This window comes from Sciurus carolinensis, chromosome 9, assembly GCF_902686445.1.
Source record: "Sciurus carolinensis chromosome 9, mSciCar1.2, whole genome shotgun sequence".
NCBI classification, from domain to species: domain Eukaryota; kingdom Metazoa; phylum Chordata; class Mammalia; order Rodentia; family Sciuridae; genus Sciurus; species Sciurus carolinensis.
This window is the reverse complement of record NC_062221.1, coordinates 56,714,231-57,002,588: the sequence shown is the minus strand read 5'-3', so window position 1 is coordinate 57,002,588 and position 288,358 is coordinate 56,714,231. Positions and strand designations below refer to the sequence as shown.

General features: G+C 39.7%; 11 protein-coding genes, 5 non-coding genes and 1 pseudogene across 28 annotated transcripts; 3 read left to right on the top strand and 14 right to left on the bottom strand.

Moving 5' to 3' along the window:
* Positions 1–22,176: 22,176 nt before the first annotated feature.
* Positions 22,177–31,681, bottom strand: Adipoq (adiponectin, C1Q and collagen domain containing). Its single transcript, XM_047564403.1, has 3 exons — positions 31,576–31,681; positions 26,494–26,714; positions 22,177–25,596 (listed from the first exon to the last, which is right to left on the bottom strand). The coding sequence occupies exons 2-3, from the start codon at positions 26,705–26,707 to the stop codon at positions 25,076–25,078; spliced, it is 735 nt and encodes a 244-aa protein (XP_047420359.1). The 5' UTR covers positions 26,708–26,714; positions 31,576–31,681; the 3' UTR covers positions 22,177–25,075.
* A 9,110-nt stretch (positions 31,682–40,791) lies between these two features.
* LOC124993085 (translation initiation factor IF-2-like) lies at positions 40,792–47,042 on the bottom strand. Of its 2 annotated transcripts, XM_047564653.1 has the most exons (6): positions 46,099–47,042; positions 44,314–44,430; positions 43,249–43,349; positions 41,943–42,260; positions 41,427–41,532; positions 40,792–41,348 (listed from the first exon to the last, which is right to left on the bottom strand). In XM_047564653.1, exons 4-6 carry the CDS (start codon positions 42,058–42,060, stop codon positions 40,826–40,828), a joined length of 747 nt encoding a protein of 248 aa, XP_047420609.1. In that variant the 5' UTR covers positions 42,061–42,260; positions 43,249–43,349; positions 44,314–44,430; positions 46,099–47,042; the 3' UTR covers positions 40,792–40,825. The 2 variants fall into 2 exon arrangements, with proteins under 2 accessions (XP_047420609.1, XP_047420610.1); XM_047564654.1 differs by lacking the exon at positions 46,099–47,042 and having other exon boundaries at positions 41,943–42,031; positions 44,314–45,154.
* Positions 47,043–54,808: 7,766 nt separating this feature from the next.
* On the top strand, positions 54,809–68,565 carry Rfc4 (replication factor C subunit 4). Of its 2 annotated transcripts, none has more exons than XM_047564461.1 (11): positions 54,809–54,856; positions 56,215–56,357; positions 57,932–58,010; positions 59,009–59,088; positions 61,905–62,024; positions 65,187–65,330; positions 65,616–65,736; positions 66,395–66,520; positions 67,272–67,352; positions 67,420–67,536; positions 67,616–68,565. In XM_047564461.1, exons 2-11 carry the CDS (start codon positions 56,227–56,229, stop codon positions 67,709–67,711), a joined length of 1,095 nt encoding a protein of 364 aa, XP_047420417.1. In that variant the 5' UTR covers positions 54,809–54,856; positions 56,215–56,226; the 3' UTR covers positions 67,712–68,565. The 2 variants fall into 2 exon arrangements, with proteins under 2 accessions (XP_047420417.1, XP_047420418.1); XM_047564462.1 differs by lacking the exon at positions 54,809–54,856 and adding an exon at positions 54,928–55,033.
* Eif4a2 (eukaryotic translation initiation factor 4A2) lies at positions 67,908–74,092 on the bottom strand. Of its 3 annotated transcripts, XR_007110223.1 has the most exons (12): positions 73,980–74,083; positions 73,121–73,169; positions 72,906–73,038; positions 72,483–72,622; positions 71,543–71,711; positions 71,339–71,448; positions 70,962–71,105; positions 70,527–70,664; positions 70,195–70,284; positions 69,808–69,887; positions 69,263–69,373; positions 68,421–68,548 (listed from the first exon to the last, which is right to left on the bottom strand). XR_007110223.1 is itself a non-coding variant. In XM_047564460.1 (11 exons), exons 1-11 carry the CDS (start codon positions 74,006–74,008, stop codon positions 68,404–68,406), a joined length of 1,224 nt encoding a protein of 407 aa, XP_047420416.1. In that variant the 5' UTR covers positions 74,009–74,092; the 3' UTR covers positions 67,908–68,403. The 3 variants fall into 3 exon arrangements, 2 of the variants coding, with proteins under 2 accessions (XP_047420416.1, XP_047420415.1); XM_047564460.1 differs by lacking the exon at positions 69,263–69,373 and having other exon boundaries at positions 67,908–68,548; positions 73,121–73,166; positions 73,980–74,092; XM_047564459.1 differs by lacking the exon at positions 69,263–69,373 and having other exon boundaries at positions 67,908–68,548; positions 73,980–74,082.
* LOC124993845 (small nucleolar RNA SNORA4) lies at positions 69,951–70,091 on the bottom strand. The gene has a single exon (XR_007110363.1). It is a non-coding gene; the product is annotated as a small nucleolar RNA SNORA4 (small nucleolar RNA).
* Positions 70,347–70,478, bottom strand: LOC124993830 (small nucleolar RNA SNORA63). Its single transcript, XR_007110349.1, has one exon. It is a non-coding gene; the product is annotated as a small nucleolar RNA SNORA63 (small nucleolar RNA).
* Positions 70,748–70,926, bottom strand: LOC124993864 (small nucleolar RNA SNORA81). The gene has a single exon (XR_007110378.1). It is a non-coding gene; the product is annotated as a small nucleolar RNA SNORA81 (small nucleolar RNA).
* Positions 71,175–71,299, bottom strand: LOC124993831 (small nucleolar RNA SNORA63). Its single transcript, XR_007110350.1, has one exon. It is a non-coding gene; the product is annotated as a small nucleolar RNA SNORA63 (small nucleolar RNA).
* On the bottom strand, positions 72,724–72,792 carry LOC124993868 (small nucleolar RNA SNORD2). The gene has a single exon (XR_007110382.1). It is a non-coding gene; the product is annotated as a small nucleolar RNA SNORD2 (small nucleolar RNA).
* A 34,151-nt stretch (positions 74,093–108,243) lies between the features above and the next one.
* On the bottom strand, positions 108,244–134,354 carry Kng1 (kininogen 1). Of its 2 annotated transcripts, XM_047565090.1 has the most exons (11): positions 133,969–134,348; positions 131,346–131,456; positions 128,784–128,868; positions 125,207–125,379; positions 124,060–124,167; positions 118,066–118,150; positions 117,020–117,192; positions 112,380–112,487; positions 112,183–112,269; positions 110,701–110,778; positions 108,244–108,490 (listed from the first exon to the last, which is right to left on the bottom strand). In XM_047565090.1, the coding sequence occupies exons 1-11, from the start codon at positions 134,161–134,163 to the stop codon at positions 108,410–108,412; spliced, it is 1,284 nt and encodes a 427-aa protein (XP_047421046.1). In that variant the 5' UTR covers positions 134,164–134,348; the 3' UTR covers positions 108,244–108,409. The 2 variants fall into 2 exon arrangements, with proteins under 2 accessions (XP_047421046.1, XP_047421045.1); XM_047565089.1 differs by lacking the exon at positions 108,244–108,490 and having other exon boundaries at positions 109,675–110,778; positions 133,969–134,354.
* Positions 134,355–138,517: 4,163 nt separating this feature from the next.
* Hrg (histidine rich glycoprotein) lies at positions 138,518–148,217 on the bottom strand. The gene is made up of 7 exons (XM_047565189.1): positions 147,963–148,217; positions 146,175–146,288; positions 145,198–145,288; positions 143,786–143,952; positions 142,636–142,716; positions 140,795–140,896; positions 138,518–139,727 (listed from the first exon to the last, which is right to left on the bottom strand). The coding sequence occupies exons 1-7, from the start codon at positions 148,176–148,178 to the stop codon at positions 138,882–138,884; spliced, it is 1,617 nt and encodes a 538-aa protein (XP_047421145.1). The 5' UTR covers positions 148,179–148,217; the 3' UTR covers positions 138,518–138,881.
* A 6,234-nt stretch (positions 148,218–154,451) lies between these two features.
* Fetub (fetuin B) lies at positions 154,452–169,022 on the bottom strand. Of its 2 annotated transcripts, XM_047564437.1 has the most exons (8): positions 168,848–169,022; positions 162,870–163,095; positions 162,419–162,541; positions 160,932–161,019; positions 158,907–159,076; positions 158,098–158,199; positions 155,937–156,020; positions 154,452–155,109 (listed from the first exon to the last, which is right to left on the bottom strand). In XM_047564437.1, exons 2-8 carry the CDS (start codon positions 163,092–163,094, stop codon positions 154,738–154,740), a joined length of 1,164 nt encoding a protein of 387 aa, XP_047420393.1. In that variant the 5' UTR covers position 163,095; positions 168,848–169,022; the 3' UTR covers positions 154,452–154,737. The 2 variants fall into 2 exon arrangements, with proteins under 2 accessions (XP_047420393.1, XP_047420392.1); XM_047564436.1 differs by lacking the exon at positions 168,848–169,022 and having other exon boundaries at positions 162,870–163,199.
* Positions 169,023–172,095: 3,073 nt separating this feature from the next.
* LOC124993624 (ER membrane protein complex subunit 8-like) lies at positions 172,096–179,801 on the bottom strand (annotated as a pseudogene).
* Positions 179,802–185,203: 5,402 nt separating this feature from the next.
* Positions 185,204–195,844, bottom strand: Ahsg (alpha 2-HS glycoprotein). The gene is made up of 7 exons (XM_047565211.1): positions 195,541–195,844; positions 193,189–193,299; positions 192,770–192,854; positions 192,251–192,414; positions 190,929–191,030; positions 189,720–189,803; positions 185,204–189,106 (listed from the first exon to the last, which is right to left on the bottom strand). Exons 1-7 carry the CDS (start codon positions 195,751–195,753, stop codon positions 188,774–188,776), a joined length of 1,092 nt encoding a protein of 363 aa, XP_047421167.1. The 5' UTR covers positions 195,754–195,844; the 3' UTR covers positions 185,204–188,773.
* Positions 195,845–215,874: 20,030 nt separating this feature from the next.
* Dnajb11 (DnaJ heat shock protein family (Hsp40) member B11) lies at positions 215,875–229,860 on the bottom strand. The gene is made up of 10 exons (XM_047563459.1): positions 229,595–229,860; positions 226,302–226,458; positions 224,147–224,244; positions 222,325–222,457; positions 220,036–220,178; positions 219,458–219,540; positions 218,746–218,803; positions 217,443–217,554; positions 216,824–216,983; positions 215,875–216,334 (listed from the first exon to the last, which is right to left on the bottom strand). Exons 1-10 carry the CDS (start codon positions 229,660–229,662, stop codon positions 216,270–216,272), a joined length of 1,077 nt encoding a protein of 358 aa, XP_047419415.1. The 5' UTR covers positions 229,663–229,860; the 3' UTR covers positions 215,875–216,269.
* Positions 229,861–230,048: 188 nt separating this feature from the next.
* Tbccd1 (TBCC domain containing 1) lies at positions 230,049–259,287 on the top strand. 7 transcript variants are annotated; one of them, XM_047563454.1, is made up of 10 exons: positions 230,049–230,470; positions 232,014–232,751; positions 235,199–235,471; positions 243,954–244,109; positions 248,020–248,386; positions 250,340–250,526; positions 250,673–250,806; positions 251,056–251,170; positions 253,179–253,329; positions 257,335–259,287. In XM_047563454.1, exons 2-9 carry the CDS (start codon positions 232,671–232,673, stop codon positions 253,306–253,308), a joined length of 1,443 nt encoding a protein of 480 aa, XP_047419410.1. In that variant the 5' UTR covers positions 230,049–230,470; positions 232,014–232,670; the 3' UTR covers positions 253,309–253,329; positions 257,335–259,287. The 7 variants fall into 7 exon arrangements, with proteins under 7 accessions (XP_047419410.1, XP_047419407.1, XP_047419408.1 ...); XM_047563451.1 differs by having other exon boundaries at positions 230,050–230,470; positions 250,673–251,170; positions 257,335–259,285; XM_047563452.1 differs by lacking the exon at positions 232,014–232,751 and having other exon boundaries at positions 230,051–230,470; positions 235,093–235,471; positions 250,673–251,170; positions 257,335–259,284.
* A 1,412-nt stretch (positions 259,288–260,699) lies between these two features.
* Positions 260,700–265,242, top strand: Crygs (crystallin gamma S). Its single transcript, XM_047563460.1, has 2 exons — positions 260,700–264,378; positions 264,757–265,242. Exons 1-2 carry the CDS (start codon positions 264,289–264,291, stop codon positions 265,027–265,029), a joined length of 363 nt encoding a protein of 120 aa, XP_047419416.1. The 5' UTR covers positions 260,700–264,288; the 3' UTR covers positions 265,030–265,242.
* Positions 265,243–288,358: the final 23,116 nt, after the last annotated feature.

The window sequence follows — 288,358 nt, the reverse complement described above, 5'->3', positions numbered from 1 at the left end:
ATGGTTTATTTGTAGACATTCCAGCAGTACGATTGGTGGTATCTCTTTTATCATTTATAGTTTGATATCCCATATACTCATAGGACAAGTTCACAAACCAACATACAACCTTCTTTAATACCTTACTCAAATTCCTGTATTTTTACCTAAATACCTTTTCATTTTAAACAAAATAAATTGTGCAAAAAGGAAACATGGCTGGGGATAACTCAGTGAATCTAGGGTGAATGCTAAGCCATGTGCAAAACAATGGGTTCAACTCCCAGACTCAAAAAGGGTAGGGGCAATAATGCCACAATTTGACAAAATTATGAAAATTTATTATCCTCAAAAGCCTATATGAGAATAGTGTACTAGTTCTCTGTTTTTAATAAAATGTGTAGTACATATTAAGCTACTTAAGCCAGAAATCCTGTATGTTTAATGAAATTAATCTACTCTTCATAGAATATCTCTATTTGGAACCTCTTGCAATCACCTCAAACTCATCATACCAAAACTAGACACCAAAAATGAAGGGTCTAACCAGAGAAACAAGTTATAACCAGTTTGTTTACAATGAATCAAAATAAATAAATTATAAAAAAAAAAAAGAAGGGTCTCGCTGGGTGTGGTGGTGCACACCTGTAATCCCAGTGGCTTGGGAGGCTGAGGGAGGGGATCGAGAGCCTTAATATTTTATCTTAATTAAGTTTGAATTTATGATCAGTTTTCCTACTAGAAACTGATGTATGACAAATTATTATATGAACAATGTAACAAAAACATTCAAAACACCAACAAAAAGGGAAATTTTGCATATCAAAAATAAGCAGTTGCTGTGATCTGCCTGAGTTCCCCAAAATTCATGGGTTGGAAAGCTAATCCCAATGCACCAGCGTTGGGAAGACAGGGCCTAAAGGAAGACAGGGCCACGAAGTTTACACATTCACTAACTGATTAGTGATATTATGAAAAGGAACTTCAGTAGTGGATTTGTTCCCTTCTATTTCCTGCATGTGGGGACACAGTATTCCTTCCATCTGGAGACACAGTATTCAAGGCACCATCCTGGATGCCGAAACAGACCCTTGTCAGATGCATAAGCATCTTGTCTTCTCAGATACCAGAACTGTTCAAAATAAATTTCTATGCTCTATAATTTACCCAGTATCAAGTATTCCATTATAGAAACACAAATGGACAAAGACAGCCATCAAATTTATAATCACTAGCAGAAGTCTCTTCCCCTGAGGAGGTATCAGTGGCTCAGGAAAAAAATTCACAGTGGTATGGAAAGGTAACAGAAATATATTGACTTTGAAGCATATTTAGCCTTTAATTCTGGAGATAAGCAGTATACTAATTAGAAGTTACCTGACATTCTCCCCTGAGAAATGTTTACTTCTAAACTTAGTCCATTCTCCTATTGGAAGAGGGGCTTAAATGCTGTTTTTCCAAATAGTGGTAGCATTCACCGAGAGCGTGTGGCCCATCAGTGCCTCCTATCACCACAGGCAGCCTTAGTGACTGATACCAAGGGCCCAGGATACACCACCCTCTTCTAAGTTCTTCAACTCCCCATATACCAAATTTAAAGACTTCAAATTTCTCATCATAGCCAGCCTTACTAATTTCTCCTGCTCCATTTTATGTTTGATTCCTGGAAGATTTTGCTCTGAAACAGGAAATCTTTAGGAAAGTGCTGACTTGGAGGAAAAACAGGGATAAGGAAAGGATGTTTACCCAACCTAGTAGGAAACCAGACTCAGTGATAAGTTGACAAAGGGAAATGTCTGACTAATCTGGCCAACTGAATCTGCCATATACATTCCATGCCCCTTCCTGAGAAACCATAATTGACCTGAACACGGTCAAATCAACTAAAATGTGAATCAGAAATATTATTAGAATTGGGGAACCAAATTCTTATCAGTCATGATCTGTTCCTAAAAACTCACCAATGGGTATCTGTCAGCCTTAGAAGATACTTTTATAAGGTTCAAAGTCGCATACATTCTAAATTACTCATCCCCAACAATTCATGTCACTCAACATACAGTGTACAGCACGGAAACCCAAGATGACAAATAAATGCATTAAAAGCAATATCTCTCAACACAGAGGCAACCTCCAAATAGGCTCTTTAATGAAATGGACTTCCTAGGAGGAAGTGACCTTCCTTTAACTTCAATTGTCCAAATGTTAGGAAGGTCACAGAGTATTTTCCTGAAAGTACTGATATACACATCACTTTCTCAAGAGTCTAGCCTTAAGTTTGATAGAACTCTCTTCATTCTCTGAGTAGAGGCTGAGTCCCCCACCCCCACCTAACACACTCATCCTTCTCCTTTCACCAGACTCACAACAACACTCCAGGTGAATTAGATAGCAAAGTTTGGCCTGTAATTTTATATCATAACTTTATAATCCTAATATAGAAATGTCTCTAAAATTGAGTCCCTCCTCTTCAACTCAGTTACCACCGCTTTCTTCTTCACTTGCTGGTACCATCAGCAAATACCCTCCAATTTGCTCTTTGAACATCAAAAGTGCCAGCAGGGACCTCAACACATTCTTTTGATTATATCATGATCTTGCTTAAAAGATCTTTATTAATACGCAAATGGTGTGACTCTACTTTGTGTACAACCAGAGAAACGATAGTTATACTCCATTTGTGTACAACGAATCAAAATTTTAAAAAATCTTTATTGGCTTTCTACCACTGAAGGATGATATTCAGACACTTTGTACACTACCAAACTCTTCTTTGTGTGACTTGCCAAACTCAACCTCCTTCTGGCCTCTTCTCTTACAGGTTTTTCATTCCAGTCACTCTCAACTTCTTACCTGGCCTTATTAACCTATTTATGCTTCTTTGACTTTGCATCTGCTCTTCACTGTACATGGAATGTCCTCCTTTGCTCCTTAGTTTAGCAAATTCTTTCTCGTCTTTTAACACTTATTTCAAATGTCATTTTCAATGCAAAGTTTTCCCAACCTTAAGAAGGGGGAACCTAGCTAAACATGCTGGCACATGCCTATAATCCCAATGGCTTGGGAGGCTGAGGCAGGAGGATCACAGTTCAAAGCCAGCCTCAGCAACTTAGTGAGACCCTAAGCACCTTAGCCAGATTCTGTCTCTAAATAAAATATAAAAAGGGCTCTGGATGTGGCTCAGTGGTTAAATGCCCCTGGGTTCAATGCCTGGCACCAAAAAAAGGGGGGGAGGGGCAACCTAAAGCATCCTCTCCTCTTAACTCATGTATCATATTCTCCAAACTTTTATGGAAACAATTGTTACATTATAAAGAAAATATGAGTTTCTCTGTTCACTTTCCTCCTTGATAAGTGCTGACCAGTAGATGTTCTTCTATGTTGTCCAATAAGGTAGCGACTAGCTACATGTAGCTACTGAGTACATAAATGTAACTAGTGTAAGGAACTGAAATTTTTATTTTTTAATTATATTAATTTACATTTAAATAGTTACATGTTACTAATGGTTACTAAATTGGACATTCTGTACCTAACACTGAATTAATGTATCTACATTGATTAATGTAGATATTCAGTACTTTTTTGTTGAATAAATACAAATGAATGGATGAAAACAATATCACTCTTCCATATTTTAATGTTATTTGGTTGTTATCTATGCCATAGATATATGGTTGTTCTTTCTAGCCACAGGAAGACTATAAGGCTTCTCAAATGTATTTAGGAGGCACTGAAAGTCACAGTACACATTTCATAGCACACTGAAATGGATATATTTATCTCAATTACATAAATCAGGAATCAGAAAATATTATCAGATTTTATCCCCCCATACTATATAAAGTATTATAAAGATCACTTTCTAGCAGGATAAATCCTGTTATTAAGTGGATGAGAAAGTTGAAGCTTTTGAGTTTAAACAAAAAAAATTGATTTCAGGGTATTCTTTGACTATTAAATATTCATTTCCAGGACTGCATTTAAACTTGCTGTGTCTGCTCTTGAGGGACAGCTGGATGGAATGTTGAGTTTACTCAAGAGAGACAGTGGAGGTGGGAAGTTCTAAGTGTAAGAAATGCCAGCAACACAGTAAGACTTAACAAACTAAATGTTTATTTCTTGGTCATAATCTAACATAGGCTGGGGAGCTCTCCAAGGGGGCTCTCCTTCAAAGGGAAGTTCAGAGATACAGGTTCCTTTCACACTGTGACTCTACCATCATCCATCATCAACATTCGCCTCTGCTCTCACAAAGGAAGGAGAAGGCTGAGTGGGAAGGCAACTTGGATGCTCAATGACTTCAGCCTGGAAAAGACATCCATCATTTTGCTCACATTCTGTCGGCCAGACCTACTCACAGGGTCACCTTAGCTACCAGAGAAACAGATCTACAGAGGGGCATGCAAATACCAGTGATTTCCCTTAGCCTCTGGCACAATGCTTAAGGCAATAGTTAAGTAAATTAAAATTACCATTGCCCATTCTTTTTAAGAATTTTTGGGTATACAACAAAAATTGCACCTGTGGCTATATTGAATGAAAATTGCCCATCTTTACACAGTGGCTAATACTCAGCTTTGTGAGAAGCTCATGTCCAAGAAAACACTGAGAATAGCAAAGGAGACCACAGACTTGCATCTCAGTGCTCATGTTCACTGTGAGGGTTGAAACTCCCCACACATTTTAAACAGATCTCTTTCAATGCATGTACATTTTTATGGGACTGTACTCTAGTAGGAAAAGAGGGGGTATAATAGTAGCTCCTTTTGTTTTATCTGGGGGATGACACTGTTATGGTTTATATCTGAAATGTTCCCCAAAAGTTCACATGTCCTTGGTCCTCAGTGCAGCGGAGTCCAGAGGTAGGGCCTTTGGAAGGTAATTGAATCATGAGGGTTCTAAACTCATCAATGGATGAATTCATTCATAGGTCCTTACTGTAATGGGTTTTCAGGGAAAAGCTTGTTATAAAAGTAAGCTTGATGTTGGATTGTGTAGAGGGAAATGAGGGGAGGGGAGAGGAGCGACAAGGAAAGATGGTGGAATGTGACAAACATCATTACCCTGTGTACATGTCCGATTACATGAATGGTGTGACTCTACATTGTGTACACCAGAGAAATGAAAAGTTGTACCCCATTTGTGTACAATGAATCAAAATGCATTCTGCTGTCATGTATGGCTCAATAGAACAAACAATAAAAATAAACAATTGTTTTAAAACGTGTCCTCTCCTTCTCCCTCTCCCTCTCCCCTTCCCTTTCTCCTTCCCTCTTTCCTTCTTGGCTACCATGAGGTAAGTAACTTTGCTCCACCACACACTCCCCACCGTGATGTTCTGCCTCACCACAGGCCCAGAAACAATGGAGCCAAATGACCATGACAGAAACTTCTGAAACCATGGGTCAAAATAAATCTTTCCTCCTTTTAAAAAAGTTATTTATCTCACATATTTTTGTAACAGTAACAGAAAGCTGATTCACAAACACCACATTTTTATCTACTATTTGATCAGGCTACTTACTTGGAAATTTCCTACATCTCTATTATACCTGAGTTCTACTCACTACTCTTCTTTATTACTGGAGACACAGTATGCTAATATACCTGGGCTGTGTCACTCTTTCCAGTTTCCAGAGAACACACTCACTGAAAGTGGTTTGACATGCAGACATTACAGCATTTAAAGCAATACTACAGTGTTGCATCGTTCCTCATAGAATCATCCACCATGACATTATTCTCTGGGAAAAAGTTTTCCAGGGTGGGAAAGTGACTCAATAGAATGTTCTCTTCATCTGAATACCAGAATTCATGCTTTGTTTTTGTGGCTCTGATTTTGTCATGAGTGAGGAAGACAGTGAGGTCTTTGTCTTTAAGGCTCAGATTTAATGTACTCATATTGGCTGAAATAAGTTTGTCTGCCAAGTAGGCGAGACTATGAATCAGATAATATCTTGCTTCCAATAAGTCAAAAGGAATGTGTGAATCTGAGATGGAGCTGCTACTTCAGCTCTTAAGACTTTCTGCCTTGCCAGACCTTAGCCAGTCAACAGCTGTGTGTGTGCACCAGTAGAATATGAAGCAAGTTTTCTAAAAGCTCAAATTATAGAAAACAGTCAAGCTTTTATAGGCCTGGATTTCATAAAATTTACTCTGTTAATAACATCATTCAAACACATCCGTGAATCTGGGAGGCATTCCCCTCATCTCCATTTTCCAGCTGGGATTAATATTAAGCCAACTAGCCCAGAGTGGAGATTTCCAAGTTTTTTGAGTCCTGACACCATTCTCCAAAGTAGTCAGGCATTTTGCACCATCTCTACACACATCTGCCAACAAGTTTCACTTCTAGGTATTAATGTGATCCAAATAAATCACTGTGGTGACCATATGGTGAAACATTATTCATGGACATAAAAATGACATTTGTAAAAATCACACTTGCAAATTAGATTTCATGACACAGAAACAGTCTAGTTATTTGAAAACTCAGGGCACATACTGAATGTTCAGTATGTTTCCAAGTTCTTAACAAATATATTTTGTAGACCCAGTTTTCTATTCCTCGCATTCTTTTTTAAAGGGTTTGTTTTCCTTAGGAAGAATAAGGGAAAGGCAAAAGTTCTAAAAGTTTAGACCATTCCTGATGGCCCACAAGCAGACTGGCTCCACAGTCTCTCCCAACCCTGCCACAGGCCACCTCTTCCTGCCAGCCACTCCCAAATCCAAGCCCCATCACTTACTGTTTCCTTTCCACAAACACTAGAGTTTGGCACAGGGCAAGCCTCACCTTACTTGACTGTTTTGTCCCTTTCTGATCCCCACCACCACCACCACAAAAGACTCTGCTAAAAAGTTCAAAGAAATTTAAGGAAATTACAACTCTGAAGGAAGTACCTGAAGAAATGTTCTAAAAGAGTTTTTTGCCAAAATCCAAAGGAAGCCGGGAGCGTGGCACACGCCTGTAAGCCCAGCGGCTCTGGAGCCTGAGGCAGGAGGATCATGAGTTCAAAGCCAGCCTCAGCAAAAGTGAGGCACTAAGCAACTCAGTGAGACCCTGTCTCTAAATAAAATATAAAATAGGGCTGGGGATGTGGCTCAGTGGTCGAGTGCCCCTGGGTTCAAACCCTGGCACCAAAAAACAAACAAACAAAAACAAAAATTCAAAGGAAAACTACCAGCATGCTCATCCGTGCACAGCTACCGCAGTCGTCTTATAGGATTAGGGTTGTAGGAGTAATCCCATTCTGAACCTAACTCCCCTAGCCTAAGATTCTTACTGCATTCAAATATCTTTTTTCCTGCTGTAAAAATTGCATGTTTTGGAAAATACCACTTCCTAAACACAGATTCTTCTCACTCTAAGATCTACTCATTGGCAATTACCAATGAGTCTGAAGTTTTGGAACTCAAGAGTTTTTTAACTGTGAAACAGCGTGGAGGGTAAGCAGATAATTAGTATGTTAGCTAAGGGTGCTGTTATACACACCATGAGCACTATTAATTATTGCAGCAGTGATTGCTGTTTTGCAAGCCCTTTTTGAGTGCTGCCAAGATGTCTAAAATTAAAAGTACACCACAAATCCAAAAATGTTGAGGGCCTAAACCTAGTTTGTTTAGATGTTGAACATGTACTAAGCTAAATTATTTTACCCTCAAACTCTATCCTTAAACATTTTTAAATTTTGTATTTAACTGTGGTTTGGGGGCTATTTGGAATACTCTACCCTGTCCCCCATTAAGGTAGCTTAAGAAATTGCTATCAGTTGATATGTATGAATGAAATAACTACTAGAAATAAATCAAAATATTTACTGTAATAGTCTCTGGGAACTCGAATCACGACTGAATTTTTTTGGTAAATTCTTCTGCATTTTCCATGAAGTTTGCAATGGAAATGGATTATCCTTGTAATCAGGGTCACAAATATTGTCAAATGTTTATTCCATTGATAAATGACCAGTATCATACATATAAGAAAGTGCCTTCTTCATACTTCATTAACTGAAAAATACCAAATGTCCAATAATAGCACAACCAACCATTTAAAGTCTAAGTATCCACAGAATTGAAGACAGAAAAACTTAATAAACTGGAACCGTAATTGATTTGTCATTCCCCATATTATTAAAACCCTGGGGTTGCATTTTCAACCATGACAGAGTAATGGACTCTGCAGTGATTCTCCCACTGTAAACAACTAGAAAACTGGAGAAAATATATGAAAAATCATTTTTGGGTATTGGTGGTTCAGGACTACAATCCTTGAGAGAAGGGAAGCAAGTAATAATTAGTATGTCAGCTAAGAGATTGCCCAGCTTTCTGCCTGGAGGTGATGTTCAGATCACAACACAGACAGAAGGAACCTGAGCTGAGTTAAGGAGATAGAGACTGGAGTTCAGAAAGACTAACCACTAAATTTTCAGGGCATAATTTCTGAAATGGGAGAACAATGGGAAGAACGAATTCCAGAAATCTGAATAGGGGGTCTCTTAAAACTGGACTAAATACCAATCGGGATATGGTAGATTGTATAAATCAATCAAAAAGTAACTTCCAGAGAAAGAATAATTACTTGAAGTTTATGAACCCCAAAATTCACAGAGCTCATAGAGCACCAGGCATTGTTCAAACTCCACCCATCAGAGTGGGGAGGGTTATTAAATGCATAATCGAGATTCCAGAAGATCCAAAACTTATGCTAAGGATAACTTAGCCCTACAGCATAGGTCAGTCTATACTCTCCCCAGAAGACCAATCCACAAGAAATTTAATTACTAACCAGGGAAAAAGAAATACAACAAAATCCAACATTCCATAATCTAAAATTTATAATTTGTGTCATTAAATTAGTGTGTGTGTTGTTGGAGATTGAAACCAGGTCCTTGCACATAGTAGGAAAGCTTTCTGCCACTGCTCTTTTTATTGTTTATTCTTGGGCAAGGAAGGCTATTTTGCCCAGGCTACTCTCAAACTTTCAATCCTCCCATCTCAACCTCTCAAGTAGCTAGGGTTATGAGCATGTGCCACCATGCCTGGGTTCAATTAATTTTTGACTGAATGGAAAATGTAACTCATAAACAGAATAAAACTCAATATATACATAAGCAGATGCAGAAGTTTTAGAAACAAAGGAATTAGCCAACAAGGGCATTAGAGCAGCTATTATAAATATCCTATATATTCTCAATGACATTAAGGAAAACGAGAACATAATTAGAGGAAAAGAGGAGAATGTGAAAAAGAACCAAATGAACATCTACAGATGAAAAATGCAATCTCGGAAATGAAAATGTCACTAGATTAAATTAACAGGAAATTAGACACTACAGAAGAAAAGATCAGTGCCCATGAAGACATAGTGACAGAAACTATTCAAAATCATATGTAGAGAGGACAGGGGAAAGACTGAAAAGGTTTACAGAGAATTGATGACTTATAGAGTACCAGAAAAGAGGAGAGGAACAGAGAAAATTTGAATTCAGAAAAGTAATAGCCAAAATTTTTCAAAGATGATGAAAACGGTATTGTTATGGTAAGATTGCAATAAGTCACCGAGAGGCAAACTGCAAGTTTGCACCCACCAACCCCCTGCAAGAGTCAGAGCAAATCTTTTATAGATCACAAGTAAAACACATCAGTTCGTTAATTATAAGTGACAGTTGCTATGATTTAATCCCATAAACAAAAATCACCAGCCCTAAGATCACAAGCAGAAGAGGAAGTGGGTCATAATGACTCCAGTTGGACACAATCTAAGAATGGTTACTGACATTTAAGCAAAGTTAACATTTTATGTGGTTAGGGTATACTGTGGTACACTGCCCAAGAAAAATGGAAACCAAAAGAACAACCTAGCATTGTATAAGAATTGTCATTGCTAAGCAATTGTTGCTAAGCACAGGAGCAGGGTGTTCCCATGGGAGAAGCACTTCCTATAGGACATGAAGTCTCAAAGCAAAATGGAGTCTGTTTGGTTATTGCCCATATAGGCTGGCCCATAACAATATGCCTACAGATCCAATAACTTAATAAACCACAAACAAGATAGATGCAAAGAAAACCACAGCAAGACATCATAATCAAATTGCCCTAAATTTATGATAAAGATGCAATCTTAAAAGCATCTAGAAATAAACAGTGTCTTGTGGACAGAAGAACAAAGATATGAATAACAGGCAGACTTCTCATGAGAAACTTTACAAAAGGCATGACATCTTTAAAGGATCAAAAGAAAAACAAAGCAGCATGTCAAAGCTAAGACAGACTCCTCAGGCTCTCAGGAAGTTCCTGGCTGGTCTCCTGATCCTAACCATCATGTGGGCAGAGGAGGCCACACCTGGGTCCCCACTAGGTCCCATTTTTGGTCAGCAAGGCATTTCTGCAGAGTTCAACAAGACAACGAAGGACATCAAAGAAGATATTTCTTTGCCTTCGAAGATGTTTATGAAGCCTGAAAAGACTTTTGATATCAAGATTGGACAACCATTTCTTACGTTTGGAGGTAGCTTCTGGGATTGAGAGGAGAGTAGTGGATAGGGGAAAATCTGGCAGACCTGGTGATGTGGAAGCATGTGTAAGAGATCAAAGCTCAGTCCTGCAGGATATAGCCCTGTCCTCCGTAATCCACTCCATCTTTGGTTCTGGCCATTCCCCAGCATGCCTGTGATGAAGGATCTCAGGATGGAAGTGCTAGCAACTTTATAGAGGAAGCAAGTCACATTCCTGGCTGCTCAAAAAAGAGGCAGATTTGGCAGAAGCTGCCAAGAAGTGAACCCCACCCCTCACACTCCAAGATTTTGAAGAAAACTACTGGAAAGGAGGCCAGATTTTAAATGCATATTTTTACATGTGTCTTTATCAAGGGATTAAGCCTGAATAAACATAATTTGTCACCCCAAAAAATTAAACAGAAAAGAAAAAGAATAGAAAAGCACTGTCAACTTATAATTTCATATTGAGAGAAAATGCATTTCAAATATAAAGGCAAACTAAATATACTCTTTTAGATAAACTGAAAATTCATTCACAGCAAAACTGCACCATCATAAATATTAAAAGAAAAATGACCCCAAAGGAAATTATGGATAACTGAAGGAATAAAGGACACTCCAGTGGTAAAATTGTGGGTAAATATAAAAGACATCCATTCCATTTGAGGTAAAAACAGTAACGATGTATTGTGTACTTTACAACACATGTAGAAATAAATATGTGATAGCAACTGCACAGACAGGTGGAAAATAGAAGTATACTGTTAAAAAAGTTAATTAAGTCAATAAAGTCCATACATCATGCACAAAAGTTATATTCCTTCTAAATGTTTGTGGTAAACTTAAAAATGTATTTTATAAATCCGAGAATGATGAGGAAAAATAAAACAAGGTCATCTTGCTCATAAGCCAATGGTGCAGATACAAGGGAATCTAAAAATACATTCATTTTATGCGCAAGAAGACAAGAAAAGATAAAGCAGGAAACAAAGAACATATGGGACCAGCAAAAAAAAATAGGACAGTAAGATATAATCCTAGCTACATCAATAATTCCATTATCTATGAATGATTCAAATACTTAAAAGGCAGAAATTATCAATTCAATAAATAATCAAGGTTCAACAATATACTGTGTATCAGAAGTTCACTTTAAATGTATAGACATGTAAATGTAAAAAATAAAGGTATGAAAAGCAATAAAGAATGCAAATACAACATGATAAGAAAAAATTGGTTGTATTAATATAGCAAACTAAGACTTCATAGCTAGAAATTTTTAAATGGATAAAGAGACATTTCATAATGACACAAAGATAAATTTATTGATAAAACATAACCATTTTAAATGTGTCTTATCATACTGGTAAATGCTTAACAGCTGGCTCACCAGGAATAAAAAGCTCTGCTTTGAAGTATTTTCTGATTTTCACTGTATAAATACTTCCACTATGGCCAGTTTTAAACTACATGACATCTCTGAATTCAGAGTTAAGAGAAGATGTGTGTAATCAGCTTTTGTGAGTGGGAATTAATTTTCTCTAATGCATCATTATATGTATCTAATAAGTTTCAAATGAATGAAGTAAAATCTGACAGAATTCAAGCAATACTTGTCAGAGAAACAATTAAATTCACATAATTGGAGTATTCACTACCCTCTCTGTAATTTATAGAACAAGTAGACAGGAAATCAGTGAGGATATAGATCATGTGACACTATCAACCAACTTGACCTATTGACATTTGTTGGACACTTCATCCAAAACAACAGAATATACATTCTTTTCCAATGCACAAAAACATTCACCAAAATCTACCAAAAGCAATCCGAAGAGAAACCTCAATAAATTTAAAAGTATTGAAATCATATAAAATATTTCTATAATGAACAAAGAATTAAATTAGGAATCAATGACAAGAAGTTGTTTTTTAAAGTCCCCCAAATGTTCAGCTATGCATGGTGGAGCATACCTGTAGAGTCACAGGTACTCAGAAGACAGAGGCAGGAGAATTGTAAATTCAAGTCTACCCTGGGCAACTTATCAAACCCTGTCTCAAAATAAAAAAATTAAAAGGGCTGAGGAGGTAAGCTCAGTAGTAAAGCACTCTTGGGTTCAATCCCCAATACCAAACAAACAAACAAAAAAACCCTCCATAAAACTCCCATAAACATTTGAAAATTAAACATATGCTTTAAACAAACTATGACTCAAAGAAAACTGTATGATAAATTCTAGAATATTTTAACTGAATTAAAATTAAAACCCAACATATCCAAATTGGTAAGATACAGCCAAAGTCATACTTTTATATCAAGTTCTATTAATAAAAAGTACGAAGGTTCTAATAATCATTGATTTAAACTTCTATTTAAAAAGAAAAAAGAAAAGGAGCAAACAAAATCCAAATTTAGTATTAACGAAAAATAATAAAAATAAGAGTGGATTATTAATAAAACAGAAAATGGGCAAACAATGCAGAAAATTAATTAGACCAAAAGTGATTTTGTTAAAAAGAAATATCATGGGCTGGGGAGATAGCTCAGTTGATAGAGTGCTTCCCTTGCAAGCACAAGGCCCTGGGTTCAATTTCCAGCATTGAAAAAAAAAAAAAAATCAAATTGACAAAGGAGTAGCTAGACTGATCAACACAAAGAGAATAATTTTACCAGTATTAGGAATGATTGAAGGAAAAACATGACAGATTATGCAGATTCACTACAGATTTTTTAAAAATAGACATATGAGAAAAATTATACTAATTAATATCACAGTGCATGAAATTCCTTGAAGGATGTAAACTAGTAAAAGTGACTCAGGAAGAAAATAACACCCAAATATCCCTATACCAGCTTTTTTTTTTTTTTAGAATCAAATTGCATTATTTTCTTTCGCTGTTTACATTTTTTATTTTTTTATTTTAATTTTTACAGACTGCATTTTGATTCATTGTATACAAATGGGGTACAACTTTTCATTTCTATGGTTGTACGCGATGCAAATTCATACCATTTGTGTAATCATACATGTACATAGGATAATGGTGTTTGTCTCATTCCACTATCTTTCCTTCCCCCATCTCCTCCCCTCCCCCTATATCAGCTTTTTAAAAACTGAATTTATAGTTAAAATTCTCCCAACAAAGAAAGCTCCAGGTCCAGACTGCTTTGATGAAGAATTCTATAAAACATTAAAGGAGAGGTAATAAGAATACACAAAGTATTTCAGAAACAATATAAAGATAATACTTCCCAAACCATATCACGAAGACAACATTACCCTGATACCAAAATCAAGCAGATACTACAAGAAAAATGGAAATCAATATCACTCATAAATATTTATGTAGAATGCATTGACAAAATACTACCAACCATGTTTGGCTATAAACAAAAAGGATAACACATGATTTATTGAGCAAGGTTTATTTCAGGAAAAGAAACTCAGTTTTACATTTGCAAATCCATCAAGGCAAGTTACTCCATTCATAGAGGAAAGAAAGGATAACCACATGATCATCTTAACAGATCCCCCAAAATTTCAAAAATGTAACGCTCATTCGCAATTTTTAAAATATAGCAACTCGAAGAAAACTAGTGATCAAAGAGAATTTCCTCGACCTGATAAAGGGTATCTGTAAGAAAAAAATTTTTTAAAATTTTTTTTAATTAATAATTTTTTTACAGACTGCATTTTTATTCACTGTACACAAATGAGCTACAACTTTTTGTTTCTATGGTTGTACACAATGTAGATTCACACCATTCATGTAATCATACATGTGCATAGGGTAATGATGTCTGTCTCATTCCACCGTCTTTCATACCCCCACTCCTCCACCCTCTCATTTCCCTCTACATAATCTAAAGCTCCTCCATTCTCCTCTTACCCATCCCACCTCCGCACCCCCATTATTTATCATCATCCACTTATCAGGGAAAACATTCAACCTTTGGTTTTTTGGGGTTGGCTTATTTCACTTAGTATGATATTCTCCAATTCCAACCATTTAACTGCAAATGCCATAATTTTATCCTTCTTTATGGCTAAAGATATACAAGCAATTAACAAATATATGAAAAAGTGTTCAACATCTTTAGTAGTTAGAAAAATGAAATTAAAACAACTCTAAGATTTCATCTTACTCCAATTAGAATGGATATTATTAAGAACACAAGCAATAATAGGTATTGGCATGGTTGTGGGGGAAAAGGCACACTCATACATTGCTGGTAGAGTTTCAAATTGCTGCAGTCACTCTGGAAAGCAGTATGGAGATTCCTCAGAAAACTTGGAGTGGACCCACCTTTTGATCTAGTTATCCCACTCCTCAGTTTATACCCAAAGGACTTAAAATCAGCATACTACAGTGACACAGCCACATCAATGCTTATAGCAGCTCAATTCACAATAGCTATATTGTGGAATCAACCTAGATGCCCCTCAAGAGATGAATGGATAAAGAAACTGTGGTATATATACACAATGGAATATTATTCAGCAATAAAGAAGAATAAAATTTTAGAAATCATACAGCTAACATTAAATTCAGTGGCAAAAGACTGAATGCTGTCCAACAAAGAGCAAAAATAAGACAAGGATGCCCACTCTTCCCATTTCTTTTCAACATTGTACTAGTTCATTAAAGAAAGACAAGGGATAGTAAATAAAATGCATGTACTATAGAGGAAAAATAAAACTGATTATTATCCTGTACCAGAAAATCCCTAAGAATCCATAACAAAAGCAATTAGAACTAATAAATAAAGACATTGCAAGGTCACTGCCTACAAAGCCAATACACAAAAATCAGTAGTACATTTTCATATATTAATAATAAACAACCAATATTGAAATGTATTTTTAAGCCAATTATGGTATCATAAAACATGAAATGTTTATTTTTTTTTCCACTCTAATTTCCCTTTTTCATTCTGCTCCATTTGGGGCTCTGCAGGTTTCAGTCATCTCCCCATTTGGTCCCCTGGACTGTCTTTCTTTGTCTTTTGACTCTAAATTGTAAATAAAGAAAATATTATTCAAAAAGAAAGAAAAAGAACAAATGTAACAAAATCCACATGTGCATGCTAAAAATTGCAAAAACCATATGACCCAGCATTCTTAGATTTGGCCATCGACTGGTAGCTGTAGAAACAAATTGTGTGATATCCAGACAATAGAATATTACTAAGCAATGGACAGAGGAAATGATGATTCATGAAACAACATGAAATATCCGGTTGAGGAAGGCGGTCCTGAGTCTTGGCCTCCAGTCTTAGACTTTACCTAAGAAGACTTTAGCTACTGTACCCATGAGAATAAAATTGGAAGTACTAACATAGCAAGGAAATGTTACTCAGAAAGACTTATGAGTCACCAGATCTTCATCTGAACCTCTAACATGGGGCTACTACGCAGAAACCCACTCTCATGTTTTTGTTCTTTTCTTTTAGTTTGCTTGTTTGTTTCTTTTTGAGGGATGGATCAGCATTTTAACTCAAAACTTGATTTTCTATTTATAACTCAGGACTTAACATTTTTCTCCCGTTACATAAGCTGTACCTCTACTAGTTTTTTACTATGTCGCTAGGTTTGACACATCCAATAATTCATAATTGTGTCCCTTTCGGTTATAAGATTATTGCTTTTTTGGCAGGTATTTAATTAGCTGATTTAGTTTCTTGAGCTCAGCTGCAAGAAATGACACTCCACTGACAGCCAAATCTGAATAATACTGTCTTTTTATTTTTTCCTGTCCTGAGGAGGGGTTAATGGAAGATATGTGTGAGGTAGTTTGCTCATGAAAGTTTGTTTTTTCAATTTATATAAATACCTATTTATTGTGAAAATTATACTTTTCTAACCATTCCTTTCTTCACAGATTTTGTCAAGCAGTGTTTACAAGTGATTCTGGTGGAGCTAACGCCATAGATACAGAGTATGTGCACATTAGATTAAGGATGGGCACAAGACTTAACAAGGCCAGGCCCACACTACAGGGGGATTTGATACACAGACATCAGAAGTCTGAAAGTTTCTAACTCTGCGGTAAGAATAACAGAGAGAAATTGAGAGTTTTTTTTATTTTTTATTTTTTTTATTTTTATTTTTTTTTATTTTTTTTGGGGGGTGCTGGGGATCGAACCCAGGGCCTTGTGCTTGCAAGGCAAGCACTCTACCGACTGAGCTATCTCCCCAACCCCGAGAGTTTTTTTATAACTATCGGCTCTGGTCTCATAAAAGAAGACATTTGCAACTAGAAAAAGATAACAGTATGTTAAGAGAAGAAGAGATATGATGAGCTGAGTGGACAGTTAAGCCCATGACCATGTCATTGATTCACCTCCATCTGGACTGTAATATGCTCTGTCATTGTCATTTTTGTCTTCTTAACCAATAAATTCCTATTTTTGCTCAAACTGGTTGGACTTGGGTTTCTATCATTTGTAAAAGAGTACTGATAATGAAACAGAAAAGTATCAAATGAGAGAGAAATATATATATATAAACCAAACAAAAATTTTTTTAAACTTCTCCTGTTGCCTGTTTGATAAGAGACTGTGATAACAATGTAAAATAAAGAAAGAAGAAATTCAAAAATAAGAGCATAAAATAACAGAATGTCCAGAACATTGTGAAGTAGGAATGATAAAACCAAGTATCCTTGTCTTATACCAAGTTTGATGGGAATGCATTCAGTGTTTCACTGTTTATTATAACATGGGACACTATTCAGAATTTGTTATTCTTTATCGTGTTAAGGAAACATCATTCTATTTTTAATTCATATAGTATTTTTAGTAAAAAATGGTGGAACCTTGATTCAACCTATTTTTGTTGCTATAAACAAGCTATTTGCAAGATCTTTTTTTTTTTTTTTTCTTGCATCACACTACAAAGAACCTCAGTGCAGAACTCCAAACTTGTCCACATGAATGATGGGTGAGACATTTCATCATATTTCCTTTTAACAACCAGACTTTCTGTCATGTAACAAATTCAATGACTCATTTTACAAAGGCAAGTTTTTCCACTCCTGGTATTTACAGGATTGCAAACATTAGAGCAACAGGTTGTGTAAACAACCTATCCCCAAATGTCTTGAAAACAGTACGAAAAAACACCAGTGGTATTGGGGATTATTCTTTCTACAGCATGGACTTTAGAGTCAGGCAGCCCTGGGTGTGTATTCTTGTTCTGCAATTACTATCTGTGGTTTTGAGCACTTAATTAGCCTCACTACGCTCCAGCTTTTTTCTTCCCTAACAGCTGGGTCAATGACATTTAATTAATGGACTGTTTTCAGGATTAAGTAAAAAAATTTACTTCAAGCAGGTTCTTCAAAAAGGTTATTATTATTATTATTATTATTATTATTATTATTATCATTATTATTCCTATTGCTATTTTTCAAACTATGATGTGCCTGGTACATAATAAATAGTCAATAAATGGTTGCAGAATGAATGAATCTCTATAAAGAGTTCAAAGATGAAGTAGAAAATCTCTGCCTCCCCACAAGGGATTTCTAAGCTAGGAGAGTACTTACTAATAAAACAAATATACACAAAGCTACAGTTCTAGATTTGATTCGATGAGGGTGTAATTACTTTGACTCTATTACCCCATTACTTCATACTGGTCCCTAGGCACAGTTACAGAATAATTCCTGACCCTATGTAGTTTTTTGATGCAAATAAAAGAAATCAACCTCAACTAACTTAAGTTAAAAGGGGAAATTGTGTAAAAAAAAAAAAAAAATCTAGCAACTGGTGTCTCATGGGACCTTGGGTAGGAATACAGCTAAATCCCAAGAAGTACTAAACTAAAAAGTGGAAAGCTTTCAGAAACCCAGAGGACTGACACAATCAATCTCTCTCTCTCTCTCTCTCTCTCTCTCTCTCTCTCTCTCTCTCTCTCTCTCTCTCTCTGTTTTATCTCTTTGGAAGCCTGCTTCTTTCTCCACAGCTAGGTTTTCTCTCCTTGTAGATTATAAGGCAGAAAGTAACCTCCTGTGGGTCTTGAGTCTGCATGTTTGGGATGCATCCTACTTCAAATTCCTGCAAGAATCTGGTTGAACCAGTATCTTTTTCTGTTTGGAGATGCTATAACAGAATACCACAGACCAGGTAATTCATAAAGAACGGAAATACATTGGCTCACATTGCAGAGGCTGGGAAATCCAAGACAGCATCTTGCAAAGACCCTCTTGTTATGTTATCCCATAGCAGAAGTCATCACATGGCAGAAGGGCAAAGAGAGAGCAAAAAGTGGTGAATCTACACCCAGAATAACAGTACTCATTTTGGATGGATCTTTCATGACCTAATTACCTCTTAACACCTGGTATCATGGTAACTAAATTCAACATGAGTTTGGGAGGGGACAAACATTCAAAGCATAGTACCCAGCTTAGTCCAAGTACTTACCCTGGTCAATTCAGTGGTCTTTAGGAAACAGGGATCAGATTGGAGCACTAAGCTGCCTGAAAGGGCCAGAAAATTGTCCACCACCAAGGAAGACATGGCAGAACATCCAGAAGGTGTCCACTAAATTACAGCCATGGACTGACCCTTAACCTGGTAACAGCGCTATCTCCAAACTGCAGACTAAACCTGAATTCTAGTCCAGGAATTTTATTTATACCAATATTGTGAAGCATACATAACTAGTGAAGTGAGAGTTCTCTGCATTTTTATTACTTTGCTTATTTTTGAAGAAATGTGTTTTTAAACAGTTAATTTTGTTCAAAATCATGTTTATGTGCAGTAAAATACCTAGTGGAAACCAAAACCATCAAAGGATAAAACTATTTCTTAACTATCTGTTAAAATCTGGATATTTCCAAACACACCTAACTAAAATACTAAAAAATATCTAAATTTGAAGGTAAATTCTTCTACTTTGATCCCCATCAGCAAGCATCCAAGTGAGTATCTGGCACAATGTCTGATGGACTTTCATCAATCACTCAGACACAGGAAAAAACAGAGACCAGGATTACAGTCAAGACCTTATTTGGCCCATTCTCCCTTGGTCACAGAATTTTCGGTACCTTCCATATTTTTTTTTTGACAATGTCTATCTCAAGATTGGATTTATTTTCTTTGACATCTATTTAAATGCAAAGTAAATTTTATGATGTTGGGGCTCCTGCCATCCTTCAAATCCTTTTCTTTTTCCTTCTTCAAGACTCTCATGGGATGTGGGCTGTCTAGTGCTAGCCAAGCTGAAGTAAGCCAGCTGCGAACTACCTTTCCCACTGATTTTAACAAACATTGTTAAGAAAATGAACACCTAAAGATCCTGAAAAGTAACCACAGCAGGCAGATTTAGGACTAAAGTCAATACTTGAATAATAGCCCATAGTCATGGGGAGTTTTGTGGAGTGTTCTTATCTTCTTTATCTCCTGAATCTAGCCTTAAGGGCAGGTCAAGTTCTGGAATTGTGCTGTAGGTACTGTCAGAAAAACTCCAGGAGATATCACCTCTTGCTCAACCCACAAGGCCAGGAAAAGCAACTCCAGGGTGACAAAAATTCCTGATTTTTTTAACATGTTTTCTTCAGTCTTTTCATCCAGGCCTGTCCTGAGGCTAGCCCCAGACAATGGGCAACATCATCATAGAAGCAGCATCTACATGGACATCTAAAACTCCCAGAGAAAATTCATTTCTCTCTGGCCAGAGGAATCAGTGAATGGAGTCGTGCTGTTCAAAGAACATGAGACAATTTCTGTTACTTCTTTTACATCCCCAGTCACTGAGAACAGCACAATCATGCAGGAAAATAAAATTCTAAAAGAACCCCAGTTTCCTGGCCAGAAGAACCAGGAAAGCGAGGGTCACTGGGGAATGGAGAATATAGGGAAATGCCAGAGGTGAAAGCTGGAAAATGAAATCTTCTAATTCTGCACAGGAACCTACACAAGTCCCAGTCTCAATTCCCAGTTACATGCATGCGGAACAGGCACAAAGAAGCTGACATACTGAGTCTCAGACTAAACTCTGAGTGGTACATGGGACATACACGTCCAAACCACACGCCAGAGGCTCAAAACTGGACTGACTTTGGAATATCCACCTTTGGAAGGTGAAACACGACTTTAATCTGAACCTAAAGCAGTTGTCTGCTTTACACACACACACACACACACACACACACACACACACACACAACTAAAATTTAAAAACATCAACATTCACTAGAAAATTTTAAGAGAACCCAGAGTCTTATATCACAACATTCAAAATATTCAGGATGCAATCCAAAATTACTCAATGCAGATAGAATCTAGAAAATATTACTGATGATAAGGATACCAACCCTGATAGGCCCCAAGTTAGAACTACCAGATAGCCTTTTAAAACAACTATTATAACCATGAGGTAAAGATGAAAATTCTTGAAATAAATGGAAGTAGCAATGTTCTCAAAAGAAAAGGCAAAATATGCATACACATACACAACCAAATGAAAAATCTTAAACTGAGAGATAAGAATATCTGAAAGTAACCATTTGCTAGATGAGCTCAATAGCAGAGTATAGATGAGAGAGGAGTCTATGAACTTAAAGCTACATCAATAGAAATTATGTAACAAAAAGAACTAAAAGGAAAAGATTTTTAAAAATTAATACAACCATAGAAATCTATTGATTTAACATTCATGTCATTGAAATTCCAGAAAGAAAGGAGGTTCAGAAAACATATTGGAAAAAACAATGTCAGAAAGTGTTTCTAATTTGTTAAAAGACATATATTTACAGATTCAAGAAGCCCAATGTACCCCGAATAGGTTAAACTCAAAGAAAACATGTAAGCACATCATAATCAAGCTGTTGGAACCAAAGGTAAAGAAAGCACCTTAAAAGCAGCAAGAAGAAAAAAAGGTCAATTACATATAAGGAAAACTATTGATCACAGGTTTCTCATAAGAAACCATGGAGCACAGAAGATAATGAGATGACATCTTTAAAGTATTGGAAGAAAACAATAAAGTAAACTAAAATGCTGAAAGGGAAGTATTGTCAAATTAGAATTCTATATTCGGAGAATATATCCTTAAGGTATTCAAGCAAAATAAAGATGAAGGAAATCTAAGTGAATTCATCACCAAGAGACTTGCTCTAATGCTAAATGAAGTTCTCAGGTTAAGGAGACATTATCTCAGAGGGAAACATGGAACTTCAGGTATATATAAATAATGAAAAATATAATAAATATCAGAACAAAGTGTTTTCCCCCTTAAATTATTTAAAATATATGTGACTATTGAAAGTCAAAAATATATAAATCATTTGTAATGTTTCAATGTATATAGACATAACATATTTAACAACTATAACACAAAGGGAAAAGAACATAGGAACCTATATGGTTATAAGGCTTCTACAGTTTACTCAAAGTGGTAAAATAGTAAGTCTACATACTGTAAAAAGTGTACATTACAATTTTTAGAGCAACCACTAAAAAATACCACAGAGACATAGCCAAAAAGCCAATAAATTAACTAAGATGAAATGCTATGAAATAGTAAATAATCTGAAAGTGATTAAGAAGAATAATTAGAAGCAGCAAACAGAAAACAAATAAAATGATCACCTTAAATCCAACCATGACAATAACTTTATTAAACATAAATTTTCTAAATGTCAATTCAAAGAAAGTGATTTTAATATTTAATTTTTTAAAAAAAATTATGCATAGCCTAAAAGAAACACATTTTGAATATAATAATACAGATATATTTGAAGTAACAAGATGGAAAAAGACATGACATCCAAACATGAATCAAAACAGAATTGAGTGCCTCTGTTAATTTTAGACAAAGTAGACTTCAGAACAGGGAAAATTATCAGAGATAAAGGTCTATATAATGATAAAAGGGTAAACTCATCAAGAAGACATAATACTAAACATGTAGGTACCTAACAACAGAGCTCCTAAAAACATCAAGCAAAGGCTGTCAGAACTGAAGAGAAATAGCTACACAATTATCATACTTAAAGACATCACAAGACCATCAATCCTAAAGTTGTGGTCACAATTTCTCTCAGGGGGTATTTTGTAGATTGTGTTTCTGTGTGTTTCTCTCTGTTTCTGGTTCCAAAAGGAAATGACCCTTCCCCAAAGAACTTAAGAGTGAGCACAGAACCATATCTAGTGCTGTGAGTATCCCACCCTAGCCAGATATGGGACTGTAAGCATTGCTAGACATTAGCTACTTGTTGAAATTTTAGAGAAAACCAATAGTAATTTTCTAGCAATGTCCAAGAAACCAAAGAAAGTTCAAGTATGACATTAACAGTTCCTTGTGGACAAGTGTTAATATACACCCGTCATCCATTCTCGCACTTCTGGTAATAGTGTCCAGATTTTGCTTTAGGGAAAATATCTCTAAATACCCCTTTCTTGAGCCGTAATTGAACTTGTCTTTGAGCATATCCCATGCTCCTGATTCCATGATTGGTCAGAGATAGGCACACAAGCCTGGCCAGAGCTGTTGAGATACAAGTACATACTTGCTAGGACTTCTGGAAAAGAGTGTACTCTCTTCTCTTTGGGAACCACCAGAAATGACATTTTCCATCTGACCAGATGGTGTGATATGAAGCTATAAGAACTGGGCAGGCTATGGTTTTTGGTTTTGGTTTTGGTTTTTTTTCGCAGTACTGGGGATTGAACCCAAGACCTTGAGCATACTAGGCAAGCACACTACAATTGAGCTACATCCCCAACCCTGCTAATTCCTTTTTGACATCATAAGGCAGAGCCTCAAACTATAATCTCCAGCTCCTGAGAGTGAAGCCTCGTTATGGAAGGTAGAGAGAAAGAACAGACAGAAAAAGGGACTTCATTGCTTCCTTACCTAAAACAGAACAGCTATTTTCTATCATAAAAAGGAACACCTTTTGGTTTTCCTTGTGTTAGTTTGGATTGGGTATTCTGTTATTCACAACATAGTGTCCTAACTAACCCAAAGTTCATCCCTCTTTAAACCCCATTCCTTCCTCCAGAAATAAAAACACAATTTATGTGCAGCAAGTGCTTTTACTTTTAGTTTTTAGATAGTAATTTTATTTGTAGAAAATAATGGTATGCAAGTACTTTAAAAGACAAAGTTTTATAGGTAGAAATAATAATCACTTAATGAAAAACAACATACATATAAAAGTGAATCATCCAGAACTTAAAACTGTAAGCAAAAAATAGGTTTTCTATTCCTATATTAATACACATGCTATAACTACTTTTTCTAAAACCCAAGAGAATGTTTACCACCATCAACTACTTGTATTTCATAAAGAACAAGAATAAATTCAGGAGGCCCAAGTCATCCCCCATCTTACCAGTACCCATAGAAAGAATGACTTCCAAATTTCTCCATACATTTTACATTTCAGGCTCAAGTTATCTTTTTGAAGAATTCTATAAGTGTTCTGTAAAGCATAATCACCCCTTCTTTGATGGGAAAGTTCAAGATATCCATTTGAGTAAGAATTTGATGCTTAAAACCAGGGAGTTCCTAAATTAAAGATGTTTCTATGGATAAGAATTTGGATAAGTGGAGAGAGTAAGATGGAATTAATTCTGGGTACACATGGGATCCAGGAGATCAGTCTTCTTCAGGGATTTATCAAAGACCTACAAGGGATTCATGGATGAACGATGTCTTTACCAAGCAGTTGCCCCCAGTTTGAGGGAGGATGTCTCCCACACCCAGGACTCGGTGTGCAAGGAATGTTTGCAGGAAATAGATGGCACATTAGAGAAGCTCCTAGTCAGGTGGACTTGAGGAACAGGGAAGAATTCAACTGTGGAGAAAACTGGAAGCAGTTTTCTCAGTTGGAAGGAAGAGCATGAGGAGAAGCACAGAGAAGAGCAAGTACAGAGCAGTGCAGAGGACATTGTGTGGTCATCCTGGGATGGGACCTGCCATAGAATCTACCACCTTCTCTGAGGGAGTTCTGCTGGGGAATAGTCTTGACCTGATGAGGAGTTCAGAGGTCATCAGGTGAAATGGGAAACAGACCCCTACCAATACTCCAAAGAAGCTAGTTCTTCTGAAAGGGAGCACAGTCTAGTAAGAAAAGGCCAAGGTTCTGGGTTTGATTTGAGCTCTGCCACTTAATATCCATATAACTCTCTCACCCTCAGGACCCCAGCTATAAAAAGAGGAGAGTAGTATGTTTCCTGTGTACCTTAAAGGGTTGGCGTGAATGTCAGTGACACAGTGGGAACAAAAAAAAATGGCATTGTCATCTACTTCCTGACAGTCATTACAGGGTCATATATGTGATGCTCCCCCAGTGAATATTATTATTATGCTATTATTGCCACTACATAAGAGATCTGGAAAAGCAGGAACCACTTCATCTTCAGGCCTACGAACACAGCATATGACTTTATGAAAAGACACTTGATGGATGGATGAATGGATGAAATGAATGAATGAATGAGTAAATGAATGAATAATGTTTAGAATCCTCAAACTGGACAATAAAACCAATCTCTTTGTTATGCTGAAAGCTTGTTGACTGTTCTTTAGTTGACTTTTTGACTGTTGGGTCTGGTGGAGGCTCAGAATGAGTAGTGATCAGTTGGTGTCATAGTAGAGAAGGAAGCCTGTGAAGGTAGAGTCATTGACATTGTCGGCATAGACTCCATTGTGGTCTCCATCCCCATACACCTGAAGCCAGACTTGGTCGCCCACCTCCAGATGGAGGAGCACAGAGCCAGAGGCCTGGTCCACATTCTTGTCCTGGTACTGGTCATAGGTGAAGAGCATAGCCTTGTCCTTCTTGAAGAGGCTGACCTTCACATCCTTCATATAGACTGTGATGTGGTAAGAGAAGTAGTATAGCCCGGGAATGTTGCAGTGGAATTTGCCAGTGGTGCCATCATAGTGGTTTTGCTGATTGTAGAAGATCTTGGTAAAACGAATGGGAACATTGGGGATGGTGACCCTTGTTTCCAGTCCCACACTGAATGCTGAGCGGTATACATAAGCACCTTCTCCAGGTTCTCCTTTCCTGCCTGGGGTTCCTGGAAAGCCTCGGGGACCTTCAGCCCCAGTCACTCCAATTTCACCAGTGTCACCCTTAGGACCAACAAGACCTTAAAGAATGAGAAGAACTAAGTGACCAAAGGAAATGGAGCTCTTGCCTAGGTTGTGTCCAGCTGAGCCCACTGTCCCTGGGATCTATATCCACAACCTGCCTGACAGAACAAGGAGAAATGTTACTTCCTCTTTGCACATTCCCCAGAGCCCAGCAAGTTCCCCAAAATAAATGTCCGACCTTATCTCCTATAAATTTGCATCATAGACCCTCCACCCTTCAGGCCTTCATATACTGGCTCAACCAGAATATTAGTTATATTAGTTTTGCCCCCTATCTGCTCTGTTCATCATGCCCTCTCTCCTCTATTCTGCCTACACATCTTTGGAGGCCTGGCTCAAGCTCTGCCTTCTCCAAGAAGTGTCATTGCTAATCTACATCTGCATTGAGTGCATTTTCTCTATTCTATACTTTGGACACTTGTTCACATTCAGTTTGGCATATTTGGAGTAGACTTTCTTGTAGTAACCCATAACAGTCTTGCACATTAGATTTCTCTACTTATCAAAACCAAGAATTCTCTGAAATCTGTGGAGAACATTGGTGAGTTTGTAGTTAAGAGTGGTTGAAGGCTTCTGGATGAGACAGGAATTAAAGAGAAAAGAATAGGAAAGATAAACATATCCGGGAATGAGGGTGAGGATGGGGATGGGAAAGGGACAGGGAAGGAGATGCAGATGGAACAGTCAAGGGCACTTGGGTTTAGAGGTACCACCTAATCTCTCCCCTAGAAGTCCAACCCAAAATCAATTCCAGGCTGTTTAATGGTCACATAAAAAAATGAGTCACATCTTTCCTGTGTCTAGGCCTTAATTAATAACTAGAGTCTTCATGTAGCCCTGGAAGCCCTTCTCTACCCAGGAGTGATGAAGGAAACAAAAAACCTTGTTCTTACCTGCATCTCCCTTCTCACCCTTCTCACCAGGGGTGCCATCTCTTCCATCACGGCCTGGGGTTCCATTATGACCAGGATGCCCTGGGATGCCTGCCATCCAACCTGCACAGGCCCCCTTGGGCATGGGAAGCAGGACTCCTGGCCCTTCAGTAGTAACATCCTGGGCATGACTAGGCAGGGCTAATAGCAGTACAAGGGCTTGCAGCAACAGCATCCTGAGCCTGAAATCCACATGTATACTGTCAGCCATGGGAGAGGCACACCCCACATAGCACACTCTATTGGGAGTGTGTAGCAGCCCATCCATCTCAGCAGTGTCCACTCCAAGAACTGTTCTCTCAATACTCACCTCTTCCCATAAGACTTCTTCGACTATTTCAACATATCTTGATCTCTTTCTCTCCTGAAATCTGCAATGCTTAGCATTATTCCCTGTATGAAGTTTCCTTTTCTCAGCACGAGGGTGAGTTCATGATGGCAGGGATGACCCTCTTCAAGTTCCCCATATCTAGCACAGGACCAGGCACAGGAAAGGAGAGAGACAGTGACAACAGCCACTGAGACAGGTGCTGCTCCTTAGGAGTCAAGAGCCTCTCTCATTTTCTATGTATGCCTTGATCGCCCTCTACTGAATTTGAAGGGCTCAGGAAAGTGCAAGGAAACAAAATGAGAGGGTAGCTCTGGGTTGATTTGTCCCAAGGTTAGAAGAAAGAGGTGAGTTAGAGGAGAAGCCGAGGAGAGATCAGCAAAGCCCCTTTTGTGTTCCAGGAGATGCTTGTTCTGAACTTAAGATTCTATGTGTCTTTAAACTTCCCCACTACTTGGCATCTCTGTCCTCTCTCCTTACAACTTTAGCAAGAAAACTCAGAATTTTGGCTTTGTTTTTTTTTCTCTAGAAATGAGGAAAGAAGAATCTGTGCGGCTCTGTTCTCTTCCACAGGGAAACAGAAGGTGAGAATCCAGAATGTGCAAACTAGTGAAGGTACCTAAAGATAAAGGGGGGATGGAGATCTACCCCAAATGCTTGGAGGAAATACAAAGGCAGATATCTCTACAGTTCTCTGACTCCTTCCCTTCTCTTAAAAATTGAGATCCTGTTCTCCTAACCCAAGAGAACACCATCTGTCTCCAACACTTCAGTGTTATGGACAGTTTTCTCCAGTAACAGATGTAATCCATCTGGGTCCTCTGAGGGTGGCATGGGGTAGAGGTGTAGAAAAGGGAAAAGAAAGGAATGAGGACATTAAGAAGTTTCTGATGCTCAGAGCAGATTCTGATTGAAGAAGGCTACATTCTAACCTAATTCTAGATGAAAAATTAGCAACAGATAACAACTGAAGGTCGGTGTAAAGATGCCTAATTTTCAAAAAAAAAGTTACAAAAAAAGTATTTGTATTCTTTGTTTAGATAAAGCAATTTTTATGCTTTGATTTTGAAGAATTTCTGTCTCTATGGGGAAAACATTATTAAATGAAACTGAGGACTATAGGTAATCTAAGACTTAATCAGACCTATAAAGAAAAACTTACATGGGTCATGAAGATAAATCCTTAAGACTGCCTATAATTCTTTGCCTTTGAAAAATGTTATTTGTAAAGTCCCTACCTCATGTAATGTCTCTCTTAATTCTCACAAACATCTTGAGAGACAGTGTAGGGTAGAATAAGGAGCAGACTCTATGATCTTAGTACATAGTTGCCAATAATTTGTTCTAACTCTCAGTGTGTTACAGTCTTACATGTTTGTTGGAGGATTGAATGACTTAGAACATTGGTTGGGCATATGTCAGTGCTCACTAAAGGTTATCTATGACTGTGTCCACTTTTGGAGTGAGGAAAGTGGGCATCAGAGAGGTTAAGTGACTTGCCCAAGATCCCAGAGCTAAACATAGAGGAGCTGGAAGTTAAACTCTGGTCTTCCAGAGCCCAATAACAGATTCTTCAGCGTAGCCCAGGAGGGAGAGCATTGCATTCACACACCTTCCTTTTAGTGTTCCTCCCCATTAAAGTGGGGGATGACAGAAGATGGTGTAGAAAGACCTGACCTGCAAATTAAGAAGCAAGCCACCAGGCTTCTCCACCAGGCTCCACCTCACTCTCTGGTGTCTTACCTGCCCCATCCACCTCCCCAACTTCATGCTCTTTGCCTATAAATGTGGGATAGTAATTCTTGCCTATTTCACAATACCGTTTTGAGAACCAGTTGGTATACTTTATGAATGTCTAAAATACTCTACAATAAGGGAAGCAAACAGTACTTACAGACCACTGCTATATATCCATTGCCCTTTTTCTCCCATTTTATTGGTGCATCAGAGTTGTACATAGTGGTGGGACTTGTTATTACATATTTGTACACGCACACAAGATAGCATTATAATTCAGCCAATATCATTCCCCAGTATTTCCCCTTTCCCTCCCCTCTTCTCTCACTGTTCTCTTTCCTCTAGTCTTTTAACCTCATTTCACCCACAATGCCTGGAGGTAGAACTCAGTGCCACAAGAGAAATCCAAGGACCAGAGAGATTCAGTACAATTTGAAATCCAAATCACCACACTGGCTTTCCACTGGCCTGATCTTCCTGGAAAACCCTACACAGGCATGGGTTTATTCCCTTTTCTTATGTTCATATATGAATATGCAACCAGTGAAACTCTGAACCATGTACAACCACAGGAATGGAAACCTAACTGGAATAAGGTATATTCTATATATGTATAATATGTCAAAATATGCTTTACTGTCATGTACATCTAGAAAGAATAAATAAAAAATCATTTAAAAATTATACAAGGAGATGATCATAATGTGCTTTGAATCCTAAAGGGTCAAAGTATGAGCTCTCATTTTCCTGTGAAAAATACAGGAGAAATTCCACTTTGACCTGCTGGACTTTCAGTAGCAACAGCAGAATCTTGTGAAATACGAAGACAGGATCCCCTTTGGGACTAGCAAGAGACAGAGCTCTATGGGGGAAGAGGTTGCCAAACTGGTGCCAACTGCTCCAGCAGGAAAGAGCAGAGCAGCACACAAAATTCTGAAACACCAGAGCCAAAGTGACCCCAGAAATCATCTCTGCACTGCTCTGTTTTGGCAAATGGGAAAGCTCCAGGGAAGAAAGAAGCATTTGTTAGATCTTCATAGAAGCCAAATTCTATGCTAGGAGTTTTTATACATTATTTATTTTCACCTTAACAAGAAATCCCTGAAGGAAGGAAGCTTATCCACACCTTAGAGATGAGGAAATAGAGATAAATGATTCCCGAGAAACCTGTTTCAACTTCCAAACCGGTAAACCAGCCACCACTTTCTTTCAGATTCTGCTTCCTAATCTGCTAAGTGGGATCGTGAGAGATGAGGTGCATAAGCACACCTTGAAAATGGTGAACATCTTTGGCATATCATCTGCATATCTGACTTTATTTCATCCTTCTATTTCCTAGTTTTGTACTCTACTGTATAATAGACCCTCAGATTCAAAGAGGTTGAAATGCTGGCTTAAGATCATGCATGAAATTGCCATTTTTAAAGATCAAAATAGTAAAATATTGGCAATTTTGAATGATAAAACCCAATGATAAATGGCAGAACCAGGAATCTACTTAGCTGTCTGGCTCCCAGAATTGTCTGAAAGCTTCCACTCAGCCTGGAACGTGTCAGTACTCCTAGGTTTACCACACCCATACACAAACACGCATGTCTACATGTGTGTACACATGCTCACACACTCATATTCTAAAACAACTGGAAAGCAGAACATCCCTCCTCTGTGTTTTTAGGATGAGTCTCTCTCCCCATGAAGCTTTCCTGATTGAACACTCCTGATCTCCCAAACTCATCACTCCTGACCTCAGCCAAGTACCTGGATCACTGGTCCTCTGACTTGACAAGGAGATGATAGAAAGTCTATTCCTGCGGCCACCTTAAAAAGGACAAGGAGCAAGAACTGTGTCTCTCCTTGAGACTCCTCAGGACGTAAGGAAAGGTAGCAACAAGGGGTGCTGATGAAGCTGCAGGACTTGATTTCCACTGCCCGGCTCCATTAGCCAAGCTGGCACCATTGTGTTCCTTTGGCCACATGCTGCTAGGATAGTCTGCCCCCCAACCCAGTCAGGCAGAACCAGCCTCATTCCTAACAGAGACCCTAAGAGTGAATCAAGAATTAGAATCAAGCATGAGGCCTGATTCAAAAGCCAGAACCTCTCTATATCAGAGACCTGTGTCTGAGGGGCTGCTCTGACTTCTAAATCCCTTTCTCTTGCCTGCCTAGCTCTGACCACTGCTTCTACAGGTTAAAAACCACGAGGAAGCCTCAGCAGCACTTGCTGGGGCAAGTAGAATTGGGCTTGGCAAAGATCAAGCAGATTCAGATGCTTCTCTCAGAAAGTACCTTTTGAAAATGAGATTTTTCATAACTTTCCCAGACTATTTTCTCTTTACCTCACTTGAACCCTCAATTGCTGATCAGATACCCCCATAGTTACAGATACCCCCAAATCTACTGACATCGGTAGAAATGTCACATCACACTAATCTTTGTATCTCATGAACCACCCAGAGTCTGGTCCACAGCAAGTGGGCCAGACAATACATCCTTGCTGAACTGAATCAAGTGGCATGGATGATTTTAAACTCAAGTCTGAGAGTTGAGAGGTCAAGTCTGGACCTCCCCTTGGCTTTTCCCAAGCTGCTTCTTCATATGCTGATTCCTACACTCTACCTGGTCAAACCGAGAAGCAATTTAACCCCTTCTCCTTTATCTAATTGGACCCCATCTGTGGACAAACCCTCCCACTTGCCGACCTTAACCTTTTTCTCAGTAGGCATCCTGCCACCAAGTGAATTGGGAAAATTCAGAATGGCAACAGGCATTTGTCCAGAAGGAACAATTCTTTCTCTCTCATAGCTCTGGAGAATTGAAGAAGAATCCTGAGGCCTGTCTGCTTCCACCAGTGCTGACTTCGCCTGGGTTTTGCCCATACCCAGCCCTATACTACTACCAACAGGAAAAGTTGGGTACATCCCAGCCAAAGCTGGGCAGTCACCCCCACCCGGCCTGGAACTTAATAGAAGTGTTCTTACCCTCTGGTATGGAATCAGACACACCAACTTCAGTCAAGATGGACGGACGTGAAAAGGAGATGGCCTAGCCTCAACAGCCTGGTACTCATGGGGGCAGGCAGTCCCCACCTCACAAATGTCCTTTCCCATTGGCCAGCCCAGCAAGGGCCATAGACCAATGGGTAGGCACCTTGTCCCTGGCAGCCATCTCCACTCTTCACCCCAGGGAACCTGGTGCAACCCAGATTAGGCTGAGGAAGCCAAGTGGATCTTCAGTCAAATCACTCATGTCCCCACACATCGGCCCTTTTTTGTGCCTTCTGCCACAGCAACAGAAAACAGGGCAAGGGTAAAGACCACAACAGGAAAAGAGGATATTTCTGTATATGAAGGGAAACTTCCTTAAGTAAAAAAAATTGCTCAGTTGTCCAAGAGACCTCCCTCACCTGTAAATTTTTTCCTAACAAGTCAGGAATATTAATTATGACATCACACTCCTGCTCATTGGGCATGATTAAATATGAGATGGTGTGGCTCAGACATCAAGTATTTAAGGAGGGAGAATAGCCAGTGGGTGCTCAGCACTAGGGTAAGAAACAGAATGCACCTTCCACTCTCTGACCTGGACCTTGGATTTAGGAAAGACCTTGTGTATTAATTCTGACAGCTGTGATGCAGGAAAGTTCCCCGGGAGTATGGGGCCTGGCAAGTTCAAGACCTTTAGTGGTCCTGAATTCTCAAAGTTTATGGCCCATGTGCAAATCGAACACAATACGACAGAAAATGTCTTAAAAATTTGATATTGGAACACCATCTTTCAAGATTTTCTGGTTCCAAATTTCAGAATAAAGTTTCACAAATTAACTTTTTGTGTGTGTTTGAGCACTGATTATGCCAGCACATTAAGCATATGTCTAATCTGCCTATTGGGAACACAGCTCTGGACTAGAATCAGCCTGCAGAACTGGAAGCCACACCCACTTAGGGGTTGCTAGAAGGCTCAGGTTGGAGTGACAACATTCAACACCCTGGTCTCTCTTGACAATTCATGCTTTATTTTTGAAGGACAGGATCAGAGTCGATTCTTACAAGCCACAAATCCCAATGAATGGATTAGGACCTCAGCAGAGGCTCTGGATGCCAGCCACAACTTTAACAGGACATTCAGAAACAAAATGTTCTCAGGTACAGGTTGGGCATGTCTACCTGCCCCCGCAACCACCACCTTCCACTGACAACACAGACTCTGAGCCCCCCAGGAAAGTCAAGTCCACCCATGTAAATCTGACCTAAAGCCTTGGCCTCCTGCTAATATGCACATATTTCTAGAGAAGTCACATTAGGACACAAAGTTTGGAGACTTGAGGTCCTTTCCAAGGGCTACTGGCTTAGGTAGGGGGCCTGTAAAAATGAGGTTCTATGTACTTTAGCAGGCAGATTGTACTAAGGAGAAAAGAGAGAAACTGCAGCAACTCTCAACTACATGACTAGTTTATTTTTATTGTAGCATTTATTATTTATTTTTGATCTGTGTTACTGTCTCTAAGAATGCAAATTTCATGAGAACAGGGGCTTTGTCTATCCAAGGTTGTATCCTTCAACCCCTAAAACAGGACCTGGTGTAAGGTTAATTAACAATGAATGTCTGGTCAATGAATAAGCATATGCTTTTTTTTTTTTTTTTTTTTTAAGCATATGCTTATACTCAATCTTCCCTTGGAGACAACTGTGATTATTTCCCACTTCAGAAATAAAGAACCCAGAGTTCAACCAGAATGACTTGTTCAAGGCACAGATTCAAGATGTCAATCTAGATCTATGTGACTACAAAATCCATATGCTTTCTAATAGCTCATGTTCTTCACCCCTCCTGATAGTCTGAGACCCCAAGATTCATGTATGTGCTTCAGGGTAGCTTCAGATTGGCATAAAAAGTATTTTCCTCTACCCTTATGGGAATGCAGCTGGTTTCAGCAGTCTTTAGCTATTGCACAAAGGTGGAATGACTTTAGCCCCACAATCACACCAAGATTGTGCTGGGACTGGCTGTCAGCCAGTGACATTGTGAAAGCCTGTCATTTTGTGAGGCCTCAGGGAAATCTGCCATACACCACAAAGGCCATCATGTGGAAAGAGCAATTCTGTGACATGCAGGTTTAAAGACTATAACTGGAAAACATTCAATCAGAAATGCCTTGAGGCTAGTCCTTTTCCCAGGACTGAAGTGTTGCTATCTAGAATGAAATAACCACATAATTGTGACCATTTCCTCCAGGGATCCATGGTACTGTTCAAGTCAGCATGTGAATTGGGATATTGAACAACAGGCCAGATGACTCAGTTTCCTTTAAGTATGGTAAAGGTAAACTGAACTATATATTTACTACATATAATTTGCCATATATTTTTGCTTAATCATGACTTTTAAAGAATATTCTTAACTGAAATAAGTAAGCATAATAACCATATTTTGAAAAATAATACTGAATTTGGAGCAGTTTACCCAGCAGCATTTCATTCTATCCTCCAAATCCCTAGAAATGACTAGGAATGAAAATGCTTTTTCCTTGGACTGAGGATGTAGCTCAGTGATAGAGCACTTGCCTAACATGTGTGAGGCACTGGGTTCAGTCCCTGACATCTCAAAAAAAAAAAGTAGAAAATGGGCAAGTATTTCACCAAATGGGATACACAAATGCCAAATAAGGACAAAAAAAGTTACTCAACTTAATTATCATTTGAGGAAAATACAAAGTTAAAGCCATAATGAGATATCACTGCACACCTCTTAGAATGGCTAAAATAAAAAATAGTGAGAAATATCATAATAATAGATTTGGTTATTATGCAATTGTAAAACCTAGAGAATATAGAACACCAAGAATAAACTTTAATGTAAAATATGTATTGGATTTTAGGTGATTAAAAGAAGTGTGATATAAAATATCTTAAAATTGAAAATGGTGAGAATACTAAATTTGGTCAAGAATGCATGAAAATGGGTCACTCATTGAAAATGGGAATGGAAAATGATATAGCCACTCTGAAAAATAATCCAGCAGTTTCTTAAAAAATTAAATAGCAGTCATGCTCCTATGTGTGGAAATAATTATAAAAACCTAGAGAATCTGTGACACTAAGAATAAATTGACCAAATTATGCTATGTGCATGTATGAATATATCACAATGCATTCCAATTTTATAAATAACTATAATGTACCAATTCAAAAATAAATACATAAATAGAAGGGAGACCAATAGAGTATAGAAAGGGGATCAGGGGAGGGAGGAAGGCAGAAAAGGGAGTAGAAAAAAAGAACGAGCTTTAAAAATTAAAATGAAAAAGCATGTCTACACAAAAACCTGTACATAAAAAATAAATATATATATCTGTATGTATATATACATATATGTGTATGTGTAGGTGTGTGTATGTACACATATATATTTGCTCATTTGTGTGAATAAATAGGATAAATTTCTAGCAGTGGAATTGCAGGATCAAGGGATAGGCACAATTTAAATTTTGATAGTTATTATAAATCAAATCCCCAAAATCCAATATTGATTTATATGCCTCTAAACATGGTATGAGAGTACCTATTCTCCTATACCCTGCCAATACTCAGCACTGTCAAATATTTAAATATATAATATTCTAATAGATTTTTTAAAGCCTCATTTTAATTTATATTTTTCTATTATCTATGAGAATAAACTGCTTTTTATATATTTGTTGATTATTTGCATTTGTTTTCTTGTGAACTGTATGTTTCTTTCCTGTTCAATTGTCCTTAATTATTTTTAAAAGTTCTTTGTATACCATGAAAATCAACCGTTTGTTATAGGATTTACAACTTGAATCTATCCACCTTAAAATGTTTTATGCAAATATTTTTGCTACAATGCAGCCTAACTTATTAATGTTTTCCTTTTAGGATTTTGGATTTTGTGTCTTGCCTGAAACGGTGCTCCCAGTTCCCAGATTATTCTTTAAAATATGAGTCAGTGTGGGGTGTATGCCTATAATTCCAACTACGTTGGAGGTTGAGGCAAGAAGATCAGAAGTCCCAGGTCAGCCTCGTCAACTTAGCAAGGCCTTAAGCAACTGAGCCAGACCCTGTCTCAAAACAAAATACGAAAAGGGTTGGGAATGTAGCTCAAAAAACTCCTGGGTTTAATCTCCAGTACCAAATAAATAAATAAAACATGTCTCTTTATAGAATGTTCATGATTTCCTTTTATTTGACAAATCTATAATTATTTTGTTTTTCAAAGAACAAGAGACTGGGCTTGGATATAGCTCAGTGATAGAGTCTTAGCCACTGGGAAGACTTAAGCAGGAGAATCCATTGAGCCCAGGAGTTCAAGGCCAACCTGGGCAAAATAGTGAGACCCCATCTCAAAAAAGAAAAGCTGTTTATTCAAGGTTTACAGTCATAAGGGAGTTAGCTACCATCACTTTCATTATGGAAGAGACTGGAAGGGGTTTGAAAGGAGAATGCGTATTATAGACTAAAGGATTTAAGATGGCCTTTACGAGTGTTCTTTTAGGGTATGTTTTTCTAGTTCTGGCAGGGTGAGATTTTTAGAAGTGTTTCTGATTGATTTTCAAGTATATCTGGTCATCTTTATTGGTTGCTTATCTACTGGTGTGTAACTAGGGCCTTCCAGGTCTCACAGAGTCATATGGTTTTCCTGTTTCAATAGAAAGAAAATCTGGCCCTCAGTTGTGGGTTCTTACATAAGCAATTCCTTATGTTCTAAGAAATGAGCTAAAGTCCAGCATTGTTTTTTCTACATTCTTAGTATCCCCAACACCCATTATGTTAATACATATTTATTGTTTTAGTCAGCTTTTTTGCTGCTGTGACCTAAAGACCTGACAAGAACAATTTTAGAGGAGGAAAAGTTTATTTTGGGACCCACAGTTTCAGAGCCTCATTCATAGACATCCGGCTCCATTTCTCGGAGTTCAAGGTGGGGCAGGACATCAGGTGGAAGAGTGTGGCAGAAGGAAGCAGCTCACATGATATTCAAGAAGCAGAGAGAGATTTCACTTGCCAGATAAAATATATATATATATATACTCCAAAATCACACTTCCAATGACCCCCCCCTCCAGCCACACCCTACCTGCCTTTGGTCACCATTCAATTAATCCTATCAGGGGATTAATTCACTGGGTTAAGGCTTTTATAACCCAATCATTTCATCTCTGAATGTTCTTGCACTATCCCACACATGAGCTTTTGGGGGAGACCTAAAATCTACACCATAACATTTATGTTTTCATTTCTAACTTTAAATCTGTTTCATGTCATCACTTTTCAATGCATTGGGATCTATTTCAGGATTCCCTATTCTGTTCAGTGTGTGTGTTTATTCCTCACCAGGAGTATGTATCCTCTTGGCAAATGAAAACATTATGCAAAGCTATAAGATAAAATTATTAAGGCTACATCTGAAAATTTACCCATTAATAAAGTCTGATACCAGAGTAAACCTAATTAGAACCTTCTGTTCTGCAAAACGTTCCATCCTCATGCTGACAGGGAGCTGTTATAGAGAAGGACTTCACACACATTGTTGGTTGAGCACAGAAATGTTGATCCAGTAATGAGAACTCTGGACTAAGAGTTGGAGGACCTGGATTCTAGCCCCTGCTGTGTTGCAGGCTGGTGGAGAGACTACAACACATATTAATACATGTACCTATAAGAAATAAGATGGAAATGGTCTCCCATTAGGAACTACAATTCCCATTCCTTCTTGGAGTTAGAAGTGACCGTGTGACTTACGTTTTTACCAATGATTGTGAAAGAATGTGATGTATACCACTTCCAGGTTGAGTCGTAAAATACTGCACATGTGATCCATTAGTCTATTTTCCCCACTTGTGGACATAGATATGGCTATGACAGAGTTTTAACCATGCTGATAAAGAAAATGTTCTGAGGAACAACAAGAACCCAAATGAAGAAACTTGGGAATCTTGAGTAACTGTTTGAGGCAGTCTTGATACCTACCCTGGATATTGCATGAAATAGGATGAAACTTATTGTTTAAGTCATTAGATCATTGGATCTTTTTGTTAGAGCAGTTTAGTAATACACAGGGCAGGTGGCATTCCACAAAGGAAAGAGTTCTGCAGTTAAAAAGTTTGAGAAATGGTGGGGTTAAATAAAAAGTCGGGCTGGTGGTGTAGCTGTCTTGAAGAACTTTGCTTAGCATGTCTTAGGCCCTGAGTTCAATTGCCAGCACCACAAAGGACAAGAAAAGAAAAGAAAATGTAAGTTTCTTCTTTCCTATAGGATTTCTCTGAGCCCAGACAGATGTTGTTGTTGGTGTTGTTGTTGTTGGTGGTGGTGGTGGTGGTGGTTTCCTACAAAACAACTTAAGGGAGAAAATCGTTGATCTCTTGCATTTTCTTGCTGATTCTGAAAAACACTCTGGAAATGCTAATTTGGATAATATTTCTCTCTTCTCTAAATATTGCACAATGCACAGCTAGTATTTAGCATGCACTCAGAACACCAAATTGTACAGAATCCGGACTTCCTTTAGTCCTGCCGCTTCAGTGAAAGCATGTTTTCACAGTTCCTCTAGGGAACAATAGGCCTTATTACAAAACCATGAAAAAGTTTTGGAAAACTTGCATCTCCTTATCCAAACAAATGAAAAGATGACAGAAGTTTTAACTGCAGAAGAGTTGTCTTTTTCCTTTCTTCTTACTTTCAAAGGGTTTTAGCAATGTACCACAAAAAAAGAAAAAGTATCAAAACCATAATCCAAACAACTGTCTCCTGGGTGGCTACTGTGGACAAGACCCTGGAGAAGAGGACACATGTACACTGGAAGGCACCTGGGAGCAGCACCAGAGGACATCTAGCAATGACGGAGACTGAAAAGGCTCCTTTTGTCTCCCATTTGTAATGTGTAACCTGCAGAAAAGTTCCTCCTGGGAAGTTGGGGAAGTTGGACACTTTGTCCTCTGCCAGTGCAATCAAGTATGGACATCTTTATAGATTTAGCAAAGAGCTCAGGTCCACTGGGGAAGTTCAAGTCACACAAATCCCAGCCTGTCCTTGGGACCCCCACCCTGGGCCCACTGCTGACTACAGTAAAAATCAGAGCCAAAACTACTCACCACTCCCTTTAGCTTGGGAACCTGTCCTGCTCCCCCTAGAAAGCCTCATTTCATGATTACTAATTTTTTCATACCCTCTTGATCTGTGTGTGGCATTCTCAGTTTGGTCATTTAAGTTAATTTTAGAAAGTGGGGAGGGTTTGATCCCATCCTCCTCTGAGCAATCACAAAACGTTTACTTTCTGAATTTTTGAAATATACTCTATCATCAGGAGAGACGTTCTCTTGTTAGAGGGTAGGAGAGTATGGACTCACAACATTGTTTCACTTTTTGAAAAGTTTGAAAGTGGAACCCTTTGATGGACAACTGTTCCAAGAAGCACCTCCCTAAACAAACTGTCCCTTAATCTCTTCTCTTTTTTAATCACCTAGTCAAAGCGCTTCTTTATGAACAAAGTGAGATACACTATTTTTGTTTCCTTGATTTCTAAAGTAGTTTTCTTGAGACTCACAAGAAACACTGCTCTCAATTAATTGACCCACTCCATTCCAGAAACAGAGGACTGAATACTCAGCTAGATCCTATGTCCAGGGAAAACTTCAAACCAAATCATGCCTAATGATTGCAAAACAAACTAAATCCAAAACTTACTCTAAAACTAAGTAACTGCAAAACTAAGAGTGCTGGTTGCAGACTTCCCAGCTTCCAGTCCACCCTTCTATTCTCTGCTTTGAAGACTGGGGAGGGGAGGGAAATGAACCCCTTCAGAGTCCTGCTAGCCTTCCGCTAGCAGTATCTTTACTCTGAGTACCATATCAAGCTCCAGTGGCACCAGTGGATCCAGGTGGCCATTTTCCCAACAATAATTTGAACCAACTCCATGCCCCTTTCTGCTAGCCATCTCTTCTTTGGAGCTCTGCATGCTACTCTGGGAACTCAAACCCGGAATCCCTGAGTCACCTGTGCCATGATCAATACCTCATCAGAGAACTAGCCCCAGCCATGAACCACCTCCACACTTCTGGATTTTGATAATTCCAACATTTGTCCTTTGTTCTCTTAGTTCTTGGGGCTGTAGCTGCTTCTTATAATTGAGATCTGCATGATACATCAATATGATCTTGTTGCACCTTTTGAGTTCTCCAATAGCCGGGTAACAACTCTTTATATTTAATTATGTGTTAAAATAATCAGTATGGTGTCTCTGTCGGTGGTTGGACCTTGACTGATAGTACAGTTAGCCCTCCATATTCACCAGTTCTTCCTCTGAGGAGTCAACCAACTACAGAGAGAAAACTTGTCAAATTGTGTCTACACTAAGCATACAGAGAATTTTTATTGTCATTATTCTCTGAATAGTACAGCATAACCACTGTTTATATATCATTTATATTGTAGGTATTATACATAATCTAGAGATGATTTAAAGTATATAGGAGAATGTGCATGGGATATATGCAAAACTACACTGTTTGACATAAGGAACTTGAGCATCCACAGATTTCGGTATGCACACTCTGGAACCAATTCTCTGCACATATCAAGGAAAACTGTAATCCTAAAACTAAGCAATTCTGAAAATAAATATGCCTTAAAACTAAAAAGTAAAAATAAAAAACAGAAAAAAGTAATAAGCAAAAAAGTAAAGAAAATAACAAATAATCAATAACTCTAAAGATAACTCAAAAGCTGAATAGGTTGAAATCTATTCTGAAAAGAAAAAGCTCAAAAATTAAATGTCTGGAAATAATTTTAAAAATAAGCACCCAAAAGCTAAATAATTCAAAACTAAGTAAATGTAAAAATAACTAAAGACTACAATAACTCAAAAGTCATGCTGAAAATAACTCATAATTAAATAACCCCCCAAATCAAATAGAACAAAAATAGACAAAAACAAAAATTAACTCAAAACTACAACTGAAAATAGATTATAAAATAATTCGTCTCATAAGAAATAATTAGAAATAAACCATTCTAAAGCTCTTTGAGTCACATGTACCCCTCAAAATGAAATAATTACAAATAACTGAAAATGAACTTGAAAAAGTAACTTTAAAAAACTGAAGACTATAAAATTGAATTTCTGAAAAACAAAATAGTTAAACATAAATGAAAATAAAGAAAATTAAAAGCAAATAAAAGAAGCTCTAAAACCAATATTTAATAAAACTAAACGTTAAGTCTCTCGGGTTAACTTGGAGCCATTCTCTCTGAAACACAGCCGTCTGGGCACTAAGTGCCTCGAGAACTTATCTCTGGGCCTGGGGAGTGAGAACAGACTCACGCCGGCTCTGGCACCTGCAGGATTCGGCGGAACCCCAGGAGCCCGCGCGCGGGTGCAGGCGCGTGCAGCTGGCCCACAGTTCCCGGGCCGCTGAGCTGGGACCCCCGGGGCGCCCCACCCTGGGCTCCCCTCCCCGGGCTGCAGACCCGCGGCGCCGAGGCCCGCTGGCCGCTTTCTGCTGAAGGAGCGCGCGGCATTCGTCCGCACCACTGCAGCCCCTCCCCGGGATGCAGACCGCAACGGCGGACGGCGGAAAAGCGAAGGGGGCCGGCGACGAGGGTCAGTTCTCGCGGAGGAGGTCCGCTGGCATGCTGCGCTCGTCCGCATTGCTTGCGCCTGGACACCTGCCGTCTTCCCAGCAGGAGCGGGCAAGCCAGGGGACACCCCTGCGCGCTCCTTGGTGCTGCTCGGTGCCCTGAAATGCAAGAAGGAAGTCAGAGAATCCCTGGCAACAGATCAGATCGGCCTACTTTCTTTCCACTTTCACACTCACGCTTTCTTCTCATCACGTTCTTCTTTTTCTCCTTCGGTGCTTTCTCCTTTCTCCAGAAAAACCGTTCTGGGGGAACAGGTTTCATAACTGTCCTCAGTCCCGAGAGCTGGAAGGATGGGAACAGGAACGCACCCTCAGAGTCAGCGGTCTGGGGAGTGTTAACGCCCGGCAAGACCCACTGCGCGATCTCCCACCCCAGCTCTCCCACCTGGGTTCCCAGCCCCTCATGACCCTAAACCAGCGCCTTGTCGGGGACAGCGATGTGAGGACATGTAGGGCTGAGAGGGTCCAGAGCCACTTTGAAGGTCCAGTGACCTAGGCTTCCTGATTAGACCAGATCCTATTGGGACAATCGTGAAAAGGAGGAAAAGAGGGAATACATAAGAGGGAGAGAGGGCAGGAGCAGCCCATGAATGGAAACGAGAGAGATGAGGAAAAAGGCCAGAAGGAATTACACTCAGCACACTTCTTGTCCAAATCTCCACTAACTTCTCCCTGAGGCCCTGTACTGCTCACCTGGGCTTTGAATGGGGGAGATAGGTGGTGACATGAGGGTGGCCCCTTTGTGGTCTCCAGCTTGCTTTTGTAGTTCTGAAATGCTGTGACTGAGAAGAAACGCCCACATGTTGTTCATAGACCTACCTCCCCATTCCTCCAAGAAAACCAGTTTTCTTATTTGTGCTTGCCAACTTTCCTTTTGTCTCCTTTTCTCACATCTAATTAATGTTCATTTCTGGCTGCACACAGTGGCACACACCTGTAATCCCAGTGTGCTCTGGAGGTTGAGGCAGGAGTATCACAATTTAAGGACAGTTTTAGCAATTTAGTGAGACCCTGTCTCAAAATTAAAAAAAAAAAAAAAAAAAAAAAAAAAGAGTTGGGGGATGTTGCTCAGTGGTAGAACATCACTGCATCCCATTGCTGGTACAGAAAATATGAGGGGAAATCAGAGGAACAAGCAGGTGCATCTTGCCTCTGTCTCCAGTGAGTTGATTAGATAATCCCTGGGTCTATGCACACCTATTAACATCCCTAGGTGTGTGTTAGACACTGTGGGGAACAGCATCCACTGCCAAATACTGATCAGCTGCCTTGTACCTGGTGGGATGTTAGGTGTTTCTCAAAAGTTAATCCTCACTCTACTATCCTTCCTCCCCCATACCCTTATTACCTCACGTACATATAGGACTACATGACCAATGTGATCCTGCAATATGTATGATCAGAAAAATGAGAAATTACACTCCATTTATGTATGATCTATCAAAATGTATAAGTGCATTCTACTGTCATATACAACAAATTAGAACAAATTTAAAAAAGAATTCAGGAAGAACAAAAATTCAACAAAATACTTGAAAAATGTGGGAATTCAATAAATTTATTTAAAAAGGGTTTTTCCAAGGTTAAAAAAAAATTAATCCTCACAACAACCCAATAAGGGTCTTAACCCCAATTATGGATGGGGAAACAGATAAGATAGCAATAGTCACTGGGCCAAGTTCTGCAGCTGGACTTTACATTCCCTGCCCTCTATCCCCACTCTAAATAAGAGTGGTCTCTGCCCCCACACTGCTCAGACCTCAGGTTAGGGACATGAGCATCTGCATAAACATCTCAACAAGGGCAGCCCCACACTGAGGGTCAGCAGAGTAACATCTCTAGGAGTGAGAGTGCAAGACCCTTCCTATTCAGATGAGAATCCAGGGAAGGGCTTTGGGCAGGTCATTAAGGGTGAGCAGGACTGCAGAGGGAGACGTTCTGGGCACAGGACAGGAACAGAGCAGAAGAAGCCTGCAATTGGCGGTGGGGAAACAGTTACCTGAGTAGGCAGTGAGGCAGTGGCAGCTTCCTTTCTGTTGCTCAGAGGACCCCACAAGCTATATTCTGGGGCTAGGCCCTCCCCAGAGCAGGTCAGGAGAACTGTGCAAGGAACATGGGGCACAGTCAGGCAGTGCCTCTTAGAAGCCCTCTAGAAATTCCACCTGATACTTCAAAAGCAGCTCAACATACTTTTCTCAGATTGAAGCAGCAATTGAAGCTGCAGAACTGATGTTGAGTTAGCAGCCATGAAAACATTAATCTCCAGAGTTTTGAGATGGCCAGGTGCATTGTCAATGAACAGTATTATTATTATTATTATTATTATTATTATTATTATTATTTTGTACCAGGGATTGAACCCACAGCTGCTTAACCACTGAGCCACATCTCCAGCCCTTTTTTATATTTTATTTAGAGACAGGGTCTCTCCCTCAGTTGCTTAGGGCTTTGGGAAGTTACTGAGGCTGGCTTTGAACATGCCACAGTGGTCAGCGAGCAGTAATATTTTGAATGATATTTTTTTTCCTGAGCTACATACAGGTCTCAACAATTGGTTTAAAATAGTTAGTAAACCATCTTATAAACAGATGTGCTGTCAACCAGGCTTTACTATCCCATTTCTAAAGCACAGGCTAAACAGGTTTAGGTCTATTTTTATTTTTATTTTGTACCAGGGATTGAACCCAAGGACACTCAACCACTGAGCCAAGTTCCCAGTCCTTTTTATTTTTAATTTTGAGACAGGGTCTCACTAAGTTGCTTAGGGCATCAGTTCCTGAGGATGGCCTTGAACTTGTAATCCTCCTGCCTCAGCCTCCTGAACTACTGGGATTACACATATGTGCCACTGCACTAATTTTAAAGTCTCTGGGATTTCAGAATGGTGAATGAGCATTGGCTTCAGCTTCAAGTCACCATCTGCACTAGCCCCTTACAAGAGTCAGTCTGTGCTTTAAAGCTTTGGAGCCAGGCATTGACTTCTGCTCTGTAGCTATAAATTTCCCAGACCGCATCTTTTTCCAGCATAAGGCTGCTTCATCTACACTGAAAATGTGTTGCTTACCAGAGCCTCCTTCGTCAATTGTCTTGGCTTAACTTCTGGGTAACATGTTGCAGCTTCTCCACCCATTCTTACTGCTTCATCTTGTTATGTCATATTGTTATGTAGATGGCTTCTTCCCTTAAACATCATGAGCCAAATTCTAATAACTTCAAAAGTTTCTTCTGTAGCTTCTCACCTCTCTCAATCTTCATTCATTTGAAGGGGGAGTAGGGAGGACCTTGCTCGGGATTAGGCTTTGGCTAATTTTGCTAATTAGGTTTTGGAACATTGTGGCTGGTTTGATCACCTGTCCAAAATGCTCCAAGTTTCTCCATACCAGCAATAAAACTGATTCACTGTATATCCTTCTTGTGTTCACTGGAGGAGCACTTAGATTTCCTTCAAGAACTTTTTCTTGCTTTCACAATTTTGGCTTTAGTGCAAGAGATCTAGTTTCGGCCTACCTCTGCTTTTAACACATCTTCCTTACTAGGCCTAATCATTTTTGAATTTTGATTTAAGATGAGAGATGTGCCTGTCTTTCATTCACTTGAACACTTACAGGCACACTGTAGGGTTGCTTGGCCTAATTCCAATATTGTTGTCTCAGGGAATAGGGAGTCCCAAGGAGAGGGAGAGAGCCAGAGAAATGAGTGGTTGGTAGAGCAATCACAACACTCACAAGGTTTATCTTACATGGGCACAGTTCTTGGTGCCCAAAACAGAGTAATAATATCAAAGATCAACAATTACAGATCACTATAACAACTACAAGAAAAATTTAAAAACTTGAAATAATGCAAGAATTATTAAAATGTGACACAGAGACATGAAGTTAGCAATGCTGTTGGGAAAATGGTACCAACAGACCTGCTAGATGTACTGTGCCACAGATCTTCAATATGCTTTTTTTTTTTTTTTTTTTTTTTTTTTTTTGCGGTGCTGGGGATCAAACCCAGGGCCTTGTGTTTGCAAGGCAAGCACTCTACCAACTGAGCTATCTCCCCAGCCCTTCAATATGCTTTTAAAAATGCAGCATCTACAAAGTGCTATGATCAAAACACAATAAAATGGGGTTGGGGTGGAGCTCAGTGGTAGAGCATGTGCTTAGCATGCTGGAAGACCTGTATTCGGTCCCCAGCATACACACACACAATTCTGTAATAAGTTATACCTGTATTAAAACAAGTCTTACACAGTATTGTCTTGAGTATGAATGATGCCTTTTAATGGTTTGTATTCTGTTATTTCATTTTTCTGATATTCCAGATCACTGAATCAATTTTATGACCTGCTAACATGTTATATAACCCCTGGTTAGCAAAGCACCATTATAGGGTCAGGCAGGATAAAGAAAATAAAGAGAAGAGGGAAATGGCAAGGGCAAAGGAAAGGAGGAACAGAGAAAAGACAGGGCAGAGTGGAGAAGGGGTTTTGTGGGAGGTGGCAGAAGGTCACACAGATGCCTGCCATGTTGTCCCTTCACAGAAACCTCATCCCATTCTGTGCACTTAGTTCTGTCTCTTCCATTGGATCCTGGGCTACTTAGTGGAAAGGACAATATCTTCTCACCTAGCAGAGGAATTCTTAGAATCAGTAAAACCTTAGAAAACATCCTCCAGTTAAAAATATTCTCAGGCTGGGGTTGTGGCTCCTTGGTAGAGTGCTCAACTGGCAAATGTGTGGCACTGGGTTCAATCCTCAGCACCATATAAAAATAAATAAATAAAACAAATATACTATATCCATCTACAACTAAAATTTTTTTTTTAAATTCTCATTTTTCAGGGAAGGAAACTGACTCACAAAGGTCAGCTGGCCAGTCAATGATTATTCACCACCAGGCACTGGGCACAGTTGAGATTTGCTCGTGGAGAGTCATAGGCATCCATTTTTATTTCTAAAGTGAAAACAACTTTGTCTATTTTGGAGAGTTAATGGAAAGATTACCAAAATGTACAAGAACAAGTGTTTGGCACATCGTAGAAGCTCAAAAAATAGCATCTGCAGGTATATTGTTAATGGTAATAAGAGTAACAGATAGCCTCAGAAGATCACTAGCCATTTTGGGCATGCTGCAATTACTAACTTTCTGGGGACATTTGGCTGTGAATGTCTTCATCCTACACAAAATGGAAATCCTAATGGACACCCAGGGATATTCTTAGCAATCAAAATAAAGCAAATACACCAGCAAAACAGCTAATTCAAGCACATAGGCCTTAACAAATGTTCACCTTGGTTATGCCAAGAGTTTAAGTTTTTGTACATTTTTCTTAAATGAATAGAATGTTTTTATTCTTCTCAATGATTTCACCCAGTGTTTTCAGGAAGACATCATCCTCAGAGGCTCCGGCTACTATGGTCTATGTGTCCAACAAATGTGTACAGTGCTCTGTATAGATGGATAATGTCAGTGGGAAAGTTCATGATGATGACCACTCCAGAACATTCTCTCCTTCTGCAGACAATCTTTAAAATTCATAGTATGTGAATACGAATGTCTTAGAAAAATTAGTTTTAGTGCTTAGTGTTTAAGATAGTGGGTTGTTGTTTTCCTTACAAAGTTGAGTCTATTAATAAGTAAATTTGGTAGAGAGTTCAACTTGTAACTAATCAGAAAAATTTTTTTGATAAATTTCAGATGCTGACAAAATCATGACAAAATGAATTCTGCTCCAAATCTGACTTTGCCATTCATGTCCACTAGATGGCAGAAAGGAACCACTTTGGAAGTTGTTGGCCCGGCCCCAATTCTCACAAAAGGTTTTAAATGGTCCAAATACATATTGGTTTTTTTTTTTTTTTTTTTTTTTTTTGGGGGGGGTCCTTATATATTTTTCTATCATCTGATAAAAAGGAGAAGTAAATATTGCATATTCAAATTGCAGGGCCACTTCTAGAACATAAACAGGCTCATTACTAGGAGAGCTGGAGTTTCTTAACTTATGATTCCTTGTCTTCAGGCTTGAGTACTGACCTTATCCAGACCCTTTGGAGGGACTTGAATGGTACCATTGTGCTATCATGAGTGAAAGTTCACTCTGAGCCAGGTGCTGCGCTTACAGAAACATTTCATTTCATTCTCACAAGGAGACTGTTAATAGTGCCATCTCAACTTTGTAAAGTAACTACAAATTAAGAATTTACGGCTGGGGATATAGCTTAGTAGTGGAGCACTTGCCTAACATGCATGAGGCTCTGGGTTCAATCCCCAGCATGGCAAAATAATAACAATAATAATAATTCAAGGCACACTGAGTCAAGATAACTTATCCAAAGGGACAGAACTGGATTTGAGCCTTGAGGTACAGGAACTCATTCACACACCTGCTCCTAAGAGTTGTGCTGCTGCTTCTGCAGTGGCCACTGTGAGTGTTAAGAGATTTCTGCCTAATCTGCCCAACCTGCCCCTTTGACATCCAGATCTCATAAAAGGAAGAGTTTCAAAATTAATGTAGACTACTAAACTGGATCCAGACCTTTTGCAAATTTTTCTGTGTGAGCCAGAGTTCAAATTTGTACATTTAGATTCATATATCTCTGAAGCATGCATCTTCTTTTCAAACCAGTCTAGGACCAAGAAGAATCAGAATTAATAATAATCATCAAGAGGGAATTGGAAACCTTCTCATAAAAAGCACCTTGTAGTAAGCTAAGAAAATCAATTATCAACATGAACTCTCAAAACATTTGATATTCCTTTTTATGTTAATTCTTATAAAGAAAAAAATTGCATGTTTCATACAGAAGCTTATTTCAGGTGGAAAGGAAACATTCAGCAATCATATTAAGCCAATTTTAATTTATTTTACATATACACACATTCTAGTCAGCAAGTGTTAATTAAAAGAATTAGTCTACCACACACATAAAACACTACAGCTACGTATTTAAATGTATATATTTGAGATTTCCCATCCCTTCTTCCTACCCCCAACTCCCCACCATTCAGAAAAAGCTTCTACAGTCCCTAATTTTTTCTGGTCCTGGCATCTTCCCCAGATTCTCCCACTTATTCTGCTGGGTTCTCTGCATGCCTTGACTCTAGGTCTCTCCAAGTTTCAATAGCTAGCTCCACCAATTCTGAGTCCAGCAATATCATTGTGTCCACCAAATTCCCCATATTTCTACCAAGAGAAGAGGTAAATCAACAATAAGGTTTGTGGGTGAAAACTCACACACAGTGTCATCCAGCTGTAAGAATGACGCTCTGTGAACACAGCTAATAGTGGCTCCCTGTTGCCTACAATATAAAAGGCAAAGTTTACAGCCTGATATTGAGGTCTATCTCCTTCTCTCAATCTTTTTTACTTCTACTCTATCCATAACCTCTCAAGCTACAATTCAAATCATCACTGCCTATGCTTGCTTGGGGGCAGGTCCATGGTCTTTGAAGATCCCTAGGGCACCTTTTATTATCCAAGAGACCAGTGGCAAGAGCATGTTGCCAGTTGCTAGAATGGAATTGCGGCCAGGTTTCTGCCTTGCCTTGTATCCCACCTAAGTGCTGTCTGCACAAAGTTGCCTGCCCCAGTGGGCTTTCCCCAGAGCCCCCTATACTCTCCATCACAGGTGGTCATGCCACAAATGAAGATGTTCCAAACCTCAGGGCCTACCTCCCTCCTTGATGTTTCTAGCTGCAGTGCCCCATGCATTGGTTACACTTTCCTCTTTCCCGTCCCAACACTAGCTAGCATTGTTAACACCCTCTGGATATGATGCCCTCTTTTGTTGGGCTGTCTCCAATCCCTCACTGGCTCCCAATGTCCTTCTCACCCATGTCCCTGAGGTACCTGTATGCCTTACACACTGCACACAGTTATTAGGCCCAGGAATTCCCAAGGATGAAAGGTGCTGTAGGGTAATAATGTTCTATGTCAGAGCTTTGTAAACTGCTGGACATAAACAAGGTGCTGATGTTCTTGACATTCCTGATCTTGGAACTTGGGCACCACCCTCTTCCATTGCCTGGCAGCCCATGAGTCTATAATCTGCCTCTGAAAGTCTCATCTCCTCACAAGGTCCAGTCCAAGGTCCTGGCTCCTACTCACTCACACAGCCCACTGTGGGCCCTGAGTTCTTAGAGTGCTTGTGATCTGCATTACTCACGGTGACGTTTCATCAGACTCTGTGCAGTGCTCCAGGCTCAGGAGATCTGACTCAGCAGCAGACAAGTTGTGTGAAATTGACCCTCAGTTTGCCAATCTGTGAAAGAAAGGAACTGGGACATCTGTGGGGTTTTCAGTTCCAATGTTTTATTGTGTAGGTATTTTTCCTCCTTATCTAAAACTTACGCTTTTCGTTTTGTCACCTAGAGCATGCTGCCAGGTTCATTTGGGACCTTATACATGTGGTTTGATGTTGGAAACTCAATAGTGGATTTGTCCTACTGATGTGGTGAAGTGACTTCAATTTGGATGCTCCTAACTAATATATATTTTCATTCCCCTCTCAACACAACTGAATTGGTTCTAGGAGAAATTTAGTTAGAATATTGAGTACTGCAGTGAAAGATCATTTTCTTATTCTGTTTGTGCTACAATAACAAAATAATTTTAAAATGAACCAAAACATCTTAGCTTACAGTTCTGAAGCCAGAAAGTCCAAGATCAAGGTGCCAGCCTCTGGTGAGGGTCTTCTTGCTGAGTCATCACATGGTGGAAGGTGGTAGGGCAAGAGCACAAGAGAGCAGAAACCACTTCCAAAAGGCTTTTTCACTGAAGCATAAATCCTGGGATTACTAGGGATTAAATTTCTACACTTAGGATTGATTGCACTGGGGATTAGGTTCCAACATGAGTTTTGGAAAAAACAAAAATATTTAAACCATAGCAGCCACTAACCAAAAACCTCCATGTTCCACAAATACATATTCCCAAACACCAAACTTAGAGATTTTGATTCTGCAGGTCTGGATGAGGACTCAACAAACTTCTCAAGTGGTCCTGATATAAGAGCCCTAAACCATCCTTTAAGAAACATTGCTTGAGGGAGTAAGGATATTTAGAATAATCTAGAGAACAGAATTTTATTACTGGAATAAACAAGTGATACTTTCTTTCTCTGTGGGGAAAAAGTTGATCAATATCCTTGAGGAATGATGCTATGGGGCCAGAGGAGTGCTGATCTTTGGTTTCTGTACATAGCAGGCTGAACTTTCACACTGCAGTAACTAGAACAACCTGTGCTGTTAGACTTATGTATAGTCTCCATCTCTGCCACCACGGCTAGCTACTCTGTTCAGAAGTTTATTATGCCAACACTAGGGCAGCTGAGGTCAGAGGATGACTGGTTGAGAACAACAGAAATCATTCTATTTAATTGGCTGATTAGTGCCTCCCCATAGAAAATGCTCTCTGCTGGACATTAACATAGTTATAAAGATGTTCAGACCCCATTTCCACTGTCTTGGTTCACATACATCTTTCCCAAACACCTTCATTACCATTCTTCCCATCCTTTTCTTGTCAAATTCCTCATGAAGGGACCAAACTACTCACCACCTCCTATAAGTCTCTATCTGCCCTCACTTCTGCCTGATGCTCTGCTATTTAGAGAATATTCCCTCAGTGCAGTCCTGAGGGCCATGCCTAAGTTAGGCTTTAGTATAGCAGCTGCCATTTTTGCCTTGCACACCCATACCAACTGGATCATCCATAAATCAAGTTTAGCATTTTCCTCCTCTGTCAGATGCTCATAAGGAATTTTCCATGCATTCTGTGGCAGGCTGACTCTAGACTTTAGGGTGATCCCTATGACCCTACCTCCAGGTGTCACACTGTGGATAATTCCTTCCCATTCTGTAGTGGTGAAGTGGAGAAGATAAACACATCCCTAAAAAAAGGAGCGTTGGCCTGTAACAGGGTTAATGGGCTGCTTCTGTAGATCTACAGAAGTCAGGAGAATCTGGACATTTGAGATTGTCAAGTGTATCACTCCAGACAGCCTCATTTCAAGTCTCAGTATCCTAGTTTTTTCTCAATCAGGTCTTGACCTTGATGTAGCAGACTTGCTACGGTTGAGAATTTAACCTTCTCCAGAACTCTGCCACTCACATAATTGTATTTGGGGCTGTCTCAGATTTCTTTCCCTTCTGGTAGCTGGCTATGTGAATCATTTTATATGCTACTAAACAGGCCCTCTGGCTTTCATATTTGATCTTATATTGGCAATTAGTCACCCTCAACCTTTCATTATCTTTAATGAATTAACCACATCCTTCCCAAGTAGATATCACATTCCAAAGTTCTTACAATTACTATTTATTTCCCCAAATCCCTGAGATGGACTGCATTTGCTGCATACCTTCCCACAGCATCCCATTTCAGTTTGCCACTAATGGAAGTTTAAATAGTTTCCATAGCATGCCAAGAGCTATCAGTGCTCCACTACCACTAGTGATGGGGTTCTGGGGTTCACATTACCAATGGGCTGGCAGGTAATCCAGCTTCAAAATTTCACTTTAAAGTCTGTGTATTTGCACATGTGTGTGCATACTGCCAATCAAATTCAGGGCCTTACACATGCTAAGCAAACACACAGCCTTTTTTTAGAACTGCTTCTGGGTTAAATCCCTTAGGAAACAGATACTGAGATTTGCATGCAAGATTTTTTTATTTTGAGGTACTTTGGGCAACAACACCTGAGAGGGTTGAAGGAAGTAGAAATAGGCAGAAGAAATTGTATGGTGATGTAGGCTGAAATAATTAGTAAGAACAGTGCTGCCTTAAGGAAAAGGAGCTAAGCCTTTCTACCCTTCCTAGTCATAGGAGGTGGGTTGCCCCCAGGGAAGGATTGCAACTTGGATAAAGTGGCTTAGTTTGGCTGAGGACAGTTGCTGGAGAGGAATTCGGCTAAGAGCTGTCCGTTGTCACACTCCCAGTGGCTTAGGTAGTATCTCAGTCCTGAAAGGAGACACACTAGAGCATTCACTGCAACCGTACTCTCTGGTTTTAAAATGGTATTGTCATCCACTAGGTAATCCTTCCCACTCTTGACAATACCTTTTTCATTTGCCATCTGTTTTCCTTTCCTTTCCTAGTGACTTCATAAAAAATAATCCAGGTATGATTCTGTCTTGTCTGTTTCAAAGGGCAACATACTCAAAACCCTCTTTTACATTAAAAAAACTTCACAAATTTACACTTAATAGTAATGCAATAGTAACTAAATGAATATCCACTAAAAACAAATAAAAGCTATTATAAACTTATCAACTGTTTTAAGCATCTGTGAATGTATAATACAAAAGATGATGTATATTTATATATAGGTATTTCTTGTTCTGATGAAACAATGCTTGATGTGCACATAAATTTATGAACTCCCTAAACTAGGATACTGCCTATAGTTGTGTACAAGAATAGAATGGTCACCTAAAGAAGCAAGTAGAGACTGAAATCCAGCCCAACCTCTTATTACTAAGTGTCACCCCACAAGAGCTGAATGTACCTGGAGGATGGTGGCACTTTTTCTAAACCAACTGCTGGAACAGGCTACCATTTAGCATTTTATTTTTCCTTCTTAGCATAAAGTCACCCCTCCGCCTGCCCTGGACCCGCCTAGTGACTAAATAGAAGCCCCAACTCTTGACTCAGGCAGTCCTACATGTGGATTCTGTCTTTGCCACTTTTTTGCTATTAACCTTTGATGTGCTCTGAATGTGTTACCTCTAAGTCCGTATGTTAAAATGATACTCCTAAAGATGATGATTTTAAGACCTGGGGCCTTAGGGAGGTGATTACATCATGAAGGTGAAGCCCTCATGAATGGAATTAGTGCCTTTTTTTTTTTTTTTTTTTTTTTTTTTTTTTTGGTACTGGGGATTGAACCCAGAGGCGCTTAACTACTGAGCCACATCCCCAGCCCTTTTTTGTATTTTATTTAGAGACAGGGCCTACGTTGCTGAGGCTGGCTTTGAACTTGCAATACTCCTGCCTCAGCCTCCCTAGCTGCTGGGATTACAGGCATGTGCCACTGCACCCAGAGAGAATTAGTGCCTTTCAAAGGAGGCCAGCAGGAGTTAATTCCACCATGTGAGAAGACTGGCTGTCTGAGGAAGCAAGCCCTGACCCAACACTAAATCTGCCATGCCTTGACCTTTGGACTTCGTAGCCTCTAGAACTAGATTTTTATTGTTTTTTAGTCACCCAGTCTATTTTGTTATAGCTCAAATGGGCAAGACCACAATATGCCTCTGCTTCCTTATCTGTAAAATGGGATTGCAATACCTCCTCTGCCTGGTCATAGTGCTTATTCAAATGGACAAGTCTATTTTCACAGATCTTTGTTTTATCAACTTTATTGAGGTCTAATTTACATGCAATAAAATGTCTAAAACATTAAGTGTACAGTTTAATCAGAATAATGTAAACTAATGACTAGATACAGTAACCTGTGTGCTTTATATTACCCAGGGATTGTAACAGGACCTGTGGAAGTTACAAAGTAGCACAAAATGCCCTGGTTAACGCCTTGATTAGATTAGGCCTGGGCTGCAAGTTCTCCCTTTCTCCCCTACATAACACATCACACTATCTAATACTTTAGTCCATAAAGCCACTTGCAGGCAGGCATTTTCCAGCTTGTTCCCTGTTGTACACCCAGCACCTACCACAGCGTTTGGGCTTTCCATGTTCACTTACATAAGACCCAGATCAACCTTATGGTTTTAATTAGTAAAGACCTGTGGAGGCTGTAGCATTAAGAAGGATCAGGTATCAATAAGATTAAGGTACAATTAAGCCAAGTATTTGGTTAAGATAAAAGTGGTTTATCTCAGACACCTGCCTAGAGCCCACAGTGCATGGACCCTGGAGGGGCTAAATATTACTATCAATTGTTTAGCTTGTATTGAACGTGTGCTACTAGATTCTGGGCAGGACTGAAGAATTAGATATCCACACCGAGGGTCCTCCCTCTCCCCAACAGGCAGATACTACTGGAGGTATGGCACGTACCCTCAAGAGGCCAAGATAGACATCTTCTTCAAAAGTTTCTGCCCTTAAGCCACACGGTTTGTTCTGTGACCAAGAAGGACCGGAGGATAGCTATCCACAAGGTGCCCTCTTCGGCCAAAAGATCGACTCCACCCTACACAATCTCAGTCCTTTTGGGATGAAGCAGGCAGAAAGTCGAATTATGTCGTCGCAGAAATGCCGGTGAGACGCCCATGTCCACAAATGAAGTCCACAAGCCCTCGGCCGGCGCGCCGCTTCCCCGCCATCGCGAAAATCGCCCTGTGAGTGCCTGAGCATCGTGCCTGCTGCCCCCACAGGCTTAGAAAATGTCGCGCTAGTGTCCTTACCCTGCGGGCTCGCGTGGGAGCAATGGCCAGGGCAAAGTCTCATTAGCACCTCCTTGGCTATGCCTGTTCCAGTCTACACATCTCTAATGGTCTGTCGCGTTACAGATTCGCACTAAACTTTCTACCGGCAAACTGCTCTCGAGCGCGGCGCGCGCCCCGCCGGAAGTGACGCGTGTCGTGCGCGCGTACTCCCGCCCTGCTCTTCGCGGTTGTTCGGTGGCGGGAACAGAGGCGACTGTAGAGACTGCAGCTACTGTAAGTCTTTGGGACCCGTTATTGCCTGACTTGGGGATAGAGCTGAGGCTTCGCCACCACCTCATTCTTTCCCCATTCCGGAAGCCCCCAGAACAAGCCGGCGGCCTACTCGCTTCGGTGACGAGAGGCTGAAAGGCCCAGACTCTGCGGGTCCCGCACGGGAAGCCGGGTTTGCAGGTGACCAGCGATTGAAATGTGGAGCTTGCCTTCCCTGCCCCTCTCGTGATGCCCCTGTGAGGTCTTCCACCTCTTTGGTAGCTCAGACTGGCCACCCTCGCATCACCACCCCCGCATCCCCTAGCGAGCCTGGGGTTCGGTGCAGCATCTCTTAGAGCCCCGCTTCGGGCCGTATTATTTTTTAGCAGCCCATGACAGGAATGGAATAGTCCAGCGCCAAAAACCTTGGCTGCTTAAAGATATTAATTATTTATTTTATTGAGTATATAGCCATCTGCCAAGCAGAGTTCGCAGGGTTTTTTCTTAACTCAGCTGTCTTATGGAGTAAGGCCTTAGCTCCTTTTGCAGAAGGGTAAATCCGGTCTCATAGGTGGTAATTAATTCATCAAACGTTATGGAGCATCTGTCATGTACCAGGCACGGTTCTAAGCACTGGGATATATAGTAGTGGAAAAAATAGAGTTGCCACTAATGCTAAGGATTTTGAGGCAGACTAATGATGTGTCTCGTTTTGCCCCCCACTTCCCCCACCCCCGCTGAAAACGTCCTGACAGAATGTTGACCTAAATGTTAGTAGCAATCTTCCGTATGAGGGACTTCATACGAATTTTTTAAATTTCTCATGCTTTTCAGTATTGGGTTCTTCAGTTGAATATGTTATCAGAAAAAAAACTATTTTCATTTTAACAAGGGTCCCCCACTCTTCCTCCCTCACGGGTGGGGGCAGGGGGACTTCTTTAACTGGACACTGGCTTTGCTAAGTAGCAGTGAAGGATATCATTTGTGGTCCCAGCACTCTTAATTACTGAGTTCATTTCACGGTGTGAGCTAGAGCTCACCCCTAAATGAAAGAAACTGTAGAGGTCCATATACAGTTTGCCTATTAGTGGTGTCATATTTATCAAGGCATTTGGAATTCTTAAAATTTTTTTCTGACATGCAATTAATATTTGTTTTGTAACTTCTTCCTTATAAATATGTTCTAAGTTCCTTAAGAACTTAGGCCTCTTGTATTCCTTGCAGCCTTCAGTATAGTGCATTCAGAGCATCCTGGGGCATGGGGTAATGTCCTTCATTAAGTAATTATGAATGCCTTTGCATAAGGTAAGTGTGCTTTCAGGCTGAACTTCCTCTTAATGGCTTCAAAAAAGCTTTTCCTTTTTTGTCTTGCACTTGATCAGGGCGAAGTAACCATGCAGGCATTTCTGAAAGGCACATCTATCAGTACTAAACCACCACTGACCAAGGATCGAGGAGTAGGTGCCACTGCAGGGAGCAGTGGAGAGAACAAGAAAATCAAACCTGTCCCATGGGTAGAAAAATAGTAAGAACACTTATGTTTTTGTTGAAATAGCTAACAATTACTTCTCTAACCAGTTCTGATCTTTTTTTTTTTTTTTAACATAAGAGGGAATTAGTTCATTTTGTTTAGATGATGTCCTTGAAAATCACCCAATTACAACATAAGTCATGGAAACTTGGGATTGAAAGATACCTTACAGTGTCCTAGTTTAATTCCCTTATTTGATAGATAAACCAAGATCTTGATAGCTAAAGTCCTTAATTTTAGGGGCAGGTATACAGAAATGAAGAAAACAGTTTTTGCAAACTGGCTGTCAGGAGTTCTACTTAAATCCAAAAATCCAAATGTCCCTTTTTTATTATTAATAGGTGGAAAATTGTCAAAATTTTTATACATTTTTGGCAAAACAACCCTTGAAACAGCATTTAAATTGTCATTAGCAAGAAGTCTTTGTACCATTGTACCATTGGATGGATTGATATAACCTCAGTTATTAAGGGTTTGCAAATTATTTATTGACCAAGTAAGGCACTCATATGTTTTATTTGGTACCAACATTGCTTATAAAAATTGAGATTTTTAAGATTTTTATTTTTTATTTAAGTGTCAATACTGAGGAATGAACCCAGCGTGCCATATACTAGATAAGTACTCTACCACTAAACTACATGCCCACCCGCAAAATCTAGATTTTTTTATTAATAAATTATCAGGGGGGAAGTCTATATTTTTAGCTTCTCAGGGGATCAGGAGCACTGGCTGCAAGTTCTGAATGACAATTGGATGGAATTGGCTATTGCTTCTCATTTTGGGAAGGTCATGTGTTCCTTAATTTGCCATAATCCCTACTATCTTCTTTTCTCACTGTACATCTGCTTTCTTCACTCTCATTATCTACCTAATTCTTGCAGTATTTGAATATGAGACACTGATTCGTAATATAAAAAGATATGATTCCTGTCTAGCAATAACCTTATTAATTAGGAAAGTATGGATCAAAAATTTGATTAGCTAACTAAGCACAAAGCTTAGTCTTAGGGATAGGAATATAACTTTGTTCTAGTTTCTCTTAAGATCACTAAGTAATGACTTAGGATGAAATTTTATATTTTTATACTTCATATTGGTTAAACTTGTTTTTTGTTGACTCTTGGTACATTTAGATAATGGGAAAAAATGGCATTAACCAATTAACATACTAAAGTGTATATATGTAACTGTAATTAACAATAATAGTTATCTTTCCTTAGATTATTAAATAGTTCTCCCTTTTCAGTTCAGCTTCATAATCTTATCTTGGCAAAATATAATACTACTTTCTAGGCAAGTGTTTAATTTTTAACCAGTTGGCATTTGTGGTATATAAAATAAAATTCCATTGCTTAATTTTTGTTGCAAGCAGTGCAGATGGGAGATAAAATTTTTTCACTTCAGTAGTATATATTACTTAAGGTAAATACAAATGAGGTTTCCACCTCTTCCAATTCATTACCAATATATGAGAATTACTGTTGGTATTTTAGAAGAAGAGAAACATTTGAGACTTTTCTGTGACTACCAATACTAAATAACTTCTCTTCCTTCCATCCCCTCAGTCGCCCAAAATGTGTAGATGAGGTTGCATTCCAAGAAGAAGTAGTTGCAGTGTTGAAAAAAACTTTAGAAGGAGCTGATGTGAGTACCAGTTTCAATGTCATTGGAGATTTAAGACCTAATTTTTTCACTCTCCTCCTTTGTAACCTTTTGCCCTCATTAAATACCATGCTGTATGTATAGCAACTCCTTGATGACTATACAATGGTTAGTTCAACAAAAGCTTATTTAGCAACTGTATAAGGCAGCTTTCCATTGCTGTGTTAAAAATAACTAAAATAAACAACATAAAGAAGGAAAGGTTTATTTTGGCTTATAGTTTCAGAGATTTCAATTCATGATTGCTTGACTACATTGCTGTGGGCCTGTGGCAGCACAATATGTCATGGTGGAAGCACATGGCAGAGGAGGCGGCTTACCTCAAGGTGGCCAGAAAGCTGAGAGAGAAGGGGCCAGGATTCCTAGATGCCCTTCAAATTATGCTCCCAGTGACTTAGCTTCCTTCTACTAGGCCCTACCTCCTAAAGGTTCCACTGCTTCCCAGTAGTGCCACAGGCTAGCAACCAAGCCTTCAATATACAATCTTTGGGGGTAATTTAAGATACAAGGCACAGTGGTGCATGCCTATAATCCCAGCGGCTCCAGAGGCTGAGGCAGGAGGATCAAGAGTTCAAAGCCCGCCTCAGCAAAAAGGAGGCGCTAAGCAACTCATTAAATAAAATACAAAATAGGGTTGGGGATGTGGCTCAGTGGTTTAGTGCCCCTGAGTTCAATCACCAGTACCCAAAAAAAAAAGAAAAAAAAAAAATTCACCTAAGTAGGTCATCAATACAGGAAGCATAAATACTGGTTCAGTTTAAGAGATTAGAAAGATATCTTTGGGAAAAAGTGATAGTATATGAAAAAGCAGTATTTAGAACTGTCAGTATTGTGATAGTAGTTAGATTAAGAAATCTTATAGCTAAACATGTATCTTCTCTACTAGGGAAATCACTGAGCTTTTCCACAAAAACTTATAGTCATCATTTCATCTATTTGTGCCAGAATACAATTGATAAAAGTTAAAATTTATTCCACAGCTGCCTAATCTCTTGTTTTATGGGCCACCTGGAACTGGGAAAACATCCACTATTTTGGCAGCTGCTAGAGAACTCTTTGGGTAAGATGAATTCACTCAATTTCTCACCTTTTTTAAGATTTGAAATAAAACAACTTTGGTTCTACTTTTGTTTCTCTAAAAATTTTCATTCAGTTTCTGTGGGGTTCTTGGGTTTATTTTTATTTCTGAACTTTTATTAATCTCAGTTCATCCCATCCTCCCCAGTAAATTAGCCACCTACATCTTTTATAACCTTCTTTCTGAACATTGTTCAAATATTTGAATGAACTATATAACACAGGGAGCTTGTGTGCTTTTTTTTTAAGACCATTTTCTATAACTTTTTGTTATGATTTTGGAACCCAGAGGATCATCCTGTCCCTAGTCATTCTGTAGTTTCATCACCCTTGTAATGTTTCACGTCTGTAGCTTTGAGATAGAAACTGCTGTTATTTTCTTCATCACCCCTTCTTGAGTTGCCCCTGCTCTGGATTTCTTAGGCCCTGTCTTGGGTGGCCAGGCCAGCTTCTTGCCCTCAAGTCTCCTGAGTGTAAGCAGAATAAATGGTAGTTGATGGAGTTTAATTCCAGGTATACCAGAAAAGTCTCCCTGTGATCTTCCTTCTTCGATTCCTCTTCCTAGGTTGACTATCTTGGTGTAGTCAACTCTTCTAGAAGAGCCCTTTACCTAGAGTTAATAGATATACAGTTGACTCTTCAACAACATGGATTTCAACTGTGTAGATATAATTATATGTAGATTTTTTTGAAGATTTGCAAAAATTTGAAAACTTTAAATCATGTAATCTGTAAATATTGAAACTTTTAAGAAAAATGTGTGTCATAAATGCATAAAATGTCAGTAATAGTCTGCTTTGTCATTACCACCATGAAATATACACGTCTATTATAAAAATATATCAAAACTTGTGTGTACAAATTGTACATGATGCTATTCAGTCAGATGAGAAATGTAAACAAATGTCAAGATGCAGTACTACTAACTACATAAAATTAACTGTAGTACATATTGTACTACTGTAATAATTTCAAAGCCACCTCCTGTTGCTATGAAACAATGAGCTCAGATGTTGTAGATATCAGCTATTTAAAATGCCTCGTATGCTAATCATCTCTAAGTAGTTTTGAGCAATTTGTCTAATAAATTATGTGTCTCAATAAAAAATAATCCCTTGTAGTTCTCACATATTTTTCACCTTATGTAATACCTACACAGAATACATATTGATAGTGGCCTGCATCTAAATATCCATGAAACATGCACTGACATAACAATTGCTATATTGAATTTACCCAGAATTTTTTATCAGGCCTTTAGTCAAGGGCTATATCAGAAATCCTACATATGAAAATAATTAGATGCCTCTGAAACCACCAAATATGAAAGGATAAATGTGCCACAATGTAAGGGAAGACAACAGAACACGCTATGAGCCTGGTATTTACTAGACGGCAACTTTCTTTTTTCATTCCATTACTGGTAATTCAACCCAGGGGTGCTCTACCACTGCTCGGACCTTCTTACATTTTTTTTTTTTATTTTGAGGTAGGGTCTTGCTTAGTTGCCAAGGCTGGCCTCAAACTCGGGATCCTCCTGCCTCAGCCTCCCAACTAGCTTGGAATACAAGGATGCACGATCACACCTGGTTTAGCAACTTTTGTTTTTCTGAACTTTTTTGAGTATTCCACAGCTCAGATAGATTTAAACTGAACAAACCTTAGCAATGTAATCATAATGAAACTATTAAATAGTTTATTATCATTTATTTTAGAGTAGGTCAGTACATCTTTGTCCTTAAAGAATTAATTTAAATTTCTTATTTAATTATATGTGATAAAATGAACACACATGCACAAGCTTTTCTAAATGTTTATAACCACAGAAAAATGTTTCACATATTATGCTAATTGGGAAAAATAAAACAAAGCTTTTGTGGGATTTGCTGGGGGGGTAGTATTTAAAAGATTGGACTTAGGACCTCACATATGCTAAGCACACATGCTACCACTCTACCCCCAGCCAATCTTGTTTTTTTGTTGTTTTGTTTTAAATTTAAAATATATGTAAAGAAAAAGACTAGAGGGTAGTTTCAAACCAGGAATTTGACAGGGCATGCCAGACTTTTTTTTTTTTTTTTTAATTTTAGATTGCTCTATAGTGAGCATATTTTACTTCTAGCAATTTTTTTAAAACCCACATAACTGTTCATGCCAGAGCTACAGATGGAGCTCAGTGGTAGAGTGCTTACCTAGCATGCACCAGTTCCTGGGTTCAGTTCCCAGTACTGTGTTGGGGGTGAAAAACTGTTCATGTTAGGGCTGGGATATATGTAGCTCGGTGATAGAACACTGTCTAGGATATACAGGCCCTGGGTTTGATCTCTAGCTACACACGCACACACATATGCACAGAAAAAAACCCTGTTCATGTTTTAACTTTGACTTAACACTGACTTTCCTTAACAATAAACTACCCTCCGGAAATGATTCAAAATGTGCTAAAAAGTATCTAGATGTCTAACAGTTGAAGTATGTTAAGTAAATTAAGTAAGGAATTATCATATAACCATTAAAATAGCATTTATGTTGGTTCTTATAACATGGCAAAATGGAAAAATAACAAATTTTACATATTTTCTATCTAGTGGTTTTTTTTTTTTTTAAATGGGAAAAAGCTAACATGTTACCTGCATAGCTCTGCAAAAGAAAGAACACAGACTTGCTCACATACCTTCTATGTATATTGTATACTAGGTAGATTTTAAACTACTGCAATGTTCAAATGTTAAAAATGTGAATTAAGCCTGGATTTATTGTATGATCTACAATGTTCATATTTGTTTCATATTTAAATAGGCCTGAACTGTTTCGATTAAGAGTTCTTGAGTTAAATGCATCTGATGAACGTGGAATACAGGTAGTTCGAGAGAAAGTGAAAAATTTTGCTCAATTAACTGTATCAGGAAGTCGTACAGAGTAAGTAAACTTGCCTTCCCTTCTCCATAGCATGTCACTGTATTTCTTTTAAATGTAGGCTATGGTATGAATATGCTCCACCAAAAAGTTTTTGTTGGAAACAATCTTCAAATTTCTATGTTAATGGTATTTGGTTTGAAACCTTTGGAGATAATTAGAAGAGATCAGAGGATAGGGCCCCCATGATCACATTAGTGGCTTTATAAGAGAGAGATCCAAGTGCGCACCTCTGTCTTGCCATGTGATGCCTTCTGCCATCTTATGACAAGATGACCCTCAACAGATACATACAGTCTCTCAGTTGTGGACTTCCTAGCCCCCAAAACTGAGAGAAATAAATTTATTTGCTTTATAAATTGCCTAGGTTTTGATTTTTGTAGCAACATAAAATGGACTAAGACAATCAATATATGTTGCTGCCAAATTTTCAGCTTTTTTATTAGATCATATTCTTATCTAAATTTAAGCCCAGAAATGACCTATTGTAATAATGAATTTTAAGTTGGTTGTCAAGGGTTTTACTATTGTTTTGAGTAAGGGGTATTAATCATAGTCAATAGTTTGGTGGTATACTCATAAAAGAGATTTTAATTTTTATAATTGTGTTAGAAAACAAGTTACCTCCCTTGTCAGATAAAATCTTAAGCTTTAGTGTATATTTCATACTTTGGGTTCCAGTTTCCAAACTGGGACAATTGTAGAGTGAAAGGAAACACTATTGGTAATTAAAGTATGACTATTGGACTGGTTTGTAGCTCAGTGGTAGAGCCACACATGAGGCACTGGGTTCCATTCTCAGCACCACAAATAAATTAAATAAAGGTCCATCAACAACTAAAAAACAACTCAAAATATATATATGTACACACACACATGTGTGTATATATATATACGCGCACACACACACACGTGTGTGTATGTGTGACTGTCATGCCTAAGCACACAGGGCTTTAGTTAAGAACTTACATTCCCCTTAGGTGGCAGAGTTCCAAGATTAAATTTTTGGTACCTGGACATATATTTAAATTTTACATCAGAACACACTTTAAAATTTGTAGAAAGTGAATGACTGATCTTTTTTCTTTCAGCACTGGCTATCACTAATAAATGACTAGTATAAATAAAGAGTTTGTAGAACTCAATAATAGCCCAGCACAGCTCAAGAGGATGAGGCAGGAGGATTACTAGTTTGAGGCCACCCTTAGCAATTTAGCAAGACCACCATCTCAAAACAAAAGTTTAAAAATATATATATATAGTGTGGAGATTCCTCAGAAAGCTTGGAATGGAACCACCATTTGACCCAGCTATCCAACTCCTTGGCCTATATCCAAAGGACTTAAAATCAGCATAGTACAGTGATACAGCCACATCAATGTTCATAGCTGCTCAATTCACAATAGCCAGATTGTGGAACCAACCTAGATGTCCTTCAATTGATGAATGGATAAAGAAACTGTGATATATATATCACAGATGTATACACACACAAACACACACACACACACACAAATGGAATATTACTCAGCTATAAAGAATAATAAAATTATGGCATTTGCAGGCAAATGGATGAAACTGGAGAATATCATGCTAAGTGAGATAAGCCAATCTCAAAAAACCAAAGGACAAATACAAATGATCTCACTGATAAGCGGATGATGACACATAATGGGGGATGGGAGGGGGGGCAAGAATGGAGGCAGGAGGGACTGTATAGAGGGAAAAGAGGAGTGGGAGGGGTGGGGGGGAAGGAAAAAAATAACAAACATCATTACCCTATGTAAATTTATGATTACACAAATGGTATGCCTTTACTTCATGTACAACCAAATAACATGTATCCCATTTGTTTACAATAAAAAATTCAAAAAAATAATTTCAAAAAAATGTATATCTTAGTGATAAAGTACCTCTAGTTCTATTCCCAATGCCAAATAATAGTAATAAACCAACTAAAAAATAGGGAAAGGAATCTAAATACACATTTCTCAATTAAAAAAAAAGATATACAAATGACCTTTAAGCACATGAAAAAATGTTCTTCAACATCATTATTTATTAGGCAAATGAAAATCAAAACCATGATGAAATGCCACTTTTTACCCACTAGGATGACTAAAATCAAAGACAAAATAAGTTGTTGACAAGGATGTGGAGAAACTGTAAGCTTTATACATTGCTGGATGGAATGTAAAATAATGTCTCTTGGAAAACAGTTTGGCAGTTCCTTTAAAAGTTTAGCAGAACTACCATATGATCCAGCAGTTCTACTCCTAGGTACATAACCATAAAAAAATGAAAATATATGATTACTCAAAAAAAGTGAGTAAAATCCGTAACATTATTCCTAATACCCAATGTGGAATCCTGAATGTCCAACTGATTAATGAATAGCATCAGAAAGTACAACAGTGATTGCCTAAGCTGGCAGAATTGGGGAAGGAGAAGACTGACTCCTAATGGGCACAGGATTTCTTTGGGGTTAATAAAAATATTCTAAATTTAGACGGTGGTAACACGATTTGTGAATGTGGTATATCCCCCCCACTTACCCACTGTTTTTGACTTTCTGTAGTTTGAGTTACCTGTAGTCAATTGTGGTCTGAGAATAGTAAATGGAAAATTCTAGAAACAGTTCATTAAGTTTCAAACTGCATGCCTTTCTGAGTAGCATGTGAGATGAAATCTCATTCTGTCCTGCCTGGTATATGAATTATTCCTTTATACAGCATGTCTTGTTCACATTATACATGCATTCTACCTGTTAGTCACTCAGTGGCCATCTTGGTTATCAGAACTGTCGCAGTATCATGGAACTTGTGTTCAAGTAACCCTGGTTTTACGTAATACCCCCAAAACACAAAAATAGTGATACTGGCAATTTTATTACAGCATAGTTATTCTTTGATTGTATTAAGTATTGCTCATCTCTTACTGTGCCTATTAAACTTCTTCATAGGTATGTATAGGAAAAAAAAAATCATGGTAACTATAGACTAATATTCCCAATTTCAGACATCCACTGGGGACTACCATATACTGAAAAACATTTAATGTACACTGTAATTGGGTAAAACTGTGGTGTGTATTATGTCTCACTAAACTGTTAAAAGCAGAATATGCTAAAGTTTGACTCCTTCCTGTGTGTTTCTCCAAAATTAGTGGAAAGCCATGTCCTCCTTTTAAAATTGTTATTTTGGATGAAGCCGATTCTATGACCTCAGCTGCTCAGGCAGCTTTAAGACGTACCATGGAGAAAGAGTCTAAAACCACACGTTTCTGTCTCATCTGTAACTATGTTAGTAGGTATGTATGTTTCCCTATAGATGCTAGGCAGTCTATTTTTTTTAATTGACACAAAGTATATATCTACATGTATCAGAACTGGCATATCACTTCAAATGTATCATTTGTGATACCACTTCAAGTGATAGAACAAAGTCTCTTGCCCAGCTGTTGTGAAATATTTCACTGCTGTAAGGCAGCTTTACTTTGATTTAAATTTAATTTAAATCTTAAGACTGCATTAACATCTCCATCTTGATTTGTTCTTAATAAAAGTGAGGGGCTTATTTTCCCATTCTTTTATAGGATAATTGAACCTCTGACCTCTAGATGTTCAAAATTCCGCTTCAAGCCTCTGTCAGATAAAACTCAACAACAGCGATTACTAGACATTGCTGAAAAGGAAAACGTCAAAATTAGTAATGAGGTAATTAATTCCTTTGATGAATACCCATGGAAAGATCTGGAAATGGAAGTGTCACTTTGACCCTGATGTTTTTCAGGCAAACTGAAGCTATAGAAGCAACAATTGGAATGTCTAAGAACTAAAAGTTTACTATTCTGTTATTTAAGCTAATTTATTTCAGACACTTTAAACTTTTATCATATATGCAACTACTGCAACAAATCTCGCCATAAGATTTTAGTCTCCTAATAATACACTTCAAGTGATAGAGCCTTACTCTTAATAAAATTCAACCATAATTTCAATATTTTTCCTTATTTTGTGTGATCCAGGAAATACAGTATGGAATACCTTTTCCTCTCTGCTGGTTTCTTACAATGCAAAAGATCTCTTCTATTAGATAAATGTCATCTTGTGACATCTGCCACTACTAACATTCCCCCCAAAGCAGAATTACTGTTTTCCTGTTAACTGTACACTGACAGTGTTTTTGTTGGCCATCATAGTTTAATGCCACCAACTACTGAAGCTGAGGCAGGAAGATCTCAACTTCAAAGTCACCTTACAGGCTATCAAACAATGAAAAAAGCTGGAGGTGGAGCTCAGTGATTTAAAAAAAAAAAAACTAAAAAACCTTTGATTCAATCCCCACTACAAAAAAAAAAACTTTTCTTTTCAGGGAATAGCATATCTTGTTAAAGTATCAGAAGGAGACTTAAGGAAAGCCATTACATTTCTTCAAAGTGCTACTCGATTAACAGGTGGAAAAGAAGTCGTGGAAAAAGTGATCACAGACATTGCTGGGGTAAGACACTAGATAAATTCATTCTAGTTGGCTTTTTTGTGGCTGTTTAAAACTTTCTGTCCAGATATTGTGATTATGTAACACTGATTTTTCAGTTCAGGTAAATAGTAGACATCAAGAAAGAATTAAGTATAAAAGGTCAACAATTAGCATAAGTGTTCAGCAGGTATTCTGTACATGCAACCTGTTAGGGGATTGATTCCAGAATAGCCCCTCCCCCACAAAAATCCAAGGATGCTCACTCAAATCCCTTAAACACAATCTTTGTGTGTTAAGTAGTTTTTATATTGTTTAGGACTATTCAGTGCACATGCAAACTTTTCACATACTTTCCATCTGCAGTTGCTTTGAATCCATGGACACAAGGCCAAACCTATTATTAATAAAAGATACATTTCAAGATTTGAAATCAAAAGGAAATGAATATTGTTGCATCCTATTATCGACTCGGGTGATTTCATTCAAAACTTCTTTCACAACACCAATCTCACTTAAGAAACTGGGAAAGGGTGCTTTCCCTTGCAGCCCTGAACACTGGGTTCTTGAGGATCAGGAAAAGGGTGGGTAGTTTCACTCACCCAGACTCTTCTTCATCTAAAATGATCCCAGTTGTAAAGTGGTGACTGAAACAAATGAGGCAAACACTAGTCACTCTGGCCCTTTTCCAGTTTATCCACATCTTCCCAACTCTGCAGAGGCATCAGCATTTTTCTATGTCCTTTATCTACCCTGATCGTTTTACACCTTTCAGGTAATACCAGCCGAGGCAATTGATGGCATATTTGCTGCATGTCAGAGTGGCTCCTTTGACAAACTGGAAGCTGTAGTGAAGGTAAAAACCAGTTACTAAACTTGGGGGAGATTTTGAAGTGATCATACCCAAAGTTTTTCTATTACAGGACTTAATAGATGAGGGTCATGCAGCAACTCAACTTATAAATCAACTCCACGATGTGGTCGTAGAAAATGAGACCCTTTCTGACAAACAGAAGTCCATTATTACAGAAAAACTTGCTGTGAGTACATACCAGGAATATCCTAAAGCCATTTATCTACCTGAATATTTGTTTACTGACCTTTCTTTTCTTCTTGTAGGAAGTTGATAAATGCTTAGCAGATGGTGCTGATGAACACCTGCAACTGATCAGCCTGTGTGCAACCCTGATGCAGCAATTAACTCAGAATTGTTAAGCTGATAATTTTGTAAATAAAGGAATGTGGGTGAAAATAAAATGGCCAGAGCAACTTTTAAAGTGAATATACAATTTATTTAACATTCAAACTTCATTAAGACATGTGCAATATGGCAATTTTACTGGGGGTTTCACCCTACCTAGGATATGATTGCTTGCTGGGGCTTAGCAACAGGGTCCAGTTCACACTTAGCACTAATTAAATACTTTATTGAATAAATACAATACCAAACAAAATGCATTCAAATGCTTTCTAAAAAAATCAATTTTAAAGGCCTTTCTATTCAGGCTAATGACAAACACAATAAAGGCAGATATGCTAGTTTAACATAATTGGCTGATTTTATACAGCACTTATATCTTTTAGTCCACAAGTATATTATTAAATGATAGAGAACATCTAATACAACCATTTCTACAGAACTAGGAAATAAATTTCTAAGAAAGAAAGATTTTACAGACCCCATCTTTTTATACCCACCCCAACAGTCTAACTCTAAAGAGGATAAAGCCAATGACTTTCCTCACAAGAGCTCACGACTAATGTCGCTTTGCTATCAAAATCTGTATTTCTGATCCGTTATGAGCATTGAGACAAGATTCAAATATTCCCAAAGAAGCACAATGCACGTTGTGATCGCCTATTCAGCAACAGCGAGCACTGCATTCAAATCTATCTCATCCCAGGAATTAAATAAGGTCAGCCACATTCATGGGCATTTCCTCCACTGTAGTATTGTAGAAAGTCTCAATGTCACGAAGAATCCTCTTGTCTTCTTCAGTAACAAAGTTTATAGCCACACCTTTCCTCCCAAATCGACCCCCTCTGCCAATTCTGTATAAGAAAAAGAAACCAGCAATCAGAACATTACTTCTCACATACTTTTATGAACTACTGAACATGACGATCCACTTGTTAACCATCAGCTGCTGTTTACTTATCAAGGTTATCGTGCTTCTAATTGGAGCACTAGCTGCTAAATCAATATCTAGAGAAAAAAATCTTCCTTTGCAGTTAGTGCCAAAAGGATTCAAGGCTTGTCTGGCTGCAAAATGAGATTTTATCAGGCGTCTTGAGCATTATTATAAAGCAGATGACAAGTATTGTGTTTGGGGCAGTGAAATTAAAGCCCATACCAAAGTGGGCCAGCCAAGAGCAGTTGTCAGCCTGGGACAGATGTAAACACCAGGAATAAAACAAAGAGAACAGTTATGTAATCCATTTCGACGCACTTCTGGAACTGTAAACTGTAAATACAAATGCTGCAAGGTTAACTATTTTCTAAAACTCACAACTTTTTTTCCAGTGGGAAAACAAATTTGGTATGGTAACCCAAACTTATCACTGCTTTTTTTTGCTCAGTTTCACACGTTGTACTCAAAATTACTCAAACGTGTTTACCTCCAGAACAGCTTTCTACCTTCCTATAGAAACCAGACAATACAAACCACCTAATACTCCCTAACAGATGCTAACATACAAAATGCCTTGGCTGGAGCAACTTAAAATATCAAATAATCATGACAAAAGAAAAACAAATATAAATACCGACTCGCTCTTTATTCAAACAGTGTGCTGTTTCGCTTATGATTCCACGTCCTAAATTACGTCAACGCCGTTTCTGAGCGCCATCTCGTCATCAACTGCTGCTATCGACTCCTGTATTTTTTAAAAAGTCTTTTTTTACATCATATAACAAAGTACAATTCAATTTATTTAGGGATAAAGCCACTATAACTAAACCAGGGATCACTCAAATTGCTACCAGGCGACACCAAGAAAAATCCCAACTATAGAAGAATCACCAAGAAAAAGCACATGGACACAAGAGCATCACTAAAAATAAAGCTCAAACATACACTACTAAGACAACCAACAGATCTAAAGCAACCTGATCGGTATTGTATGTATGTGCACAATCTGGGCCAACATTTACAAGTTTTCCCACTTTGTTCTGACCAGCCTTCCCAAGTACAATGTAAATTACATCTGTTACTGTCTTTACTGACTATTCCCTGCTGACATTACCTTTCATATAAAAAAGAAAAATATGAATTTATTTCGCCAATACAGAAAAGTCAAGACATTCTCACCTGTGAATATAGTTTTCACGATTGGTAGGTAGATCATAGTTTATAACCAAAGACACTTGTTGTACATCAATCCCACGAGCCTGAAATATACAATGGTGTACATTTCAAAATCCTATTCAAAAACACTGGGAGATGCCTATGTAAATGTAGGCCACAAAATAGTAATGAACTATACTAAGTGGTATAGCCCACTGTGGAGTGTGGTCTTTTATTTCTTCTCCCAAACAGCCCAATTTGGTAAAGGCTATTTAAAAAACCTTCCCGAAAATATTAACTGTTGGCACATTATTTAAAAAGCAGTAAATGTAAGCACAAGGCCCTGGGTTCGATCCCCAGCACCAAAAAATAAAAAGTAAATAAATAAAAAGCAGTAAAGTACATACTTACCAACAAGTCAGTAGTGATCAGAACTCGGCTTGACCCTGATCGGAATTCTCTCATGATAACATCTCTCTCTTTCTGGTCCATGTCACCATGCTGCAAATGAAAAAACCTTAATTCAAGAATCACCAGTCAGGTCAACATTTAATTTTATGAACATGTATGAGACCAAGCGTCCCTGGCTGCTACAAGAGTATAGCAGACAGGTATAGGTAAGAAACAACTTTATTTTGAGCAGGGGGAACGACAACACAGCACTTATCAGCTATATTGTAGTCTGAATCCTGCTTAAATGAATATTCAACCTTTTAATTGGCATAAAGAAGAACGCCTCTTACCAGAGCAGAAACTGTGAAGTCCCTGGCGTGCATTTTCTCTGTGAGCCAGTCCACTTTGCGCCTTGTATTGAGAAAAATAACAGCCTGTGTAATGGTCAGTGTCTCGTACAAGTCACAAAGTGTGTCCAACTTCCATTCCTAAAGCATTTCAAAGGAAAAAATATATATCAAATTTAGTTTTCTACTTTTCATTAGAAATTCTGAGGTAGATCTGTCTAAAGATATATTGCACCAAATCTTAAGACAAAGGACACTGGACATTAAGAAAGAGGTCCACCCCAGTCTTTTAGGATCCAGTGCAGTTACTTTTCTTCTTGTGTGTACTCTGCTAGCATTATTGCAAAAACCAAGATATGATCCTAGCTTCTGCAATTTTAGCACAGTGCTTATACAAGAAGGTAAAAATCTCACTTCTTAACAATTAAGATAAATTACCTCTCTTTCAACATTAATGTAAAATTGTTTGATTCCTTCAAGGGTCAATTCTTCCTTCTTCACCAGAATTCGAATTGGATCTCTCATAAATTTTTTGGTCACTTCCAACACATCAGTTGGCATTGTGGCAGAAAGCAACACAACCTTGGAAAAACAAAGAATGTTTTCACACAAGTAGGTAGCACGACTTTCATGATTCACACACAAGAAAAAATGTTTGAGACCAAGCGTCTCTGTCTTATTATGGAATGAATTAGACAGAGATAGTAAAGTATCAAATGCTTTAAGCAGGGGAACGACAATAAAACACTTTAGTTATATTGTAACTGTACCTGCATTAAACCAAATCTCTGAAGCAAGAGTGAAATAAAGCTTACCTGAATACTTGTATTTAATTTTTGAAAAATCTCATAGATTTGATCCTTAAACCCTCGGCTCAACATTTCATCTGCTTCGTCCAAAACAAACATTTTGATCCATTTTGGAGCTGTTAATAACAAAAGTCATACTATATCACCTATCCATTAATGAATGTGTCCAATAGTAAAAATAAATCGTACAATTAAGACAGTAGTACTTACAAAGGTATCTTCTATTTAACATATCAAACACTCTCCCTGGTGTACCAACAACAATATGTGGTGCTTCGGCCTGCAGTTTTTGCATTTCATTTCGAACATTTGTTCCACCAATGCAGGCATGACAAGTTGCTCCCATATAGTCTCCAAGTGCCAGAATCACCTTTTGGATCTAAAAGTCAAAAATCTTAATTACTGTCCTGTAAAAGTATACATTGTGACTAACTTCCAAAGCATAATCGCAAGTTTCTGGTCTGTCAACAGCTTGTATGCATGCATAGCACAGAACTACTTCCAAGCTTAAAAAATGCAGAGTGACCTAACTACTTCAAGATACAATTCTTTTCACGTCTGTCTTGTGCTTTGTCATACTTTGGATCCTGTTGACCCAGATATCAAGTAAATAACATTTCCTACATTATTCTTCACTGTGTAAGGTGTAAACAGTGAATCAAGTAATGAATGTAATTACAGCTAGGGCAAATTATTAATTTCTCCCACAGGGTATGGTACCTTATTGTAATCTTGACCTTAATAAAGCCTACAAGCTTTATTAGAAAGGTTTACTTCAAAGCCAATACAGCAGTGAGCTTTGAAAACATAGCATGCAACAGATGCATCACAAACTACTGAGACAGTCAAATGGTAACATGTCACTGCAGTTTTCATGTTGCACAACTGCATTCAAATTAAAACGGGTACACATCTAGATCACCCTAAAAAGCAAGCTTTGGATTCACAATCTTTTGGTGTACAACCCTAGTAAACATACCTACACACCCATTTCCTGCTTAACTATGAACCAAAAACTCCCTGCATGCATGGACATTTAAAAAGGGGGGCTCTGAAAGGACCAATTTAAGCTGTTTTAAATTCTTCACAGTTGTGAAACCTGAAACCTATGCAACACGCAAGCAGTTTTTTTGAACTACACTATCAATACCTGTTGAGCCAGTTCTCTGGTGGGGGCCAATACTAGTGCTTGGGTCTCCTTGAACTCAATCTCCAACTGTTGCAGGATGGAAATAGCAAATGTGGCTGTCTTGCCAGTACCTGACTGAGCTTGAGCAATCACATCATACCCTAAAAAAAGTAGGATACATATTTACCGATCCCACATCAAATCGTCACTTCTACTTCACACCACGTATTCCAGTTGGAACATGAATTATGCCCAAATATTCAAGTGATCAGCAATGAGTATTCTCTTCATTTCAGGTCAGTCCCGAAAGATGATTGCCATCATTTCACTTTAAGGAATACAAATAGGTGCTAGTAGTCCCCCAAGGGTTACTTTCCCTTTTTTATGGTCCACGGCAATGTAGAATAGTGAATTCCATTTTTAAAATGCCAAGTTTTCTTTTACCTTTAATACAGGGAATAATAGCTCTCTGCTGAATAGCTGAAGGCTTCTCAAAACCATAAGCATAGATGCCCCGAAGAAGAGACTCCTTTAAATTCATATCATCAAAGTTATCAACAATCTCATTCCAGTTGCTCTGTTAAGTTAAAAAATAACAATTAAGTAAAATGAAGAAACTCACCTCTCCAGACCTTCAAAAATCCATACCCATTTCTTACCTCGATGACACCATCGGGGTCCATTCCCTCTGGGCCTCCATGTTCTCTGCTGACAAGAACACCGCAGTTAGGCAACATCCCTTTCCAAACCTAACCCTTTCTAACTTTTTTCACTGCCCTCCACACGCGTGTAGTCCTCCTAAAAGAGCAAACGAAGCAGATGCTGCAGGGCACATTAAGAACTATGCGCCTTCCCAAAGGTTCAGGGCTGTGAACAACTGGGAAAGCTGGCCCACAAATACCAACCAGCCCCCTTCCTCTTAGGCTTGAGCGCCAAGCGCTCCCGTTTCGGCAGCGGAGCGTCTCGCGAGAGCTTCACGCGAGGAGCTCCGCCCCTAACTCTGCGCAAGCCGGGGTGATTGACGCCGGCGAAGGGGCCTTGAGAGGGCTATGCCAACGGTTCGCCGGCGCCCCCGTTGCCCGTCCAGTCCCACTGCCTTAGGGATGTGAGGTGTACACCGCAGCCACCCTTCCCCCTCAACTTAAGCCTAGGACCCCAACTCGGGCTGCTGGCCGCAAAAAAAGGTTTGGGACTGGGTTACACTAAAGCGAGGTCTGCGCCATGGCTTTAAAACTAAATGTTTACCTTGTCCTGCACGGGGAGGGGAAGCAGCCAAAATTTTTAAATGCCTTTGTCAGAAAAGACCCTCTACAACCACTCCGTTTCCGTGCTCTCGCCCTGTCTACCCGCATCCCGGGGCCCTACCCATTATGGAAGCTTCTCGAAGGACACACGGGGATACAGTATCTTAAGGAAACGCCGAGGTACCTAGAGTTTCTTGCCTCCAAGCCATCCACCACAATCTCGGGCGCTACATGACCTTCACTACTCAACACCACCACCGAAAAGGCGCCATACCTGTTATAATCCGCGGAGCCACCAGACATGATCCGATGAACCACTCAGCGCCCGACTGAAAAGACAGCAGCGCCGCGCCACCGGTTTTTTATAGGCTCGCGGCCGGAACCCGTTTCCTGCGGAGGAATTTACTTGTCTCTCATCGGTAGCCACAAAATTGTGATCCTGGGGTCATTACCTCAGGTGAAATCCTAAGCGAGTCGATGGGAAAATACAGATTCATAATTTTTTGACATTGCAGGATCGATGGAAATCCCAGGATCGGGAGGAGGGCTGGGACTCTTTGCTTCGCGGCGGAAGAATATTGCAGCAGAGAGACGAACACCCGCTCCCCGCCCGCCCTGTTCCTACGGGGTTTCCGCGTCCCCGACGCAGAGGCGGGTCGGGGAGCGGGCCCGCCCGGGAGGCGGAAGCCTGCGGCGCGCGGTTTGCTAGGCGGCCGGGCGCGTCGCCGGCCCAACTTCGAGCTAGCCGTCAGGGATGAGGTGCCGGAGGGACTGGCGTCTCCACGTTGTAGGCTGGAGGAGAATCAGGTTATTTCGCCCCTTCTCACCGCTATTTAATTTGGCAGCAAAGAGCCGCCTGGCGTTTAACCCCATCGTTTAACATCCATTTAGATCTTGAAAGTGTGAAACCCCTGTTGGGAAAATGTCGGCCACCCAGCACATCCCAGAAAATCCGGTTTGCCGGTACATTTTGCAGAGCGACAAAAAAATATTGTACCGTCGTTTACAGATGTCTCTGAGTAACAACTCTGTTGACCTCTTGTTGCTGATCTTATTGTCTTTTCAAAATAATGCTAATGATTTTAGCATAACAGGTGTAGAGAATGCCTGCTAAAATCATTATCAACTTTTGCAAATGGGTAGAGGCTTAGAATCAAGTAAGTAGAAATTTTAATGGATGCTTCTGGCAGATACACCTCCATGCCACTTTGGGTCCAAATAGGTTTTGGTTCCGGTCTTTTTTTAAGGCTTTGAGTTTTAATTGCCTTTATGTGGTGATATGTTGATTAATTGGAACTCAGAGCAATACAGGTCTTGCTGCTTGTATAAACTTTATGGCTCCTTAAGTCTCAAAGGTTTTCATTTAGGCACAACACAAGCCCCTTAATAAGAATAAAAATGTTTGATCATTGAATTTTAAAACAATCCTTACAGTGCAAGATGTCATTATGAATACTCAAGAAAACGTTTTCACATTCATTCAGAAAACGGTCTAATTACTGGACAAAATGACTCAATTTCCTATATTATAGAAGAGATCTGGCTCTAAATAACATTTTTGTACCCCCCAAAAAATCATTTATTTACTTGAAAAATATTATGGTGCCAGAAACTGTGACAAAAATTAATACCAAAATGACAAAGTGGACCTGGTCCTTGGTCTAATGATGCTGCTTCTCATCCTTTGTGATGGTCTATAATGTTCAAATCCTGATTTGAGGTAATGCCAGACATTTCTGGAGAAAGATAGTCGTCAGAAAACCTTATTTTCTCATTCAAAACCTACTAAAAAAAAAGATACCCTGAAATCTAAGAAACTGAGGAAAATAATAAATAATAAATCAGAAAAGTGACCGTTTAGTCTTGAGGCTTAGTTTGGTAAAATCATGGAGTGAAATCAATCAACAATTAACACCTCTTTGTTGAGTGTTTTCTTTAGGATTAGCACTACCACAAGATGCTGTGAAGGATTTTTCCAAAGTCTTAAGAGAAAATAATCAAAGGGCTAACCTTTAGGTTACAAACACTGATGAACTTTCAAGTTAAAAATGAATAATGGAGGGGATGGGATTGTGGCTCAGAGGTAGAGCACCTGCCTCACATGGTTGGGGCACTGGGTTCAATCCTCAGCACCACATAAAATGAATGAATAAAATAAAAGTAAATAAAAGTATTGTGTCCATCTACAACTAAAAAACAAATTTAAAAAAAATAATGTAGTCAAAAATCCAGATCTACAATATCTGTAACACCACAATGTATTCCTAATAAGTGTTGTGCTTGCCACATTTGCATGTGCTTACTAAATAATAAGTAACATTAGGTAATAAGTAAATTAAAGATCAAAGCATATGCTTTAACAGAGTTTTACAAATCAGCATAGAGCATTCACAGATATGGATTTTAAGATAAATGTTTCTCTTGACCAGGGATCTGAAATTAGATTGCCTTCTCAAAGTCAACTATTTATAATTTTTTTTTTAGTTGTCAATGGATCTTGTTTAATTTTATTTATGTATATGTGGTGCTGAGTATTGAACCCAAGGCCTCATACGTACCAGGCAAGCGCTGTACCACCAAGCCACAACTGGAGCTCAGCTACAGATGCTTCTTTCCCAGGCTGGTACCTATGAGACCTCAAATGGTGCTAAAAATCAGATTTCCTGTGTGAGCCATCCAGTTTAGGCTTGCTGTTCATTAATCTCAGCTGACAATTATAAACCCATCTAGCAACTATGAGCTGACATTCAACAAAAGAAGCCTCGGACTTGGTACAAATTTGTCAATACTACATGGAAAAACAATAACAAAGCCTTAAAAGATTATGTTCTGTTGGTAGTGACATCTTCCTAAAGAAATACCATGTAGTCTCATCATTCAGGAGGCATTTGTGTGCTATCTTGAGATTCTTACATTAAGTCAATCAGTGGATTTTAAGTGATATCCACACATTTCAAATAGCATCTTGGTAATTTATTGATATATAAAAAGTTTGTTAATGTATATGTTTTGGATCTAATTGTTACTTATTAATGTTCTTTATTATTTAGTAAGGAACTGCATAATACCTGCTGTTCCTACATCTGTAATTTTAGTGTTTGAAAAAAATTGCCTCAAGCTAGTGGTGGTTAATGCTGCTACTCATTTCTTTTTTATTCTTTAGTAGCTAGAGGAAATTAGAGGATAGACTTCTGCCTGCAGGTAGGCAGTGTCCCCTGAAGCAATTTGGAAAGAGCACTCTGCCCTGTTCCTCATGATAAGTTATAAAACCATTGGCTTGAAAATAGGTAAAGATAATAGAGTTGAAGAAAATAGAGAAAACTGAAAAGGACCGAGGAAGAAACTGTTGAACTCTATAAGGTCGAGCTTTGAATCCATTTCTCCAAGATTACACTATTGTGTAACCAAAATACATGTTTTCCTAACCTTACACAGAGACTTTAATGAAAGTACATTGCTGTACTTCAAATCAGGAAATATAAACCCTCAGGGGAAAGGCATATGCTTAACATTCATGAAGTCCTGGATTTGATTCCTAGCACCATATATATACAAACTGTGGTATGTATAAAAATTGATGCAGATACAAGGTTCTATATAAACAAACACTCTTCTTTTTTTTTTAAACTGTGGATTGAACCCGGGACTTTGGGCATGCTAGGGAAGTGTTCTACCTCTAAGCTACATCTCCCACCCCTATTTGAAATTCTATTTGAAATGCAGTTCTATCTGAAATGCAGATACCTGTGGACTCTGACCTCCTACCCAGATTCATTAGATTCGGTCTGATGTGGAGCCTGCTTTTTAATTTTCAAAATGTTTAAACCTACTAAAGAGTTGCGAGAATAAAGCAATGAGTGTCAAATGCATGTCACATTTACCAACTGTTAACAGTTTATCACATTTGTTTTCTTTGTTCTAATTATTTTTAAAGTCACAGATGCAGTGACACTTAACTCCTAATTCTTCAGCAGACATCCTATACGTCTTAAAACAAACTTATTCTCTTTCCATAAAACTGTAAAAATACCATTATACCCAAGAAGTTTACTATTTGATATAAAATATATCTAAAAAACTGTCTACATTCAAAATTTCTTAAATGTTCCAATGACATACTTTATAGTTTCTTGCGTTTTCAATCTAGGATCCAATCAAGGATCACACATATTTAATGGTCCTGTCTCTTTAGTCTCTTTTAATCTGGAAGAGTACCTCCTAGCTTTTTCCTCTGTTTTATAACTTTTGACATTTTTAAGATTACAGACCAGTTCATTATTTTTGGTTTTAGAATATCCCGCATTTTTAATTTTTCTGATTACACCCTCATTATTAGATTTTGTTTCTACATTTTTGACAAGTATGCTATGTATAGGTTGTGAAATGGCCTCAATCCATCACATCAGGAGGCACTGCACATAATGTTAGATTTTTCCATTACCCCTCTGTGATTTTCATTCAGGTTAATCCACACTTAGAAAAATCCCATGTTAAACCTTTTGCAATGTTGTGCTTTGTTTGAAGTCATCAAACTTTGGTAGAGTTCTATAGTGTCAGCTTTAATTCTTTATTTGAACTACTAAACCCATCAACAACAAACAATCATTAGTGTATGACACTGCTAGGTCTTTGCAGGCATCAAGGAAAAGGACACAATTCTCACCTTGGATCCATATGAGAAAGGAAAATAAGTACATCAAAACAATATAAGAGAACAATTGTCAAAACTCAGTGGGAAAACAGATATACTTCTATGGTGGGAGTTTTAATTAGTGTAACATTTTTATGGTATTTTGGTAATATGAAGAATTACAATGCACATGTTATTTTCCCCAAAAATTCAAGTTAGTAATCTTAAACTATGCACATACTAACACAAGAAACCAGAACCCAACCCCTCTACCCCTCCATCCTCACAATGAACAAGGATGTTTCTTTCTTCTCATTTATTGTATTAATTTTTTTATTTCATGGTGTGTCTTTCTGTATTGCCCATGCTGGTCTTGACCTCTTGAGCTCAAGTGATCCCCTCACCTCAGCCTCCTGAGTGTTGGGATTATATAGGCATGTGCCGCAGGCCTGGTTCCTTCTTATTTTAATAGAAACAACCTAAGTATCTATCAAAATGACATTGATTAACAAATGATAAACACACATATCACTTAGTCATTAGAAACAATGCAGTCCACTTTTGCTTTTAGGAAATGGAATGGATATATTTTTCCCTATTCCTCTTCCTAAGTACAATTTAAAGTGCTGGATAGTATATACAGCAAACACAGAAAGACTCTGAGAGGCAGATAAAAGATAAACTGGCTAGGAACCTTGAGATTGAGTTGGTGGTGAGTTCCGTGGGGTCTCTTCTTGTTTCGTACATCCCAGATTGAAACAAAAGAATCCAGCAACCCCAAAAAGCTAACAGACAAGAAAAAAGTTCCAACAAAAATTAGCTGTCTCTATCCAGCCAGCCAGGAAAGAGTCATCTTAGGAAGATTGAACGTTTTTAGGCATATCACATGATTTCAGTCAAACACCACAGAAGAAATTGTGGTCCTACCCATGGCCATGCCAGCAAAGGCCAAGTGAGGAGCTATAGGAGGCTGTAATGAAGCATCCTGTCATCAACACCACGACTACCATCACTTCCACATTGTTGGAGGAGACCACAGTGGAGCTTGGACTTCCAGGCTACCTGGCAATAACTAAGGCTCCTTCTCAACCCAGTGGGGTGGTATCAGAGGAGACCTGATGGAAAATCAGAACTTTAACCATCATGCAGTGGCAGTGAAGCCACGACACTAGCCTGTCAGTAATAAGAGGCATCCCTCTGAAGTATGTGAGGGGGTGAACCTGGACTTCTGCCTCCTCTTGGCAGTAGAGAGGAGTGCTTTCCTTCCAAGCCAAAACCCTGTCAGAGAGCTAGCTGAAATAGATTTAATTAAGATCTAATAAACACTTTAAAAGATAACATCACTCATCATTAGAGAAATGCAAATAAAAACCACTATTAGATACCATTTTTGCATCCATTTTGCAGGGGGGCTATTATAAAAAATAATAACAAGGAGTTAGAGTGTACATCTTAACAGAGCACTCACCTAGCATGTGTGAGGACCTACGTTCAATCACCAGCACAGCAAAACATGAAACACGCACACATACCAAAATAATAACAGTTGTTGATGTGGGAAAATAGCAATTATTGGTCTGGAAGTGGAAAATTAAAGACCTAATCCATTGCTAGTGGGAATGTAAAATGGTGTAGCCCCTGTGGAAAATATTAAACAAAGGACACCATATGACCCACCAATTCCACTTCTGGGTATATGCTCAAAGGAATTGAATGCAAGGACTCAATCATGTTTGTACACCAATGTTCATAGCAGCATTATTCAAAATAGACAAAAAGTGACCCAAACATCCATTGATGGATCAAAAATAAACAAAACGTGTTTTATACACATAATGGAATATTATTCAGCCTTAAATACTGAAATACTGGGGTATGGGGATAGGAAAGATAGTAGAATGAATCAGACATTATTACCCTGTGTGCATAGATAACTATATGACCAGTGTGGTTCTACATCATATATAACCAGAAGAATGAAAAATTGTACTCCAGTATATATAATGTATCAAAGTGCATTCTACTGTCATGTATAACTAAACACATTTAAAATTTTTTTAAAAATAAAAAAGAGGAATGAAATACTGATATGTGCTACAATGTGTATGAACCTTTGAAGACATTATGTTGAATAAAATAAGCCAGACACAAAAGGACAAAAATTGTATGTTTTTGCTTAGATGAACACACAAACAGTAGAATGGTGGGGTGAGGAGAGGACAAGGAGTCATAATAGGTACAGAGTTTCATTTTGGGGAAAAAGGTTTGCAGATGAATAGGTGTTCATATTTGCACAGCATTGTGAATATACTTAATACCTCTGAATTGTCCGCTTACAAATGGTTAAAACTTTTATGGTGCAAGCCTGTAATTCTAACTATTTGTTAGAGAAAAGTAGGAGGATCTCAAGTTTGAGAACTTATCAAGACTCCATCTTTAAAAAAATGTTTTGCAAAATTTTATTTTTAATCATAAAAATTGTTTTTAAGTGTCTTAGTCAAATAATCTATCAGAATGAAGTTCTCCTTTCTAACATGTGGTTCTAGGTTAACATTTTTTTTTTAAATAAAGCAATATACTGAGAGAAAAAATATCTGGAGTCACAGAGTAATATAAGGGCATCCAGGTTTCAATAGAAAATCAGTATGCCAAGAACCATGAAGGTCTCAACCTGATTGAAAAAGATAATAGATGCCAACACAGAGATGTTAAAATTATCTGATCAAGATTGTAAAGCAATCATGAAAAAAATAAAATGTTTCAATGACCAGTTATTAACACACTTGAAATAAATGAGAAATAGAAAGGAAAAAATGGATAAGTTGTATCCATCCTTAAAATTAAAAACCTTTGCTTGTTCACTCCGCTCCCTTTTTTTCTTCTTTCTTTTTCCCAATTCCAGGTAGATCTTAATGATCTGGGACTGAGACACACAGAGTGGGGACCCGCAACCATGGTGATTGTTAAGGGGCTGAGATTAAAGATAATTGAGGTTCTGGCTGTGCTGGATGAAGCTGAGCTGAGGGACAGGTTACCAAACTTTTCTCCTGGTCACACCTGCATGGAAGCTGGAGGTAGATAAGGAGTCCAGGGCCAGGTGTAGAGCCTGGAGCGGTAGGGGCACAGGGAAGAGAAACCAGAGAAGTCAGTTTTGTGGTTAGCATAGTCCCTCTGTTTTTCAAGGAATATAGCGCCACTAGGCTAGAGGAACCCGTTTGGGTGGGAAAGCGCCTCAACAGGACATAAGGCTGTCATTGTGGCTGAGATAGGTACTGCTCTTCAGGAAACACTGAGCTTCTCAGCCTTGCTGACCAGAACTATAGACTGACCAGAACCATTGGCTGGCCACCTGGCCCATGGTGGGGAAGGTGCTGAGCAGCCCCAGTGACAGCACCAGGACTGCCAGACTTGCCCATGCTCTGGGATCCCTGAAAAAGCAGCTGCTGAGCCCAAGGAATTCAGCATATAAGCCCTTGGAGTGGGAACATCTGTTTGGCTGTCAGCAGTCCTGGTCAACTTGTGCCATCCAGCACTCTTGCACACAGAGAAGGTGAGTTCCAGTAAGAATAGTCAGCCCACATGGGGCACAGCTGATGTCAGAGTGGTTAGGGTGCTCTGCTCCCTTTGTATCCAAGTTTCCTCACGGGAACTTTCTGGAGCTGCAAGAAAAACCTGGTGCTTCTGTTTCGTTTAGTCTCAAAGCTCCTCCTGCAGCTTCAGAATTTGCTTCTTGGCAGCCTCTGATGATATTTTCCTCTTCCACCTCCTTTTTCTTCCTTTCTCTAGTTCTTCTTCCATCTTCTCCATCATCATGTCCACCTTTTCCTCCCACCGATACGGTTCCTCTCCACCGTGCAGTGCATCGTAGCTTCCCCTCCAAAGGTGAGAAAGCAGCGGGTGACTGGGAGCGCCGGCTCCGGGCTGCCAGGAACACACCGCCTGACAGATCGCGCCTGCCGGGAAGCAGGCGCCTGGGGAGAACCACGCCCAGCCTCGGGTCCAGCTGGCCCCGCTCATTACTGGGGCATCAAGCACACGCCAGTTGTCCAGCCCGCAGCCAAGGCTCCACCGCGGGAATACCTCGGCTTTTGAGTAGACCCTGTTAAATTAAGGATGAAAAGACAAATGACAGACTGGGAGAAGATATTTACGAACCACACAACTGACAAAGTACTAGTATTTAAAATATATAAAAACGCTCAATAACTAACAGTAAAGCAAAAAACAATACAACGTAAGTATTCATATATGAATAAGCCAAAAATTGAAAAAAGTCCTGTTGTTTATCAACAGTGTGTGCTTAAACTGTCTACTCAGTAACAAAAAAGAATCTATTCATTGACATACACAACAACCTGGATAAATCTCCAAACTATGATGCTGAGTGAAAGAAACCAATCTCAAAAGGTTCCATACTGCACTACTCCATCTATATAGCATTCTTAAGAAGATAAAATTATAAAGATAAAATGGAAAACAGATTACTCGTGACCAGGAGTGGGGGAGGGCGGGAGAAGTGGGTGTGGCTATAAAAGGGCAAATTGAGGATCCTTATGAATGATGGGATACTCTGACTTAACTACATCCTGGTTATGACGCTGTACTGCAGTTTTGCCAAGTATTACCACCAGCAGAACAAGTCAAGGAGCACCATCTCTTTGTATTATTTCTTATACTTGCATGTCAATTAAAGTTTTCTCAAAATAAATTTAACTAAAAAATAAAGAATGCTTGCTAAAGGATTAGATCCTGGTGTAACATAATGGCATTAGTAAAACAAAAAACAAAAAACAAAACAGTAACTACAGCAGGAGGTAACTAGATCTATGTGTACCAAAATGGAAAGATTGTAAAGAGATTGTAAATGTAAAAAGCTAGTTAAGGGCTGGGATGAATCTCAGTGATAGACCACTTGCCCAGCATACCCAAGGCCCTGAGTTCAATCCCTAGTGCCTCAATGAAAAACAATCTAGCTGAAGAACATTATTGTTAGTAAGATCCTATCTTACTAAAATGAATAAACACATAGGAACCATGTATTATATATAATTATTTCAAATTTTCTACAACAAGAATTTCCTCTAGAGGGAGTACAAATGGGAAAGGGGGTAAACCTACTTTTTACTTGACACAGTTTGTATTTCGGGGTTTACTTTGTACCATAAGCATATATTATATTTATAATTTTTAAGATAATCATTACTAGGATGTCCTTCTTTACATTGAAGCAAAGTTAACCATATCTTGCTTAATACAAAAGATAAGTTAGTGTGTGATTGTTTTTCATTACAGGGGTATTTCCTTTAGCAAATAACTAATAATAGACTTATTTAAAATAATTGGTCATGTGATTTAATTTGTAAAAGTGTGCCACTTTCCTCATTATTTTTATCTCTTAAAACTTATCCATTTAAACTCAAAACCCTCCTCCTCTGCTATGCCTTCCCTAATTACCCCAGAACTAAAGTAAGTCCTTTCTTTTGGACCCCAGAGCTATGGTGTTGCATGTCACTCTCAGGATGGTCATCATGTGTTAGTTTATAGTTTAGAATACGTATTTCATCTCTTAACCACAGTAAACACATCTCAGACGAGGGATTCAGTTTGATTCATCTTTGGACCCCCACACATGAAGCCCAAAGCCTTGATGCATTAGTTTTCTACCACTACTGCAACTACCACTTACTTAGTGACTAGAAACCACACAAATTTATTATCTTACAGTTTTAAGATCAAACATCAGAAATGGGCCCCATAAAACTACAGATGAAGCGTCAGCAGAGCAGTGTTCTATGGAGAATCTGTTCTTTGGCCTTTTCCAGCTTTTAGAGGCTACCTACATTTCTTGGCTCATGGCCACACTACTAGAGGTTTCCATCTTCGTCTCTCTTTAACTCTGACCCTCCTGCCTCTCCATTCTATTATTATTATTATTATTATTATTATTATTATACTGGGGAGTGAACCCAGGGAAACTTCACCACTGAGCCACATCCCCAGTCCTTTTTATTGTTCATTTTGAGATAGGGTCTCACTAAGTTTCCCAGTCTGGCCTCAAATTTGCAATCCTCCTGCCTCAGCAACCCCAGCTGGTGAGATTACTTGCATGTCCATTATACGGAGTCCTGCCTCCCATTTAGAAGGATGTTGTGATTACATGGGGCCTACGTGGATAATTCAGGATAATCTTTCCATCTCAATGTTTAATCACACTGTAAAATTCTTTTTGCTATGCAAGGTAACATATTTACAGGTTTTGGGAATTAGGACATGGGCATCTTGTGGGAGCATTATTCTTTCTACAATGATGCTATATCAAATTGGTTGTATATTGCACAACTAAGAACGAGAGAAGACAATAAAGATGTGATTAGAAAAGAGTTGGTCTGGAAAAATCTGAGAAGTTGCAAATTTTAATTGAGATATAAAAAATATTTTTTGCTTCTTTTGTTCTTAGGTCAAATTGATGCAGAGAAGATTCTTTCATTGCCAGCTGTGATTCCTTATACCTGTGGTAAGCACTCTGTAACTATCTGAGGATAGCCAGATGTAGTGATGCATGCCTATAATTCCAGCAACTCCAAAGACTGAGGCAGGAGGATTGCATGTTCCAGACTAACCTCAGCAACTTAGTAAGACCCTGTCTCAAAATAAAAAATAAAAGGTGCAGGGGATGTGGCTTAGTGGTTGAGCATCCCTGGGTTTAATCCCTGTTACCAAAAAATAAAAATAAATAAATAAATGCATATATACATACCGGAGGATAAGAATAAATAACAGGACTACAAAGATAGAGACATTACCTATTTCCTATAGTAATTTGAAATGTTGACTTTCTGCTTTAATTTCTTTTAGAGATTATATTACCACTTGCCATTCATATTTAAAAAGTGACATTTCTCAGGTTCCCTCAGTTTATATGACTATTTTCATCCCTACATTTGAAGAAGACCCTGTAGGTCTTCCTCTACTTCTGAAATGGTGGTTATGTACAAGAAGGTGCTTTTAGCAAGGAACTCTTTAAAACTGTCTGGGTAAAAATTAGAAATTGCCAGGCACAATGGTTCACACCTATAATCCCAGTGGCACAGGAGGCTGAGGCAGGAGGATCACAAGTTCAAGGCCAGCCTCAGAAATTTAGTGAGACCATCTCAAAATTGAAAATAAAAAGGCCTGGGGATGTGTTTCAGTAGTGAAGCACCCACAAAAAAAAAAAAAAAAAAAAAGGGAAGTCACAGTTCTGCTTGCAATTTTTTGGAAAAAAAAAATTATTACACAAATCACATTTTAAAAACAATAAAGAACATTTAGAAAAGAAAGTTTCTCTTAACCTTACTTCATCAAGGAACAAAGCTCAATGTAACAGATGGTTCCTCATGACTCTCTCCTGATATGCTTAGTTATTGTTTCTTCTAAGAATGTGGTAAGTTTTGTATCACCAGTTTGCCCACATTAGAAACAGCCTGGATCACTGGCTGGGTGATGGTGCTCCTTAGACCCACTCCCTGTACCCAAGACTGGGGTGCAGTAGGTACAGAAGGCAGGGAGCAAGCTCACAGACGTTATTTCCTTGGTATAAATCCAGTCATTCTCTAATTTTTCAGTCTTCGTGGCTTACTGTACCTGAGCACCATCTAACTTATTTACCTAATTTTTCTTGACAAATTATTCCAACTTTGGGTTACAATTTAAATTTACTTACCTTTGGTGAAATCATAGGTTTAATTTGTTATATTTTCCTAACACTGATTAAAAACTGATGTAACTATCAAAATAAATAGTTGTGTCCACATACTCTATTCGAAATCTCCTATTTGGAACACATTGGTACAGGCAGATTGTAGCCTTCCAGAATCTGTAGTCATTAGCTAGACCATGGCAGAGACAAAGGTAGATTTTGATTTCCAATTTTAAATTCTGAATGGTGGGCCTGCTGACATCTGGGACTAGCCAGATAAATATCATCACTTGTTTCTGGTGAAAGTTATTTCTGATTTTGTCAAGAGGACTTTGACCAAAATAATAATGATGATGATGATGATGATAGTAATAATAATAATACCTCTCAGAACTGCAACTCTTCCACTTTCCTGATTGTTCTGTGGAAATACTGAGGTGATACCTAACTCACTTGGTGTTTTCTGAGATTGTCTCTGTTTGCAGACTTTTAAAAATCTTTTTGAAAAGTAACTTTAACATTTTGACAGAGGTTTGATTTAAATAAAACAAACCATAGGTTACAATGTCATGTAATAAGCTCTGGGTGTGAGAAACCTATAATGTCAAGTATTTCAAATTTTTGTAATATTGCTTATCATCCTTCATGGTAAATTAAGGAGTTAGGGTTTAAGAATATGTGCAGTCTGGTGATATCAGGAATAAAGAGACCATATTGGTAGGGGAAAAGTCTTATTTAATTGTAAATAAGGCTCTATCTCTATCTCCTGTTATGTGTAATAAAAACACCATAACTTTTCCTGAGATGTCTGGAAAATGTACGTGTTTTTCCTGAGCTTTCTATTCATGTTTAATCTCCCTATGATTACCAAGCAAATGGAGCTTTGCATTATTTTTTTCATCTAAAGAATATTTGCAGTAGAAAATGGAATTTATTCACTTAACTTCTAGATGAACTTTAATAGACTCGATTTAATATGACCTATCTCTCTATATAACTTCACGTCAGCTAAAGCAGCTAAAAAGTCTTAGGCCCCTGTGTCTAGTTGCCTTTTTGCTGACTGTGCAAGTAAATTAAAAGGATGATTCTAATAGATTTCAGCCTGCACACATCTCAAAACAAGGTTGTTGCACAAATGGAGTTGTGATACTGTCGGTTGACAAACTCCCTACAGAAAGCAAAGTAGTTGCTCTCAGGCTACACTTCAGGACCTAAAGAAGTTAAAGTCAGAAAATCCTTCTGGAATCTTTAACAGAAGCTCCCTGTTTTTCTTGACTATCTCTAATTTGAGATTGGCTGTTGACTGTTAGACTCATGAAAATAGATAAGGAAAGAAAGATCTACTGAGTGAAGTTCCAAGGTTAAAACCAGAGTCAGGGAGGATGTTTCTATATAAATTTAGATTAATCAGATCAAATATAGTCTGATAAGATGGGGATAGACAAATAGATCTTTCCTCAGTCATATTTATAGATCTTGAGGAATCACTGAGGGACAAGTGTTCAACAGGGCACAGGTTAAGGCATGATTACTAGATTTTCCTTAGTGGCACCTATTCTCCAACTTTGGCTGCCTTCTTTGCGGTGACTCTGGTTCCTAGAGGTAGAAGACGTGGAGGGCATTGTCTTGTACCAAGGTTAAATGATTTTACATTGATGTGCTCTGTTTGAGTGAACTGAGATGAGATGAGTCAACTGATCAATCCCTTAGGCTGACAAGTGTGAATTGAAGTTTTGCAACTCCCCAAGGAACTCGGAATGGTTTATGGATCCAAGTAGACTCTTTAGGCTCCTAGGGCCATCTCTGGCCACACCTTTGCTCTACCTTGCCCTCCTCATTCAATTGGGGATTTTGTCTCTACAGAAGATTGATATTAACTACGGCTCTCTCCCAAAAACTCACTTAAAACTAGTAAAAAGTGTCATTGAAAAGACTTAAACACCAGCTAGACACCATGGCACAGCAACTCTGGAAGCTGAGGCAGTAGGATCAAAAGTTCGAAGCTAGCCTGGTTCAGAAGACCCTCAGCAACTTAGCAAGACTGTCCTAAAACAGAAAGATTTTTAAAAGGACTGGGTGTGGTTCAGTTGTAAAGTACCTCTGGGTCCCCTGTTCAAAAAGTAAAAAGACAAACACTAAAGAAAATTGGGAAAGAGACAACAGCCCACATAACTTCTTAAATTGGTAAGCAAATGAAAAAATGATGACAAAATTAGCAGATGGGATAAAGCTTAGTCCTAAACTGGGAGTGAGAGAAGCTGACAAACAACTTCACTTACACTAAAGAACCACCAAATGACTCAGGAATTGGTAGTACCAGGTGCCTTTGAACCTGGGGATGTGAGAGCAAAATATCCATGCTGGAGCTGAGGGTGGAGCTCAGTGCCACGCACTTGCCTATCATGCATAAGGCCCAGGTTCCATCCCAGTTACACGACAGAACAAACAATAACAGCAGCAACAACAATGATGCCACCGGTTATCAGTGACGAGTTCTGCTTCCTCAAATGTTGACGTTTGAATATTAAAGAAGCACACGGAGGCAAACACATAAAGCAGGTTTTATTTAAAAGTAGTAACACAGACCTCTCCCGGGAGGGAGAAGGGGGCCATAGCTGGTATTCTGCTATCCCAAGAAGTGAGAGCAACCTGCCCATTTATAGATAAAGTTTTCTTTGTGCTCCTGCTCTCTCCCCACGTATCTTTTTCCTTCCTGCCTAGGTGACTAGGCCCAGGAGATGCCGGTGGAATGGCCAGGGGGTGAGCAGGTGGGCTAGAAGGGCCAAGGTGGAGCGCTAGGCAGGAAGGGAGCGGCTGGTTCTCTGTCTGCTCAGGAGCTGCTTCATTAACAGCCTTTTTGGGAAGGGTGGTATCTAAGGGCTCTGGAGACAGGAACATTCCATTCCAATCAATTTCCGAGGTGCAGTTTCCAACTTCCCAGGCTCAGATCAGCCTCCATTTTCTCCATTCGACCCGATCACCTGTTCTACACTAACTGCCTGTCTTTAATTCTGGCTTCAACAACAACAAAAACCAACTATTTGTAAACCTCTTGAGAAAGCCATTCAACTTGAGATATTCTTCCCTCTACCTCCTGTACTTAGGCGACTTCACTTCCTCCACTCTGTCTAGACTAGAGGTTTGTTCTTCAAAAAGTGGTGAATAGGAAGATCTCTGGATTGAGGGCCTTCAGGAAGGTACATTTGAAGTTTGGTGGTCCAGTTGAGAAGTGTTGAGAAGTGTGGCTTTTCCATCTCCTACTGTTAGACTTGGGGCAGGGTCACATGTGCACTCAAAGATCTACAGACTACCCTGTGAAGAGGTATTTGCCACAGTAACTTTGTGCCTTAGTGATTCACTTTTCTGTTCTATGTGCTACTGTAATGGGCACCAAATGGAGAGTTCTCTTTGGACCATGTTAAGTTAGAATCACAAACAGGAATGTTGAATGGGCAGTTGTCTATGTGAGTCTGGAAACTGGCAGGCAGAAATCAGATGGAAAGCTCTCATTCTGGGGAGTCTTTGGCATTAAATGGTAAAACCATTTAATTGGATGGTATCATCTGAGGGATTAGATAAATGAGGGTAGAATTTTGGGACTGGGTAGGGTGCTGAGTCCAAGGCATCCAATGTTTAAATTTAGCAAAGGAATTGTAACAGTGGTCCACTTCTGCTTTGGATATAGCCCTTGCTGCTCTGCCACTCTGACTTATTTTTTAAATGAACTTGTTTCTTTCTTTTCTTCTCTCCCTGCTCCTCCCTAATCTCTCCCGTCTCTAATCTAGGGGGAAACAAGATTACCTTTCTTCCTATCCTAGGCATAGTTATCTGTCCTTGTACACACCCACCATAGGAAACGAAGTAATCCAGACTTTGGGGATGGTACCAGAAGATCTTAGAAATGATTATCTCCTATATTAACAAGTGCTTACAATCCAAGAGAGAACACATGGAATGTAGCCTTTGAATCACCTCTTTAAAAGTCCCCTGTTCCTGCTGAGGGGCAGAATCAGAGCTTCACAGATAGGAGTCCCCTGTGTTTCTCCTTTGCTGGCAAAGCAATAAATCTTCTCTTTACCTTTCTCAAACCATGTCCTCATTATTGGATTGGCATCAGGGACAAGGACCAAAGTTTCAGCAACAAATTTGGCACCCCAGATGGGACCCAAGAGCAGCCCCCACTCTGACTTTCTTGGGCAGGCCTGGTTCTCCGGTGAATCTCACTTCCATGTTGAGAATGTAAGGTGGCTGGCAAACTTGTTGAGAGCCAGGTGCAGGAGAGTTAAGAGACAGGTGAGTTCGCCTTGGATAGAGCCAGAGGCACTATTCCTGTGACTAAAGAGAGGGACTGAAGGACCTTCTCAGCAGCTGCCAAAGCTCCTTTTGCTTCAGGGAACTCCTGCCTTCTCTCCCTGAACACTACAGTTTTCTCCATCATGGATCGTTTTGAGAAAAAGGAAACTCAACTCAGTAAAGTTGCAACACCCTTGACCATTTGTTAAATCCCCTGGTGTGCACACCAAGACCCTCAATTCTACACATCTGGTTCCTCTTTGTGGGAACATCTGGTCCCTCTTTCTGGGGACATCTGTGGTACCACTGGTGTAGGAGTCATGGTTAAGTGGGATTCAAGAATCTAGGATATTTACTCCCTTCTGGCCTGTTCTAGGTTCTCATCTGTTTGTTGGCTTTGAGTTTGGGAATTTCCTCTGGTTGTCTGTATTTTTGTTTTGTTTTTGTTACTGCCTCTTTTAAGACATGACCAATACTGCATTGATCCTATAGGTAGTCTCTTGGGAAAGATCTTGGCTGGTCAATTTAAAGGTTCCCCTTTCTCAGCCATTGTTTTGGGTCTCCTTTCTGGTTTTCTCTCTTTATTTCTTTTTTGTACAATCTTACAATTGGAGTTGGTCTGTCAGAGATAAATTAAGTTGAAGAAAGGGCCACCAATAGGTATAAGTCCATCTAAGATAATGTTTTATTGTAATGATGTGACTTTTAAATAGTTTTCTGGATTAATGTATGTTCTTGTAGCTAGAATTGGTCTGTCAAAGATAAAGTAGGTAGAAGAAATTTGTACGTGCAACTGTCTGTTTTAAAGGTTCCCGTCTGTCAGTCCTGGCTTCAGTGATCCTCTCTTGTCTGTCTGTTTTGTTTGTTTGCTTGTTTGTCTGCTACTGGTCATTTAAGATATGGCCCATGTTGCATTGATCTTACTGGTAGTCTCTTTTTAAAAATTTTTTTTTTATTTTTACAGACTGTGTTTTGATTCATCGTACACAAATGGGGGACAACTTTTTATTTCTACAGTCGTACACCATGTAGATTCACACCATTCGTGTAATCATACTTGTACGTAGAGTAATAATGTCTGTCTCAGTCCTTATCACTATCTTTCCTTCCCCTGCCTCTTCCCACCCCATTTCCCTCTGCACAATTGAAAGTTCTTCCATTCTTCTCTTACCCCCTTGCCATGTCCCAGTTATGTATCATCATCCACTTATCAGAGAAAATATTCGGCCTTTGGTTTCTTGGGATTGGCTTATCTCACTTAACATGATATTCTCCAACTCTATCCATTTACCTGTAAATGCTATAATTTTATTCTTCTTTATGGCTGAGTAGTAGTCCATTGTGCATATATACCACATTTTCTTTATTCATTCATCAATTGAAGGGTATCAAGGTTGGTTTCACAGTCTAGTTATTGTGAATTAAGCAGCTATAAACATTGATGTGGCTGTGTTACTATAGTATGCTGATTTTAAGTCCTTTGGTATAAACCAAGGAGTGTGATAGCTGGGTCAAATGGTGGGTCCATTCCAAGTTTTCTGAGGAAATTTCCATACTGCTTTCCGGAGTGGCTGCACCAATTTGCAACTCCACCAGCAATGTATGAGTGTGCCTTTTTCCCCACATCCACACCAACACTTATTGCTTGTGTTCTTGATAGTAGACATTCTAATTGGAGTTAGATAAAAATCTTAGGGTGGTTTTAATTTACATTTCTCTAATTACTAGAGTTGATGAGCACTTTTTCATAAATTCGTTGATCGCCTGTATATCTTCTGTGAAGTCTCTGCCCAGTTCCTTAGCCCATTTATTGATTGGGTTCTTTGTATTTTGGTTGTAAAGTTTTTTAGGTTCTTTATAAATTTTGGAGATTAGTGCTCTGTCTGAAGTGAGTGTGGAAAAGATTTTCTCCCACTCTGTAGGCTTTCTTTTCACATTATTGATTGCTTCCTTTGCTGAGAAAACATTTTTTAGTTTGAATCCATCCTATTTCTTGATTCTTGCTTTTATTTCTTGCATTCTGGAAGTCTCGTTAAGGAAGTCTGGTCCTAAGCCAACAAGATGAAAAATTGGACCATTTTCTCTTCTATTTGGTGAAGGGTCTCAGGTCTAATTTCTAGATCCTTGATCCATTTTGAGTTGAGTTTTGTGCAGGGTGACTGGTAGTCTCTTAAGCAGAGAGATCTTGGCTGCCTGGGCCACCTATAGGGATAAGTCTATCTAAGAGAAAGAAGGTTTACTGCAATCTGGCCTTTGAATGGTTTTGCTGGATTATTCTAGAATTCTGAAGTTGAAGTTGGTCTGTCAGGGATAAAGTATATGAAAGAGATTCTGTCCATATAGGCATTTATGCAGTTGCATGATAAGGGATCTGAACAGTCGGGAATTAAGTTTAAGGTGCCGGAAGGCACTGACTCCAGTGTGAAAGGATAGCAGGACCCCAGAAGAAAGGGTTTTAAAAGATTTCAATCTTTTAAACCTGATGCTGGCACTCCCAGCACTGTTTCTCAGCCTGGCCCCAAGCAACCACAGATCTTCTTACTGTGAGTCAAGGACACCAACCCTAAACTGGGAAAAAATATCCCAGAAAAACTGCCTGGACTATAGAGAGGTGGCCAATGGGAACCTGGCCTCTGCCCTGCCTTCCAGTCCCTTTTGCCTGGAGCTGAGGGTGGGGGTGGAGGGGGGATGGAGGCTGCTGGCCATAAAGGATATATGCACTGTCAGTTTCTGACCTGAGGACAGGAATAGTCTCCCTTTTAGGATCTGACAGAAGACCCCATTTGACCAGGGCATATTCATCATTGGAGCAAAGCAATTCTTGCTATAACAGTATTCCATCAAACTAAATGCCTGGGGAGACTGGCAAAATAAATAATTGTAACCAGGAAAAAAATACTAAGGTCAACCCATGTTTGAGGCAGCCTCTGCAAAAGTATCTTCAAGGAAGTCTAAAGAAAAGAATGAAAAAGGAGCCCTCGATTGCACATCAATATGCCTAGGGTAAGAAAAAGGTCCAAAAGGAGCCTCTGCGTACAATTGACAGTGGGGAACTCACTTAAAGTTGATGGCATTGTGATAATGATAAGGGAGACAGGTCAGGCTCAAAAACATCCTGCGCTGCAACCCCTTGAATGCAATCTGGGAGAAACAAGATTAAGGTGCAATTTTTGTATATGCTGGATTGTCCTGCCCTCTCTTGGGATGAAATTTGTTGTGTGAATTAAAAATGCACAGATAACATTCATAAGGACTGTTTCAGAATATGAATTTAAGAAAGGGTCCAAAACTAGAAAAGATAAGAGAAAGTTATAGGTATGGAAATATATTTTAGTACAGACAATTAGAAAGTAAAAGAAATATTTCTGGATGAGAAAGTGTTGTCTGGTAAAGTAATATTCTTGTGCTAAAGTCCCAGATGAAAGGATAATACTAAGGATGTAAGCAAGTTGTGAATGTCTAAATAAGTTGCAGGTTTGCGGTAGGTAAATCTCAAATGTTTGTGCTTGTGATTAAATTGGCTATAATTAGCACAAAGTTATTTGAATTTTAGTGTACTAATATAAAGCAAAGTCTAAAGCATTGATCTCTTATCTACCAAGATAATATCTTGTATCTGTTAGGTTTTATTATTTAGGGAAAATAAGTCTTAAAGGAATTAGGGTTTGTACCTGTTTTAAAGTCTTTTAAATGATTAAGTAAACAACTTACTTTAGGTTATATCAATATAGTTATCACCCTAAATACATGTGACTTGGTGTATGTATGTATCTGAGAACTATATCTGTCTATAAGCTTTGTCTAAGTGTTATGTAAAAGTTTATAAAATGAAAGTTTGTTAAGTTTACCAGCAAGTTAACCAATAAGTACTCTCTTTTATACATGGCATCTGACATGGAAGGGCCACACTGTCATTTAAAGACCTGTCTTTCTCGTAGAGTGCCTGCCTCTCATGCTGGAGGCCCGGGTTCGAGTCCCCAGCACTCTGCGATTGTGGAAATTACAAACAAATAAAGACCTGTCTTATATTTTTTTTGACTAAGTCAATTTCTGATAATTAACACTGTTTCCTAAATGTATAAGAGATTTAAGACTATCCATTGATTTTTGCTAGTACTGCCGACCTATACAGACCTGTGATTATTACCATACACTATAGATTCTAAATTGTACTAAACTTAGCTAAACGTAAAGCTTAGGGGAGAGTACCTTACCAAGTTGATGTTCTCCAAACTAAAACTGTCTGTAGCAATAGTCTTGGATTTATATAGAAATAACAAATTTGGTTGGCATTTATTCATGTCATTTGTTCTATAGCTGGATAAAGTAGCCTATTGTCAATAAGTTATGTATACAATTTTGTGTTACTTTTCAAACTGGAATAGGAATTTAAATATATTTTGGGAAGGTAATAAGGAGAGCCTGATCTGTTTAAAGGTGACATTGTAAACCATGAAAGCATTTTGCCACTTTTTCCACTAAAAGAAGGTTAAAAGTTCTCTTGGCCTTTGTTTGATTCATCTTTTAGATAATAATGTTGTATTGTGTTATTTGTCAAGAGCCCAGCCTTACCTGAAATAAGGTTCTGCTTTCCACCTTACTCCATGTTAGAATGGCTCCAAAACAGGCTTGACTTGAGCTCATTTAGAATTGTGTTTGAAAGATCGAATTTTGTTTTAAAGATTACTGTGATATCAAAATAAACAGGGGAGCTGGGCATGGTGCTGTGATGGCAAAACCAGACCTGGTTGTGAAATGAAATTACAAAAAACATTATGGTAAGAGTCCAATGCCTGGGGAAGGGGTCAGTTCCCCTCCCCTCTCTCAGTCTTTCTCCAGGAAGCCTAATTAACCATGGGTCCTTACCTTTTGGATCGTCAATAATTGCCCTAAGAGTCTGACACTCCCTCCTGAAATGTAATAGATATCTGTGAAAAGAGCTGTTTCTTCTTATATGTTCTGTGAGCATGCTTTGTGTTAGAGACCCTGCACAAGGTCTTCAGCTGCATAAATTAGGAATTATTTTTTAAAAAAGAGGAGAAAGTCCCAATGATAGGATGAATCTAAGATGACATCAAATAACCTATAAAAATTGTGAGAAACTGTGGATTAGGGCTGAGAATTTGGAGTTTTTGTTTTCCTTTGGGCCCACTGACGTAAAATAAAGTTCTCCTTTTCTCCAAGTGCTGCTTGCTGCTTCTCTGCTCTTTCCCACAACAGTGCCCCATGCCTGTAATCCCAGTGGCTCGGGAGGCTGAGGCAGGAGGATTGCAAGTTCAAAGTCAGTCTCAACAACTTAGAGAGGCCCTAAGTAACTCAGTGAGACCCTATCTCTAAATGAAATACAAAAAAGGGCTGGGATATGGCTCAGTGGTTGAGTGCCCGTGGATTCACTTCCCAGTTAAAAAACCAGAAAAACAAAACAAAACAAAAAACAGAGGATATAATACAAAACTAAGTAAAGGTTTAAGATTATAAAAATCATTTTACTTGGTTCATAGCTGTTACACAAACTGAATATGTTTTTGTTGTGTTAATTTCATGCTGTATTTTCGTGTAAACTTTGTAATTGTTGTCTATTAGTGTTTTACAAAGGCACTGCTTCTAAGAAAACAACCTGAATTGATTTGGGATAATGTCATCACCTATAGGACAAATAGGATAAAATGCTGACTTCCAGTACTAATACTGACCCCAAGTAAATAAAAGGGGTACCTACAAAATTATAGATATTGAAATTATAATGTGTTACTCCCACTTTAAGACTGATGAAACTGGCCTGTCAGATGTTTCAAATCAAAAACTTGGAGACCAAAGTCAAGGAAGTACAAGGGCCAAGGAAAAAGCAACCAACATTTTGGTCTTTGTCCTCTGAGGTCAGCCAGGACCCAGAGAATGATGGGACCCCTCTCTGGGTCCTGCAACTCTGAGTCACCCAATCTGCCAATCAGAGAGATCCAGAGGACCCTAGAGGACGGGCAGCAAACCAGTGCACATTTTGCAATGAGGAGGGTCATTGGAAAGGAAAATGTCCCTGATGCTTCCAAGAGAAGCCATGTATGGTCAGACAGACCCTCACCTGTCCTGGCAGATGGCTCCCCTGGTAGAGGAAAGCTAAAGAAGCCAAGAGCTTCACACACATCCCTGAGTAATCTTAGCTAACTCTTAATAGTAGATAGGAACAAGGTCAGTTGACCAACTGGGTCCTAAATACCTGGCAGAAAAGCATAGCGTAAGTACAGTCCTACATGAATATTTAAAGGGAAAAATAATGTTTTTTTAAAATGTAACTTAAGATGTACACTTGTGTCAGCCCTACCAAAAGTAAAGCTGGAGGCTATAGAGGGAGGATTCTTGTGTGGGAGTGTCTAACAATAATGATCACAAAGGACTCTAGAGTTACAAGTTTGTCCTGAGTTAATTTGAGCCTGATCTCCTAGATTTGCAAATCTTCCTAACTTCCTACATTGGTAAACTCTGTTTCTCACTGATATGATTATGTTACTCTCTTCATGGTTTTCAGAGACTGACTGAAATACGAATTGCTTTTGCACTAATTGTTCACAAAAAAGTAATACTTCATCTTGTTTATGTTGTCTTAGCATGATCCCTGCCATATGTATGCCCTATTCAGTCACCTGCCATCTGCCTCTGTGATCCTCTTGACTGCTCTGATGATGAATATCCTTAACTGTCCATATCCCACCTGATAGAGAATAAGGACTTTGGGGTACTTCCCCCAACTTCACCTCTTTCAACAGGAAGCAGCTTGGAGAAGTCATCACCCATTTTTCCATAAAGATGGAATGTAGAAATGGACAGTGGGGAAATGTAACAATGGTCCACTTTATGCTCTGAATATAGCCCTTGCTGCTCTGCCACTGCAACTTATTTTTAAAATGAATTTGTTTCTTTCTCTTCCTCTCTCCCTGCTCCTCCCTAATCTCTCCCCCTCTCTAATCTCATGGGAAACATGATTAGCTTTCTTCCCTATTTTAGACAGATTTATCTGTCCTTGAGTACACACCCATGGTAGGAGGAACCAATCCAGACTTTGGAGATGGTACCAGAAGATCTAAGAAATAACCGTCTCCCAAATTAACAAATGAATTACAACTTCATCAGAGAACACTTGGAATGTAGCCTTTAAGTCACCTCTTTAAAAGTTCCCTGTTCCTGCTGATGGGCAGAATCACAGCCTCTGGGATAGGAGTCCCTGTGTTTCTCCTTTGTTAGCAAAACAATAAACCTCCTCTTTCCTTTTTCTCAGATCCGAATCCTCATTACTGGATTGGAGTGGGGACAAGGATGAAGAGACTTCAGCAACAAATTTACTATAGTAACTGAAATTTGCACCATGTCACGGGGTGAGATTAGAGGACTGGTGTTATTTAACTAGACCATACTAACTGAAATTTTTACATATTGGAACCATGCCTCTACTGTACTTATTTCCTAGGAAGACAGTGATCAAATTGGTTTCTGGCAGAGGAGGTTATCAATATGGTAGCTCTGTGGGTATTGTATCCTGGTCTTTGGAATCAGTTCACTCTGGTCAAAGACAGCCAAGCCAAGGTTAAACCTTGATCCACAAAGGTAAGCTTGTACTTAGGAAAAACAAAGCACAATCTATTTTTTTTAAAGAAGTAAACAAGTAAGCTCTGAAACAAGACCTTCCTGTTAACACACAGGCTGATTGTCACATTGGAGATTTTCCTCTGTCTCATTCCTTTCTCCTGAAGAGTAGGGTAAAACCCAGGGTTTGCATTTGCTGGGGTTCTCTCCCACTGAGCCACACCCCAGACGTTCCTTTCTCTGTTAATCTCTCCTTCCTCCTCCTTATTTCCCTTTAGTTATCAAAAGAATTCTTTTAATCAGAGATTATTAAACTTTGGGCTTCAAAACCCAATTCTGTTAAAACATGGGTGGCTTGGAATTTGAATTTCTAACAAGTTTCTGGATAATGCTGGGGTTACTTGTCTGAGGACCACACTTAGAGAACCACTGTTTTTGATAATAGACTCAGGAATGGAATTCCAATCTTTTCATTAAATGAATAATTCACAGATTTTTTTTTTCTGTCAAAACCTTGTGGTTGGGCACAGTGGCACACACCTATAATCCTAGCAACTGAGGAGGCTGAGGCACAAGGATCACAAGTTCAAGGGCAGCCTGGGCCACTGAGTGAGATCCTGTCTCTAAATAAATAAATAAATAAAAATTTCTAAAGACTGCAGATGACAAAAAAGGAAAATTTGGGAGTGAGTGTGGGTGGAGAACAGAGTTCCCCTTCTTCCTCTTCTCTTTCCAGGCTTTGTTTCCTTCTTCTCTGCTCTTGTACTTTTTCTTCTTTTTCTTTTCCCTCTTTTAAAAACTACCATAAATGTGGGAGAAGAGCCGGCACAGTGGTGCACACCTGTAATCCCAGAGGCTCAGGAGGCGGAGGCAGGAGGATTACAAGTTCAAAGTCAGTCTCAGCAACTTAGCAAGGTACTGAGCAACTTAGTGAGACCCTACCTGAAAATAAAAAATATAAAAAGGGCCGTGGATGTGACTCAGTGGTTAAGGGTCCCTGGGTTCTATCCCTGGTACCAAAAAAAAAAAGTGGGTGAAGAGACAAAAATTCTTTACTGACTTAATTAAGAAAAGTCACAAGTATTTATATCTCTCCAAAAAGACATTAACATTCTTAAGACAGCATGATTTCAAACCTACTTGATTCAGATACTCTGCTTTTTTTAACACTGCCGTGCACAACTTTGTACCAGCATCATTTGTACATGTGCAGATGAATCTGTAAGAAGTGTAACTCATGGGTCAAATATGTGAGCTTGAAATATGGAAGGGGATTTTTTTATTTTATTAACTTTTTGAATATGCAAAATACACTGTTCAAAATGCAAAAGAACAAAGGATACATGGTGAAAGAGAAGTATTCCTCATTGCCCTTTCCCTCCAGCTCCTCTCCTCAGAAGTGCCACTCATTTCTTTGCTATCGGTAGTATTTCTGAACACTTTAATTTAGTTTTTCCAGAATCCTTGGCCAGTGGGTTGGTCCTTTCCCCCTACTTTCTTTGTTTGTTTGTTTTTCCCCTGCAGTGCTGGGGATCAAACCCAGGGCCTTGGGCATGCTAGGTAAGTGCTCTACCGCTGAACTACTTTTCTAGCCCCTTCCTCCCTTTCTTTCCTTTTCTTCTCCCTCTCCTCCTCTTTCTTTGCCTTTTTTTTTTTTGCGGTGCTGGGGATTGAACCCAGGGCCTTGTGCTTGCAAGGCAAGCACTCTATCGACTGAGCTATATCTCCAGCTTCTTTGCTTTTTTATGCTTTACTAATTGTTGATTTTATGTTATCATATTTTTCTCCAGTTTTTATTTTGTAACTAAGAGGTATACTAGGTCATTTGATAAAAGTTGAATTTTTCTTTTTTCATCTAAAAGATGTTTTTGAGTTATATATATTAGAATATAATAGATACACTTTAAATTTTTTATTAATAATTGAGTTATCTTTATCTTGTAATTGGTATGTTTTAATTTATTTTGGTCAAATATAGTTTACACTGTCATGTAAACTTAAACTTTTCCACTTAGAAGTCATCTTTCCCAGTCAAAACCCCTTTTAAGTCTCAATCTTCTGCAGACTAACTTTAACCTTCTTGATGCATTTCCCTAAGTATAATTTTACTGCTGGGTGCCTGTGGACAGTGAGGCAACAGAGAGTTTGCCTTCTTCTGTCAGCCTGGAGGGTTTTATTCTGGCTTAATGTTCCACTTTTCTTGATAATCTTTAAAACCATTCCTCTTAGATTCATGAAGAGTTGTAGTGGTCTTCTGAATCCAATTCTATAAGCCCAATTGCATTCTATTTATTTATTTGCATGCTGGGGATTGAACTCAGGGTCTTATGCATGCTAGTCAAGTGATCTAGTGCTGGTCTATATCCCCAGCCCCCAAATGTGTTTGAGACACTTTACTGAGCTTTATTTTCTAATTTCCTCCTGTAGGTAAGTTATATTGTATAATTCAAAGACCTCTTCCAGGGTAGTTTCCCATTTTCTGTCATTGCTAACGTTTACACCTCAGTTCTCCAGAAATAGAAAGCTTTTACTACTGAAGATTTCAGAAAGGCTGGAGTCCCTTCTAGGGTCTTGGATCTTTCTGGGTACATATGGGTTTTTAGGGGAAAAAAATCAGAGACAGATAATAAAATAAATTAGAAAATTCTTAGGTAAATCAAAATTACACAGAAGTCCTGTAAGAACAAGAAACGGAAAGGAGGGAAATGCTCTCATTAAGAGAAAGCATTTTCCCAGTGACCATAGACGTCCATAAAGACCTTCACTCATGCACTTATCCTCTTGGGGGCAGCAGTTCCCCACAAAGGAGGGAAATCAACCTCTTGGAGAGTCACTCCATTTCCTGTTTTATTAAAGGTGAGGAAAAAACACTCTACAAGGTCTCCGGGCTCATAGAGTCCTCACTCACCTGAATAAGATTTTAAAAATTAAGCTGAACCACCTCTCAAAAGTGGGAACATACCAAGTGCAGTGGCGCACCCCTGTAATCCTAGCAGCTGGGGAGGCTGAGACAGGAGGATTGCAAGTTCAAGTCCAGCCTCGGCAACATAGCAAAGCTCTAAGGAACTTAGCAAGACCCTGTCTCAAAATAAAATTTAAAAAAGGACTGGGGATGTGACTCAGTGGTTAAGTGCCTCCGGGTTCAATCCCCAGGACAACAACAACAAAAAAATGGGAACACTATGCATAAAGTAAGAAACCTTGGTCCCTCTTGTGAATCAACTACTAATGATGTTTGGGGCTCTGCCAATTTTATGGATCTATATTCATCATGGCGGTCACAGGTCAGCACAACCACAGCAACAATAATTACCATACTTACTGAATTTTCTTCCTGTGGGTTTCTAGCAGTGTATCATTATTGAATGGTATTCACATATTTATTATAATGATAAGAGAATTTGTGGGAATCAAATTGAAAGATACAAACATGATTGTGATACACTGAGATATATATGTTATATATCTACATATATATGTAGAAAGAGAACAAAATTAGAGATAACATATTGTCTCTACAGTACGATTTCTTTTTTTGGAAAACATACACCTGAAGACATTTGGAAAAGATCTTTCTGGAAAGGTAGCATCAAAACTTCAACAGTAGTTTCCTCTGGTTGGTGAGTTTACAATAGTATTTATTATCTTCTTTTCATTATTTTGTATTTTCTATTTTTCACATTAAACATCTTAATGTTTAAGCAAATATAAAATGCCTTAGCAAATGCCTTAGCCTTAATGCCTTAGCAAATATAAAAATAGTATATAAAAGAAAGAATGGACATATCAGTAACCTAGAGAAAAATTAATAATGAATTTCAATATTTAAGAAAATATTTAAATACAAATAACTACAGTCCTATTTTTTTCCTGGTTTTTACTTACTAATATTTATATACCCTAAATAACTAGCATAAAGTTGTTTGAGGATGGAGAAGATTTCAGCAGAAATACATGAAGCAGAAGTACATGTTCAAAAACGAGGATTAAATACAGTAAAAGAGCGTATGCTTAGTATTCTTTCAGGGCAACTCCAAGTAAATATTAATGCCCACATTTCCTTCATCCTCTTGGTTCTGTTAGTTGTCTACAAATGAAGCAACTCCAGGTTCTCGATTTCCTCATTATAGAATTCTGGACTCTCAGGAAAGTGTGACCCACCAACGTCATCATCTCTCACTGTCCTCCTAACCAGCTCAGAAATCCTTTCCATGACACTTGCAAATTCATGCCTTCAGAGATGGGAACTCAGGACTTATGCTTGAGATGCTTTTCCCCTTTTTTCTGACTAGAGATCTATTCATTATTCAATATTCAAATCAGGCACACTATTTCTGTGAGGTCCAAGTAGCACTGTCATCTGGCAGCTATGAACATGGACTCTTGTCAACGAGACCTGGGTTCAATCCTACTAACACTTGGTTATGTGATCTTGCCAGCTTACCCCACTTCGCTGAGCCTCATCTTTCTCACCTGCAAAATAGAGTTCAAAGAGGTGATAATATGTATTAGATCTTCAGGTCATACCTGGTATATAGTAAACAAGCAACTAATGGTAACTCTGATATTATTTGTCATCTCGGTGGTCTCAATCCTGACCTGTATGTTAAAATTGCCTGCAGAACTTTTAAAACCTGATTTAGTAGGTATGGGCTGATGCTCCTAACAAGGTATTTTTTAAAAAGATAAACTGCCCAAGTGATTCTAATGTATAGCCAAGATTGAGAACCACTGCATTTTCCCAGTGGTTCTGAAAGTATGATCCCCAGAGCAGCAGCACCAGAACCTTCTGGAAGCTGTTAGAAATGCCAGTTCTAGAGCCCCATCACAGACCTGCTGAATGAGAAACACTGGAAATGGGCCTCAGCAACTGGGGTTTTAATGAGCCTTCCAGGAGGTTCTGATGTGTGCTAAAATTTGTTAACATGCACACTCAATTGTAAACTGAGCAAAAGCATACACTGTCTGTCTTTTCCTGTGATGAATGCCTAGGGCTCTACATTGTGTCAGACACAAAATCAGTTTAGTTCATCAGTTCCAGAAATATTTATTGAGCACTAATTTCCTGTTGGACACTGCGCCTGGGCCCTGGGAACATGATGTTTTGTGAGATGTTCCCTTGACCTCTCAGTTTCTTACAACCTCTCAGACTTCTCTATGCTCTCACTGCAGCTGAAACACACCTCTTCCATTGTAATTCTGTTCATTATATGCATTTTTATATGTCTGCATCGCCCAGTAACCTGTGGTCTTTTTGAGGTTTGGATCAGCCTTTAATCATTCTTTAGGACATGTTCAATTGCACTTGGATTACTGGATCTGGTTCTGCATTTGAAAGCAATAGAATAGAATGTGTATGGGGGAAAGTCTAGGGTACAGTCAGGATTGGTTTTGTTTGGTTTTGGTGTTGGGGGTTGAACCCAGGGCCTGGGGCATGCTAAGAACATATTCTACTCTGTGACGGTTGCGTCACAGAATTGGACACATGAGTACTATGGCCTCGGGGGTTTTCAATAGGGAGTTGATCTTCTGCATTGTGAGAGAGGCAGAATAGAAGAAATGAAAATAGGTAGAAAAGAGACCTAAAGGAAGGACAAGGAAATAAAATTTTAGTTTAGAAATTCCACATACTTTTCCAGGACTGTCATTCCCCAAGTCAGTCTCTTCCAAGTCTGTCATTCCCAAAATTCTGGGAAATCTTTATATCTACCTTGTGCACTGTTAATTAGCCCTTCAATAAATAAAGTGAAGACAGATATGACACTTGAAGAAGCGTATAATTTAGAGGACTTTCCATTGTTATTTACCAATCAAATAATGGAGATCATATCAAACTAGGGATCCTGAGAACCACCACAACATCATAAACCATCCTGTAATCACCAGACTGATGTCATCTCTATATTCCTATGTACGTTCCCATACCCACTCCTTACCAAATTTCCTTTAAAAAAAAAAAAAAAGAACTGAGAGCTCCCAAAACATCTGTCCCTCTCTAACGCACATTCTCCCTAGAACGTGTATGTGCTTTCCCAAATAAATTTCTGTCTATGCCTCCGAGTGACACGTGCAGAAATTCTGTTCCATCACATGAGCTAAGGACTCTGTTGGTCCTGAGTTGAGTTTCCCCCTCTCCTGGGAACTCCTCCAGACCCTCTTCTGGAGATATCTCTTTCATGACAGGAGGAACTAAAAAAGCGAAGTGCAGAGAAGGGAAGTTGGGGGATCAGAGCAAAGTTACTAATCAGCCTTCTGGCAGAAGAGAGAATAATTACTTTTTGTCCTTTTTGATATGATATATAATTGCAATTTCCCACATTTTCTATAAGCTTAGACCATGAGTGCCATTTAATGACACTACCCTGTTTATGTGACAAGTGTCACAAATATCAAAGTAAATGAAATGACTTTGACCATTTGGCTCTGAACAATTTGAACTGGGATGTAATAGTGTTTTCCGTTTCATTTGCATATGGACTTCAGTCAGCTATTAAAATGTTTTAAATTATGTGCATGTGTTAGGCAAGTGTTTCTTTTTCTTTTCTTTTCTCTTTTTTTGGGGGTGCTGTTACAAGGGATTGAACCCTCAGGCCCTTTACCACGGAGTTGCATCCTAGGTCATTTTTATTTTTTGAGACAGGGCTTGGCTAAGTTGCCCAGGCTGCCTCAGACTTTCCATCCTCCTGACTCAGCCTCCCAAGTCCCTAGGATTACAGGCATGTGCCACCACGCCCAGCAGGTTGGTCTGTTTCTTTATGAGTTACCAGAAAGCACAGATCAACTCTCAGTTTTCTTGATGTTAGCAGTCTTACCATTCTCTTAAGGCACCTACACTAGAAAAATTTTTGTCACTTAGATTTATTTATGCCTGTCCTTCATTCTTCAGACTAATTAATTTTTTTATTACTTTTTTGGGGGATGGGGTACTGGGGATTGAATTCAGGGGCACTTGACCACTGAACCACATCCCCAGCCCTCTTTTATATTTTATTTAGAGACAGAGTCTCACTGAGTTGCTTAGAACCTCGCTTTTGCTGACGCTGGCTTTGAACTCACAATCCTCCTGCCTCAGTGTTTCAAGCCACCACTGCGCCCGGCTTGTTACTGTTTGTTTTTAACATAAATCTTTGAAATGTCATTTATATCCATCCTGTACTTGCTGTTCTTATTGTGGTAGTCCTAGTGCACATAATAGTCACCCACCCGCCCATCCATCCTTCCATACATTTTTCATGAGTTTCATAACCCTCTTTTTTCCAAAAAATGTGAAAGTGCTGATCAAGTAGAACAACATTAAACTGAATAATTAGAATAGAAAGAAAATAGGGAGGGCCTAAACCAATAGTTTTCACCTTGGAGTCATTAGAACTAAATGAGCAATATTTGAAAAAATACTGATATCCAGAACTATTCCCAGAGTTTTGAATGCAAATAATCTGGAGCTTCCTGGATTATTCTAATTTGTGGACAAGATTAAGAACCCAAGGAAGTGGAAGTGAGGGAGAAAATATTTCCAACCACTTGCTATGAGTTGATGACAACATTTGAATCCTGAGTTTACCTGCAAAGGCATAAAGGGACACATGCTGTGTCACACACATCTCCTTGTCTGACAAAATGTTTCCCCCAGGGTTTATCATGTGCTAAGCATTATGACGATTATAAGAATTTCTCCTTTTTAATCCTCATAATATGTCTATGAGGTGAGTATATTATTAACCTCATATTTTTGATGAGAAAACTTGGACTTTGAAAACGTAAATAAATTGCCAGCTTTTGGACTCAGTTTGTCTCACTACAGAATCCTGGTTCTTAACCTCTCACAGTACTGCCTCTAACGTGAATATACCGACAAATACCTCCCATCAAAGTCTCGCAAAAGACAGAATGGTGTTCAAAATTGAGATTTTTGTAAATGTTGGAGGCACAACCTTAAGTACTTTAACAAAAGCATTTTTTGCAAGACATTGAGATGGTATTTTGCTTTCTTGTCTTCTAAACTACTGTAGGGAAAACCACTAGGGCTTTGATAAGAGTGGTTTGCACCATACCCTCTGGGTCCTCTCAAGTAATCTCAGGGGAACATTGGGGAGGTGGGACCTCTCCCACAAGGTAAAGACACAGTAGATGGGGAGCATAGGTGAGGCCAGCATGGGGCCACAGGTGTGTGTCTTCCAATGAGTTAAGTATTTCAGGCTTAGCAGGAAACAGAAGGTGAGGTTAAAAGCCAGCAAAGTTCTCTTGCTTGAGGAGTTAGGCCCAGGCTATGTAAGAAACATGAGTTGGACTGAACCAGGGAGTTTTTACACTGAAGAGAAGCATAAATGAATGAAGCCATGTGGTTCCAGAGCCAGGGTCATATATGGGGTGTGCCTTCGGCTCCTGATTTGGGGGAGTGCAAATATTTTAAAAGTGGAAGAGGTTGGGGTTGGGTTGTAGCTCAGCAGTTGAGTGCTTGTCTAGCATGCATGCAGTCTCAGGTTCCATCTCCAGCACTGTAAAATAAATAAATAAAAAAGCGAGAGAGTTGGGTGCTAGGTCATAGGGAACTCATGTTTAGGTTATCTAACAAAGGCCCGAAGTAGAAGTACAGTATTTCATGTTGAATAGACAACTGGAGGTTTTATATGGTATCCCTGAGAAGTTGTCCATCTATTTGTCCCTTGTCCCAGACTGCTGCAGCCAATACTTGTGCTTTAAAGAGTTTCAAAATGAGATCATGATTGTTATACTCCATGTATGTATGATTTGTCAAAATACACTCTACTGTCATATATCCAAAAAAAACAAATAAAAAAATAGAAAAAAATTAAAGTTATATAAATAAAGACTTTAAGATAATAAAAAAAAAAAAAAAAGAAGTTGTCCATCTGTTAAAATGTGGTAGTCTGGAGATACCTGGAGAAGCACCCTGATCCAGTCTCATCTCATACTATTCATGTTACCCAGAACCTCCTGGATATACAGTCTTAAATACTCTTTGAGCATGTCAGTAACTATCACAGGGACTTTACTGCCTACTTCACTATAAACCCAGTGGGTTCATTCTGCCTTTCCAAGTTGTCCCTCCACCTCCTCAACATCTTCTAATCACATTGTTCAGGTCTGCTCACTACTTCACAAATGGTCATGACTTGGATTAGTCTCTGTATCATAAGGTTTATTGTTTGTTCGTTTGTTCGTTTGTTTCTGTTTTTGTTTTTTTGTACCAGGAATTGAACTCAGGGGCATTTAACCACTGAGCCACATCCCCAGCCCTATTTTGTATTTTTATTTAGAGACAGGATCTCATGAGTTACTCAGCACCTCGCCATTGGTGAGGCTGGCTTTGAACTCTGGATCCTCCTGCCTCAACCTTCCAAGTCACTGGATTACAGGTGTGCTTCCGTAACATAAGTTTTTATCTTGACTTCCCAATGGGTTGCAAGTTCTTTGAAGGAAAGGATTTATGTCTTTAAAATTTTATTTTTCTTCTTCTTAGGAACTGGTGCTACTGAGTTTATCCTGACTAGTACTCAGTAAAGCACCAACCATGAGATATTTAATAATGATTTTCTTACTGAGATATTGACCAGTTCAGAGTCAGAAATTACCTTAGTGTGTTTTTTATAATGAAAACATTGATAATAAAACCCCAGAATGACATGGTGTAATAAGTCCAAAAGGTCTAAGTTTGAGTGCCAGCGCTGTCATTTATTAACTGTGTGACCCTGGGCAGGATACTGCAAACTGCAGTTTCCTCACTATAAAGAAAGATGATCATGGGGCCTCAGAGTGGGTTGTAAAGATTAAGTTACACAACAAAAGTATATGGTCTACCACAGTAAAAGACTATATTAGGTATTCAATAATGTTTTCATTAAAGAAAACATAAAATCTCTATCATGTTTTATTTTGTTGGCTTTTCTGTTTTCTCCTTTACCTGGATCAGAAAGATAATTTCAAATTTTATTTAAAGTTTTTGGAGGTTATAATGAGAAGATGATTGTCATCATATTAACACAAAAGTTTCTCTTCTCTTTTGCTAACTATCCAGATTATTAAAAATAGTAAATAAGTCTATTTCTAGCTTTCCTCTGGAAGTCAGGAGAAGGATGAGGAAAGGAAGGAAGGCAGAGAGAGAGAGAGAGAGAGAGAGAGAGAGAGAGAGAGAGAGAGCCCCTTAGATAACTATTAGGAACACAACCCACTAACCCTTCATTTAGGGCCAGATGCTCTTGTTGGTAAGGAATCCATTTAAGGATTCTTGACTTGGTTAGAGACAATGTTCCAGAATTGGATTGTGAGATCCCAAGGCAGAGCTGCAATGCTGGGGACCAGCTGGAATTTGTTGTAGAATGGATATAGTTGAAAGGAAACCACTGTAAGTTAATCAAGTCTGAATTTTATTTCTCCTAGGAACAGAGTGATAAAATGGCATTCTTCTCTATTTAAAATTTATCCCATGTTTCTTCTTGTCCTTCCACTCAAGGCTGCTGACAGAGGTTCTTGGCGCTATTGTGCCAGATGTGAAGATTCTGCCCACTGCTCAAGAGACCTCACTCTCAGATGCTGGCTTTGCCCCTGCCTTTGGGGGTTGGCCCATGTACTTGCAGGACCTTAGGTGCCTCTGTAAGTATAGTAAAACTCGGTTAATCTGATATTTTATTCAATTTTTAAAAACTGAAGCGGTCAGTTGACAAGGTGAGACTTTTTCCTGATATCATTGGTTCTTTATTTAAAAGTGCAGATAATGTTTGAAACGAAATAAAAACCCAGAGCTCAATAAATTGTAATGGCAGCAACACATATATTCCCAGGCAGGTGTGGCTGTTTAAAGCCATATCTCGTTTCTGTAGGCAAAAGTACAGCACAGGTTATAAAACGCAAGCCTCCCTTGCACTATGAGGCAAGGAAAGACCATCATATTCTCTTTTACAAATGTCAATGGTTTTCAATATCCTAATACAAAGATGATGTGATTTTTAAAGTAAGGCTAAAGAGGAATTTCCTCATAAAATTTCTGAACAAAGTTGGCATCACAGTCTATGATATTCCCTTGTCAATTAAAAGAATAAAGTTTGCTTAGCAAACTGCTTTGATATTACTTCCTCTGCTTTTCCTCCTTATCATCAAACTCAGAACTTTTGAACACTAAGGATTACTCAATTTAACCTTAGCAAAAAAAACTATTTAAAGGCCTTGCTGCAAATAATAGTTAATGAGTAAACAGAAATGATTGACCTGTGAGAAACACTTGCATCCAGAAAGGGAATTATCAGAATAACTTGATCAAGTGGAAGTATGTATTTAATAGAACTAATCCACTGTGGAAAGAGAAAGTCAATTAATTTAATTTTCCCTTTTCTTCCCTTTGGCTAACCTGTCTCTCTTTCTTGTCATCCCTCTTTGATATATAGAAGTTTTAACTTAATTTTATTTTTTATTTTTATTATTTGGTACCAGGGATTGAACCCAGGGGAGCTCTACCACTGAGTCACATCCCCAGCCCTTTTTTATACTTTATTTAGGTTGTCACTGAGTTGCTTAGAGCCTTGCTAAGTTGCGGAGGCTGGCTTTGAACTCATGATCCTCTTGCCTCAGCCTCACAAGCGGCTGAGATTACAGGCATGTGCCACCACTTAACTTAATTTTACAACATTAAAAAGTTCAGCGTTCAGTCTCTTGACTTTCCTTATTTTCATACACACTTAGGGATCAGGTGTCAGTTTGCTCAGAATGGCAAGTCTTAGTATGGAAAACTGATAAAGTACATTTGAGGTACATGTTCATTATCAGAAAAGTAAATGGCAGTAGGCAATAAAGCGCATTTGTTTATTCATTTTCTTTGCCAATTTAGAAAACTTGTGAGAAAGACTCAGAAAGGATTTAGATCTCTGGTACACAATTTTATATAGTTCATAGAGATTGATGGTGTCCTTATTGGGAGGCTCACTACTTCTCCCTAGGCTGTTCTGAAGTTTTGTGGGTTTTGGTGCCTCGTATTAGGATATTTGTATTTGGACAACGGGGAGAGGGGAAGATGAGATGTTAAAAAAATACCCAGGGCTGCAAAAATTATTAAAGAGCATCAGAAAGATCAAAATCATGAAATTCTTTCATTTCCATGGTTGGATTCTTTCCATTAACTGGCTTCCAGGGACGTCCAGGACATTTGGGGGACTTTGTTTCTGGAAAATCAGGTATTGACTCAAATGAAAGGCTATTTGGTTCTATCTGGATATCAGGGATCCAATCATCATCATTCTCTGTGGGAGTTGGTGGCACGGGAGGTGTCATAACTTCAATGAGATCTGAGTCCTGAAAGGCAGAAAAGGTAACTGCTACACCTGGCTGGGCTAGGGAAGGGATGAGTGTTGGTCCTTCTGTCTTCTCTTGTGTCTGTGTAGAAGATGTAGTACTATCTTCAGAAGAGCTTGCCAAATGCTCTGGTCTCTGGTCATTGAGCTTTCCATTGTTTTTGTCTTTATTTTTATGTTTTCCATGACCATGACCATGACCATGCTTAAGTTTATGTTTATATCCATGGTCAAGGCCATGTTCAAGATCAAAGTCAAGTTTGGGTTGATGTCCATGATCAAGGTCATGTTGTTGTTGTTGACCATGGCCAAGGATATATTGCTTTCGAGGTCCATGACCAAGCCCATGCCCTCTTTGGTGCCCACGGCCTTGCTCATGCTCATATTTATGACCATGGCCAAGCCCATGTTTCATTTTCTTTTCACGGCCCTGCCCACGCCCACGAGTGGGTCCTTCCTCTTTTTCTGGATCCTGCTCTTCATCTTGTACAGGTGCCATGGAAGTGTAGGGTAGACTTACAGTTGTTCCTCCTCTTGTTTTCTTTGGATATGACAATCGGAAAGGTGAAAAACCTGGAGGCCTTTTCATCCATGTCATCTAAACAGGAAATATTAAAATGAACACATTATTACAAAAACCACACTATCAGAGAAAAAGAGACTAAGGTCTGCCAATGCTATCTTGATTTACAATGGGGCAGGTCTTTGTCAGATTTTAAATATTGTATTAATCTTCCAGAAAGGATGAACTTTTCCTCTTTTGATTGATCTTGAAATGTGTGAACTTTGATTATTGTTCTTAGTAATACTCTAATATAAACTGGAGAGTTTTTTCCTCCATCTGGAAAAACTGAGTGGTTAAACTACATGATCTCTAGATTATCTCCTAAACTTATGATTATATAAACCCACTGCACACTATTTATTAATTGATACTATTTCTATTACCACCATTACTGCTTTTATCTTAAAAGACCCTAAGTGGCTTTATGAACTAAATATATTAGGGGGCATATACCCACGGCCACTTCATTGGACTGAGACACATTAGGATATGTTCACAAGCTTGCAATACAGTCTTTGTTGTGTTAGACTACACATGTACACACCTATGACAGGAACCTGCGTCAGAACAGGGGAGAAGAGGCAACTAGTATTGAAAAATACGAATTTGCAGGTTATTTCTACCTAGATTTTTACTGTCTGTGAGAAAGTGATGGTTGAAGGTTGTGTTTGGTAGTGAAAGAATATGAGCTTTGGAATCAAGTCAGATCCTCCAGTAATCAGTTGCGTGATGAAGGGGTGAGCTCTGATTTGACCCAAATGCCACTAGATTCACTTTTCTGCAAAAACAGAATAATAAAAGTACCTGCCTCAGAGGGTTACAGGAGCACTAATGGAGAATGTGTGTGAAGATTCTGTACAGTATCTGGGACAGAGGAAGCACTTAATAATGCTATTATTCACTCTGGGACTTCAGTTCTCTCATTTTTAGTGTCTCAGCCTTGATAGTGGGGAAAGTGCTACTTACTTACCAGAGTTCTTTTAGGACTTAAAAAGATGATGCAAACTAATTCTTTTCAGACTTGAATCATGTGTCAAAATCCCATGGGGGTCTTGTTTAGTTGCGGATTCTGATTCAGTAAATATGGAATGAGCTTGAGAGTCTGCATTTCAACAAAGTGCCTTGGATGTAAACAGAGCACAACTCAGTGCTGTATCAGCCCCAGGCTCCACCTGAAGGTGAGCATCCAGTGTGAGCACCTCACAACAGGGGCTGCCTCTCACTACCAGTCCACAGAAGTTTCCAGGGGATTTGTGAGAAGCAATCAAGGGGATTGCTGCCCTCTTTTCTAATCAGAAGAAATGTGAGATTTCTCCCTCTTTAAAAAAAGATAGTTCCCCAGTTCATTTCAGTAATGGTTCATTCTCCCAATATGACTTGGCAGAATAAGCAGAATTGACCCCAAACTGATGGAGATAATGGCAATCAAAATCATACCATTCCTCGTGCTTGACAGTTGATAGTAGGGTAAATTTTTTTCTCCCAAGATATCACATAAACTTCAGCATTGCAGCTTAGACTTTGCTATTAATGGAAACAGAAGCCCAAAGAAAGATCAGTGTTATTCATAAGACACTTAAATAAGTGCTACTTAAAACATCCAATAGTGAAAAAGTAGTCACGTTACTACTCACACCAGGTGTTTTGGTCTCACAACTTTCCGTCAACTCTGTGTTATTTTCCTTGGAGCATGTGGTTTCCCTGGCTGTGAACTCAATAAAAAATTTCTTCCCAGCCACCACCTGGAAGATTAATTAGCCCCAAATTCATGCTTAATAAATATGTGTAAAATAAGTTATATTTTTTACCCAAAGGAATTTTAAGAGAGGATCTTGATATTTTGATTACATACTGACCAACTTGAAGAGTTATACCCAAGAAGTACAGACATTTCATAATAAAGTTTCAGTTTGTTTGAACATTAAAAATATTTGGCTGTAGGTTTCCTTTCCTTCACTAAATGGAAGAAAGCAGGCTAGAATTCTATTTTAATCAAACATTACTTGTTGTCCTGCCAATCTTCTTTTCTTAACAAATCTTGAATCAATGTAAATGCTGAGTTAGCACTATAAAAATTATAAAATAATGAAATTAATAAAAATATTTGAAATGTTTTTGCTTCTCTCTCTCTTTCTCTCTCTCTCTCACTCTATATTTTTTTTTTTTACAGTAGTGGGATTTTAACCAGTACCAGGGTCTCAACCCCTAGCCCTTTTAATTTTTTAATTTTTATTTCTTATTTTGAGACAAGGTCTTGCTAAGTTGCAAGGCTGTCCTTAAATCTGCAATCCTCTGGCCTCAGTCTCCTGAGTAGTTGAGATTACAGGTGTGCACCACCATGCCTGGCTTCTCACATTTGTTTAATATTAAGAAATTATTTCCATCTCTAACAATAGTTTTAGTCACTGCATAATGCTGTCTTCCATTAAGCATTTTATAGCCAAATTTCTTGACCAAATTATTTAGTATTTAATTATAGGCCTTAATCATTTTAAATGTAGTATGTCTTTGTAATATTATGCAGCTATTAAAAAGAATACTTGGTATCTTTATCTGTTGACCTGAAGGGAGAGTCATTATTGAAAAAAAAGGAAGTTACAGAGAGTAGTGTAATCTTGTATTTATAAAAACACACTACAAGCCTTCTCTATCTCTTTATGCTTTTTTAAAGCTTGTGTGATGATGGGAGGTTTGCAGAGGAGAGTCAAGAAAGAACTAAACTTCCTTATTTTCTGACATAGTTTTTTTGGACAAATATGGTTAAGTTAGTAGTATCTTTCATTCTAGGGTCTCAAGATCACAACCACTCTGCCATCATTATCAGGTACCATTTTTATCAAGTCTTTCCAGATTAAACCCTTCCTGCCCAACTGTTTTATTTTTTTTTTTAAGTAGAGAAAACCAAGTAGCAACATAAATCCCAAGTGAATTTAAAAACTTAAAGAAAATAACTAGAATAATATAAATATATATTCATTAGAATTCAGAATGAGGCATGCCTTTTTCAATAAAAAATAGAATAAGGACTCCTAAAGTAAGGGGGAACTGTTTAAATTTGATGAGACAGAAATGAAAATGGATTCTCAAAAATCCCAAGAAGCAATGTAAAAAGGCAGTGTAGGAAAATTATGATGTAGGATAATATTCTTATGCATATAAAGCCCAACACTAAAGTATGGACAAGGGACCTGACCTGGCATTTCAGATAAGAAGTTAAAATGCTTATTAAGCCTGAAAAAAAATTTGATTTTATTAATGACTAATGAAGTGAATATTTGAAAAACAGTGCAACATCATTTTTAATCTCCTGTGTTCACAAGGATAAAAACATCGATGATGCCTGGTGTTAGTTAGGTGTGGGAAACAGGCAGCCCCAATCACTGCTGGTAGGAATAAAATTCAAATAGAGATCCTTAACCAGTGTCTCATACCCAGGTCTTGTGAATAGAAATTGTCATACTTGCAAGTAGTTTGATATGACAATTTGCACAAAAAAATCTCAGATATATACATATTCCTTGATATTTTTACAGCTTCATCAAAGGAAAATCCCTCGAAGAAGCAGACACAGATTTCTGGCGCTTATTCTTCTGAGTCAAGGCAGGCAGGAGCACCCACAGCCTCAGGGCCAGCAGGAGTGGGGGCAGGGCACAGCAGACAGCACAGGTCAGAAATTTCACTCACTAATGTGAAAACAGAAGATTCACAAAGTGTTTGGTATCTGAAATATCAATCCAATTTGGAGTGGATGTGCCTCCAAACAAGACTAAACACACAAAGCCAAGGCAAGACTAAAACTACAATGCAGTCTCAGCAATTTGTCAAATTGGCCATTTGGTGAACAATTTTCAGCACATCATCAAATAGTTAATTAATTTCCCCTAAACTGGTTCCTTCCGCCAAGGCTGCCTCAAGTGACCAAGTGTAAGCAGTCATATTGTTCTTTTTAAATGAAAACAAACAAACAAAAAAATCAGTGAAGATTCATCTGTTTCAAGGGGGTTTGAAATTTTCCTGTATTCAGATTGATTTGACAACTAACTGAAGGGGTGCAACTCCCTTCGGTTCACAGCATTACTGCTTGGGGTGTCCTGGTGTCCTTAGCGTAAACACACACTCATACTAGAATGTTAATCTACAAGGAGAACTGCAGCTGCTCAGGGATGAGAGGCTCATGTTTGAGAATGAGTCGTCCCCTCTTGACAGCACACCTCTGACTTGGCAATACATGGCAGATGACTCCTGTGTCATTAAGAATAAAGGGATTTATCAGGGGCGAGGTGGCGCACACCTGTTTTCCCAGCAGCTCAGGAGGTTGAGGTGGGAGGATCTCAAGTTCAAAGCTAGTCTCAGCAACTTAGTGAGATTCTGTCTCAAAATAAAAATATAAAAGAGTCTGGGAATGTGACTCAGTAGTTAAGTACCCCTGGGTTAAATCCATGGTACCAAAAAAAGAAAGAAAAAAAAAAAAAAAAAGAAGGGGATTTCACAGGAGAGCAAATATGTAAAGTGCGAAGTAAAGCTGGCACAAACAAAAGTTTGTGGCATGGATGGGCATCTCTTCAAGCAAGCCCAGGGGGGGTTACATGACAGTGAGGTCAGGGAGGGGGTGGTGGAGCACCTGAGCTATACATCTAAGTGCCAGTTGTGAGTTATGTTAATTAAGCCAGGTTACTTTTTTAGATTATAAAACTAACGTAAGAAATTAGAAAGATAAAAATAAATAGCCTGTTATGCCCTCACCAGAAACCACCACTGTGAACATTCTGAAACATTTGTCTCTTCAGTATTGCTTTCTGTACTTTTTATAACATAGCTGAGAACAATGTTTATTCAACTTTCTGGCCCTTTTGTTTTTTCATTGACTACTGTAACAAGACATTGACCACATCAAGCAGTCCTCACAAAGACACTTTTAAATTGCTGCTTAGTGCTGGGTGCCCTGGCGCACACCTGTAATCCCAGCAGCTTGGGAGGCTGAGGCAGGAGGATGATGAGTTCAAAGCCAACCTCAGCAATTTAGAGAGATTCTGTCTCAAAATAAAAACATAAAAGGGTTAGGGATGTGATTACACAAATGGTATGCCTCTACTTCATGTACAAACAGAGAAACAAGATGTATCCCATTTGTTTACAATAAAAATAAATTAAAAAATAAAAGGGGGGCTAGGGATGTGGCTCACCCCCAGCCACATGGTTAAACCCCTTGGGTTCAATCCCTAGTACCAAACAAAAATCAAACAAAAAAAAAATTTGCTATTTAACACTCCATTGAAGGGATATACCAGGAACTGTATAACCATTTGCTTTTTTATTATTGATCATTTTGACAGCTAACCATTATTTGATCTTAGATTAGAATTAAAACTGCAGTGAATATCATTGTACATTAAGACTTCTATTTTAGATTTCTAGAAATTCAATTACTGAGTCAAAAGTATGAGTTTTTAAGTGAGAATTTCCTCACCAGACTATGAAGATCAGGTTGGCCGGCTGTAATAACTTGGTTCTAGTTCTAGTTTAGCTTGTAGTTAGGCAAGCCAGCTTTGAGTCTCCATAATAGGAATGTCCAAGGACACAATAGAATGCCCACGGACACGACAGTCATAAACTGTTGGAACTGGTAGGGATTTGGGTTTTTCTAATCCAGCCACTCATTGCACAGATGGGGCCACAAAGGTAGTTTGAATGACTCCTGGGGTCACCAGGGATGCCAGTGGCAGATGCCGTGGTACAGCTGTCCAGATGAGAGCAACCCTTATCTTCTACTGACAAGGCATGTGCATCTCTAAGAGGGAAGGGCACCCCAAACATCAGAAACAGTAGGAATAACTACATGCAGATGAGAGAGTGTGGAGGGTCCAGTCAATGAGCGATTGACTGATGTGGCTGAGCCCAAAGCACTGTGTTCTTATAATGAGAGATGAGTCTGGAAAGTCATAGAATAAAAGTCTCGTTTTTCCTAGTCCCGAATTTTATTAATTATAATATAGTTGTTGGTATTTGGACAGAATTTTAGAGTTTGAAAAGTGATTTGACATACATTTTGTTATCTGCACCCTAGTCAGTCATTTATAGATAGTAAACAGAATGTTTTAAGACACCTAAAGTCATACATGAAGCATGCAGAGAAGTTGGGTTCAGAATTCAAATCTACCATATTCCACTACCAAAATAAACTGTTTCCCAATCCAGAGCCAAGATCTGTGGTAAAAGTAGCAAGCAATTTGCACGTAGACTATAACATCCATATTTTTTAGCATAATTTACAGACCTGTGCTGCAGCTCTTTTCACGGTGTCAATCTTGAAATAGAAAGTTTCATTATTTTCTGCATTAAGCTTTGCAATGGAATGAGTAAGTGCCTCTTTCAGCTCAGGGCTGTCAACAGGTATTTCCAAGGGGCAGCCAGGACAAATCTCAGGATGTGGTTGTACAAAATCCTCTCCTGAAAGAATGAGACTTTAAGTCAGCCTATGCACTGGAGAAGTGGCCTAACCTAGTACTTCTCCCACATGAGACCCAGCATCCTAATTAATAGAGGGCCACATGGTAATTCAGGTCCAGTGGTGAGTCAGGGAATGTCCTCAGTGTGACCTTCATCTCCTGTCTCTCTTTGTTCCCCTCCTCAGAGCCCAGTGTGTTTAGGTGAACAAATTCAACTAGAGGGTGACCGTGACTCAATCAGTATGCTACACTTTTCCTTATTTATTTATTTATTTTTGGGCATTTTTGATGAAAATTGTAAAAAACAATGTTTAATTTAAAGGGGTGACTCGCCAATGGGAAAATTTCAAGTCTTGTGGTTCTGATGAACAGGCAGTTTCAGTAATGCTTCTCATCATGGAATGTATATGACTGTTTCCCAAATATGACGAAGCCAACTCTTTTTATAAGAAATACTGAGTTGATCATAAACTCACACTATCTCTCTTTTCTCCATTATAACATGAAAAAAAGAATTCCAACATGAGTTGGAAGGATTTTATGCTGAGTGGCAAAAAACAAGACAGTAATGTTGAATTTACAGCACTAGATTTAAGAACAACTTGTACATAAGTAAGACCAGCTGGCATGATGCCTGAAGGCCAGTTTTGCCCCAAAAGTGGATATTTTCCCTGCTCTCACCACATTCCCTCTGACTACTTGCAGGTGCGGCACACTAAGTGGGGGAGGGTTATGGAGGTCTCAGGAAGAACTATAGGCTACAGAGACTTTGCATGATGTCATGGGAACAAAAGCATGGTTTATATGAAAAGACTCAGCCAGGTGTCTAGGGTCACTAATTCACCATTAGGTGGCAACACATGTTATCTCTCACCTGGATAAATGTCACAGTTCTGTGAGAAGGAAGCAATTCTTAGCTGAGGATCCACAAATGCACTATCTGTACATTCACCCATATCCTGGTTTTTAAAAAGCAAAATTAAAATATTTAAACAACTAATAAAATTTAAAAACTAAGATGTCTATTTTCCAAATCAATGCATCAGGGGCGGGGGATAAAACACAGTATAACTGCAAAAGAGAAAATAAGAAATAGGTAATAGAATCAATAACACCAACAAACATATTCCCTACATAAACACAGAGAAGATGAAATAACATGAAATGAATACTTAGCATAGATGTAATAACCATGTAAACATAATGACATCATTTACAAATCATTGTTACCTTGAATTTTACTTTATACTGTTCTTCTAGGTCTTTTTCATTTATGTTTGCCTTGATATAACTTTGTTTATTCTTTATTTGTAAACTTTATTTATTATTTTTATAAAATATATGATCCTTAAAGCTGTAATAAAGTTATTTCATTTTTAATTTACTTGGAAAATGTTTCCATTTCCTTTTTCTTTTTCCTTTTTGTAGTATTAGGTCTGAATCCAAGGCCCTATAAATGCTGGGCAAGTGCTCTGCCACTGAGCTACAACCTCAGCCCATCTTTACCTTTTTAAAAGAAAAAAAAATGGAAACAGATACCTTAACAAATACTTTAAAGCATTTGCTAAGTATGACACCAATTCCTTACTTTTTAAAAAAAGAACTCTTTAAAGAGCAGAAACATAAGGATGCTTCCCTAACATGATAAAGAATGTCAGTATGGAACTCACAGCAAATAGCACACATAATAACAAAATGCTAGAAAATTCTATATTTTCTTTGGCGGGGCAGGGGGAACAACTATGTGGTGAGGGTCATTTCAAAAAAGAATTCTGGAAGTTAAGGTTCATTCAATGAGGCACAGAACCATCACCCCTCCCCCACCAAAAACAAAAAATGTCATTAAGAAAGAGGAGCCAAACCTCTGTGGTGCAGGCCTGTAATCCCAGTTGCTGGGGAAGCTGGGGAAGCTGGGGGAGCTGGGGAAGGAGGGTTGAAAGTTCAAAGCCAGCCTCAGCAACTTAGAGAGGCAGTAAGCAACTTATTGAGACCCTATCTCAAAATAAAAAATAAAAAGGGCTGGGGATGTGGCTTAGTGGGTAAGAGCCTCTGGGTTCAATCCCCAGCTTTTTAAAAAAAAAAAAAAAAGGAAAATGAGAATATTATTTGCAAAATATATAATTATATACCCAGATCAAATGGATCAATGAAAAGTTATTAAAAGTTGATCAAAGAGTTCGGCAAAGTTCCTGCATATAAGGTAAATCTATAAAAATGATACATTTGTATATAACCACTACTGACTAAAAAGAGAAGATAATAAAAGGAGAAACAATGGGATTTAATTCTTAACAGCAATAACGAAGCAAAAACAAAAAATAAAACCTAGGAATAATATTGTTGAGAAATGTCCTGGGTATATAAAAATAAAATCACTCAACTTTAGAAATAGAAAATAAAACTTGACTAAACAGAAAGCTGTAACAAATTCTTGACTAAAAAGACAAGAGATGGTATATATGTTGAGTCTCCTCAAATTAATTTAGGAAAGAAAGCAAAGCAATTCCAATCGATGTGACACTGTAGGTTTTTCTTGCAAACTTATTGAAAGGATGGTTTTGGACATACAAACTTTAGAATAATAATCACGTTTAAATCTAATATGATATCATGGCTATTAAAACATAAAAGTATTGGTACAAAATGGAGATCAGATCTTCCACAAGAAACCATTATGGGATAAAGTTTGCCACAAATTTACATAGAAGGTAAGAATGTTGAGAAGTTGTCTTATTCTATTGAAAAAATAAATTTAAATAACTCACATATCAAAATTAATTCCAGACAGATTTGAAAGCTATATTTAAAAATATTGACCATATACAAACTAGGAAAAAAGTAAAATAACTGCTGTGCAAGTAATGGAAGAATCTGAAAGGAAAATATTGGTAGATTTGGTCACCTAGGAGCAAAATTATTTTAAGTCAGAAATACTATCATGAGAACTGACCAGTATAAACAGAAAATGTGGCAAAGCACCAATACCTTTAATATATAAATGCTCTTTTCCAATTCAATCAAATTCAGAGAAATGGGAAAAGGTTATAGATGATAATTCTTGAGTTCAATCCTTAAATTTCTAATATATATGAAGATATTATGGATAAATAGGTAGTAACTACATTGTTGATTGAGAAAATTAAAACTAAAAATATTTTTATCTATGATTAACTGTCTTCTTAAAAAAGTACTGAATGTTTGGTGAATTTTTAATTATAATGAAATAAGGAAATAACTCAAATATCCAAAAGTAGGAGAATAATTGTTAAAATAATTTATGATGTCTTCATTAGAATATTATATAATTGTTTAAAAAATAATTTTAACAACATGGAAAAATTCTTACGTGAAAAAATATACTATGTAAAACAATTACAACTATTATAAGGAAAAGTCACTAAAATTTGCCCATAACTGTTTTCCCACTGAGAGGAAAATACATTAAGATGTCTTTGGGTCGTTGGCATTATGGTTCAAAATTGTTTTTTCTATGTTTCTATATATTCTCAAAGTTTTTTTTTTTAAATAATAAGTGTATTTCCAATAAAGGAACACATAAATAATAAGTGTCATTTTGGATGGGTAGGAGGATGCTGGGAGAAGCCCTGTGGTTCTTGATTCTGTTCGGCATCTGATTCACTGAGAAGCTTTTACATCATTCTAACTCCAGGGACCCACCCTACACCAATTAAGTCAGCAAGTCTTGGGGAATGCCCCAAAATAAGTATTTTTAAAAGGTAGCCAAGTGATTTTAATAAGCTGTGTAGATTGGGAATTACTCATAAAACCTCTTAAATCACTGCTTTTAAAACTTTAATGTACACACAAATAATCAGAAAATCTTGTTAACAAGCAAATTCTGGGTTCAGTGAGTGTCAGGGTTCAAGATACTGGTTTTCTAACAAGCTTCCTTGAGATACTGATGCTACTGGTCCATGAACTATACCTTGAAAAGCAAGCTTTTCAATTTTTTTTTTTTTTTTTTTTTTCACCAGGGATTGAACCCAGGGACGCTTAATCACTGAGCACATCCTCAGCCCTTTTTTGCATTTTATTTAAAGACAGGGTCTCACTAAGTCACTTAGGGCCTCGATAAGTTGCTGAGACTAGTTTTGAACTTGCGATTCTCCTACCTCAGTCTCCCCAGCTGCTGGGATTACAGGTGTGTACTACAGTGCCCCACCAAGGTCTTCAATCTTACTAATTGTGGGCAAAATATTTCCTTTATATTTCATTTCCTTTATTATTATAAAAACTCTGTGAGATAGAGTGCCATTACCATTTCCTACCTTACAAATAAGGAAGTAGAGTCTCAAAGAAGTTATAACAAAAACCTCACTGGCTTTGTGACATCATCCGACTCTGAATTTCTTTTTTGTTGTGAAGAGATGACATGCTACATAACATTTAGATCTATACAATTTCAAATAGCTAACTAAGCTTACAACGCAGAAGGTTTCATCACATTTTATATTCATATTTACTTTACATATTTGCATGAATTTGTTAGCGGACAGAAAGATGTCAATGGTGGGAATACAAGGTTAAGAGAATAATTCTATAAGATGATTCTACTGTGCTGACCCCAACATGCTTTCTTTTCCAAGATGCAATTTAACTGCATCCATGCCTGGCCTCAGTGGGAAGGGTATGTCACATTCTTCAGCAAACTACCAGTTCACTGCAGGAGAAATGCAGGGCCAAGATAATGTTGATCAGAGGAACCCAAGTTACCCTGAGGGAGGAGACTTTTATGACCAGATCTTGAAACTCTGGGAGATAAGGATAGTTCCTTCTAACCATAAAATCTGGAAGAATGTATGGTTAAGAATCCAATTAGGGGCTGGGGTTGTAGCTCAGTGACAAAGCACTTGCCTAGCATGTGTGAAGCACTGAGTTCGATCCTCAGCGCTGCATAAAAATACATAAATGAAATAAAGGTATTGTGTCCATCTACAACTAAAAATTTATTATTTTTTTTAAAAGGAATCCATTTAGAACGGATCAGCATGGTCCAAGGTGACCTAAGTTGCTATGACAGTGGGGACTTAAAAATCTGATGTCACCTTGCTGTCAGTCAGTCAAACGGTGAACCTGGGTGGAACTCTCTGGAAACTTTTCTGGGCTCTCCAATAAAACTGGAGTGCAGGAGAGGCACATTGTCCCTCTTGTCTCTGAGAGGATGCACTCTCTCTCTTGAGAGTGTCCCCTTCCCTTTTCCCTATCTCTTCAATAAACTCATTCCTGTTACTCTGAGCGACATGTCTGAAATCTCTCTGACTTGATTGCAAGAATCGGGATTTGAAGAGGGGGTTTTCGTGCTGCCTCAGTTTCTTAGAAGGCCCCAGATGGGTAACAGTATGAATCTGTATGTGTAGTTCTGTAACCTGATATTTTGGGTTTTTTTTACTGAACATATTACAACCATTCTATTATGCTACTAAAAACTCTATAAACAGTATTCTAGTCTATATTTATACTGTCATTTACTTAACAATTTCCTAAAGCTGCATACATAATTTATTTCCAATTAAAAATAACACCAAAATTAACGTCCTGTGGTCTGGATCCCCCCCCCCCACCCCATATAACAGAATTTTAGAAGTAGATTAAAGGACTTGCAGCAATTCCTTGGTTAAAGGACAGTCTGCTGCTACAATGAAAATATTCCTGGGAAAAGATGCCTTAGCCATTTTAACCTTCACCAACCACTCCCAACTTGAGAGACACCATTTTAACATATTGTGTTTGAGATGACACGATATCATCCTATAAAGGGCCACCAAGGGAAAGAGAATCAGAATGTTATTATTAAAGATAAAGGTAGAAGAGGGAAAGTGAGAAAACCAACAGAAAAAAGTTTGAAGTGAGGAACTGTCCTGTGTGGAGCTGCAGGACACATTTGGGCTCGAGAGTCCTAGCCTCCTTCTTCAACTCTCCCCAGGAAGTAGAAAAAGTGTGAAGATACAACAAAGGCAAACCTGGCAATTTCATCGTTTGTCTCGGGCCATTCCTAGTCCCTGGTTACTGTATTTCACCTCACAATGGTCGCAGATTTTATGCCAAATTTTTTGCAGATCTTTTGTTGTTGTTGTTGTTAACTTTTCATTCACTGAAGTTAGTTTTCATTCACTGAAAACTCTTTCCACGGGTTTGTTTCCATGCTCTACAGCGACCATAACCACTTTCAGCTTGAAACTGGCAGAACAGATTTTATATTTACCCGTAATCAGAAAGAAATGCTTGGAACGTCGATTCGATTCATTGCAGGCACCCTTTAGCTATCACTGGGAGACGCAAGGCTTGCCATATCACGTGACTTGCTCATGGCAGCTTCCCTTGCCAGTCGACTCCCCTTGTGCCTATGGCTCTTTATTGGGTTGAAAGACAATACCATTAACACTGCAGCGCTCTAAAGAAATCTCGCAAATCGTCTTTTGGAAATACACTGACAGCGCGCGGCGCTGAGAATTCTAGGCTCCGGGCTCGCTGTGCGCACGAAAAATGTGCCTTCGGGTATCACCGGCCAATTCACTGTTGCTCTGTTTTCCTTTAAAGCGGCTTGAGAACAAAATTATACCTTGGGACCATTACGGATGAAAGGTTATACACCAATTTTTTGCGCTGAAAATCAGGCTGCAACGATTATGCGGTGAAATACGGTATACTCTGTAAATACTTAATTGCTAGATGCGCAGGTTCTTTGATGGGGTAAGCTTGACTAGGAATACTGAGTGAATGTGAATATGATTTGCTAATGTCATTTATGGTTTAGGGACGGTCTTGTCACATAGACTGATGGTTCCTATGCCTCTGAATACTGTAAACAAAATCGAAGAACTTTGTAATTAGACTTTGGGGCACTTACACCATTGGAAAGGGACTTGCAGTCTGGAGTTAAGAGTAGAAAATCCTTTTTGAGACAGTCAGTTTGCACAATTGAGTAGGTAATTTCATAGTTCCATCCAGCCACCACCTGCAACAATTTTGGGATAAGTATTTAAAGTACAATTTAAATATTATTCACAGTGAAATATAAAAGTTATGAGGAGTTTAAAACACTGCAGGACATAAGTGCTCAAGAAAACTATTGTTATTTCTTGACAAAAGTCATCACTGAATAATATTGAGCAGCCTGAGACACACACAACACATTCTCACACAGACACACACATTCACACCCATTTACAAATGAAAAGCAATAATAGATGGAGTTGCTATATTTCCTTAAATAGGACCTAGCAATATTTCCTCTGCCATTCTGCAGAGAGAAAAGTTGTAGCAAATTTTGTGAAACAATAATGCTCATCTGCATAAGAAAATTTTGGAGCAGGAGTGGCCTTCATAGTTTCTAAGGACAATAGACAGTGGGATTTTCCTTCTTTATTCTGAGCTGACTGCCCTGCTTGCTGTATGTGGACAAACTGAGTAAAAAGTGTGTCTTGCCTCCAGGCAAGTCATAGGTGTATTAAATTCAGAGAATGTTACTGACCAAAGTGAATCACTAAGAAGAACCTGAAAAGCAAGGGACCCAGTGAACTAGCAGAAAAGACTTGGTGAACTGAACCAATAATAAAAAAGAAAATCCAGATTATTAGGATTATTTCCATGATGTTATGGAAACTGTCATTTAGCGGGTATTGCAGAAAATCAGGCAGCCTTTTCAAGACAATATTTTGGGGAAATGTTTGGTTGGTGATACCAAAATGCTCTTACGAATTTTTTAACTCTAAAGCCAGAATGACTTTTCCATTCCCCCGTCTCTGGGAAGAATATGTAATGGTGACTACTTGCTCACTAGAACAGTTGTGAAAGGAAGGGTTGTGCCTAGACACCCATTTTCCTTTGCATCTTGCACCTCCTCACTCCCTGTGCCTTCAATGCTCTCCACATGAAAACAGCCACAATCTAACTTTTTCTTTCCAACAGTGAAAGTTTAGGTGATAAAACCCTAAAAGTAAAGATCTAAGAAATGTTTAACCACATTGTGTGACATGAAAAATTTCAAAACAAACCTGTCTTTGGGCTCTTTTTACTTCTCCAAGAGCAAAGAGGTAGGAATGATTTGTGTTGTTGTTAAAATGTTGAATGGCATGTTTCAAAATGGGGTCCAGGTCGGGGCTCTCAGTTGATATGGGATGCACACAGCCATGGCAGATGTATTGGGCCGTCAACACAGGGCCTTCAGCTGAACGGAGAGAAGGTATAAAGGCAGTGTTAGCTATCAAAACCAGTATCTGATACATTGTCCTGGCCTTTAGGAAGATACTTACTTACTTAATTTATTTATTTAATACTTTTTAGTACTGGGGATTGAACCCAGGGGTACTTTACCACTGAGCTACATCTCCAACCTTTCTATTTAGTTTTGAAAACTTGAGACTGGGTCTTGCTACATTGCTGAGGTTGACCTTGAACTTCCAGTTCTCCTGCCTCAGCCTCCCAAGGCACTGGGATTACAGGTGTGTGCCACGGCATCCAGCCAAGAATATAATTTAGAAAGCTTTAATAAACTTTGCAGTCAACTCTGCATGCAGTAGGAAAAACAAGAATGCAAAACTTCTTTTTAGTCGGGGGGGGGGAACCATCATTCACTCAGAAACATCTTATGTTTGCATAACACAATGTTATGCAAAATTATTTTCAATGTATTTAATTAATTTTTGTGGTGCTTAGGGATTGAATCCAGAGCCTTGCGTATGTTCGACAAGTGCTTTACCACTGAACTATGTCCCAAGCCCTTATATTTATTTTAAAGTATTTTTAAATTACAAAAGTGATATGTAAATATATCCTTTTATTTAAAAAAATTACAGATATATTATTTATTTTTCAGTGATCATGAAAGCTGAAGCTTAACTTGGGGTTTAATGTATTTCATATAAATTCCATTGGACAAATGTGCTCTTTGCTCTTAGAAAAGTAAAAAGAGCCAGCCCAATGACAAGTTCATTTTTAAAACTTTTTATATCACACAATATTGCTAAAATTTCTTAGATTTTCATGTTTAGGATTTGATTCATCACCTAAAAGAAATCACTGGAGGAAGGAAGATGTAGGGTTGCCTGGCTGTATTTTCATATGAAGAGCGCTGAAGGCCAAGGGCTTTCTCTTTAGTCAAGGTGCACGTGTGAAGAGGCAAAGGTATCACACACCTTCCTTTGAGATTTATCTGCACCTGCTGGGATAGGCCAGGTGCTGAGCTGGGCTGGGGGGAGACCTTGATGTGTTAGTAATGGTCACTTCTATGAAGGATGGGAGAGACAGAAGTGTGGATGGATCATTTCAATATGATTCAGCAAGAGCTTGTAAAGCCCCAGAGTGAGGTCAGGGAAGTCTCTAAGAGAAAATTCAATTTATTTAATTAACGAGGGACGTGGCATACACACATTACCAGAGCTTTGAGAAGAGGCAGTAGAGAGCGTCAGTCATTTGCTGAGCCAGGGCCTCACTCCCTAGGCCAGGGGTCCCGTTGCCTTCATATTCAACTATATTCAAAGGGACACAGGCTCTGGGGTGGATCTGATGAAGGTTATAGCTCCTTCCCCAGGAAAATGCACATATTCAACATTCTCCATGTGAGTCCAGGGCATCAGAGACCTCCTTAAGTTCGTGAGGTATGGTGTACTGTAAGAATGGGGACCTACTGAAGGGTTTCTGATAAAATGATATGAAATATTTGAGAAAGAGTCTATAACATTATCAAGTAAAGTTCACAACAAACATCCCTAGCCCTGAAAAGGGGAACGTAGCTGCAGAGTGAGTTGGCACGCCTGGCGGGGCCACCCCCTGAGAGCCTGATGCTTCTTCACCCTGTGGGTACCGAAGAGCCTAACAGGAAGGAGGCCAGCTTTGGTGCTTCCCCTCAGTGGTTAGCTGCTCAACATGACTGTCCTCACACCCCGTTTTTGGATTTCTCTCCATAAATAGATGTCAGAAAAATATTAACTGGGCAAATATGCAACTTCTCCCTGCAGAACTTATGTTGAATTGGAGTAATAGGCAAAGTTAGAAATCTGGAGGGAAGTGCAGGGTATGCTGGTACATGCCTGTAATCCCAGCAACTCAGGAGGCTAAGGCAGGAGGATTGCAAGTCGGAGGTCAGCCTTGGCAGTTTAAGACCCTAAGACCCTGTCTTAAAAGATCAAAAGGGCTGAGGGTGTAGCTTAGTGGTAGAACACCCCTGGATTCAACCCCCCGGTACCAACCAACCAACCAACAAACAAACTGGAGAGGATTTCAGTGGGAAAAATGAGAATCACTGATAATTACTGGAAAAAGAAAGAGTAAGAGGAAATGGACACAGAAGGTAGAAGGGGAGATGGAGACAAGACCAGCAGTTTGCCTTGTCTCCAACTAGTTTTTATTCAGAAGATTGAGTGGAGTGAGAGAAGAGAAGGACAGATTTTTGAGGGTGACAAGAGTCGAGAAAGAAGTACATTCAGCTTTTCTGGGCGACTAAATAATTTTCCACCCTACCCTGACATTTCTGGAGAGATTTTAAAAAATTTAAAAATCAAAATAAAGATTTTTAATTGTGATTTCTCTTCTGACTTGGACAGTTTTTCTTTGAATTCGACTTCTTGTAAGAACCAGAACTCCAGGGACCTAAAATTTGTGGGTTCCAGATGGACAATTAAGGCCAGTATACAGAACACTGGCCTCTATCACTGTGAGGCTGTACGACAGTGGCGCTGAAGAGGCTAAGGAGGCTAAGGAGGCTGTTCTGGAACCCTCATGTCTTGCAGAAGGCATGAGAATTTTGTGCCCAATATCACCCAGATGTGCCCATTCCTCTACACTTGGCACCTCTGCCACATTAGCAAAAGGGCTGAGTGGTCATACTTGTTGATCACTTGCTCCATAATTATGATCTTAAGCAATTTCATTCATTGAGGTTTTATTCTGTTAACTCTGTTACTTCCTATCTGTGGGATCTGGGACAAGTTATTTAACTGCTCCGGGCTTCAGTTTCCTCATCCGAAAAATGGTAATGCTAATACCGACCCCAAAGAGTTGCTGCGAGGATTAAATAAGTTCACGCGTGGGAAGTGCCTAGAACATGGATGCCCAATAGATGTTAGCTCTTATTTCTGTCCAGATTATCATTAATAATTATCAAGATTGCTAGACCTGGCGCCTTGAGGCGTATCCTCTCCTTTCAGCCTCCCAGGGCTGCTGTGCAGTGGGCACTGCTACCTCTCAAGTGAATGTGAAACAGGTGACAAAGAGCTCTGAAAGGCTCCAGGCAGCACTGACCTCAAAGCCTCTGCTGACCTTATTCTGGGATGCTGCCTATAATGGAGGGCAGGTCTGTCTTCTCACCCTTAGGCAGCGCCCCCACCCCATCAAAGTGGCAGGTGAGGAAGAGAGTTGGGATGGGTCTGGTGAGATGATTGGCACAAGCTGGCCCAGCGTCAGGAATCTGCAGCTCCACCCACCCACACCGCAACACCCCCAAGCATTTCAATGACATTGCAACTGCCACCCTCTGGGAGAGGACTGTCGCCTGGCCTGGGTTGTGTTCCAGATACATCGAAATAGCTAAACTCCCTGCTCCCTCTGGGCAGTGCCACCAGATATATCAGCTACCTGGAGTAATCTGGCAGATCTGGGTAGCCACGGAGAATTTCGTACTCCCCCTCTTCCCCACGGTGGCCGTGCATTCTCCCGTAGCCTAGAAGAAAAAACAAAAACTATTTACCCCAATCTTCTCTATGGAGAAGTCCACCCAGTACTGTTGCTAAATATGACCGTCTTTAAAAAAGAAGATAAAAAACTTCGGAAGATTTGTTTTTCTCGCAGTAATTTTTTTTTTTTTTTTTGGTATCAGAGATTAACCCAGGGGAGTTTTACCACTGAGCCACATCCCCAGACTTTTTATATTTTATTTAGAAACAGGGTCTGGTTAAGTTGCTTAGAGCCTCACTAAGTTACTGAGGCTGGCTTTGAACTTGGAATCCTATTTCCTCAGCCACTGGGATTACAGACTGAGAGCTTTTGTAGCCTCGTGATTATTTTTACAGTCTACTGATATTCATGATGTGTCGGAGGAGAAGCAGTATGAATGCTAAAGCTTTTAGGTGTGAGTGTGTAGAGCCTCGGGGACACTTCTTTTTCACCAAGATGGACACAGTGCCTTAGAACTGCCTGCTAAACTCTCTGCTTCCTTTACCTCTCAATTTTGGTGGATTAACACCATTTGCACAAGCTTCAAATTAACCTATTAGAAAGAGCAAGGACCTTGGCATTGCCACTTGCTCCCTCTTCCCTCTGACAAGTCCCTTGGCCTCTCGGAGTCTCAGTTTACCCATCTCGTAGGATCTATGCCACACCTGTTTCACAGTGTTGTTGTGAAGAAGTGTGCAAACACACAGTGGAGGCCACCACACCACAGCCTCTTTGGCAGCTTTCCACTTCTTGTTGAGCAGTGTCTTTGTTTTTGTCTGTCATGTCATTCTTCAGCCACACCCACTGGACTTACCCTAAACAACAGATGCTATCCTATTAGGATAAAGCACATCTTCTTCATCCCACAGCCCTAGGCGGCAGGCAGTGCAGGGCACAGCTGCTCCTTAGCCCTACCTGCCAGCTGATCAGTGAGAAGGCAGAACCAGTAGGCCCATCCTGGTCTCCTGACTAGGAATCCTGAGCCCTTTTATAACTTTTTGTCATGTTCAAAACGCACGCAGTATGCCAATATTCTGACATTAAAGAGGGGAATCCATGGGAAGAGAGGCTTGCTTTTCAGGCAGACACAAACTCCAGCTTCCCTTATTCAAGACAAAATAACCCCTTTGGTGTGCCAAGCATGTGGTAGGCTTTTGGCTAATTATGGGTGATTTTATTTTATTTTATTTTGGCAATTTTTCTTTTTTTTGGCGGGGGGGAGGGGGCGGGTACTGGGGATTGAACTCAGGGCACTCAGTCACTGAGCCACATCCCCAGCCCTATTTTTTGTATTTTTACATTTAGAGACGGGGTCTCACTGAGTTACTTAGTGTCTCGCTCTTGCTGAGGCTGGCTTTGAACTCCCGATCCTCCTGTCTCAGCCTCTCGAGCTGCTGGGATTACAGGCGTGCACCATCACGCCCAGCTGACTCTGGGTGATTTCAGTGTGTTTATTGCTTTGTTTTGTTTTTTAATGCCCCCTTTTAAAGACAGCCTTTCTTAACAAGGTCCTGTGCAATTTATCTCATTTCCTCCTCCAACAATGCAATGAGGTAGATATTCCCTTTTTATAGGAGAGAACATCAGATTAGAGAGGTCAAGCAGCTTTCCTGCTACCACCCAGGTAATTAAAGGCAAAGCCAAGATTTTTATGCAGGCCCAAGCAGATGAAGTACACACATTCTTCCCTCATTGGACCTTGAGCTCAGCCCAAATGTTGATCTGCTCTCTCTCTGGGGTCTGACCCACATGTCCTGGGTGATCACTAGGATCTTTTTCTCGTGGGAGGGCTTATCCATAATTTTTCTATCTATGCAAGAACACAGATATTAATTAAGCATCTGACAAATTTGAAGGTCTATGTGCCTCCCTCAAAAAACAGGCTCAGTAATCTTAATCATCCCCGAACAAATAAAACAATTCACCACTGATGAATGGATACAGAAGAACATGTGGTACATGTACATAACAGAATACTGTTCCATCATTAAGAAGGGTAGAATTGTCATTTTCAGCAATGTGGATGGAATTGAGATCATTATGCTAGTGAAATAAGTCAGGCACAGAAAGGTACCATGTGATCTCATTCATACATGGAATATAGAATAGTGTTTACCAGAGGATGAGGATAGTAGTGCCAGATGTGTGTGTGTGTGTATGTGTGTGTGTGTGAAGGGGGTGCTGGGGAGGGGGAGGTTGATCAATGGGTACCAAGTTGCAGTTAGTGAGAGTGAGAAGTTCTGCTGGTGTGCCATTGCACAGGAGGGTGAGGATAGATAATAGTTATGTACTGTGTATTTCAGAAAGCTCTAGAAGAAAGGATTTTGAATTTTTGTCACAATAAAGGATAAATGTTTTAGGAGAGAGATACGTTTAACCTGATTTAAACATTACGCAATGAACACAGAATCAGAACACCACATGGCCCCCAATGAATATGTACAATTTTTTTGTTTTCATGTTAGGAGTCACCTACGTACTCACAGCTTCCTCTGCTCCCTTGTAGTCACAATCCTGCCAGGTTTTGCCACTTTGAACAGGACAATCACCCTCCTTGATTTGATACTTGAAGGAATAAAATGTTTCAGGATCTACCTGAAAAGAGCAACCACAAATTATGGAGTTCATCCAGGTGACTCACCAGTAAATAATCTGAGTGGATTCTGAGATAGTTATAAATATTGGTTTGATTAGATGAGAGCCATGCATTTACTAAAATGTAAATACTTATATTTTTATAAATATTTCCTTGGAGCAAAGTTCATGTTATATTTACAAATAGATTAGCTCATTTTTTGAAAAAAACTGACTTACATGTACATATATCTTTTAACAGTCGGGAAAGATATGTAGCAATCTGTTAAAATATTTGTCTCTCAGTGGGTTTATAATTATCTTTCACTTTCACTTTTTTAATTTCTAAGTTTTCTGACATTTTCCCCAATAAACATATATTTTTATAATTCAAAAGGAAAGATTTTTATTTAAAAACTGTTAACAATTATCTCTGTGTGGTAGTATTAATAATGCATGATTTTAGAATGTTTATTTTCTTTATTTTCTAATTTTTCTCCACCCCCCCACATTTTTTTAAGCAGCTTTATTGAGATAAAATCATGTGCCATTCAATTCATCTACCTAAACTGTACAATTCAATGTTTTTTAGCATATTTACAATTATTGCTTCAATCCATCTCAGACCATTTGATCTCCCCCACAAAAGAAACCCTGTACCCATTCTTAGTTATTAGCAGTTATTTCCAATTTTTCCTTTCTCCATCTCCCAAAAGTCAATAATCTACTCTCCATCTTTATGTATTTGCCTATTGAAGACATTTCTTATCAGTGGAATCATACAACATGTAGTCCTTGTATGTGACTTATCTCACTTTGCATAGTATCTTTAAAGTCATGAAAGGATGCTAAGGATACTTAGCCTGAAAGGATGCAGGATGTTGTGGACTATATCAGTACTTTGTTCCTTTTTGGGGGACCTAATTTTTCTCAGATGTCATACAATGAGTTTTAATGTGCAAAGGTGAGTTAGACGAGTGTTCAGATACAGAACTCTGGCTCTGTCCAACCACTCATGTTGCAGCTGAGAGCAGGAGGTCTCCCAGAAGACAGGGCATGTCTCAGACAGCCTCACGACCCCAGGAAGGCAGAGCCAGCCACACCTCCTTGGTCTTCTACAACCCAGGGTACTGTTCTTTCAGCCTGCCTGGTCACAGGATCTATATCTGGGAGATGATGGAGTCAAACAAGATGATATCCCAAATTCCTTCCTGCCTAGGAGCAGGAGGTGATAGGAGCTGTACTCACATGGCAAAGTCAGGATAAAGCAAAACAATATGGACATTTTAGACTAAAGCCCACATTTCCATGAATATCAGCTGATGAAGACACCACTGATGGACTTGTACCTGAGAGCACCAGGAAGCAGAATTCCTTACACAAAACATACTGGATTGTGAAACAAAATGGCTCAATTTTGCTTTCTGAAAAAAATGATAAAATAAAAAACTATTTCTGCTGGGGTTTTCTTCTTTATCCTTATGTCATAGGGTGGTATTTTTTTCTAATGAAGTAAACAGTTGTTTAATTAATCCAGAGAAATAGTCTTTTATAATGAAATTTAAACAAACTCTAGAAAGATTTTATATTTCATTGAAATTATGCATCCTGCCAGCATTTTTTCCTACCAGAGTCCATCAAGGCAGAGAGAAAAGTATATTAAAAATAAACCTAGGGTTGGGATGTAGCTCCATTGCAAAGCGTCTGCCTCGCATTCACAAAGCCCTGTTCCCCAAAACAAAAGCAAGAAACAAAAAAACAAAATCAACCCAAATATTGCTATTAACCTTGGTGCACTCAGCCATAAAGACATGATGGCAGATATTTTGTCTCATGCAGGAGAACCATGCTAATCTCATCCCTGACTCCTCCTAGACACACCACACAGAAAACCCCTTCTCATTTAAGGTTTAGGGGTCTTTAGATTGTATTCTTGGGCCAGAGATGTAGTGAATCCTCTACTGCAGGCCCTCTCAATTCTTGGATTCTCCCGTGTACTCCTTCCAACTTTCTCTACCTATCTGTTTGATTTCATTCTAGGAGACTGCTCTGGCTCCCTCGCCTCCCCACCCCCACTGCCCTGCCGTACTGAGGATTGAATCCAAGGGCACTTTCTCACTGAGTTACACCCTCAGTCCTTTTTCTTTTAATTTTAAGATAGCTTCTCACTAAGTAGCTGAGACTGGCCTCAAACTGTGATCCTTCTGCCTCAGTCTCCTAGGTCTTTGGGATTACAGGTGTGCAACACTAGGATTCTACTTTTTCTGACCATCCAAAAAGCCAATCTTGTTTGTCCAAAGACTAGTCATACCCTGCCCTCTACCACAGGCCAGACAGTTGTGTTGGTCTTTTCCAATTGATTATCAGTCTCTGGTAGCTGTTGTTGTTGTTGGCTGTGTGTGTGTGTGTGTGTATGAAAGAGAGAGACAAAAAGGGAGAGAGAGAGAGGGAGGGAGACAGAGAGAGAGAGGGGGAACTAGGCTCTGAGCGATAGCACAAATCCCAAGTGACTTCAAGGTACAATATAACTTACCGTCTTATTGACCTCAATTATACGGTACAACACAAACTGGTTGCCACTTTGGTTCCTACTGTTATATTTCTTCAGAGCAGCATCCACAGCCTTAAATACATCCTCATCATCGCAGTCAATTTCCTGGGTGACAGATTCCTGGGTTAAACTTGCTAGCAGCCTGGAGTAGAGGAAAAGGATGATAATTAGTTTCATGATTCACAGTCTCCTGTAGAATCTGAGAGATGGTTTCACTTAGAATTGGGAGCCAGTTTGGATGCTGATTCAGTTTCTCGTCTCCTTTGTCCTTTTCTCTCTCTACCTCAACACTTGGGGCTTCAACACTCGGGGCCCTAATGCCATACACTATTTGCTCTCTTCCAAGAGATAAATAGCACTGCTGGGTTATTCGAGCAGATTTTGGGCTAGAACGTTACAACACTGGGGTCATTAACCTGCCTGTTTGCCTTTGGAAAGCACGTGGGAGCACATAGCACATTTTCAAGTGATTGCACAACTTTGCATAGCAAATTAGAGCAGAATCTAATAAAGGAGGAGAGAAAAAAACCACCAAGTAGTTGTTATTTCCTTGTGACTTTCCCAAAGCCATTTGTGAAGGTTACTACAAGTGTAAACAAAGCAACAATGAGTGAAATATGCAGACACCTTTCATATAAAATTTCTTTGCAGGATGTTTATCTGCATAAAAGCAGGCTGCTATTAATTATATTGTATGCCTGGGAACCTAAGCACAGGAGTATCGAATGAGTGCTGGGAATTTCACCCAGGAATTAGTATAACTGGAAATAAACTCTTGCCATCTTATCTGACCTCTGGCCAAGCCAGCCTCTTTCTGCTCAATTTCATTAGTTCTATAAAGGAAAATCTTCCCCAGGGTAAGAGACAAAGGAGAAGTATAAGAAGACATGGATTGAGTAAAGCCTGTCTTTGCTTCTGGTTTCTGGTTTGGTGGATATGGGTGTCTTTTATCACCACATCTAGACCACCTTTTTGATAAAATTGAAATTTTGGAAGAAAGAAGCTCTCAGGGTAGGTAAAGATATGAATTAGTCCTTGGTAGATGCTTGCCTTTAAGTTTTACCAAAAAAGAAGAAAGAAAGAAAGAAAGAAAGAAAGAAAGAAAGAAAGAAAGAAAGAAAGAAAGAAAGAAAGAAAGAAAGAAAGGGAGAGAGAGAAAGAAGGAGAAAGAGAGAGCAAGAAAGAAGGAGAAAGAGAGAGAAAGAAAAAGATTGAGTCTTTGTTAGTGGAGACTGGATCTCCGGTTTGACCATGGAGTTTGACAATGGGGTCAATGTGGGCTGAATGGTGACTTTGCAGTAGTGTTGTAGAAACATGTGCTTGGCAGGGTCTACCCTGGATTCCTGTCTTGCTCTAATACTTAACTGCTATGTGACCCTGAGCAAGTCAATGTCACATAACCTTCCCACCTCGGTTTCCTCACTTATAAAATGTGGAAAACCACAATATCTGTGTATGTATGTGTGTGTGTGTGTGTGTGTGTGTGTGTGTGTATGAGGTAACAGGGATGGAATTCACTGGTGCTCTACCACAGAGCTACATCCCTAAACCTTTTATTTTATTTTATTTTATTTTATTTTATTTCATTTTATTTTATTTTGAGACAGGATCTGGCTAAGTTGCTGAGGCTCACCTCAAACTTGCAATTCTTCTGCACCATCGTGCCTGACAGAAAGTCATAATATTTTAATGGGGTTGTTTTAAGGAGTGAATGAGGTGACATACGGCCAAGACCTGGAAATTAATTATTTCTTATAAGTTATGTCTAATACTAGAAGGGAATCATTAAGAATCTCTGACTCACTATTTTCCAGTGCTTGTTAATGGCAGACAGTATGGGGGTTCTAATAGGAAGTGATGGGGGGAAATTAAGAGCAAAAGAGCTTGAGTAAGTGTTTAGGCTGAGAGAAAGGAGAGAGCAGCAGAAAATGTAGAAGCTGAAAGGTGGGAGGATGGGGAGATGAGCAGTAGCATTGTGCAGGATGAGTTGGAGAGGAACAGTAGAGGCTGATCATCATGGGGCACTTGCTGGTCAATCGATGGAAATGGAGATAATCATGTTAAGTGAAATAAGCCAGACTCAGAAGATCAAGAGCTGAATGTTTTCTCTCATGTGTGGAAGCTAGAGCAAAATAAGGGAAAGAAGGTGGAAGGAAAGGAGATTGGATATCACAAAGATATAAGATACATCAGTAGAGTAGAAGAAGGTGAACAAGGAGGGAGGAAAGAAGGGAAAGGGGTAGAAATATGGAATGAAATAAACAATTGTGGCGGGCGAGACCCGGGGCCCAGGGTTATGCCACATGCATCTAAGATGGCGACTAGCAGAGAGCCAAAGGGCGTGCTGAATGCGCCTTGAGAAAAACAGGAAGCGTTTACCATTGGCTGTATGATAATTAGTTCAGCCGCCTAGCGCGTGGACAGATATATCTTACATGTATGCTTGAGCTCGCGATCGCTTGACCTTTAATAGGATTGGATGGACATATCTGGTTACAATTGCTTATGCATGAGACTGCTTATATATTGAGGGTGTTATCCGATTAAAGCGGAAGCTGGTTCATGAACTTCTGAAGAGTACGTGTCGTTTGTCCCGTTGGTCAGCGGCAAGCGGCAAACAATAGCTTGGTACACACATATATAAAGGCACCAAAAATAATTTTGCCTGTATATATATATATATAAAATACCAATCAAAAATAAAGGAGTAAAAGGAAGATCAATAGACAAAAGGAGAGAGAACAGGGGGAATGAGGAGGGAAGGGAAAGGGGAGGAGGGGAATTGGGATTTAAATCAAATTCCTTGCATGTATTATTTTGTCAAAATGAACCCAAATACTATGTACAACTATATTGCTCTAAAAATGTGAAAAATCTCCAGATTCATAATAAATGCTTACTATATCATATCAATGCATTAAACAAATATTTCTGAAATACCTAATGCATACTAGGCACTCTAGTAAATAGACAAAGTATGTACTGACATAGGGTTTACTGGGAATAAAGAAAAGGGAAGAAACAACAAATATTTCTAGTTTTTAAGTCTTGAAGAATGGCAGGGAGCCACTATAAGAAAGGGTGATGTTGGAAAGTAGGATTTTTCTAGAGAAGGGTGAGGAGTTCAGACTTTAGACTTTTGAGAAGTCAGCAATATTATATTTCCCCTGTTAATATCATTTTTGAAAGTTGATGGCATACTTGAAAATAAACATTCATATACATTTTAACCACTATAACATAAAAAAAAAATCTAGAAAAGCAACAGTCTATAGTATGTCATCTAAACTACCCCAGGGAGCAGTTCCCTGGGGTAGGAATGATTTTTTAATAGCAATATTTACCTACAGGAACAGTTTGCATATGATTAACAAATTTAATTCAAATGAATTGAGAGTTTTTGATTTCTAGGTTTTCCAGGTAATATTTTCATTAACTCAAGCAATGTTGTGGAAGTACCTTAGAAGTTATAAAACAAATTATTCTGTAGGAGAAAAACATTTAGAGCTATTGACCTGTGTATTTTTTGGACTCCCTGGATTTCACCTTTCTCAAGACCTCATTCAAGCAGCTGACCCTGTGTTTATGCCTCCGTGGAAGAATGTGATTCTGCAAGGCAACCTTCAACTGGTGCTCACCAGTATGGCCACACTGGTTGTTCATGGCTGGGAACTGTTTGGATTGGTTGTTGTATCTGGTCTGATTGGTCAGTTCTTGTGTCATATTTGTTATTAAGTATTTCGCTTATCAATCATCATTGTGGCTGGAGGATAGAGAGAATTTGAAGTCTTATCAACCTATTTCTACTTTCTTGAACTCTGATTTGGGATAAAGGGAAATGAAAGAAGATTAGAGTATAGGGAAAGCACCAAAAATGAATAGTGAACTTGTCTGAGGCTAGAAGAAGAGTCCCTGACCTGGGAAGAAGAGACAAGAAAGGCAGTGGTATCTGGAAGTCCTGAGCCAAAGAATGCTGCTCTGCTTTCAGAATGCAGCCTGGAAGGCAATAAAGATGCCTGGAAGAGAATGGCCACACGGTGTGTCTCAGGAGTTACATCCTTTGGTAGTGGTGCAAAGACTGTTGTATTTCTAGTTCGATACAGAAGTAGCAGACAAACTAGCCTCATAGAGCAATGTGAACAGGGTAGTGAATATGCTTTAGCAGCGGGGACCAGGATTCTTGTTCTTGAGTCAATGATCAAGAATCAGACCTCTTGTGTCCACCCCAACACTCTATCACTATGGGAGATTCTAGAACTGAGACATAAGACAGCTTTGTGTGGGAAGTAGTGGGGTATAGTAACTCCAGGAAGGACTGGGATTGAGTTTCCTATTAGTCCATGAGGATGGTAACCTGAAATTAATTTGTTCTGAAAATAAAGTGGTACTTATTGTGCATGTGAATTTAGGGTCATGACTCATCCCTGCTACTTCTTTGCAATTTATAGCTGGGAGTTTTTTTGCTTCATTATTGAATTTACTTATTATTTTTCCAAAAGGAAATTTAAACAAATAGAAATAACCACTAGGAGACAATTTGGGTCACTTTTATAATAATCCTTTAAGTAAGAATACATATCTTATTGGTATGCTTAACCATAGCACAAGCACTAACAATCGAGAGTTAGAGAAGTTAAATCCAAGAAAGAAGGAAATTCTGAGAATTAGAGATTTGTCTCAAGTGATACAGTGGGGAGTGACCCAATTAACTTATAATTTGTAGCAGTGAAATCATTCCCTCCTTTCCATCTGTCAGACTCTTCTTGCACCAATTCCTTCCACATCCACATATTGCCCTATCCCGAGTATGAAAGTAAGATTAAAACAACTGTAATTTTTCACATATGGCTCTAATTCAGAACATTATTTACTTTTGCCCGTCAAAGAATCACATTTTATTTTGGAGATGTATATGCAAAAAACTTAGAAAGGTATAAAAACTCATTCTTGAACTTCCCTGGACATGATTCAGAGGCTGATTGAGGGAAGGGCTGAATCTCTGGGTGTAGGGGATTGTTGCAGTTTGGCAATGAGAAGATGGGGAAATTAGCTTCAGGAAGAGGAAGAACTTCATTTATATTTAGTGGAGGGAGTTCAAGGACGGATCCAATTTGTCTCCGATGGAAAGGAAAGTGTCCTTTACCTGGGCCTCTTTTTCCTGAGTGCCTATGTGGTGGGCCATGGCCATGGTGATGGTGGTCTGGGGGACCTTGGCCACGGGGAGGTGGGTCACAGGGTCCAAAGTCATCAAAATCATGGCCATGGGGACCGGGTCCATGGGGACCATGTCCATGAGGCCTGTGTCCATGGGGCCCGTGCCCATGAGGCCCGTGTCCATGGGGCCCGTGTCCATGGGGCCCATGTCCATGGGGCCTGTGTCCATGGGGACCTTGTTCGTGGGCACCCTGTCCATGGGGACCATGTCCATGGGGACCATGTCCATGAGAATGGGGTCCAGGGTGAGGCTTATCACTGGAACTATGATTATGAGGGTGTCCATGGGTCTCATTGGTGCTAAAACGAGGGTGAGGACATCTTGACCCTGGAGGGGGCAATGGTGGAAAAGCTCCTTCTTGAAGTGGTGGTCTATCAGAGTTATCTTTTCCTTCTTGGGGAGGTCGGAATCCAAGTTTATGTGGCTTGTGAGGATGATGATGATCTCTGGCAGGAGAATGTCCATGCCCACCAGGGTGGTGGGGAGGGCCCCAATGGGGTCCCATACCACTGATGTTTCTATGTTCCTGGTAAAAGAACAGAAAAGTGAGTATCATCATGTAAAACAAAAAGGAGAAATTAGATGTTTAGCTTGACTTAGAGCAAAGACTCCCAGACTTTTGGACTTCACAAATGAATTTAAAAAGTAGGATACCAAAGAAGGGTGTCCAATTTTTATCTAGCCAAATCAACATTTGAAATGCAAACAAAAACTGCCAACTAAGACCATTCTTATTTCACAAAAGGAATGATATCTTGACAAGAGTCAGAAAGATAATCATAAAAGAATAATTTTTGGATGGAATATATTTTTCTTACTTTAACATAAATTGGTGAAACTACATTAAGGAATGTCACTCATTTATAGACCAGCCTTTGGAAAACTAGTGTCTTATTCCTCAGAGTTCTGAGGCTTGGTGGTATAAAATGCCTTACTCCTAGAGGGTGGACACCTGCCTCCTCACTCTCCTCTTTATTCAGACTTTAACTTTCTAAAAGAAATCTATGAAGCTGTGTTCTTAATAACAAACCTACCTTTCCTTTTTACCTTATCTTCCTTCCTTCTTTTCTTTTTAATTTTTTTGCTAATATAAAAATTACATCTTTGTGCTCACTCATAAAAAAGCATTAAGATTTCTAGGATGGATGTAAAATATTGTTTTGATTCTATTTTATATACCTTTATATGATAAATTTGAGGCTGATTAAATCCTCTTAGGTTCTATGTCTAATAATGAAAGCTAAGAATTATTAAGTCTCAGCACTGGGTATCCTAACTATAAGGACCATTTTTAAATTCATTTAAGGTTGATTGAATCGGTCATTGTACTTTTCTGCCAAATCTTACTCCTCCTCAATTCTTGAAAAAAATTGTACACTCTTTCTGTGTCATACCAAAAATGTTACTGCTTTTCCCAGAGGTCTGTTCTATTCTCTCGGAATTTCTCTGTCTCTGTCCCTCTGTCTCTCTGTCTCACACACACACACACACACACACACACACACACACACACCTCTAAGGATCAAATACACCATGTGTGTGAAAATATTTAATCTGTTGCTCTTCATGACAAAGTGTACTCTGACAACCCACCTCAAAGTTAAAGACTTCACAGTTTACGTCAAGCTTTTCTAGGGCTTCCAAGTCAGAGGCTCCTACATCATAGGACAAATCTGCTCTGCAGAATCCAAAAATCTACAAAAGAAAGAGAAGTCTGGTGTGTGTGTGTGCGTGTGTGTGTTTTCAAGGGGTGTGAAGGTTCCCAACCAGACTTATGAACTTCTAGACAGTCAGAGAAGGAAGAAGAGCTTTAGAAAAATCAGGGTAGTAATATTATCAGACATCCCCACCAGCTATTTAACAGTCTTTCCTAGTCCACCCATGGGGAAAGCACAGGGTGCAAAGGATTTCATTGCAAGTTCTCCCCCATGAGCAGTCACAAGCACTGGGGGCTTCCCCACATGTGTGTAATTGCTCATGACATTGCTGCTTTTCCTTTAGTCCAACACTTCTGCACTGACAATCTGAGTTGCCAGTGCCTAGAGAGAATGAGGAATGGCTTAGAAGATAAATTTGTGTAACTTTAACTGATCCTTTGAAAGTGTTAGAAAGGAGGGAGCCAGTATAAAGACAGGTTTGCAAGGACCCTGTCAAGGCAAAGGGTCTGCTGATCCCATCCTAAGTAGGAGGGCTGAACTGGCTAGCCCTGTGCTCCAAAGTCCCCGAAGTCCAGCGGTCAAAGCTAGACTAGGACAAGTTTACTATTCTTCTCTAGAAAACAAACAAACAAAAAAACCAAACAAACTATTAAAAGTAGTGAGGATCAGAGTATGGTTTTGGAGTAAGGCCTGTGCTAATCCTGGTTTCACCATTTTCTATTTGTGTGAGTTTCATGAGTTACACAAATTTTCTGAAACTCAGACTCTAAACAAGTATAATACTATCTACTCACAGATTGTGAGAGGATTTAGAAAATCAGAGTGATAGTATCACCAACTTTCTTCATTCTGTACTGGTCTTTTATTGCTCACACAATGATAACTGAGGTTTTGGATAGAGGAGGGAAGCATCTTTTTCTGGTGACCACTAAGCAGGAATCTAAAGTGGGTTCTGGTCAAAATTTTGAGCAGTTAGAAAAGGAAATAATAAATGCTTCCTTCCTTCCAACCAGAGAGAGAATGTGTTACTAAACCTCAGAAAAATCCTGGACTTGAAATCAGAATTAAAGTCTTGTGTCCACTTTCTAGCTAAGTGCCCTTAGGTAAATGGTTGAAATTCTAGGTCCACTTGCCCTAGTAGGTTATCACAAAGCCCCCACAAGATAATGATATATGTAGGGGTGTTTTATAAACTGTAAAATACCAAGCAATGTTTAGGTATCATTAATAAGATTCTCTAGTAGATAGACAGATTAATTTGTAATTGATTAGGGAAAAAAATCCCACTAGACTGGGCATGAGAAGAACTAGACTATAGTCTCAGCTTGGTTGCAGATATTGGCAAGACCCTGCCTTTGTTGAACCTGTTATCTCCTCACTTGTCAAATGCAATTCCTGTGGGTGTCAATGCATTGGAGAGCTTATGGTATAATGAGTGAGAGCTTGTGGTATAGGGGGTCTTAATACAAGCTGGTTGTTAGTTTTAGTTAAACCTTTAATTCTAACAGGTTAAAAACTCTGTTTTAGGTTTAGTTATATATCATGTATATTCTAAAGTCATTTTCTCATGATTTGCTTAACTTTTCTATGCCTCAGTTTCCCCATCTGCAAATCAGAGACAAAGATTTTCTACCTCATAGCATAGTGTCTTGATAAGTTAATGTGTAAAGCACTTAGAAGAGTGCCTAGCAGGGTGCAAGAACTCTCTAGATGACACTTAACATTTCTTATTTATTATACATTATATATACTCACTTTCTCATTTATTATACTCACTTTAGGGTGTCTGGGGAAATGTTGTGTGGAGCAGTTCCTCACAGAGAAGTCCAGATAGTATTTGGTTCTTTCCCCTCCTTTCTAGAACAAACAGTAGCAACATAGTTTCAGGAACCAAAAAAGTAAAAAAAAAAAAAAAAGAAAAAAAGAAAACAGTAACTTTCCAATATATTGTAAGATACTATCAGGCTTAAAATCACAAATCAGTGATATTTTTCTTATGGTTTTTCACCTTTTAAAAATGTATCACATAGACTGGGCAAAGTGGTGTACAATTGTAATCCAGGTTGCTTAGAAGGCTGAGGCAGGAGGATCACAAGTTTAAGGCCACTTAGTGTGGCTCTATCTCAAAATATAATAAGATTTAAAAGGTCTGGGGATGTACCTCAGTGATAGAGCATTTGCCTAGCACATGCCACGCTCTGGGTTCTATCCATAGCACAGAAAAAAAAAAAAAAAAAAAGTATCACCCCAGTCTCTTTTCAAAGGGACCACTGCCATCTATTTGATGTATGCTAGCCTTTTCCCACATATCCATGGAGACCTAAGTATTTAACTTACCAGCTTGTCTTAGTAATATGTCTTGAACTCTTTCCAGTGCTTCTGGGTCTAACACATTATTTTTTGGAAATTGCATTAAATGCATTCCATTGTGGGTGTGCATCATAATCCATTTAACTTTGCATTTTTGAAATGCATAGCCAATATCAACCAGCTGCTCCTCAAGACATCTCTGGGTGTAAGACACTTGAGTCCTTGGACTGTGAGACAGGTAACTATCTAGCTCTCTAGACACACCAAGTGTCACCGACTGTTTCTCTGAGCCTCAGTTTTCTATCATAACATAAGAAGACTAAACTTGGATGTTTGAATAATTCACTTAACCCTAATATGCTCTTGTCCTTCCCTCTTTTTGGATTTTCTCTCCTCTCTTTCAGATATCTACCTTCTCTTTCTGCCTCTCCCCAAAAATAAAACCCTTAAATAAGAGCAGTTCTATGGGACTTGCTATCTATTATAGCCCCAAAGGCTGCCACCGTTTCAAAGGCAGTTGGTCCCTGGAGGCAGGTGGAGAGGGTTGTCAGCAGTTCTTGCCTGCCAGGTTGGTGCCTGGGTCCTTATACTCTAGCTGGACATAGTGGAGACTCACCGCTCTTGCGACCCTCTCTACTCGGTCCACTCTGAAAGAGTCAAAGTCACTGTTCTCGCTTTTGTACTTGTCAAGGGCTTTGTCAGCTTGTTCTCTGTACAGTTCCGTATCCTCTAAGAAATCCAGGATTACAGGACTGTCTTTGCTATTGCCCAATGCTGAAGAGACTAGAGAAAGAAGATGGCAATATTGTAATTACAAGTGGGAAACAGAGATGCCAATGTTAGGATTCAATATGGTACATAAAAGCATAGTAACACTACTAACATCTTATACCTGGGCAAATCCAGGGTTGGAGAAACTAAGTAACTTGTTGAAGATCAATTAGTCAATCAGCAGCTGAGCTAAACCATTGATCTTTCTTTCTGATTTTTCTAACTCAGGTCCCTATTGTGACCACTATTCATGATGCCCCACCACTCATAAAGTGCAGATATTTTAATGATCTCTTCCTGTCTTTGCCAAGGAGTAAAAAAGCCTCCTTAACATAAAGTTTGGCCCAGAGAGAGAAGATAGAGCTCGATCCTTGTTTAAGGCAACATCCTGCAGAAGTTGATCCACTGTTGACTATACTGAATCAAGTTGAGATTCAGGGGGCTGGGTATGTAGCTCAGCTCATAGAGTGCTTGCCTATCAAGCACAAGGCCCTGGGTTCAATCCCCAGCACCCTCTGCAAAAGAGATTTAGCATTTTAAAAGGCATTCTGTGATAATTCTTTTTGAAAAATAATATGAAGAGCATGGACTTTAGAGTTATCATGGTTAATATAGTCATGTCTTCATCACTTCTTGACTGTTCCCAAGGTCATGTCATTGAACCTCTGCCTAAATTATTTTATCTCTAAAATAGAAAGCAACACCATCTTTATTTCATAATCTTCGATGAGGTTGAATGAGATTACTTATAAATAATCACTGTGTAAACTGTAGAGTCATACATGACTTTCAAATGTTTAAGGCAATACTTAAGAGTGCTAAGTGCTCCACAAAGCATATTACATAGACCATTTTTATTGTATTCTAATAAGAATCCTAACAACAAATATTACTATTATCTCTATTTTAAAATGAGAAAATCTTAGGTTAAATAATTTGCCTCAAAACCACACAACTAGTAAATGATGAGGTTGGGATTCAAACACAAGCAAGTCTGACCCCAGAGTCTATGTCTCCACAATGTTGCTATATGTTCTCTTGTAAATCTCTATTTTTATGTATTGAATTTTCTAAAAAGGAAGATGTACCAGTAACAGGGAAAAACTGTCCTCCTTCTACTCTCAGGAGAATGAGTAATAATGGATACCATGAGGATAGGGATCCTTTCTGATCATCATGATATTAATATGATAAATACCACTGTATGACTGAGTTCTACATTAATCTGGAATTTAGCAATTTAACAGATTACCATACCAGAACTTGTGGTGCAGTTAAAGTCATTCATTCGGAGGTCCTGAGATTCATTTGAATATTTTGTAACTATTACCTTACATTGTCCAATCACCTGTAAAAAGGAAAAAGGGTTTTGAGTCACTGCATACCACCATCCTTTATGAGGGAACATGAAGGGGAAGCCACATACTCCTGCTATCCATTTAAACTGCAGTTGGACTCGCATCAAAGCCCTGGGTTCCATTCTCAGATCACACACACACAAAATTGTATTTGGAGTTTCCTTCATCAAATCCTGCCTCAAACCCTGCATTTTCTTAGCTTGCTTCTGTGTGCTGCATACTATTAGAACCCAAAACCCTTAGAAGAATGAAGGAGAAGATGTTTAAATGGATCATGACCCTCTCCCAAACATTTTTGAAGGAAAAAGCACTGAGACTCCTAGGTGGTAAACCTTTCATTTTTTGGAAGTGAAATCTTTTATCTGTGCTTATTCATCTTTGTGTTTTCTACCTGTGACCAAGAACCTGGTATCTCAGTATCCACATCCAATGTGCACAGCAAGACCCCCTTCCTCATTGCAACTAAACCCTTTTGACCATTCCTGGTGATGGGATCCATCTTCATGGGATACATTTACAAGTTCATAGCTCCATGGACTTGCAGATTGTGAGGACTGGAAAGGACCTTTGAGTCTATTGATTCCAAGTCCTTCCTCTTATTTTACAGTTGAAGAGACTAAAGTCTAGGGATGTAAGGGACTCACAACTGGTCATACTATCCCAAGGGGTCACAAGCCTTGCTGACTTATCTTGCCCTGGGTTCCCATGAAGGGCTCTCTAGAGAATATTACTCAAGGTAAACATAATCTTCATGAGTCCCAAGGCAGAGCTGCTCTTACTCTTTTCCAGGTTAGCCGAGCCACATGGTTTCCCTGTGTAAGTTGAGTAGAGAGGAGGTAAGAAGGATAAGAGGAGAATCGTACCCTGTTTACTTACTGTATCAGATGGTCGTCTAAATTCAGCTGGTATACAGTCCTCCTGGTTCCTGGACAGGACCCAACAGTCAGATTCTTTTACATCTAAGACTAAATAATAGACAGCTGTAGATCCCTGAGGAATGCCAAAAAAGAAACAGGTGAGTCAGATGAGGGAGCCCAGGAGGTTTTTAAAATAAAAACAATCTCTTTATTTCTTAAACAGAATTCCTGCTTATCTCCAGATGTCCTCCCTGTGTCATTTGAGCAATCTATTTGGATAAATGGCTTCAATAGTTATATCCAAATATTCTTTTTAACTGGTCATAAGGTTTCTTCTGACCCCAAACTTTAAAAAATCATCAGTGAATGGCAGTGTTGAGTAGAAGGAAGTGTAGACACAAGCCTAGAACTGTGTGCGTCACCGCGTGCGATCGGTATTAGTGGTAGTATCCTCTCACCCAGCTCTCTTCCTCAATCTGGACTTCAGACCTTGATTTCAACTTAAGCTAATAAACTTTCTTCTCTTACAGATCAGCTGCCTCTCTCAACATCCCTTGTCTTTGTCAGTAGTTCTTAATTATTTATTGCTTTAGGTTCTAGCTTAAAACATGTGTATCAGCTTTGCCTTACTTAGGCTATACAAAAACCAGGCCATAAATATTCTTTCTTTGAAATGTTCTCATGTATTCCTCATTCTCTTGTTTTAATTCCCACTACCTGAGTCTGACCATCCTTTCCTCATTCCTGAATACATGAAATAGCTTCTGAGTTCCTGTCCCTGTCACCTGCCTACATCTCCCCAGGCCCATTGTGTTCTCTTGTCCACGCCACTGACATAAACACATACTGCCACCCTCAGAGGTACCACCATGCCCATTCATTCTGTGCCCTCCACATAAGGCAAAGATCCTGGAATGGAACTGATGGTCATTAAATTACTTAATGAACATATTTGCTTATTGTTGATGGACATTAAATTGCTTAACTCCTTTATTCCTATTCTTTGCATACTTCAGCACTTCCCTAATACCTTAAACCCCTGTAGTAGTCTATGGTGGCCTCTGATTTCAGTCACTCCAGGTAGGTTATCATATTTTGCAAGGAGACTTCAGCAGCTCTCCATAATCTCTATCAGTTCATCAGTTCACTCCAATTCAGCATATAATCTAACTGAAGGCAGTCATTTTGTTTGGCTTCAAGATAAGCTCAGTCTCTCTTCCAACTTCACATTGAGTACTGGCCTCTTCAGGGCCCACACAGACCTTCCGGGTCACACCACTTGCCCTGCCTGGCTTATTCATTTACTCCCTCTTTCCTACGCACTTGGAGGTAATGTGCCTGGAATTCCCCTGAAATTCTTTCTCCAGGTCTCTTCCTATTCACATCCTACCCTTTCTTCAGAATTTACCTGAAGCCTTCTCCCACCCAATCTTAAGAGATCTCCTTTCATGGAAGTGCTCCAAATCTACACTTGATCATTAAATACATTCTTTGTTACCCAGTTTGCCTATGTGCGTCAGAAGATTGTTATTTCCTCAAGGGCAAGGCCTGCAGTTAATTCTGGTTTTTCTCTTGAAATAATTTGCATACTGCTTCTAAGTACTTACAGATTGATCCCTAGTTAATCTATACCAATAACAAACTTGAGTTTGAAGGAAAAACAAACAATCTAGAGCAGCCACAGAAACTAAACAAAAGACCCTGACTGAAGCCATTTGTTGTGCAAAGCAGGAGGCTTAGGGGCTAGAGTCTCATTTGCCCTGGTGCATGGTCTCCTAGCTCAGCTCTGCCATTGGCGATTTCTCACCGCTCTGTCCAAGTGGGCATCAGCGACCCGCAGCAACTGGAAAAGATAGCCATTCCGTCGCCATTTGTTGATCAGGTCTAGAGCTTTCTCAGCCACGGGCTCGACAGCATCGCAGTCTGTGGGACTCACAGCACATGAACACTGCAGTGAGATCAAAAGCAGTACCACAGTGAGCACCTTCATTTTGCTACACCATCCCCTGCTGTGGTCTACCATAGCAGAGAATTTATACAGATATCTGAAACACACACACACACACACACACACACACACACAACTGATGAAACAAAGTCTTTATACATTTTTGTTGTGTAACTGGAGATGTTCACCTTGACCCCTGGTTCAAATACATGTCAACAATCTGTAAATGATTAGTGGGTTCTGGGGACAGAAAGTTGAGACATGCCACTGGTGAGCAGGTAAAACTATTATCTACATAAATCCGGATATTTTTAGTAGGTCTCAGATCCAAAGTCTATTTTTGACCTTATACACTGCCAATGTGGGTACCTGGGGTGATGTTTGGGCTAAAGTAATTTAGCCTGTCCATCTCGGCCAGAAGTCTCCACCATCAGCCCCTCTTTGAATTATGGCACTAAAACTCAGTAGAATGAGATCAGTAGAATTTTTTTTTTTAGTTTTTCAATGGACCTTTATTTTATTTACTTACTTAAATGCAGTGCTGTGAATCAAACCCAGTGCCTCCCACATGCTAAGCAAGCGCTCTACCACTAAACTACAATCCCAGCCCCAACCAACAGAATTCTTTCAAAAGAATCCTAGGTAACATGTTCAACAGTTAGCATCATACAAGGAACTGACTTTAGGTAGAATAGTATGATTAATGGACTGTGGCCTTGGAGTCAGATGTAAATTTCTAACCCTGGCTCTGTCACTTTCTTATCGTGTGATGATGGGTAAACTCCCAAACTCCTCTGATTCTTAGTTTCCTTCACTTACAAAATGGGGATTAATACCTCTTTGCAGCCTTATGTGATAGTTAAATAAGAAAACATGTATAAAGCAACTAATACAATTTTTGGCATAGACTAGGTACTGAATAAATGGTGCTATTAATTATTATGAAGGCTATTTATTAGGGTGCATGGGAAGAATTGGGGGCATTCCCATGTCATCCCAATTTTCTGTGGCTCTTAAAGCATGCCAAAAAGAACCAGTTCATGTGCAAGTGGAGAGGGGTGAGAGCAGGAGTTAAGCAATTGCATAACCTTCATCCCATTGTGGGAGGGCTCAGCATTGGAAGATAGGCCTGGGATACACTAGACTCCCTACCACCAACCCTCCGAAGAAACCTATGTACCTGTGTGGAACCTTCATACCAGCCAAGGTCAGCAACTTCAGAAAAGACTAAAGGGAATCAGCTTCACTGATTCCCACTGCCAACAATCAGAAGATAGCATTTCCCTTCCTCCCTGTATTTTCTCTATGGTAAGGTTCTATAGCAATAGTTCTCAATCTTCGTTTCACATCAGAAATGCCCAAGGAGTTTAAAAAGAATCCTGGGATCCGGGACTCTTCAAAACAATTAAATCAGAACGGACCCAGGTTTGGGTGGTTTTTAGATTCCCAAGTAATTCCCATGTGCAGTCAAAATGGAGAATAATCGAGCATCCAGACAGAATTGAAGAGAGGGAAAGAATTAGAAGAAAAAAAGGGAGAACTTAATGAAAAATAGACTTCACTTCCAAGGGTTGGGTTAGTGAGTGTTAACGTGGAAGAAACATGTTTAAGATAAAGTTTGAGTTTGAACTTTTAGTAAGAACAACACTGGCTTTTAAACAACTGAATGGGACCTCTATAGTGTGATTCAGAAAGATAGAAGTAGTATGGAATCTGCTGTAGGAGTTAAGGGGCTCCGACCCAGTGAGGCAGGGGGAAGTTATTGATTAAAACAAAAACTGTTTTATGTTCTAAGGATTTGAGCTCTTTAATCAAGCCTTTCTATTATAGCTATATTGGCTATACCCAATATGGAGTGCCTGGGAAAATCAAATGCTGGAGTAAGTTAAGAAGCTACAAGGATAAGAATATGCTTTCCCTACAGTAGTGCTTTGCTTAGACTTGGGGGTACTTGCAGGAGCCATGCATTTTCCTTGCTTTATTGAATATTCAAGACATACGGTGCTAACGATGCCTTTCCAGTAACTGGAGAAGATTCAGGTTGAGGTTTCTCAGGGAACACATTAAAGGTACTGGGATAGTATGGTCAGGAGGAGGCAGAAAAGATGGTGAGTGGGAGAAATGTTCTGTCTTGAGAACTTCCTGATGCTCTAGGCATTGACATTTGGCTTTGGGGAAGCTTCCTGGATGGTCTGGAACCAGAGGATGGTCTGGAACCAGAGGATGGTCTTAGATGTGATAGAGCAAGACAAGTGGTGACTTTTCACAAGATGGCTTGTGGGGCAGACTGAAGTAGACAGATCTTCACCTCCATGGTCTCGTTCTGGCATTCATGTATTTTCTGGGTGTCGTAACCATGTTTTCAGGAAAAGTCAGCTAAGAGAATTTCTATTCTTTCAAGTTTTTCTGACTCATAATAGAATACACGTTTTTGCAAAAAAAAAAAAATGGAAAGTACTAAAAGTATAAAGAAAGTTCATCTCAAATTCCACCATCCATGAGAAAAATCAACTATAACATACTTTCCTTATAAAATTTTTTCTATTTGAATATAGATAACACAGATTTTTTTCTTTTGCATTGTCAGAATTATTCTGTATATACAGATTTTTTTCCCCTTCACTGTTGTTGGGTATTTATTTACTTCCAACTTTTATTTTTTCAAGTATTAGTAAAAACTATAAAATTTTAAGTCTTGTTTGGGATGTTTTATAGACTTTTAAATGTCTGAGTTTTTCTAATCATATAATTTTTAATTATAAACATAAAACTTGCATAAAATAAAACAAACAATATTATAAAATAAAATTAAGTCTCTCTCCCTTTCATTCCACTTTCCCCAAATCCCTTCCCTAGGGAAGGGCTTTAAACAATTCCCTGTAATATATGGCTTAAATATTGCCTTCTCCTTTAAGGTTATACTGTGAGGACTTTTCGAGATCATTAACTATTCTTCAGAAAAATTATTTTCAGAGATCATGTGATATTGCAAGTTATGTAAGTGTCAATATATTTAACATTGCTCTATTTGGGGCCATTTATGTTGTTTCCAATTACTCATTCTTATAAGTAATGCTACAGTAGATCTCTGATTATTTCTTTGAGAATCACTAGATCTGTCCATAGAATTTTTTAGCATTAGGGTTTTTATTTGTATTTATTTATTTATTTTTGGTAAGTCACTTTTTTAAGAATCAGGAGACCGTTTTTATTGGACATTTAATGTAGTATTTTGTTTCTTGACTTTTTAAAAATAGACATTATTTTTTAAAGAAGTTTTAGGTTTGCAGCTAAACTGAGTGGAAAGTACAGAGTGTTCCTAAGTACTTGATTTTCTCACCCCACCCGCACAACCTCCCCCCAAATAAACATTTGAACCCAGAGGGCCACATTTGTTCCAGCCAAATGAACTCACGATGACACATCATTTTCACCCAAAGACCATAGTTTGCATTAGGGTTTACCCTTCACCCATTAGGGTTCCTAGCATGGGTTTTGACAAATGTGTAATGCATGTATCCACCATTGTAGTATCATGCAGAATAGTTTCTGTGCCCTAAAAATCCTCTGTGCTCCATTACTAATTTATCCCTCCCTCCTCTCTCCCCTCTAGACTCTGGCAACCACTGATAATTTTTACTGTCTTCACAGTTCTGTCTTTTCCAGAATGTCATATAGTTGGAGTCAAACAGTAGGCAGTCTTTTCGGGTTGGTTTCTTTTACTTAGTCATATGCATTTAAATTTCCTCCATGTCTTTTTGTGGCTTGATGGTTCATATTTTTTAGTGACAAGTAATATTCCATTGCCTGGATGTACCACATTATATTTATTTATTCACCTACTGACAGGCATTTTTGTTGCCTCTAAGTGTTCGCAATGACAAGTAGATCTGCTGTAAATATCCATGTGTGGGTTTCTGTGTGGACATAAGTTTTTAACTCATGTGGGTCAACAGTTAAGAGTATGATTGCTGGATCATATAGTAAGAGTATAGTTAATTTTTTTTAGAAATTGCCAAACTGTTTTCCAAAGTGGCTGTCAAGGTGACCTAGAGTTGCCATGACAAATGGGGACTTGAAAGTCTGATGTCACCTTCCTGTCAGTCAAAAGTCAAGAGGTGGGACTCTGGAAACTTCTCTGGGGTCTGCAATAAAGTTGGAGTGCAGGAGAGGCACATTGTTCCTCTCCTCTCTGTGGGGACCCACTCTCTCCCGTGAAAGTGTCCCCCTTTCCTTTTCCCTATTCCTTTAATAAACTCACTCTTATTACACGTCTGAAATCTTTCTGACTTTTGATTGCAAGAATTGTGGTTTGAAGAGGGAGTCTTTGTGGAGCCTCAGTTTCTCAGAAGGTCTCAGCTCTATAACACCTTAAAGATTACATGAGACCCAGATAGCTTTTTAAAAAACAATCCATGAAAAATAAACAAAACAAAACAAACAAACAAACAAAAAGTGGCTGTACAAGTTTGCATTTCCACCAGCAGTGACTAAAAGTTCCTGTTGCTTCACATATGGGCAGCATTTGGTATTATTGTCAATGTTCTGTATTTTGAACAATCTCTTATGTGTTTAGTGGTCTCATTTTTTTTTTATTTTAGTTAGTTTGGTTTTTTTGGGGGGGGGATGGGAGGATTGAATTCAGGGCCTTGTGCATGGTAGGCAAGTACTCTACTACTGAGTTACATCCCCAGTCTTTTTCTATTTTATTTCGAGACAGGATCTCCCTAAATTACACAGGCTGGACTTGAACTTGTGATCTTCCTGCTTCAGCCTCCCAATTAGCTGAGATTACAAGCGTGTGTCACCCTACCTGGCTAAGAAGTCACTTTTTAAAATGTATCAGCAGTAAATCTTAATACCACATAACTAGAAATGCCCAACATCAGAAGTTTCAGCAGAGGAGATTTGAAACCACTGATTATTTGAATATAAGGCCTCAAATGAGTAATGATTGTAGCACTTTGAAACTATTGAATAGGATTTGGATTAGTTAGCCTGTGTGGGGTTTGCAGGGTAAGAAAATATGGTCAAGAATGGAAAGCCAGAGAAACAGCAAGAGGCAAGCCAGAAAAGAACCTGAATCCGTACCTGAGGAGAATGATGAACCCAGGTTCCCTAGCTGACTAGTTTACCATTGGGTTCAAGGAACCAAAGGGAAGAGAAGACTGAAAGAAGGGAGGGAGGCAGGGAGAGGGCGCCATGTTTATGCGGTGCTCCTTTGCACATAAGGCAAGTGAGTTCAGCAGTGGCTGCATGGACACCAGGGCAGCTCTGCCAGGTGGCTCCTCCTCCACAGCTCCCATCCACACTGGGCATGGGTAAGCCAGCCTCTTCTCTTCATGCCGTCCCTGTAGTTGCTATTTTCCAGGAGCTTCAGCATCCCCTGTCCTTTCCTTACCTGGCCCATAAGCCTTCATTAAATGATCCTTCACTAATATATCTTCAGTTGAGCTATTTGATTGCCATTCTATTCTGCCTCTTTCCAGACCCTGACTGAACCCACATGACACCCCCTCCCCAACTTTTTGCTTATTATGGGTAACAAGTAAAAGTAAAAGAGCATGAGTGTTGCCTCTTATGTCAACTATGCTAAGGCCTGTGTGCCTCTTCTAAGAAATGACTGCCAGGATGGAGGGCAATCATTATACCTGCATGTCAAAAGTCAGATGCTGAGAGAGAGAGAGAGAGAGAGAGAGAGAGAGAGAGAGAGAGAGAGAGAGAGGGCGCGTGCACGTGTGTACATGCATATATGCAGATATATTTCTGATTAAGAGGAAATTTGGGCTTGTTTGTTTTTCTGGTACTGGGGATTGAATCCAGGGGTGCTTTACCACTGAGCTACATCCCCTACATCCCTAGCCCTTTTTATTTTCTGTTTTGAAACAGGGTCTCACTAAGTTGTCAAATCTGGCCTCTAACTTGTGATCCTCCTGCCTCAGCCCCACAAGACGCTGGGATTACAGGACAGTACCACCATGCCCAGCTGTCCCACTGTTTTTTAAGTATGAAAAAAGAAGACTACAATTGAATGTCATGATGGGCCCTTCAACTTCTGTTGTAAGAATCTGTAACAATGAGAACTGTTGTGTTCTGTTGTTTCCATAGGACCCTGTACAGGCCACAGCACACTTCTCTTCCATTTCAGTCGTCTGTTGAGGCCCAGAGACCTTCAGGCAGATGAAAAGAGGCAGCGTGTTGGAAATGACATGAGCAATACACAGCTAAACTTGGTCTTGTAAGCAAAGGGGAGATAAAGTTGCTGAGCCTATTTCTTGTACCTCTTGCACTTAGAGAAGTGTCGTTAGTCGTGAAGAGCTTTAGAACAGGGAGTTGAGCATACACATACACTGAAAGGATAAACATCTTTATAAATGAGAGGTTGAGGACACAAGAGGGGGCCTCTGTCCATGGCATAAGACCACAGTTTGGGAAAGGATGCAACCCACTTCCGGTGTCCAGAGGCCAAGGCAGCCTAAGTGGGAAGTCTCATTATTTCCATTTCCAGCCAATAATTGAGACCCAGAAGAATGAAGGCACACTTTATTAGCTACATCTGAACCCATTCTCTCTCCGTCCTGTCCCACCACCCCTCATCACATGAAATTTCCTCAAAGAAACTTCCCTGTGATTCTCAGGGTGGGAGGATAAGAGGGTTGGCATCTTGGGCAGGACCTGGGCACTTATCAGAGTGCTGATTTTTTGGGGGGAAAGGAAGGACAACCAACTTCTCCTCCTTGAGTCCTAGGAAGGACACATCCAGGGTATCTCCCTGGGGATTTGTGGTTAACTCCAGCTGCACTGGGAAGGCCTCCTGAGGGCCCTTTCCCTGGGAATCTTTAGGCTTCTCATCATCCAGGTCGGGGAGGTACTGGACAGATCCCGTTGGTGCAGTTTGGGAGGAAGACTTGGAGGAGGTTGCATTTTTCTTCCGGTGCTCTTCTACCTTGGGGAGGCTGGCAGGTCCCTGCTTAACGGCAGAGTTTTCACCTTCAGGGGCCTGAATCTGAAACGACAATGTTTCAAATGAAGAATTCCAAAGCCACACCTGGTAGCAGGCTAAGCTGGTCTGTGCTTTCCAGGAAGAACATTTTAAAAGGAGACCAGCTAGAGGGTGGGTCTCCTAGAGAAGGGGTTAAAAAGCAAAACAGGTGAGGGCCAGGGGAACCAAGGCCCGTAAAGGATTGACTGAAAGTCTAATTTCAGAGCCAAACAACTTTCCAGAGAGACTAAACGACTTACTCAAAGTCCCTGATGAACTGTCTCTCTGTTCCCAATAGTGGCAGCTGCAGGTACATTTTACTGGTATATTCTGTGCCAGGCCCTATACAATGCTCTTTGTCCAGTACTCTCACTTGTTCCTAGGGGATCTGAATGAGGGCACTGATTACAGTCCCATTCTATAGAGAGGAAGCAAGACTCAGACAGGCAGGTAAGTGCCTATAGCCATGTGGCTCATGGATACAGAACAGGACCAGAATCCAGGTGGCCCATCTCAACTCTACCAGCCTGCCTTGTGGTAAGTACTCAATAAACATCTCTGAAGAGGGATTGGATGTTTTCATGGATGACTTCTCCCTGAATTTTGGGGTAAGGTCTCTTAGGGAAACTGAGTTTAATGCTTCAGAGGCTCAATTCATCTGAGCTGTGTGTCTTCTTTATTCTGAAGGACTACAGTGTGACAGGTCTCTAATCAGCTACCACATGGGTGTGGCTTCAGGGTAGCCTGAGTGAAGTGGTCATCAGGGACCTTGGGAAAAATCAAAGGGGATGGGACGGTGGCTGCTAAATGTAAGTAATCAGCTCTTCACAAAAAGATAGATTAAAAAATACCTGTGATGTGAAGAAGTCACAAGTCACAGAGACCAACTTTTCTGAGTTTCCTTGAGTCAGACTACCTTTGCAAAGACCAATGGGCTGAAAGAAAGAAAATACAAAGCTACATTAACGTTTAAGACTATTGATGATCATACGTGGAAATCAAGGTGCTTTGGGCTTGTCTAGACATAGAGTTAATCAATATCTTATGTTCTTACCATAAAATGGCAGATTCTGAGCCAATTCTCTCTAAATTACCCCTAGAAATCACGTAAACTTGGTTCAAATTGCCTCCAATGATGGGAAATTCAGTATTCCTTGATGAACAGAACTCTGATTATTAGATCTTCTTTGTATTCAGCAGAAAGTTGTGACTATGCAACTTTACCTCTTGGTCTTAATTCTGTACAAAGCTTGTTTTTGTCTTTTAAATAAAATTTACTTCATCTTTTATTCAGCAGCCCTTAATGTATGTTCCACCTGAATTTCCTCTTCTCAGACAAAACCACTCCCAGTTCCTTCTATTCTATTTATATCAAAATAAATTCTATTTATATCTGTTCTGTTTATATCAAACTAAATAACTTTGTTTTCTTACTACAAATATAATAAACAGTTATCTAGAATATAGATAAAAGAAAATAAGTCGGGTATGGTGGCACATGCCCGCAATCCCAGCAACCTGGGAGGTCAAGGCATAAGGATCACAAGTTCCAGGTCAAACTTCACAACTAACTGAGACCCTAAGCAATTTGGTGTGACCCTGTCCAAAAATAAAAGATCAAAAGGACTGGGGATGTGGCTCAGTGGTAAAGCACTCCCGGGTTCAATTTCCAGAGCCAAAAAATTTAAAAAAGAAAGAAAGAAAATAGAAAAAACCTGTACTTGTTCCCTGCAATGATTTGATTTCTTTTCCAAACTTTTTTCATATCTATCTATCTATCTATCTATCTATTGTTTCTACAAAACTAGGATTATATTATACATATTACTTTATAACTATTTTGTCACTGAGCAGTATATATATTATGAAAAGCACCTTATGGGAGTGTGGTAAGAATGAAGGAAAGAAGGACTGTATAGAGGGAAAAGAGGGGGGGGAGGGGTGGGGGGAAGGGAAAAAAATAATGAATCAAGCATCATTGCCCTATGTAAACGTATGATTACACAAATGGTATGCCTTGACTCCATGTACAAATAGAGAAACAACATGTATCCCATTTGTATACAATAATAATAAAAAAAATAAAAAAAAGAAAAGCACCTTATGGCATTGGATATTCTTCTGTGATTATGTTTATAATGGCTACCTAGTATTCTGCTGTATTATCTAGCAAGCTCTTTTGTAGGACAAATACATTTAATATAATTTTTAAAAATATCTAGCTATATCTTTTCACATATCTCTAGATAATTCCTTAGAGCAAATTCCTAGAAGAGGAATTGTAGACTCAGAGTATGTACATTTTCAAGTATAGCAGGATATTATAATAAATTAGCAGTTTCCAGGGGCACACTGTAGGGGGCAGCAATGAGGAATGACTGTTAATGGCTATGAGATTTCTTTTGGAAGCTGATGAAAACATTCTAATATAATGAAGTGTTGGTGGCACAACTCTGTGAATATACTAAAAACCAGGAATTGTACACCTTAAAAGAATGAATTTTATGGTGCAAGAATTATGTTGTAATTCAGTCGTTACTGTGAATATGGGGGAAATTGCTCTGGGTGCATTTTGCCAAGTTTTATTTCAACACATTGTACAAATTTACATTCCTACCAGTGGTGTCTCAGATGGCTTCAAGTTGCCTTCCCCATTATGGATGCTTTCTTTGACTTTTTATTTGGCTTAATCTTTCTTAAAGAGTGGTCCAAGGAATGGAACACCATGGTGTATTCTAAATGTAACCAGATTTGTTCAGATAGAAGTAGGATCATCACCAGTTCCTCTGTATTTCACAGCCCCCATGACCACTTTTTGCAATGGCATCATATTGCTAATGAAAACCCCTCAATGCTTCTAGGCCTGCCTGATTTCTAACTAGGCAGTTGCTTCTTAAGGGGAAGAAAAGCAGCACATGCGTTGCAACATTTTATGTAAGATTTATGTTCCAAATACTTAGAGATGACTGTGAACAGGAATCTTAAATTATGAAGACATTCTGGAACACTCACCACAGAATCAGAGGATTGGAATGAACAGTTGCTGGCCTGGGATTTGGTACATGGTGACTCTTTGACTAGGTATTCCACAAAGTAAGTAGGGTCAAACACCCACTGTCACGAGACAAGAGTAGAGATGTTTAAACTAAACCTTGTGACACAGGGAAAAGACTCAGGTTTGCAGCATTACATTCACAGAAAGGATACATCTCCAGAGGCATTGCCAACACATCCATTGTCCCTGCAAGTCCTCACAGATCAAAGCAGGTACTATAATTTTATTATTTAGAAAACGTGATCAACATACCTTTCTTTAGGATTAGAATGGGCCCTAAACACTTTCCCTTAGTGAGCTTATTTTTCCTCATATAGATTTGTCTTTCAGTTTTTTTCATATGAAAGATATCAACATAACCAAATAGAAATGAAACTCCCTTTCCCCTAATTCATAGATCTCAACCTCTCCCCTGGGCCTTACCATGAGTACCTGTTGTCTTGCTAAGTGGTCCATGGTCAGTCAGATATGAACACTAGCAGTAACTAGTGAACCTAGGTAGAACCCCCCCCAATGAGACTATTAATCCATTTTTCCTCTGCCTTCTGGTTGATGAAGTAAAATCGAGTCACATGACTCATAGAAACGCCATGGGATAACAGAAGCTGAAACATGATTTAATGTGTATTAGATCTACCAAGAAAGGGAATGTAGAGAGGCTCTTGGGTTCTCATCAAAAAGAGTGCCTGGACATTCTCCTTTCAGCTCAGGAATCTATGCTGTTATGGGATACACTGTGTAGCTGACCTGCTCATCTTAGCCTTACCTGACTTGATGCCCTGGTGACTTTGACGAGAGAATACTGCTTTGAGGTGCTCTCATTGTTGTATTTTGCAAGAGACTCTCTGGCAGCTTCTAGAATACTGGGATCCGACCCGTCAGTGAGGATGGGGTTTGGGCAGTCAGGGCACATATCATTAAGTTTTCTTCGAGAAACTATTGACATCAATGAGAATAGTTTTAAAAATATTATGAATTTTTCAAGCCTTTAAATTGTCATAAATCATATGAAGCAAAGATTGAATAGAAAAGATAAGGGTAGAGTATAAAAGAGATTTTCTGGAAAAGAAATTAGCTGTTGGCATAGAGTTTTCTGTGATGAGTAGTCTTACTTTTACAAAGAAATCAAAGCAAGATTGTTTTCACCTAACACAAATTTATCGACTCCAGGAATTGTGCTCAAAGACAACATAGTTCACTATATTGATAAAAGACAGACCTCCCTCAACTAATTTAATGCCTCCCCATCTTTACCTCTGTAAAGTAGATCAAATGCCTTTAAAAGGTTGGGATTTCATTATTGCTATGTTGTATTTCTTTTTTAGTCCTTATTACCTAGTATAATATCTTACATAGAGTGAGTGTTTACTACATGCTTATAGATTCAGTAAAAGACATTATGGAAGGTGGAAACACACCCTTTTGGGTTAGAAAATGTAAGTGAGCAAGAAAACAAAATTGATCAAATCACCATGTGACTAATGGTAGAACCACAATTTCTGTTTGACAGGAGCTGAGGATGACAAATCTATTCTGGAAATCAGGCTAGGGAATTTGCATTAAAACTGTTTTTGCAGAGAAAAGACATTGCTTTGATTGATTGTATATTTGGGGATTGAGGAAGATTAGTGGGGAGTTATGTCCAAAGCTTGTCACTCCTGCATCATCCCCACCTGTCCCTTCCTAACTCTCAGAGCCCTGGTGCCTAGGACTTCCATGAAAGTACTGAGACTATTTATCAGTTTTTATCCTCTAAATTATTTTAGATGAGTATTGTCTTCACAACCAGGAACCTTAAGCTGTGGCTAATACAAGGTGTGTTCTGTTGCCTTGTTACTTAAAGGAACCAACTATATTGTTATCAACTGGATCATGTTCGAAATGCAGGATCCCAGGTTCTGGCCAGGCCTATGGAATTGGAATCTGCACTTTAACAAGATCCTCAAGGGGAGTCACAGGCACACAGCAGCTTGATAAGGACCCATATCCTATCTTTCCATGCTACGAGTGCTAGCTTTCCAAGGACTTTCCCCTGTGGAAAGAGGATACAGAATGATGCATGTGCATATTTCAAGTGTCACCAGTTCCCATGCTATTATTTTATATATTCAATAACGTGAGTGACTTCTTCAACTTGATAGGAACTAGGGCATATGTAGCAGGGGAAAAGATAAAATACTCCACATTATGAAAAGATATAAGACTTCAAATCAAAGTGGTACATGGTCTGTGCTCCATGACTGGTATAGACAGTTTTATAGGAATGTAAAACAAGAGAGCACCCCTCCTTTTTTTGAATAGGGAAGAATGTGGAAAAACCAGTATAGGTGGTGTTCCTTAAAGAATTGGTAGGAGTTCCAAGGGCAGAGGTCACCACAGGAGGATATACTCAGTGAAGGGAGAGGAATAAGGAAGAGGCAGGACAGTGGAAAGTACAGTGTGTGTTCAGATAATACTGAGGCATCCGGTTTAATGGAATTTCAGGAAAATAATGGCAGAGATAATGGGAAAGGAGTCTGGGGACCAGTTATAGAGAATGTGTCATTTATATAGTACTAAAAATTTAGAATTTAATGCAGGACATTAACATAGAACTATTGAAGGTGATTTAGGAAGATTAATTGTAGAAAAAGAAGCAGTGTAAGTTGAATTTCAGTAGGGAGGTGAGGAGTGGAAGTTTAAGCAATACAAAGCAAGGATAGAAGAAACTATATACACTCTTGGCGGAGCCCTGTTTAAACAATCTTTTCCATCTTTCATTAAAATTAACAAAATCATTGTGATCTCTTACCTGGGCGAAGAGTACAGTTATAAGCAGGTAAATAGAGAACTCTTCTTGGCTGGTTAATGTAAAACATTGCTTTACATTGGCCATAAGCCTGGAATCAATAAGTACATTTTACAATAAGGTTGATTTAAAACCATAAGCATTGAAAATACTCCCCAAATTGGAATTTGGAGGTTTCATTGTAAAGTAATAAGAAACTCAAAATCAAATTCTGTGGCTAGGCTGGGAAGAACTGCAGTTGATCATCAAACTGTTGAACCACTTTCTGGAACAAAGTGAGCTATACTTCTAACCTCCCTCAGAGTTAGGCGTTGGTCACTGAATTCTAACCACAGGAAGTGTACCCACTTTCCCGTCTGGCACGTTCTATTCTCTATGCTCTTTCTCTTGAAAGACACAGCTGAGCCTGGTGACCATGGAAACCGAGAGTTGAAGGTGGCAGAGGAACCCCAGCATGGGAGCAATCCAGGCCTCCAAATCACTCCTGGAGTAAACCCCTCCCCCACCTCCACCTGCCTCTGCTCAGAAACTTCTATTTTCAACTCTGCATGAATGAGAAATAAACTTCTATCATATTAGAGTCAGGATGTGCTTTTTAGTGTATGTGTTGTCATAGTGTCGCCATAACAAATATACAAACAACAGGGTAAACAGACTATTTGTTTTTCAAAATCAGGTGCATGTTGACAAATTTGGTTAAATGATTAGAAAAGATCTTTTTTTTAAGGCCCCTATAATCTTCATTTGTTTATTTATTTTTGGGTCCCCCTTAAGCTGCTATCCCCCTGTGGTTAATCATTCATATCTTTCTCTATGCAAAAACTTAAAAATATATATGCGCGCATATATATTTAGAAAAGATATTTTGATCAAAACTTATACTTTTAAACACATCACCATCACGCATTCCTGTTATGCAGTTCATATCCATATTGGAAATAATCACAGCATGACCGAAAATCAAATCAAAACTAATTCTATTATTTTCAAATCTCTTCAATGGTCATTTTAGAAAGGATCAATTCTGAGGCCCATTAGGTTCTATGGTTACAGAAAACCCTTCCTTGGCACCCTTGAGAGTCCCCATACAGTGAGCCATCCCTTTTCCTAGCCTCAAGTCTCATGTTAGCATTTACTAAAACAAAATAAAGCAATATAAAATGGAAAAGATCTCCCTTCATTGCTTCTGCTGTCTATCTTAACCTCATTTCCAGAATCTTTACCTCAGATCTTTCTTTCACAATTTAGACACTGGCTTAAAACCTACAGTTTGGAGGTAGAAAATCATTTGGAGGCAACTTTTCAACTCTAGCCAGCATTATCCTAATGGGTCTTCTCAGACATATTGCTGGTTAAATTTGGTTCTGTTCACAGCCTTAGAATAAGCAAGCACATGATACCTTGTCCAGGAAATTATAAAGAGGACTATTTAAAAAATGGCAGATATTGAACCATCTTCACCCTATAGAAAGAGGAACCTAGTTTCTTACCTGACAACAAACATTTACTGACCCATGAAGGACCCCGCAGTCCTCCCCTGTCTTCTTGCTCAGCACATGGCAGTTGGATTCCACAACGTCCAGCGTGAGGTAGAACAGGGATCCCAGGCCTTCCTGTGAGAAGGGGTGGAGAGACACACCACATCCCACATGGAACAGAAACCCATGAAGACCGGATAAAACTGCCCCTGGTTTATGGGAGAACCAAAGGACATGAGGTTTATGAAGATGCCTTATAAACTTAGACAGGTGTCAGAGGAGGACCACAGAGCACTTGTTCCCAGTGAGAGCATCATCCAGTCCCTGGCAGAGGAGGACCCAGCATTCTCAGCAGGGTGTCCAATTTGAAAAGCACCTGCCAACTGAGAGTTCCCATCCCTCTGGCCCATCTCTGTAGCCTGTCCAAATGCCTATCTCAGAAGTAGGGTTGTCTATTACTTGCCTGTCTGTGTTCCCAGACATCGTGCACTCGGTTGAGGGCCAACACATAGCCATCCTTTTGTTCTTTGTTGACATCCTGTAGGGCAAAGCCTGCAATTGCCAGCACATCTGAGTCATTGCAGCCCCGAGGAAGCAGAGGCGAGGATTTGAGGACCTCTTGGGGTGGAGACCCAGTCCTGCAGCATGTGGCCAGGATACAGAGTACCAGCAGTCGGAGCAGACCCATTCTGTGGGGAACAAGGCCCAGGGCAGGTCAATCTGTGAAACTGCAAGGACAAACTGTTCTGCGGGGCTCGTCAAGGCAGACCTGAGCCATTTATCATCTTAATCTGAATGATTGACCAGGATTTGCAATACTATATCCTAACTTATTACCTTGAATTCTGAACAAGTATTTCCCTGAGTCAGTACTTTGGATAGGATTTGCCAATGTTGTAACCTTGTATCAAGCAAGGTTGATCAAGGTTGTATCAAGCAATCAATCTTGTATTCATGTGTGCATATAAACAAATTTAAGTTTCTTAGCCCTTTCCCCAAAAATCATAGCAAACATTTGGTCAAGGTTAGTATGAAGTTATGATTAGATTCTCCACCTAAATCAGAATTTGGGGGGCTATCACTTTCTTCCTCATTGCTGGTCTCCTCAGCAACACATTTAATTCAGGCAGTAGCACAAGGTCATGGGAGCCTGATAGACCCTGTGAGTTCAGACTTGCCAGCCAACCTCCTGTGTTCACCTTTCATGTTAGACCAGAAAGGCAGCTCCGTCATCTACCACAAGCACAGGGGAGTTCCTAATACTCTTGGGCATCTGACTGGAAAATGTTCTAATTATTAACCTCATTTAGGTTAATTTAAGCCAAAGACTGTATTTAAGGGAAAAAAGGCTAATGAGACATCAAAAGTTCTCACATCATACTCCAGGACTATTCTTCTTCTATGGAGCTATATGGAAGCAAATTCATTAAGGTGCTAAAACCATCTACTACTGAGAGAAAGACAATGATGGGGGGTAGGCTGGAACACTGGCCAGATAATGGTTGGGACTCTTGCCTCCTCTTTAAACTTGTTTGGGGTCCAGGAAGGTTCTACTTATTGAGGCTGTATGAAAGACAATTATCTTTTTTAAATGTTTACTTTCAAACACACACACACACACACCAGCTATAGTTTCTCATGGAAAAAAAATAAAAAAATCCAAGACAAAAGGGAGTCTCTAGATTAGGTGATCTCCAAAGGTGTTCCTGGAAACCACGCCCACGAAAGGAGCAGCACCCATTCCCTGCCTGCTTCTCTACCTCCCGCCCCACCTCCCCCATGTCCAACTCCCTGTCTTGTCCAGGGGTTCTGTGTTCAAATTGGTTTGGGAACCATTACATCCATCATTGTGCAGTCTTGGAGAGTCTCCATATATATATTAAAAGCTCTCAAAAGTTTTGGGGAGATGAAAACCATTTAAGCCACTTTTTCCTACACTTACTTGACTATGAGAAAGCTTTTCATTAGTATCACCTATCATTAATTCACAAAGATATTCTGGGAATTTACATACTAGCAGATTAGGATAGATATCTGTGAGGGTTTTTTGATGAGACAGGTCAGAGAGACCAAAGATTTTAACTGGAAATAGAGATTTTTCTAAATAGATTGAAAGAAATGTCCCTCTGGCCTGAACAAAAACTCAGGATGTAGTAATCCATGGCTGATAGAGTGAACTAAATATAAGCTAGACATTTAATAGTTCTAAAGCATCTATGTTTACTTAAAATTTTGCTTGTACGTTAAACAAATATAATGGCCTGTGTTGCAGGATATACCAATGTGATTGGTAATTGTGATAAAATTAAAATTTTGAGTGGAAACAAGTTTTTTTTCTCATTCAATAGCTGTGCTTGTGGACAGGGAAGTCATGTTATCTGGGTCACCAACTGGGTGGTAGCACATAAACTCACTGAAAACTACTCTTAGAGATAATTTAATAAGTCAACCAGCATATTTTCCAGATGAGAAAACAGGTTCAGGAAGGTAGAGTGCCTAAACAAAAAAAGTCATAAATAAATTAATGGCAGAACCAGTATAGGAACCTTCTCGTTTAGAATTCTTCTCATTGGGTCAACACGATAGCAATGGACTAATTGTAGTTCAATGACCTATTGAATGAACTTGGGAAACCACTTACCTGCTGTGAACCTCCATAGCCAAATTTGTCAAATGAGTGAATCTTTAACACCTGCCTCAGAAATTATCCACGTGGAAGACCAGACCCAGAGCTTGGCATGCGGTGCTAGCTCTTGACAATCACCATAGCTGCCTGTAATTCAGCAAGCACTTACTGAGCAACTCTACCATGCTCTCAGGAATCGAAGGTTAGACCAACCTAGTTTGCAAATGTCCCCCAAAGTCCAGGTGTTTGAAACCATCCCTGATGCAACAGTGTTGAGAGGTGGGACCCTTAAAAGGTGATAGTAATGAAGGCCCTGCCCTCGCAAATGGCCTCCTGGAAGTATCACAGAGTGGGTGTGTTATGAAAGTGAGGTCAGCCTCTTCTTGCCCTCCTTCTCCCTGGCCCTTCTGCCTTCTGCCATGGGACAACACAGCAAAGAGGAAGGCCCTCTCCAGCCCTGGCACCTTGACCTTGGATTCCCAGCCTCCAGAACTTTGAGAAATAAATCTGTTCTTGCTAAGATCCCAGGAATGTTGTTATAGCAGCACAAAATGGACAAAGACTAATAAAATTAAGAAGATACAGTCCTAACTAATTTCTGAAAGTAAATAAGTACTTTTTGAGGATTGTTTTACAGATGCAGATTCTAAGTTCTTCAGAGGTGGATTGTCAGCATGGCTTTCAAATGAGAACAATATGAGGAAAATGTACACGGAAACCAGAAATGGGTACTGTTTAAAAAATTCTAATAGAGAGCCCATTGGACTGGAGAGGCTCTGGCACTTTAAATTCCTACAGGAACAAATCAAAGCCCAATGTAAACAGAAACCTGAAACTTGAAACTGAACTGATCAAAAACTACCAATTAACCTCTAGCTAGACCTTTCCACTCCAACCCAGCAAAACTGTTTTCTTTGTTTTGCTTCTGCAGAAACTTTATAAAAAGTTTCCCCTCCCATTATTTCTGGCAAAGTGCCAGCTATCTCAGTCCAGTGCTACCCTGGTTCATGAATCCCTGAATGCTCAAATAAATTCTAAAATTTAAAGATGTTCAAGTTTTTCTACTTATCAGGGTGGAAACAGACTTTCCAATTCTGGGGTAAAATGAAGTTAATTTTGCAATAAGTACACAAACATTCTCTGAGCTGCTTCAGGAGGTGGGTATGGGGTAAGAGGAAATGACCCAGTCCCATAGGTGAAGGCCACTAGTGTAGTTACAGCAAAGGCAGGACAAAAACAGATTAAAAGGGACCGAATGCTGACTCAATGGTCAAATAGACTTCAACACAGATCCTGGATCAGCCTGATCTGTGTGAGCTGGGCTTAGTGGCAAAACCTTTCGGAAATGCAGTTTACTCCTCTGTTAAGTCAGGTTTAGACAGTTTGCTGAGAGCCCTTTCAGTGCTAATGCGAAGGTGTTCCTGCATTGCTTTGCACGTGACTTCATCCTGTCCCCAGAAGATGCCACTTCTCAGGTCCATCAAGAGGGACCTTTTTCACCACCACCCATGGATCTGGGTTGCAGAGTAGTCTCAACAACCTGAGCCCAGTTCTTTCTAAGGTGCAGAGTATGGGAGCCATGGCACATGGCAGGGGCAAGAGGCCAGTCTTTGGAGTCGGCAAGTTCTGGTTTAAATTCTGCTACTGCCACAGTGTGGTAAAGGATCTGAGACCATGGGCATGCCATCTGATTTAGTTTCCTTTTCTGAAAAACAATGATGCTCCCGGAGTGTGCACATATGTGCAGAAAGAGGACAACATATTTCCTCTTTACCTAGAGGCTCTGGCCAGGCCCACATATATTTGGTTCCTACCATATGTGGGGACAACTTCAGTATCAGTATAGAATTATAGTTTCAGCAGAGGAGTAAAGAGTGAGACTTTGGAACAGATCAACCTGGGTTCAAAACTTGCTTGTGGTTTAGTGTAACTGCCAAATTCAGCACCATCCGGTAGAAATGCAACATAAATCACATTAATTCTATAGTTTTCTATTAGTTGCATTAAAGAGTTGAAAGAAATAAAGCTAATTTTAATAATATTTTGTTTAATGCAATCTCTCCAAAATACTATTTCATATATGTGATCAATATACAAAAATTATGAATGAGACAGTTTACATTCTTTGTTTCACACCATACCATGCTTCTGTTTAGACTACGCATGTCGAAGGTGTTCAAGAGTCAGATATGGCCACCTTCTTAGACAGCCTAGGACTAGCCCATGGAGCCTCAGATTCCTGTGGTGCAAAAAGGAAGGTAGCAGGAGCATCCCTCTCCGAGGCGTGGTAAGGACTGGTCACAGGAGTGGTAATGTGTTTAGCAAGAGGCTGGAGCACATGACACCCAGGAACAGTGATCACTGTTCATGCTGTGACTGTACCTATGGTCCTCACCTTGTCTTACTCAGCACCCATTCCCCTGTGACTGTGCCAGTGGCCTTTTCTGAGTCCAGAGAAAGGGAAGTCATCACACCTGAATGGATTTACCCCCAGAGGAGAGCCAGGTTAGAGGAAATGGGCAATTGTCCTTGAGTGAAGAGGGGCTCTAGGGGGCATCCTGCCCACCTGCCTTCTGACAGTGGTGTGATTCAGGACAGCGATTTAGGATTGTTGACTTTAAAAAAGGGAGAAGTTAGACAGGTGAGGCTTTGCTTGGGGCAGAGCTGGGAGATGTGCAGCACTGGTGGGGGATTAGAGGAAGTTAGAGGCACCTGAGAGGGCAAGGTGTAAACTGAGGCAAATTATTCAGCAGCCACAGCTCTAAAATATCAGGCTAGTGTTGCCCTGGCTAAAGATGGTCCATGTAATGCGTTTGTTTATCTTTCTCTGTCTCCTTTCTTCCCTTTATCTTTTCTCCTTTCACAAACCCAGAATGAACAACAGCTGAGGCCCAGCATCATCCCTAACACTGATGACTCTCAGTATGCACCCAGCCCTGTGCGCTCCTTCTCTCATTTAAGCCCATGACCAACCAGGACTATGAGGTCACTCTTAATCCCACTAAACAAATGAGGATACTGAGGAACAGGGAGGTTACGTGACTGGCCCAAGGTCTCAGAACCAAGGTTTTCATTTGAGCACTACGCCTTCAGAGAGGTAGGCACAGTTCTTGCCCTCAAGGAATGAATACTAGGAAAGCAATAGATGAGAAGCTCATTCCTCTGGGACAGTCAAGATGGGTTTCCTGGAGGAGGTCACGTTCCATCTGGGGCTTGAAGAACAAATAGGAATATGCCTGATGGCAAACAGGGCTGGTAGGAGCAGCACAGTAAGAGAAAGAAATGTTACCAGTCTTCTTGTGTCCCCCCAACCCTTCCAGCCGTCCCCGCTCTATAAACTGTGATGGTGTTTGTTGCTCCCAACCCACTCAGTAGCCTCAGGTCACCTTTGAACAGTCTATTGCCAACTACTTCCATAAGTACCTTATGTTTAGAACCTCCCTCTCTCCTACTTTAATCAATCATGTTTAGGTAATGCATGAAAAAATTTAGAATGTCTAGAGCACATTTTTTAGTATCAGATACATTCTTCAGGCGAAACTGTCTCATAGCATCAAAAGGGTGATTTCCTGCAAGAATCTTCATTTCCTGCACAGATTCCAGGTGCGACTAAGCTGGATTCAAATCCCAGCTTGGCATTCAGCAGCCATGACCAAGGATGAGTTTCCCACCCTACCTGAGGCCACAGTTCTTCCATAGGATGGATGTAGGATCAGGTAAGGCCAGATGCACACAGTTTACACTCAGTGTCTCATCAAAGAGATTCTAAAAGATATGAAAGGCAGAGAGATCTCCAATCCACATCTCATACTCACAGTAGGGCTGGTCTATGACAAGAGATGGCAAGGAGTCTTGGTCACAGTCCTCTTTGGGTAGTGGCACTCAGGACAGGGCCTCGGCCTTGCAGCTCTTACAGTTGGGCTTTCCTGAGGACCCAGAGTCATTCAGGCCTGGAGTCTGACTCACATTAACCCTCTACCCAAGCAACCGATGTATAAACCAGAAGCTTGTTTGTTAAATTACACTGGAGAGGGATCCCTCTCCTAGGATTTCCTGCTAGACAACGCTAACAAGTTCTTTTTTCTGGTCACCCTTTTATACCCTGAAAACAGACTGCACTGTCACTTCCAAACTCCCGGGAACAATACAGTGCTTACAGGATTCCAGCGCCAGGTGTACACTCTGAATCCTGAATTGGAGGCGGGGTCCCAGGCACAAAGGCTAAACTTTAATTAGGTTCAGTGTGTTGCTGAGGAGCCGCCCAGCACCTTGTTCAGATGAGGGCATTTCCCAATTTACTTCACCAGCATCTTTACAAGCCAACTCAGAGCTGCAGCACCCGGCAGGCGGCTTCCGAGAGGTGCTGGTGCTGATCAGTCAGCTCTCTCACACTAACCAATGGGTGGCACTGGCTGCCTGTGACAGCGTGCTAGGCACTGTGCTAACTTCCAGGTGCTTATCCCTGGCCTCTCCAGGTGAGGCTTTGTTGGAGGTATCTTGATTCTATTTGACAGTTGTCACCTGAAGCATGTGTCTTTTCTAATGCCCCACATGTGACAACATCTGCCAAGTGAACAGAACCAGGATCTGACTGCAACACAGGTTCTCGTGGAGGCCACGGGTCTGATGGGTCTGACGCACTTGCTTTCGGTGGGAGCTCAGCTTTGATTCAGCTGTTTCTCTCTGGGTTTGGCTTGAATATTGGGAGTTAAGAAGATTCAGATGAAGAAATGAAAATACATGATGGCAGGTAAAGTTGAAAGGATCAAGGGAAAGGTATGGGCAATGGAGATCTCGCCAAATCTCATTACAGGGAGGGATATGTAGCAATAATGAAAAGAAAATTTTTAGTATAAATAAAAGACACAAATAAATTACTCAAAATTACCAGTACTGTTTTCAGTACTATTTTATGCATAGTTTTGACTTTTGGAATCACAATACTGTTTTACATTTTTGGAACAATAAAATTCAACCAACAAAATTGAGAGGAGGGGATACTAAAATTAAAAACAAACAAACAAATGAGCCTGTTTCAAATGAAGACTGTGAAAGGGGAAAAAGCCTTTGAACATAGTTCTTTGACTTATATCACCAATTAAAGGAGGGGGGGAAAGAAATGCAAAAAATCTTTTTCCATAGCAGAATGGGTATAGCAATTCTTACAAGTATAATATTGAGAAAATTATATCACTGCTCAGGAATCAGGATACTCACTATGTGAGAGAAAGAGAATGAGGGAAGACAGAGAAACTCTGAAGCCTTGGATTGGTACTAAAGGTGAAAGAATGAATTCATAATTTGACATAAAGCCATATGAAATTAATATTCTTTCCGTCTTTGTTCACTGAGAAGGTCTATAATCACTGAGCCCACCCGATGTTCAAAATTTGGTTTCTAAATCCTACACTTGAGAATTTCTTGAAGAAATTGTTGATTTCAGAGAAACAGAGAGTACAAGTGGACCTTGTACAGAAAGTAAGGAAATAATCAAAGAATAAGGTCATGTAAAAATTAACCACTTGAAGGGAATCTTTTGCCAAATCACAGACAATCTAAGCATCCAAATAAAATGGTAGTGGTGAATTACAATCCACTGGACAAAATAACAGCCCATGGGTCTATACTAATACTGAATATGGATGAAGGAAACCTTTTGCTTACCATGAAATGCCATTTGCTAAATACAGAAGAAATGATAGCTCAGAAAGTCACCATTTTGCAACCATCATTGTAAGAAGTAATCCAGGCAGGAGTCTTCAATGTATGTTAAAATTATTGAGTGAAATTTGATATGGAATAGGTTATCTGCATAGTTTACAAGTATCTCCCCACAGACTACTTATTGATTATAAAGGGAGAAGTCATTAATACATGTATACACATTATTATATACAATTATAATTATATATCAAAGAAACTTGGAAAACACAACCTTAACCAGATGATCAAAACTAACATCACCGTTATTGGGACAAACAGATGTCAATGCTTGCTGATGTGATACCCTGGTAAGGACATGGTATCGCTTCTGTGGTATGCAGAGGGGGAGGTGGTGGTGTTTGAAGGATACTCTACAAAACAACTAGCTTGAACTCTTCAAAAATAACAGTTCATGAGAGACAAAGAAAGGCTCAGGAATTAGTCTAGATGAAAGGAGAACAAAGAGGCTTTTTGACACTCTATGTTTCCAAGTAAGTGCTATGAGTATTGACTTAGGGGTTACAAATAAGTTTTGGTGAATTCACAAATGCAGAATCTGCAATGAACCTGGATTAGAATGCATGCACACACACATATACATGCACAAACATACATACACAAGGATATGGGTGTGTGCGTGTGTGTGTTTATCTCTGCTATGGGACTGCAAAGGAGAGGCAGCTAACCCTCCAATCCTGCTGGCATTGCACTGGGGGCAGGGGAGGGTTACCTACTCCTGGATGGAACTCCTAAATTATACCTATGGTTGGTAATCAACTGAACTTGGCAATTCCTATTGGTGCTGTTAGAGTAATTATGAAGAGGAAGAGAGAAGGCAGAGACAGGGGAAGGGGTACAAGAACACAGAGTGAGTGAGTGGAGAAGGGGGGAGGTGGAGACTTGTATCCTGAACCTGGAGGGAGTGGGTGAACTTAACATTCCCTGCCCTTCCCCACCACTGATTAGTAGTTTCCAGTTAGTAGGAACTGAACAAAGGATATTTTTGAAGTTTTTTTTTTTTTTTTAGAGATGACTTTTTATTTTTTTTAATAGTTCATAAAGTCTTAAAAAGTATTCTCTCCAGATTATAAAAGGTTAGTTAAAACTATTTAATAGGAACAATTTTGGACAAGGAGAAATAACTTTGATTTGGAAGATGACAGCAACATGTGACTCAGAGAATCCACAGGGACCAGGCATTTTGGGCCTCCTTCAGCCTCTGCCCAGAAATACCACTGACTGACATCCTGCGCTCCATGGCACAAGCTACCTCAGCTCTCCACCAGGTTACGACTCTACAGTAAAAATAGGTTTTATTCTTCAGTGTAGTGGAAATGCAAGCAGTCACTGTGGCCCGTGCTCAGCACAGGTGTAGAATAGCTTTGTTGATCTCTGACACTGTTGTCCAGACACTCTGAACGTCTTCCTGGTGGTTATGGAAATCCACGAGCATTTCGGGTATTTCTAGATCGGCTGTCCAGAAGTGAGGCTGAGATCTTCTGCGCCTTGGGCCAGTCCTCACAGTAGTCAAGGTGTGGTTTCTGCACTGCCACCTGTTCTCCTGCCCATACACGTGGATTGTGGGCCCCACGCAGTCCATCATAAACCTGGTGTTGTCTACCATGATGAAAAGTGGTGTCACTGAAGCCCTCGGCCATTCTGGAGGCCACCTTCTCTGCGACCTGGTTTGGATTGGCATCCTTCATTAGCTTGATAACAACCAGCAACCACGTAGCTATTATCTTTGCACCATGAATCAATCAGGATATACCAGGGTCAGTGTGCAGAGGAAGAGGGGATGCAGTCCACACAGAGGGTGTTGGAGGGTGGCAGGTGTTCCTTGCGCGACTTTGGCCACCAGCAGCCCGTTGACTGTACAGTGCGGGTACTGGAGCCATGCAGCAGCATCTTGCAAGTAGGCCTGGATGGTCAGCTTCACCCAGGCATGCTGACCCCCATGGCCTCGTGGGATGAGGTGCCAAACGACCCCTGGTGCAGCCCAGGGCAGGCGGCCCCACAGGCCCGGCACCCCAGATGTGGTTTGCCCTCCTCGCAGCCCCCTCCCTCCCTCCCTCCCTTCCTCCTTTTCTCCCTTCCTCCCTTTCTTCTTCTCAGTGTTCATGAAGTGTGTTTAATATCTTTCACTTTCAAAAGGCAGTCCAGCAGGATTATGGACAGTGTCTTTGGCACACAGGGCATGAGTTCTCCAGATCCACATCCTCGAAGTGCACAGAAAATAGAGGTTGTTAGAGATTCCTGGCCAGAGGTCATTATCTGCAACACTCAGAGTTTATTTCTGGGAAATAAGTAAAGACTAAGTAAGCATCAAGAAATGTCTAAGGAAAAAATGGTTTGTTTTCCCTGAGTCAGGCTATGGGACTTACAGCTGAGCCTAGCAGAGACTTTCATATTCTGTCATAGGAAAAAGATGTACTAGTCCTTTATGCGCTGTTAGAGAAAGAATTAACTGGTACTTCATTAAATTCCTAGAACTTGGAGATTATAATCATTATGAATTCTTTTAAAAAACACAGGTGGAGGGGCTGGAGTTGTGGCTCAGTGGTAGAGCACTTGCCTAGCATGTGTGAGTCGCTGGGTTCCCGCTTCAGCACCACATAAAAATAAATAAAATAAAGGTATCATGTCCATCTATAACTAAAAAAATATATATATTAAAAAAAAAAAACAAAAGGGTGGAGATGAGAAGAGAGAGATGCTGAAGTTCTATGCAGGAAGATGCTCAAAGGTTGAGAAATTGTTCCCCAAACTTTTCTGAGAACCAGCTTGCTCATCTTGAAAATGAGAATAAGAAAATCTCCCTTCAAAGGTTGGTGATACTGGAAACTTTGAGGCACTAGACATCTTCCTCCTGTCCTCCTTCCTGCCTACATGTAGTGTGATATCGCGTTCCCTCTGGCCGCAGAGAGAGACACGACAAACGTCTGAAGCTTTGGAAGTTTATTGTGCACAGTCTTCCTTTCTTTCCCTCTTTTCTAATCCCTTTCTCTCTTTTCTTTCTCTCGCTCTCTTTCCCTCTGCTTAACTCTCGCCTGCTCCGGTCGCTCCGCTCCTCCCGCTTGGCTCACGCCTACTTCGGCCGCTCCGCTTCTCCCACTCGGCTCTCGCCCTTGCTCGCACTCTTCTTCCTCGCTTCTTCTCCTACTCTCAGCTTCTTCTTCTCTCAGCTTCTTCTTCTCTCAGCTTCTTCTTACTCCCAGCTTCAGCCGCCGCTTACTCCCCCACCCACCAAGCTTATATACACTTCAACCAATCAGGGGAGAGCACACGAGGTAAACCGCGGACAGCTGCAGGCATAGAATAGGTACACGAGGGGGGCATGCTCTAATCACATCGTTAACTAGCCAATCATTGGAATTCGCTGGTTGTTTACTGTATAGCTGGCCGCTTTTGGCTCAGCGCCAGGCGCCATCTTGACCGTGCTCGAGGCTGGGGGTCCCGGGAACCCCGACAGTGTGACATATATCACAGAATCATAGAGGTCGAAGGGGCCTCAGAGAATCAATAGGTCAAACGCCACTTTCTTGAACTGATGTCATCAAAGTCTTGAAAATTTAGATAACCTGCCTGAGACCACACAGCCAACCAGGAATTGAATCCAAGACTCCTCCACCCTGTGCTTTTAGTGAGAGCATGGTGTTTGTTGTTCTTTTCATCGTGGATCATGGAACTAATGGATAAATACATCATTATACTTTAACTACAGGGTGAACCAATCTACTCCCACGCAGCTTTGATCTGGAGTCAGTTGACACTGGATCCCTGGCCTCTGGTGAGTTTACATCAGAGGACGATGACCTTAGGAACTGGTTTGCTTTCTGCCGTGTTAGGACTGACACCAGCTAAGAGGTGGGCACTCCTAGTGGGGCCTCTTCTGTGTGCCATGATGGAAAGGGCAGAGCTCATGGTTGAGTTTACCTGTTGGAGGGAATCTGTCACCAGCTGTGTGACTTCGGGTATAGGTGTAATTTATTTTCTCTGGCACTCAGTTTCCTCACCAATAAAAATGTAGACAAAATTCATATTTATGGGACTAAATGAGATCATGCATGTGACACATGCCCAGTCAATAGAAAATCTTAATAATTGGTCATTTTTATTTTGGCCCAAAGATATTTATGCTTGTGAATAAAACTAAGTAGAGGACTTGGAGAACCCACTACAAGTAATTTAAACTTTTTTCTAACCTTAAAAGAATGTTGCCACAGTTATTTAAGTGCATTATAGAAAAATTAAAAAGAAAGCAAATAAGAAAATAAAATTATCCTATTATACTGTTAATAGTTGGTGGACATCCTTCTATGCATAAATCACATACATTTCATATATATAAAAGTAATAAAGTTACTGTATATACTATATGGTAGCTTGCTTTTAAAATCTAACAAGATTATGGACAGCTAACATGTAAATAAATCCATAATTACAACATAATTTTTAATTAGTACACAGTAGTCCATTGAGTCAATTATTCAAACCAATTCTCTTTGTGACTTGTTTAGATTGCTTTCCAATTTTCAGTGTTATTATAAACAATGCTACAATTAACATTCTTGTAGGTAAATCTGTTTAATTATCATTGTTCAATTTTTTCATTACTTGTTTAGTAGTAATGCCTCAAAATGGAATTACTGGGTCAAAGTTATTTAACATTTCTAACATTAAAACTTTTTATATGATTTGCCACATCTCTCTCCAGAAATATAACATCAGAAAGCACACTAGCAGGGTATGAACCACCAGGAAATGGTCTGCACTTGAATGTCCCAAATACAGTAAACAGAGACCTTTCTCTTAAAAGGACAGGGAAAGGCTGTGAAGCTTGAGGTTCTGGGATCCTCGGTGGATCCTCAGTGGATCTGGATTGGGGGTAGGTAGAAGGAAGTTCCTCCACCCTAGTGAAGTCCTAAGTTCTTCTCCAGTAAATGAGGTTTCTCCTCCGTGACAGGCACTATGCTAGATGCTAAGATTAAAGAACTAAGAAGTACATCTTGTGCCCTGAGGAGCAGAAGATTGCAATAAAATTTTGATTCTAACCACAAATGTAAGCCTAAGGATTAGGTCTGCCCTAAACCAGACCTGGAAAAATAAAGGAACCAAAGGGATTGGCAAGGATTTCCTAGAGGCCATGGCATCCAAGACAGGCTTTGAAGAGTAACTAGGAGTTAGTTCATGAAGAACCAGAGAAGAGCAGACGGATCATGTGTTCAAGGCCTTGGAAGTAGGAGCAAGCAAATTCAGATAACTATACCAGGAGCCTAGGAATCCAAACCCAGGAAGGAAGGAAGGAAGGAAGGAAGGGACAGAGGGAGGGAGGGAGGGAGGGATTTGAAAATAAACGCCTATATTTCAGTTCACTCCATTGTAACAACTGAAGAATCATTTGTTCCAGTGGCTTATAGAGGATCACAGACACCACAGGGAGGCAAGTGACCAGCCAGTGACAATGGGAGGACAGGCTACCTTATGAGAGCAGGGCAATGCTTTTAGTATAAATGAAACTTCTCTGTGACACTGGGGATACCTTGCTTGTAATGAATAATTTGTGATAATTAGCAGCCCTTTCTATGTTTTAGCAGGCGACAATATGATATTTCAAGTGTTCTTTTTAATTTAGGATATCAAAACTTTGAGTGGAGTGTGGTGGCACATGCCTATAATCCCAGCAACTTGAGAGGCTGAGGCAGGAGGATTGTAAATCAAAGGCCAGCCTCAGTCATTTAGCAAGACCCTCAGTGACTTGGTGAGACTCTGCCTCAAAATAAAAAATAAAATAGATGGAGGGATGTGGTTCAATAGTAAAGGATCCCTGGGGTTCAACCTCAGTACCACTAACCCTGCACAATCAATCTTAGAAATATAGTTCATTTTGAATGAACCAGGCGCTGAATGCTTGGGTAAATCTTTTTCTATTGTAGTTTTATGACTTGAGATTGCATGTGTGTGTGTGTGTGTGTGTGTGTGAAAGAGAGAGAGAAGAGAGGTGGAGAGGAAGAGGTGAGAAGAGGAGGGTGAAGGAATGATAAGAGACAAAGCCAGGGTGGTAGGCAGCAGGAACCTGAGGACTTGCTGTGCTAGAATGAATTGCATTGCCTCCTAAATGTCTTGATGAGTCACTAAGGTTTTTGAGGACTTGGTCCCAGAAAAATAATTCTAGTCTACAGAGACAAAAGGCCCCCGCTTCTCATCACCAAGGTCAGAGGCAACAAGAACAGACGTGGGTGTTGTCCATCCTGTGGGCTCCCAGCTCATGCTTGTGATTTCCCACCTGCTCTCAATTCCCCTGCTTCCCATCCATCTTCTCGTCCTGAATTTCTGCCCCTTGGAGTTTGGGCTCCATCTTTGGGTATGGAGACAGCTTTATGGGGACTGTTTACCCAGCACCCACAATTGCATCAGTCCATTCCTTGTAATACCTCCCCTGGTTCTGCTAAATCTAATTGAACCCTGACAGATACAGTTGTGAATGAGGGAGACCTGCTGAAGAGATGGACGTGACAGTGGGAATAGGAAGGAATGGATCTGAGACATGTTAAGGAGGCAGGAAATCAAGAGCTGCTGAGCAATCAAAATGGTGGCAAAGAGGAGGGCAGGCTGGAGAATGAGCCTGAAGGTTGAGGCTCTGTGGCTGGGTCAGGGAGTCCTGCTGCCTTTGCAGGAGTGGAGCAGGCTTGGGAAGGAGAGGGGTGGGGGCTTTAATTTGGGACTTTAGTTCCAAGGGCCCAAAGTTTCTCTAAGTGGAGTTTACAATTGGTGTTGGATATACGGACTGGAAGCTTGAAGAGAATCAGTAGGATCAGAAGCAGCAGCCAAAGGCCAGAGGCTGGACATGGGAGAAAGCCAGGTTCTGTGGACAAGGAAGGGTTGGATTCAGAAAAGAAGGGGTGGTCACAGGGCGAGAAGCCATGGAAAGCTTGATCAAAAAAAAAAAAAGGCTAAAATGTGCCCATTAGATTCTGCATCCAGGAGGTCGCTGATGATCTTGTCAGCAGCAGTTTCAGAGGAGTGTTGGAAGCAGAAGTCAGAGTGCAGTGAAAAAAATGAACGTGAGTTCATGATTTAGATAAGCGAGTGTAGACCACGGTTTTTAAAAGCTTGGTTGTAAACAGAAGGAAAGCAACACATGCAAGAGAAGAATACAGAGATGAGGAAAGGCCTTTGAAAATAAAAGAGCATGGTTATATACTGAAGCTATAGGGCCATTACAGGGAAGATTGGAAATCCAGTAGAAAAAAGGAAAATGTGTGGAATATGACCTAGTAAACTGAAGTTACCAGAGTGGATAAGATCACCAACAGGAGACTATAAAATGAGAAGAAGAAAAGTGAAATTGCAGGGCCTCTAACTCTAAATGTCAGGGAGTCTGAAGAGTTCCAAACTGGAGGTTGACAATGACATTAAACATCGCAGAGAGATTAAGTAGTGGGAGAAGGAAAACAAATACTGGACCAATGGTTTTGACAATAGGGTCAACAGTGACCTTTTCCAGAGCCATCTGATTATGTTGGTGTGAACATAAACCAAAGCATAATGGATTGAGACGTGATAACTAGAATAACTCAGGCAATTGTAAGTTTGGGGAGGAATAATGCCAAGCAAGGGTAAATGTCCCCTGAGACAGGCCTGCTTGTATTTCAGCAGAAAAAAATTGGCAGAAAATTTGCTTGGAAAGTAATTTGATGATATATATCAAGAGTCATAAAGTATTCTCATTATTCTGGAGTCTTGGTTCTACTTCTGAGGCCCTACCTTAGAAAAGGTTCATAAATATGGAAAACCTTTTACATATAATAATATTTATTGTTGTGCTACTTAAAACTGTGAGGAAGAGATAACCACCTAAATGTCCAACAATGAGAGAATGGTTAAATTAACTATGGTGTGTCCACTTGCTGGAATACACATCAGCTATCATAAATGATGTTTATGGGATCTACACAGTAATACAGAAAATGTTTATGTTATAAGGTCGCATTGCAAAATCAGACAGACTTTTTTGAAACTATAGTAAAATTGTACTGTATCGTTTTTGTTTTTGGTACTAAGGATCAAACCCAGGGGTGCTTTAGCACTGAGCTATACCCCAGCACTTTCAATATTATATATTTATTTTTTTAAATTTCTTTATCTTTACAGAAAAGCATCAGGACATATTTTTAACTCCTGGTGATTTCTCAAGATATAGCTGTGTGGCCCTGCTTTCTATAGAATCTATCTGTTTCAAAATGGGTCTAAAGCAAAGCCGCTTACATGGTACATTTAAAGTTGTGGCCTTGACATTATTAGAGGTTTCAAATAAGCAAATTCATCACAACCTATAATCATTCCATGTATAAATATAATTGTTTAATTTTTCTAAACACTCAGTCTGAGCCCCAGCTCTTTTTATATTTAAGATGAAGTCTTGTTTAGTTGCTGAGGCTGGCCTTGAACTTGTGAACCTCCTGTCTCAGCCTCCTGAATCACTGGGGGGTATAGATGTGTGTTTTATAGAGCATTCTAGACAGCAAAAGGGGAAAAAACAAGGCAATACAATATAGGAAAATGTTTGTGTTTTTATTTGAGAAATGGAACTTTGGGAAGCATTTATTTTTATTCTTTTAGCATTTCAGTATTTTCCATAATTTAAAAATTAACCCTGTAGTATTTAGAAATTTAAAATAAATTTTTTTAAAGGTGATTCATTGGCTAAGAGCAAGGGGACGGGTAGGGAAGTGGTTTGAGAGGGATGCAGGATCAAGGTGAGAGTGAGTTTTTAGGATGGGATGGGGATTATCTGAGAGTGCTTGCGGGCAGAGGAAAGGGTGCAGCTGCCGTTACAGTGAATGGAAGGGATGCTGGGAGGGGCCCAGTACAGGCCGACGCTTCACGCTGACGATTTGCTCAATGACAGCAGGGTCCCACAAGATCACAATAAGATCCCATGAGAGCTGAAAACTCTTAAACTCTTATCATCTAGTGACACTGTAGCAAGTGTATCATCGTAGCGATGCATCGCTCACATGTTGGTGAAACTGGTGTGAACAAACCTGCCACGCTACCAGTCATGTAACCGTATAGCACAATTAGGTTCAGTGCATGAGACTCGCTAATGATAACGCACCAGTGTGTTACTGGGTTTATGTATTTACTATACTGCACTTTTTACCATTGTTTTAGATTGTACTCCTTCTGTTTATAAAAAGTTTACTGTAAAACTGCACCATGTCATGCCAGCAGCAGCCTCGAACATCTTGTGTTTATTGTTTTTCTTAATTGCATCAAGAGGCCACTTCAAATGATGGACCTGTGCCATTAGGCTTGTGTAAGCTCACTCCGCGATGTTCACACAATTATGGAATTCCCTAACCATGCGTTTCTCAGAACTTATCACCCTTTTTATGTGACACAATACTGTAACTGGGGAAGGTGAGGGTAGAGAGAGTAGCCTGAGGGAGGAGAAAGACTACCTATGAACTACAGGCAAGGAGGGGAGAATGGGTGACTCTGGAAATATAGTGGAGGGAATTCTTAGCTGACAGCATTTCTTTTACTTGGTCACTGAGGTGCTTGACTTGTTGAGGGTTGAGAAATGGGAGTATGACCTGGGACTTGAGAGGGGCAAGCATGGATTAGCCACTGTTGAGACTGGGAGATGAAATGATGGTGGGCAGCTCTGTGGTCCCGTCTAAGGATGGAGAGCAACTTCTGTCAGGGTATCAAGAGCCAAGCCTGGGACTACAAATTTGTGAAACTACTGGAGATTCCTCAGAAAACAAACTTGAAATGGAACCGCCATTTGACCCGGTTATCCTATTCTGTGGTGTATAAACAAAGGACTTAAAATCAACATACTATAGTGACTCAGCCACATCAATGTTTATAGCAGCTCAATTCACAATGGCTAAATTATGGAATCAACCTAGGTGCCCTTCAATAGATGATTCGATAAAGAAACTGTGGTTTATATACACAATGGAATATTACTCAGCCATAAAGAAGAATGAAATTATGGTATTTGTCAGTAAATGAATGGAACTAGAGACTATTATGCTAAGTGAAATAAGCCAAGCCCAAAAAGTCAAAGGCTTAACATTCTCTCTGATACACAGATGCTGACTCACAATAAGAGGGGGAAGAAAGAATAGAAATTTATTGGATTAGACAAAGGGGAATTAAGGGAAGGGAAGGGGTGTGAGGGGTGTGAGAATAGGAAAGACAAAATTAAATGGACATAACTTTCTTATGTTCATATATGAATACACGACCAGTGTAACTCCACGTTCTGTACAACCACAAGAATGGGAAGTTAAGACTCCATGTATATATGTTAAAACGCACTCTAACATCACGTACATCTAAAAAGAAGAAGAAAATAGAGCCAAGCAATGAGAAACCCTTCAGTCAGAACTACAGACTGGGAACAGGAATGAAGAGAAAATACAATTGGAGCTGGCCCCTGGAAGGCAGGTGGTCCAGAGGACAGAAGTCAGAGGGTCGTGGTGTATCACTGAAACAACCCATGGGGGCTGGGGCGTGAGACCAGGGAATGAAACCAGGAGGTGCCTTGTAGCCTGAATAACAGAGACAGACTGCTGCTCTTAGTGAGGCTGAAAAACAAGTTGAGCTGAGGGAAGTGAATCAGGGCTGGACAAAAAGGCAGAGGGAGGGTGAGGCAAGGTCAGCCACCCAGGAAGAGGACAACTGCACCAGGAGGGTGTGGCCGTGGGAACCACAGGGTGGTGGAGATGAAGCCGAGGCAATATGGCAAGATGTGGAGAGACTCAGGTGTTGGATGGGTGGGCCACTGGCAGGGTGTCGACGGTGACTGGGGCAGGCAAGGAGAGACACCAAAGCCACTGGTGAATGTGGGAGAGTCCCTGGGGGTCAGAGCAATGGGGACAAGGATGGAAAGGGGCAGCCCAATGGCAGAGAAGAGTGAACATCTCCTAGATGGAGATAAGAGAACACCCTGAAAACCAGTGCAGACAGGAGAATTTCAACACCAGTGGCTGGTCCTCAGAGACAAGGTGCAGAGGAAAGTGCACCCTCTGATGGGGAGGGTGGTGATGGAAGTGGTGTTATTCCAACAACGAGAGAGTGTGTGTGTGTTTGCAGCGCTAGAGATCAAACCCAGGGCTGGCACATGCTTGACAGATGCTCTACTACTGAGCTAAACCCCCAGCCCTTTTTAAAAGTATTTTATTTTGAGATAGGGTCTTGCTAAATTGCTGAGGCTTGCCTCAAACTTGCCACCTCCTGCTTCAGCCTCCCAAGTAGCTGGGATTGCAGGCATGACACACCCAGCAACAATTAAAAAAAAAAAAAATTTTTTTTGAGCCTAAGTACAAGCCAATGTCCTAGATGGGTGGAAGAATAAAAGGATGAATTAAAATGGACCAGACAAGCTACTACATGCATATATACATGCCAAACCTCACCCCCCCACCAAAAAAAATATAGGTGCCATAAAATAGGTCCAGAAAAGGAGAGGGTTTTTCCAATTTGGGTTTAGGAAAGGCTTTGTGAAGAACAGGGTATTTGAGATGGTCTAGAATAGCAGTTAGACAGCAAAAGTTGGCGGGTCAGCAGGTGGCTAAGGTGGACAGTGCACACCAGGAGTATCGTGAGTCCACACAGGGACAGGAAATCCCAGGGTTTGTTCAGGTAAGATCTAGTAGCTGAATTTGGTCAGAGCATAGTACGTACAAGAAATAGGAGAGAGAAGCAGAAAGGGGCAGATTGTGTAAGGTAAGGAATCTAGACTTTATTATATACATTAATGGTTTCTAAATTTTTTGATTATGCACCTAAGAAGTCACAAAATGTTTTAATATACATAGCCAATATATGTATGACTTGTTAAATATATGTTTTAAATCAATAATTTATGTGCCTAATTAGCAAAGCTTAGTTTCTTTCTTTCATATGAAAAGAAATGAAAATAACTATCTGATTCCTGCCTCAAGCTGGAGATTTATCTTGTCCAATTCCTGGGGTTTGCAACCCTTACTTTGAAAGACTTATAAATCTGCATCTGGCAGCCCTGTATGAGACAACTTTAAGAAAGAACTGCTGGAGTTGGCAAGGTCAGTTAGAAGGTGATTCCCTCCTTCTTCCTTGTTGAGCTCTTCTTCTAAGTAGTTCACCACCAGGTAGTGAAATGAATAGGAAAGTCAGGACGAGGTACTATGGAGTGTGCGACAGAGATGATAAAATCATTACTATCCAAGCTAGTTACATCCATGACTTGTCTCAGTGGGGACCTAAGCCCGTACAGTCATGTACGGACTTTGGGTGAGATGAGATTAGGGGAAGAGGGAAAGGTAGCTGCTTGGTTACAAACAGACCCTCCATCCTCCAGAGATCCTGGGCAGGTACTAGGGAAGGTATTTGCCATTGTTCCTGTATTGAGGGCCCAAGATTTCCTTAGCTCCACTGCCAGCTCTTGAATCATCGAACTATCAATCAATGCAGGCTCCTGCCTGCTCATTCTGGACACTAATCTCTGCAAACCTGGCATGGTCCAAAGAGGACCCCCTTTGTCGCCTGTCCCCTGTGGGCAGTACCATCTCTTGGTACTCTCTGCTTCCTCTCTCTCTACCCGATGAGTCATCCAGGATCCCTCCTTTGCCCAAATCTGCCCACTGAACCTTCTGAAATTCCCACTGTCTACCTGTCTTCTCAACCTAGTCATTTCCTGCATTGAACTCAGGTCTCACTTTCCCCCAGGACCCGACTTTTCCATAAGAACTCGAGAACGGATGCCCCCTTGCCATTTCTCAATGTACTCTCAGGAACATTGCTTGCATAGAAACCGGATCCTCTGAAGACCATGCCACAAGCCTGCGTCAACCTGCGTCAACCTCCCTCAACCTGCGTCAGCCTGCGTCAGCCTGTCACGGCTAGCTTCTGGCCCTCTCTTGTCGTTAATCGTTAGTCTTTGGCCCCTGCCCTTCGCCCTCCTCTTGCCATGTTCAGAGGGGTTCGTCGGCCCCATGGACTGCACCCCAGCTTCTGTCTTGCTGGACCATCTTGACTCTAGGCATCAGCGCCACGCTCCACACAGGACTCTGACCACCATCTCCCTCCCAATTCAGTTTCTCCTTATTTCTGCTGCTTTGGGCCACTTGGAAAAACTACAGCCCAGCGGCCAATCCAGCTCACTGTTGGTTCTGTGACGACAGTCTAAGTGGAACGCGCCATGCCCCTCACCACATATTGTTCAAGGCTGCGTTTTTCCTTTGATGGCAGAGTTGAGCAGCATAGATGGACACCACATGGCCCATGAAGCTGGAGATATTTACTGACTGGCCCTTTCCAAAAACAAGTTTTCTGACCCCTGTCTTAGGTAAACAAAATAAAACGAAAATAATTTTCTTCAAAAGTAATGTGTGAACATTACAGAAAGTTTGGACAATATAAACAAGTATTAATTTAGTAAAGAAAAAATTCTCCATTATTCCATAATTCAGATATAATTTACTATGAGTATTTGAGTGTTTTCTGACCTACTACTTGGTAATTTTTATATATTTGTGTGTGTATATACCAATATGCCTATCTATATAAATTAATTTTAGAAAAGTAGGGAATATCGCTTTAACCTGCTCTTTTTAAAAAAATTTTTAGTTGTACATGGATACAATACCTTTATTTAATTAACTTATTTATTTTTATGTGCCTCACACATACAAGGCAAGTGCTGTAAAAGTGCTGTAACACTGAGCCACAACCCCAGTCCTTTAACATGCTTTTTGGTTTCAAAATATGGACGTTTTTCTATATGAATTGTTACTGCGTTTTGTTTGTTTGTTTGTTTGTTTGTTTTTGTGGTGCTAGGGATTGAACCCAAGGCCTTTGTGCATGCAAGCTATGCCTTTTACCAACTGAGCTATATCGCCGGCCTGAATGTTACTTTTTTATAACACAATTTTAAATTTCTGCAAATAAGCCATGGAATGGATGTAGCATAATTTAGCTAGACGTGTTTAAAGAAAATTTATAACGTTTACAATTTTTGCCCTTTCAAATAATGCCACGATGAACCCTATAAACACCCTTAGCTTTGGCAAGCCAAGTAAGAGGAGGCTTTTATGCGCGCGCGCACACACACACACACACACACACACACACACGCATGAATGCTAATAAACCAGCATTGCATTTCACATATTCCTAGTGGTCCTTGGGATCTTGCTTTTGGGTCCAAGTGCAGGATGGGGGAAGAGGTACAGAAAAATTGTATGTGAAAATCACAATATTTTATAAAAATGATTATTTGGGAAATTGATGTTAAGAATGATATTTCATGTAGGTTGCATATTACTAGTTAATATTAAGGATTAATATGCTTGCCTTCATTCCTCCTGTGTTTACTGCAATTCTAATCCCTAGATGACTGTTATGAAGGAAAAAGGGAGCGATGCAGGGATGGGGGGTAATTTGGATGAGTAGTGGACCAACTGAGGTTTGGACGTAAAGAGAGTTATATTGTATGAGATTTTGAACCATACACATTTTAAATAGTGAGATATTAGAATAGCATTAGTCTCATCTGATATACAAAATTTGAAACTATTTGATGACATTATGAAAATACCAAGCAACCTTAAAGCAAAAAAAAACCAAAAATGTGTTGTAAGGGTCATAGATTTAAGAGCTTCACCACTCACCTTCCATACTTTATGCTTGTGATTATGATTATCCTAAAATAATTACATTTTTGATAATGCTAAGTCTTCAGCTATGCATCATTTAGAGAAAATAAACCACACAGGAAACTACACTTGGTAAATTCAGACGAGGAAATTCTGGAGATTTGGAAATACAATGCTGGAATTCAAGAAAGAGGTCTAACCTGGAGCCATGAAATTGGAAGTGGTCTGTGCAATACAGTCAGTTTAAATCACAAGAGGGGATGAACTTGTGAAATGAAGAGTATAGATTTAAGAGGTCAAAAATATAATCTTCTGAAGCCACCATATGTGAGCACAGGAAGAGACAGTGGTGAGGGAGGGCACTTCCTGAGAACCTAGAATGTGTCAGGATATTTCCATGCGTGTAATTTGTAGCATCTCATTTAATCCTCCTAATATCTCTATGCCAGCCTGCTGTATACACCTGGTTGTGCAATGAGGGCAGAAAGAGGAGAAAGGCACAACAGCTCAGCCCAGGTTTGCAGGTCTGTCCAACTTCACTGCTTCCTTGAGGGGTACAGGGTAACTGCATGGGTTAGGCAGACAGAAAAATCAACTGCTCAAATTTTAAGACAGAGTAGAGCAAAGTTAAGGTAAGTCAAAGGAAATGTACCAGTGTTCCCTGCCTAGAAAATGGTTCCATCCTCCCAGTTAGCAAAGCCACAAATGCTGGAGCTGTCATTTTTCATGTCTCTTTCTCATGTCTATATCATATCCTTTGGTAGGCCCTGGGAGTGCCACCTCCAAATCACATCCTTTTTTTATCATATCTGCCGCCCGCTGCCTAAGACCAAAATTTGAACAAAATTTGCTCTATTAGTGACTTCCTTCCCTGTGGCCACTCCTGCCCAGCTACAAACACTTTCCATACAACTACACAGATGCTGTTGGAACTTGATAAATCACTAAATACTAATTAATCATAGTTTGTTGTTGCGAGTTTGTTAGAAATGCCTTGTTCATTTTGGAATGTTTGCCATCCCTGACCTCTGTCCTCTAAATCTCAGTAGGGTTCCAAGCAAATGCCCCCACTCACTTCCAAATGTCTCTCCAGGGGCATGGTGTTTCTACTCCATCCCACCTCATCCCATCCCCAGGTCGAGAAGCATAGAACCTGAGTGATATTTTAATGTAAATCAGACCATGTCACTGCCCTGCTTAAAATTGAGTGATTTCTCAATGCAAGTAGCATCCCAATTCCTCCTGGGGACCTCAGGGCCATTAATGATCTGACCCATGTCTACTTCCCCAGCCCCTCTTTTGTAACTCCCCTCCTCCTCTTACTTCAGTATGACTTTCTTTCTCATCCTTGACCTCGTCAACTCATTATCTGCTACAGGGCCTTTGTGCCTGCTATTATCTTAGCCCAGAATACTCCTGCCCGTGGCTGTCTTGGCTGGTTTTTCTCTCTTCCTTCTGGCTTGGGCACTAAAGCTATGTCAGCATGAGGCTGCTAGTGACCATCCTGGGAAGAATGAAGGCAAGCAGAGGCAAGCCTTTCTGAGAGGTGGAGTGCGACCTGATGTCTCTTGAACTCCTAAATTCAACTGTGCCTTAGGTAAGACTCATCCATTTGAATTTTCAGTACACAAGGTAATAAATAACACACGCTTTTTTATTTAAGCTAGTTTTGATTTGTTTCTGCTTCTGCCTTAGGAAACACTCTGACCAGTACTCCACGTGCTTCCTCTAAGCCACACCTGTGTGTAGCAAGCATGGGAAGCAGATGAATCTCCTGCAGTCCTGGGTGAAAGGTGCCTTCCCAGGATCCTCTTGCAAGTTATTTCAAGGAAGGACTGACATCTCCACTAGATACCTCCTCTAGTCTATCATCTCTGTTCTTCTTCCACATCTTCCTTTCTCCCTAAATGCATTCAAAATTCTTCCTGAAAAAGAAATCCTTCTTCCATTTACTTATCATTTTAGATTATAGATCACTTCCCTTCCCAGTCATTCTGCTTGAAATTTGCCTTTCATTCACTTCTTCAACAAGGTTGCCCTTCCTGGTGCACTCTCCCTCCTGGCTGTCGTTGCCATGATTTACAAGTCAATCAACCAAAACAATGGCTCTTCTCAGTTTTCATTTTCATTGATCTTTCTGCAACTTTCAGCACAGCTATTCATACCTTCCTCCACTGCTGTGATACCCAAGGGTTTTCTTACCTTCTTGGACATTCCTCCTGAGCACTGGACTGTTGGCAAAACTTATAGGCAAGAGTGACAAAGTGTGGTAACACCTAATTCAGTCTCCCTGGTTCAGTGTAGCCACTCATTTGGCTGCTGGTCTCACCCTTTAAAATTCTATCTGGAAGGGCCCATCACGGAGGTAGATCAGAAAAACTTAATGCTGATGGACAAAAATTGAAATTGTGTAGGCACCATTCTATAATGGGGATTATTTATTCTCTCATGCCATTGAGCACTTAGGCAATTTCTACAGATATCTGCTGATTCACTTTCCCAGGTATCTCTTATCTAAATATACCATAAACCAGAGCTTTAATTTGGGTCCTTAAAATAGATTGGCTAGAAAGCTCCATCCTGCATCATACAATGAGTGTTTACTAAGCAGATATTTTAAACATAAATAATGAGCAAATCTAATTAAAATGAGATTCCCATGCTATTCCTATACTAATTACCAATACCTTCTTACCTGAGCATTGGAGAAAACCAGTGATTGATTTATCTGTACAAAGTTCAGGCACTTGGCTTCCTTTAGCAAGATTGTCTCTTTGAATAAAAGGAATTGTTTTCTCATAAGAAAATGGTCATATCCTAGGGTTATGAGCAGATCCTAGACTCACTTTTCCCTGTATTTGGCACCAAGATATTTGTCGTTTTCTGTTTCTGTTTTCAAGTAGATTTTGGTGAGGGACACTTGTGTGGTTCTTGGGATAACAGGTCACACACATGAGCAGACCTGGGATGAAGTAGACAATAATCATAACCATATTTCAGCTTAGAACCTTCTCTATTAAGGAAGGTCCTTCAGGGACTTTTATTAATAGTCAGATACAAGTTTGGCAAGAGCACCTTTCAAAGTCACAGTTCTGACGTTTTTATGAGGTCAACCAGAAGGCAGAGAACTTAATGGTAGTGGTTTATCATTAAGACAATGACCATCAAGTTGTCAGCCTATGTCTCCCATCAGACATAACCATCACCCTCTCTGCTTCAATCCTCTGAGGAATGAAGACAGGTTGGAATTTAAGACTTGATGTTGATCTAAACTCATGTGGCACTTGCTTTGATACCAGAAAAGGCCCACCCACGCCAGACTTGGACAAAATGGTGGCTAAGTTCTCTGTGTCAAACCTTCCCATTTCTGCAGTGTCTGGCCTAGATCTTGAAGTGTCTGATCCTGCCTGGGCACGGGCGGACCGCAGGACCAACTGCACCAGCAACACCAGGTTGTGTCACCTTGGGTGGTTTCGCCGGTTGGAATGCTTCTCCTGAGGCTGACTCCACTGAGGCCACACCTGAGAAGGCATAGCGCAGGTCGTAGTGTACCCGGTGCAACGGGGGTCCTCTGGGGGCCGACACCACCATAGGTCCAACCACCAGGGATGCTGCAGGCGGGCCAGCTGGAAGAGATGCTGGTGTAGCTTGTTCCACGACAGCTGCAGGGTTTGCTGCATTGGCACCATCTGGTAGGGGTTGCATGACCACAGGCTGGGGAGAGAACAGTTTCCTGAGGTTAGCTTGCTTCTTCCTCCCAGACAAGGCCACCCACAGGTCTGGGTGGCACTCCCTACCCAATTTCCTCACAGTGAGAATTTTCATTTGCAAGGAATCTCACAACAAAACAAAAACCTGCCTAGGTGCAAAGGATTGTCACTAGGTTTACAGGGGAAAAATAACTGGCCCTGGTCTCACCAGGACTATCTTGGTGATAGTGGACTTATACACACATGTAACATAAGTAAAATCACTCTACCTACAGCTTTCACTCTTTTACTTTTTCATCTACACCTTCAGCTACTGGGAGCTGTCAGACAGACTACTAACCTGGTGTCCACAAATAAGAAAACCACCCCCACCTCCCACGAATGAAGAAGTGGCCTTGTCAACTACACACTAGTATGGTTCTACTCTATAGCCACCAGTGCGTGGGAGGGAAAGACATGGATGAATTATCTTTCCACGTGTTGATGATTCCATGTACCATCTTATATTGTGAAGTTCAGGAGGACAGGACAACAAATTGCCTGTCATTACTAACACACTGCATACATGTTTAGCCTAAAGAATTCTGAAGATGTGAGAGTGTCCATGAAGTTGTTACCTGAGGCTGGAACACTGTGCAGGTCACTGAAACCTGGTCTCCACCAACCTTCTCATAGACGTTCGCCTTACAAAAGCCATATTGCTGTCCGTAGAACAAGAAGAATCAGTTTAATGGATATTAAAAAATGGATTTCTTTTTAAAATTTCTTTATTTGTTCTTTTTAGATATACATGACAGTAGAGTGTGTTTTGACAAAGCAATCATATCATGGATTGTCTCAAAAATATATTTGTAATTAATCTTCATAATTATTACAATGTATAGAAAAATGTTTATATTAAGAGAATGAATTTCACTAATACTGCACTAAATTGAAGCAAAGAAACTTAAATTTTTAATTTCCTTTAAAAAGTTTTCCTAAAGTTTATAGATTCTGTATGTAAGACACATATAATATATAATTCTATATATAATGTATAAAATACAGAAGTGTTGTGAGAGAGAGAGCTCACCCATAATCCCACACATAGTTTGACCCAGCAAGAACTACAGTTAATATCAATGTATTTCTTTCTAATTTTTAAATTCTATTAAACACAACTTAGAAGCTGAGATCATTTTGACTCTACCATTTTATGACCTGTGTTGTTCACTTGCTGTAAAGTAATAGTATTTTTCATATCATTAATTATCTTGCATAACTTTCTATTTACTGATGTGCCATGTATTATTCAATGGCACCCTCCTATTGGACACTGGGATCTTTTCTCCTTTTGAGTCATTTTTATCTGTGCTAAACCATTATTTATAATGTGTATATATATGTATATATATATACACACATGTATATATATGTGTATATATATATATATATACACACACATATATTTACAACCTCTGATGATTTCTTTAGGCTAAATTGCTACAAGTGGATGTTACTAGCTCAAAGATGTGAAAGTTTTTGTATCATTGGTACATCTAGGAAATCTATACATCACACTCCCAATGGTGGGGCATGCCTTGTCTTCGTCAAGAAACAGCCTCTGTCTTTCTCCTAACTTCATGTGCCTCCAGTGGGTGAGATGATTTTGTGACAGATCTTAAGGGCAGAGGTGAGACTTCAAAGAAAGATTAGGCATGATCCAGGCCCACATTCTGCATGGCTAGTTTCTTCTTGCAGTCCCAAGATACAAGTTACATAAAGGTGTTCCATCCTACAATCAGCTTTGCCTGGGTGGCACCAACCCCAAGGCCTGGCCCACTCACCTTTTCTGCCAGCAGACTGCAATTGGCTGGATCTGTGACTTCTTTTGCAACACAGTCAGTGGCAGCCACTGCAAACTCCACGTAGATAGAAACTGGGAGAGGCTGATAAGAAGAAATTAAAACACACTTGAGGCAATATGACTTGAAATAAAAAGGGCAGGGAGGGAGAGGCTGGAGAGAAATAGCAAGGATGGTGGCAACAGGACAACTTCAGGGAACACCATTTACATAGACCACATTTTATGGCCCTGGAAATAAGCCCACACATGGCTGATGGGACAGTTGTTGGGGACCACGCTGTGAAGTGTTTGTACTACAGAGGTAGGAGTTGGGTCTTCCCTAAAGGAGGAGCAGGTGTTCACTGCCCAGCATCTAGGGCAGAGGTGAGTTTTCAGACAGGAAACAGGAAGTCAGAAGCCCCCCCCACCCCTTGGACTGCACGAGTGGAAACCCTGCCTCCCCCTGGTCCTCACTCTTGGGGCTGCACTAAGATTTGAGTTATTCCAAGATGGGATGGGAAAGTGAAGAAATGACCCTCTCTCCCACCTGTAGAGTGGGATCAAGTAAAAATTTTTGAAAGTATGGAAGATATTGCTTGTGATTTTTCCTCCTTATAGTACTTGAAGACTGGACACTTACATCACTAAAAGATCTGTTATTTGGTGTAGTCCGGGATGGAAATGTTCCAAGAATTACACATTATGGTTAACAGAATCACCACCTAAAGTATTTTTAAGTATGCCATGGCTGGTATCCAAATTACCAGGTTTCTTAAATATTAGAATTTGGTTCCATTCAAATATGCTTAACCATCTGTAGTACAATTGTGTGTGTGTGTGTGTGTGTGTGTGTGTGTGTGTGTGTTGACTTCAAAAGCATTTTTAGGATCTTGCCATTATATGCCTATTAGTATAAGTAGGCTGATGCCTTTGCAAACGTTAATTGCTAGACTTGCTAATGGTGGTGATGGGTGGTAAACGTGTGGATTTACAGTGAGTGTGTCTGCATAATGTGAGAACCGCCATCTCCTGAATGTGGACGCTGGTTCTTGCTAGAACGAGGGAAGACACATTGTGCCTACCTGCAGCGTCTGGATGCCTCATGCTAGAGGGGCTCGGGATGGCAGAGGCGAGGTTTGGGGATCCTCATGACACTCCCAGTCCTCACTCCTCAGGAGACCTTTTTTCCCCTCCCTAGCCAACTTTCCCCTTCCCAACCTTCCTTGCCTTCTGGCTGTTGTTCTTGCACCTGTCCTTTCCTCACCCCTGCTTCACCACAAGTGTCATCAAACTGCCCAATCTGTCGAAGAGTCTGAGTTTTACCACAAGTTGAGCGCGGGAAATTTCCAGTAGCTGGTAATAGGGGCCGCTGTTCTGCGCGTTGAAGGCGGCCAGAGCGGCTTCTGCAGCGTGCACTACCCTGGGGTCGGTTAGCAGGATCAGCAGGGGGCAGTCCGGACACAGCCTGCGCACGTCCTCGGCGGAGTCTGCGCAGAGAAGGGAAAGACTCCTCATTTTCCAGGACATTCACCCCAGCTCCTCAGATTTAGAAAAGGCTAACATATGCTCCAAATGGATTTACGCTTTATCCCTGCTTCTAAATAACCATTCCAGTGGTTTGTGACATGTTGACATGTCCGCAGGAATCCCTGTCACTAAGGGACAATTTTCACCTCCAATGAGAACAGATACTTAAATCGTTTTTAAACCCCAGGCCCCAAGAAGTTTGGTTTTTACTTTTCCTTACCAATCAAGTGATTGAAACTACTTAGGATCAAAACTATTCTGATTCCTACCTCTCTCTACAAGGTAAAAAATCATAAGAAAAAGAAGCTTGTGTACCTGGGGTGGAATCACATTTTGCAAACAATACGGAAAACTGGCCGTTCTGTTTCAGCACATGGATGTTACAGTCTCCTTCCACAGCCTGGTGAAATAAACCCAGAGTGAGGGCCTTCACTCTCCCCAACCCCACGCCCCACCCCCTCATGGTTGTCTATGGTAACCCTCAAAAAGTCATCTTCAAGTGGGTGATATTGAAACATTGTACTCTGGGCTTTCAGGGAGGGCTACATCAAGCAGTTTGAACTGTTGTAAAAATCAACCCCACAGAAGGCAGCATTCGGTGCCAGTTTTAGAAACTCTACACTGGCTGACCCAGAAGGTAGGCTGGGAAACGGGACAGAAAGTGCCCGCTCTTTGCTGAACCCCGGTGGAACTGGATGAGGTATGACAATAGCCACCATAGGAAGGGTACTCACATGTTGGGTCACCTCCCTCACAGAGCAGTTTGCCAAGGGGGTGGGGTCCAGGGCATGACAGGTGGTCTCTAACGTGTCTATTTCAAGTTCATACACCTCTCCGAAGGGCCGCTGTGGAGACAGAGTGACAGGGGTGAGCAGGCCGCCCACTGATCATGTTGCACCAGCTGAAGTGTGAGCCCCATTGGGCTTGGGCCTTCCCCCACTTTTGGAGAGGTGAAGAATTTATTTCTTACCTGTCAGTCTCAACTCCAGCTAGCTTTAAACTGGCCTGTGGACAGGACCACACTGTTTTTCTGTTCTTCCTCCATTAACTGGGCAAGAGCTACATGGTGCTTTCCCAGAAGAAAGAGGAATGGGCTTGGACAAGGAATGGAGTCACGGTCCTCACTTTGAGCTCTATTTGGAAACTAAAACTGTGTTTTTAATACTTATTTTTTAAATTAAAAAAGTTCACCTTTCAAGCAGTGCTTTGAAAAAGTTTTGGATTTCCTTAGTCAAGTAGCAAAATAAGGTGGTGTAGATGATAGCTTACTGTTTTCTCTTTATTATCTCTCCATCCCTCCCTATGCTTCATTTTTTCTTCCCTTTCATCATCTACTTTCCTTCCTTACCCCATTTTCTTCCTTCTTAAAGATTTTCTTTGCTGTCTCCTTGGGTTTTCCTTGGTCCCTTGGCCTGAATGCACAGATGCTGCTCTCTACTTCCCCTGCTGGTGATGAGAGGGAAGAGCGAATTGGCACCAAAAGGAGGAAGCTGTCCTATCACTATCTTTATCGTTGGAGTTGTTCTTGTCGGTTCACCTGATTATGCATTCTTTCTTCAAAGCCTGGACAATCTAAAACCTGGAAAATCTCATCCCAGCTCTATTTGCCTCTCATTTCAGCTCTGCCTAACTCACTAATAACTGAAGCCTCAGAATCTTCTCCCCTAAAGGATGCTCTGCATTTTATGATGTGCAGTTGTGTCCAAAGAAACTTCCTGAAATGATTCAGAGCTGCAGTGACTAAGGACCGTGTACACCTGGTTTTCTTAAGGAAAGTAACCCTCAAGCTTTGCCACTAGTGAAAATCATGATGCCCACTCATTGCCGTTTCCCTCAAACGTGCATGCGGTGTGCTTGTTTTCCCCTGCATGGATCAGTGTCTCCTGAGTCTCCACTGTTCTTTAGTATGGCTGCAGAACTCTTAACATCCCGCTGGGGTGGTCATAATTTCAAATATTTTGTCCTTTTGTGAAATCAGGTATCAGTCATCCATGCAGACATCCTGATGTTTATCTTGTTTTCTCTCCACACTCCCCCCCCCCCCCAGGTTGTAAATCTTTTATGGACACACAGACTGTTTTTCTGATCTTTGTGTCAGGCTAAATCATGTAAAATTGCCATTTTTGTATGTGATAAGCAGCTAAATACTAGCAATTTTAATGGTTCAACCTAATATCTTCCATGGCACCTGACACTGGTTCTTGCTCAAGGAAGGCTTGAAATAATGTTTGCAGAAAAAAATTATCCTTAATCAGATATAAAATCTGGTTTCAAACCACACAATAGACAGATACCCTTTTCACACCTCTCCACATCTCTCAACTGATCTTCGCGGTGTATTTTCTGGCCTACTCTTTATTGTCACTGGCTCCAGGTTGTGCTGGTTTCTTGCTGGGCATATGGAGCAGTGAATCCTATTTATGCCAAGACTTCTCTCTTTGGGATGTGAGTAACTCTTTTTGGGAGGCAGCTTATAAAGAAGAAGGAACCTAGATCTGAACCAAATCCCAGTCTGAATGCATACTAATTATATGACCTCCAGCAAAAAAAAAGAACAACATGTCAGCCAGAGCCTTTATTTCCTCTTATATAAGACAAGGTCAGTACATCTATCCTAAAGGACTGGAGGGGGAAAGGGAGCAGTTAGGGAGATGAGCTATGTGAAAGGGCTAGAACATGGTAGCACCTGTCAAATGCTAGTTTCATTCATTCAGAGACAAATGGAAACCAAGAAAGGAAAATTTTCTTTTAGTCATTGGTAACTTGGCAAATAGGAGCCACTCTCTTGGGCCCTAGTTTTTCTATCAGGTTCCACTTTTCACCTGTAATCTAGATAATATCCTTCAAAGTTTTTTTCTTCTCCTTCCCCTCCCCCCACCCCCTACCCAGCAGTCTCCTTGAGATTCATGACTGTGGAACTGAATCCTCTCTTGCCTTCCATCTGCCACTTTCTTTGTACTCCTGGAAAGAAACAAGAGTTTTCCCCACTACAGTTGCATTTGTGCTGGGAGATGCTGGTCTTTTGAGGTACCAGGTTGGGCTCTACACATAGGTTCTTTTAGCTTGTTCACAACAGGTTCACTTACCCTAGGCCAAACCTTCACTTTGTCAATCTGGTTCAAAATTTGCTTGTATCCATGAAGAAGGTGTTGATTGATGTGGTTCACAGCCGCCAGGGCTGCTTGCTCTGTTTCTGGGTCATCGCAATCTGGTTCTTTATAACCCAGCCCTGGACCATGTGGGGCCGACCGGCAGCCCCAGAACTGAGCAAGGCAAAGGAGCAGGATGAAGGATTTCATGGCTGCCCCCAGAAAGGCCCTGGCAGGTAGGCAGATGACTGGAGGCTTCAGGACAATCCAGGTACTCTGCTTCGAAAGCTAGACCCAAAGAGGGGCGGAGGGCTTTATTTATCTGTTGAAGCCTACTGAAGGAGTTGCATAAGGACGTGGGATGATTTCAGTTCTGGTTCCAAACAATCCCTGCAAACATCAGCCTTGGAAAAGCAAACAAGTTAGGACATCACTGGTCCCCAAGAAATCTGCCAAAGTCAACCCTTCTGTGGGGGAGATGCTTCAAAGTCTGCTTGGAACATGGTGACAGCAGCGGAGAGAGGAGGCAGCTGAGGGAATGAGGTGGACACAGCGAGCCCCAGAGAGCAGTGGGGTTGGCAGCAGAGGGAGTGTCCTCTACAGGATCTGAGCATGCCATGGGGACCTTGAGCAGGGAGAAGGGATCTTCAGCAATTTGATAAAATCCTCTAATGCTGGGGGATTATCTCCTCCAAGAGGGGTCCTAGAGGGAGAACAAGAGCCACAGATAAAGCAAGGGTACAGATGAGCTTTGGAAGATACCTGAATCTTGGATAAGATCCTGGGATAAAAGAAGGAAGAAAGGGAGAGTTCTGTCTCAAGTGGGGATAGAGGTGAAAGGAGCCGTTCCGAAGGCAGGGAAGGATATGGACAGTGGAGCAGTGTAGGCTTCCCTACTCCCTCCTCATCCTTTCTCCATACCTCACTGGCAGGGCCCTGCCAGTAACAGAAAGGACAGGCACTGGCTTGCCTCTCCTGGGTGGCTCAATGTGATTGGCACTCCCAGCCACGTGATCCCAGCGCAGCAGAGCGGAGTTGTGGCCCAACGGCCACTCTTTGACAAAGTTCTGAGTGTGAGTCCAGCACCACAGGTTGAGACACTGCAGGGGCAGTTAAAAACATAAATGCCTCTTTGGCACCCTTTGCAGCCTTAGCAGAGTGATAGCATGTTTTTCTGGCCAGAACACAGGGCCACAGGGTTGACTCAGGTACTGCCTTTTAAGTGGCCCCTGACAACCCTAGGTGTGATCCCCAAGGAGGGTGGACAGGATGGTGAGAGGTTTGGGAAATATCATACAGGGACTTGGTATAGCCTGGAACCAAGATACCCTAACATGGGAACCAACATGTTCTTTGAATATTTCGAAGTCATCTTTGTGTGTGGGCGGATTTGTTCTGTGGATGGATATTGCTTTGGAGTGGGGGGTGGGGGATTGTTAACAAGAAGAAGAAGAAAAGGAAGGAAGTTTAAAAGTATTGATTTGCAGGGGTGAGGGTTTGGGTAAGGGAGGCAGGGAGTGGTGACAGGGCAGAGAAGGTGGCTGTGAAGGACTGTTTCACATTCGCTTCTGGCCACACACACTCATTCAGAATCATAGCACAGAGGCCATGTGGTCAGGTTCCAGGGTCCCTTGGAGAGGAGATCCTGGCTCTTCGAGGCAAGGAACCGGCTCCCATCATCCAGCTAGGCCAAGTTCCCATCAGCCTACACTTATGTTGTTGGGCTAGGCTTTTCTTTAAAAACACCAACTATGGTCATTCATAAATATTTGCGAACTATGAACACACTCGGCTCACGTTTGATGAGTCGTACACACAGGTGTGTCGTAAAGTATAATTTTATTGTTCACAACTCAATTGAATTTCTGACTCTGAATCCTTTTTTTGTGAAAATTTAAACTAGTCACTTTCCAGGTAACCTAATTCCCCAGACACTTGGGTTGAAGAAACTGTTCCATTTAGGATTGCTTGCCCTTCCTCCTTCATACCACATTGGGGTTAAAAAATAAGCCTGGGTGGGAAGGGGTGCATTAAGCAAATGCCCCTAAGGCAGAAGGGCTATCCTCCTTTGCCTCTGCTGCAGGGGCCTGTGTTGGCTTCTGCCAGGTGACCTGTCTCATCCTGTTCTCAGGAGCATCTACTGGCAGGTCGCCTGTCCTCTTCTAATCCATAGCAAGGCAGTCTTCCCTGAAGTCATGGATTGGGGATTCCTGTTCCAGTTGTGAGACTCTTTTGAGACCAGGCCTTCTCTCAGGTAGGTGCCACCTGCTTCTACAACCCAGGAAAATATTTGGCTGCTGTGCCCACACAGGTATAGGGGGCTTCATGTTCCTGCTAGGATATGCCATGCAGTTATGACCTCTCCAGTGCCCTGGCTCCAGTCTGCTCCTTCAGAGGCTTCTTCCCATAATGTAATGTCTCCCTGTGCAAACTCCCTGCTGTCCCAACCACAAGTGAGCTTGGGTCCCTCTGTCCTAGGCTTCCCACACTTGTCTGGGGTTGTTCTATTGTCATCCACCCTCTCTTGAGGGTTCCAAGAGAAAAGGAAATTTTTGTTTGATCCTACGTCCTGTCTGATTATTTCTGTCTTATACAGGGAGCATTTCTTTTAGTACCTTTGTTCTTGAATCTTCCTTTGATGACAACTTCTAAAGCATTATATTTTAGTTGATTCTAGAAAAATAAGGCACTTAAGAAGAGCAATTAATATCTCACCTATCATTCCAAATATCTAAACATCTAAATGCATATAAAAAGGAATACAAAAATCATCCTCTATCTCATCATCCAAAGATGAACAATATTAATACTTTGGTGTATTTCTATCTTGTCTTCTTTCTATGCAAAATATTACTTTAATATAATTTAGATCATAGTGCATGTGTACCTTTTCATTCTTTTTGATTTTATTCTTTTTAATTGAATCATAACTTGAATATCTCCCCATATTATTAAGTAGAGTTAAAAACATGCTTATAATGACTATTATTCTGTTGTGTATCTACATCATCATTTATTTAACCTTTCTCTTATTGGTGGATATTTAGTCTTATCTTTTTTTTTTGGGGGGGGGGTACCAGGTTCTCAACCACTGAGCTACATCTCCAGCCCTATTGTGTATTTTATTTAGAGACAGGGTCTCACTGAGTTGCTTAGCCCCTCACTGTTGCTGAGACTGACTTTGAATTTGTGATCCTCTTACCTCAGCCTCCTGAGCCGCTGGGATTACAGGTATGCATCATCATGCTGGGCTAGTCTGTTCTTAATTATAAAAAGCCTTAATGAACTTTCTTATTCAGGAATCTCTGGCATTCTAGTATTTTTTTTTAATTCAGTCTAGGTTCTAGAAGTGAAATTATTGATTCAAATGGTTTGGACATTGTTAAAGTTCTTGATTTCTGTGGTCACATTGCCTATCAGAAAGGCCATTCTATCCCTGCCATTTAACTGGGGGATCTGCCGGTTTTGCTCTTCTCTCTTTCCTCTACTGTCGGGAACAGTGATTTGAATCACGGTCTCTGACAGTCCTACAACAGGAGCTGTGCCTACCCTGAGGACCTCCTGTGCAAATGTGCAGGTCAAGACTGCCCAGTTGCTATGGTGACACTCTGCTTAAAGGAGGTTCTGTGCTAGGAACAGGACTATCAGTCTTTTTTTTTTTTTTTTTTTTTTTTGTGCTAGGGATTGAACCCAGGGACTTGTGCTTGTGAGGCAAGCACTCTACCAACTGAGCCATATCCCCAGCCCAGGACTATCAGTCTTGACCCTGAGTTCAGACACCAACTGCCAGAGGTACAGAATTATGAGTGCAAGTTAGTAATTATAATTGGCCACTAGTCTTTGACCTTCAATCCTTGCTTTGAAGAAACTTTCTCACAGAAAACCCTTTTGTTAATAAAACCTATATAATAAACGTGCTGAGCTAGCTCTCGGTCGTTATTCTCTATCAGGGAATGATGTCCCACCTGGTCTCGGCTTTCTCTGTGTGTCTGTTTATCTTTTCTAATCCTCCATCGCCCGTCACTGCTTTCTGAATTAACCACCATGCAGGTCGGGGCACTTTGCTACTCTTTCCTTGTTGACTTTTATGGAAATTTATATATCAGAAAATCATTGTAACTCTTTCTATGCATTTTATAAATACTTCTGCTTTTATCTTAACTACTCCATGTGTCTGATATTTACAAACTAAAATAACTAGTATCAAGTTGATTTAAATGGTCTCTTATTTAATTTTTTTTTCAGTTTCCTTAGAAATGTTGACATGTACTTACTGCAGGTGAAGAAGAAAATAGATGATATTTTGATATGTCTTCCAAGATAATTGCAGCATTGGTGCTAAAGGGAGGCTACCAGAATTTTGCTGTACCTGATGATACCAGATTCAAAATGGTGAACTCACATGCTGAATGCATATTCTCATGAGTGATCTTGGATCAGTTTCATTCAACTGGCTGCAGCTTCTTTGAATGCCAATGGCTGATGGGCATTTACTTCGTTTTCTGGCCATTTGCTTCACTATGTTAATTACTCACTTGGGCCTTCTTTCAAGGAGGCTCACAGCACTGCAATATAAGAATACCTTTTGTATTCACGCTATGGCTAGAAGCAGGCCCAAAGGTCTAGGGAACCGAAAACCAACAATCTCCAGGTGATGGCAGCAAGGTGCTAGGAATCTCGCTGAGAATGCCACAAGGGGCCTCTGAATTTATCAAAGGAGCTCTTCACCAGAGAGTCACTAGGGTTGGTGATGCATTTGAACTATTTCAAGGCACAGCTCAGTGTTTATAATTATCAATCAGAAGCAAGGTCAAGAAGGATCACCATAAATGCAGGTTCAGAATTTTCAGAGGTGATTCCATTGGTGGCCCTACCAGTGGACATAGATCCAGGAGGAGAAAGAGCTAGAAAGGAGTGAAATGTCAAGTCAGAAAGGAAGTGAAATATCAAGTCAGGTAACATGAGAGGTGAGAGCTAAAAACACAGCTCTCACAAAACAAAACACAATAACAAACATGTCAGCAAAAGCCAGAAGAATGTTTGGTTTCCACAGGGAGGGAGTAGCAGGAGTTGGCATAAATCACTGGGCAGGATTCCTGGTTCTGCCCTTTCTGGTACTTAAAGGGTCTAGGCCCTGAGAAGCCAAATATTTAATTTCGAATATGCCTGATGTTTATTCATTCATGTTCAACAAACATTTATCGAGCACCTACTATGTGAAGTTGGGTGTCTGGAGAGTGATGAGGAGATGCCTTTGTTCCAGCAACTTCTGACCAGAACTATGTTATACAGAATTACTATGGTGCTATTAAGTGAATTATCATAATGCCCTGTGGAGACAGATTGGGATTTACTTGTCCAACATAAAACATCCTTCAATGGAATACAAATGACCTTTGTCCAGGGATCCATCAGGTTTCTTGGAAGGTAACTTAGCCCTGGAAGTCAGCACCCATTAATCTGGAAGAAACTTTTGTACACAGTGCCAATGCCCCACAGTCGGAAGACATGGACCTGACCACCGCAAAGCAAAAACACAAAATTAAGTGACTGACCAGGAGGTGACTGCTCCCTGTGGGGTGGAAAAAGCCTCTGCAAGCCTTCCCCTAACCTTGTCCTCAAAACCATGACCTGACACTGCCAGTCTAAACCCTAAAGGAAGCTGCATTTGAGGGCATAAAGGGAAGAGCAGAGCCAGACTAGACAGGGACAAGGGAGGAGCGCAGTTGCAAGGTTGGGGAGGCGCTCTCCCTTGGGGTTGCTTCCCCTTCGGTTCTGTGCCTTCAGTTCTAGGTCTTTCCCTTGCTGCACCCTCTTCCTGGCCTTGGGGACGAGGCATGATATGAACTCACAATATTTTTTTAAAGTTTATATTCTATCAAATCTTACTCTTTTTTTCAAGGCAAGTTGTTGAATGTTGCTACTGTTGTTTTTATCATTTGGGTGACTGAGTCTGTGAAGTTGACCTCAAGACCATAGAGATCTTTGGGGTTGGATTTACATTATCCCAGATGAAATAACAGGAGATTTTCTATTCTCTTTTGTCTGGAAGAAGACTGTCTACTGTATGCTGTTCAGTGTGGCCTTGACATATACACAAAAGTTCTGTCTCAGGAAATAAAGGATCACTTTTGGGTCAAAGAGGGTTTGGCTTTCTGGGGCTACCTCTTCAGGAAAGCAGCAGCAGCAGCACTGCTCATGTTATTGACTCCTACCCTGCAAAAGCATGTGAGCCACAGTGTTCTCATCCTCCCTCCTCTACCAAGGAGAAAGCAGGACCTCAGAGAGCTTCTGGAACTAACAGCAACACGTACCAAGCAAGCGGTGGAGCCTGGATTTAGTCCAGTTCCTTTGTTTCTCTACTAATGCCAAACAGGAAACAGGACCCAAAGAAAGTTGGAGAGGTTAACTTCTGAACAGGACCTAAAAGCTGGCATATCATTATTCTTAACAATTAAAAACGTGGCAACTTGGGGAAAAAACACTAAAGGAGTAGCAAAATTGATTGAGTGTGGTTAACAATGAAAAGAATGAACAAGTTGAGTTTGCCTGCATCATTTCAACTGGTAGAAAATATTTGTATTTGGGAATCAATTTTTCAGAAAAATCTTGTTGACTTTAGGGATGACTCAGACGGTACTGAAGTTATATCAATTGAGGTTTAGAAGGTAAATAAAAGATAAATGATTACACAACTTCCAGTTAGATGTTTTTCAGGAAAATGCTAGCCAGTGCAGAAACTCACATCCAGCTCTCCCACTGGTCTCTGTCATCACTTTTTGATATCTTTAGAGCCAGAGGAACAAGTGGCACTCTTCAGACAGAGGGAAGATGAGAGGTGACGCCATCTTCTAATAAGCCACTTGATGTGCATGCTGGGGCCTTGGACTCAAAGATTTTCAGAAAATCCACAGCCTTACTCTTGAAGGTTATCCTGAGGCCACTAGAGTCAAGTGACTTAGGGCACCTTGTTAAGTTTGGGGACTGCCATATCTGTCATGTGGCTTATCGGGGTTGGAATGGGTCCTTTCCACATGGAATCAACATTTAAGATTCTGTGGATCCATTTATTGACATGCAGTAAGTATTCTCTGGACATACACTCATGAACTTCAGACCTGTTTCTTGAACATTTACACTGTGCTAAGTGCTAAGGAGCAACAGATGAAAGGAATGATTCTTGTCTTCCAGTTGCTGTGCTGGGTCTGACTCCAGAGCACTATGATAGCTATTGTGAGCACACAAGAGAAGTATAACTTGCATCATTTCCAGAGGAACACAATCTGGGAGTGGGGAGGATTCTCAGAGGACAGCAGTACTGATGTCATATAAAATCTCGTATCCCCAGTGCAGTCAGCCCCATACATGATTACCTGCTAAGGGGCTCTAGATCAGGTTCCTGCACAAAGCAGAGCCTCCCCCAGTGTCTGCTGTCAGCTTGAAACATTCAATACAGAAACCTCTCTTCCACTCTGGCAGCCCATTCCATTGCTTGATCACTCTAGTGACTAGGAAGCTTTTCCTTCTACACCTGCCTGCCTTGGTAACCGTACCAACAGGTCCAGATTTGACCCTCAGAAACCATGGATGAAATCATCTCCACAAGACTGGGGTAGAGCAGTGGTACAGCACTTCCCTAGCATGCACAAGACTCTGGGTTCAATAAACAGCACTGCAAAAATATGTAACTAAATAAAAATAAACCAGTTACACAGTCTAAATCCCTAGTCTCTACATTGGGCACTAGGTCTACAGAGATATCCATTTTGTATACTGCTCCCCTTCTCTGGCCTCCATTGTCCCTGTTCCTTCGATTACTATTCAGTGAATTTGTTTTGAGACTACTCTATCATCCTATTGAATAGGCAAGATTGGCACCAATGGTTAAACTACAGGATAAACACCTTATGATTAGGAGTCCAATTAGTTCTCCAGCTACCTAAGTGGGTGCAGGTAGACAATTGAACAATTATGAGATTGAAGAGGATTTTTCCTGGTTTCCAGAGGTTTCTCTGAATCCTCAAAATGATTAACAATGAGACCAACACAAAGGTCACGCTTCTGCATAGATTGCCTTAATCAGTCTTCTTGAATGTGGAGACAGAAAAATACTGTTACTAATGGAAGACTTGTAAGAGAGAGTGAGCCTCCCACTCACCTTGAACCTGGGAAGGCTTTCAGTTGGTAGCATTTCTTCACTATTTATTGCCTGCTATCTTTTTGTTTGTTTTGCTATTGGATATTAAACCCAGGGATGCTTAACCACTGAATCACATCACCAGCCCTTTTTATTTTGAGACAAAGTCTCACTAAGTTGGTTAGGCCTTTGCCAAGTTGCTGAGTCTGGCCTCAAACTTGCAATCCTCCTGTCTCAGCCTCCTGAATAGCTGGGACTACAGGCATACGCCACCACACCCAGTACCTGGTATCTTGAGTACACTTAGGGAAGTCATTGTTTCTGGCATTCTCCTTAGGATATTGGAAGGCAACAGGACATTAGAAAGCAACAACTTGAAATCCAGAGAGTATAGAACACAGGGCAGGCTAGGTAATGTGGGCAATTTTCTCTGTCTGCTCTGGGATTGTGCAACAGGCAGCCAAATCATTTGGTGGGTTAAACAACACATCGAGCCTCCAGGACTCAGATTCTGATGGAACCTGAGGCAGTGGGAGGAGAGATATGGGCAGGAAGGTAAGGGTGAGTAAGATGGAGAGCTAGGGGTGTGGGAACAGCTTAGCTGTCGTGGGAGCCTTCAATCTGGAGTCAGGACACACCCAAGTCCACACACTATTTACCAATTGATGTAGCTAGAGATTAAATCTTGCTCAGCATTAAGTATCTTTATCTGTTAAATATGGGCAATAAAATCTGGTTGGAAGGACTATGTTAGCAAAGTCAAGAGGTAGAGAAGTCTGGGCTGTGCTTAGAGAATGGTAAGAAATGATGTGAACTTGGAGTTGCTGTTCTGAGCTGCTCACATAGAGATATGCTGAGGATTTAATGAGATAACATCTACAAAATACTCAGCATAGGGCCTGGCACAGGGTAAGCCATCAATAAAAGGGAGTTCTTAATATCCCTAATAACACGCTAGTACTGAGAGCACAAAGACGTAGTGTGGGTAATACTCAACTAAAATATGGTCTTTGCCTTGAAGAGTGTATATATATATGATATATAATGGCCAAGGGTAAGGGCTCCTTGGCTTATCCCTGTGCAAGTTACTTAATGTCTCTGAATTTCATTTTATTCATCTGTAAAAAGAATAATTCTAGCAGTGCATACTTCTAAGTATTATTGAGAACATTAAATAAAATAGTACACTTAATATTCCTGGCATCAGGTAAGTATCTATATTACCAGAAGGAAAATAACAGGTGAAAAAGTGCTAGGTACCACATTTTTTTTTTTTTTTTGCATCAATATGCCATCTAAGTGAGGGCCATATGTATACAACTTCTGGCAGAGGAACCAGAGGGAGAAAGAGGTATTATAGGAAACTAACAACTAGAACTTTCTCTCCCTGTGCTACAAGGAAGAGTGAACAATCCAAGGGAGTCAACAAGGCAGGACTTAAGGATCAGGGCAGTAGGCATAGGTCAGAGTGACTGGTGGGGGCTGAAGGATGCACAGTGTATAGCTAAGTCCCTAGCCACGTAGGGAACCAGGCATGTAGATGATGAACCTTGGAACAAGACTCAGGAAGGGGCAGAGAGCAGCTCGGGAGTGCCCTGGGAAGGGATTCAAATGGGCATTTGAAAGATCAGGCTTGCCTGGTGGGTCTTACAGTTTTACCTTGGAACCCACAGATGTAATCATCAGAGTTGGTTTCCTAGGACTGTGTCCTGCTCAGGAGCACCTAGCCCCGCGCTTAGTGTAATGCTTGGCTTTGGCTGTTTTGAAATTCCTAATAATCCTTTTTAGCAAGGAACCCTAGGTTTTTATTTTGTATTGTGCCATGAAAATCATGTAGTCGGTCCTATTAATCATAAGTAGTAGCAAGAGCTGTGAGCATTCACAGGAGAAAAGGGAGAGTCATTTCCAACTGAGGGTGGGCAGGGGGAGAGGAAAGAAGAATGAAGAGACATTTTGAATGTGACCTTGTAGGACAGGCAGTATTCGGACAAGGCAGAAATGGCTATCTAGTTGGAAGGACTATGTTGGCAAAGTCAAGAGGTAGAGAAGTCTGGGCTGTGCTTAGAGAATGGTAAGAAATGATGTGAACTTGGAGTCGCTGTTCTGAGCTGCTCACATCTGGCTCTTCAGGGCAGTGCCATGCTCAGTTGGCCTTTCCAGGGGGAGACCTTTTCTCAAGGTCTTTCTTAGTCCTTTCCTCCAAGAGCCATCTGCAAGGTACCTGCCCAAGGAATGAGTTAAATCTAGCCCTGGCATTCAGACAGCTCAAAGCACACACTGGGGGCAGGGGCAAATCTGAAAAACAACCAGATAGAAGTCTTCAACAGAGAATATGGTTATTGAAAATAAAAATTAAAGTACTTAAATAGTTCAAATAATGGATCAAATACAGTCTAAGAGAAAATGCAATCAAGAATCCCCATTGTCAAATGAAAGAAAGGGAGAGGAATAGGAATAGGAAAGACAGTAGAATGAATGGGACGTTACTTCCCTATGTTCATATGTGAATACACAATCAGTGTAACTTCACTTCACATACAACCACAAGAATGGGAAGTTACAACCCGCATAACTCCATGTGTGTATGATATGTCAAAATACACTCTACTGCCGTGTACCACTAAAAAGAACAAATAATAAAAATTTAATTTAAAAAAAATCCCCATCATCTCACTTGCTCTCTCTGTGTCTTTTCTATCATGACTTCTGTGTGGAGATTTGCATAGTAGGCAATTGGTGAAAGTGGAATTTAGACCAAGGTCCAAATCTACCCCTTTTTGCCATGACCCCACTTCACTCCACAGTGGTGGATTTCCTCAAACAGAAGTCTGGAGTGGCCCAGAAAATAGCACAAGTATTAACACTCATAAAAATACCTAGAAGTCATTCCATAGTGACAGAGATGAGAAATAATATAAAACAAAAAGGTTATTTTTTCTTTTCAAAAATTTCACAATTTTTATCCTAAACCTTACTCTCCTGAAATTTTCATTTAAACTTTTATTTATATTAATATGATATGAATGTCACAGTCTCTAGCAATATAGCATGTTATAAATGACATATTGTTATAGACTTTCTTGTGTTTTCATTTGATTTGTACCAACATTGAACTTCGCCACCAGATTATGAGATTTGATTTTTCTTCTACCATGCCTTCTAAATGTTTGAGCTACTTCTCCTAATTAAGTGGGACAGAGTTGCATAGATAGCTGGTATGTTTTGTGTAGTCCCAGGGCCTCAGTCTCCTCCTAGACTGTGCAACTACTGATCTGGGGACTGATGAGAGAGACAGAAGGGGTGGGGTGCCTTCTGGGGCAGAACCCATCTCCTTGGAATACAACCAGGACCACCAGGCCTGGCCTGGTCCGGGAGCCTCCATGGCCAACTGGGAAGAACAGAAAGTGTCTGTCACTTGGATATTTCTCCTGGCACAAATATCAGAGTTCTGTTACTAGTAAAAACAGAAGAGACGCTGTCCCTAGAGTACCTCAGGAAGTTCCAGCATCTCTGTTTTGATGCTTTATACAATTTGTAACAAAGAAGAACAAAGAGGCATTCTCCTACAGTCTGCAAAGAGCACAATATGACCCTGGTGCTCCATGGCCTCAGCTAGCACAGGAGAGGGCAGGGTCCAGTACTCAGGGTAGTGCCCAGGACAAGGGCTAGAAGTGCCAGGGGTAGGTCAGCCTGGACAACTTAACAAGACCCTGTCTCAAAATAAATTTTTTAAAGGGCTGCGGTGTAGTTCAGTGGTACAACATTTGCCTAGCTAGCATATCCAAGGCCCTGGCTTCAATCCCCAGTATGAAGAAGGAGGAGGAGGAAAAGGAAGAAAAAGGAGGAAAGAAAATGGTAACCAGGAACAGGCAGGGGTGCCCAGAGGCAGGCAGCCACATTCAAGGGTTGGTATTGGTATCTAGTTGCAGGAAGCAATGCCCTGAAGAAGGAAGTGGTGCTCAGGGGCAGGCCGACATGTAAGGAGCAGTGTCCAGGGCCACCAGAGGTACCCAGGGTTAGGCAGCAGTACCTTGAAGGAAGCAATGCCCAGGCAAAGACTGTGGTCTACAGGGACAGGCAGCTGTGTCTTGACTGGATGCCCGAGGCAGGATGCAGTGCCCTGGGACAGGGGAGTGGTGCTCTTCTTGGAACTATATAGCCTCCAGTCATTCTTGGAAAACAATGTTCACACAATATAAATGATATATGCAGCACCATGTTTTGAGAAGTGAGCAGAGACTATGACATTTAACTAAAGAAATTTGGGGACATTATGGTAAGGAAGGCATAGGAAATGTTCACAGAGGTAAGTTTGAATCACAAAGACGGCCTGTAATGAGGAATTGTAGAGGGTGGCAGAATTATCTCTTTGTAGAAAATCCAAAACTAACAGTTCAAGGTTGATTTACTTTCTGATGCAATGAAATGTAAGTCCAAAGTCAGTTTGCTATTTGTGTGTCCTCTGTCCATAAGCTCAAACATAAGTCAGGGAAAAGTTATTAACCAGAGAACCTCAACAGGAAATCTGAGGGTACCTGGTGACTTGGAGTGCGTGGGGGTGGGGCTTAGGTCCTTTAGTTCCAGTCAGTATTCCTCTCCTTTCCTATGAATGATTGATGTTTTCTCAGTTTTTGTTTTTATTTGTTTGTTTGTTTTGTTTTGTTTGGCGGGGGTGAAGGGAAGTACTGGAGATTGAACTCAGGGACACTCAGCCACTGAGCCACGTCCCCAGCCCTATTTTGTATTCTATTTAGAGACAGAGTCTCACTGAGTTGCTTAGCACCTCACTTTTACTGAGGCTGGCTTTGAACTCACAATCCTCCTGCCTTAGCCTCCTGAGTCGCTGGTATTACAGGCATGCATCACCACGCCCGGTGATGTTTTCTCAGTTTAACAGGGAAAGCCAAGTGGGTGCCACTTCACAACGTCAGTTGCCCTCTCCTCTCCAACCCCAGTCAGGTTACCCTGAGCCCTCTAGGAGCAGAAATTCAAACACACCAGCATCTACAAGCCTCAATTCTACCTCTGCTCTGTCACTCTGAAGATGTCTCTCATGTTCTGAGACAAGTCTCCCTCTGAGGAGAGCAGCCATGACCCCAGGGAGATCACTTCCTTCCCCACCCCAACCCCCCCCTCTCTCATGCACACATGTGTTCTTCACTTACAGGGCAGCCCATTTTGGGGGGGGGTGAAGGGGTAGGCCCATTTAACCTGCTACTCTGGAAATGGGGCCATAACCATGGCAACTGTCAGAACTGAATTTGTTTTGCAAATTGCAAAAATTGTCTCCTTTGCTTTTGTTTTTTCCTCAGTAAAGGCATTCTGTTAATTATTTATGTAAGTGTGGTTTAAAGTTCATAGCATCCTAATACTTTCCATTCAGATAAATTCAAACCATGGGAAGAGTCATCTTACAGAGCTCTTGTGTCAAGGTTACAGCATCCATAACTCACCTGATGCCCCAGCTGGCAAGGAGTACTTTTGGTGATGTGAGTGACAATGGTCAGGGTCAGCTCTGTGCCATACACAGGGAAGGTGGCAATGATGCCAAAGAAGAATGTGTGTGAAGGAGGATGAAGAAGGTGCTGGAGGCCATGATCCAGGAGTGGAGAAAAATGGCTGAACACAGGACCCAGCATGCCATTAAAAACCATCTTCCTATGCTTTGCACTGACTGGACTCTGGACATCCTTAGTTCCCCAATGTCTCTTAATGTTCATCTACGTAACAGTTGCTTAGTGTTCCAGGGAGCAGTAGAGTATATTGTTTTCATCTTATATTTTCCATTACAAAAACCTACAACTGCTTCTATTTTTTTTTTTTTTTTTTTTTTTTATACCAGCTTAAAGCTTTAAAGTCTCTACACAGTGGAGATCACTCTTTCCCCTTAGGAGAGAACTTTGGCTACTTCCTCTGTATGCCTGAGACTCGGGTTTTTCACCTGCTAACAAAGAGTACAAAGAGACCCTACCTGGCTCATAAGGAAGGGTAGGCATGCACTGTCCCCAGTCAGAAAGGGGAATTCTGATGACACTAGGATAGTCTGAACAACAATCTAGCAGTCAGTCGAAATTTCCATACTTGACTATTTGGCAGAATGTACATCACCACCACCACCATGGTAGACAGCGCCCTCTTGTGGAAGTTGGTGTTTATGGACTTGTAGATACTCTTCTTTCTGAGTTACCCGCTCTCTTACATTCTGCACCATGTGACTCCTCTATTGCTGTTCTGATGTCCCCCAGTCTCAGCTGCGGTTTGTATGGTTGGAGTAAATTGATTTTCCAAAATGGCCACAGAGATATTTGCAAATATACATACTCTTTCAGGACCTTAAAGATTATTTTGTGAAAAGGGTAAGTCTAGGCTGGTGTGGTGGTACACACTTATAATCCTAGTAACTCATAAGGCTGGGGCAGGATGACCACAAGTTCCTGGGCAGCTTAGCAAAACTCTGTCTTCAAATTTAAAGAGTGTTGGGGGGTGTAATACAGTGGTAAAGCACCACTGGGTTCAATCCCCAGCAGCACACAAACACAAAAGGTCAAGTCTAATTCCCCTCCTCTGGAATATGGGTGAGATTTTAAAACTGTCTCTGTGCACAGAAATGCAGTGGAGAGGATGCTGCAGGAATTTTGATGCTAGGTCATAAAAAGAATTAAGGCTTCTACCTTGCTCTCTCTTCCATTTGGGACATGTGTCCAATATGTGAGAAGCTATTCTGAAGCTTCCATTTTGCACATGGAGACCAGGATCCCAGAAGTCACAGCAGCACGAGTTGCAGATGGTTAAGTTCTCTTAGCATCAGCTGCCAGGCATGTGAGAAAAGACCCTTTGAAAGATTCCAGTCCCCAGTGCTTGAGCTGTCCCAGCTGACACCAAGTGGAGCAAAGGTACTGTCTCCATCAAGCCCAATCCTTAGTGTGAATTTGTGAGGGGAAAAAAAAAAAAAAAAAGTTGCTGTATTAAGCCACCTAGTGTTAGAGTAGTGTGTTAGAGTAGAATAGTAATGGTGACATCACCCTTACAGTATCGTCAGGCTCCTACCTTGCTTCTTCTAAGATTTTGGCTTCTCCTCTGTAGGGGTTGCTGAGCAGAATTAGAGGAAGGTCCCTACTCCCACCAATGTCAAAATTCCTTTATCAAACCAGGAAACCCACAAACATGGAGGCATTTTTAACTCACAATTTGAAGACTTTCAGCTTCTTATAATAGCCCGATGGTTAGATTTTGTATTCACTTGACTCTCCTTTGTTATGGTTACTCTGCCTAAAAAATTTAGTACAAGTTCCCCTGTGTTGGGAGACATCAACTCAAGTGACAATTTGATAGTGTTGCTGTCAAATCAAGCTTCCCTGTCAATGCCGTGGCTGAAGCTGGTGCACCCCAACTCTGTCCTTCAGATTAAGTTCCTTTGTCTGCCTGAAACATTGTACAAGAGTCAAAAGCTTGTCTGATTGACTTCACCATGCCTGACTCTGTCCTTGGGCTTTGGGGAGGGACAAGCATGGAAGAGTTGTGAACACTGAGACTTACATACATAGTAGGCACCTGACATTCCAGCTCTCTTCCTGAGATACTCATCACCATATCAAGACTGAGCATAGCTCTGTTCTGTGCCAGCAGAGATTGTCTCTCTTCCAGGTTGGCACTGATTTATTCATTAATAAACAGCATGTTTAACCATAATTAGATAGGTATGAATCCAACCACATCCTCTATTTTGTCCCCAGGGATATCACAATATGGATTTTCAAATACCTTGCTGAAAACCTTGCCTATTTCGTTTCCTGTTCTCCCAGTTAAATGGCCCAGCTTGCCCATGAGACAGAAGATTTAATTATGCGACTTTTTTCTAATTACCTATTCTAGATCCTCACACTGTTTTTCACAACTGTTAATAGTTCCCAGGCACCATTCTTTGTTTGTAATTTAGTTTTATTGTGTTTACTTTTGGCAGAACTAGCTCCAAATCAAAATTCAGTCCATGTGGAATCTGTCTTCTCTACATTAGGATTAAGGGAGGCTAAAAGAAGAGAGCAGATACGGTACATGTGTATTATTTATTTGAGTTTTCACTGAAATTGTTTTTGTTTTAATTAATAACTTGACTTTCAGTGGCAATAATCAGAAAATAACTTTTAGAAATCTGGAGCCCAGGGCTGATTTTACAACTTTCATACTAATATTTTAGCGCCATCTAGAGACAAACATTTATTACCTGGTGAGGAAATAAAATCATAAACCTTCCAAATGTCAGCAACATAGAAATACTACCTTGCTTCTTTTAGCCTTTAGCCTGTCTGTCCCAAGAAAGAGCTATTCCAGTTGCAAGTGTCTAATCATTCCACAATATTATTAAATTGGAATTATCACCATTTTCCAGATGGAGTAATTCAGCACAGTTAGTGATAGAACTAGAATTTAAATGTAGTACATCTGATTCTTGAGCATATACAATGGTTTAACCACTAAGATATATAAAACTTCCCATTTTAATTCTATATTCTATCAAAATGAATGACATTTGAAATATCATTGGTAGAATGCTATCAGTAAGAAGAAATGGAAGACTAAGAGGGAAGAGGTGACTGATTATAAGAAACAACACAATCCAGAATACTGAGAAAATATAGAGAGGGTTCCTAAACATGTACACAATTTTAAGGCATTGTGGAGGAGAAAAACTGAAAGACTGGAGATGGGCAGTTTCTCCAGAAGGTAAGATTATGACAGCCAATGTAGGTATCACTTTTAAGATGTGAAAGTGCTGATTCCTAGTACCCAATATGGGTTCACCAAGAATAAGTAGTATAAGCCATGCCTCATTTCCTGATGGACTGTTGTGTAACTGGATGTCAACAAGGCCTGTCAGCATATCCCTGTGGACATGATAAATATATGCAGCTAAATACAAAATTAGTTGTTTTCATGGAGGTTCATATGACCTCACTAGAATGTTCTGATGGTTGTCAACCTGAAGAGAATATGAGTGGCAAAATCCATGATTTGGCTTCAATTCCTTGGCAGCACTTTTATTCACTGTTTGGGTGAAAATCTTATGTCTGTCAATACAGTGTACAGATTACAAGTGGAGAGATACAGACAAAATATTGAATGACTGAACTGCAGGATCCCCAAACAACATAATGGTCTAGATCACAGGGCTGACTTGAATGAAAGGTGACTGAATAGGAAAGAATATGAGGCTCTGCATCCCAAAGTATCCATCATGTTCTCTCAGGCTAAGGAGTGGCCTGGGCAGCCTGGGTAAGACTCTTCCCCCACTCCCTTTCCCCAGAGACACGGATTTATTCAGAGAAGTAGTTACATATCCAAGGGAGAATGTGCACTATCTCAAGGGAAAGACATCTTTTGGGGTAAAGTAAGAAGTACACATACAAGGGAGAATGATCCCTCATCTTGAGAGTGCAAAGGAGAATGTGGCCATCTTCAGAGTGAGAAACTTTTGGGGTAAAGCAGGGAATAAATGTTCAGGGAAGAAGGTGAGCCACCTCCAGAGGCAGACACAGCCCTGAGTGAGAATCTAGGGCAGCCATATCAAGAAAAATTTAATGTGAACATAAATGTAACTTAGCATTTTTTAGTAGCCACATTTTTTAAAGTAAAAAAAAAAGGTGAATTTTAATAATGTATCTTATTTTTAAAAATTTGTCCAACATACCCCCAATACTACTATTTTGAGAAGTAATCAGTATAAAAGTTGAGATAGCTTACATTCCGTTTTACACTAAGTCTTCAAAACCCTGTTTGTATTCTACACTTCAAAGCACTTCTCAGTTTAAGTGCTCATACCCACATGTGGATACAGTATGGGATCATGCGCTTCAATTTCACTGATGCTCAGCTCTGCAGGGAGATTCCCCTATAGTTGTGTTGTTCTTAAATTGGCGACTTAGGCTGTACCTGCTTATACCATTTGGAATATTTTTTCCTATAAAATCATCATGAAAGCTGGGCTGGTGTCCACTGCCTGTCATCCAAGCTTGGCTCAGGAATGCTGGAACAATTTCAGTGACTGCAATATCAAAATTTTGAAAAAGTGATCACTTACCAAATGAATTTTTCTACTCTTATCTCTGAGTCCTTGGACATGTCTTTAAGTTCACAGTCGTCACTAGAGCAAGTAGCAGTTTATCGTTTTTCAAGGAATAAAATTGTTTCCATTTCCATTTCCATTTTTAACATCCAACCCAACTTTCAAATTAAGTCTTCAATTTTCATATCTTGTTCTTTTCCCAAAACTGATTTCTGAGCACTCACCTCCACCCAGATGAAAAATCTGGCAACCTAGACAGTAGCAAATGAAGCTGAGGAGCAGCAGAAAACATAGTGAATAAAATGTCTGAATCGCCAAATTGAATGCTGAAAATGCACAAAAGTTCAAACTGAAAAAGGTCACCCTTCATTATCTTTCTTTTGCAGTTGAGAAAACAAAGGTCTGGAGAAATTAATTGGCTTCCCCTGTGTCACAGAGATTAAGTCTGATTCCAGGCCAACTATCTTATTCTCTTAGCTCCTTGGAATGACATTTTTCTTTGCAGTTCTGAAAATACTATTCCCTATTTTCCCACCATCATTATCTAGATCCTTCTACAATGTTTCTCCTCTTATGACTCCATCTTGGTTAAATACATTCTCTGGAGCAGGTTGCCAGTGTTCAAATTCAGGTCCCACCACTTGTAACTGTAGGCTGTAACTCAGGTTCCTCATACATAAGTTGGGCATAATAAAAATCTCTCGTCCATACTAAAGAGCTTATCTATGTAAGGCACTTGGAATAGAACCCAGCTCATAGTAGGTACTCAATAATTATTTTTTACTCATAGAACTGTTTTCCAATTGCATTCTGTAATTCACCAAAGCTTCTGGTTTGAACAGAATTTACACGTTGACTAACCTCCTAGGCTTAGGGGCCCCTGTCCTCTTGAGACAGATATCTTCAGTCTACTTGGCGGGAGCATGCTGTCTCAGGGACCACCCCTCCATCTTTGGTGAGTACTAACTTCTGGAAGACAACTGCACCATAGTGCATACAATATGGGCTTTGGAGCCTGGTTTCATGATCCTCCCATCTTTCCCATCACTACCTGTCACTATGATTGATTATAAGAAAGGTTACGAAATTTTGATATCTTTCCAAATTACGATGGGCCTCAGCACTTAGTGAACTGAAGTCGAGTCCAGTGAGTTCTTTTCTAACTTTTTAAATACAGCAATCTAGACCATGCATAAAAAGAAGAGATAAAGCCCTTTTAACATTCTTCTTTGTAGGATGGAACATTATCTCTGTGGGATCTTTCTAGCCATAACTAGTAACTCCAGCTTCTCAGAATCTTGACTGACTTTGCCTTGGAAAAAATGGGGATTAGCAACTGCAAATAATGATCAAGAGTTTTTCTGGGCTATGTTAGGATAAATGTTTAACATTTCTGATATATGTACATGAAGTTCAATATGTAATAAATCTTAAATGTACAAAAATTCACTCAACTTGCATATTATTTATGTGGTTCCATTTGATTTCTTAGATTCTTTCAAATAGTATATTGGTTGCTGTGGAACCAAAGGCAGGGATGCTGTGGAATTCCAGGGACAGTTGGAAGGTGGCCTGCCCCCATACAATTATTCAACAGCAATGAAACAAGTCACCAGCAGAGGCAAGAGGTCGACAGTATGAAAAGTAGAGTGTCATGTGACTGTACAATGTAAAAAAGTGAAGGAAGGTCAAAGCCAAATATACTTGTCACATGGCATCTGAATTGAGTGCCACTGGAAGAAGCAAATGTAATTTGCAACTCTACTTTTTAAATTAATTTTCTAGTCAGTGGTAATCTAGTTCCTAAAATAAACCAAAGGCTTTTTAATCATGGATTTAACTGAGATTATGTACATGAAAAGTGCTTTCTAAACAGTAAAATATCTCTATCAGATTTTATTGTTCCCGAATAAAATGAGAGGAAATAGCTTTCTCAAAGACAATTCAATCTTCATATAATTTTGATTCATATACACTATTTCCTAAGCTTGTTTCTTCAAGCTCTTTGTTAGAAGATTCCATGCGTGTTTCATGGGTATGAGAATTGGATTGCATCAGTCTTGTGCATGCTTGTGTGTCCTTCTTGCCTATGGGAGAACAACTCAACTAGCTCACAGGAGAAAAGAAACAAGAGTCAAGAAAAAATAACAACAAGATGTATTTAAAAACAGACTTCTCCAGTTGGCATCTTGAATGAAATAACTAACAATTATCTCCAACCCTTTATATTATTTCTTTTGCTCCTGGAGTCTTCTTGAAGTTTTAATTCTTGAAACTCAGGTGGCAGCACCAGACATTGTATTCCCAAAGGGAGAGGTATTGGTTAACCTTTTGCTGGTCATTCTTGTCTGAATGCAAATGGACAAACTGAAGCCCTCTTATTCATGTCATGACAGTCATTAGGAAAAAAAAATTAAGTCAAACTTGCATATTGAAAATAAAAACAAAAACAAACAAACAAAAAAACCCCTGCAGATAATAAATATCGCTGATTCACTTATTTTCAACAAAGTCCAATTTTATTCACTCTTAATATCCTTGCAGTCCATTGTATATCTTCTGCACTGATCCTTGTTTCAGTAGCTGTTTGATACCTGGGGGGGTGGGGGGGGAAAGAAAACTCTCCAGGTAAGTCTTTCATTTCTTCCTCTTTGTTCTCTTCTCAGTTTTAACCTCTTTTACCACTTTTCATTTATTATTTAATACCACCAAACTGGGCCCTTTTCAGCCAGTTATCACACTCATTTCTAAGCTTCTCATCCTCCTATTGTACATGGCCTCCCTTTTATAGCTTGGTCCAGCTCATTCATTTTGAGTGAGCCTGCTTCACTCCTAAACACCTAGGTTTCAAAGCCTGCTCATACAACCTTCAACACACTGACCACAGGACTTTCATTATTGCTTTTACAGAGAAAGACGAGTTTGTTCACTGCTATCCTTGTGTTCCAGTAGCATTAATGGCTAATGTCTTATGTCACTGGAAGGTTTTGTTTTTAATGTCGCTCTACTCTCATATACATACATAACACACATACAGAGACATGCAAAGGCATGCATACACACACTTTCATTATACCCCATACCTTCTCTTGCTTCCTCTGTTAACTGTTCTTTTGGAAAATCCACATCAAATGTGATTATTAAAGAGCCCTTGATGTTGTTGTTGTCAAAGCTGGGGAGCCCTTCTCCCTTTTTCCATAGCTTGGCTCCTGGCCTGGTGATCTTATCTCGGGAAATATGTACCTGAAAAGCAAAAGGGAATGTACTGGAGCAGGACTAACATATCCAAAGTACATCACGCAGCTTCTAGTGAGCAGTGGTACACAAAGCTAATGTCACAGATCAACAAAGAAAGGATGAGGGGTAACATCATTAGGATAAGAGTCAAAAAAAAAAAGTTTTTTTAAAAAAATGCTAAGAAAAATCAAACACATAAGCCAGTTAAAAAATAATAAAAATAAGGTTTCGCCAGTGGAAACTTGGGAAACTCAGAACAAGACTGTCAAAGGCTGTGCAATCAACTCTGAGCAGCACAAAGTCTGTGGCACTGTTACTGCTGGACACTGGCAGCACAGTAAGGAGAGAAGACAGAACAAGAATTAGAAAGAAGTTCCTGTGGTTCTCTACAATTGAAGTGATTGTATTATAATCTAAAACCACCCACATAGAGTCTTCAAAAAGAAGTAAAAATGTTTTGTTTACCTTGTGACCATCCAAGTGAGTAATATCCATCTCAAAACCAACCAGAGACTCAACTAGTGAGATTGTCACATTTGTGTACAAATCATCTCCTCTCCTTTCAAATATTCGGTGCCTAAAAACAGTAAGATAAAAATAATTACTTCCATTTGTATTTGGCAAGAGTTCAAAAGTTGCTAGAAAGATCCTGGAAAATGATGAACAACATTCTTTCAAACAGTGAGCACTTGTTAGACATACTTTTGTGCATAGCATTAACTGAGATAATAAGACTAAGTTTTATTAAATCCTATTCTTAAAGAGTTTACAGTCAGCAGAAGCCAACATATATAAGGAAAACTATCAGTCATTAGGTTATGGAAAAGAGAGAAAGATGTTTGGTAGCAGGGGCTGGGGAGATGGGCTTCAGAATCAGGTCTATAGAGGTTTCCTGGGCTGGGTTCACAAGGCCAAGGGGGCTCTAGACATGCGGATAAGACCAGTGCAGGGAAAGTGGGGGACAGGCTAGAGGGAATTCTGGCAAAGATAAGGACTTGAGAAGGTACCAGGTTTATTCAGGGAACAGCACATGTTCTAATTTCTCAGGAAGTGATGAGAAAGACAAGGTAGGCAAGAAAAGCTGGGGAAAAATAATCACTGAACATAAAGAGTGCAGTGAGGGAAAAGTCATGCACAGACCATTTCCCCATGTTCCAGTGGGAATCTGTCTCAAAGAAACATTCTTACATAAAGAAGTATCCAACTGGTAAGGAGAGAAATAATCAACAAGAAAGCACATGGGCTGGGGAGATAGCTCAGTTGGTAGAGTGCTTGCCTTGCAAGCACAAAGCCCTGGGTTCCATCCCCAGCACTGCAAAAAAAAAAAAAAAAAAAAAAAAAGCACAAGTCCTAGGCAAAATGACCATCTCAACAACCTCTCTAAACAGACAAGATGCAAGTTATGTAATAGAAGGTCCTTCCTATGGAAAAGCCTCACATTCTTGAATGGTGCAGTGGACCCTCAGCTAAAAATCTCAGGTCTCTTTGGTTCCCTTTTCCTGTATGCCTCTCTTTTACAGCTCCTTACTTTTCTCTATTCCTTCCTTTGGATATCTTTTGAATTTTTATGTTCTAAGTAAATAAATAACTGAAGCTCAATCCCAGGGCCCAATCTCAAATTTTCAGAATTATTAAAGAGTTACAAATAATCACTTGTAGTATTATGGGCATGAAACAGAGGGAAAAAATCTGGAGGCGTCATCTCTACCATCTGATGTACCTGAGAAGCAAAAGTAGAGGAGATGGCCTCTAAAATTCGATTACTTACTTGACAACTTTGATTCGGAAGCGTAAGTCTCCAGGCTCACCATCCACATGAGGCTCACCTGGTCAGAGCAGATTACAGGTTATAGAATATGGGAAGTCACACAAGTAGAACACTACAGATCTATTTGGAAGTTGAGAGAAATGTTTAAAACCAGTGCCTAAGGCACTGGCTCTGTCAAGTCTGTTAGGGCAGTCTCAGCCTGGTTATATCAAGTTTCAGGTCATTAGTGAAGATCACCTGTGCTTCAGGCAGAGCAATAAATAACTTGACCTATTTCCTAAACAAAGAATGATTCAACAATTTTCTGAACTTGAAGACTTAAAGCTTTTTTTCTTTTAGAGTTTTAAATTTAAGTCCAAAAATGAGGTCTGAGAACATCTAATTAATGCCCATACTAGAGTTACATATTCTCTTTCATTGATGAGTTAAAGTAATCTATTCATTGAGGCCTGGCCACCCTAAATTTTGACAAAACTTAGACTATCTGACAACTTTTGGCCTTGATGTTCAAAGGACAATCAGTAATGCTAATGCTTCATGTGACTAAGCATGCTGTCAATAAAAGGCTTTCTATATCCTAAAACTGGCTGAAGAGTATTAGAAATTATACATTCTTTTGCCATGTAATCATTAAGAGATGGGCTGAGGCAGAAGTGAGAGGTATTCATAAGCAGAGAACAGAGATAGAATAATAAAAACATCAATATTTCACCTTCTCCAATAAAGGGGTACTCCATGCCATCTCTCACTCCAGGTTCTATTTCTACTTCCAGTGTTCGTTCTTCATTCACTAATCTGAGACAAAAGAATTAAAAAAGGAAAAGAAAATGAAAATATAAATGTAACCCCTAACATCGATAAAGTTTTATCCATTTTATCAGAGCTTTTTCTATTAGTATATTTTTCTGACTATTAGAATAACTCTACTTCACAAAGCTCTCTGAGATTTGTTTACATCTTCTACATGACAAATTCAGGGCAAAGCCACTTGCATTACATAAACATATAAGAATGCACTAATAGTTCAAGTAGGAAGGAAACATTAATATTTGTTAAGTATCTTTGGACATAAAGGGTGATGCTTATTAGTTTAGAAACAAAAATGGAGATATGTAGAAGAAATATTTCAGGAAAAATTTTAATTAATTAATTAATTTTATTTGCTCTATCCTTTGATGAAACATTGTTAGAAGAGGAAGGGAGAGTTAAGTATGAACAATAAAAACTTTATTAGACAAATGAGATTATCCAGGTGTTTCTTGGTGGAACCATGGAGGTGATTTCACTTACTTAACATTAGGGCACTCATCACAGACCACCTCTTGGGTCATCTGGAAGCGCCCTGGGCCCAGCTGGGTGGTCCGCATCTCTTGCCGACAGTTGCATTTCCGTTTGCCAGGAGCCTGCCTTGCCACAGGTTTGTTTCTAACTACCTAAGAAATGCATGAAATAGCCTTTAGTTTCCTTAATGAATTAGGACTCTACACACGCCTGGACTGGAACTCCCCTTCTCTGGCAAACTACCCATCAGGGAGACCTAAAGCTGACAGAACTCTTTGAAGAGTCCAAATCAACCCTCAAAAAGGAATGAAGTAAACATATACTTAAATGACTCAAATTTTGAAGTTGGAAAAGAGAGGGAAGAAAGAATTGAAATATAAGGTGTTTGATATCAGCATTAGAATTCTAAGCCACAACTAAGTACTACTGAGCTAAAGTGTTCATAGACTACTATCTCCTAAGAAATCTGAATTGTGTAAAGCATAACCCTGAAGAACAACCATAGCATTCAAAAGCTGTTATGTGTTTACTATCTAAACCTATGATTAAACTAATGAAAATGCCTTCTTGTTTCAGGCAACTCAATTCAGGACTACTTCCCAGAGCTATCTCCATTCAGACACATTACCATGCTAAGAAGAAACACAATGAACATCTCTTTGAGCTGACTGCAATCAAATATCTGATTCCACCAAGTATGTGAAATTATGTATTAAGAAAAGTATTCTTGTTTTTGCCTAATCACAAGATAACATCTCATGCAGCAGAATGACACAAATGTTTGGAGAATAACCCCTAATAGCCTACCAACATAAAAGCCCAAGTCAACAGGATAAATTATAGCAACAACAATATAGTAATTAGAGCAAACACTTTATAGTATACCTGCCCAGGAATGCTCTAAACACTTTTGCACATTTCCATTTCATTTAATCCTCACAACTTTATGAGGCAGGTCATGTCATTATCTTCATTTTACAGGTGAGGTAAAGGTAGCACATAAAAGTTAAGTAAAAGGACCAAGGTCACATAACTAATATACAGCAGAACTAAGATGTGAAAGTAGGTAGTCAAGCTGTAAAGTCCATTCCAGAATTTTAAAAAAAGATGAAATAATCTCAAATTAAAAAATCTCAAAGTTCACTAGAAAATATACAAAAGTTTTTTTCATTTTAGAGCAGAATTTCTTATAAAATGCAAAAACTAACCATAAAAGACTGATAAGATCTGACTGCTTTAAAATTAATACTTCTGCTCATTGAACTAAATCTTAAATATGATGCAAAGATAAGTTACAAATTGATAGGATATATTTGTATTATATGTAGCTGACAAAAAATTAGTAGAAAGAATAAAGTTCTCTTAGAAATCAAAGAAAAGGGCAAAAGAAAAAGGGCCAAAGACATAAACAGACATTTCATAAGACAGGAAACAAATATGACCAATATATATGAAGGGATGCTTGTCCTAACTGGCAATCAATAAAACACAAATCAAAAGCATAATGAGATAATGTTTTATATCTATTGGAAGGGCAAAATTAAGAAGTCTAATAATTCCAAATATTAGAGTTAGCAAATCTAAAAATTTTCATAAATGGTTGGTACAAGTGTGGCACAATCAATCTCAAAACCAATAAAACATGAACACTGGTTCATTTTACCAGCAATTCTACTTATATATTACCCACCACGAGATATTCTTGCTCATGTATACCTAGAATATGTATAAGAATGTTCATAAAAGCACTATTTGAAACTGAAAAAAGTCTGGGAAAAACCTAAATGCCTACAGATAAATGGTGGTCACAATAAAATTTTATTCAGTGGGATTATAGCTCTAAGCAATAACAAGGATAAGTCCTAGTAATGTAATAGCAGAAAAAAATTAGCCCCAAAAGATAATAAATGCTATATCATTTTTACAAACTCAAAACCAAAAAATAATACATCATTCAGGTATTGATATATATTTAACAAAACAAATGAGAACGGCAAAACAACAATAAATACAAAATTCAGATGAGTTACCTATAAAGGGAGGCAGGTGGTTGGAATAGGAAGTAGCATGTAGGCAGATTAAATTCTGGTGTTGTTCTACTTAGTTCCTAGTCTGAGTAGACATTAGCTTATGAAAAAAATGACAACTGCATCATGAACCAAGGATTATGATTAATTCAATTTCAGTCACTCCCCTTCATTCTCTCCAAGACAGAGTAGGTACACTGAAACCTCTAAGTTTTAGTCAAAAATTCAAATTCTGGAAGTAAACATGAATAGCTGTGTTGTTTAAACTTACTTCCACAAAATTCCCAGCATATACTTCTTCCAAAGTGACTTCTAGATCTACAATAATATCACTTCCTCTTGGAATATTTCTGTCTTGCTGACGAGGGGTTCCTCCAAACATGAAACCAAAATCTCCAAAGAAGCTATAGGTAAGTGTGAAATCATCAGAAAAGAAATTTGAGTTTATGTCACAATCATTTAGTTTTCTTTCAAATTTATAAAACATTGCTTCCTATCAACACAATGCACAGAACTCAAAGACATTTTCAATACATTGGAATCATATGTCATATACAATTTTAATTAACATAATATCAATTACATTGCAACTATACTGCTGTCCACAAGAAAAAAAAATTTTTAAAACAGTATGGTCCATACAAATAGCATAGCACATACACCTACCATATGCCAATGAAGTCAATGTTGGACTCAATGAAACGTTATTTTGACACTGAGGAAAATCCAGACATAGTGAACTTATTGAGAAAGAATATAGTATATATAACACTGTATAAAGCTGAGCTTAATGGTAAACTTAAGAAATTTTTAAGGGCAATTTTGAACATACATAATGTTCACTTTATATACTTTTCAGCAGTTAACCTTGATGATAGAAGCTACTACTCTGTGCCAAAATCCTGGACACATATTTAAATAAGCTAAAAAAATAATCAGCTTAGCATTGGCTTAATAAAATTCTAATTCTTAAGGATAAGTAAGTTCTGGCCTCTATAAAATCAAACTTAACTTTCGTAAATAAAAAAGAATCACTCTAAAATAAAAAAACAAACAAACAAAAAAAAAAAAAAAACAGTGACCTTCATTTGTGCAGGTATTCTAGTCTTAATCTCTGGGGTAATTAAGAAGTCTCAGATATTAGCACAGTGGTGATGACAACTATATAATTCCCTCTCCCACCAAATAACCCTGGTGAATGTATTCCTGAATTTTAAAAGTAAGAAGGGAGGATGGGGGTGGAGACTAAGAGAAGCCTTTTCTCTTCCTGACATCCCTAGGGAACACTTTATTGTTTTTTGTTTTTTTGTTTTTTGGTACTGGAGATTGAGCCCACAGGAGCTTTACAATGGACACGCATTTTCAGTCCTATTTATTTTTTTATTTTGAGCCAGTGTCTCACTAAGTTGCTGAGACTGAACTTGATCTTGCCATTTTCCCACCTAAGCCTTCCAAGTTGCTGAGATTACAGGTGTGCTTGAATGATCGAGGAGAATAGACACTTCTCCAATAGGCTAAAACAGACAATATAATCCTTGAGAAGAGGAAGATATCCCAATCATTTACTCACACATCTTTACAAGTCCTAAAAATCTACCGTCACCCCCAAACATTAAATGGGGAAAGCTACTGTATGTAATAGTGATTCATTCTTGTTTTGGGGAAGGGTTCACAGAATCCTTTAAGAATCTGAAGAAAGAAACTCTCTCCCCATAAAAATACAGATTCAAATATCTTTTCATTTGTAACTTCACACCTGAACTCCAGGTGAGATTTACTACATGGTATTATGGTATATGGAGATTCAAATGTCAATAACCAGGGCCCCAAGAAGTGTTTATCATTTCAGCCACCTAGCACTCCTCGAAAGCCATGTGTAGCAGGAGATTAAGAACTTCCACTTAATTTCTTCCCTGATGGTGGTTAACATAACTACCTACTCTTGTTGACAGGATGAAAGAGAGGTAGTAGCTCTAGGTATGAGAATAGAAATTTTTTTTCTCTTCTGTGCTTACAAGAATAATTTGGCTCTTTAAGTTACTAAGTGATCCATTCTTGGACACTAATCCTTTGCAGGTGAGTACATTACTTACTGTGAAAAAATGTCTCCATGGGAGCTCTGATGACCATCTTTCAATCCTTCTTCACCATATGTATCATATTGTTTCCGTTTTTCACTGTCTGACAGAACCTGGGGATAAAAGTGAAAGAAAAAACATATTAGGTAATATTCAGTTATGGTACATTCATATTTATGTTTGTTTTCACTCAGATACTGTGTCTAAGATTTCAGGGGAATGTAGTTTTCATTATGTATGGTATTAAGCATGTTCATAAAAGTATTTTTTCTAATAGACTAAATTATTTGGTGCATTTTCCATTTCACATTGCTTACTTCATGTTTTTAAAATAAAGTTATGAAACCTCACCTAGTAACTTAAAATTTATACTTGAGTAATATGGCTGTGATGATTGGGGAGGTACCAGGAAAGAGGTGAGATGGACTGCTCAGGTTTACTTTCTGTACAGTTTAACACCAGTGCTTATGCTATTAACCACTACGCTACATTATCTATTTAAACTATAAACTAGGATATGAACTAGGATATGACTATGACAGACTGCCATCAGTGATGGAGGCACTAAATTAGGAGGACAGCCTTAACATTGGGACCCACATGTCTATGCCCCCCAATATGTGCACACATTAGAAGATAGGCAAGTCAAGGGAATAGGATGATAGGCCCTTCATAAGAGTTATACTGCTTTATTTTTCAAGATTGGTATATGTAGAAATCTATTTGTAAAAGAATGCTATCTGTCATATACTCAGGATGCACTCTGTATAAAATATATGTATATGTATAACATATAAGGCAATCAAGCTTGAATGGTCCAAAGAAAAAAAGAAAATCTGAACTAGTAACTAGAAAGGTTCTTAGAATTATGTAAACTGCAATTTCATAAATGATACTTGCATAGCCTGTCTAGTTCATGGATAAAGGCCATGATAGATTCTTTACAGAGCACTGTAAATTCAGCTTCCTTTGAAAATATTTTTTGAGTATTGGGTTCTTAGCAAACAATGGAACTATTCATGGACAATATAATACAAAATATGGAATCATATTATAAATAATAAATGAAATGTTACATACAATATAAGAGGGGACATAAGCCCTCTCAAATTATGGACCCCAGGTTAAGAATTTCTGTTGTGTAGGATCACTGAAGGCATGGAGAGAAAAAAGGGAGACCCCACTAGCTCTGAGTTCATATGGTATAAGACATTATTTCAGTTCAGTAGATTCTTTAATCTTGATTTTGGGATCCTCATTAAAATTTTTTTTTTCATATTTCTTTCTAGCCTTTTCAATCTGCAGGGTTTTAAACTTGAATTCAGAAAATTTAGCTCTATGACTTTTAGAGTTTAATTTTCTTCTGTACCTTTTAGAAAATGGGAATAAATATTTGCCTAGCTCTACTGCATTTCACAGTATCCTCATGAAGATTGAGAGTACACTTGCGAGTGTTTTGACCTCTAGATTAATCCTGTAAATTCAAACTAATCTATGTTTTGTTTGATCTGCAAAATAAAGAAATTTAATTAGTTACCAAAACTTTTACAATCAGGAGAATTTGTAAAAATGTAGATTTCCAACTTATCTTAAAAAATTAGTAGATCTGGCAAGACAGTATTTGCATTTGTTTATGGCAAAAACTGACTGGGGTTCAGTCACATCTGATCCAATGAAAGAAGGCAAGAAGGCTTCAGTTAATAACAATCTTGATCAGTTTGTATTGATTCCCAATATGGTGGCAGAATATTCATTGTTATGTTTTATCTTACACCCCTGCCTATTATTTGCCATGTCCATATAAGCAAGCATGTTGGTTTGCAATCCTCATTTAGGGTTTTTTTTTTTTTTTTTGTATTTCTGGCTCAATATTCCTAACTGATAGACTGATAGATTAGCAGATCAGTCAGTTAATCTATTATTAATTTCTCAATCCTACTTTCATTCATTCTTTTTTAACATTACTCCCCTCATTAAATATTAAAAAGGTAGGAAATGGCATCTACTAATAAGAATGTAATATTTAGTACAATAGAGCACCAAGTATTATTTTTACTTTTATCTACATGTTTCTAAATAGAAGTGACCTCAGTGGAGTATTTCTCTGTGTTATATGGTCTTTTCTATATCCACAGGTTTTGTTCATACTTTATCTTCTTTCTTGACTCACCTCATAAGCAGCACCCAGATCCTGGAATTTCTCCTGGGCTTGGGGATCATCAGGATTCCGGTCAGGATGAAGCTGCAGGGCTAGTTTCCTGTAGGCCTTTTTAATATCCTTTATAGAAGCACTTCGAGGTACCCCCAAGATCTTATAGAAATCTCGCCTGGAAAGGAGCAGAGAATACTTCATTAAAAAGACTTATATACTACATTTTTAAAAGTGAAAGGGAAAACCAAAAAAAAAAAAAAAGTGAAAGGGTTTTACCCCTTTTCATTTAGGTGTGTGTCTAAGCAAAGAAATACAAAAATGAAGGTATATGTGAAACATGCACACACACACACATACACAGAGAGAGAGAGAGAGAGACTTGACTAAATAGCTAATGTGCCAGGATTTGTAATGAGTCTTATATACTGAAATAATCACAATGAGAGACTATGTACTTTTTGGACGATTATTCAAAGCATCTGTGGCACTCTTTTTTCCTTCTTTGTTTTCTGGTGCTGGTGATTGAACCCAGGGACACTTAACCATTGAGTCACATTCCTAGTTCTTAGTATTTTTTGAGACAGGGTCTTGCTAAGTTGCTGAGGCTGGCCTGGAATTTGTGATCCTCCTGCCTCACCTTCCCAAGTCGCTAGAATTATAGGCATGTGCCACCACACCAGGCTGTAGCCTTCTTTAGAACTACCTCAGTCAAGAAACCATTTTCTTATTTTATGGTTACATGTAATTTCTGGGCAATAACACCATAAAATGTAATTAACTCTCCCCTTTTGCCCTATATTGGTTTGAGCTAACTTCTGACTATTTCCAAAGGTCAAATATCAATCTCAAAGGATGATTTTCTTTATATAAAAAAATAATGTGACATAAATGTCCTAATAGTAACACTTAGAAATGTTAAAAAGAAAGTGACTGAAGTTAACTTCAGAGGTTAAAATAAAGGTTAAGTCAAAGCCTAACTAACAACTGTAAAGACAAAATAAAACCCATCTATCTGGATGTATGGATTGTAGTTATTTTTCTGCTGAAAGAGAAAATACCAATCTTGCACTCATTTTCAGTAGTTATAAGTTTGTCTAGATAAAGTCTTTATTATAGACAGTTTCTAAAGCCCACATGCAGGAGCCTGTGTTTCATTAGCTGTGAATATGCCTGTGGTATGAACAAAGAGATAAGAGAGAGATCCATTGGCCTCCTTGTCAGAGATGATGCTGGAATCAAATTAAATAAAGGGGATTTCTGCAAGAAGTGGTAACAGGAAGATGGAATAAGACTATAATAAACTTTCAGGCAGGGATCATATCCAGACCATTGAATAAATATTCATTGAATGAAATAATAAATAAGAACACTCACAAAAAGTCTATCCATTTTTCTAGAGTAATTTTAGCCATCAGAATTTATTCTGAAAATGCATTCTTTCAACAATGGGGATAGGAAATGTTTCTCACAATAGAGACTGATTTAGTAATGATGGTAATTTTAAAATGTATTGGAGAGAAAAATGCTTTCAATACCAAGACCCAGGTGACATATAAAAACTATATCATATGATCACACTTTAGAAAAAATAATTTAGTCCATCTATCAGTGTTTTTTTTTTTTAATTATCATCCACAAAGAGTTCCATGAGAAACAATACCTCCCCATCTGTAAAGTCTTGACATCTTGAGATGGGAATTAAATAATTGATAACAAAAGGGCTGCAACTCCAGAGGCTGAGGTAGGTGGATCATGAGTTGGAGGCCAGCCTCAGCAACTCAGCAAGACCCTCAGTGATTTAGTGAGACATTGTCTCAAAATTAAAAAGGGATGGGATGTAACTCAGTGGTAAAACATTCCTGCAGTTTAATCTCCAGTATCAAAAATAAATAAATAATAAAGGTAACAAAAGGGCTAATTGTATAGAGTGAGGCTTACTTAAGAATATATTTCATATAAAAATGGGAACAGCTCAGAAAAATGCAGGGAGAAGATGGCTGGCTAAGCTCAGCATCAACATTACACTCCCTAAGAGATTCCTTTATGAATTACTTAACTTTATAGCTACGAGATTTAAAATATTTAATATTAGCATTTTATTAAACACCCTAGGGTACTTGTAGTTTTATGTGTAAATATTACTAAGAAAAACATATTTAAAAAACAATAAAGCATTATCTAGAAGTTAATTTTTTAGAAATTTAAGATGTTTCACAAGAAAAAAATGATAAAGTTTAAACTTACATGCAAAGGGTAAAAAAACTTGTGTAAGAGAACAAATACTTAACCTTAAAACTATGCTAAGTATACCTTCCCCATTCAAAACAACCTATAAATTGTCAGAGGATGAGACCTACTATTTTTTGCATTCTAAAACAGGAGGCTGGGGTACTATATCTTGGGTTACCAGGAGTACAGGATCATGAATGTTAAAGGCTGGCCGGATTCTTTAGAGTCCATTTGTTCCTACTCCCTGCCTAAGATGGCACAATACTACTTTCATGTTACAGACGAGAATATATAAGTTTCTTTCAAGGTTACATAATTCATAAGTGGAGTGAGGGTGTGTAGGCTAAACCCCACCTTACTACCTGTTGGTGAACTCTTCTCACTCACACATTTGGTTTCTCAAGATGGTACCATGGAGAGAGACAGTGAGGCATGACAGCCTAGGCTCAATAGTTAAGAAGCTGGGAAGTTCAAGGGCTCTCTAAAGGGTCTTTTTGCTTAGCAATTCAATTTTCTTCAGTCCCAGGTTTGTTCTCTTACCTTAGGTCCTCACATAGCCCACCCACTTTAATGTCAGCTCTTTAATGGCTTGTCCCGGACTCACCATCCTCTACTTCAGCTCAGGAGGGTACAACACACCTCTTTGACCGAAGGCGTGTCCATCACCTCAATCTCGGCATGGCGCTGTCACTATCTTCATTAGTCAGGAATCCCATTCCTTCCCCAGCTCTACGTGACACTGCTTCCGCTCACAACCACTTTCTTCCCCCCAAACTCCCTCCAAACCTCAACTGCTGGGTTTGGCACTGCATTCAATTCCCACTCTTCTGGGCAAAGCTCTACAGGGCCTCTGGAATCTAAGGTCCTCTCACTGGTACCACGCTAGACTCCCCTCGCATCCCAAAAGCCTGGCCCACACTACCCATTCCTCCGTCCCATTGCCGTACCACAACGATGTCCCTCTCCATTCCCTCAGTAAGGCCAGCCGGCTTCCCCCACCTCTCCCTACCCAATGCCCACCCTGGCTCCTCCCCAGCAAAGCTGACTCTCGGGCCCCATGCCCGCGAGTGCCTCTTCCTCACCCGGCGATCACGGCCCCGATGAGGTACAGCAGCAACAGGCAAAAGGTGCCCAGGTTCTGCGGAGCCATGGTTCCTCCGTGCCGGCTCCTGTCCCACCCACTTCTTACAGCCTCCGCAGCCGCCGCGTCGGCTCGCCAGCGCTCCCGGCCTTGGGAGGCCGCCTCACGCCGGGGTCTCCTACTTGGTCGGCAGGCAGCTAGCTTGCCCCCGCCTCTGCCAGTCCACTTCCCGGGAGTCCCAAGTCCCGGTGAGAGAAGCCCCCAGCAAGGGAGGGCCAATCGCTGCCCAGGACATCACACGCGGCCGGCACCTCGGAGCCAATCAGCGCAGTACACTTCACCTCCGAGGCGGTGCGGGTAGCCAGTTAGGTTTCGGAACTGCAGCCGCAGTTCCTGGCCAATTGGAAGAGGAAACGTCAAAGAATCGCGCCGCCACAAGAGCAGCTCAGCCCCGGCTCCCGCGAGTCGAAGAAAATTACGTGAAAGGCCCCTGCAGGGGTTGGTGCCAAGTGAGGGCACCGAGATACACCAAGTCTTCCTTATCGCCCGCCTCTTTGGGTTTTTCACCAGTCGTGAGACTTTTCCATCAGAACCGACCAATTGCGCGAGAGGGAGGTTTTAGCTGGCTTGGAAGTCTTGAAATTTCACACTGAGCTACACGCTGGGTGCCGGCGCTGAGGGACGAAGGCGGAAGGGGGCGGGGCTGTCACTTCGCGCCAACTCAAACAGCGCTTTGGAGGTCTTACCGGACAGTATCCTGGCCACCCCGTAAGCAGTTGACTCCGTTTCATAGAAAAGAAGTCTGCTAGCTTATAGAAAAGGGACCGTGGAGACAGACTGACTCAAGTTCATACTTGGCTGCCAGCACTTCATAGCGGTGAGACCTTCCCCATCCTCCCAAGTCCAAGCCTGTTTCTTTTTTAACAAAACTAAAGCAAAGCACTAACTGGAAAAGTATTGTGAATTTTTAGTGGGGAAAAAAATCTGTGAATTATTTAGCACAGTGGCACATGGTATGCATGCAATGAATAAAAACTATTACAGTTATGAGCAGAACTCTTTAATTCTCTATTTTCCTCGGTTTTGCTCATCCCAGTAAACGCACCACCAAGTTGTTTAGGACAAAACTCTAGGTGTCTACTTGATTCCTTTCCTGTACAACCTATCCAAATCTTTACCTCTCAACTACATCTTTAATCTGTTTACTACATAGCCATTACTACGTCTCGGCCAAGTCACATCCTCTCTTACCAGGGAAAGGCCTCCTAACTGATCTCCCTGTCTCCACATTTAACAACTTAATACAGTATTTTAATGTACCCCTGGACCCCCTCCATGATTTTTTTTTCAATGTCAAGTCATGTTTCTCTCTTTGTTAAAAACTTCTAATGGCCTTTCATTTACACTTAGACTAAAAGGCTAACTCTATGCTAACTTAAAAGTCTTCAGAAAAGAAAAAAAGGCACCATACCCTTACCTATTATACACCTTATCTTGATCCAGAAAAACTGCCCTCTTCTCCTTTAATACACCAAAATTCTTCCTGGGACCTTGGCACTAGCTATTATTCCCTCTGCCTAAACTACTTCCCTCCCTCAGAGACTAACATGGGTACTCTTTTTTTTTAAAACCCGGATATCAGCTTAAATGTCACCACCTCATTGAAGACATTCCTGTCCAATCAATCAAAATTAGCTCTGTTGAGTCCCTTTTTTACACCACCATATTTTATTATTTTCATCCCTGTTCCCAAACTCCTACAAACAAATGTCAGTCTCATGAGAGCATAAGTCTGGACTAATTGCACCTTAGAACTGTGCCTCAGGGAAGTAGTGCTCAAATATGTTTGAGTAACACTTGCTTTGATTGTGATCTTCATGTAGCTAGTTTCTTAGTCTCCAGACTTCAACTCAAATTCAACACTCCAAAGAGGCCTTCCCTGGTCCTCTCCTTTCCATCTTCAGTTTTTATTATTATCTGAAATCACTATTTTAAGTATGTATTGTCCATTTTCCCTATTAAATGATACATCCCAAGAAAGCAAGGAACTTAACCCATTTTGTTAATTACTAGCACTGTGCCAAACAATTAGTATTTGTACTAATTGCTGATGCAGAAAACTAAGGCATAGGTTGGGGAGGGGATGTAGCTCAGTGGTAGAATGCTTTCTGTGCATATGGGAGCCCCTGGGTTTGATCCCCAGCACCGCGGGTGAGGGGGGGGAAGAAAAAGAAAACTAAGGCATAGAGATGATAAAATTTGCTCAAGTCGCTGTAAATGATGCTGCCTGGATCCCAGGTCTGTTTAAACCTGAAGCACCTGCTTTCAGGAAGATACCTAGTAAGGGAGAGAGGCGACCTAAAAGAGGAACTATTGTATTTGTGATCTACTTTACCTTTGAATCTCTCACACCTACATAGGCGATAAATGAACTAAGAAAGCAGGAATGTTCAGAAATCATGAAATGGAAGCCTAAATTGAGTGTATCTTCTGCTCGGTGGAATCCAAAAACGCTTCCTGAAGGCTATAACACGGCAGGAAAGCTGACCTGAGAGTTAAGGAGCTAACGCTGAAGGGGCCGAGGTGGGGGAAGGCGATGGCTCTCACTTCAGAGGACCTGGATTCGAGTCTTGCCTCATTTTTTTGCTGGGTGACCTTGGGGGTGTCTTGCTTTCACCTTTTTATGCCCTAATCGGTGAAACAAATGTGCTTTACTTACAAGCGCTCTTCAGAAGACTAGGATAATATAATCAAAGTGTTTTACATAGTGCCCTGCCAATAGTAAGGGCTCCACAAAGGTAAACTGCCATTATTTTTCCTGATCAAACCCTGCAAACCTTACCGACAGCTATTTGTTGATCACAGTTCTCTGGAGCAATAGAAAACTTATTACTTCTCTGGGTAGAAATGCGCGACACCAGAAAGCAATGGATCTGGCTTGGTTCTTGGATTGTGGACTCATGGGCTTCTGGCTTTCCCGTAAGAAATAAAGTTTGTCTCAGACGCGGGAGAAGCAGTTGCCGCTCTAGCAACAAGGTCCGCGGGTTCTCGATGGTGCGAGGTCTTGCGCGTGCGCGATGCGCGCGGCGGCGCGCGGCAAAGTGAAGGGCGGGCAGGGCGCGCGGAGAGGTGCGGTGGACCGGTTCCTGCTTTCGCAGGTAACTGCTCGCGGACTAGCGCTGGGGAGGGGGAAGGGCGGACTGGAGGCTGGGTCGCTCGGGCCGCAGGCTTAGGCTGGGGAGGCTGCCTTAAAGCTTGCTGGGTCTCGGGTCCACTCCTGAGCCTGTCAGCTGGGTATCTTGTTACCAAATAGGGTGGTGGCGCTCGAGCGGCCCACGCCACATCCTACTCCGGACCCCTGCGGAGATGGCGGCTAAGCCTCAGTACTAGCGCCCTGGGCCCTCGCCTGTTTCTTCACCGGAAAACCTTTATCCCAGCGCATCCCGAGGGAAAGAACTGCAGTTTGATGGTTACGAATATAGCCTTGTCGAATCTCGGGGTTAGGATAGGGGGTCGTCTTCAGGATCTGGCTTTGATTGCGCACTTCAGGAACAGCTCAGTACCTCAGGAGCAACTGTTTTCATTTTGGAGAGAATGAAGATCTTTCTAATGTACTTTTCATCGTTTAGCTGAACTTAGAACAACGCCAAGCCATTCCCATCTCGAACCCAGCCGCCATTTACCCTTCCACACCCTTTTCAGTTCACGCTCCCACATTCCTTCACCTGTTGCTTAAATGGTCTCATATCTAAGACTTTTCATACTGTTCTGGACCCACTCCTTTCCTCAGAGGTTCTCCCCATTCTGAACTCCCAGAGTACATTTGTAGCTGTCCAGGTCTTTAGTCAGATCAGATTTCTAATCCAGGGCAATGCCAAGGAAATGTATGACCTTAGGTAAGTCCCTTCTCCAAACTTAAGGTTTCTCAATTGAAAGTGAAGGAAATCATGTATCTCTAGGTGGTTGTGAGGGTGAAAGGAGGTGAAATGTACAAAATATTTAGTGTGCTATTTGGCACATAGTAAGCACTCCATGTCAATTTTTTTTTACTAGTTTCCAAAAGCAGCACAACTTTGTAGAATCAAATGCAAAATAACAGTGAAACATTTTTCATCAGTTTTATACGGAAAATTTTCCCTAAATGATGTTAATGCTGAGGAGTGGTCAATGAAGTGGGTTCCATTGGTTAAATGATGATACAGTTTTGATAGTTATTTTGGAAAACAATGGGAGTATATGTCAGGAGGTGTACCAATATAAGTTACTTCATTTCACAAATATACATCTGAAAATCTCTGGGAAATAATTCATTATGGAGAAACTATGTAGAAAAATGGTAATCAGGGTATTAAAATAATGAAAACAGTTGAACTTTTTATAACAAATTTTTAATATATACAAAGGAGAAGTCATTGAGCCAAGATAAATACATCACCCAGCATCAACAATGAGCTACAGCCCCTTTTTTTAGCTTTTATTTTGAGATAGGATCTTACCAAGTTGCTTAGGGCTTTACCAAGTTGCTGAGGCTGGCCTCTAAATTGTGATCTTCCTGCCTTAGCCTCCCAAGTTGCTAGAATTAGGCATGTGCCACCATACCCAGCTTCATGAAAAATCCTAAGCCTAGTAAGTTTCTAAAAGTAAATGGAAATATATTTGGAGTCTGTGAAGCCTTTAATACAGAATTATGTATATTCTTACAAACTATGAAAATTCAAAAACAACATCCAGTCTATGTAGAAAAAAAACAAAGAGGAAATACAATAAAATATTAACCAGTTGCCATTGAGTGGTGGTAATGTGGATGATTCCCTCCCTCTGTTTTTAAATGTTTTATACATATTCCATATAATCATCTGACATTGTTATGTATAATAAAGAAAAAAACAAAATCTTAAAATACTGCACCTGAACTGAGCACAATAGAATATGCCAGAGCAGGTTCACTGTAGAAAATAAAGATGCTTTACTGTCTCTTCATCTCCTTTGTATCCTATGTTTACATGAGCATTCTCATAACTCCTCATATTAGTGCTTCATATTGCATTTGTACAGCTAACATGTCTAAATTGTTAACCAGCTGTCCTCTCTGTGTAAGTAATTTAACTCTGAAATTTTATTTCTCTTGTTTGTAATAGTGTCCCCTGTCAGAGTAGAGCATAACTTTCCATGGCAGGATGACTTTTCTCTCCCTATTCCTTCTTTACTTCCTGCCCACAGCAGGAAACCAACCCAGATTTTATTAATTTACACACTTTTCTAGAGCAGATTTCTAATAATTCAAATAAGATAATTTTGTTTTATTACTGTTTTTTTCTCAAATAGATTATAATGGGATCTGACCAAAAATCTCTTCTGCATTTGGTTGATGAATTATAGCTGCTTTTAAAGCTGATGATGTGGTACTTTGAAAAACAGTTAAGGGAGGGATTACCTTCCAGGAAAATGTATAAATGAAATATGTTTCAAGTCAGTTCGTGAAGAAACTTTGTTTCCTAGGTATGCAAAGAAGCCTTTTCATCCAGATGTTCTTAGCCATAATATGGATCAGTCAGGAGTTCTCCTCTGGGTAAAAGCAGAACCCTTTATAGTGGGTGCCTTGCAGGTCCCTCCTCCATCCAAGTTCAGTCTTCATTATCTCAGGAAGATAGCCACCTATGTGCGAACCCGGGCCACAGAGGGAGCTTACCCACGGCTCTACTGGTCTACATGGAGGCACATTGCATGTGGGAAGCTGCAGTTGGCTAAGGATCTGGCATGGCTTTACTTCGAAATATTTGATAGTCTTTCGGTGAGGACACCTGAGGCACGCCTGGAATGGTCTGAAGTTCTCTCCAACTGCATGTCTGAAGATGAAGTTGAAAAGCAGAGAAATCGGGTAAGTGTTGAACAACCTTGAGAAATAAACCATTGTTGATTTTTGTACTAGCAGTATGGTTTGAGTTATTGGATTAATGACCATTGTGATACTACTATTTGAGTTTTAGCAGTTCCAGTTTGGCAATAATTTATTCAGTGTTAAGTCTGTCCTTACCAGTCCTTTGCCGCTCCCAAAGTCATAATGTTATAGGAATCCTGAAATTGAAAGTGGGAAATATTTTCGTTGACTTTATTATGAAACACTGATGTTATAGTCAGAGACTTTTTAAATGAGCACCTACTATGTTTTGGGAGTCAAAGATGGTTAGGACAGTGTATTCACTCCTTTTCTGTTGTTCGTAAGACAGTACCATGGACTGGGTAAAAATCTTACTTATACTCACAGTTTTGGAGGTTCAAAGTCAAGGTGCCATATAAGGTGATGGTCTTCTTTCTGGCAGAGTCCTGAGGCAGTGCCAGGCATTTACGTATACATGCTAGTCTTTCTCCCTTTTATAAAGCCACCAGTATTCAATTATGGGAGCTCCATCCTGATGACCTTATCTAATTCTAATCACTTCTCAAATGTCCCACTTTTAAACACCATAAATTATGTTCTCACCTTCTTAATTCCTCACAGTGGGGATTAAATTTGGAGAAATTTAATTTTTCGATTAAATTTGGAGAAATTTAATTTTTCAATTAAATTTGAGTTTTCAGAGAGGACAAACCATAGTGTCCTGCCTCTTGCTCCCTATAACTCATATTGTCCTCACATACATAATTGTTCATCCAAATAGTCCCAAAGTCTTAACTGGATCCAACATCAATTCAAAAGTCTCATTTGAGACTCAAGGCAAACTCTTTTCAGCTTTGAACCTGAAAAATTAAAACAAGTTACCTACTTCCAGTGTACAGTGGTGAGAAGCCCAGGATGGGTATATATTCCCATTTCTAAAGAAATAGACACGTAGAAAGTAGTAACTGGCCCAAAACCAGTCAGGAACCCGGCAGAGCAGAAATTAAATCTTTTTTTTTTTTCTTTAATATTTTTAGTTGTAGATGGACACAATACCTTTTCTTGTTTATTTACTTTTGTGGGGTGCTAAGGATCAAACCCAGTGCCCCACAAGCCCTAGGCAAGTGCTCTAGCCCAGCCCCAGACATTAAATCTTAAAGCTTCAGGTCCTGCATCCTGTGCAGGCTGGGTTTAAAGGCTTCCAAGGCCTCAAGCAGCCCTGTTTCTCTGACTTTGCTGGACTTAATCCACCCCCCTCAGCTCTCAATTTGAAATCTTATGATTGCAACTCTGTCTTGACGGGCTTTGCATGCTGGTTGCTTCACAGTTCTGGGGTCTTGGTGGCAGTTCCACTCCTACAGTATCTTTAAGCATTGCTCTAGTCATTGCTCTCAGGCAGTTCTGTCTCCAAGGCAGAACTCTCTGTCTGGCCTTCCAGGCTTTGCTTTGAGATTTTGGCAGAAACTGTAATAACTCCATAGTTCTCAAGTTATGCATGTCTGCAGAATGAGCAGTGTGTGCCCACCAGGGTCTTCCATTCCTTAGGAATGGTGTCGTGAACCTGACCTGAACCTGCTGAACCGTAGCTGAATCAGCCACTTGGAGTGCCCCTCTGGAAAGCAGGGAGCAGAATCCTGAGTGGACCCTGGGAAGTAAGCCGAGAGAGAGTATCTGGAGCTCTCTTTGAAACAGTTCTTCCTTTTAGGCCTCTGGGTCTGTAGTGGAAGAGGCATCCACACAGATTTCTGAGTTACCTTTCAGGACTCTTTCTTAATTGTCCTGATACATACCGTTTGGCCATGTTTTATCCACGCTCATATCTTTAACAAGAAATTGCTAGGACGTACTCCTTCACTGACCAACCTGTGATTTATTTTTTTTTTTTCAAAGTTGATCTACTTCCTTTTAACTTATGCATTCCATTGCTCCTGAATCCTACTATTTGTAATTAAAAGTAACCAAGCACCACCTGAACGCTTTGTTGTTTAGAGATTTTCTCTGCCAGACATTCGAGTTCATCCCTTTTAAACTTAGACTTTTATAAAGCTCTAGGGCGTGGACACAGTACAACCAAGTTCTTTGATGGTGTGACAAAGGTAACCTTTACTCCAATTTCTGTTGGAATATTCCTCATTTGAATCTGGTTACAACTACTTAACCAGGTTCTAAGATGTTCTAGCTCTTCCCTAGTTCTGGATCATCTGAGCTCTCACCAAAAATTTCCTATAATACTCCATTTACACCATTCTAGGCTTTTTATAGACTGTTCCTCCAAACTCTTCCAATCTCTGCACATTACCCACTTTAAAAGTCATTTCCACATTCTCAAATAATCATTAGCAACAACCATACTCCTGGCACCAATTTGTGTTAGTACGTTTTCTGTTATGATAACCAAATACTTAAGGCTGGGTAACTTTGAGAAAGGTTTATTTTGTGGTTTATTTGTTTGTTTGTTTTTTGTACCAGGGATTGAGCCCAGGGGCACTTAACCTGAGCCATATTCCCAGTCTTTTAAAAATATTTTATTTAGAGACAGGGTCTTGCTAAGTTGCTTTGGGCCTTGCCAAGTTACTGAGACTGTCCTTGAACTTGCAGTCCTCCTGTCTCAGCCTCCTAAACCTCTGGGATTATAGATATAATCACACCTGGCTAGCTCACATTTTTTGAGGCTGAGAATATAGACAGTATGGTGCTGGCTCTGGCAAGGGTCCCCCGTGTCACATGGCAGATGGCACCATGGTGGGAGCAGTGCAAGAGGGAAAGATCTTGGGGGGAGACTGGAAGCCCGGAGGGTGGATAGAAGCCAGTCTTTCTTTCTTTCTTTTTTTTTTATTATTATTGTATACAAATGGGATACATGTTGTTTCTCTATTTGTACATGGAGTCAAGGCATACCATTTGTGTAATCATACGTTTATATAGGGCAATGATGTTTGATTCATTATTTTTTCCCTTCCCCCCACCCCTCTTTTCCCTCTATACAGTCCTTCTTTCCTTCATTCTTACCACACTCCTTATCCCTAAACCTAACCCTAACCCTAATGCTAACCCCTCCCACCCCCCATTATATGTCCTCATCCGCTTATCAGCGAGATCATTCGTCCTTTAGTTTTTTGAGATTAGAAGCCAGTCTTTCTAACAGCTAGTTAGTTGGAACAGCAAGGACCTTAATCTTTTCTGAGGGCAGTGCCCACAGCATAACCTAATATCCTCCCACTAGGTCTAACATTGCCATACCAGAGACCACGTTTCCAACACATGAACCCTTGGGAGACAAACACATACAAATCATAACAGCATCTCTGCCCCTATGGAGCTCATAAATTAGTACGGGTAGCTGGTGTTAAAAATGATTCCTCATAAAGTAATATGGAAATTCCTCAAAAAACTTGGAATAGAACCACTATTTGACCCAGCTATCCCATTCCTCAGTTTATACCTAAAAGACTTAAAATCAGCATACTACAGCGATGCAACTACATCAATGTTTATAGCAGTTCAACTCCAATTAACTGAACTATGGAACCAACCTAGATGTCCTTCAGTAGAAGAATGGATAAAGAAAATGTGATATATATATACATAATGGAATATTACCCTAAAGAAGAATGAAATTATGGCATTTGCTGGGAAATGGGTGGAGTTGGAGAATATCATGCTGAGTGAAATAAGCCAAACCCCAAAAATCAAAGACTGAATGTTTTCTCTGATATGCGGTTGTTAATGCACAATAAGGGCGGCGGGGGGCGGCTAGAGAAGAATAGAGTAAGTAGGATAGTAGAAAGAATCATTATAACCCTATGTACGTATATAACTACACAACCTGTGTGATTCCACATCATGTACAACCAGAAGAATGAGAAATGATACTCCATTTATGTATGATGTGTTACTGTGCATTCTACTGTGCATGTGTGTCATGTATAACTAATTAAAATAATGATAAAGTACAAAAATGGAATAAAGAAAAATTCATCCTGGTGATAAAAGATTTCATAAAGTATGTTAATCATAATAGATTAATTATAGTAACAGTCACAGTATTTCAGTGACTTAGAACAATATCAGTTTGTTAATCATTCAGACAAAAGTCCAACAGGTGTATTTTGGAGTCCATATTAATCAACTTTTCTTGGCAGGGGGGAAAAAAAAAACAATGAAATATATAGGCTGCACTTTAGCTATAGCTTTCTTCCAAGCTGTGATTGTCTTTATATGTCCTCTCATTTGGGAACCAAGGCTGAAGAAACAGCTTCTTATAAGTCATGCCTATTCTTGTAACAGAAGGGAGGAGTGACAAAGCAGGAGGAAATCATGATGCTTTTTTCCCCTTGTTTTGAAGACAACTTGATGTGTCTGGGGATAAATATATAGAGTTTTAGAAAATTGTTTAACTGTACTGTACAGTACTATTAGCTATAGGTATATCCACTATGCCATATCTCTAAGACCAAATATCTTGCATATCTGAAACTTTGTAGCCTTTGATCATTACTCCCCATTTCCCCTTTCTTTAAAGAAAGTATACTCTTTAAAGCTCTTTAAAGTTAGTATACTACTTTACTTCTTTGAGATTGACTATTTTGATTCTATATATGCTGTGAATATGTGTTCACATTCCCCATTATGAGGAATTGAGAGGGTAGAAACTTACCTGTTGACCGTGATGTAGGTGGTGGGGCCTTTGGAAATTGATTAGGACTAGATAAGGTCATTAGGGTAGCCCACCCATGATTGAATACTGATGACTTTATAAGAAGAGGGAGAGTGAGCAAACAGATACACACATGTACACACTCGGTTTTTCTTGCCATGTGATGCCCTGGACCTCCTTGGGACTCCAGTAGCAAGAAAGCCATCACCAGATGCAGCCCTTCTAATCTTGTACCTCTAGAATTGTGAGTATAAATAAATCTATTTTCTCCCTAAAGTAATCTGCCTTAGATAATTTGTTACAGTAACAGAAAGTGAACTAATACAACATACAAGGGAGGTCATATAGTATTTGGTTTACTGTATCTGACTTTGCATATTGTCCTCACATTTATTTATATTGTTGAAACGGCAGAAATTTCCTTCTTTTTAAAGGCTGAATAGTATTCCATTGTATGGATGTACATACATATACACCACATTTTCTTTATCAATTTATCTGTCCATTGGCATTTAGATTATTTCTGTATTTTGGCCATTGTCAGTAATGCTGCAATGAACATGAGAGTGTAGGTGTATAGTCAAGATCTGATTTGATTTCCATTTCTTTGGTTAAGTAGCTGAAAGTGAGATTGTTAGATCATATGGTAGTTCTGATTTTAATTTTTGAAGAATTTCCATCCTGTTTTCCACCATTGCTGTGCCAATCTACATTCCTACCAACAGTGTACTAGAGTGGTTACCTTTTCTCTACATCCTTGCCAATGATTGTTAATCTTCCATTTTTTTTTTTTTTAATAATAGCCATCCTAACATGTGAGGTGATACCTCATTGTGGTTTTGATTTGCAGTTCCCTAATGACTAGTGATGTTGAACACCTTTTCAAATACTTGTGGGCTTTTTATATGTCTTTGAGGAAGTGTCTATTCTGGTTCTTTGCTTATTTTTCACTAGGCTATTTGACTTCTTTTTCTTTTGAGTTGTATGAGTTTGTTATATATTTTTGATACTAATTCATCAGTTATGTAGGTTTGCAAATATTTTCTCCCATTTCATAGGTTTCCTTTTCATTTTGTTGATTTCTTTCTTTGCTGTGCAGATTTTTAGTTTGATCTAATTCCATTTGTTTATTTTTGCTTTTGTTGCCTGGTGATAAGACTTCACGAAGTATGTTAATTACAGCAACAAATGATCACAGCATTTCAGTGACTTAAAACAGTAACCATTGGTTTAGTATCATATAAAAAAATCATATCAAGTCCAATATCAAGGAGATTTTCCTGTTTTTCTTCTAGAATATTTACTGTTTTAGATGTTGCATTTAAGTCCTTAATCCATTTTGAGTTGATTGTATTTGGTCTAAGCTGTGGACCCAGTTTCTTTTTTCTTTTTTTTTTTTTTTTTTGCATATGAATATCCAGTTTTCCTAGTATCCTTTATAGGAGAGACTTATGAGACTGTCCTTTCCTCCTTTTGTATTCTTGTCACCTTTGTCAAAATTTAGTTCACCATATGCATGTGGATTTATTTCTGGGCTCTCATGACTTATAATTTATGTTCAGATGTAATATATAAACTACAACTAATTTCATTCCATTGGCTAAAGCTCTGTCACATGCATAAAGTCTATGAGGTAGGAAGGTAAACAGTCTCACAGGAAGTATGGAAAATCTCATACGATGGGTAGGGCTATATAAGCTTCTTGGAAGACAGGGAGGTGAACAATTGCAAATAATAGAATTCAGTTTGCCACAGCCATACCTGTTCCTTCCTTTTCTTTTGGAGAATTTTAGGGGTTAAGCTAGAAAGTAGTAGATGTAAGTGTAAATTCACCTATATTTATTGACTGTAACTCAAGTATGCCCATCTAATTGCAAGGGAGGCTGAGAAAAGCCATCTAATTGTGTGCCCTTTCAAGAGGAGTAGTTAGCATCTAGCCAGTCTCTGACACAGGGTAATAGCTAAAGCTTTTGGAAATTGAAAAGTTTATCATACAACTAGGAGGAATGAGACATTGTAGTTATTCATCAATGAAGTATTTATTGAGTGCCTACTATGTGCTAAGTACAGAAGTGTATGCTACAGATATAGAGATGAATTAAGACCTTCAAGAAGTTCCAAATTTTTGAGTGTTTATTATGTAGCATATTCTATGCTTGTTATGCTAGTTACTAGTGATTTAAAAATGGGAAAAGCAAGAATTTTATAGTTTAACAGGTAGACCACATAAAGAATATAGTAAGATAACAAAAAAAGTATTAAATGGGAGTACGTATAAAATCAAGGAATTACCGTACGTGAAAAAGTCAGTTATATATCCTATAATTCCATTTGTGTAACATTCTTGAAATAACAAAATTAAATGAGATGGAGAGTAGATGAGAGGTTGCCAGGAGTTAAGGAAGGGATGAGACTGGCAGGGGAGGTGAGTGTGGCTATCAAAGGGCAATAAGAGGGCTCCCCTTTTTTTTTTTTTTTTTTTGTTAATATTATAATAAAAGTTTATTTTTCATTCACATAAATCAGATGTTCCTGGCACATGAACTGCTTCTATATTGTCAACATTGATATAGGTTCCTTCTGCTTTGTAGCTTTGCCCTTCCTCTAAAACCATACAGCACTCTCTATGCAGCCAAAGAATAGGTAAAGAAAGAGAGGGGAGGATTGCAGAAGGTTTTGATTGTTTAGGCCTGGAAGTGGTTTCTAATTGTTGATGGGTATGTCCTCTCTCTTGACTGCTTTAATGTTAACATCCTAGTTGTGACATTGTATTGTAGTTTTGCAAGGTTATAAACTGGGTTAAGGTTACAGAGAGATCTGTACTAGATCTTATATGAAGCTTCAGTTACCTTAAAAAGTTCATAAAGTTAAAAAATAAATACATGCTTTCATGGGGCCCCATATTGCCCATTGGTTAAATAGATCTGGGTGATCCTGAGGATCTGTATTTTTAAGTTCCTAAGATAGCAATTTTTAGCCAGGTTGGAAATGAGGGTGAATATAACTGCAGGCCCAAATGTATCGTTTCACTTTTTTGCCTCCTGTGGAAGATGGGGATGGGTACTTAAGGATAATTATGAACTTCATATTGTGAGCTTCAAACCACACCTTTCCTCAAATAAGAAATGACTTTGTATAGCTATCAGACCAGTAGTGTTTTTTTTCTTTCTTTACATCCCACAACCTCAAAAACTTTATGAAAACCTGAGACCTACTCAAAATGTACATACACCAAGAAATTACATACAGTTTCAGTTATTACTTTGATATCCTAAGCTTTCTTGATAAGTCTGTGAACCTTAGGTTAGACCTTTGTATTTTGACCAAATTGTCTTTTTTTTTTCTTACATCTGCTCATTTACTTATTGAAATTAAGGTGATGGTGTTTTTTTTTTTTTTAATTTTAACTGTAAGATTAAACTTCTGCAATAATGTACCTAAGTATGTACTTCATCCTTTCCTTTTCATTAGTTTTGGGAAAGAATTTCTATGACTTTTTGCAAGGGTAAATGACTCAAGTTCATTTTACAAATGCCTGCATCTGGGTACTAGAGAATGCATATCAAATCCTAGCAGTGTTTCTGCAGTTTTATGAGGATCAGCAAACTGTTTTTTGAACTTAGTTTACTGTGTCTACTTAGTTGTAGACTAGTGATTGATGTTGATTTAAGTCATGTGTTCATCTTTTTTTTGCTTTTTTTTTGCTTTTTTTTTTTTTTTTGCGGTGCTGGGGATTGAACCCAGGGCCTTGTGTCTGGGGCAAGCACTCTACCAACTGAACTTTATCCCAGCTCTGTGTTCATCCTTTACTTTCTTGTCGAACAGCTTTCGGTGGACACTCTACAGTTTCTGCTGTTTTTATATATACAACAATTAAATAAGGTTTCCTTGAGGACATCTCTGATTGGAGAAGAGTGGCCTAGTCCCAAAAGCAGATCTCAGTCTCCTGACCTGACAGAAAAATCCAATTGTCATAATAAGGTACTGTTTATCTTGGTCTCTTTCACTGAAATGGACAATTTGTGAAGAATATGGTTCACTTTTATTAAAAATTATGTTGAGATACCTTATATAGCCTAGTGATTTGATGGTTTATTTTTTTGCTTTTTACTTTTTATAATCCTAATTATAAAATCAATATATGCCATCTTAATCAAATCCGTTTCAATTCTTTCATTGATTAAAAAAAAATCTCATGATTTGGGGGCAAATTATTCACTATATTACATTAGCATTCCCATTTTACAAATGTTAATGAGATTGAATTTATTTATTTGACTAAGGATAAATGAGAAGATATAGTATTTACAAAGTTTGTAGAAATCTACTGAAATAAAATCTCTAAAAATATCTTCTTATATTGTTTAGTCATGCTTAATTTTATAACCATGACAATCTAAATGGTAACTGCCTCACATAGATTAGAAAATATCTTTTTTCTTTGTTTTTGCGAAGAAAAAAAGGGTGTTACTTGTTTCATTGTGTATTTTGAAATACTTAAGTAAAATGTAAATCTTAGTATTAATGTCATATTCAGGCTCTTTAAAAGTATTCTGAAACTTTAAACAAACTCTTTAATATTTGATACTTTTACAATCTTCTTTTTAATAACTCTGTCTTTTCTTATATTCCATGATGCTATACCTCCTTGGTTCTGCTTTTGATTCTTCCTTCTCACTTCTCTTTGTAGGTTTATCTCTAGATGACCCTTACATGTCATTGTACCCCCAGTATTCTGCCTGAGGCAATTTCTTCCTTCTAGTTAACATATTCATTCAGTATAATTCTCTGTTCCCTCAACTTTATGTAACTTAGTGACTTCCAAGTTTATCTCCATGCTAGAGCTTTTGTCTGGTATTTACCCGTTCACATAGATGGCCAAGCTATACCTTAAATTTAGACTTGTCCAAATCCAGATGTATTAGAGATACCAGTCACTGTGCTGTCCACCCATATAATTCCTGCAAAATGGGTACTCTTAGGAGATGGTGTTTTGAACCAAGGTACCCTACATTCAGATCTGGCTCTACCACTAAATAGTCTTGGTTTTAGGCAGATCAGTTAACTTGTCTTGGCTTCTCATTTTAAAAGGGAATAGTAGTGCCTATTTCTGAATGGCTCAGAATCAGTGATATATTACCATGAGACTTGTTGCATAGTAAGCACCAGGCAGTGGCAACTCTGGTTGGTGCTATAACCTGACCTTTCCCAATGACTGATTAGATTAGGACACTAAAAACTTGAAACTAGGGCTGGGGAGATAGCTCAGTTGGTAGAGTGCTTGCCTCGCAAGCACAAGGCCCTGGGCTCAATCCCCAGCACCGCAAAAAAAAAAAAAAAAAACAACTTGAAACTATACGTTTGAAATTGATCTGATTTAAAGTGATGACTTGGAATATCAGTCCCCATAGGGACTGAAGAAATTACCAGTTAGTGATGTGTGCTTTGAGCCAAAAACTTAATGTGGCATTGGAACTCATTAAAACAGCCATCAAACTCATGAATAATGAACAGTTATGGGGAATTAGAAACTAAAATAATCAGTGAAGCATAGGGTGCTTCTCATCAGAGAAAAAGAAGAGAATGGAACAGATACGTAGAGCACCGCTGAAAGAGAAGTAGATTTCAGATAACTTTCCTTGTCCCTACTATACAACCTACCTTTACTTGAGTTAACTTTTTCTCCCTATTCTAGTAGAAGTTACCACTGGCTCACTCAGGTCTTAACTAATTCTGCCTCAAAATAAGTTCCTTTTCTTCCTTTTATCTGACTTTTCTTTCTTGCTTGCTTTCTTTCTTTTGGTACTAGGGATTGAACCCTGGGCTCTTAACCACTGAACCGCATCCCCAACCATTTTTACTTTTCATTTTGAGAAGGTCTAAAGTTGCTGAGGCTTGCTTTGAACTTGGAATCCTCCTGCCTCAGCCTCTTGAGTCACTGAGATTATATGCATACCCCACCATACCAGCTCTGACTTTTTTCCTTTTTGGCTTGACTTACATCATTAGGTTCTAACTGGTCACCCTGCTTTTAGTCTGCCATACTAGACTTTGTAAAAATGCAGGTGCATTATATTCATCTGCTGTCTCTGAACTCCCATCAGTGAATTCTCATTGTCATTGTTGTTTTCATGTTGAACTCCATGGAACCACCTCAGGGTTTACTTTGAGGGAGGGGAATGCAGCAAGAAGAAGGAATCAGGTTGAAACTGCTTTGATCTTTTTTTCTTTGTGAAACTAACAAGAATTTACTTAAAAGAAAAACAAGTGTAGTTATTTACAAAATAATTGGAAAGTCCCTGTCACACAAAATAAAGTCCAGATGTTTTAATATTTTGTACAAGGCCTTTCATGATTGGTCTCTGCCTATGATCCAGCTGCCACTTTTCCGCAAGTGCTTTCTGTATCCCACCCAGCACTTCCAATTTTCTGAACAAAGTGGTATTTTCAGTCATTGGAATCTTTGCATGTGCTGTTACCTATGCCTAGAATGCCTTTTTTTTTTCCCCTTATCTGTTTGCCTGACCACCAGCATCATTCAAGAATCCTTCAAGCAATACTCCACCTTGATTTTTTTTCCCAGGTAGAGTTAGTTGTTTCTCTCATGCTCAGAGAATATCTTTAGAAATCACTATATAGGTCTTATCTCACCGTGTGGTGATTATTTATTTGCATTGTCTTCTTACCACACAGACTATTGAGTTTATTCAGTTTACATTTACGTATTCATCCTTTAATATTGCTCAAACCAATTAAGAGATGCTCAAAAAATATCTGTCAAATGACTAAGCCAAATCACTGGGACATCTGCTAACTCAAAGCTTATTCCCAAAGTTGCAGATTCTCCTAACTCTAGTTGCTGATCTTTTCACTCAGTATAATTTGAAATTCCTTACATTATTAGAGAAAGTCATGTCCTTGGTGATTATTTTTAAGTTTAACCTGAAACTTTAAAAATACTTTACTAGCTGTGTGACTTTGGGAGAATATCTTAAACCTTTTTATATCTCCATTTTTTCATTTGTAAAATAGTTGTGATAATGGTGTCTATTTTAGAATTATTATTAGAATTTAATATGTTGAAGCATATATAACACTTAATACTTAGCACACACTGAGAGGGATTTATTAGTAAGGTTGAAAATTAGAAATTTCCCTCACTAAAAATTAGAAATGCAAAATACTCCAAAATTTGAAACTTTTTGAACAATATGATACCTGAAATAGAAAATTTTACACCTGACTTCAAGAGTCAGATCATAGTCAAAATACAGACATACTAAAAATATTATATAAAATCACCTTCACCCTATGTGTGTAAATGAATTTCTTGGTATTATCCACAAGATGTCTCATTTTATATATAAACACATTTTCCAAAATTCAAAAAAATCTCAGGTCTGAAATATATCTCATTTCACCTATTCTATATAAGGGATACTCAGCTTGTATTGCTTTTGTTTTTCATTTGTTTTGCAGTGATGGAAATTGAACCTAGGTTCTTGTGCATACTAGGCAAGCACTCTACCACTGAGTTATATCCCCAACCCTTTTATTTTATTTTGAGATAGGGTCTTGCTAAGTTGCCTAGATTGACCCCAGAGTGATATTCTTCCTGCCTCAGCCTTCTGAGTAGCTGAGGATTATAGGAAGGTATCAACATGTCCAGCATCTTATTGCTTTTGAATTAGTTAATGTGAAGGGACAGTCTATTTATATCTGCCATATACATGCAAAAAAGTTGCTATATTTAACCATCAAAATTTCTGGGGGGAGAATGAGGCAAAATATGAATGTAAAATAACTAAAATATAAAAACTTCAGATCTTGCAGAGTCTCTTAGTTTTATTAAGAATGCTTTTGATTTTATTTTTATTTTATTTTTTTTTAGAACTGGAATGATTATAGTCACCAAGCTTTTGTCTCTGATCATCTGTCAGATCTCCTTGAGTTGCTTTTAGATCCAGAGCAACTCACTACATCGTTTCATTCAACTCATACTAGTCTAGTCTCTCGAGAAGCTGTTGTGGCGCTCAGCTTTCTTATTGAAGGCACAGTGAGTACAACCAGGAAGATCTATCCACTTCATGAACTTGCATTGTGGCAACCCCTGCATGCAGAGAGTGGCTTCTCAAAGATCTCCAAGACTTTCTCTTTCTACAAGCTAGAAGCCTGGTTGAGAGCCTGTTTAACTGGGAATCCATTTGGTACATCCGCTTGCCTCAAGTCAGGAAAAAAATTGGCTTGGGCTCACCAAGGTATTTTAATGTTTCAGTTGATATTAAATAACAAGTTAAGGAACCTAGTTTTCTAGTGTGTTAATGACCACACACCTTTTGTAGAGGATCTAAAAATTAAAAATAACTGCTACTATAAAAGAGAAAAGGGGAACATCTGTCTTTTGTATATAGTTTTCTCTCTCAAGGGAGTAGTAGTCTCCATTGATTTCTTCGTCAAGGCCCATTTGGTTAGTTAGCCGAAACTCCAACTGTAGTTAGTCCTCTTTTTGTTATGTTTTTCTCCACATCTCTCTTCCCCTCAGTCTCATATGCTCATTTGCTTGTGACTCTCTTATTTTTTTTTTATAACAGCAGAATTTGATCATCCCATAGTAACCACCTTAGAGTTAGTGTAGAGACGAGATCTGTTTTAGCTACATAGACACCAGCAGAGTAGATGTTTCTAAATTGGAAATTTAAGTTTACAGTAGAAAGAATCTGATGTTGTTTGCATCAGGTTTCTATTACTGATAGTCCAGCAATGGCTCAATGAGTAGGTTCAGGTGTTGACTCCTGGGCCCATGTGTAAGTTTTAAGAGAAGAGGGACTGGGCATACATTTCCATAGGCAAGGGCAGGCAAAATTAAAGAAAAAGAAAAATTGCATTAGAATATACTTCCTCATATCTCTAATTTCAAAGATAAAAGGCAAAAATAACTTCCATCTAGTGTGTGGTAACACATGCCTGTAATCCCAGAGACTTGAGAGGCTAGGGCAGGAGGATCACAAGTTCCTGGGCAGCCTCAGCAACTTACAAGACCGTGGGTTCAATCCCCAGTACCAAAAAGAAAAAGAAAAAAAAAAAAAAAAAAAAACCAAAAGCTTCCATGCCAATGTTAAAAAAATCATACATATACCAATTTTGTATCAGATTTTTATAACTCTTAATAGAAAATGGTTGACCACCAGCTATAGAATCTGGAGCAAAAAGACAAGCCAAAAATAACCATATTCAAGCAAGCTACTGCTTTAGTATGAGGTCAAAAACTTTTAGATGTGGAAAGCTCCCATAAATACATAGAAGATAATTAATTCTTCATGTTCCAGGCAGATTTAAGCAAGTTTTTGAACTTTGTTAGAGTAGGCACTAATAGGGAAAAAAGAAAAACTATCCAACCTCGTAGGATTTTACTAAAATATTAAGTGATAGATTCCCAATGATTTTTATTTTCTTTTACTATTATTTTTCTACATTAACCACCTAATATTTATATGTCAGCTATGTAATTCAAAATTACTAATTGATTTTAAAAAATAATGGTGTATTTATCTAACTTCTCCACATTTGGCCAGTATTATTTATGGGGTTTCTCAATGACTCACAGGAAAGTACAGTCTGAGAAGCCAGTCACATAGTATCGGAATTGTGTCAGGAGGGCAACTTGCATAGATGTTTTGCATTAGTTTGTGCAAGACCCTGTGTATAATGGGAAGATGTGTTCTAAGGTAGCAATGACCTTGGAAGACATGAACTCACGTAGAATTCATGGAATTAACGTTACTGTTAAGTGAATTAGAAGAATTAACATTAGGAGTAAGTTAGGAGAATTAATATTAGGACATTTTATACAGATGATGGTTGGGATGATAAAGGCTTATGGCAGGAGATATTTGAGTGGGGTCAACTCTGCCACTTTCTAACCATGTGACCTTAGGCACATAACTTGAAAGGTAGACATGAAAAAAAAATTTTAAATCTTTTGGCAATCTTTGAGTGGATTATTGGTTTTAAATTTTTTTGTTAACAAATCATGAAAGATCACAAATCTACAGAATAGAGATTAATGTAGCAAACACCTCTTCAGCCAGTGCCCAGCTCTAATATTTTTCCCCTACACGTGTCTTAGGATATATGTACATATAGATATGTATAACCTCATATAGTTGGTTGTTTTTCCTTGGTTTGAAACTCTCATTTGTTTTCTTAAATAGTTGAAGGTACGACCAAAAGAGCTAAGATTGCTTGTAATACTCACATAGCCCCTAGAATGCACCGCATGGTAGTGATGAGCCAGGTTTACAAGCAGACATTGGCCAAGAGCTCAGATACTCTTGTGGGGGCACATGTCAAGATTCATCGCTGCAACGAATCTTTTATTTATCTTCTCTCTCCCTTACGGTAAGTACAGTCTTCTTAGTGTTTTGATAATTTGGCGTTTTCTTTGGACTAGGATGAATTTTTTTTTCTTGCCATCAGAGAATATTATTTTAGGTAACCTCTGTATCTTTTTCAGAGGAATTTACCTCTTTTTTTTTTTTCCCCAGATCTGTAACAATTGAGAAGTGCAGGAATAGCACCTTTGTCTTGGGCCCTGTAGAGACTGCTCTTCACCTCCACAGCTGTGACAACGTTAAAGTCATTACTATATGCCATCGTTTGTCCATCTCTTCAACGACAGGTTGCATCTTTCACATTCTGACACCTACACGCCCACTTATTCTCTCTGGGAATCAGAGAGTAACTTTTGCCCCTTTTCATACCCACTACCCAATGCTAGAGGACCATATGGCCAGGACAGGCCTTGCTACAGTGCCTAATTATTGGAATAATCCAATGGTTGTGTGTAGAGAAAACAGTGACACAAGTGTGTTCCAGCTCTTACCACCTTCTGAATTCTATATATTTATTATTCCCTTTGAAATGGAAGGGGACACAACAGAGATACCTGGGGGTCTTCCATCTGCTTATCAGAAAGCCCTGGGTCAAAGAGAACAGAAGATACAGATCTGGCAAAAAACTGTGAAGGAGGCTCGTTTGACAAAGTGAGTGTTTTCTAGAAGTAATTGTATTTTCTTTGAAACCCCATGGGGGAAAATTAATCTTCACCTTCTTATAGCTGAGCCAAAGTAATTAGTAAATATAATGTGTCTTTTGTTAAGACTTGCATTTCTGGTCAGTATTTTATTGTTGGGGTGGGAATGAACAGATGTTCAAGTATTAGTTTCCTTTTTTTTTTTTTTTTAAGGTAAGTTTAGTTGACAGATATTTATATGAATTAAAAAAATCATGTAAAATATGGTATATAATTGAATACTTAAGTGGTTAGTTTTAGTTGTTATGCTAATGGCTCTTAAATTTGGATGTACATCAGAATTCTCTAAGGAGTGTTAAAAATACAGATTTCTCTGGCTCTACCACACCAAAGACTTAGTCAGAATCTCCAAGAGTCTCCCTATTGCTGGTCCACAGACTAATGCCTGTTTTCATCAGTTTTTCTTAATATATGGAAAATGTAAAAAATTAGTATAGTGTTTTTTTTTTTTTAAAAGGAACTTAATGTACTCAATGTAAAATACTATCTTTCATTTGGGGGTTATTTGCTTTGTACTATTAGGGAGAAATTACCCTAAATATCTTATTTTTTGTAATATGTTTATTATATTAGATGGCATAGTTATTATATTATGTATATACCGCCCTACTTGGAATACAGTCTAAAGCCGTTACCCTCTTTTTTTAGGTACACTTAGTTGACAGATATTTATATGAATTAAAGAAATCATGTAAAATATGCCACATAATTGATTAGTTTTGGTCGTTTCCTGCCATTCTTTGCCTCATTCACCTCATGAAAATCTTCTTGCTATTATTTAGTCATTGCTCTCTTGCCAAAGAGCAGCAGGAACAAATTTGTCCATCCAGGGTAAATTGTAGTAACAGTCCAAGGAGGACGAAAACTGTCATCTCAGTAAGAAGGTATTAAAAAGAACTTATGATTGGATTTTGGTTTGTATTAGGTGATTTCTGGGACAGTTCTAGGAAAGAGGGGTTGGATGCCACCTGAAAGTGAAAGTAATTCTATGATTGGTGGCTTAATGATTTTTGTCTCCAGGTGGGGGAAAATGAAGTGGACCTGAAACTCTTAATTATAAAGAAACAGCAGTCAAAATCATTCAGAAAAGGGTATTGTTTGGTATTTTCTGTGGTTTGGACTATAAGATTTATATTTTCCTCTGAACTGAGATATGATTATGGAATATTCTTGTATTTGCCTTGGTCTTTCACCATCCCAGGAGACCTTATCTTCTGTGGTGGTCTGTTGAATTGTTTTGAGATCAAGAGAAAACCATGACAGCCATGCCAGATATTAGCTGCACCAAGACCTAGCTGATAATGCTAAGCTGCCTCCTGGCCTCTCTTTTATCTTGAACTTGTTATATTTTTTCTTACTTTAAAGGCTTTATCATTTCTCTTTCTCATGCCTGGCAGTTCTTTCCAGATAAATCATTTTGCTTCTTCCATAACTTCACTCAGACCTCTGCTCCAGTATTATCTTAGAGAGGCCTCTTCTGTCCTTTTTCTAAAATAGCATTCCCAATTCTCTCCATTCTCCTACTTTGCTCTACTTGTCTGCAAGGAATTTAACTTTATATCATACCTTTATTTTACTTCTTATCTGTCTTCTCTACTAGAATGTATATGATCTAGATCACAATGTGCATGTTGCTCTCTGGAGTCATTTACCATTAGCCTGCCCAAACAGAACTTATCTCTTCCCTTTTATTTTTAGGTTTATTCACATCAGTTGAAACACTACCCAGCATTCACTTGGTCTTGAATGAGTATCTGACAATGAATAAGTCATGACAAAGAGGATATTGTATCTGACCAATCCCCACTGCTGGTGGTGGTGGTCTAATGTACTGGGAACAGAGTAAGATAACTTGAAATAGTCATTTAACATGATCCCGTTAAAGTTTTTAATCACTTGGAATAAAATCATGTGAATTAGTGTTCTAACATTATTTTTACTGTCAATTACAATTTTAGGGATCAAAGGAAGCAGTTCCAGGTACTTGTGGAGAACAAGTTTTATGAGTGGTTGATTAATACAGGACATCGCCAACAGCTGGACAGCCTTGTACCCCCTGCAGCAGGCTCCAAACAAGCAGCAGGATAGAGTTCCTATATCTAATCACTGGTAGGCATTTATAATGCAGGCTGCTTAAAACAAATTCATATGGAGAAATCTTGCAAGTGTATAAAAAATGCACAGAATATTATGTTACTAACCCTTGCCAATTTTTCCCCACCACTCCCAACAGCATACATAGACCTTTACATATTTATGATATTTTATAGTGAGAAAACCAGAATATTAAAGTGGAACCCATAGAATTTTAGCAGATATAATAACCAAATTTTGTCTTTTTTGCCATATGCTTGACATAATTTGCACTATCCAAAGATTCTATTTTCCTTCATACATAGTTTTAAGTTTGATTTCCTCCTTTCTTCTTTATCTCTGCTTTCCCACCTCTCCTCCACGAATCAATTAATAAATTAGTCAGTCTTTATTAATGGCACATGAGAGGTAATAATCGATATGAATGTTTGATTACTGAACACTAGATGAGTATAGGTGAAACAGAAAAGAACATGGTTACAGACAAATTTGCTGGAAGTTATTTAATCCAAATATATGATGTTTTTAGATAGAAATTAGTTTACTTTGTTACTTTAAAGTGTTTTTAAAGGCTGACAACAGGAAAACAAAGGAACAGGCAGCTCATAGAAAAATAGAGAGACAAAGATACTCATTTAAAAATAAATATGGCATATAGGTTAAATATCCTTTATTCTGAAATGTTTAGGATTAGAAGTATTTCAGATTTTAGGTTTTGGAATATTTGCATAGACTTTACTATTTGTGTTTACTAATCGTGAAAATCGGAAACTCAATGCCAAAGTTTGAAACTTTTTGAGTCTTGGCACTTTGCTTGGCAGTTCAACAAAATCAAAATTAAAAATTACAAATATTCTTCGATTTAGTGATTTCACTTCTTGGAATTTAGCTTGTAGATATATTTAATTTTTTTATTTTATGTACTTTTTTAAATTGACAAGATTGTATTTATTATGTACACATGTTTTGAAATATATACATATTGGAATTGCTAAATAAATCTGATTAACATACATATTACCTCACATAAGTTGTTATATTTGTAGTGAGAACACTTAAAACCTACCCTTTTTGCATTCTCAAGAATACAATATATCGCCATGCGATTCCAGTGGCTCTGAAGGCTAAGACAGGAGGATCAGGAGTTCAAAGCCACCTCAGCAAAAGTGAAGCACTAAGCAACTCAGTGAGACCCTGTCTCTAAAATACAAAAATATAGGACTGGGGATGTGGCTTAGTGGTAAAGTGCCCCTGAGTTCAATCCCTGGTACAAAAAAAAAAAACAATACAATATATTGCTATTAACAACTTATAGTGTTGTACAGTAGATCTCTTGAATTTACTCTTTCCTGTAATGAATTTTGTTATCCTGTAAAGGTCTTTTTAAAAAAATATGTTCATTGCAGCATTGTTTGAAATAGCTGTAACATGGAAATAGCCCCAATGTTTCTCAGAAGAGAGCTGATGCCTATTGAACTGATTCATCCGTAGTATGGAATGCATCTTTAAAAAGAATGAAAAGAATGAAATATATTTGTGTGGATACTGAATGATCTCTAAACTCAGGTGGAAAATTAAATTATTACCTCCTGTGTTTGAAAATAGAGTGGGATTATCATACATACGTTCATTATGTGCCTAAAATTTTTCTGAAAGGATATAAAGACATTATAAACAGTGTTTTGTTTTTGAGGAATAAGACTGGGTGTATAAGAGAGGAAAAACTTCTTTTATTGAGATGTAATTCACTTAACAAAAATTCCACATTTTAAAATAAAGAATTCAGTGGCTTTTGATATATTCACAATTTTGTGCAGCTTTAATCATTTAGAAATTCAAAATATTTTCATAACCTCTGAAATAAATCCGTACACATTGGCAGTCACTCCCCATTCCTCCAACCCTTTATATCTACTCTTATATCCAGTCCCTGGCAACTAGTCATCTACTTGGTCTATTCTGAACATTTCATAAAAGTAGAATCATAATAATATGTCTGACTGCTTTCATTTACCATAATGTTTTCAAGGTCCATCCATGTTATAGCATTTTTAATACTTTGTTCCTTTTTATAGCTGGATATTATTTCATTGTGTGAATATACCATTCTTTATCCATTCATCAGTTGATGAACATTTGGGTTGTTTGTATTTTTTGGCTGTTGTGAATAATGCTGTTATGTACATTAGCATACAAGTGTTTGTAGAGACATTTTTTCCATATATTTTTATTGGTGCATTATAATTGTACATAATGGAGGGATTTGTTGTTACATATTCATACATGGACACAATATAACAATATAATTTCATAGTATCATTCTCCAGTGTTTCTCCTTTTCCTCCCCACCACTCATCCCTTGGTCCTTCACTGATCTCCCTTTGATTTTCATGATATCCTACCCTCAACTATCTTTTCTTTTTTCCTTTTTAGCTTCCACATGAGATAAAACATGGGACCTTCTGAGTTTGACATGATCTCATTTTTTATAGCTGAATAGAACTCCATTGTGTATATATTTTTTTATCCATCCATTGATGGACACCAGGTTTCATAGTTATGCTGTTGTGAATTGTACTGCTATAAACATTGGTATGCATGTATCACTAGAGTATGATGACTTTAATTCTTTAGGATGAGTACCAAGGAGTGGTTAAGCTGGGTCATACGGTGGTTCTATTCCTAGTTGTCATCTTTTTTTTCTTTTTTCTTTTTTCTTTTTTATTGGTACTAGGTTTAGAACCCAGGGGTGCTTAACCACTGAGCCACATCCCCACCATTTTTTTGTTTGTTTGTTTTTGAGAGGGGATCTTGCTAAGTTTCCTAGGGCCTTGTTAAATTGCTGAGGCTGACTTTGAACTTGGAATCCTCCTGCCTTGGCCTCCTGAGCTGCTGGGATTATAGGTGCTGCGACACTGTTTCTGGCCCATTCCTAGTCTTTTGAGGAAGGAACTTCCATACTGATACCCATAGAGGTTATACTAATTTACAGCCCACCATCAGTGTTCAGTGTTCCTTTTTCTCCATATCCTCTTCTCCATTTACTGTTGTCTGTATTCTTGATGACTGCCATTCTGACTAGAGTGAAATGAAATCTCAGGGTAGTGTTGATATGCATTTCCTAATTGCTTATGATATTGAACATTTTTTCATGTATTCATTGGCAATTTGTGTTTTTTCTTTTGAGAAGTGTCTGTTCAGCTGTGTAGTTCATTTGCCTATTTATTAATTGGGTTATTGATTTTTAGTTTTTCTTTTTGGTATTAAATTTGATTTTTTTAATATATTCTCATATTAATCCTCTTACTAGAAGAGGAGCTAGCAAAGATTTTCTTCCATTCTATAAGTTTTTTACATTCTTAATTATTTCCTTGCTGTTTGAGGCCATCCCATTTATCAACTCTTGGCATTATTTCCTGACATTTAGGGATCCTATCGAGAAAGTTGATGCCTGTGCCTGTATGTTGGAGTGTTGACCTTACGTTTCTATGAGTTACCTAGTTTCTGGTCTAATTCCTGGGGTAGACGTATGTTTTCGTTTCACATGGGCATATACCTAGGAGTGGATTGCAAGGACATATACTTAACTTTTTTAAGGAACTATAATTTTTCAAAGCTATGAAAGATATACTTTGCTATTTACTCTATATAGTGTTTACATTTTTAAGGTGTATTACATTTTTAAAGAAAGAGTTAATATTTTTAGTTAATAAATGCTGAGATTAAGAATTAGAAATCTGATGGAGAGTATGTAAAAGAAATGGAAACCATAACAGGGTAAAAGTTTTAGTTTAAACCTATCTCACAGTCTGCCACTTTTTGTGGAGTTACATATAGAAGATATTATGAAGTAATGTGACACAAAAAAGGAATATGGCTAACTTTATAAACTTTTTATCACTCTAAATTATCATCTGATCATTATAGCTTATGTGATTTTGTAAATAAGGGTTTTCTTATTTGCATGAAGGCAATAGAAAATTAAATAATTAATATGAATTTTTATTTTGTTATCTTCAGGGCCCTGGAAATGTAAGGATGAATGGAGGATGGTTCCCATCTTAAAACAAAATTGGGACAACACTGTTGCTGCTGAAGAGACTTTGAGGATTTTTTTTTCCCCTTTTTAAGACTTTTCCTTGATTTCCATTCATACTTAATTATTACTGTTTAGGTTGAATCTTAGCTAAATTTCTGAACTTTCATGCTAAATTTCTGAACTTTCATGTAAACATATGGTTTATAGAACATCAGAAGACTCATGTTTGTGATGGCAACGTGTTGATGAAGGCAGTCTCCTTTTGTGTGTGTGTGTGTGTGTGTGTGTGTTAATATTTAAGTGGTCATAGATTTGCAAGTGATTTCATATTTTAATTTGTATGATGAAAGGGTTCGATCCTTTCTAAAGTTAAAAGATTTTTTTTAATAGTTCTTTATAACTAAAATGTGATTACTATTCTTTTAAAAAATAATTGGAAATAAAGTATGATTGTTGTATAAATAAAACATAGTTTTATACAAATATATTTTAGTCCTTAAAGTATGAAACTTAATGAACTTGTGTACAAATCTTTATTTTTCATTTTCTGCTTCAAATTTTCAATAAACAAGCTAAAAAGTAATTTTATCCTTTTGTTAAAAAGATAAAGCTTTACTTTTGATTTTACAAAAAGTTTTCATTGTCATTCTGTGATCTGTGGACGTACAATTCACATTTGATTGGGAAAACAATTTCCAATTGATGAAATGAATCTGATTATTGATAAACATTATTTTATATGCTCACTGACCCTTTAATTAGTAATTGCATCAAAAAATGGCTGCTTATATTTGTGAAGTGAAAACTAACCTTCACAATGTTGTTAATTCTAATTGAAGTTTTGAGAGTTTTTATTTTAAGATGAAATTCAAGCAAGCAGAGCATTACCAAATAAAGAAATACTGGAGTAATAAAGGGTGTTGGCAAATTGTTTGTTAATAACATTAATAATATCAATCATATATTTCCTTCTATTTTATAAAATTCGGGAAACTAAGCATATAACTTAATTTTGTTTCTCAGTAGGTTTCACATAAGCACTTTTGTTATTTTCTGAATTGATCGTAATATATCTTATGGGTATGCCATTTACAAAGTCATTTGTTGGAGAAAGATGGGAAATTTGAACTTTTAAGAAGAATATAGTAGTACAGAAAAATTAAAATGGAGAAAGGATGATCTGTTATTTCTTTTGAGTTTATATAAGATGTAATCTCGTGCCTAAAGTCAGAGATGTGTTGAGGGCCAAAAAAAATGTTCTCTGAACAGGTTCAAAGATAATCTTGTGGGCAAAGAAAGACTAACTAGCAGGTGGCAAGTTCCAGAATTCCATAGTAGTTTTCTGTCTTTCTGTATAGTGTGTCATGCTTCTTATGAATTAGAACTCTTTGTAATTTGTGATTTTAAAAAAATTTTCAAAATTAAAGAACAGTTGCAAGAATAGGTCCATGAACTCTGATATACCCTGTGTAGGTTCACAAATTGTTAACATTTTGCCACATTCACTTTACCACCCTCTATACAGTATTGTTTTCTTGGCTTAATTTGTGTATAGGTTCTGGACATATTAAACCTTTACTCCTAAATACATAAGCATGAATTTCTTACTTAGTCATACCACCAACTTAAAAAGTTAAACATTGGTACAGCAGAATATCTAATATGCAGTCCATATTAAAATTTTTTATAAATGTCCCAAAAATGTTCTTTGTGATGATTGTTTTCCAAACACAAAGCCATGCACTGCCTTTAGTTGTCATGTAAGTGTTATTACCTTCAGAATGTGTCATTTTTGTCCAGAAATAGAGTGATGTTTTGACTCAAGTCTTCCACAAGCTTTGTTGAGGAAAAAAGAAAGGAATTTCAAAGAGGTTGCTTGCTGAAAAAAGCAAATTGTCCAGGGAAGAGAGACGTTTTGTTTTTAATATTTAAAACTTTGGCTGGGTTTTGGTGTCTTGACTCAGCAAAGTCTATAATGCAGCAGGGCTTGGTAAGCATTAAAGGGGGTACTGAAGCTTTCCTTTATTTCATAATCCCAGTTGTTTTTCTAGAAACCATCAATAGACTCTAAATGACTGACTCAATTTTTGGATCCTATTCTCATGACTAAGCAAATGTTTGATTTGAAACCAGCCCAGTATAAATGTCTCTGTGCTTCTAACTCTCTGTAGCTTTCCTGGGTTTCTTTCAGCACTGGGGAAATCAACCTATGCACTAAAAATGTCTAAAACCGGAACCAAGGTAAGTAAAAAAAGTCATACTGATTTTTAGCCTACCCACTGTGCACCTAATGATACATTGAAAAAGAACATGGAGAAGAACTTTTGCGTTTTTGTCTAGAGGTGAGTATAAGAGTGGTTAAAGGACTAGACTGGGAGAGAAGATTAAGAAACGCTTATTTTATTTTTCTATTCTAACAATTACCAAACACTTTATTAAGGGTTTCTCTTTATATATAGTTCTGTGTTGAATACTGTACAGGTAATAACAAGTAAATATCATGATTTCTGCCTTCCAGCAATTAAATTTTGTGAAGCCACAGGAACAGAACATGCTGATGAGAATTATGTGGAGTAGAAAACTTTTAGTCAATTAAAATTTTGTTTTATAAAATTTAGCCTCAACTGTTAATGTTCCAAAAGCCCAAGGTGGATTGGCCAGTCAGGTGAAATAAATCCTAGGTATTTCCTTCATTCAAGCAGTTATTCTCACCCTTTCACCAAATAAAGGGTTCGCTTACATTAGGAAAACTGCCTTTAACATATTTGATTCACATTTGCTGGACTGGGAAGTGATCTCTTAGGCAACACTTTGGGAATAACATTCTCTTTAGTTCTTCCACTCACTGAGTCTTAAGGCAAAGCCATTGTCTGGTACCTGATTTTTTTCCTCCAACTTTTTGCTTGGAAAATTTTCAAATGTATTGACTCTTGAAAGAATGAGAAATGTTCATTGAATACTTGTATGTCCTTTCCTTGTAGTCTCCAATTAACATTTTATCATATTTTATTGATCTTTTTTTATTAAACCATTTGAAAATAAGTAGCAAACTTCTTTATACTTTTGCCTTAAGTATTTAGGCATGTATCTCCTAAAACCAAAGGCAGTCTCCTGTGTAAACATCATATCATGTTCCCAAGATTCATCTTTAAAATACCTTGTATTATATTTATACATATATTTCTGCATATAAATATATAATATTTATATATATACTATTCAAACTTTGTTCAGATTTCTCCCAATTGCACCCACAAATGTGTGACATTGGATATAAAGGTCATATATTGCATTTGTTTTTTTTTTTCTTTAACCTATTTAATCTTGTACAATCCCTCTACTTTTTTTGTTGTTGTTTTTTGACATTAACATTTTTCAATGTCTAAGCAAGACATTATAGAAAAAGGCTTGCATCTAGATGTGTCTGATTATTTCCTCATGTTTGGATTCAGACAACATATTTGGCAAGAAAACTACAGAGGCAATATTATACTTCCCAGTATATCATCAGAAAGTACTTGATCCATAATTGGTTAGTGGCTAATCTTTTTTTTTTTTTTCCTGCCACTTGGCAAATAGAAAAATCATGCTTATCATCCAGAAGGTTTGGGGAAAAACAGAAGATTGTCTTTAGTGCTCTTAGGTTCTTGAAAATGTGCCATGCACATCCTACTAACAAAGAATTTGAAGTCCTTAGATTTCCATGGACCATGGATGTTACATAACCATCTTACAAAGATGAAAACATCCCTCACTTTCTGGAATGTCAAAGGTTTCCAGAATGGTAATAATATGAACTCCTATTTCTCAAAGCTGGGTTGTTCATTTATTTAAGTAACTTTTGCTTGCTAGTCCAAGGGAGATAGTAAATTATTTCTTACTGTTTCTCATAGCTTCTCCCTTTCCCACTCTTGCTAGCAATTTAATCAAGGAATTATGGCTTTGGCAAAAGAATAGATTTTATTAAGCATGTTTTCTTTCTCAGATGCTAAAGATGTATTTCCTTCTTTGTTGGATTGGTAAGCTGTTTTCAAAAGAATTTTGAAAATGATAGAAACCTTGTAGTAAATTTTAGGAAAATGTTCTGCACATTTCTTAGTTTTCTATAAAACAATTTGCTTAAGGGTCACAACCTCTCAGCTAACAATAAAACGAGTAAATTTCATGTTTCTTTTACAAATAGAAATTGAATATACCCAGTATTAACATTCTCTGACTCTGAAGAGCTTGGTCTTGGAGCTCAGTAATGATTCCATGACAATATGAGTACTTTGGGCCTTTGGTCAGTTGACTGGTCAGCTGGGATGAAGAACAGCCTGGTGACCTTATAGAACACCATGTATATTTCTACTTCTCAGATATTGGTGTCAGTCAGACAAATGTGCATAGGGCAGTAAGTATGAGAAAAAAGTAACATGATAATTTCATTTCCCATTAGCATGTTCCTTACAAAGCTGCTGTTTTGGTGAATAGTTGGTCAGAAACAAGGTGAATTGAGTTTATGAATTAGGGAGTTTAGAACCTATCCATTCTTATAGAAGTTATCTGATTTTCTAAAGATCTCTCCACAGGTTGTAGGAAAAACCTCGCAGGCTCAGGATCAGTCCTGTTCAGCATCAAAGAGTAATGCTACCATGTTGAACAGAGCTACCTGTGCATGTGGGAAGACAGTAGAGGAAAATAAAATGAACCATGGATTACTGAACTTGATGCAGCTATCTTGTAACTAGCTAGTGACCTCAGGCAAGTTACTTCTTTGTACCACTGTAGAAAAGCTTATTGGCAATTAGGAATCAAGCAGTAAACCAAATGCTTTGTAGACTGCTTTTGAACCCTGAGAACACCCCTCTGCAGTAGAAATTGTTACCTTGTTTTTCAAATGAAGATCTTTATGAAAAGGTTCAATGCCCTGTCCCAGGCCCCAGAGCTAGTAAGTAGTGATGCCAGCATTTTTTTCTTTTCATCTATGAACTGAGGTACCATCGATCTCTTAAGTTTGCTGTGCTAAGATGAAGAAGGGAGCAGAAAAACAAAAATTGGGTGAGAAGAGATGATTCTTCTAGTAGATGAGAAGGGGGAAATGGAATTTTTTAGGGAACAGGAAGTACAAAGAGTGAAAGAAATGGGAAAGGAAGGGAAAGACTAAGGTAGAAGGAAATAATTGTTGGTATATGTTTCTATCTAGAAAGAAACACCCCAGGTGGAAGAGGATATTTTATGCCCTTTGCGATTCATTTTTTTCCTGTCCTTCATTCTCTCTGTCTAATTACTCACCAAATCTTAAGTTTCTTTTGATAGCTTCCCATTGCAGTTGCATTTCACTTGGTCTTCATCATCTCCCCCTGGGCTCCTAGCAACCATCTATTTTCAGGCACAAACCACTAATGTTCGGCTTCCTCATGAGTTTCGAGGAGATTGAGTCTAGCATGGCTCTTGTGTCATTTTTTTCTGACATTTTCCCCTAATATTTAACCACATATTCAATATGTGCTAGAGTTAACTGAACTACTCATTGTCCCTATAATAAGCCACATTATCCCACTCCTTTATTCTTTTTAACAGGTTTGTCTCTCTTTGCTTCTGGAAAACATCTACTTTCAATCCTCTGTTAATGACTCAAAACTACCTGGCTCTATCTATCTGAAATTACTCGTTTGGGTTCATTAAAGCAAATTAGCCACAAGGTGGCGGCACAATTCCAGGAAATTAGCCACTCATAAGTGACACATGCATTCAATTCAAATTCTAACTTAGCATTGATCTTAGATTTGGAATTATTGAGCAAGAAGGAAAAAACTCCAGTCCATTTGTGGTTTTTATAGGATTTTTCAGAAATTGCTTTATAAATCCCTAAGTGTTCTTGGGAGTTCTCTTTTTCTCTTTTATTTCAGCCAGAATTACACTGAGTTGTTTTATAGCCAGGGCTTCCAGTCTCTCTAGTCATGTTATTTGACAAATGGAAAACTGAAGCCCAGAGAGATGATTGGACTAAGGTATGTTGGTGGTGGAGAAGCTGCCCTAGAGCTGAGTTGCCTTATTTCTGGTTTCCGAGGGCTGCATGTTTCTCTTTGCTGTGAGAGGCTTACCCCAGTCACTGTGGAAGAGATTTGGTAAGAATTTGAAGCAAAGAGTGCTCTTGTCATCTTGTTACTTTACAGCTACCCCATTAGCAAGAAACTAATGTACAACATAGCGTAGTGTATTTTAATGTGTGTTTGCTCTATAGTCTTCTAAAATAAACTCTCGAAAGTTAATCTGTGTTTTCATTAAGTTTCTGTGTACATCTTCCATATTACTTAGCATGAATCTCTGTGTGTGGAACTTAGAGGCAAGGAGAAAAAGGCTTGTCAGTCAAGTACTGGGCACAGGGAGCTCAAAGTTAAGTAAGCCTTGGTTCTTTCCCTTGGACGAAGTCTGGTAGGAGTCTGGTGGGAGGATGAAGATATAAGTGGATAGTCTACAATACAATGTGATAAGTACAGAGAGCTATGGGAACATGAAGAAGCCATGAACTTGAGTCAGAAACTGCTGGTTTAAGTTAGAGCCGTTTTGTCTTTTGCTTCATTTTAAGTCTTCCAAAAGTACACATTCCTATTGTTGACAGCTAAAGTTGTCTGCCAGAAACCAAATGTCGTGAGGTAAGTTAGAACTATATATACTATCTCCTCTGAATTGAGGAGAAAGGAATTTTTAAAGTGGGTAAGATATTTTAATTTTCATTTTATCTGTGAATAAAGCCACCCAGCTCCTCAGTTCTTCTATTTATTTGTCCTATACTTCAGATTACTTTTTATGAAGACAAAAATTTTCAAGGCCGTCGCTATGACTGTGATTGCGACTGTGCAGATTTCCACTCATACCTAAGTCGCTGCAACTCAATCAGAGTGGAAGGAGGCACCTGGGCTGTGTACGAAAGGCCCAACTTTGCTGGGCACATGTACATCTTACCTCAGGGTGAGTACCCTGAATACCAGCGTTGGATGGGCCTCAATGACCGCCTGAGCTCCTGCAGGGCTGTTCATCTGGTGAGTCTGGGGATCTGGATCACTTTCTCCCTCTCCTCCCTGTTTTTGTTTGTTTGTTTGTTTTTTGTTTTTTGGGTTTTTTTTTCCCTTGAGGTCTTCCTACCTTTCCACAGGCAACTGACTTCTCTTGGCTGCTAATTTTAAATAAAACCTTGGGACAATTCATCATAAAACTGAATTATACTTATTATTTCCATTACTTACTACCTCTTAAGTGTTTAGAGAAATGTTTTCTTATTGAAAGTCAACTATTTCGGTCATTTCTTCAGGGAGGGTGGGAGTTCTGACTATCTAGGTGCTGAACCAGGCTGTTCTCTGAGTTCCTGATCTGCTGATGATTTCCATAACTGGCTGTTGATTTCTTTTTGTTTTTTTCAGTCTAGCGGAGGCCAGTATAAGATTCAGATCTTTGAGAAAGGGGATTTTAATGGTCAGATGTATGAAACCACTGAAGACTGCCCTTCCATCATGGAGCAGTTCCACATGCGAGAGATCCACTCCTGTAAGGTGCTGGAAGGTGTCTGGGTTTTCTATGAGCTACCCAACTACCGTGGCAGACAGTACCTCCTGGACAAGAAGGAGTACCGGAAGCCCATTGACTGGGGTGCAGCTTCTCCAGCTGTCCAGTCATTCCGCCGCATTATGGAGTAATGACATGGATGGGGCCATAGGTTTCTTCCTGAGGGCCAAATACTGGCTGGCCTCATGGTCCTAATAGGCATCATAAATAAAAGCAATTGGCATGCATCCCACTGCTGACTATAATGCCTCTTAAATGCTTTTAGGGACTAGCATGGTAGTGCCCACCACAGTGGTCAGTTAACCAAAGCAACTCATCCATCAGATCACCAATCTAGATCTTCATGTCAGACAAAAGGAGATTGCATTAAAAGTTAGAAAATCCTACTGTTATGTAGTGGTTCTTTTTGCTTGTGTTTTGCACTAACTCAACAAGCTCAGTAATTATAGATGTGATTATTATCCCATTCCTCACAACCCACCCAGTAAAAGAAGCGGTTTATCTGCATTTTATTAATAAAGAAACTGAGTCTTGAGGAAATTAAAAAGCATAGAAAAAACTTGTCCAAGTTCACCAACTGGTAAATACAAAAGCTAAGATTTTGTCCACGATATTTCTGCTTCCAATGCCATTTTTTGTTTGTTTTCTCCCTCTGTGTTTCCTATTCATTCATTGTGCACTTAATGGCTGAATTTCAGTGCGTAGAGTAAGTATGAGGCCCTGAAAAATTTTAAGTGAAAAGAACTGAGTCCCCGTGAAGGTCCAATTGAAAAGACAGGATATCTATTAGAGCAATTGGTAAAAGTGAGTGATTACTAGAAAATGATGGAGCCATAAATCACCTGAAGCCCCTTGTTTGTAAGATTCAGAGACTCTCACATCAATTACTTCTCAACCCTAAGTTTGGGTTTTCTATGAGAAGAAAGAACATGTTGAGCAATTTGTTCCTCTTCTACAATACTTGAAATGGAGTTTTGCTTACTTTGAGTAACCCCTGAGGTTCTACCTTTGTAATCTTGATGAAGAGGAGAATGATGAAGGAAACAGGATCGCTAGGAGTATTCAGGGGCTATTCTAGTGAGCCTGGGGTTATGCTGAATGTATGTACCTGCCTTTAAAAGAGGGCAAATTCCTCGTCTTCTAGATCTTTTAACCAGAAGGACAAATAAGAATTGTCAAATTCCCTTTGCATATGCCTTACTGTATATTGCATATCTCTCCCATCCCAAATAGTTTTATTCATTTTGTTATCTTCCCCTGCTTTTTGTTGTTTCAAGTGGAGGACTTTGAGAAAAGTGGGTGGAAAGTAAGGGAGGAAGACACTATGAACTGAGGCAAAAAAGAAAAGCTATTAGCTGAGCTGCAAAGAGCCCTGGCCTGTGAGCGCCGGCTGCAGCCATCAGCTCTAGACCTTGTCACCCTACCATGAAGCTAACTTACCTCCAAAACAACAGGCCAAACCAAATGGTCTCTTGAGTCCCATCAAACAAATTCAAATTCTCTGAAGGCCAGAAAGGATACTGAAAAATGAGCTGATGACCTAAGACTGCTGACAAGTTTTAGAGGCACAGTTTCTGCAAGTGACCTCAGGGATCCTGCCACTTGTTTTCCATTAGGAAGACTGAGGCTGTGGTAATAGTGAGCTAGTGTCAGTCTTCTCTCATGTTAGCTCTTGCCACGTTCCTGGGGAGTTGGTCACAGTCTGTTCAAAATAGCCAGAAAAGCAATCCTGGCAGCAGGACAGGAAAACAAGTGTCAGGATGACTAACCACAGTCTCAGAGAAGTAGAAGATGGCTTTTGACAGATGAAAACAGAATTATCATTCTGGGCTGTCGTGTGCCACTTGGTTCATGCCCTGATTCAGAAAGAGATTGCCATCATCCTCCCAGCTGCAGAACTGCCAGTGGACTTTTACCTCAAAGGAATTTTACTAGCAGTTGATCGTAGAGGTCAAAACCTCTTCATGTCCTTCTCTGATAATGTTCTTTTGGTAGAACATTATGCTGTTAGAGCAAGAAGCTGCCATCCCACCTGTCAGCCACATCCAGACCAGCACCTCAGTTACTATTCTGCATTAATTTCTGCCTTTTATTGTTTTGTCATTCTGAAATGGCCTCTCACGAAAATAGGGCCAGGATATGCTTAAACAATTTCAACCTGTTTCCATCTGATATTCAGCATTCTTCTGAAATCCCTGAATATTTCCTAAATATGTAGACTGCTTCCTCAAAATGCAGCATTCAGGGCTCCCATTTAAAGTCTCCAGGATAGAGCTTCCAGATTAAATACAGGGTGGCACTAATAAATGCCAAATATTGGAATATGATTGTGTTTATCCCAAGATTTGCCTGGGACATATTCGTACTAAGAAATTGTCATTTGCCTAAATTCAAATGTAACTATCCTATATTTGCATTCGCTAAATCTGGCAACAGTGCTTCAAGAGCAAGGCAAGTTAACATGTGACAGGACAGGGGTCAAGCACAGGGTGCAGAGAAGTGCGAGCTATGGACATGAGAGCACATGCCCCACAGATGGCACTTAAATACATTTAAACAAAACAAAACACTGCCAACAATGCCTGCAGCTGAATGTGGCCTGTGGACCACCGGTTTCTAATTTTGACTTGTAGGAAAGTTCTGAACGTCACAACATGTTCTTCCACTGAGCCAACACCTGCCCCTGTGACTTCCGACCCGCTGCCCTAGTTCTGCTTTCCATCTAATTCTTCATCCACGAGAAGGCTCTTCAAATATTGAAAGACCCCTTCAGGTTTCCTCCATACCTGTCGTTTCTGTGCTGACAGGTTCCTGTTCTTTCCATTGTTCTCCACTGATGTGGCTCCCATACTCCTCCTGACTCTGGTGTACCACTTCTGTGCCAACTGCAGCTTTGTCTTCCCTCTGTCTTAGCTATAGTCTGACCAGTGCAGACTACATCTGGAGTATTACATTCAGTTACTTCCTCCTCCTTTCTCAGGTTTATACTACTCTTGACTAAGCTTGGCTCTCCTTGTGCCTTCTACCAGCCCTAATTGGGGACCTGTCATCTTTTCCTAAAAACTGGCACTCCCCTTCAAAAGCTGGAGAGCTCCCTTCCTCCTCTGGGAGTTAAAAATGGATCTAAAGTTCTGCCACTTCCACATGCCAGCTCTAAGTCGCACAATCTAACGTGGATAACCCTAATTTCCTCATCAGTAAAACAAAGAGAACACCCTCATCTGGGTATTTAAATGAGATAATGTATGAAAATTGCATAGCATGTATAGTAAATTCTCATTATTTTCAGATACCATGAACACTGAATAGCAAACACCAAATTATTGCTCCTACAAGAAATGTTAAGTTTAGGCTCCTGCAAGCCTCTGGTCACATTTTTGTCAACTAAGCAATATATAAGCTTTTTTCATGTGTGCTTTTGTTTAAAGACACTATTTGATGTATATTGTTGATTTGTTAACATGGAACTCATGTCCAACAGCCTGATAACACACGCCTGAAGGAAGATTACTGACACACATAAAGTCTCTGCTAAGGTGCATCTGATTCCTTATGCTTAGAAACACTAGACAGCATATCAGCACTAGTCTTGAGGCCCATTTAAACAGAGAAATCAACAAAAAGCAAAACAGTTCAGAGGACATGGACTAAATAGACATGGTACACTGTCACACTGTGAGCTAAAGCAGGAAGGCAGAGCATTTGTTCCATCCTAGCTAGGAACATGCCCATTGGGTAAGTCGAATCTTCCTCTGCCTTACACATATCCATGCATGATCACAAAAGTGCCAAAAGTCACGATTTGGGGGTTAAAAATAAATTTTAGTGAGTGGATAAATTTGCAAATATGAAATGTACAACATAATCAACTGGACTTCACCACCATGGTTACCGTATCAGTACTATTTCCTAGTACTAAGGTACTGCCGTTATCAAGTTGTTAAGGTTTTTTGTTGCTTTATTTATTTTTTACTTGTTTAACCTTTTCCTACCTTTTTTCTATCCCCCAGTTGTTTTCAGAAATGCATCTCTGCATTTTTGGCAGATACTTCATAGTTGGGAAAAAATACATTCGGATGATCTAACCCATCCCACTACCTTGAAAAGGAGCCGCGTTTTAACGGTCGCAGAAGCCAGGCTCCTCACAGCTCTCCCATCAGCCTAGTTCCAGCTCCCAGTGGCTTGTGGTCAGAGGTTGTTTCGAGTTCATACCAATCCCCCTTGTTTTCTACCTTCCATCTGTCCCTCTTATTTGGGGTACAGCTAATCTCTTAACTCTCCTTCCAGCCTTTGGCTGACCAGCTTCTGACACATGCAGGAGAGAAGGGTCCCTTGTGGGAATGACTCCAAAACGAGGGAACTCTGTCACCCTTTTACTTCTTTACTCAAGCCTCAAACTTCAAAATCAGCCAGTTTCAAAACTGGAGGGGCCAGGGACTTTCCCACTATGAAACTTGGTGAGATAGGGCTCACTCACCACAGCTGACACAGGACTAGGGTTCAAAAAGCCTAAACAACTTCTCTGAGGTCACTGGTCCCAAAGCTCTTGTACCATGCAGGTTCTGTCTCTCAATATTCAGGAGACAGAACCAGAGCACCTTGTCAGTCACAGCTATTTTTAAATGACTTTATTGAGATATAATTCACATGTCATACAATCTACCTGTTTAAAGTGCACAACTCAATGGCTTTTAGTGTATTCACTGTTATGCACAGAACTCACTACAGAAGACTTCAGAACATTTCCATTACTACAACAAGCAACTGCATATCCTTTAGGGATCACTGCCTTATCTATCCTCCTCTCCCAGGTCCTGAGCAACCACTGATCTATGTCTACATATTTGCTTCTTCTAGACATTTCATGTAAATGAAATTATACAGTACGTGGTCTTTGTGACTGGCTTCTTTCACTTAGCAAAATGCTTTCAAGGTGCATCCATGTTGGGGCACGTGGCATAAATCACTGCTTTTTCCCTTTTTATGGCCAAGTAATAGTCCAGTGGAAGGAAAATTCCATAGTTTGTTTATCCATTCATCAGTGGTAGACATTAGAGTTCTTTCCATCCTTTGGCTAGTATGAATAATGCTGTCATAAACATTTGTGCATAAGTGTTTTTGTGTACATATATTTTCATTTCTCTTAGGTATTACCTGAGTGCAATTGCGGGAGCATGAGTCATTTCTTGTTAAATGGCAGCATGTGGGGCCTCAAAGCCACATAGACTTAGGTTAAATTTTAGCTGCTCTCCTACTTTTTGTTGTAGATTTGGGGTCAAACACACTTCTCTTGTTCTTAGCTTTTTTATATGTTAAATGGAGGTAATAATGTGTACTTCCCAGAAGTTTTGTCGGCATTAGATGAGATAATAAGGGGAAAATTCTTAGCCCAGTAAATGACCCAAAGGAACAAGTATTGAATAAAGCATCCAAATATGAAATCCCTGAAGGAGGAGGAAAAAAGAGGAGTCATTGGTGACAAAGACTATCGGTGTGCTAGCAGTATCTCCAGTGCCTCCCGGCTTTAATGATCAATGACTTAGCTGTCTGTGAGTGACCTTATGAATGCCCTCCCAGAGGGCAGGTGGAGGGGTGGAGGCTGGGAGTGGAGGGGAGGCCAAAGCACTCTGGGCAGGTGAGGGGGTTAGCTGCTTGCATAGAAAAGAGAGGTCAATCTTCCTCACTCCATTTCTGCCTGGGCCTCTGCTGCCCCCTTGGTCTTCTCTTATCTCAGCAAATCAATCTCACTTCCCCTCCACTTTGGTCCCATTTTTCCAGCACCAGTGTGTCCCTTTGTGAGTTAGCAACCATGGGGACTCAGCACTCTGGTTGAGTGGTTCTGGAATTGATTAGCTTTCAGGGGAAATCCTGCCAGCTCTTCCCCTCTTGGGAGCAGAGCACAGCGGGCAGGGATTTGTTCCTATTGTCCACCCTCCCAACCCTGAACAGGCCACATTAGCCTGTGCACTGAACCGCGCAGCCAGAACAATGGTAGGTCCTGGCTGTGGTGCTGACCTCGGTGGTTCTCAGTGCACGCTGGATGGTTTGCCTGAGCTCACAGTGAACTGGTGACCCTGCCCAGGCTAGTGCTCTGGGACCCAGGACCCTAGACAGAAAGAGAGAGCTTCTGACCACGTTCCTGCGAGCAGAAGGAGGGTGAAGGAAGAAGCAGCAGGGACGAGAGCTGCCTGCAGGTTGACGGTAAACCAGCACCACTGATGCTCTGGGGACTTCTGAAAAGGCCAGGAATCCTTGCCACTGTGAGGGAGTCCCATCTCCTGCCCCAGTCCCTGTGTCTCGTAGCTGTCCAGCGGTGGCTATGGTTGCACATGCCACTTTGGAGTTTATGAAATTCCTTAACACGCAATACCTCATTCAACCCTCACCATGCTTATGTGAAGAAAGAAGATAGTTGTTATTATTCCCATGTTGCACAGGAATAGACTGAGATACAGAAAGGCTGTGTGACTTTAGGGGGAATTATAGACTTTCTAGGTCCCCCATAGTCAAGAGCAGTCCTTTGACATAAAGGTATTCATGACAAAAGTTTCCCTGTGATACAACAATTTTAAGAAAGCCATTCTCCTTATTTTATCGTAAGTATAAAACACACTTTCAGTGTAAATGGCCACTAAGATTTCAAAAAAATGTTAGTAAAATACAAGTAGGAACTAAAGAACTGAACTTGGAGGCAGAAGAATGTGTGTCTGAGCATGCGCTGGAAAGTCAAAGTGAAATGCATTTGTCCAGTGTTTTGTTTGAGCTCCTGTCCTTCTGTCCTCCATTTTTCTGGTTTCCATTTGGGTCCTGACATAATAAAAGACACATGGCAGATTTGTCAAGCTAAATGGAGGCTCTGTGGCTTACCTTTTAGATACATTCCCTTTTTGGCAAGTCTAATCCATTAAAAATTTCCAAATCTGCCAAATAAGTAATCTAGGAAAAAAATATTCATGTTACCGGACCCAAGTCTGTCTGTTTGCCCCTCAAAATCCAATACTCAGGAGAAGAAAGTTGGTGAGAAGAATTTTAGGTCTATACAAGGGCCCACACCCTTTGAAGATGGGGTAGCTATTGTGACTACCTCCCACGCCCCCCCAAAGAAAGTCTCAAGGAACTCAAATATGAAAGGGGATTTTATAGGGGAGGAAAGGAGGTACAGCCAACAGTGGGTGGGGTCTCGATCATCAGGGGCATGTCTCCTCCCCTCCCCACCCCCACCCCTGCCCTGGCTGGAGCACTACAATTGACCCTGACCTCCTGGGGCTAGTTCCTATAATTCCATAGACAAAAATATTACTTTTCTGAAAGTTGGACCTCACAGTAATTTACATGCTTTGTGTTGGTTGATATACAGGCTTAAAAAGAATTAGGAGGAGATGTTCTATGTTTTGTAAGTCTAAAGAAAGATTATTTAGCAGGTAACACACTAGTCGTTTAAGTGCAGCTTTGCTATAGAAGTTAGAGTGTCAGGCAAAGGGAGGGAAGTGACTCAGCAGGGGACAACTCCAAGGAGTAGTCACTACTACATTCACTTTAAAACAACTTCCTATGGGACTCTTTTTCAAATGCACACTTAGCTGGGCTAGGTGGCACATGCCTCTAATCTCAGCTACCAGGGAGGCTGAGGAAGGAAGACTGCAAATTTGAGACCAGTCTGGGCAACATAGTGAGACGCTGCCTCAAAAAAAATTTTTTTAAAGGGCTGGAAATGTAACTCAGTGGTAGAGCATTTGCCTAGCATGCATGAGGCAAAAAAGAAAAAGAAAAAGTAGGGGCTGGGGTTGTGACTCAGTGGTAGAGGGCTGGCCTGTCACGTGTGAGGCACTGAGTTCAATTCTCAGCATCACATAAAAATAAATAAATAAATAAAATAAAGGTATTGTGTCCACCTACAACTTTAAATTTTTTTAAGTGAAAAGTACACACAATTTCAACAAAAATTCAGTGTTCACAGTCTGCCTATTATCAAAGAATTATGTAAGCGAGAGAAAATCTATAGAGTGTTAGAAGTTGACATCCCACCCAGACTTATCAAGGCAGATTCTCTCAATCTGTGGCTTTCTCATATTGTTCTTAGACCTTGGAAAGAGGAGCTTTTCCTTGCCTGGGACCACATTTGCAAGGAATCTACATGTCACCAAGTCCACAAAACAAAACATTTGGTCTTTCCTGTCCCAATATCTGTCTCTTTCTCTGTCTCTATTTTTCTGAATGCTTTTTTCTCTCACTGGTTTGGTGAACAATTGAGTGTAGAGAAATGACAGGAAACAATATAGGGAAGTTTAAAATGTACTCTTTTCCCTCTAAAGGTTTTACTGTTTTAGTCTGGGACATAAACTCCCAATAGACAGATACCAGGAAAAAGAACACATAAAGTTTAGTACCTATCTAAGGCATGGGAGGATTAGACTCAAAGATATTAGACTCAAGGTTTAGAGGCTTGGGCTTCCGGGGCCATGCTAGTGGGTGCAGTGGGTGGAGGATTTGGGGAAAGTGTGCGGAGTAAGCAAGGGTTATTTTATGCAGATGAAGTCTCTCAGGTAACAGCCTCCTGCAGAAATCTCTATCTGGGTCAGGTGTCAGACCCCTAAACTCTTCCTGTGGAAAGCTTTCCCCCTAGGCAGAAAGCGGGAGATATCAGAAAAGGAAAGCCTCCATCTGCATTTGCTATTTGCTCTACTAATGCAGAGAGATGTAGATTTCTTTTTTTTTTTAATTCATTTTTATTGTAAACAAATGGGATACATCTTGTTTCTCTGTTTGTACATGAAGTAGAGGCATACCGTTTTTGTAATCATACATTTACCTAGGGTAATAGTTTTTGATTCATTCTATTATTTTTTCTCCCCCCCACCCCTCCCACCCCTCTTATCCCTCTGTATAGTCCCTCCTTCCTCCATTCTTGCCCCCTCCCACCCAGATGTAGATTTATTTTTATAGATATATGTATTATATATATTTTATATTATATATGATATATTTTATATATATACATATATATATATATATATATATATATAGAGAGAGAGAGAGAGAGAGAGAGCGCTCATTTTGGAGCTATTCTCAGGTCTACAGAGGTCTGCAGTTTCTTTGAATGACCAGCTTGAAATATGCCAAGGAAACTGTTTGGGGTAGGATATTCCACTCTCCCACAACCTTGGGCTGAAATGGGCCCCTAGACTAGGGATGTGGATCTAAATGTTCAAATTGGGGGTTGCAGGAAGGGAGAAAATCCTACCTCTGCTTAGAGAACCTCAGAAAAAGAATCTGATAAATCGATTGATTGCTTTTCTTATTTGGGAAGTTAGCTTTATGATGGTATTATTTGCAAACTATAAAATCTGTTCTTTTTTAACTGGTTGATGACTACAAATATATAAAGTTGGGTAAACACAACATAATCAAGATATGGAACACTGTCATCACTAAATCAAATTCCTTTCTGTCTCTTTGCTGTTACTCACTCAACTCTGTACACACACAAACACACACACTCTTCCTGCTCTGGAACCACAGGTCTGTCTCTTCTCCCTATCATTTGCCTATTCCAGAATGTCACGTCAGGGGAATCAGGCAGTATGTAGCCTTCTGTGCCTGGCTTCTTTCACTTAACATTTATGCTTTTGAGATATGTCTATATTGTATTTATCAATATTTCTTCTTTGTTACTGGATAATTATCTACGGTGTGGATGGATGTACGCCATTTGGTTTCATTGTTCACTGAAGGACATGGGCTTGTTTCCAGAGGCCTGCTTTTGTTTACAGTTCCTTCAAATCAACCAAGGTGGGTGTGCAGCCAGGTCAGTTTCCCCAAGATAACTCACTATGCTCTTTCCCTTCTCTCGTTAGCTGATGTGGTTTTGAGGCTTTGTGCTTAGAACTGCCTGGAAATCCTGAGTAGGTGAAATAGCACATGGAGAGAGACCTCTGCCTGCCTTGACTTCGCTTCCTAAGGCCCTTGATTCCTGGGTTCAGAGGTTAACAGTTGAGATCCTGGGCCCAGGCCAGCTTCTGCCCCATCCGGGTCTTATCTGAGCCCCCCAGGTGGCAGGGCTGGCCCTGGGAAAGCTCAGCTACTCCAGCCTCTGGGTTGTAAAGCGATCCTGGGAGTGGGTTAATTTGTAGTTTCTAAATATTTAGATATCTGGCGTATGAGCCTCCATTTGTATTCTTCCCTCAGGTCTGAATGGAAGGGAGGCCCCACCCTGGCTGTAGCTGGAGAGGTCTTCCCAGTTTTTTCTCACACCCCCGTGAACAAATCACTCCACCAGGCACCAGTGACCCTCTGCTGGTTCACAGGAATAAATTCTGAATCTAGAAGTACCTGCCTCGCTTCTGTGCTGGAAGAATTGTCCCTCATTTTTCCATCTGGTTCCCTGACGGATGGCAGCTGTCAGGGCAGGAGGAAACAATCCGTGCTTGGCAGTCCCTCGCCGTGTCCCCAGGCAACGCCTTCGCCCACTCCCACCGCAGCTGTTTCCGCCTCCTTTGCCTCCAGCCCCGCCCCCGCCGTCGCAAGGCCTGGCCTCTGCAGAAACCCCCACTTCCTACTCAGCACTGAAAGCAGAAAGTTCCTTATATGAAAAACACATTAACAAGGACTTGGTCAGCCATGGAATCCAAGGAAGGATGAGTCTCAGGGACCCACGTGGGTGAGTAGGTGAATATGTACAAACGCTGACCCCAGAGGCGGAAGCCGTGGTCGGTGCCTTCTGATTTCACTGTCCCGAGCCAGGAGGAAGCAGGAGTCAGGCCACGGTGGCTGCATCCCACACCCTGCTGCCAGCGCTTGAGGCTTCTGGGCCCTCATTCTGAGCACAGGCTCCTCGGCCAAGCCCGTCTCAGACTGCACTTCCAAGTAGCATGACTGCTGTTGATTCTGAACAAAAGCTGAACTACTTAGCTCCACTAAAATTCAGGAGACAAAGGTCGGTGACAAAAATAGGTTTATTCAAAGCCAATCTTGAGGAAAACAGAGACTTTTTTTTTTTTGGTCTCAAATCTACCCCCTATGGGGGTGGGGCTCTGCACAGAAAGCTCTTTTTTTTTTTTTTTTTTAAACTGGATTCTTTCATTTTTATTTTATTTTTATTAAAATCTTTTTTATTTTTACAGACTGCATTTTGATTCATTGTACACAAATGGGGTACAACTTTTCATTTCTATGGTTGTACACGATGTAGAGTCACACCATTCATGCAATCATACATATACATAGGGCAATACTGTCTCGTTCTACTATCTTTCTGCCCCCCACCTCTCCCACCCCATTTTCCTCTACACCATCCAAAGTTCCTTCATTCTTCTCTTCCCACTGCCACTCCCCCCATTATATGTTGTCATGCACTTATCAGAGAAAACTTTCAGCCTTTGGTTTTTTGGGTTTGGCCTATTTCACTTAGTATGATATTTTCCAACTTCATCCATTTACCAGCAAATGCCATAATTTTATTGTTCTTTATGGCTGAGTAATATTCCATTGTGTATATATACCACAGTTTCTTTATCCATTCATCAATTGAAGGGCATCTGGGAATCAATCTAACCAAAGAGGTGAAAGATCTCTACAATGAAAACTACAGAACATTGAAGAAGACCTCAGAAGATAGAAACATCTCCCTTGTTCTTGGATAGGCAGAATTAATATTATCAAAATGGCCATACTTCCAAAGACACTATACAGATTTAATGCAACTCCAATTAAAATCCCAATGACTTTTCTCATAAAAATAGAGAAAGCAATCATGAAATTCATCTGGAAGAACAAAAGACCCAGAATAGTCAAAGCAATCCTGGGCAGGAAGAGTGAAGTAGGAGGTATCACTATACCAGATCATAAACTCTACTATAGGGCAATAGTAACAAAAATGGCATGGTATTGACACCAAAATAGACAGGTAGATCAATGGTACAGGTTAGAAGACACAGAGATATACCCACATAAGTACAGTTATCTCATACTAGATAAAGGTGCCAAAAACTTACAATGGAGAAAAGATAGCCTCTTCAACAAATTGTGCTGGGAAAACTGGAAATCCATATGCAGTAAAATAAAATTAAACCCCTATCTCTCACCCTGTACAAAACTCAACTTGAAGTGGATCAAGGATCTAGGAATTAGACCTGAGACCCTTCACCAAATGGAAGAAAAAGTACGACCTAATCTCCATCACATTGACTGAGGACCAGACTTCCTTAACAAGACCCCCATAGCACAAGAAATAAAAGCAAGAATCAATAAATGGGATAGATTCAAACTAAAAAGTTTTTTCTCAGCACAATTAATAATGTGAAAAGAGAGCCTACAGAGTGGGAGAAAATCTTTTCCACACACACTTCAGACAGAGCACTCATCTCCAAAGTTTATAAAGAACTTAAAAAACTTTATACCCAAAATACAAAGAACCCAATCAATAAATGGGCTAAGGAAATGGGCAGACACTTCACAGAAGAAGATATACAGGTGATCAACAAATATATGAAAAAGTGCTCATCATCCCTGGTAATTAGAGAAATGCAAATTAAAACCACCCTAAGATTTTAACTAACTCCATTAGAATGGCTATTATCAAGAACACAAGCAATAAGTGTTGGTGTGGATGTGGGGAAAAGGCACGCTCATACATTGCTGGTGGAGTTGCAAATTGGTGCAGCCACTCTGGAAAGCAGTGTGGAGATTCCTCAGAAAACTTGGAATGGACCCACCATTTGACCCAGCTATCCCACTCCTCGGTTTATACCCAAAGGAGTTAAAATCAGAATATTACACTGATGCAGTCACATCAATGTTCATAGCTGCTCAATTCACAGAAAGTTTTTATAAGAAGAAAGGGGGCACAGTGGGACAAAAGGCAGGAATATACATATATAAATTTAGCTAGGTTGTGCTAGTCAGAAACATGTGACAGTCTCAGTTTCCCTGGTGCCTGCCCTGGCCAGGGGGCAACCCCCCACCCCTACCTCCATCTAGCAGGAAGAAACTCTGAGGCAGAACAGCAGTTATCAGGAAGTCGCTTTTAATTTTAAAGGGACTCTGCTTCCCTAGCATAGTTATGACTCGTAAATTCCTGACTCGAATGGGCCCATCTTCCTAGCACTGACATCCTGGGCTCACAGGATGAAGGTCAGGCTTGGATTGCAACACCTTCACCAAAGCAATGAAAGAGTCTGTGAGAAATCTTGGGACACAAATGGCATCCCCAGGAGGCGACACATCCGTGGAGCTGTGCCATGGATGAGAGTTGCTGCTGCTTCTTTTGTTTTTCAGACAGGCAGCTCCATTCTGGACCACCAGGTTCAAATTCTGGTCTTACCCCTTACTAACTGTGTAACTTTTGGCAAGTTACTTCATCGTTCTGGGCCTCAACTTCCTCATCTTAAATTGGAATAGTGGAGCACCTACGTGGCTAGCATCACATTCTCCACACCCTTGCGCCCACTCAGACCTGTAGCAATTTTCAGCTGGCGCCTGCAGGAGGACAGACATGTTGGGATGTCAGTGTCCCAGGAGCATCCCCAAACCACGGTGATGAGATCTGGAGGATACACACATCTTCACTCCTGGGTGGGACAACCCTGAGGCATGTGCCACACTGCCTCCCTGAGATCCCCCAGGATTGAGCCCCTGCTGCACATACTGGAACCAGCTCCATGACACTCACTGGCTTCCTTCTCTGCCCTGTCTCACTTTCCCACTCTTTCACCAGCTCATCCCAGAGTCACCTCCCAAATGCCTTCTTTGCGCTCACATCCTTGTCTTGGGCTGAGCTTTTTGGAGAATGCAACCCAGGACATCCGCCTTAAAGGTGAGGAAATTAAAACTCAGAAAGATGAAGCATGTGGCCCAACATCACAGGCACCTGGGTGACAGAGCCCACATTCAAGCCTGGCCAGCTTATTCTCCACCCATGGCCTTACCGTTCAGGACTCCACTGCTTCTGCCTCCAGTTTGGTACCACAGATGGGGGTCATGCGCCTCCACCCACACCTGGCTCCAGCTGCAGTTTTAATTCAGCACTAGCCGGTCACAGCTGCTGGCCACTCCCACCAGCAAAGGTCCCATCAGCAGCCAGGCAGATCTGGGTCCTTCAGATGTTCCCATCCACTTAGAGTCGGCACTCATGTGGGCTGCCTTATTTCTGGTGTGTAGTTTCATTTTCTGCCTCTGTGTGGACATTGGCCAAGAGTTCCCTGTTTTTAAACAAAAAAGGTTGATATTTTAATGAACTTAAATATGAGTTTTTTAAAAACTCATCAAAGGCGGATGATACTATGAGTGCAAAACCCCCAGGGTGCTATTAGCAATTTGGCATTTCTATTTCCAGTGGGAATGTTAATGGCACTCTGGAAGCAGTGTCGTCCTTATGATTAAGAAATTGTAACTGTAGAAACTGAGAGGTGTGAACTTCAACATAGGAACAAATGCAAATACCCCACCAGAGCCTGTTGTGTGCACAAGTCTCTGTTGGCTTCTCTTTGCAAATACAGTTCTAATCTGGTTACAAGGAGCACCAAGAGGCTGGAGAGGATCATACACTGTTTGAATCGCTGGGCATTGAGACTATCTAGCCCATTGTCGATGTAAAGTAGGTACTGTGGGCTAGAGAGGATGCAAGACTGGTCACAGAGTTCATCGAGGATAAACCCAGGAGTAAGATCCAGGTCTCTCCACTCCCAGATCAGTTTCTCTCTCCTTCCCCAACCCTCTCTCGCCTATCACACTGACTGTATTTCTATCTCTGAACCTCAGATTCCCCTCTATAAAATGGAAATTTAAAATAATTCCTAGATTTTTAATTTGTAGGGATTAAATGAGACAGTTTACATAAGTTTCTTGCTTCATACACTGTGTAGTACAATTGAGGGGAAGTTGAAAGGTAGAATGGAAAGAGTTTACCTAAGAGATAAACCTGGTAGGAATCCTTGCTTCCCATCTGCATAGCTGAGTCCCAATTTCTCTAAAACAGAGCAATTCCGTCTTCTGCATAAATTTGTTATAAAATTTAAATGAGATATTTCATTGTAAAATTCCTAGCCAAAAAAAGATAAAAACACTATTTCTCTCTCATGCACTCCCTACCTTTTGAGACAAACACTGAAATTGAACACTTGGGAATATTGCTGGAAAAAGAAGAATATTTCTGTAGCAGGAATTGGCTCAAATTAAATGAAAGGGCCTTTCCTTTTCTAAGAGTGTCTATCATTTCCAAAGGTGTCAGAAAAAGCAATCAGCATTGTGAATAGGCAGAAACGACTTCCCATGAGTCGACGGGATGTCAAGGGGCTGACAGAATGAACGCCTGTTGCTCTGGTGTTCAAAGCAAGCAGGCTGGGCTATTTATGGGATCCTTATTGATTTATGTAAAGGAAACACTCCAGGTTTGCCATCTTTATATCCAGGAGCACAGCAGATTAGCTTGGCAGGGTGCTGTGTAAAGGGAATGATTGATTTTTCTCCTCAGAGTGAGGCAGCAGGTTCTGCCACGGCTCTCTTCAGGCCTGTCCCTTCTGTTGTACCAGCAAGAGACTCCTGCCCTCAGGCCCGTTTCCTCAGAGCTGCATTTGTGGAGGTGAGCTTACCATGCCACAGTCCCATTCCCCAAGTGGCCACAGACTGTGGGAGCAGCAGTGATGAATGACCCAGAAATGATTTACCTTTTCTCTGAATTCTCCAGCGGGAGGCCTGGTGAAGGATACAACAGGAGAGCACATCACCGGGGTCCCTTCCAAAGGTATGCCATCACCTCAATCTGTGTTCTTGTACGCTGGATTCTGAAGTCACTAACATCACACCCACACGCACATACTTTAGCACTTACTAGGTGATTCTCTGTAATTGAGCTGAGCAAGTTTGCATATAGTTCACAAAGTTAGGAATGCTCGCAGTGGACATTGCAGCCACCTATTCCAACCTGAGTGTTGGGGCAGGGACAATGCTTATCCACCCTCTAAATTATCCCAATCTCAAAGGCAGAATGGACAACTGGGTATTTGGGTTTTATTTATGCACTAAGTATCTTTGCATTTGCTGTGCAAAAACTCCTCCATCTCTGTTTGACAAGCAGGGACTAGTTACATGGGGCAGAAGGAGGTGGGATGTAAGCCTCCCTGTTTTAAGAGGCCCTGAAACTATCCCACTCTCCTTTGGAGTGTGCCCCTGGGTGGGTGATCTCATATGATTTCTCCTTAATATTTCATTCATTTCCACCATCTCCCTTTGGCACTTTGTTATGGGCAGCCAAGTTTCTAGCAATATAAAAGGGGATATCTGGAAGTTTGAACACCATGGAGCTGGTGAACTTTAAAATAAACTGCATTCAGTAACTGTGTTCGATTCTTACTTTTCTTTAAGCCAGGACCTGAACACACATGGTGGCATTTGGAGCCCAGAATTTCAGAGCCCCATGTGAGGGGTTCACCCAGATGAACTCACTTACAGAAAGTCACTTCTGAGCAACTGGAAGAAGGATCTAGGTTCAGATCCAGCTAGAAGGACAATTTGTATTTGTTGAGCATACATTCTCTACCAAATACTGTGGTAGGCATTTTATGAGGATTATGTCATTTATTCCTTATGCACCCATCCTGATAAATAGGAAACATTCTCCCCAATTAACAGAAGAGCGAGCCGATGTTCAGAGAGATTAATTCACCCAAAGACACACTGTGTAAAAATGACAAAGCCAGATTTCTCATCCAAGCATTCTGAATTCAGAATACTTTCCATGGTCCCACAGCTTAGCAGTATATTTCAAGGAAACTATTTTATCTAGGCTTCAATTACCTTATCCAAAAACATGGTTATAATAGAAGTACCACCATTCAGGGTTGCTGAGAACAAAAAGTGAGATCATTACTCCTAGCACACAGATCAATGGGTGGTAGCAAAAGACAAATAGCCCAAATTCACATGGAACATGCTTTTCTACGATCTGGTGCTGATATCCAGGGCTGTTTGACTCTCAGCACGCACATCTCCCCAGGACAGGGGGACTCAGAGTGGACCCTGATCCACAAGTGCTCCAAAATTGAGAAAGCGGTCCTTATTAGGTACAGCGTGGGGCCCTTAGTCCAGCCAGGTGACCTGTGTTCCTGCCTCTTGCCCCCCAAGCTAAGACCTGCCGAGCCTCCTCCGCTGCCCAGGATAGCGGGGGACCCTGTTGGAATGGCCTGTGTGCTGTCGGCGGCTGTGGGTGGTGGGTGGTCGCTCTCGCTGGAATGCTACTGAGAACAGATGGGGCTTTCCGAGCTGTTTGAAGGTGGCAGCTTGATGTATATTAACTGGCAAACTGCTCATCGTGCAGGGGCGGTCCGGAAGGAGGACTGCAGTTCTGAGTGGGCGACAGGGGACCACAGAGGGAAGTTGGCAAGCTGGAAGGCACGATGTGGGCGGAGGCAAGGGCAGAGCTGTGGGCGGGGCGTGCCCGGGAGGTGAGAAGGTGAGACAGCTCTTCTCAGAGCAGGCTTGGCCCGGACTTCTCGCTAAGGGAAGCATATTGAATAACAGTTGCTTAACTTGTCACATGGAAACAACGTCCAGGGAGCCCAGAATCAGGGTGGTGCTGCGGGAGACATTGCAACTCTTCTGCTGCAACCTGCAGACCGGGAAACCGAGGCCTGAAGACCTCTCTTTTTCCTGGTTGGAGTTAAAAGTCAGTCTTCCTAGTACTCAATCCAAGTATTCAGGCTTTTTTTTTTTTCTTTTTTTTTTTTTCACTTTTAAAAGTATGATGAGCAACCCAAAGTATCAAAAGAAAATTTAAAAATCATCCAACACCCTAATTGTGATCATTTTTTTACTTCCATTTTCAGGCCTTTAAAAATGTATATATTTATGCAGTTGCAATCATAGAGGAGAGAAAATTCGTTTTCACATTTAATAGCATGATATTTTCTCAAGCTGCAGTCTTCAGCTTTGTCACAAAGCACTGTATTCCATTGTTGAACAGTAAACCAAGGTTTAGTGACAAAATTGAAACATGAAATGTGACCAGGTCTGAATTTAGTCAAAACTCCCTTGGCGACAGCTTTCTGTCTGTCTGGTGTCTCTCTTGTCCTATCAGGACAGACTATATTTTGCAAAAAGATAATTTGCAGCCAGAATAAGAAACAGGACAGGGCAGGAAACTGGTTTTGCCTGAACCCCCAGACATTACTGGGTGTTTGTGTTTTGCAGAATGTGGTTCTCATCTCTGGTGCGCATTGGAATCACCTCGGGAACTTTTTTAAAAATGTCAATGTCCAGACCCAGCACCCAGATATTCTTATTTAATTGTACTGGGAGGGAACCTAGGGGTAGATATTTTTTTCAAAGCTTTCCAGAATCCTAATATGCATCCAGAATGAAGAACTACTGATCTAATGTCCATCTTCTTAGAAAGATGCTCACCACAGGTCACACAGAAGATAGAGACAGATTATTTAGAATCATGTCCTACAAGAGAGTAGAGATTTTCATCATCTGTATAGTGTGATGACTGCATATTGCATAGAACATACTTTAAATTACTTGGCAGAATATTAAGAATAATGGGAGGGTTGTTTAGTGGGAAGGGCATAGAGGTGAGCTGAAGGAGGTCCAGGGGTATGTTATGAAGGGGACCATGGTGACATAGAAGATTCCTGGCCTACCAGAGGAACTTGTGGTGGCTTTCTGATTGAGATGTGACAATAATGAAGACAGCTGACTTGGCATTGTCCAGTACACAAGTGTTTGCAGCATGGGTCTCAGCCAAGCCTGTGGTGGACAAGCCTGGCCCCTCCATGGCTTGGAGACCTCCATCCCAGAGCCTGCAGGAGAATCCAGGGAGTCCAAGAAGTGTGCTCAGTGTGAAGGCACCAGGTCCACAAATGTCTGTTGTCAGTGAACAGGGAGTGATGCTCACCTCCACGCTCTTCTATCTCTCTTCCCAAGTTCAGCTTTTAACACTATCTCAAGCTCTTCTTCCTCCTGGTATGGAAGGCCTTGCCAAGACTGATTTGGCACATTTAACTTCACTGACCAATACTGTGTGCTGTGCGGTTCCTTTCATTCCTGTGTCTGGGTCTTCTGGAGGCTCCCTATCTGTCTTAAGGGACTGGAGAGGGAAAGGAAATCAATTCAATTCAGCAGACATTGTCTAGGCATGTGTTCTGTGTCACGAACAGTGACTGACACCAGAGCCATGTAGATAAGTAAGATAAAAAAAAAATCCTTGCCCTTCCTAAGTGTGTGAGGCAGACTGTGCTGGGCCTCTTTGATGGGCAACAGGGACTGTGAAGCACACGGGAGAGAACAATTCATTCTACCCCAGGGCTTGGGAATCTCCTCGTTGTGGATGGGTGGTTCTTACTTAGAAGCTCCCAAGGAACTTCAGTCAGGTTGTGGCTGCAGCTGGAGTCATCTGAATGTCAGATCTGCGGGACATCCAAATGGTTTTGTTACTCACATGACTGGCACCTCATCTAGGATGACTTGAATAGTTTAGGCTAGTAGAGTTATCTCTCTCTATGTGGCCTCTCCACTTGGTTAGTTGAGCTTCCTCACAGCATGGAAAACTCAGGGTAGTTAAATGGCTCCTTGCATAAGTGTCTTCTCTCAGAACATGCACTCTGAGAGGCCAAGTGGAAAGCTGCAATGCTTTTTATGATCTACCCTGGGGAATTATGCAATGTCTCTCTTCTACTGCATTCTATTGGTCTTCCCAGATTCAACTGGGAGGAGACTACATGAAGGCATAACAACCAGGAAACATGGTTTTGTGGGGAGGCTCTTTGGAGCCATGCTTTCCTAGATGGATGGGATTTCCACATCCAAGATGAGAGAGAGAGAGAGAAGAGATGTCATGAGCAAAGCACTGGTATATATGCAAATAAAGAGCAGTTTTAGTTTTGATCTTTCAGGTCTTAATAGAAAATAAGACTGGACAGGTAAGTATGATCAGGCCACGGAGGAATGTGGATTTTCCTCTGTAGGCATGAGGGGACCACTGCGTGTTGCAAGGCTGGAAAAATCCACACAGTTAGACAGTACTTTGCTTTGAGCACTAATGCAGAGTGTAGAGGATGACTGGTGGATGGGGGAGTCTGGGGACAAAGGGACCTCTCAGAAAACACAACAGACCAGGTGAGAGAACTGAGAATTCTGTGGGGGGCAGGCAGTGGGACGGGGTGGGACGAGGAGAGAGGATAGATGCAAGGAATGGCTCAGAAGCAAAATTAACAGGATGCAGCAGAGAAGGCAGCACGTGGGAGATGGGAAAGAGGATGGAGCAGCACAAGAGACTGGGGGTTCAAGACAGGCCATGATGCTAGAGGCGAAGTACTTGGAGAGAAGCCTGGAGGCCGCAGCAAAGCAGCCACGTTCGGATCCCGTAGCCCATGGGTGGCAGGGACAGGGCTTGGAAAGGAGGGGCCATCAGGAAAGTACTCCTACTCTCCGGAAATAAGAATGGCCTGGAGCACTTATCAAAAACAGAGAGATCCGATGTTGAGAATCTGATTCCGCAGACCTGGTGTGCATCCTGGGGTCTGCATTCATAACACAGACCCTGAGTATGTGATGCCGGTCCTTGGGTCAGACTTTGAGAAATATTTATGTAGATAGTGAAGATCATTCTGGTTAGTACATTGGGAAAAGGCTGCATTAAGTCCAAAGGAGTGAGCGAACGAGTCAGGGTAGATCAGGATAATCCCTTCCTTGACAGGTCAACCAGACAGAAGTCTAAGAAGGAAGAAGCAGGCATGCAGCTGCGCAGTGCAAGGAGGTGAAGTGAGACCGAGAACGTTCTCCAGGTTTTTTCCATGAGGTCTTCTGTGAACTTGGGGTAGTAGAAGTCACAGTGCAAGAGACCAAGAAGTAACGATGTCTCCCCCAGGGAGTGCAGGGAATGGAAGGAGAAGGAAATAACCATGCCACAGAGGAATTGAGGGGAGCATCCTTTCAGGACGAAGGGGGCCTGAAGAGGAAGGAGAAGGTGGAAATGAGAGAGATGAGCAAGGGAAAGGGAAGACAGCAGTGAAACACTGTGATTAGATCAGGGACTTTTATATCCATCTTCTATTTCACATTGCTCCTACTGGCTGTGCATCCTTGAACTGATGACTTAATCTCTCTGAACTTCAGCTTTTCCATCTGTGCAGTGAGGGTAATAACACTCACCCTACTGGACTGTAGTGGGAATCAACACTCAGCATTGTTCCTACCACTGCTGCTGATTATGATGATGATGGATAAGGCAACGGATGTAATGGTACAAATAGTAACAATTAATAATGGGTACTAGAAAAGCAAAGGATTTCATTTTTAAAATTTATTATAAAAATTTAAAAGATAAACTAGATAGACTCATATAATGAATGTTTGTGCACCTATCACTCAGATTTAAGAAGTTGTAAAATTTTGTTACACTTGTTTCATCTATTTTTTAATTCTTTATTTTTTATCTTTACAGACTGCATTTTGATTCATTGTACACAAATGGGGCACATCATTTCATTTCTATGGTTGTACACGATGTAGATTCATACCATTCTTGTAATCAAACATGAACATATGGTAATGATGTCTGTTTCATGCCACCATTTTTCATAGCCCCCTCCCTCTCATTTCCCTGTATGTAATCTAAAGTTCCCCCATTCTTCTCTCACCCCCCACTCCCCCACACCCATTATATATCATCATCCACTTATCAGGGAAAACATTCAGCCTTTGATTTTTCGGAATTGGCTTATTTCACTTAGCATGATATTCTCCAGTTCCATCCATTTATCTGCAAATGCCATAATATTATTCTTCTTTATGACTGAATAATATTCCATTATATATATATATATATATATATATATATATATATATATATATCACAGTCTCCACAGTCTCTTTATCCATTCATCTGTTGAAGGTCATCCCGGTTGGTTCCACACTCTAGCTATTGAGCTGCTATGAACATTGATGTGGCTGTGTTACTGTAGTGTGCTATTTTTAAGTCCTTTTGGTATAAACTGAGGAGTGGGATAATTGGGTCTAAAGGTGGGTCCATTCCAAGTTTTCTGAGGAATCTCCACATTGCTTTCCAGAGTGGCTGTTCCAATTTGCAACTCCACCAGCAATGTACAAGTGTGCCTTTTTCCCCACATCCACACCAACATCTGTTTTTTGTTATTGTTGTTGCAGAAGTATTTTAAAACAAATCCCAGCTCTCCTATCATTTCATTCTTTTACATCTAAAAAATGTGACTTTGAGATCATTGCTTATGTAACCACAGTGTCATTACACACCTGATAAACAATCATGAACCCTTAGGTAGAATTAATATCCAGTTCATAATCAAGTTTCTCTGGTTGTGTACAAATGATTTAATATGAGACCCAAAATACTGCATTTGTTTCTTACCTGCTGAAATCCCTTAATCTGGAACCATCCCTCCTTTCCTTTTCCATTGGATTATTGGAAAAATGAAATGAATTAGTGGCTAGGCAAAAAAAAAAAAAAAAATCACATTCTCGGTTTGCCTGGTTTCTTCCTCAGTGCTGTTCGACTCGTTTCTCCACGCTTTGAAATTTCTTTAGCTAGAGATCAACTTGAAAGTCTTGATTAGGATCAGCTTTTGTATGGTCAAGTATAGGTCACAGTGGTGCTTTGTGTTCCACGTGGCAGTGATCACGCCCTTGACCATCAGCTGGGGATGCCTTTAAGCCATCTCTACACGCAGGTGACACTCCAGACCTTTTAATGTGTAATCAGCGGGGGTGGGTCGCAGACATCAGCAGTTGTGAAACCTCCCCTAGGTGGTCCCTATGCAGGTGGCAGGTCATCCACTGTATATGTCATCTCATCAGGAGGTCCCTAACGTTGGTTGTCCTGTTTTCAGTGATCTTGATAACAGCAGCAAATGTCAGTACCAAACTTATCTAGATAAATAAGGTAGTAGCCAACTTTTCTGTCCACACAAAGTTCCCCGTTAACATTCAATTTGATTATATCCTCTACTGATGATTTTCACCTGAGTCGAATGGGATTGCCAAAAAAGATGAGATCCTAATTCTTCAACCCATTCTCATTTTTAGCTGGAATTCTATTAAAAAAGCATTTCCCCTTATCTCCTATTTGGTTACTCTGTGATACAATCAAAGCAAAGCAAAATAAATGCTTAATTTCTTCCAACAGGCTAGCTAATCTTAACCCAGCAGAAGGATCACATCCTTTTCTGAGACCAGTGAAGGAGTGAAGAGGCGACCCTTCTTTGAGCTGGGGAGGAGGTAGGGCTTTGGACTGTGACATGAGGTCAGCACCCTCAGTGAGTGAGGTCAGCAGGAAGGAAACAGAAGTGTGGAGAGAGTGCTCTGGGGAATGAGGCAGGCAGTTCATTATCAAGGAAAGAAGGAGTGCTGAGTGGCCAAAGGTCCAGCTGGGACCAGAGTGTGAATTCATGTTGGAACTGGAAGTGGCAAATTTCTACAGCAATGTTTAGCAGC

Coding starts and splice junctions, on each gene's coding strand:
- Adipoq (XM_047564403.1), bottom strand. CDS start 26,707: ATGCTGTTGCTGCAAGCCCTTGTACTGCTATTAGCCCTGCCTAGTCAT. Junction 25,597..26,493: donor GGGTGAGAAGGGAGATGCAG/GTAAGAACAAGG, acceptor TCATTCTTTAAG/GTCTTGTTGGTCCTAAGGGT.
- Rfc4 (XM_047564461.1), top strand. CDS start 56,227: ATGCAGGCATTTCTGAAAGGCACATCTATCAGTACTAAACCACCACTG. Junction 56,358..57,931: donor GTCCCATGGGTAGAAAAATA/GTAAGAACACTT, acceptor CCATCCCCTCAG/TCGCCCAAAATGTGTAGATG. Junction 58,011..59,008: donor AAACTTTAGAAGGAGCTGAT/GTGAGTACCAGT, acceptor TTTATTCCACAG/CTGCCTAATCTCTTGTTTTA.
- Ahsg (XM_047565211.1), bottom strand. CDS start 195,753: ATGAAATCCTTCATCCTGCTCCTTTGCCTTGCTCAGTTCTGGGGCTGC. Junction 193,300..195,540: donor AAGTGAAGGTTTGGCCTAGG/GTAAGTGAACCT, acceptor CTGTCTCCACAG/CGGCCCTTCGGAGAGGTGTA. Junction 191,031..192,250: donor TTTCCCGCGCTCAACTTGTG/GTAAAACTCAGA, acceptor TCTTCTTATCAG/CCTCTCCCAGTTTCTATCTA.
- Fetub (XM_047564437.1), bottom strand. CDS start 163,094: ATGGGTCTGCTCCGACTGCTGGTACTCTGTATCCTGGCCACATGCTGC. Junction 162,542..162,869: donor ATGTCTGGGAACACAGACAG/GCAAGTAATAGA, acceptor CCCTTCTCACAG/GAAGGCCTGGGATCCCTGTT. Junction 161,020..162,418: donor CAGTAAATGTTTGTTGTCAG/GTAAGAAACTAG, acceptor TATTGATTCCAG/GCTTATGGCCAATGTAAAGC.
- Kng1 (XM_047565089.1), bottom strand. CDS start 134,163: ATGAAACTAATTATCATCCTTTTCCTCTACTCCAGGCTGCTAGCAAGT. Junction 125,380..128,783: donor GATCTGCCAGATTACTCCAG/GTAGCTGATATA, acceptor CTCTCCGTTCAG/CTGAAGGCCCTGTGTTGACG. Junction 117,193..118,065: donor GAACTGTGACATTTATCCAG/GTGAGAGATAAC, acceptor TCATTCTTTCAG/GAGAGGATTTTGTACAACCA.
- LOC124993085 (XM_047564653.1), bottom strand. CDS start 42,060: ATGAACAACATGTGGGCGTTTCTTCTCAGTCACAGCATTTCAGAACTA. Junction 41,533..41,942: donor CTCCCCCATTCAAAGCCCAG/GTGAGCAGTACA, acceptor CCATCCTTCCAG/CTCTCGGGACTGAGGACAGT. Junction 41,349..41,426: donor GAACGTGATGAGAAGAAAGC/GTGAGTGTGAAA, acceptor CTTGCATTTCAG/GGCACCGAGCAGCACCAAGG.
- Tbccd1 (XM_047563451.1), top strand. CDS start 232,671: ATGCGCGCGGCGGCGCGCGGCAAAGTGAAGGGCGGGCAGGGCGCGCGG. Junction 232,752..235,198: donor ACCGGTTCCTGCTTTCGCAG/GTAACTGCTCGC, acceptor GGTGCCTTGCAG/GTCCCTCCTCCATCCAAGTT. Junction 248,387..250,339: donor ATTGGCTTGGGCTCACCAAG/GTATTTTAATGT, acceptor TTTCTTAAATAG/TTGAAGGTACGACCAAAAGA.
- Crygs (XM_047563460.1), top strand. CDS start 264,289: ATGTACATCTTACCTCAGGGTGAGTACCCTGAATACCAGCGTTGGATG. Junction 264,379..264,756: donor CCTGCAGGGCTGTTCATCTG/GTGAGTCTGGGG, acceptor TGTTTTTTTCAG/TCTAGCGGAGGCCAGTATAA.
- Eif4a2 (XM_047564459.1), bottom strand. CDS start 74,008: ATGTCTGGTGGCTCCGCGGATTATAACAG. Junction 72,623..72,905: donor TATTATTCCCTGTATTAAAG/GTAAAAGAAAAC, acceptor TACTTTTTTTAG/GGTATGATGTGATTGCTCAA. Junction 70,285..70,526: donor ACTTCACAGTTTCTGCTCTG/GTAAGAGGCGTT, acceptor TTTCATTTGCAG/CATGGTGACATGGACCAGAA.
- Hrg (XM_047565189.1), bottom strand. CDS start 148,178: ATGGTAGACCACAGCAGGGGATGGTGTAGCAAAATGAAGGTGCTCACT. Junction 145,289..146,174: donor TTAGACGACCATCTGATACA/GTAAGTAAACAG, acceptor TCCTTTTTACAG/GTGATTGGACAATGTAAGGT. Junction 143,953..145,197: donor TAACTGCACCACAAGTTCTG/GTATGGTAATCT, acceptor TTCTTTCTCTAG/TCTCTTCAGCATTGGGCAAT.
- Dnajb11 (XM_047563459.1), bottom strand. CDS start 229,662: ATGGCTCCGCAGAACCTGGGCACCTTTTGCCTGTTGCTGCTGTACCTC. Junction 226,459..229,594: donor ATCGGGGCCGTGATCGCCGG/GTGAGGAAGAGG, acceptor GCTCCTTTCCAG/GCGAGATTTCTATAAGATCT. Junction 217,555..218,745: donor TTCCGAATCAAAGTTGTCAA/GTAAGTAATCGA, acceptor TACTGTTTTTAG/GCACCGAATATTTGAAAGGA.